The sequence below is a fragment of the Loxodonta africana genome, chromosome 3 (assembly GCF_030014295.1).
Source record: "Loxodonta africana isolate mLoxAfr1 chromosome 3, mLoxAfr1.hap2, whole genome shotgun sequence".
In the NCBI taxonomy this organism is placed as follows: Eukaryota; Metazoa; Chordata; class Mammalia; order Proboscidea; family Elephantidae; genus Loxodonta; species Loxodonta africana.
This window is the reverse complement of record NC_087344.1, coordinates 91,577,622-91,865,979: the sequence shown is the minus strand read 5'-3', so window position 1 is coordinate 91,865,979 and position 288,358 is coordinate 91,577,622. Positions and strand designations below refer to the sequence as shown.

General features: G+C 46.6%; 2 protein-coding genes across 2 annotated transcripts; one reads left to right on the top strand and one right to left on the bottom strand.

Annotated features, from left to right (window-relative positions):
- Positions 1 to 91,262: 91,262 nt before the first annotated feature.
- Positions 91,263 to 224,578, top strand: GLIS1 (GLIS family zinc finger 1). The gene is made up of 10 exons (XM_064279951.1): positions 91,263 to 91,278; positions 91,438 to 91,621; positions 98,314 to 99,208; positions 199,027 to 199,188; positions 204,411 to 204,521; positions 208,658 to 208,790; positions 215,060 to 215,213; positions 220,527 to 220,705; positions 221,272 to 221,439; positions 223,995 to 224,578. The coding sequence occupies exons 1-10, from the start codon at positions 91,263 to 91,265 to the stop codon at positions 224,138 to 224,140; spliced, it is 2,148 nt and encodes a 715-aa protein (XP_064136021.1). The 3' UTR covers positions 224,141 to 224,578.
- Positions 224,579 to 267,015: 42,437 nt separating this feature from the next.
- DMRTB1 (DMRT like family B with proline rich C-terminal 1) lies at positions 267,016 to 281,078 on the bottom strand. Its single transcript, XM_003411073.4, has 4 exons — positions 280,502 to 281,078; positions 277,127 to 277,329; positions 273,691 to 273,871; positions 267,016 to 268,839 (listed from the first exon to the last, which is right to left on the bottom strand). Exons 1-4 carry the CDS (start codon positions 281,076 to 281,078, stop codon positions 268,775 to 268,777), a joined length of 1,026 nt encoding a protein of 341 aa, XP_003411121.2. The 3' UTR covers positions 267,016 to 268,774.
- Between the last annotated feature and the right edge of the window lie 7,280 nt (positions 281,079 to 288,358).

The window sequence follows — 288,358 nt, the reverse complement described above, 5'->3', positions numbered from 1 at the left end:
CATTCTTTGGACCTCTGCAGACCTTCTTACCCACGTGCCTCCCTAACCTCCTTTCCTGTTCATTTCAGTAACCAGCCTTTTCGTGCCTACTCTGGGTGGACCCTGTGCTGGGTCCTGTCTCTCAGATGGAGGAGAGACAAGTAACCCAGTTCCGATGCTATGGTAGAGGTCAGCCTTGCTGGGCACTGTGGACCCAGCAGTGAGCAGCTGGTGGGAGCAGGGCATGTGGGCTGTGTTCATGATGCAGTGAGGCGAGGGCAACCACAGTGGAAGTGCAATGGAAGCCCAGAGGACCCACCAGGGGAGGTCCTGGAGGATGAGACTGCGACACTAGCATGGTCCTCCTCCCCTGGGAAGCTCTCCCTGACTACCTGGCCCACCGTGGCCTCTCCCTTCTCTGACCTAGAGCTTGTAATGACTGTTGTGTTGCCTGTTGGAATGCTTTATTGGGATTCAACTTTTCATGTTTCCCATTTTTTATTTATCTATGCAGTAAAACTCTATTGGACTGTGTGCTAGGTATGATGTTAGCATCAGGCAGGCAAAAACGAAGAGCTTCTGCTCCCTTCTCAGGCCACTCCCAGCATAGTCAAAAAAGCTCCAGAGGGTATAGTGTACAATGACAATACAGAATGGCAAGGGCTAAAAGAGCCCAGAGGAGGGAGCCAACAAATGCCCCTGGATTTGAACTGGGTACTGAAGGATGAATAGGAGTTTGCCAAGCAGACATCAGGGAGCAGGACGTTAGGCAGAGGGAACAGCATATTCCAGGGCATGGGAGCCTTTCAAGAGCATGTTCCACCTGAGCAGTTTGATATGACTGGAACATAGGGTTGGGGAGCAGAGTGGTGGGAAGGTGGCTGGAGAAGTGGCTAGGACCCTGAAGGGCTTTGAATGCCAGTGAAGAGGTTCCGATGTGATCAGAGCCTCAGCTTAGGAAGGTCACTGGAGGCCAGAGGGAGTGTGACTAGAAGGGGAGCAGATACAAGCTGGGAGCCCAGGCCAGGTGGTCCTCCAGGCTGGGGTCATGAAGGTCAAAGGGAGGGAACAGTGAGGATAGGGTGGAGAGGGCAAGGGTGGATGGCCTATATCATAAAATTTTTTTATATCACAAGCTACCCCAAAACTTAGTGGCTTAAGTCACTAAACATTTCGCTATGTCTCTTAATTTTGTGGGTCAGGAATTTGGGGCAGGATTCTCCTGGGTGATTCCTCTGCTCCATATAACACCCACTGGGGTCACTCTAGTGGTATTTAGATGACAACCTGTCTAGTTGGAGGGTTCAGGACAGATACCGTGTGCTGGCACCTGAGTGGGCGGCTGGAAGGCTAGGCCAGCCGGGCCCTTCTCCCTCTCCATATGATCTCCGTGGGGTGTCTTCATGCAGTCAGACGTCTTATGTGGCAAGCCAGGGCTCCAAGAGACCAGGGAGAAAGCCGCCAGTCCTAATAAAGGCAGGCTCAGCAAGAGGCACAGCATTACCACAGTGCACTCCGTTTTTCAAAGCAGTCACAGGCCAGCCGAGATTCAAGGGGAAGGGACACAGACATACCTCTTAAGGAGAAAAGTGTCAAAGAATTTGCAGCCAACTTTAATCCGTCACACCTCCATCTAACCTCAGAGAGAGCTGAGGTGGAATCTTATAGGTGCTGGGTGTCAGCCACTGGGTAAAGAAACAGCTCATTAGCACACATTTGAATCTCTGACCTATTAGTACGCTCCTCAGCTACTGACCCATTTTGCACACCTGGGCCTCTAGCTTATTCACATACATCTAGATCATTAAGAGTTTAATGCACACGTGAGCACGCCTCCAGTGCTCCAGCTACTGACACCCACCACTTGCCCAGGGATGGCACACAGGTCTCGTCTCTCATCCCAGTTTTGATCACTTGCTGTCTGTAGAATTGTGTGGGGAAGGATTCTGAGCTTAGTAGGAAAGAGATCTACGCGTGATCTGTTGGTGATGTCTGCCTTGTCAGAGGCATGGGGAGTAGCAACACTATTCTCAGCACATTGATCATGTTGTCCTTTTTCCCATTAGCACCTCTCAGACCTCTGCCATATTATTGTTCACCCAAAGCTCTAGTCTAGTTGTGTAAGCCCAAAGGGCCAGCATATTAGTATATACCTGTCTCTTCAGAAGCCTATCAGCGCGCCTCTGACCCCTAACCTGTGGCCACACACCTGGACCGTCATCCTAATGGCATGTGCCTGGGTTTTGGATGTACCAGTACACCCCACCCTCCCGCTGCCAGCCTGTACCTGAGCCAGATAGCTGCCCAGCTCCACAAGTGCTGCACCAGCCTTTATCAGGCTCGTACCACATTCCTTAACTTCACGATCTCCCTCCAGCCCTCTCCGACCCGTTTCTCAACCACGGAAGGTTTAATTGTTGCAAATGGAATCCGTGTTCTACAGAAGTCCAATAAATCTGCAGTCTGTCTTCCTGGTAATCAATCACAGATTGCAAATCGCACGAGGAGAAGTCTATAAGATATGTTCTTCATGTCTAGTATGTTGGGTTATTTTCATGTCTTGTGGTTTGAATTTGGCCACTGTCATTTTAGAGGAATTTCCTGCCATCTGCATTCAATTGAATTTTCTCACAGATTTGTGCTTGCTTGTAAATACTAGAGGTTGGCAGAAAGGGGAGCTTTGTTCTTGGTGACATTTCAGAAAACCATTAATGCAGCCTCGCCGGCCGATCTGCAGCTTGGCCGGGAGGTGAAGAAACCATGCAGAGCCTAAATGGCAGTGATGCTCCTCTGGCTTAGTGTAGGCTCACCTCCCGGAGCATAGAGTAGAATGGTGGGCACACCAGGATAGGGGCTCTTTCCCTCCCACCTTTGCTGCCTAAGCCCAGGTTCAGTTGCCCTTTGTGCATCTGCTGATTATGAGGTGTGTGTATTTGTGCAGTTATTCCTTTGTTACTCCTCTGCTGAGGGTGGGGGGACAATCAGCTTAAGAACCAGCCCCAACCCCCTGAGTGGTCAGATACCAGTATTATACTCTGGGCCAAACCCCTGGTGATGGGGAGAGACTACTAGCCACGGGATATCCAGCGACTTGGGTTTGGGTCCCAGTTCTGCTGTCACTTGCTCTATGACATTAGACAAATCCCTTTGCTCCTCAAAGCCTCAAGTTCTCTCATTGTAAATGGAATATCAATCCCTACCGCAGTGGTTGTTGCAAGGATTAAATAATGGACCTCAATGAGTGGTGGCTCTCTATTTAAGTAAAAGGACCCTGGGTGGTGCAAATGGTTTGTGCTTGACTGCTAGCCTAAGGAGCCCTGGTAGCGCAGTGGTTAAGAGCTCAGCTGCGAACCAAAAGGTCGGCAGTTCGAATCTACCAGCTGCTCCTTAGAAACCTTACCGGGCAATTCTGCACTGTCCTATAGGGTCGCTATGAGTTGGAATTGACTTGACGGCAATGGGTTATGGGTTACTAGCCTAAAGATGGAGCCCTGGTGGTGTAGTGGTTAAGAGCTCGGCTGCTAACCAAAAGGTTGACAGTTGAAATCCACCAGCCGCTCCTTGAAAACCCTGTGAGGCACTTCTACTCTGTCCTATAGAATCACTATGAGTTGGATCCAACTCAAGGGCACCTAACAACAACAACAACAGCAACAGCCTAAAGTTTGGTGGTTTGAATCTGGTGCAGTGTGGAAGAAAGGACTGGCGATCTACTTCCGTAAAGATTACAGCCAAGAAAACCCTGTGGAGCATCTCTACTCTGTAACACATGGGGTTGCCATGGGTCGGAATCAATTCCACAGCAATGAATTATTTGAGCAAAAGTTTATTGCCTGCCTGCAGTGTGCCAGACTCTCTGCTAGGCTCTGGAAATAAAAGGATGAATTAGAAAGATGAGGTTCTTGTTCTTGAAAACTTCAGTGTCTGGACCAGCGATTGCTAAAGTGGAATGCCAAGACCACCTATGAGGTAGGCGGAAAATATCAGAATTTGATTGATGTTTACAAGATATCTCGTTTTTGGTGTAATGATAATGATGATACTATTTGTCAAGCACCGTTCTGAGCATTTCACATGTTTTTGACTCATTTGATCTTCACAATGACCATCTGAGGTAGGTGCTCTTATTTTCCTCTATTTTATGGATGAGGAAACTGAGGCGCAGAGAGGTTACTTGGGCAACTTGACTAAGGCCTCAGACTGAATGAGTGGTAGAGTGCGTTTGATAGTATATGTATTAGTAGTGTATGTATATAATATATATGTGTGTGTGTATATACATATATTTGTGTGTGTGTGTGTGTGTGTGTATATATATATATATATATATACATATACATATATAAACCCAGTGCTGTCGAGTCGATTCCAGCTCATAGTGACCCTGTAGGACAGAGTAGAACTTACCCATAGGGTTTCCAAGGAGCAGCTGGTGGATTCGAACTGCCAACCTTTTGATTAGCAGCTGAGTTCTTAACCACCGTGCCACCAGGGTACCATGTGAGTGTATACTAATATCTATGTATTAGTAGCATATGTATGTAATATATAAATGAATATATTTTCTCCTAATAGGAATATTAGGAAATTATTAGAAAATATTAGGAAATAATGGAAAAAATTTGAAGACTACTGGTCTAGAGCAGGGGTTGTCACTTTAGTGTGTATAAGGAACATTTAAGGAGCTGGTTAAGATGTAGACACCTACCCCCTGGGGTAGAAGTGGGATGCTCAGAAGGTTTTTAAGCAGGGGTGACAGGTGAGGCAGGAAATGCTTGGGTGACTGATCTGGAGGTGCAGGTTAACAGGTCTCAGCCTCAGTTTCCTCATCTGAAAAATGAGGACAGAGCCCTCTGCCCGGCCACCCTCTGGGGTGTGAGTGTCAAATCAGATCCGTGCGCTAGGCACCCCTTACCTACTCAAGAACAAGGCTCCAGCCACCCTACTCCTGCATCTGCAGCTTTTCCTTTTCTGCTGAGTCATTCCCATGCCCACATAAGCAACTGTTGTTTCTACCATTTTAAAAAACAAAACAAAACAGACCTCTCTGAACCGACTTCCCTCTTCAGATACTGCCCCCATTTCTCTCCTTCCCTTTAGAACAAAACCCTTTGAAAGAGGTAGCTGTACTTTTTGGTTCCCATTTTCTCTCATTCCATTGTCTTCTGAACCCATGCTAGGCCTTCACGTTCACTATTGCCCTGAAGCTGCCCTTGTAAAGGTCACCAGTGACCTCATGCTGCTAAATCAACAGTCGTTTCTCAGGCTCTGACCCGGCAGCAGGGTTTGCCCCAGTGCTCACACCTCTCCTCACTGATGCATCTTCATCACTTGGTTTCCCGGACACCACACTCACCTGATTTCCTCTCTGTTTCTTCTCAGTCTCCTTTCCTGGATCCTCCTCTGTGCACAGAACTTTCTTACTCTCTTGGTGACTGTATCTGGACTTGTGGCTTTGAATATCATCCATTTGTGGATGACTCTCACATAGCGGGGCTGCTAACCAAAAGTCTGGCAGTTCGAATCCACCAACCGCTCCTTGGAAACCCTACGGAGTAGTTCTACTGTGTCCTATAGGGTCGCTAAGAGTCAAAATTGACTCAACGGCAGTAGGTTTCCACATTTATATCTCCAACCGGGACTCTCCCAGGAGCTCCAGACTTGCATGTCTCACTGTTCAGTTGGCACCCCAGATTTAATGTGTTCATATTAAATGTGGGTATTCTCACCCTTCAGACCTGCTCCTTTCACAGTAAATGGCAACTCCATTCTTAACATCCTCCCTATTTTAATTATGTATGTTGTTTGCCATCTGTCTGCTCCGCTAGAACAGACAGGGATTTGGGTCTGTCTTACTCACTGCTCTATTCTGAATACCTAGAACAGTGCCTGGCACATAGGAGTGCTCAGTAATCACTTGTTGAATGAATGAATGCATGGATGTGGTGAGGACCTTGGAAATTGTAAAGTGCCAGCCATATGTGGAGGTGATCAGTGTCATTGTTGTGTTGAGGTGTCTCACACACCCTTGGTCTCAGCCCTAAGGCAGATGGGATTTTGCGCTGTCCCTGTTTCCACCTGTGGTAGAGGTGGCTGTACTTTGGCTGAAAACTGAACCCAGTGGCCTCATGGCACCCTGGTCATTAGGGTCTGGTGGAGGTGGAGACTTCTCCCTGGGGTGCTCTCCTTCCTTCTTGCCCACTGCTGGCAGCCAGGAGGGCTGAGGCCAAGGCAGAGACAGGAATAGAGAAGAGGTGACACAGTGGTAGCATGGGACATGGCAAGAAGTCCAATCTTCCCTTGCCTGGGACCTGGCTTACAGCTCGGTTGGGGGTTACGCCCCCTTTCAACAGGGATGCCTGTCTCACCCTGATCTTCTCTCATTGGTTGCAAGCAGTGTCATGGCGGCAGTGTCAGACCCCATTGTCTAACTTCACAAGGGGAAGGAGAGAGAATCTTTACCGGCATCAACAGCCCAAGGCTGATTTCTGTGAAGCAGAGGTCAGATATGCCTCCTCTCTCCAACCTTTTTACCAATTCTTACTCTTTATGCCTCTGCTGGATTTGACACTTCGTTGCAGGGGTTACACAGAACTGGCAGACAATACTTACGATTATGGGGTTTATTAGGGAAGTACCAGGTTACAATTCAGGATCAAAAATGACTCAGGATACATTTCTTCGGTCAGAACAGCTTCTTGGCCATGCCCACAGGCAGGCCACTCCCTGGTCCTTGGCCCCTCGGCCGCTCAGGCCTTTTGGGCTGGCCTAGCCTCTGCCGCGCTCAGGAAAGTGTTACAAAGCTCTTCAGCTCCACTGATAAGTTCCCAGAGATACCCTACTCTACCAGTAAGCCTTGGTCCGAAGGTGCTCAGGTCTCTTGCTCCATGGGTCAGCAAGCCTAGCTCCCCTGACAAATGCCTGGTGGTACCCTACTCTCCTGCAAGCCTCCTACCTGAAGGTGCTCAGCTCTCTTGCTCCATGAGCTGGGAAGCCCACTGCACCATCTCCTGGTTCTGCTGCAGCTGGTTCTCTGCCGTGCTTGCCACTGCTTCTTGCCATCTTGCTCCATCTCTGGTGTTACAGCTCTCTGTCTCGTGGGTCTAGGAGGTTCTCAGCACAGGGACTCCGGGTCCAAAGGACATGCTCCACTGCCGGGTCTTCTTTTTGGTAGTGAGGTCCACTTTTTCCCTCTCTGGGATGGCTCATTTTAAGCCTCATGGGATGGCAAAACCTGACCAATCCCTTCATTAGGGTTCCATACACCTTTTTACTTTATTCTCACAAGGGTGGCAGGCACCTTATTTGCATTATGAGCAAGCTGTCCAATCTTCATGGCGGGTCACCTTGTTTGCATAGTTATACCCAATCATTTGGTGGAAGTTACAAGACTGTGGTGAGAAAGGCCATATAAAAGCAATTCATTGCACCATACCCTGGATAAAACATCTGCAGGCGCACCTGTGATGGTGGGAAGCGAGGCTTTCACAGGGGAATTGGGAAGACAGATGGGGGTGGTGAGGGGAAGGAGAGAAGGAAGGAAGAAGAAGAGCTAGAGGCCAAAAAGAGAGACAGAAACACCAAGAGAGACAGAGGAAGCTACCCACCTACCGGGAAAAACAGAATGCCACAGAGAAAGTCAGAGATCAGGAGAAAGACTGCAAGACAGATCAGAGAGACTTCGAGAAAGAAAGACAAATAGAGGCAGAGAATAGAGAAGAAAGAGACTTGGGCAGGGGTCTTTGGGCCATGATGCATGCTTGTTTACAGGCACTGCTCCCAGGGTGGGGTTGGGAGAGAACTGGAGCTGGCAAAGGAAATTAAAACCAGATGATATTCCTGGCCATTGGTCATCTATCCTAGGACCCTGGACTGGCCTAGTCTATGGTTAGCCCACTGCTTTCTCCAGGCTGGAGGTTTGCTGTCCTACATGGGCAGAGGCCCCAGTGTGGTGAGCGGGCAGGGGACAGTCCATGGAGCTGGGCCAGTGGGCTGAGGTTAGCCAGTATTGCAGTCCCAGCAGGGTTAGACAATGCTTGTCCTTACCTGGGGCCTCAGAGGGGCCCTGGCATCCCACACACACCAGGCTGTCTACCTCCCCAGGCTTAACCATCCCCTGCCTGGATTGCAGAGCTTCCCAGTGACCATGCATAGCTTTCTTCTCGAGTTCACCTTTCTACTGATTCCCTCTGGTCCTTCACTATGCCCTCTGTAACTCCTTTTCTGTTGCGTCCTACCCATCCTCTGAGGCCCAGTTTATATCCTCCTCCTGCAGAATGCTTTCCCTGCCTGGCATGGGTACCAAATTCTAGCAGCTGGAACGGGTGAAGCTAAAGAAGTGAGGAGATGGTTCTCTGTGATGCCTCAGAGGTCCTCGGAGCTGATCCCCCTCCACACCTGTGCACAGCCTTGATAAACGTTTGATTTGACTCATGTACAACCCTGTGGGATAGGCAGGGAGGGAGTATTGTTGCCATTATACAGGTGAGAAATGAGGTCTGCAGAACTTCCTGACCTTCACCTAACACCAGCCTAGGGTCAAAGGGTAAATTGCTATAGGACTTAGAGTGAGTGTTGTTTAGGCTGAACTGAGCTGCTCCTTCTTGCTGCGTGGTGCTCCTTAGTAAGGACTGATCTAGGTCCAGGTGTTCTGGAACCAGTGGCTTGTGAGTTTGGAATTCTACCTCTGGCTGGTATCTTTGCCCCTACAACAGAGTTGCACATACTGGTTTACCTGCCCTTCATACCCACCAAAACCAGGAGTCTCGCCTGGGTTTGCAGCAGCCTTGATTGAGCGGGAACTGGCTGTATGATTTGGGGCCGCTTCTGTTGGGGTCGTGGGAAGAATGTGCATGTGTGTAAGTGTGGGTGTGGGTGTGTTTGGGAACAGGCCACAGCAAACTGCCTCCATGGAAGAAGGAGGAGCTGAAAACTGGAGCTTTGAGTCTTGCTCACTTCTTTATTCATTTGTTTGTTCACATCTATATGTCCATCTGTCTGTCCGTCCATCAATCTAACATTTGTTAAGCTCCCATTCAAGCGAGGCACGGTGTCCACAGCCCCCATTTCTTTTCCCTCTGCCTCTTCCAGCCTTGGTGATGCTCAGCACTTCTATCCTCACCTCCAGTCTCCCCTCTGTCCTGAGCTCATCTCTGTGTAGAGAGAGAAGTGGAGACATCAAACAGAAAGGAATGTGTCAGAACTTCTCGTTCTCTTTTTGACAGCCCTGGGAGGCAGGAGTTGATCTTTTGTCTCCTTATCTCAGGCGAGGAAGTAGAAGCTCAACGGCCCAAGGCCGCATGGCCAGGGCTGGTAGGGCCAAGGTCGTTACACACGCCTCCTCCTTTTTGGTTGCCTTAGTGGGTTCTTGTGTTGTCCTAGGACTGTCCCCAGGGTCCGGGTCCTTTTGTGTCACCATGTACCTCGGTTTTAAGAGGGGTGGCCAGGAGGCTCTATTGCAAAAGGTCAAGGATTCCCCCCAGGATGGCCTCCCTCCTGAATCACAGGAAGCATGTGGAAGGTGCCGCTGAGGATTCATTTGTTTAGCCACTAACCTTACTGAGCTTTGGTCTGATCCCAGCTTAGGCTGAGCACTGAGGACTCAGAGTGAATCAGAAACTATCCCTGCCCTCAGGTTGCTCAGTCATGGGGCCTGGGTGACACAGACATATTAGCCATCCATCCCAGGATGGTTTGGGGCTCCCAACAAGCCTTTGCCATGTCATCCCAGACTGGTCTCCTCAGCTGTTCCTCCCACCCCTTTCCTGGTCGGTACTGGTCTGAGTGGTCAGCAGCCCACAGCACGCTGCATCTCCTGCTCTCTTGACCAGGTTTCCCACTGAGCACAGGGGCCTCCCACCTCTCTTTGCAGCACAGGGCTGGCACAGAAGGGGAGAAAGGGGCCCAACATTTGGATGCCACCTGCCATGTACCAGGTGATTGCTGGGTTCTTTATGTATAGAACACATTGAATCCACAGAATAGCCCCATTTCACAGATGACGACACAGAGACCATAGAGCTAGGAAGTGGCATAGCTGAGATTTAAATCCAAAATCTGGGTTAGTCTAACATTGCACCCTGTAGTCTTTCTCCTCTTCCAGCTTCTCCGCAGTGAGGACACCATCAGTATTTGCTGAGCGCCTTTCTCTGGGATGGCCTTGGGGGGACTTGCATTTGTCTCATTCACTTGAGTCCCTCCAACCTCTAATCCCCAGGGGGAGCCAAGGGCCTGGTGTGCCACCTTGTCAACTGGCTGTTGAACAAAGGGAGGACAGCACTCCAGTCACCACCTGCCTGGCACCCAAGAGCCAGCCACCCAGCCAAACCCACCTGCAGACACTGTCACAGGGACGTGGGTCTTGATTTTTGATGGATCTGCACCATCCTCCTGGTTACATGTTTCAGAGCAACAACACTGGAAAAATGTTTTTGGAAATTGTGTGGTTAATTTTCTGTTGTTTAGGAGGGAAGACTGGTAGTGGGGGCCCTTATTAGTATCAGTTTTGAAAAAAATACTGAGGCATTGGCAGCCAACTGCTTAATAGTTTTCGTTGAATTAATTTTAAAATGAGAACCTTGTTTCCCGTATTTAATAGAGAAAACGACTTCCACATTCAGCCCAGTAACAACCTCAGTTCTGGGCGCTGCACAAACAATGTGCACATTAAAGACATTGCTCTGCCCATATGTGAATGAATAATTTTGTGCAAACTATTTATTATAAACACAAGATGCACTTTAACTTTTTTTTTTAATTTTTATTTTTTACTGTCGTGGTGACAGATCCAGCCCAGAACTGGACTGTTAAATGGCTCAGACTCTGGCTCTTTCAGGCTGTGAAAAAATGGACTAACATTTTAGAAACGCCATAGGGCTGAAAGGAAATTGTTAACTCATTTGGCCCAACATCCAGGGCTGCCTGGGCCAGTGTGTGATGCCTGAGAGAGGATGGTGAGGGGGTTTTAATAGAGGCTGCACTAATTAGACCAGTGCCAGCCAAAAAGAAACGTAGGCCTGGGGAAAGAATGCTGGGGAACGGAGGGGTGAGACCTGAGCATTGAGGGGCATGTCTTGCTTCCCCTATTCATCCATCTGGCTCTTCACTTAATAATTATTTGTCTGAGACTGCCTTGTTCTAGGTGCTGGAAAAAAAATCAAGGAAATAATATTCATCTCATTCTAGCTTCGACAGAGCACTGCACCACTCACTTGTCTCATGAGGTGGGTGTTGTTATTCTGATTTCAGTGATCTCTTCTGGAGTGTGGTCATTTTATGTATTTATGGTTTTAATTTTAAGTGCATAGAATTGGGTTAATCACAATTCTTGGTTCATGTCACACCGTGCTTCTTTTTCCTCTCTCTCCCCTGCTAGCTAGCTCTCAGAATATAATGAGCACTGAGCCCACCACCCATGCCATAAATTTGAACACTAACAAGAAAATGCATCGTCTCCCTGCCTCTTAACTGCAGATAGTCACTTTACTGAATTTTGTTCCTATTATTCCATTACTTTGCAATTATACTTTTTTATTGAAGTAAATCTTACGTACAAAACCAGTTCACCAATTGCTGTCAAGCTGATTCCGAATCATGGCAACCCCATGTGTGTCAGAGTGGAAATGTGCTCTATACAGCTTTCAATGGCTAATTTTTCAGAAGTAGATAACCCTGCCTTTCTTCTGAGGCACCTCTGAGTGAGCTCGAACCTCCAACCTTTTAGTTAGCAGTCATGTGTGTTAACTGTTTGTATCACCCAGAGACTTCTCTTATATACAGAAAGATACACAAATCCTAAGTGGTATGAAGAAACATCATAATGTGAACATAACTGTGAAAGCAGTACTTTGGTCAAAAAATACAATATTGCTGTCACCACCTCCCCCACTGAAAAACAAAACAAAACCCAAACAAACCCTCTTATGCCCCTTTCCCAGGAGTAACCACTAGCCTGACTTCTAGCACCCACATTAGTTTTGCCTGTATTTGAACTTTATACAGTTAGGATCATACACTATCTACTGTTTTGTGTCTGGCTTCTTTCACTTAACAGTGTGTTTCTGAAATGTGTTTGTTGTTGTTTAGCCATAGTTTGTTCATTTTCATTGATGTATAGTGTTACAATTTATTTATCCTTTCCACTGCAGATGAACATTGGAGTTATTTCTAGTTTTTGGCCATATACGAGTAACATGCTCCCTCATAGTCATATGTCAGTCTGTCATACTGTGGGGGCTTGTGTGTTAATATGATGCTGGCAGCTCTGCCACCAGTATTCAGATACCGGCAGGGTCACCCATGGTGGACAGGTTTCAGCTGAACTTCCAGACTAAGATAGAGAAGGAAGAAGGACCCGGCAGTCTACTTCTGAGAAGAATTAGCCAGTGAAAATGTTATGAATAGCAGCGGAACGCTGATATAGTGCTATAAGATGAGCCCCTCAGGTTGGAAGCCACTCAAAATACGACTGGGGGAGATCTGCCTCCTCAAAGTAGAGTCGACCTTAATGACGTGGATGGAATCAAGCTTTCAAGATCTTCATTTGCTGATGTGGCACAACTCAAAATGAGAAGAAACAGCTGCAAATACCCATTTATAACTAGAATGTGGGAATGTACAAAGTATGAATCTAGGAAAATTGGAAATTTTCAAAAATGAAATGGAATGCATAAAGATCGATATCCTAGGCATTAGTGAGCTGAAGTGGGCTGGCATTGGTCATTTTGAATATAGCAATCATATGATCTACTATGCGGGGAACGACAACTTGAAGAGGATTGGCTTTGTATTCATTGTCAAAAAGAACATTTCAGAATCTATCCTGAAGTGCAACCCTGTCAGTGACAGGATAATATCCATATGCCTACAAGGAAGACCAGTTAATATGTATTATTCAAAGTTACGCATCAACCACTAGGGCCAAAGATGAAGACATTGAAGATTTTTACCAACTTCTGCAGTCTGAAATTGATTAGACATGCAGTCAGGATGCACCGATTATTACAGGTGATTGGAACGCGAAAGTTGGAAACAAAGAAGGATCGGTAGTTGGAAAATACGGCCTTGGTGATAGCAACGATGCGGGAGATGGCATGATAGAATTTTGCAAGACCAAGGACTTCTTCACTGCGAATATTTTTTTCACCAACATACGTGGTGACTATACACATGGACCTCACTGGGTGGAATACACAGGAATCAAATCGACTACATCTGTGGAAAGAGGCCATGGAAAAACTCAATGTCATCAGTCAGAACAAGGCCAGGGGTGGACTACAATAAAAAAAAAATACAGACCATCAATTACTTATATGCAAGTTCAAGTTGAAACTGAAGAAAATTAGAACAAGTCCACATGAGCCAAATACGACCTTGAGTACATCCCACCTGAATTTAAAGACCATCTCAAGAATAGATTTGATGAGTTGAACACTAATGACTGAAGACCAGACAAGTAGTGAAATGACATCAAGGACATCATACATAAAGAAAGCAAGAGGTCATTAAAAAGGCAGGAGAGAAAGAAAAGACCTAAATGGTGGTCAAATAGACTCTGAAACCTGGTCTTAAATGTTGAGTAGCTCAAGCAAAGAGAAGAAATGATGAAGTAAAAGAGCTGAACAGAAGATTTCAAAGGGCGACTTGAGAAGACAAAGTATAATGATGACATGTGCAAAGAGCTGAAGATAGAAAACCAAAAGGGAAGAACAGGCTCAGCATTTCTCAAGCTGAAAGAACTGAAGAAAAAACTCAACCCTCAAGTTGCAATACTGAGGGATTCTACGAGGAAAATATTAAATGACGCAGGAAACATCAAAAGAAGATGGGAGGAATACGTGGAGTCACTGTACCAAAAAGAATTGTGGACGTTCAACCATTTCAGGAGGTAACATGATCAGGAACTGATTGTACTGAAGGAAGAAGTCCAAGCTGCACTGAAGGCACAGGCAAAAGACAAGGCTCCAAGAATTGACGGAACTAGATGGTGCCCAGCTACAACTAATGACTGCCCTGACAGGGAACACAACAGAGAACCCCTGATGGAGCAGGAGGGCAGTGAGATGCAGACCCCAAATTCTCATAAAAAGACCAGACTTAATGGTCTGACTGAGACTAGAAGGATCCCGGTGGTCATGGCCCCCAGACCTTCTGTTGGCCCAGGACAGGAACCATTCCCAAAGCCAACTCTTGAGACATGGATTGGACTGGACAATGGGTTGGAGAGGGATCCTGGTGAGGAGTGAACTTCTTGGATCAGGTGGACACTTGAAACTATGTTGGCATCTCCTGTCTGAAGGGGAGATGAGAGGGTAGAGGGGGTTAGAAGCTGGTGAAATGGACACGAAAAGAGAGAGTGGAGGGAGGGAGCGGGCTGTCTCCTTAGGGGGAGAGCAACTGGGAGTATTTAGCAAAGTGTATGTAAGTTTTTGTGTGAGAGACTGATTCGGGTTTGTAAACTTTCACTTAAAGCACAATAAAAATTAAAAAAAAAAAAAAAGAATTGACGGAATACCAATTGAGATGTTTCAGCAAACTGATGCAGCCCTAGAAGTGCTCGCTCATCTATGCCAAGAAATTTGGAAGACAGCTACCTGGCCAACCAACTGGAAGAGATCCACATTTATTCCTATTCCCAAGAAAAGTAATCTAACCGAATGCCAAAATTATTGAACAATAGCATTAATATCACATGTAAGCAATATTTAGCTAAAGATCGTTCAAAAGCAGCTGCAGCAGTATATTGACATGGAACTGCCAGAAATTCAAGCTGGATTTAGAAGATGATGTGGAACCAGGGGTATCATTGCTGATGTCAGATGGATACTGGCTGAAAGCAGAGAATATCAGAAAGATATTTATCTGTGTTTTATTGACTATGCAAAGGCATTGGACTGTGTGGATCATAATAAATTACGGATAACATTGCGAAGAATGGTAATCCCAGGACACTTTATTGTGCTCATCTGTACATGAATCGAGAGGCAGTCATTAGGACAGAACAAGGGGAAAATGTGTGATTTAAAGTCAGGAAAGGTGTGTGTCAGGGTTGTATCCTTTCGCCATACATATTCAGTCTCTGTGCTAAGCACATAATCTGAGGAGCTGGACTATATGAAGAACAGGACATCGGGATTGGAGGAAAACTCATTAACAATCTGTGTTATGCAGATGACACAACTTTGCTTCCTGAAAGTGAAGAGGACTTGAAGCACTTACTGATGAAGATCAAAGACCATAGCCTTCAGTATGCACTACACCTCAACATAAAGAAAACAAAAGACTGGGACTGGAGGGACCCTGGAGGCCATGGTTCCCAGACCTTCTGTTAGCTCAATACAGGTATCATTCCCAAAGCTAAGTCTTCAGAGAGGGATTGGACTGGAATAGGGGGTGGAAAATGATACTGGTGAAGAACAAGCTTCTTGGATCAAGTGGACATATGAGACTATGTTGGCATCTCCTGTCTGGAGGGGAGATGAGAGGACAGAGGGGGCCAGAAGCTACCCGAATTGACACGAGGAGAGAGAGTGGAGGGAAGAACTGTGCTATCTCAATAGAGGGAGAGCAATTAGGAATGTATGGCAAGGTGTACATAAATTTTTGAATGAGAGACTGATCTGGTTTGTAAACTTTCACTTAAAGCAAATAAAAATTAATTAAAAAAAAAAGAAAAGAAAAATCCTCACAACTGCACCAATAAGCAACATCATGATAAATGGAAAAAAGATTGAGGTCGTCAAGGATTTCATTTTACTTGGATCCACAATCAACACCCATGGCAGCAGCAGTCAAGAAATCAAAAGACACATCGCATTGGACAAATCTGCTGCAAAAGACCTTTTTAAAGTGTGGAAAAGCAAAGATGTTACCTTGAGGACAAAGGTGTGTCTGATCCAAGCCATGGTGTTTTCAATTGCCTCATATTCATGCGAAAGCTGGACAGTGAATAAGGAAGACCGAAGAAGAATTGATGCCTGTGAATTGTGGTGTTGATGAAGAATAGTGAATATACCATGGACTGCCAAAAGAATGAACAAATCTGTCTTGGAAGAAGTACAACCAGAATGCTTCTTAGAAGCAAAGATGGTGAGACTACATCTCACATACTTTGGATGTGTTATTAGGAGGGATCAGTCCCTGGAGAAGGCCATCATGCTTGGTAAAATAGAGTGTCAGTGAAAAAGAGGAAGGCCGTCAGTGAGTTGGATTGACACAGTGGGTGCAACAGTGGACTCAAGCATAGCAACAATTGTTAGGATGGCACAGGACCAGGCAGTGTTTCGTTCTGTTTTGCATAGGGTCGCTATGAATCGGAACTCACTTGAGAGCACCTAACGACAACAACGATATGAATAACATTATGAGAAAAAAAAATTCAAGCCTCGAATTGCCATACTGAAGGATTCTATGGGCAAAAAAATTGAGTGACAAAGGAAGCATTAAAAGAAGATGGAAGGAATACACAAAGTCTCCAAAAAGAATTGATCGAGGTTCAACTGTTTCAGGAGATAGCATATGATCAAGAACCAATGGTACTGAAGGAAGAAATCGAAGCTTCACTGAAAGCATTGACAAAGAAAGAGGTTCCAGGAATTGGTAAAATACCAATTCAGATGTTTCAACAAAGGGTTGCAGCGCTGGAAGTGCTTACTTGTCTTTGCCAAGAAATATGGAAGACAGCTACCTGGCCAACCGACTGGAAAAGATCCATATTTGTGCTTTTAGTGATCCAAAGGAGTGTGGAAATTACCGAACAATATCATTAATATCACATGCAAGTAAAATTTTACTGAAGATAACTAAAAAATGGCTGCAGCAGCACATCGGCAGAAATTCAAGCCGGGTTCAGAAGAAGCTGTAGCCTGAAGTATGGATTGCTGGTGTTAGACAGATGTTGGCTGAAAGCAGAAAATACCAGAAAGAAAATACCCGTGTTTTATTGACTACGCAAAGGCATTCAACTGTGTGGATCATAACAAATTATGGATAACATTGTGAAGAATGGGAATTCCAGAACACTGAATTGTGCTCAGGTGGAACCTATACATATACCCAGAGGCAATTGTTCGAAAAAGGGAATACTGCATTGTTTAAAACCAGGTGTGTGTCAGGGTTATGTCCTTTCACTATACTTATTCAGTGTGTATGCTGAGCAAATAATCTGTGAAACTGGACCATAAGAAGAAGAATGCGACATCTGGATTGTAAGAAGACTCGTTAACAACCTGTGATACCCAGAGGACACAACTTTGCTTGTTGAAGATGAAGAGGACTTGAAGCACTTACTGGGAAAGATCAAAGACCACAGCCTTCAGTGTGGATTACATCTCAACATAAAGAAAATAAAAATTCCCACAAGTGGACCAGTAAACAATATAATGGTAAATGGAGAAAATACTGAAGTCGTCAAGGGTTTCATTTTAGTTGGATCCATAATCAATGCCCATGGAAGCAGCAGCCAAGAAATCAAATGACATATTGCATCTGCAAATCTGCTGCAAAAGACTTTTTTAAAGTGTTAAAAAGCAAAGATGTCACCTTTAAGACTAAGGTACACCTGACTCAAGCCATGGTATTTTCAACTGCCTCATATGCATACAAAAGCTAGACAATGAATAAGGAAGACCAAAGGAGAATTGATGCACTTGAATTATGGTGTTGGTGAAGAATATCAAATGTACCATGGACTTCCAGCAGAATGAACAAATGTGTGTTGGAAGTATAGCCAGAATGTTCCTCAGAAGGGAGAATGATGAGACTTCATCTCACATACTTTGGACATGTTATCAGGACGGACCAGTCCCTAGAGAAGGGCATGATACTTGGTAAAGTAGAGGTTAGTGAAGAAGAGGGAAGACCCTCAGTGAGATGGACTGACAAAGTGGCTACAACAATGGGCTCAAACATAGCAATGATCGTGAGGATGGCGCAGGACCGGGTAGTGTTTTGTTCTGTTGTACATAGGGTCACTATGAGCTGGAATCGACTCGACAGCACCTAACAATGAGAACAACAACGTGAGTAACACTAATACGAATGTATCTACATGTCTTATGATATGCATATACTTGTACTTCTGTTGTGTATGTATGTAGGAATGGAATTGCTGGGCCATAGGGTATAGATATGTTCATCTTTAGTGTATAATGCCAAACGGTTTTCCAAAGTGGTTGTACCATTTAACACTCCCACCAGCAGAATAGGAGAGTTGTTGTTTCTCAACCTTGAAAACACTTGGTATTGTCAGTTTTTAAAATTTTGACATTTGAGTGGGTAGGTGATGGTATCTCACTATGGTTTTAATTTACTTTTTTCTGATGACCAATGATATTGAGCACCGTTTCATATATACATATATTTTTATCATTCCAGTGTTCTTTTTTGTGAAGTGTGTGTTTCAAGACCCTTTTTAAAAATTTTGAATTGGATTATCTTTTTATGTGTAATAGATCTTTATATATTATATAAGATTTTTATGTATTCTAGACCCAAGCCTTTTGCTAGTTATGTGTGCATTGAATGTCTTTTCCCACTCAGTGGCATGCGCTTTCCTTCTTGTAATGATGTCTTTTGATGAGTAGTAGCTCTAAGTTTTAAAATAGTCTACTTTAATAATTTTTACTTTTTTTTTTTTTAATTTATCTTTACTTTTACGGTTAGTACTTCTTGTGTCCTGTTTAAGAAATCTTTGGCTACCTGAAGTAGTGAATAGTCTCCTGATTTCTTCTTGAGACTTTGTTGTTTAACATTTCATATTTATATCTGTAATCCATCTGGACTTGATTTTTGTGTATGGTGTGCAGTAAGGTTCAAGTTTCTTTTTTTTCAATATAGAAACCTGATTGAGCTAGCAGTTTTTGTTGAACACACTGTCCTTCTTCTACTTTTCTACAGTGCCACCTTGGCCATATATCAATTGAAAGAGTGTGTCTATTTCTGAATTCTCTTTTCTGTTCCATCGGTCTGTCTGTGCCAATTTCATACCGTCTCTACTAGTACAGTCTTGATATCTGGTAGTGGAAGTTCTTCTACTCCATTCTTCAGGATTACCCTGGCTATTCTTGACTATTTGAATTTTAAGATAATTTTTAAATCATCTTGGTAATTTCCACATACATAAAGAACCTGCTGGGATTTTGATTTGGATTGCATTGACTCTGCAGATGAATTTACACAAAGTTGATTTCTTTGCAATTGGACTCTTTTGACCCATGAATGTAGTATATCCCTTAATTCATTTAAAAACCTGTTGCCATCGAGTCGATTATGACTCATAGTGACCCTACTGGACAGAGTAGAACTGCCCCATAGAGTTTCCAAGGAGCACCTGGTGGATTCGAACTGCCAATCTTTTGGTTAGCAGGTATAGCTTTTAACCACTACGCCACCAGGGCTTCCTTAATTTATTTAAAAAAAAAAAAAATACCCTTTAATTTTTTTTTAACTTTTTATTGTGCTTTAGATGAAGGTTTACAGAAGAAAATTGTTTCACATTAAACAGTTAGTACACGTATTATTTTGTGACGTTGGTTAACAACCCCACGACATTCAACACCCTCCCTTTTCAACCTCGGGTTCACTATTACCAGTTTTTCTGTCGCTTCTTGCCTTCTAGTCCTTGCCCCAGGGCTGGTGCACCCCTTTAGTCTTGTTTTGTTTTATGGGCCTGTCTGGTCTTTGGCTGAAGGGTTAACCTCAGGAGCAACTTCATCACTGAGCTGAAAGAGTGTCCGGGGGCCATACTCTCAGGGTTTCTGCAGTCTCTGTCAGGCCAGCAAGTCTGGCCTTTCTTTTTCAGTTAGAATTTTATTCTACATTTTTCTCCAGCTCTGTCCAGGACCCTCTATTGTGATCCTTGTCAGAGCAGTCAGTGATGGTAGCCAGGCACCATCTAGCTGTGCTGGGCTCAGTCTGGTGGAGGCCATGGTAGATGTGGTTCATTAGTCCTCTGGACTAATCTTTCCCTTGTATCTGGTATCCGTTAATTTCTAATAACATTCTGTAGTTCTCTATGTAGAGGTCTTACACATCTTACATTAGATTTATCCCAAGGTATTTGATGTTTTTTGATATTATAAATGGTATATAAAAAATTTCATTTTCTGTTTATTGCAGATAAACATGCAGTTGATTTTTGAATATTCACCCTATGTCTACTGACCTTGCCAACTTTACTTATTAATTTTAATTGCTTATTTCTAGCTCATTTTTGATTGTGAATAATAACTTTATTTCCTTCTTGACAACTCTTATATGTTTTATTTCCTTCATCCCCTGGCTACGCATGACCAACCCAAACCAACCCATTGCCATCAAGTCGATTCCGACTCATAGCGACCCTATAGGACAGAGTAGAACTGCCCCACAGAGTTTCCAAGGAGCACCTGGTGGATTCGAACTGCCAACCTTCTTGTTAGCAGCTGTTGCACTTAACCACTACGCCACAAGGGTTTCCATTTTGCCTACCTCCTAGAGATAGGTAATTTTATGTTTGTAATTCTATTGCCTTAAAATAGTTTTCATTCCAAATAACATATATATGTGTACTTAAATAATATACTGTTTAGTTTTAGTTGATTTTGAACTTTATTCTGTACCTTGGGACTCACTTTTTAAAATCAATGTTACGTTACTGGTTGTTGCAGTTGTATCTGGTTCATTCGTTTTCTCTGTTGTGTAACAACAGTTGGTTGTATGAACATACCACAGTTATTGTTCTCTACTCTCCAGATGATGGGTATTTGGGTTGTTTCCAGGTTTTTTTTTTTTTATGATGAATGGTACTGCTTTGCATACTCATGTACATGTATACTGGCACACATATGCAAAATTTCTGTAGGGCAGCCATTCTCAACCCTTTTGGCCTGAGGACCCCTTTACACTCTTAAAAATTATTGAAGACTCCCAAAAACCTTTGCTCATATCCAGTGGTGTGCTAGTAAATGTTTAACATCTGGCTCTCTGGGGAGAAAAGGCCCTGGTTGTAGTGTTTGTTGACTTCTGTCATCTGTGGGCCCCACTTCAAAAACCACTGCTCTTGAGTATCACAGAAGTGTGGGATCCTGGGCTGAAGGGTATGTAAATTCACCTTCACAAGGCAATGCTCAACTGGTTTCCAGAGTGATTGGACAAATCCGCACCTCCACAAGCAGTGGATGAAAGATTCTGTTCCCCCACAGCCTCTTCTACACTTGGTACTGCTAGATGCATTCATTTCTGCCTGTTTGTCACTATGGTCTTGACTTGCATTTCCCTGTGGTCCCAGTGAAAGTCGTCTGTGATCTGACCGCTGCACACCTCTTCATTCTCATCTGACAGGTCTACATCCAGGCCTTTGCACATGCTGTTCCCTCTGTGAATACTCCTTGCCTCTACTTTGGCCCCCCAGCCCTTCCCCGTTGTTCACTGCTGCACTCCCCAAGACTTGGCGCAGGGGCAGGCATAACGCAGGGGCAGGCATATCACAGGGTCAGGCACGGCATGGTTGGTCAATAAGCGGGTTTGGTTTGGTTGGTATTCTTTTTTTTTTTTTTAATTAATTTTTATTAAGCTTCAAGTGAACATTTACCATTCCAATCAGTCTGTCACATGTAGGTTTACATACATCTTACTCCCTTCTCCCACTTGCTCTCCCCCTATTGAGTCAGCCCTTTCAGTTTCTCATTCCGTGCCAATTTTGCCATCTTCCCTCTCTCTCTATCTTCCCATCCCCCCTCCAGTCAAGAGTTGCCAACACACTCTCCAGTGTCCACCTAATTTAATTAGCTCACTCTTCATCAGCATCTCTCTCCCCCTCACTGACCAGTCCTTTTCATGCCTGATGATTTGTCTTCGGGGATGGTTCCTGTCCTGTGCCATCAGAAGTTCTGGGGAGCATTATCTCTGGGATTCCTCTAGTCGCAGTCATACCATTAGGTATGGTCTTTTCATGAGAATTTGGGGTCTGTATCCCATTGGTCTCCTGCTCCCTCAGAAGTTGTCTGTTGTGCTCCCTGACAGGGCAGACATCGATTGTGGCCGGGCACCAACTAGTTCTTCTGGTCTCAGGATAATGTAGGTCTCTGGTTCATGTGGCCCTTTCTGTCTCTTGGGTTCTTAGTTGTCGTGTGACCTTGGTGTTCTTCCTTTGCTTTTGCTCCAGGTGGGTTGAGACCAATTGATGTATCATAGATGGCCGCTTGTTGGCATTTAGGACCCCAGGCGCCACAATTCAAAGTGGGATGCAGAATGTTTTCATAATAGAATTATTTTGCCCATTGACTTAGAAGTCCCCTCAAACCAAGTTCCCCAGACCCCAGCCCCTGCTCCGCTGACCTTTGAAGCTTTCATTTTATCCCGGAAACCTCTTCGCTTTTAGTCCAGTCCAATTAGGCTGACCTTCCTTGTATTGAGTGTTGTCTTTCCCTTCACCCAAAGCAGTTCTTATCTACAGATTGATCAATAAAAAGCCCTCTCCCTCCCTCCCTCCCTCCCTCCCTCCCTCCCTCCCTCCCCCCTTTGTAACCACGAAAGTATGTGTTCTTCTCCGTTTTTTCTATTTCTCAAGATCTTATAATAGTGGTCTTGTACAATATTTGTCCTTTTGCCTCTGACTCATTTCGCTCAGCATAATGCCTTCCAGATTCCTCCATGTTATGAAATGTTTCAGAGATTCGTCACTGTTCTTTATCGATGCGTAGTATTCCATTGTGTGAATATACCACAATTTATTTACCCATTCATCTGTTGACGGACATCTTGGTTGCTTCCAGCTTTTTGCTATTGTAAACAGAGCTGCAATAAACATGGGTGTGCATATATCTGTTTGTGTGAAGGCTCTTGTATCTCTAGGGTATATTCCGAGGAGTGGGATTTCTGGGTTGTATGGTAGTTCTGTTTCTAACTGTTTAAGATAACGCCAGATGGATTTCCAAAGTGGTTGTACCATTTTACAATCCCACCAGCAGTGTATGAGAGTTCCAATCTCTCCGCAGCCTCTCCAACATTTATTATTTTGTGTTTTTTGGATTAATGCCAGTCTAGTTGGTATGAGATGGAATCTCATCGTGGTTTTAATTTGCATTTCTCTAATGGCTAATGATCGGGAGCATTTTCTCATGTATCTGTTGGCTGCCTGAATATCTTCTTTAGTGAAATGTGTGTTCATATCCTTTGCCCACTTCTTGATTAGGTTGTTTGTCTTTTTGTGGTTGAGTTTTGACAGAATCATGTAGATTTTAGAGATCAGGCGCTGGTCGGAGATGTCATAGCTGAATATTCTTTCCCAGGCTTTAGGTGGTCTTTTTACTCTTTTGGTGAAGTCTTTAGATGAGCATAGGTGTTTGATTTTTAGGAGCTCCCAGTTATCTGGTTTCTCTTCATCATTTTTGGTAATGTTTTGTATTCTGTTTATGCCCTGTATTAGGGCTCCTAGGGTTGTCCCTATTTTTTCTTCCATGATCTTTATCGTTTTAGTCTTTATGTTTAGGTCTTTGATCCACTTGGAGTTAGTTTTTGTGCATGGTGTGAGGTATGGGTCCTGTTTCATTCTTTTGCAAATGGATATCCAGTTATGCCAGCACCATTTGTTAAAAAGACTATCATTTCCCCAATTGACTGACACTGGTCCTTTGTCAAATATCAGCTGCTCATACGTGGATGGATCTATGTCTGTTCTCAATTCTGTTCCATTGGTCTATGTGCCTGTTGTTGTACCAGTACCAGGCTGTTTTGACTACTGTGGCTGTATAATAGGTTCTGAAGTCAGGTAAAGTGAGGCCTCCCACTTTCTTCTTCTTTTTCAGTAGTGCTTTGCTTATCCGGGGCTTCTTTCCCTTCCATATGAAATTGGTGATTTGTTTCTCTATCCCCTTAAAATATGACATTGGAATTTGGATCGGAAGTGCGTTAAATGTATAGATGGCTTTTGGTAGAATAGACATTTTTACTATGTTAAGTCTTCCTATCCATGAGCAGGGTATGTTTTTCCACTTAAGTATGTCCTTTTGAATTTCTTGTAGTAGAGTTTTATAGTTTTCTTTGTATAGGTCTTTTACATCCTTGGTAAGATTTATTCCTAAGTATTTTATCTTCTTGGGGGCTACTGTGAATGGTATTGATTTGGTTATTTCCTCTTTGGTGTTCTTTTTGTTGATGTAGAGGAATCCAAGTGATTTTTGTATGTTTATTTTATAACCTGAGACTCTGCCAAACTCTTCTATTAGTTTCAGTAGTTTTCTGGAGGATTCGTTAGGGTTTTCCATGTATACGATCATGTCATCTGCAAATAGTGATAGCTTTACTTCCTCCTTACCAATCTGGATACCCTTTATTTCTTTGTCTAGCCTAATTGCCCTGGCTAGGACTTCAAGTACGATGTTGAATAAGAGTGGTGATAAAGGGCATCCTTGTCTGGTTCCCGTTCTCAAGGGAAATGCTTTCAGGTTCTCTCCATTTAGAGTGATACTGGCTGTTGGCTTTGCATAGATGCCCTTTATTATGTTGAGGAATTTTCCTTCAATTCCTATTTTGGTAAGAGTTTTTATCATAAATGGGTGTTGAACTTTCTCAAATGCCTTTTCTGCATCTATTGATAAGTTCATGTGGTTTTTATCTTTTGTTTTATTTATGTGATGGATTACGTTAATGGTTTTTCTGATATTAAACCAGCCTTGCATACCTGGTATAAGTCCCACTTGATCAGGGTGGATTATTTTTTTGATGTGTTGTTGGATTCTATTGGCTAGAATTTTTTTGAGGATTTTTGCATCTATGTTCATGAGGGATATAGGTCTAAAATTTTCTTTTTTTGTAATGTCTTTACCTGGTTTTGGTATCAGGGAGATGGTAGCTTCATAGAATGAGTTGAGTAGTATTCCGTCTTTTTCTATGCTTTGAAATACCTTCAATAGTAATGGTGTTAAGTCTTCTCTGAAGGTTTGGTAGAACTCTGCAGTGAAGCCGTCTGGGCCAGGACTTTTTTTGGTTGGAAGTTTTTTGATTACCGTTTCAATCTCTTTTTTTGTTATGGGTCTATTTAGTTGTTCTACTTCTGAATGTGTTAGTTTAGGTAGGTAGTATTGTTCCAAGAATTTATCCATTTCTTCTAGGTTTTCAAATTTGTTTGAGTACAATTTTACGTAGTAATCTGAAATGATTCTTTTAATTTCATTTGGCTCTGTTGTGATGTGGTCCTTCTCGTTTCTTATTCGGGTTATTTGTTTCCTTTCCTGTTTTTCTTTAGTCAGTCTAGCCAATGGTTTATCAATTTTGTTAATTTTTTCAAAGAACCAGCTTTTGGGTTTGTTAATTCTTTCAATTGTTTTTCTGTTCTCTAATTCATTTAGTTCAGCTCTAATTTTTATTATTTGTTTTCTTCTGGTGCCTGATGGGTTCTTTTGTTGTTCACTTTCTATTTGTTCAAGTTGTCGGGACAGTTCTCTGATTTGGGCTCTTTCTTCTTTTTGTATGTGTGCATTTATTGATATAAATTGGCCTCTGAGCACTGCTTTTGCTGTGTCCCAGAGGTTTTGATAGGAAGTATTTTCATTCTCGTTGCTTTCTAAGAATTTCCTTATTCCCTCCTTGATGTCTTCTATAACCCAGTCTTTTTTCAGGAGGGTATTGTTCATTTTCCAAGTATTTGATTTCTTTTCCCTAGTTTTTCTGTTATTGATTTCTAGCTTCATTGCCTTGTGGTCTGAGAAGATGCTTTGTAATATTTCGATGTTTTGGAGTCTGCAAAGATTTGTTTTATGACCTAATATGTGGTCTATTCTAGAGAATGTTCCATGTGCGTTAGAAAAAAAAGTATATTTTGCAGCAGTTGGGTGGAGAGTTCTGTATAAGTCAATGAGGTCAAGTTGGTTGATTGTTGTAATTAGATCTTCCGTGTCTCTATTGAGCTTCTTACTGGATGTCCTGTCCTTCTCCGAAAGTGGTATGTTGAAGTCTCCTACTATAAATGTGGTGGTGTCTATCTCACTTTTCAATTCTGTTAAAATTTGATTTATGTATCTTGCAGCCCTGTCATTGGGTGCGTAAATATTTAATATGGTTATGTCTTCCTGATCAATTGTCCCTTTTATCATCATATAGTGTCCTTCTTTATCCTTTGTGGCGGATTTAAGTCTAAAGTCTATTTTGTCAGAAATTGATATTGCTACTCCTCTTCTTTTTTGCTTATTGTTTGCTTGATATATTTTTTTCCATCCTTTGAGTTTTTGTTTGTTTGTGTCTCTAAGTCTAAGGTGTGTGTCTTGTAGGCAGCATATAGATGGATCGTGTTTCTTTCTCCAGTCCGTGACTCTCTGTCTCTTTATTGGTGCATTTAGTCCATTTACATTCAGGGTAATTATAGATAAATAAGTTTTTAGTGCTGTCATTTTGATGCCTTTTCATGTGTGTTGTTGGCCATTTCATTTTTCCACATGCTTTTTTGTGCTGAGATGTTTTTCTTAGTAGCTTGTGAGATCCTCATTTTCATAATGTTTAACTTTGTGTTTGTTGAGTTGTTACGTTTTTCTTGAGTTATGGAATTGATATTCCTTTTTGTGGTTACCTTATTATTTACCCCTATTTTTCTAAGTAAAAACCTAACTTGTATCCTTCTATATCGCTTTGTATCACTCTCCATCTGGCAGTTCAATGCCTCCTATATTTAGTCCCTCTTTTTGATTATTGTGATCGTTTATCTATTGATTTCCCTGATTTCCTGTTATGTGTATTATTTTGTTTATTTATTTATTTTTTAGAATTAGTCTTAATTTGTTTGTTTTTGTGCTTTCCCTATTTGAGTTGGGTTGATATCAGGATGTTCTGTTTTGTGACCTTGTATTGTGCTGGTACCTGATATTATTGGTCATCAGGCCAAACAATCTCCTTTAGCATTTCTTGCAGTCTTGGTTTAGTTTTTGCAAATTCTCTAAACTTGTGCTTATCTGTAAATATCTTAATTTCTCCTTCATATTTCAGAGAGAGTTTTGCTGGATATATGATCCTTGGTTGGCAGTTTTTCTCGTTCAGTGCTCTGTATACGTCGTCCCATTCCCTTCTTGCCTGCATGGTTTCTGCTGAGTAGTCTGAACTTATTCTTATTGATTCTCCCTTGAAGGAAACCTTTCTTTTCTCCCTGGCTGCTTTTAAAATTTTCTGTTTGTCTTTGGTTTTGGCAAGTTTGATGATAATATGTCTTGGTGTTTTTCTTTTTGGATCAATCTTAAATGGGGTTCGCTGAGCATCTTGGATAGATATCCTTTCGTCTTTCATGATGTCAGGGAAGTTTTGTGTCAGGAGTTCTTCAACTATTTTCTCTGTGTTTTCTGTCCCCTCTCCCTGTTCTGGGACTCCAATCACCCGCAAGTTATCCTTCTTGATAGAGTCCCACATGATTCTTAGGGTTTCTTCATTTTTTTAAATTCTTTTATCTGATTTTTTTTCAGCTATGTTGGTGTTGATTGCCTGGTCCTCCAGAAGTCCCAGTCTACATTCTAATTGCTCGAGTCTGCTCCTCTGACTTTCTATTGTGTTGTCAAATTCTGTAATTTTATTGTTAATCTTTTGGATTTCTACATGCTGTCTCTCTATGGATTCTTGCAACTTATTAATTTTTCCACTATGTTCTTGAATAATCTTTTTGAGTTCTTCAACAGTTTTATCAGTGTGTTCCTTGGCTTTTTCTGCAGTTTGCCTTATTTCGTTTGTGATGTCTTGGAAGCATTCTGTAAATTAGTTTTTTATATTCTGTATCTGATAATTCCAGGATTGTATCTTCATTTGGGAAAGATTTTGATTCTTTTGTTTGGGGGGTTGGAGAAGCTGTCATGGTCTGTTTCTTTATGTGGTTTGATATGGACTGCTGTCTCCGAGCCATCACTGGGAAACTTGATTTTCCAGGTAATCAGCTAAAAAAAATGCAGTCAGATCCCTATCTGAATTCTTCCTCTGGCTCCGGGTATTCGGATGTTAATGGAGCCGCCTGGGGAGGGTGGGGGAGGGATCAGAGAGCTAGGAGTGTAGCACCACAGAATATAGAGCTGATCACCGCGTTCACGCTCCGCCCCTGCCCGCCAAAATCCAGGCGGGACGGCTCCCCGGTTGGGACGCTACTCTCCCCGCTCCGAGGCCTGTCACTTCCTCCCGGGGACTTCTCCCTCCGGTGCGCGGCACCGCTCGAGCGAACTGCGTGGGCGTCTCCCGCACGAACGGGTGGGCCCGCCCCCAGGGTCTATTCAGGAGAATATAATTGGACCCCGCGCTCACGCCCCGCCCGCTTTCGCCAAAATCCCAGCGGGACGGCTCCCCGGCTGGGACGCTGCTCTCCCCGCTCCAAGACCAGTCACTTCCTCCCAGGGACTTCTCCCTCCGGTGCGCGACACTGCTCGAGCGAACTGGGTGGGCGTCCCCCCGCATGAACGTGTGGGCCCCGTCCCGGAGTCGCTTTAGGGAAATATAGCTGACCCCCCCCCCGCTCGCGCCCGCCTGCTTCCCGCCAAACTCCCGGCGGGACGGCTCCCCGGCTGGGACGCTGCTCTCCCCGCTCCAAGATCAGTCACTGCCTCCCGGGTGCTTCTCCCTCTGGCTGCGCCGCTACGCCGCCCGCGCCAACCAGCTAGACTCTCTCCCGGGATGGGTTCGGGGGGGTAGGGCTGGGCCCCTTGTCTGTGCCGTCTGCCCCCCGGGCTCTGCCCCAGATCGGGCTCCGAAGGTCACCTGCCTGGTACGCTGGCTCCTAGTTCTGAAAACGGTCGCTGTCTGCCCGTATTTGTTCGTTTTCCTTCTCTAAGTCTGTGCTTTTTGTTCAGAGTTCGTAGATTGTTATGTATGTGATCGATTCACTTGTTTTTCAGAGTCTTTGTTGCAAGAGGGATCCGCGGTAGCGTCCACCTAGTCCGCCATCTTGGCCCCGCCTCCTGGTTGGTATTCTTTATAAGGAGCCCTGGTGGGTTAAGCACTTAGCTACTAACTGAAAGGTTGGTAGTTTGAACCCACCAGTCGCTCTGCGGAAGAAAGATGTGGCAGTCTGCTTCTGCAAAGATTACCTGTCCTATAGGGTAACTGCGAGTTGGAATAGTCTCTACTACAAGTTTTATTCTTTATAGTTTATCTACCCTTCTGGCACGTAAGTTCTAGGAGGTTAGGGATTTTTGTCTGTTTTGTTCATTGCCGTTTCCCAAACATATACAACAGTTTCTGGTATGGAAATTAAAAAAAAAAAAAAAAACTATTGCTGTCGAGTTGATTCTGACTCACAGCGATCCTCTAGGACAGAATAGAACTGCCCCATAGGGTTTCCAAGGAGTGGCTGGTGGATTCAAACTGCTGACCTTTTGGTTAGGAGCCATAGCTTCTAACCACTGAGCCACCAGGGCTCCTATGTACATATCCATGTGTGTGTGTGTATACATATATATACATACACACACACACGTATGTATATGTGTGTGTGTATATCTATGAAAAAGCCCTGGTGGCACAGTGGTTAAAGTGCTTGGCTGCTAATGGCAACAGGTATATGTATGGCAAATATTTGTTGAATAAACTGAATGAATGAAAGATCAGTAAAATAGTGATTTGGTAGTATGATAAGTGGTGATAAAGCAGGGTAAAAGGCTAGAGGCTGACAGACTGACATGGTGCCATTTTATTTAGCTGGATGGTTGGAGCTCTCTGGGGTGGTAGCATTTGAACGGAGGTCTGGGTGGAGAGAGGGAGAGACCCTGTGCTCTGTGAGGAAGGGTGTTCCAGGCAGCCTGACCTCAGTGGCAGCTGCTGGTTGGGGATCGGATGGAGGGAAACAGGTAAATCAGCTGACCTGAGGTGGTATCTTTTAGCAACTTTTTCTAATATATGGCAGTTGACTGTAAGAGAGATCTTTGCCCCCTCTCCATACTTCCCCTTCTTTTTTTCAAAATTAGTTGCCTGGAGCATTCTCTGTCAGGGAGAGAACACTTGGCTTGGTGTCAGGAGCCCAGGGCCTCCTACCTCAGTGAGCTACAGGCAAATAAAGCCCCCTCTCTGAACCCCATTTTTCTCATCATAATGTAGGGATAAGATTATATACCTCCTAGGTTGTCTGAAGGGTGAATTTAGACAGTGGTTTGGAAGTTGTCACCCTCTGACAGCTGAGGATGGTGGGAGAAGACCAGCAGGAGCAGAGTGGAGGAGGGGGCTCACCGTGTGCCAAGCACTGTTCTGCATTGTTCAAACATTAACCCTGTTAACCCTCACAATAGCCCTCAGAGGTAAGTGCCATTGTTATTACCCTGCTCCACCTCGTTAGAGATGTAGGAAGTCAGGCAGAGAGGCTCAGTAACTCATCCGAGTTACATAGCTAAAGAGTGACTGAGCCAAGATTCGAACCCACAGCCTCTGTGTTTTGCTGTGTCCTTGAACATTAGCACTAGATCTGGCTAACCTCCTCCTTCCCCATGGTAATTGTACAGACGCAGAGACTGAGGCCCAGACGGGGAGTGGCTTGTCAAGGCCACATCACGTGTGTATATCAGAGTCTGGACTAGGATGCAGGCTTCTAGGCCCCCAGCCCATGGCCCTCCAGCCTCTATCCAAGGCACCTTGTTCAGGTGATTCCACCGACAAGGTTACCCAGAGGGCAGGAGCATCTAGAAGCCCTCCTCCCCCTAATCGTAATGGACGATTTCCTGTTGTTTTGAAGGTTTGTTCCCAAGGCTTGCTAGGGCAAAGTTAAAACTTCACAGGACTTCTCGAAAGAAGAAACCTGAGTGTAAATCAGATTTATGGCCTGGACAATAAAGTGTCTGTTCCAACTGATACTTTATTCCTTGGTCCTCTTGATTCCTTCCATATGAAACCTTCTGCGTTTGGGTCATGGCAGCCCTTGGTGGTTTCATTTGTTCAGTTGCTCAGAGCCAGGTCTTCTTGTCAGTCTTAGAAGATAGGAATACAGACGACTCAGACTCCAGTCTTTAGGTCTTGGATTGCTCTGGCCCCTTTGCTATTTGATAGATTAAACACATTTCTTCTGCACATGTTCTCTGAGTACCTACTAGGTGCCAGGCCTGTTCTGGGCATGGGAAACAGAGCTTCCAGGTTAGGACAGGACACAGACATGTAAATCTACAATTACTGTACAGGGAGCTGGGGAGTTGGAGGCAGCACCTAAGGCAGCCTGGTAGGAAATTAGGGAGGGCTTCCCAGAGGAGATGGCATCTAATTGGAGACAGGAAAGGTAGGTGTAGTTAAAGTTTCAGGGGAGAGGGTGTACCAGCCACAAGAGGTGGCATATATAAAGGCATGAGGAAGGATGGAAGTTAGCTCCTGTGAAACTGGAGAGACAAGCAAAGAGAAAAGTGGGATCTACTGTGTGAGATATTTAGAAGGCTTCCTGGAGGAGGTGGCATTTGAGCTGGGTGTTATAGGGTGAACAGGAGTTCATTAGCACCAATAGAGGACCAATTGTTGCAAGGCCCGGTGTGTGAAATGGTCTGGTGAGTGTGGATTCCTGTGAGCCTTCTGGCAGGGTATTACAGAGGAGGGGGCTGGAGAGATAAGCAGGCCACTGTGGTGGAAGGCCTCATGTGCTGTGCAGCAACCTGAAACCCCCTAACAGGGGTGCTGGTGAAGTCCGTGCAGGGAACCCTGACTTTGCCTGCCTGCAATGTCCAGAACAACCTAAACTGAGCTACTCTGCCGCTCACTCCCCATCAAAGCAAGGAGGCTCCCCTCGTCCCAGATTGCTGAACTGCTGATGTTTATAATTATGGAGTCCCACCGTCAGAATCTTTGTTCATCAGACTTCATTAGCCTGATTTATTTGGTGGGCACCGGTCCTCAGGGTCCTCGTAATGGGGAACAGAAGCAGGACAGCATGTTGCCTGGGGATTCAACAGGGCAAATGTGGCCTGGCTCAAGGGTCTCTGGGCCTGCGGGGTGGCTGGGATGCCCTGGCTCTGGCCAGCTGGTCCCAGGAGCAGCCAGTGGAGCCCTGTGGCAGGCAGCACCTGGGGGGTGGGGTAAGATGGGGTGGACACTCTGTCAAAGAGAGCTTCAGGGTCAGTTCAGGGTGGAAGAAGCGGAAGGGCACAATTTCTGGAATGGGAATGCCCCGAGGGAGATCTGGGAGAAGCAGTTTATCTCTTGGGTGGCAGCACCTCTTTTGAAGTAGGAGTAACACACACCCACCCCTCCTCCTGGCTAGAGGATTAAATGAAATACTAGACATACAGTTTCTAGCACACAGTAAGTGCTCAGTGATCACCAGTTTGCTTTTTTTCTGGCACAGGTGGACCTACTGACTATTGCTTCCTGAGATACTCGACAAGAGGTAGATCCATGTTAGGAAGACACATTAGGAATGTTATCTTCACTCCGACCACCACCGTTACTCTATTCCCGTTGCTCCATCATCATCACCACCATCACCACCACCCCAGCTGTTGTGCTTATTTATTTAAACCTCCGTAATTCACGAAGCACTTTCACACTTTCAATCTTTTTTGATCTGTGTGGCAACGCCACAGGGTTTTTTCACCCTCATTTTTTCAAGTGAGGAGCCTAAGGCCCAGAGAGGGGAATGAGCTCTCCAAGTCACACAGTCAACAAGGAATGGAGCCAGGACTCTCACCTCTTCCCAGAGGGCTCAGGTTCTTCCAGCCCTTTCTCCTGTCCTCCTTCCGCAGACAGTTCAGGAGCTGTTGTGGCAGGCACTGGGCAGTGGGATAGCAAAGGAGCTGTTCCTTCCCTAGAAGACTCCCGGTCTGTGGGAGTCAGCAGACGGGCAGGTCATTCTACACTGTGCTGGGCAGGGCACAGGGAGGCATAGAAGAGGTGCATACTGGAGCAAACCTCCTAATGTAAGTAGAGACTTTCCAGGGAGGAGGACTTTCCAGGCAGAGACAACAGCATGTGCAAAAGCTGGACCGCCAACGTTTGCTGAAAGATGGCAGCACTTTCCATTTGTGGAATGGCAACTGGCATTTCCCAGGGTAGTCTGGTTCTGCTCGCTCATACATCCCTTTTGGGTAATAGCTCTGGGAGGGCAAATTATGTTCCTTGCTCAGATGGGTGGGCTGGAGGGGAAAAGGGTGCAGAGTTCATAGGCAAGTCCTAGGTTTCTGCAAGTGCAAAGTGGGACTAGTGACATTTGTTTCTGAGCTGCTCCGAAGAGAAGCTGTTGGCCAAATGTTCCGAGGCCAGGCGAGGGAAGCAGCAGGGCAGTTAACAGGGCTTGAGTTGGGGGACGTTTCTGACCTTGTCTCTTTGTCAGGAGAAGAGCAGAGGATGGGGACCTTCACTGGCAGAGTGGTGAGGGGGCGCTGGAGTGTGTGTGTAATGGGGTAGGCATCTAACCCTGTAAGAATTTTCATTCTCAGACCCCCAAGGGTGTTGCATCAGGCAGTTTCCTTCTCCTCTCAGAAAACTTCCTGTCCAGGAATTTTGAGCTTGAACCTACTGTGGCTCCTCACTGCCTCAGTAAACCACAGGCCCCTTGAGAGGCAGGCAGCAAAATGGCAACACACAGGCCCTGGGGTCAGACAGACCTGGGTTCGAATCCTGACCTGGCCCTATTCTGTGGACTTAGCACAGGGTCTAGCTCCAAGTGTGGCTCAGTGTTCATCATGAGGTCCTAGCACCCTGCCTATCCATCCAGAACTCACATGCCAGGGCGACCCACTGGAGCCGGGAGGCCTGGATACTGCTGGTTGTTGAGTCCCAGCTGGGCCACTGATTGTTCAGAGAGCTGGGGGCTCTTTCAAAGGAAACTGCAGTCAATTAGTGGAGAGTGGAATTTGAAAGGCCCAAATCCCTTTTCCCCCCAAACTTCAAATCTGGTTTTCGTCAGTGGCTTTGAAAACAAATACCACAAGAACCCTTTTTTTATTATTTTTTCCCCTCTCCCCTTTTCCCTTTTCTCCCTCACACGCTCTTGTTTCCTGGGCTTTTATCTCTTTGTAGAGTCAGCTCTGGAAGCTTGGCCTGCCTGTCCTGGCCTCACTGTGGTGGCTGAGCAGGTGGCCGTTGGCATGTCACAGGTTCTATTCTTCTAGCACATTCTAGCATTTTCCTGTGGTGGCTGATGGTGGTTCGGGGAACACGATGGGGCACTTATACCTGGGATTTTCAGTCCATCCTGAGCCCGGTGCAGAGAAGGTGCTGGTACAGGCACCCTGAATGAAGTGTAAGGGAAGTGGATGGGCAAAACGCTGTTAGGACTGGGAAAGGGCTTCACAGTGGAAGAGACACAGAGCTGCCTCATCAGGGAGGGTTTCTGGTCACCCATTCCTGCATCATCCATCTGCTGAGTCACTGACTCCTTCATTCCACAAGTGCCTATTGAACACCTGCCCTGGGCCAGGCCCCATGCTGGGAACCCCAGAGTGACCAGACATAGCCTCATTCCTGGAGGAGCCCAGAGTCTAGTGGGGGGTGTGTGACAGCCATGATAATCCGGGGTGAGCAGGGCTAGGAAGGAGGGAAGCCAGGAGTGGTGAGAGCCAGAAGAGGTACCAATATAGCCTGTGATGAGACGGGTGGGGAGTCAAGGAAGGCTTCTTGAAGGATGAGTAGAACTTTGCCAGGCAAAGGGTTGAGGAAGGCCATTCCAAGGCAGAGGGGGTTCAGAGTGCAGAGGCCCAGAGACAGCAGAGCCAAACTTCTTTCTAGGAGATTGGGTGTGGCTGTACTGTGAGAGTGGGTCGTGGTGAGAAGTAGGCAGAGGCCAGGCTGTGAAGGGCCTTCAGGTCCAGGCTGAGACCTGTACTGGTTGCATCTCTGCACAATTCTGTTTTTTGGTGGTCCCATTTATTTCTGGGGGTTCACCTCTGAAGCCTCATGTTCAGCCCAGGATCTTAGCCAGAGGATTAGCACCTCTTGTGTACAGACCCTGGACTGGACACCCCAGGGATTCCAAGAAGAGCTAACAGCCCAGTCCCTCACCATGGGCACCCAAGACCTGTGGGGCCCTTCTCCAAGGAGGTGTTATTACTGCCAGACGATGGTATGAGCTCTTTGTGATGTTTTTGCTCCAGGGTCAGGTTTTAAACCACCCTTCATCACCCCTGGCTTGGCCTCCCTGTGCCTTTGAAATCCCTGTTCTGTACCCTCAGGGGCCTGAGAGTTTGTCCTCAGCTACCTTTTTCCCATCAGTTCTCCTCTTTAATGTTACAGTATTGCTGTGAATCTCAGCTGTGCTCAGACTCTGGGAGCTGCCTCAGCATAGACATGAGTGTGAGTGAGTTAGTGAGGGACAGAGAGAGGGACAGAGAGAGAAAGAGAGTGAGAGAGAATGAGAGAGACAGAGAGACAGAGAGAGCAAGTGTGTGTGTGTGTGTGTGTGTGTGTAGAGGGATTGGGGTGGGAGAGCAGAGCAGCTCTGGGGCCAGACTGCCTGGGCATTTCATCCTAATTTTACCTCTCTGATAACCTTGGACAAGTTACTTGACTTGTTTCCTCATATGTGTAATGGGCACAGTAATAGTGCTGCCTACCTCATAGGGTTGTAATGAGGCATTAAGGAGTCAATCCAAGTAAAGTGCTCAGAATGCTACCTACACATAATAAGTGCTCAATAAATGGCAGTTGTTGTTAGATTCTTAGCACTCATTTAACAGGCAGGTTCAGATCCAGGCTTCACAGAAGGGCAGAGCTCTGGGGACCTCAGAAATCCTGGCTGTCAGGCGAAAAACTGAGGCCCAGCGAGGAACCAGGCAGGATTTTAGCCAAAAAAGGTGTAAAGTAACTGACCTGTTTTTAAACCAGGCTCACAACCTTTTTACATTCCTTTCATTTGATTACAACAAAAAGTAGTCAAGTAATTAACTTGTTCTGGATGCAGTCTCAGATATTTTTCTTTCTTGCTGGGCATTCTTCATAAAGGGAGTTTGTGGAGCCTTTGAAAGCTGAGTTGGTGTTTGCCCTGTCTGAATCCTGGCTGCCTCGGAAACCAGCCGAGTGATGCAGGACACGTTACCTCAACTATGACTGTGGGGCGTAACACCCAGATCACATCCCTGCAGGGCCCAGCGCACAGGCACTCACTCTCACTGCGGCATATTTTCCTTTCTTCTTCAGTGTGAAGCTGCCTTCTCCTTGACTGGCTGTGCCCCTGTGTTGGGGGAAGGGCTAGAGGCAGGTGGCCCAGTCAGTCCAGAGAACCCTGAGGAGATGCGTGGAATCTGGAGCTAGACAGCGGAACCCTCTGACTGCTGTGACCTTGGGCTAGCCGAGTCTTCTCTCTGAGCAAGCATAGTATCAGTAGTATTGTCACAATTTATTGAATAATTACAATGTGCCAGGCCTTACATAAACACTTCGTATATATATATTAGCTTAGTCCTCACAATTGTATTTAAGTGTATTATCCCTGCTTCATAGGGGTGTAATCTGAGTGAGGCTCAATGAAGTGTCAAACCTGGGATTTGAACCAAGGACGTGGCAACAACCACATCCCCATTCTACTGGTTTCCTCAGTGGCAAAGTAGAGCTAATGAAGCCAGCCTAGGGGGTGGCTGTGAGGATTATGTGCCTCATGGAGGAGAAAGCATTTATACACTGTGAAGCTCCACCACAGTATTCTCAATCCTTATTACTTACTGGCGTCCCCGAGCCCAGGAGTCTATAAATACTCGCTGAGTAAACTGAGTTTGCTGGAGGCCCAGGATAGTGAGCTGGAAAAAAAACACCACCCTGTCTCCGAGGTAGGACAGGAAAGAAAATATTATCGTCACCCTCTGGTGGATCCAGCCCCCCCCTCATATTGTGAATCACCTGAGAGAGTCTGGTTTCACGGCAACCACAGGAAAGGGCCAGGGTTCCAACTAAAACAGCTTGTGCGCATCTGCTTGGAATTTACTGATTGATTTATAGGGTGCCTCCTGCCAGTCCTGAGGAGATGGACAGGCTCTAAAGGTGCTGGGCCCAGCCTCTAAGATGGCTGCTGCCACCCTGCAGACCAATGGGAAATGGGAAGGAGAGCAGCCCTTGGCCAAGAAAAACACCACCAGAAGGAGGATTGGAAGCTCAGCTGTGGGCCAGAGAGGTTTCCTCAGCAGCCTGGCACGATGGTATCAGACTTGGGGAAGCTGGGAAAGGCAGCCTGAGGCCTGGTGAAGCCTATTGCCTGTCTGGCCCATTCCACACATACTCTTCCCCGGCCTTTCCGGGTTCCCTTAGTGTAATGCTGGAGAGTGCAGTCATTGCTGTACGGCTACTCCATGTCATCTGGTGTACTTTAATCTCTAGAACAACCTTACAGGGTAGGCATTATTATCCCCATTTTACAGATGAGGAAACTGAGGCTCAGAGAGGATAAATACTTGCCCAAAGTCATGCGGTGACCAGCGGCAGATCTGGATTTCAAACCCAGATCTCTTGGACTCTCTACTAAGTGAAGGGTCTGTGAGGAATCTCGCTCCCTCTGCCCTCCACTCCCTGCCTCCAGTTTGTGCATGTGGAAGTCCAGGCACTAAGAGGTAAATAAGGGCAGACCCAGGATCCCAGCAGCAGCCCTCCTCCCACTGTGTCTTGCTGCCTTTCTTTTTCTACCTGCATGGTCAGGTACCACCTCTTCCAGTTGTCACCCTGGCCAGTCCATCCCTTCTTCCCCAGGCTATATTCCTTGCTAAGTGTCCACTGGCTTCTCTGCCCATTCTTCCTTTGGCATTTGGCTATATGGAGTTTTAGGGCTGGAAAAGTGGCTTACTGACAGCTGTCTGGCCCAAGGTGGCAGTGGGGTGAGCTGACCAGAGCCCTATAGCTAGTGTGGTATGGAACTGGGTCATGGACACAGGGATCCCTGCTCCCAGACTCTCAGGCCCCTACCACTGCTCTGTGCTGCCTCGGCAGACCCCTGGGTTGAGAGGCAGTCAGGTTGGGGAAAGCGGGATCAGGACTGAGTTGATCACTTACAGACTCTTTGGCTCTGCATTAGCCCCTCGTCAACTCTGTGAGGGTCTCAGCCTCATTTGTCAGCTGAGAGAAGGACCTGGGCCCCTGACCAGCTGGGGCTTGTGCTGACCTGGAGGAAGCCTGTCCCTCTGGACCAATATCTATTTTGTTCAGTCTTTCTTACCTGCAGCCAAGGCCCAGTATAGTTACTGTGATAGTAACAGGCGTGCCGTGCCCCGTGCCACGAGCCAAGGTCTGTGAAACCGTCACACACTGGATTCAGAGTGTATGTTCCAGACAGGTCAGCCTTGGCCCTAGGCAGATTATTGTGGATCCTGGCCGAGATGGTGAATGAAGGTGAGTAGCAAGTGAACCCCAGTTTGTTTTCCCCACTGAGTCCAGAACAGCTTGATTTTTGCCATCCTCAGGATACAGTCCAGGTCCTTAGGTTCTAGGCTTCAAGATATATATACAGTCTTATGAATGTGTCCAGGCATTTTTTTCTGGGGAGAGTGTCTACAATTTTCAGATCATTGGAGCAACCTCTCTGGCCTCATCACTCCGCTGAGCTCCTCCGCTCCAGCCTCAGAGACCCACTTGCAGTTCTCCAGTCATGAGCATCCTCCCTCCTGTACCCTCCTTCAGAGACTAAACCCTCCCATCATTTATAGGTCACTTTAGAGGCTGCCTCCTCCTGGAAGTCTCTCCTGATCTTGCAGGCTGAGTTAGGCACCTTCTTGTTCCCAAGGCCCTTATGGCCTTCCACTGTGTGTTCATTGTCTGCCTACCAGGAGGGACTAGATCTAATTGTGACCCCTTTGAGTCCCAGTGCCCACCTAGCACAAGGCCAGTACAGAGTAGCTGCTTGGTGAATAGCAGTGGAAACATTCTCTTAAGGAAGAAAGGAATGAGCTGATCTAAGTCAGTGAGATAGGAAATCCTTGCCTGGGAGGTAGAATCCTGAAGCTGCTGTCATGTTACATTCACTCCTTCATCATTCAGCTAGCATTCCTTGGGATCTGCTGTACGTGAGGGACTAAGGGCACAGGAGGAGTCCCTGGGTGGTACAAACATTTAACATGCTCAGCTGTTAACCGAAAGGCTGGAGGTTCAAATCTACCCAGAGGTGCCTTGGAAGAAAGGCCTGGTGATCTACTTTTGAAAAATCAGCCATCGATAACCCCATGGAGCGCAGTTCTACTCTGACACACACGGGGTGGCCATGACTCAGAATCAGCTTGACAGCAAGTGGTTTAGGGACACAGGTGAGTCACACCTAGTCCTGTCCATGAGGAACAGAAGGTGCTGAGGTAAGGGACAATGCAGCTCACAGAGCAATAACAGTGTTGTCCCTGTCCCTAGAGTTCAGTCTGTTAGGAAGAGAAGTCAGAAACACAACAAAGGGGGAAGCAGAGACAGAAAATGCCAGGCATTTAGCGTGAGGCAGAAAATGTCAGGTGACTGAGTGGCCTCACAGAAGGCCCACCACGTATCTACTGAGTGCGGGCGTAGTTGGAGGATTGAAGACAGGTAAAGGCTGGAAGCAGTGAGTGCTTGCTGAATGATGAATGAGTGAATGGAATGTCACGGCAGCCGCAGGATTCTATCTCCCAGGCAAGGCCTTTCTGCTTCACCAACATGTATCAGCTCGTATCTTTCTTCCTTAACAGAACGTTTTCCACTGCTGCTCACTGAGGCCTTTGGAATCAGAGAAACCTGAGCGTGGCTATCAGGTCTATTCATAAATCCTTAATCTTTTTATTTCTTTTTCTTGCCTTTCTGTGCTGGCTAGGACCTCCAGTGTATTGTTGAATAGGAGTGGGAATGGAGGGCATGCTTGGCTCGTTACCAACATGAGAGGGAAAGCTTTCAATATGCAGGAACTAGGGGAGTGAGAAAGGAGCCCTGGTGGCACAGTGGTTAAGTGTTTGGCTGCTAACTAAAAGGTTGGTGGTTTGAACCCACCAGTCTCTCCTTGGGAGAAAGACGTGGCAGTCTGCCTCCATAAAAATTACAGTTTTGGAAACCATGTGGGGCATTTCCACTCTGTCCTGAGGGAATTGACTCGACAACGGTGGGTTTGGTTTCAGTTTTAGGAGAGTGAGACTAACGTGGTATTTGCTGTTTATCACATGGAGGAAGTTGCTTTCTTTTCCAGGTTGGCTAACAGTTTTCTTTTTTAAATCATGAATGGATGTTAGGTTTTATGAAATTTTATTTTACAGTTATTGAGATAATCATATTATTTTCTTTCTTAATCTATCAATGTGGTAAAGAACATTAAATGATTTTTCTAATGTTAGACCAACTTTGCATCCCGTGGGTATACCCAACTTGGTCATGATGTATTTTCCCTATTTATTTGCTTCTGGATTCAATTTGCCCTGGTGGCACAGTGGTTAAGAGCTCAGCTGCTACCAAAAGATCGGCAGTTCTAATCCACCAGCCATTCCTTGGAAACCCTGTGGGGCAGTTCTACTCTGTTCTATGTGGTTGCTATGAGTGGAAATAACAACAACAATATTTTATTTAGGAATTTTGCTTCTATGTTCATGAATGAAGTTGTTGGTGTTGTTGTTAGATACTGTCAAGTTGGTTCCAACTCATAGTGACCCTGTGTACAACAGAACAAAACACTTTCTCGTCCTGCACCATCCTCACAATCATATGCTTGAGACCATTGTTGCAGCCACTGTGTCAATCCATCACCTTGAGGGTCTTCCTCTTTTTCGCTGACCCTCTCCTTTACCAAGCATGATGTCCTTCTCCAGGGAGCGATCTCTCCTGATAACATGTCCAAAGTATGTGAGACTATTCTCACCATTCTTGCTTCTAAGGAGCATTCTGGTTGTACTTCTTCCAAGACAGATTTGTTCATTCTTTTGGCAGTTCATGAATGAAGTTGAGTTTTAATATCAGAGTTTTCCTAGCCTTATACAATGAGTTGGGGAGAATTTCTCCTTTTTCTAGTTTCTGGAAGAGTGAGTCTAATATTAGAATTATTTCTTTATTGAATATTTGGTACGGCTCACTGGAAAAGCTTTCTGGGCCTGGAGTTTTCTTTCTGTGAAGATTTTAAGCTATTTATTGAATTTCTTTAATGCTTACAGGACTAATCCAGTTTTCTGTCTTTTTTAATCATTTTGGTAAATTATATTTCCTTAGGAATTTTTTCATTTTGACTACATTTCAAAATGACTGATATAAAGATGTTCATAATATTCTCTAACCATTGTTTCGTTGCCTTAGCACCAATAATGTCTCGTTTTTATTCCTAATGTTAGTTATTTGTGCCTCTCCCCTCTTTTTTCATGATGTCTTATCAGGGGTTTGTCAATTTTATTAGACTTTTCAGCGAACTGATTTTTTATTTTGTTCATCCTTTATAGTGTATGTGCATGTTCTTTCTATAATATTAATTTCTGCCTTTATCTTTTATAGTTTCTCTTCTACTTTATTTTGATCTTCTTTTTCTAACATCTTGAAGTGGACACTTAGCTCATTAAATTTCAATATTCTTTTCTTATAAAACACATTTAAAACATTAAGAATGGTAAGTTTTTCTGTAAACATGCCTTTAACAACATCCTGTAAGTTTTGATATGTAGAATTTTCATTATTAACCAGTTCAGATATTTTCTAATTTCTGTTTTGACCCATAGGTTAACTGAGGCATGTTTCTTAATTTCCAGACATGAGATTTCTAGTTATCTTCAATAATGTGGTCAGAAAACATGTTCTATATTATTTCAGCCCTTTGAAATTTATTGACTTGCTTTATAGCCCATAGGCAGTTTTGTAACTCTCTCATGAGTGCTTCAAAAATATGTGTATTCTACAGTTGTTTGGTATAATCTTCTAGATCTGTCCATTAGGTCAAGTTTGTTGTGTTTGGATCATCTGTATCCTTAGTGGGTACAGATTTTTTGGTCTCCTTGTTCTGTTTCTGAAAGAGGTATGTTAAAACCTCCATCTGTGATTGTGGATTTTCCCCATTTCCCCTTGTATTTATGTGAGTTTTACCTTGTATGTTTTGAAGGCATGTTACTAGGTGCATACAAGTATAATACTGCTATATATTCCTGGGGAATTAAACAGTGTTATGGTTAAAACAAAGGGATCTGGAGTCATCCTGTCTTAGATATAAAGCCTGATATTGATATTTATTCATTTTGCAACCCTGAAGAAATTGCTAAATCCCTCTGAGTCTTAGTTTTTTCATCTAAAAAATGGAGATAAGAATAGTTTCTCAGACGTCCCCCAGACGCTCTGCTAACCCAGAACTGAAACCATTTCCGAAGCCACTCTTCAGACAAAGATTAGACAGGACTATAACACATAAAATAATACACGTGAAAAATGTGCATCTTAGTTCAGTCAGATACACGAGACCAAAGGGCGGCTCCTGTCCAGAAGCAGGATGGGACAGGAACTGGTTGAATGGACACAGGGAACACGGGGTGAAAAGGGAGAGTATGCTGTCACATTGTAGGAGTTGCAATTAACGTCATGAAACAACATGTGTATAAATTTTTGTATGAGAAATTAACTTGAGCTGTAAACTTTGACCTAAAGCACACAGACACGGACACAGACACAGATATACACACACACACACATACATACACACACTAACAGTTCCTCAGGTTCCTGAAAAAGTTAAACAGGGAATTACCATATGACCCAGTAATTCCACTCCTGGGTATATACCCAGGAGAATTGAACGCAGGAACTGAAGCAGTTAACTTGTACACCAGTTTTCATTATAACATTATTCACGACTGCCAGAAGGTAGAAACAACCCAAATATTCATTAACAGTTGAATGGATAAACAAAATGTGGTATGTACATACAATGGGATATTATTCAGCCATAAACATGCTACACATGGATAAACTTGACAACATTAGGTGAAACAAGTCAGTTAAATATTGTATGAATGACCTAGAATGATCCACTTAAGTGACATATCTAGAATAGAAAAATGCGTAGGGACAAAAGTAGACTAGGGCTGAGAGGCATTGGGAGCTTATTGCTTAATGGGTACTGGATTTCTGTTCAGGGTGATAAAAATTTTGGGAAGTAGATAGTGGTAATGGTTTCAGACTAAGGCAGACTAGGAAGAAAGGCCTGATGATCTACTTCTGAAAATTAGCCAGCGAAAACCCTATGGATCACAACAGAATATTGCCTAATATAGTGCTGGAAGATGGGCTCCATAGGTTGCCCTCAGCAATAAACTTAAACATGCCAACGATCATGAGGATAGCGCAGAACCGGGCAGCATTTTGTTATATTGTACATACGGCCACCATGAGTCGAAGCAGACTCGTCAACAACAACAAACAACAGCAACAAAGGCTGTACAACATTGTGAATGTGATTAAGGTCACTGAATTATGCACTTAAAAATGATTAGAATGGCAAATTGTATGCCATATATGTTTTACTATAATAAAACTGAAAAAGAAAAAGGTCATTCCTGAGAGAGTTGTCTGAATATTTAATGAGAAACCGTATATAAAACCTTTAGCATGAGCGTTTCATATAGGTGGTCTCAATACCCTGCAATCTTGTTTTTATTACTGTCTGTTTTGGATCTGTTTTTCTAGTTTTGTTGAGACATTGAAGATCACTAAATTCATTCACTCATCAGTTGCTTATTAAGTGACTATGATAATGCTCTAGATACTTAGGAGCAATCAGAGAACTCATAGGCAAAGGTGGAGATGTTGAGTAGGCAGTTAGCTCTGTCGGGAGCAGGGCCCACAGTGCTGACACTCGCCCTCTCAGACCACGTTATCTTTCAGGGGCGCTTTCTCCCTGAGTTGTCTGGTCGTATGGCCCAGAGCTGAAGGCACAGAGCATGAGGCCGTAGGAGACCGTGAGATAAGCATTACTTCCAGGAGTTGCAACTTGCCATATGACCTTGGGCAAGGCTCTTTCTTGCTGGGCTCAGTTTCCTCAGCTGTAGGGTGGAACTAATGATGCCTTGTCCTTAGACACTTGTCCTTTAGAATTAGGGGTCCTGGACAGAGTCCATTCCCATAGCATGTACTTAGCAGACACTTCCACTTCCTTTCTCACTTATTTGGGAATTAGACCCCAAAAGGCAAGAAGGCAGTGTCCATGCCTTTCTCCAGACAATTAGTAACAAAGCTGTGTGTGTGTGTGTGACAGAGCCAGGATTTAGCCATTACACTGTGCCACCTCCCCAGGTAGCTCTCATAGTTTAATGGAAGGGCTACAGCTCTTGCACTTGAATCCTAAGCCTCCCGTGGAACCTAGGATTGGTCACTACCTCAGTTTCCTGGTCTGTTAAGTGGATATAATAATTTGTTGAGTCAGTTCTGACTCATGGGGAGCCCGTGTGTGTCAGAGTGGAAAGAAGATTTCCAGGCCCTTCTTCCGAGGTACCTGTGGGTGGACTCAAACCGCCATGCTTTCAGTTAGCAGCTGAGTGATAAGCCATCCAGGGGCGCCAATCAGCATACAAATAAACTCCTCTCTTGACTTCATGTCCACGTCTAGCCCCTCTCATGCTCGTTTGTCTTAGCCTGGACTCCCCTGAAAGCAGAGCCCTTGGGGAGGTGATCACAGGCAGCAAGAATGAGAGCTGGGGGAGTGAGACAGGGAAGGGGGGAGAGTCACAGTAAGGTTGCATTATTGAGCTGCTGGGCCCTCCGAGGGGCCTTTGCAGTGCATCTCAGAGCTATCCCCCACCCTACCCACACACCTCCAGGAGGGCAAAAGGGGGACGCATTTATTCAAGGGCTCCCACACCAACTGGTCAAAGTGGCTGCAGAAACCCACTGCTGTGGAGTCAATTTCAACTCATTAAAAAAAAAGCCAAACTTGGTGCAGTGGAGTCAATTCACAGGAGGCATTAATTAACCCTTACCCACCTTAGTTTGGGCATATGAGTTTGGGCACATGAGGTATGTATTGTGAACCTGAGAGGAGGCTCTGTCAGCCTACCTTAGATGGAAGCCAGTGGAAGCCTGCATGCAACCAGCTGCTACAGTAGTGGCTGGAATAAGAGACAGGGTGGCAGAACATGAAATGGGTGCAGGAGTCTGAGGACTCATTACAGCAAACGCCTGTGCTCAGTGTCTCAAGTTTCTCTCCTCCCAGTCCCTTTTGAATTAGCTCCAGTCAGGTCTTTACTTCACCTTCACACCCAAAGGGCTCTTGTTAAGGTCACTAGTGACCTTTGTGTTGCCAAATCCAATGGGCAGTTAATTCGTGGTCCTCAGTTTACTTGTCCTATAAGCAGCGTTAGACACAATTGACTACTGTCTACTCCTTGACACATTTCCCGCCTACGGCTTCAGGACACAAGCTGTGCCTGGCTTTCCTTCTGTTCCTCTGGCCACTCTTCCTCTCTCTGACCTCTAAACATTGGCATCCCCAGGGCTTAGTCCTTGGACTGCTTTCTTTTCTATTTATGCTCACTCCCTTGGTGCTCGCATCCAGTATCACTACATTTCAAATACCGTCTGTATGCTACTGATCTCAAGGTATGTCTTTAGCCCTGATCTTGCCCCAGAACTCCAGACCTGTAAATCCAGCTGTCAATTCAGCATCTCCACTTGCATGTCTAAAAAGTATCTCAAACTTAACATGACCAAAACTGAGCTCCTGACAGTTTCCCCAAACCAGTTCCTTCTGCTGTCTTTACCATCTCAGTAAACAGCAGTTCCATCTGCATAGATCTTCAGGATAAGCCCCTTGGTGTCATCCTTGACTCTTCTCTTTCTTTCACTCCCTGTAACTGATCTGTTAGCAAATCCTGATGTCTCAATGCTCACAATATGTTTGGAATCCAGCTACTTCTCAGCACCCTGGCTCAGGCTACCGTCATCTCTCACTGGTTGATTGCAGTAGCCCCTTAACTGGCCCTCCTGTCTCAGCCTTTGCCCCCTTCAGCACAGTGGCCAAAGTGACCCTGTTAAAGCTGTTCTCAACTGGGGGTAGTTTTGTCCTCCAGGGGACATTGGCAATGTCTGCAGACATTTTTTTTTGGAGGGGGGAGTTGTTGTTATTGAGAGTATACACAGCAAAACATACACTAGTTCAACAGTTTCTACGTGTATAAATCAATGCCATTGATTACATTCTTCAAGTTGTGCAACCATTCTCACCCTCCTTTTCTGAGTTGTTCTTCCCCCATTAACATAAACTCACTGCCCTAAGGTTCCTATCTAATCCTTTGAGTTGCTGTTGTCACTTTGATCCATATAGATAGTCTTTGAAAGAGTGTAATGCTCAAGGCAGACAGTCTTTACTAGTTAAGCTAAACTATTGTTTGGTTTTAAGAAGACTTCAGGGGGTATTTTTGGTTTAAGGTTTAAGGATTATCACAGGGCAGTAGTTTGAGGGGTTCATACAGCCTCCTCGGCTCCAGAAAGTCTAGATTCCATGAGAATTTGAAATTCTCTTCCTGAAACCATTTTTTGATTGTCACAATTTGGGGCAGTGGGCTGTGCTATAGGCGCCTAGTGTGCAGAGGCCGGGATGCTACTAAGTATCCTACTATGCACAGGACAGCCTCCCACAACAAAGAATTATCTGGTGCCAAATGTCAGTAGTGCTGAGGTTGACAAACCCTGTGTTAAACCTCAAGCCATGTTGTTCTTCTAAAACTGGCCCAAACTCCCCATCTCACCAAGAGGTGAGGTAAGCCAAGGTCTGTAAAAGGATTGTGAGGCCCTATGTGATCCACACACACACACACACACACACACACACACACCCCTTAGTCTCTTGGCCTCATCTCCTTCTTCTTCTCCTCTGGTTTGCTCTGCTCCAAGAACGCTGACTTCTTGCTGATCCTGGAATGTGTTAGCTCCACGGCTGCCTCAGGGCCTTGGCACTGGCTATTCCCTCTGCCTGGAATGTCTCCTCTCCCACCCTCCAGACATTCCCATGGCTTAATCCCTCACGTCCTTCAGGTCTTCACCCTTCTCAGTGAGGCCTCCCATGGTCATCCTATGTTAAGGTCCATCCTTCCCTCAAACACTTCCTATCTCATTTCCTGTTTTATTTTTCTCTTCATTATTCTGTATAATTTACTTATTATTTTATTTTGTGCCCCCCAATAGAAGATGTGCTCCTTGAGGTTTGAGATTATTATCTATTTTATTTACTGCTGTATTCTCAGCACCTAGTCAGTAGGTACATCGCAGGCACTCAACAAAAACATGCTGAATGAAGGAGGTATAATGTTTTGTAAACTTTAAGTACATGCATGTGATTTTTGTGCTCATTATAACTCTGTGGTGCTGCTGACGTCTCTGGGTGTCACAAACAGTTTGTGCTCAGCTACTAACTTAAAGGTTGAGGTTTGAACCCCCCACCCAGCAGCACATGAAAGAAAGGCCTGGCGATCTGCTTCCATAAAGATGACAGCCAAGAAAACCTTATGGAGCAGTTCTACTGCAATGAGTGGGAATCAACTGGTGGGCAACAGGGGTTTTTTTTTTTTTTTTAATGGTGCTTGTAAGGGAGAACCTTATAAGGGAGACCCTGGTGGTGTACTGGTTAAGAACTACAGCTGCTAACCAAAAGGTCTGCAGCTTGAATTCAGCAGGTGCTCCTTGGAAACATATGGGGCAGTTCTACTCTCTCCTATAGGGTCGCTATAAGTCGGAATCGACTCGATGGCAATTTTTCTTTTTTTAATAAGGGAGATGGTAGAAGCCCTTCCATGAGGAGTCTTGAAAAAATAACACAGATGGGGACAATTGGTTAACTATTTGGGGGGGAAAAATAAAGTTAAATCCTCATCTATGTTATACTGCAAAAATATGTTCCAGATGGATTAAGAAGTGTGAAAAATGAAACCACACAAAAAATTAGAAGATGTTATAGAGAAATACTTATCTGATCTCTGGTTGGGAAAGGACTAGCTTTACAGTAAGGCTGGGGAAGTAATTTCACCTCAGATTCTGTTAGATTAGGCTGCTTAAAAATTTTAAAGTTTTTTATGGCGTAAAATTTATAAACAATAATAAAAGGGTAAAAGGCAATAAGCAAATCAGGAAAAATATTTGCTACAAAGAGCAAGCCTGGTATCCTCAATACAATACAAAACAAAACAAAAAAAACTCCCACAAAATAGGAAAAATGTAAAAAGGACAGGAATAGTTGACAAAAGAAGAAATACAGAGAGCCAAAAGATATTTTCAAATACTTGCATCCACTAGTAACAAAACGCAAATTAAAATGAAATAGCATTTACTTTTAGCAAATTAGCGAAGATAATGGAAATTGTATTACTCATTGTTGCAATTTGCAGTGAAATTGGCCCTCTCACAAATCACTATTGGGAGTGTAAATTGGTACAATCTTTCTGGAGAACAATTTGACAATGTGTTCCACGCGCCTGGAAAATATTTATCCCCTTTGACCCAGGAATTCCCCTTCTTGGAATTTATCCTGAGGAAGCATTCAGAGATTCAGACAGTGATTTATGTTCAGTGGTGCTCATCACAGCGTTATTTATAATAGCAAAAAATTGGAAACAACCTAAGTGTCTGACATCAGGGAATAACTAAATAAATTATGGTGTAGTCCCATGATGGAATACTATGCAGTCGTTCAAAAGAGGATTTTTGGGGAATTCTTAGCAACATGGGAAAATCCTTATGGTTGGGTATTTAGTGTATGCTACCACTTTTTTTTTTTTTTTTTTTACCACCCATTAGCTGTTCCTTGGGTTCTACTCAACAGTTCTGCTCTGTCCTATAGGGTCATTATGAGTTGGAACTGACTCTACGGCAACAGGTTAGATGTTTATGTATACATGTGTATGTGTATATATAATGTGTGTGCATATATACATAGACACATCACACAATAGGTGTAGTGAAAAAAATTAAGAAATAGATAAAAATCTAAGCAGTCTCGGAGATGGGATTATGGATTTTTTTTTTTCATTTTTGAAGTTTTTTCCCCACATTCACCACAAATGAACATGTACAGTCAGGAAGAAAAGATACATACATGTATCTCAGAAAGAAAAACCCAAGCCACACATACTGAATCATCTAGGATGGCTTTCTCAAGGCCTGTATGTGTGCAAGAATGTTCAGAAGGGCTCTCCAGGCTTTCCAGAATCCATTTAATTCAGCAAATCTTTATTGATTCCATAGAGAGAGTCCTTGCCCTTGTGGAGCTTGTGTTTAAGTGAGCAAATATAATAGCATGTCAGGTAGAGGTGTGTGCTAAGAAAAGAAGCAAAGCAGAGAAGGCGATAGAGAGCGATGGGGTCTGGAGGGGTCACAGAAAGTTCCTTGCAGGAGGGGAGATCTGAAAGACAAAGGTAGCCCTCTGGGGGAAGAGCATGCCTGGCAGAGGAAACACCTAGTGCAGAGGTCCGGAAGGAGGAGCAAGCTCCCTGTGTTTAAGTTATAGCCAGTATAGCCATATCACAGTGGAGTAAAGTGAACAAGGTACCCAGTGACGCCCTCTCCTTCCTCTTCTTTGTCTTTAGATCAAGGCCTGTTCTCCACTTGTCTATGGCTGAGTTGCTTCACCTACTGAGCCTCAGCCTCCTCATCTGATGTTGTTGTTTTTGTTAGCTGCCACCGAGTCAACCAACTCATGGCGACCCCATGCACAGTGGAATGAAACACTGCCTGGTCCTGTGCCATTCCCATGATGGGTTGCGAATTGGACTGTTGTGATCCACAGGGTTTTCATTAGCTGACTTTTGCACGTCAATCGCCAGGCCTTTCTTCCTACACCATTTTTAGTCAGGAAGCTCCACTGAAACCTGTCCAGCATTATAGCATCACTCAAGCCTCTGCTGACAAACAGGTGGTGGCTACTCATGAGGTACGTGGGCTGAGGCTCGATCCCAGGTCTCCTGCATGGAAGGTGAGAATTCTACCACTGAACCCCTCCTGCCCACTCGTGGCTGAGTTGCTTCACCCTCTAAGCCTCAGTTTCCTTGTCTCATACGAAGCCTGTTGCCGTTGAGTCAATTCTGACTCATACCGACCCTCTAAGAAAGAGTAGAACTGATCCGTAGGGTTTTACATAAGGCTGTAATCTTTACAGAAGCAGACTGCCACATCTTTCTCCCGTGGAGCTGCTGGTGGCTTTGAACCACCGACCTTTTGTTTAGCAGCTGAGCACTTAACCACTGCACCACAAGGGCTCCTTCTTGTTGAATAATAAAAAAAAAAAGTTGAATAGGTGGCGATAATTACCCTTACTCCCGGGATCCATAAGGTTAAGTTAGTGTATAAAGCGCCTGGTGCTCAGTGGCTAGCTCCATGTGAGTACCGTCTGGTTGACAGTTCTGTTTCCAGTGCTGGCACAGACTGGGCACTCAGAAACCGTGGTGGATGTTCATTGAGGCGCTCCATAAATGTTAGCTTCTTCCACTTGCCATCCCCCTGGCCTTAGTCAGTGTGATCCTGGCGTTCAGGGTGCTTTACAGATATCAAGGCATTCAGTCAAAACATAGCATTGAGCATCTCCTGTGTGGCTGTGGGAGGATATAGGGATGGGTAAGGTTGCATGTATTTGGGGCAAGCCCTCTAGGGATAATTAAGACAAACACAGAAATCCAGGGTGTGCTCTTGAGGGTAGAGGCCCAGGGCAGGTCCTGGTATGAGAGTGGGCTCAGGAAATGATCACTGAAGGCATCCCAAGTAGAGGGCACAGCAAGGGGGAAGGACCAGCAGTGGAAAAGTGCAAAGAGCGCTTGGGGAACTGGCCCCTCAAGATGCTGGGGTGCTCACGCTCTCACTGTCTCTCTCTCTCCGTGATCCTCTGTGCTCTTGGATTGGGCCATCTCTCTTCCTAAATTCTCTTCAGTGGAAAGAGCAAGGGCTTTAGAATCAGAGGGAAGAGGCTGTATGGCCTGGAGCAAGTTATCTTGGAGCCTCAATGCCTTCATATATAAAATGGGGCCAATATTGTCTTCTTCCAGTGGCCTGCATTGTGGCTTAAACACAAGTTACACTGAGCCTGGTACCTGGCACACAGCAGGTACGTAATTAATGCTAGTTCTTATGTCCCTCCTCCCTACCTGTCCCACCTCTTCTCTGTTTGATAATCAGCTTTAGGATGGCCTCAGTGGATTTCCCAGCCAGGCGCATTGGCCCTGCATTCTGCTATCTCTTCGAGATAATAAATACGAACAAAACCAAAATCCGTTATTAGCTTCTTCTAGACTGTCTGCATGATTTATGGCTTCAAAGTGTCTCTAGTTAATCTGTCGAAAGGGATTTTAAATTTCATCCGTCTTCCCTGCTGGCAGCCTCCTCTACCTTGAATTCAGCTGTTTGACATGTCTAGTACCGGGGTCCCATTTTAAAAACATTTACAGTGGGCTGGCAGAAAAAAAATCAGAGATGGAACGGCAATCGGGAGGCTCAATTTGGCACATCTGCTTTTAATTCTACGCATCTCCAAAAGTGCAAATAACTTGAAAGTTCGCCCAGGGAAGAGGTCCGCTGTGCCCACAAGGGCTGCCTTAGGTGACTTTAAAGGAGAGAGGGATAATTACTGAAAATGAATTGTCACTGAAATAGAAACCTCCCGATCGGCCAGGCTGACCATCTGCTGCTCACATGTGCAGGCCGGCTCTCCATACCGCCTCCCTCAACCATGGAACACTCAGCTCTTTGGTTTTTTTAACCTCTGCCTCCCGAACTGCTTAGGTAATGAGTTGTTCAAGACTTGCACCCACCATGGTGGGGGCTGCGCAGTTCCAGCGGGTGGCCGTAGCTGTAGGACAGGAAATTAGGGCACAGGCAGAAACTGCAGAATTTGGTTCAGCAGACATGTGGTAAGATCCTCTAACTGTCAGGCTCTGGAAAACATGTATGTGTGCACAGTACTTTACAGTTTACAAAGCCCTACCACGTTTATCACGGGGGGAGGGGGGAGTGGCGGGTAAGGGGCAGGAAAAGCTGAATTCCATTTATTCTTTCAATGAAAATGTATTTAGCCTCTGTGATGGGCCAGTCCCTGTGTTAGGTGCTGGAAGCAGAGGTGACTCAATCCCAGCAATGCATTCAGACCCCAGAGGAAGAGATGATGGGGCAGATGGTGAAGTCTGTAGCGCTGAAGGAGCAGAGGAAGGATACCCAGGAAGGCTTCACTGAGGAGGCATCATTTAAGCTGGGCCTCACAGGGTCCGTGCACGTAACACATATTTGTTGGATTTGTGTTATGAGCTAGGCAGTGTGCGCAGATCTGGGTGTGGTTAAGCAGACCACGTCTCTGTTCTCAGAGAATAGGAAATAAAGATGTAAATAAATAAACAAGATGCCTTTGAATAATGGTGAGTGCTATTAGAGATGGCAAAGCAGGATGGCATGAAAGGGTGAAAGGGGAGTCTCCTAGAGTGGTCAGGGAAGGCTCCCTGAGAGGTGGCATTTGATTGAGACTTGAATGATAGAAGGAGCTGCAAAGATCTGGGAAGAAAGACTAGAAATTGTCAGGTCCTGAGGTGTGTTTGAGGATGAGGAGGGATGGTGGAAAAAGAGGACGTGGAGAACTGGGCCTGACCAGCTCAGGGATCCCCTGGACACAGGCTGGGCAGCATCAGCCTTGAAGAGCGGGAAATCACTGAAGAAGGGTTTGGAGCAGAGATGGGGGCTCCCGGGGCGAGGTGGCAGCTTGACCGTGGCTGCCGGACTATCGAGGACTGACTTGGCGGGACCTCTGGGGAGGGGTATGGGGATGCTGCCTCCTGGGGAAGTTATGGGTTGTGTCTGCTGTTTGTTTATTTGACTTGCCTCTAACTGGATTAATAACCCCACTAGCTGCAGTAATGGGAACTTCAGTATTTGGCTGGGATTTGGTCCGCCAAAGAGAGGCGTGGGCTTGGAACAGAGGAGGCTGGAACCTTGGCACTGTGCCCGGTTCCCTTTGCTGTTTCAGAGAGCAGCCCCTACTCTGGGCTCAGCTCTTGTGGCATGGTGCGCACATACGCATTCTCTAGTCCCTGACGGAGGTTCTGCCCTTGGAGCAAAGGGACATTGTAGCCCTTGTTGTGAGCCAGCTAGAGAGGCTGAGTCCAAGTCAGGGCCCTCCCAGCAGCTCCAAGGCCCCTCATTCCAGGCATTTGGGGGCCAACCCAACCTCTATGATGGAATGGCAGTCACAGGCAGGGAGCACATTGCAGTCACCTGGCCCCTGTGCTGGTCATGTGCCTGGCCCTCAGACTGCACTTGGGCACTACTTCTGCATAGATGGATGGATTGATCTGAATGAGGATTTGGGAGTCAGATAGGCCTAAGCTCAAATCAGTTTTTCCTCTGAGCCTCTGATTTTCTCATCTGCAAAATGAGGGAAATGTGAGGATTAAATAAGATTTTGCTTGTGTAGATCAGGTTCAGTTGCTGGCACATAGTAGGAGCTTGCTTTATGGTGGCTGTATCCCAGAGAAAGAGCCAGGTTTGGGAATGGGGGTTGTTCCCTGGGCTGGGGAGACAAGAATGTCAAGAGTAGGTATGCAGTAAATGTTTGTTGAATGAATACCTGAGTGAATGGAAAATGAACAAACGAATATGGCTTGCTTGAATTGGAATTTGGTTCAGATCTGGGGCTGGGTGATGGAATCTGTGACCCCATCATGATAAAGGACAGAGTTCAAGGTTACTGATGTGGCTGGCAGGTCCCACCTGCACCAGCTCCTGCTCATCTTACTTCCTAGACTTCCTGAGTCCAGGTGTGAAATACTCAAAGCTCCCAAGTACGTCCTCCTGTTACAGGGTGTCTGTGAGTGAATGCAGGCCTTTGATGCTCTTCATTCCCTGTGTTCCAGTCTGGCAGAGGGAGTTAGCTCAGTAGGGTGTCTCTTTTGGGAGCTTTCTCTGGCTCCTTCCTGCTCAAACACATGAAAAGGAGGCTGATACCAGTGAAACCAAGTTCACCAGCCAGACCCAGAACTGCCAGCAGCCGGCTTGCATTTTGTTTACTCTTTGGAACTGGGTGTCAGGAACACAGCCCTTCCCTTAAGTGGGTGTCTAGTTACCAACATTCAAGTAAACCAGTGTTGCTATATTCTCCCCTGGTTTTATTATAATTTTCATGATGACCGAAGATGTCAAGCATCTTTGCAACTTCTCAGGTGCAGATAGGCATGTGCGTGTCTTCTTTTGGGAAGTGTTTGTTCAAGTGTTTTGCCCAATTCTTAATTGGGTTGTTTCCCTTTTTATTATTCAGTTGTACGAGTTCTTTAGTATTCTGGGTACAAGTCTTGTTAGATAGGTTGTTGTTAGGTGCCATCGATTCTGTTCTGATTCATAGTGACCCTATGCACAATAGAACGAAATACAACCCAGTCCTGCTCCATCCTCCCAATCATTGTTATGCTTGAGCCCGTTGTTGGGGCCACTGTGTCAATCCATCTCGTTGAGGGTCTTCCTCTTTTTTACTGATGCATTGCATTCCTGGGATAAACCCCACTTGACAAATCAGCAAATGAATCCTAAAAAGATTTAAGAGTTGTCAAATCAGAAAGTGACATAAAATAATGATTAAAAAAAAAAAACAGTATGTACAATGGAGTATCACTTTCATATAAGTGGGATCATACAATATTTGTCCTTTTGCGACTGACTTATTTCACGTGCATACTACTTTACCAAACATGGTGTCCTTTTCCAGGGACTGGTCCCTCTTGATAATATGTCCAAAGCATGTGAGACAAAGTCTTGCCATCCTTGCTTCTAAGGAACATTCTGGCTATACTTCTTCCAAGACAGATTTTATATTAAACCTGTATTGCTTCCCAGCACCACTCTCTGTCAGTTTGTTGTACTGTGGAGTCTTGCATGTTGCTGTGATGCTGGAAGCTATGCCACTGGTGTTCAGATACCAGCAGGGTCACCCATGTACACTGGTTACAGCTGAGCTTCCAGACCAACCCCCACACATCTGCCAGTCGTCTGTTAGATATTGGGAATATTTTCTCCCATTCTCTGCCTTACCTTTTCATTCTGAGTGGTGTTTTTCATAGAACAAAGATTTTTAATTTTGAATCAGTTCAATTTATTAGCTTTTGTTGTTGTTGTTTCTTGTATTTTGTATTCTATCTAAGAAATGTTTGTCTATCTCAAAGTGTACTCTTTTCTAGAGTTTTGTAGTTTTAGCCTTAAGTTTAGGTCGATGATATATTGTGAATTACTTATTGTGTGTGGCATGAGATAGGTTCGTTCAGTTACTTAGCATCATTTGTTAAAAAAGACTTCCTATCCTCCACTGAACTACCTTGGCACCTTTGTCAAAAATAAACTGACTATATAAGAGTAGGTTTATTTGTGGACTCTATTTATTCTATTGATCCATATATCTGTTCTTAGACCAATGCCGCACCATTTTATATACTGCAGCTTTATAGAAAGTCTTGAAATCAGGTAATATTTCCTCCAACTTTCTTCTTGGTTTCTAAGATAGTTTTGGCTATTCTACGTCCTTCAGATTTTCATATGTATTTTAGAATTAACTTGTCAGGTTTTACCAGAAAGCCTGTTAGGATTTTGATTGGGATTGCACTAAACTTATAGATCAATTTGGGTAGGATTGACATCTTAGCAATATTGAGCCTTCCATCTGTGAATATAGCATTTCTCTCCGTTTATTCTTCTTTACTTTCCCTCAGCAGTGTTTAATAGTTTTCAGTGTAAAGGTCTTACACAACTTTCCTTAACTTTATTCCTAAGCATTTGAGTTTTTGGGTGTTATTATATGTAGTATTGCTTCTTAAATTGCATCTCCAGTCATTTCCTCTACTATGTAGTATTACAATTGATTTTTACATACTGACTTTGTAAGCATCCTGCCTTATCGCTAAATTAATTTTTTCTTTTTTTGAGATTCCTTAGGACTTTCCATGTAAACAATTTTGTCATCTGAGAATAAAGAGTTAAACTTCTTTTACAATCATTATGCGTTTTTCTTTTCTTGCCTAATTGCACTGGCTAGGTCCTCTAATATAATGTTGGATGGAAGTGGTGAATGTGGACATCCATACTTTGTTCCCTATCTTAGGGGAAAGCATTCAGTCTTTTACCATTAAGTAAGAAGCTGGCTATAATTTATCATTGGTCAACTTTATCATATTGTGGATTATTTTCTATTCCTAGTATTCTGAGAATTTTTATCATGAAAATGTATTGCTTTTTATCTATCTATTGAACTGATCATATGACTTTTCTTTATTCTTTTGATACAGCGAATGATATTGTTTGATTTAGAATGATTTAGAACTTTGCATTCCTGAGATAAACCTCACATGAAAAATCAGCAAAAGAATCCTAAAAAAAGGTAAGAGTTGTCAAATCATAAAATGACATAAAATAATGATTAAAAAAATGCACAATGGAATATCACTTTCATATAAATGAGATCATGCAATATTTGTCCTTTTGTGACTTATTTCACTTAGCATAATGCTTTCAAGGTTCATTCACTTCTCTTTATGGATGAGTGATACTCCATCGTATATACTGTTTTTTAAAAAATCATTATTTTATGTCATTTTCTGGTTTGACAACTCTTATTTTTTTTGCTGATTTGTCAAGAAGCTTATCAATCTTAGTTTGCTGTTTCTGCAATTAATACGCAACTGTAATACGGCTACTTCTGCTCCTTCTTAGTTTATTTATTACTTTGCACCTATTTTAGGATTTTTTATGATTTACAATTATTTTTTACTCCTTTCTTTACAATTTAATATTTATAGTTAGTGTATCAAATTTGACATCTGCCCTTTAAATACATTAACAAAACCAACCCAGCAATATACAAAAAGGATAATATATCATGACAAAGTGAGGTTTATCCCAGGAATGCAAGGTTCTAAATCATTGTAAATCAACCAATATAATTCACTGTATCAAAAGAATAAAGGAGAAAAGTCATATGAAATATCTAGAATAGTCAAATGGTTACTAGAGGGAGGAGAGAGGGAGAAAGGGGGAGTTCTTGCTTGTGGGACACTGAGCTTCTGTTAAGGGTGACAGAAAAATTTGGAAATGGATAGTGGTGACGATTGTACAACATGATGCGTGTAATTAATGTTACTGAATAGTACGTGTAAAAAATGTTGAAATGGCAAATGTTTTGCTATATAGATATTTACCACAATAAACAACAGTAACAACACATGCATACACACACACAAAAATAGTATGTATTAGTTCCCTGAGGCTGCTGTAACAAACTAGGACAGAGTAGAACTGCCCCATAGGGTTTCCAAGGAGTGCCTGGTGGATTCGAACTGCCGACCTTTTAGTTAGCAGCCAAAGCTCTTAGCCACTATGCCACTAGGGTTTCCAGCACAAACATAGTGGCTTAAAACCAAAGGAATTTATTCTCTTAGCAGCCCTGGAGGCCAGAAGTTCCAAATTAAGGTGTTGGTAAGGCTACAGTCCCTCTGGGGGGCTCTGGGAGAGATTCTACCCTTTGCCTCTTCCAGTTTGATGATTGTTAACATTTCTTGACTTGGGGCTGCATTGCTCCAGTCTCTGCCTCTGTGGTCACATTGCCTCTCCCTCCTGTGTGTGTCTCTCTCTCCTCCATGTGTGTCTCTCCTCCGTGTGCCTCTTATAAAGACACGTGTCATTGGATGTAGGGCCCACCCAGATAATCCAGGATGATTTCCTCATATCCAGGTCCTTAACTTAATAACATCTGTGAGACCCCTTTTCCAAATAAGGTAACATTCACAGGTTCCAGAAATTTGACAGGGACGTATCTTTTTGGGACCACCATTCAACCCACTGGAACCATGGTGGCACAATGGTTAAGAATTCGGCTGCTAACCAAAAGGTTGGCAGTTTGAATCCACCAGCCACTCCTTGGAAACCCCATAGGGCAGTTCTACTCTGTCCTATAGGGTCACTGTAAGTCGAAATCAACTCGATGGCAATGGGTTGTATTCAACCCACTTACAGGGTGTAACTTATAAGAAACATTGGCATTTGATTACTGATAATGAAATAAATTAAATAGAAAATACTAAGAAGTAAATCAATCCTTGATTCTCAATTTTGACCAACTTAATATTTTTAAAAATTCCACTGTGAACACAAAATGAAAACTTATTAACTAAAACTAAAACCTTCTTCTCCAACACAAATTGTTGTCATCTTTAGAAATGGTTAAAATAAACAAGCTTTGGGTAACTGTTTATTTGGAAAATTTGGGAATGTAGCCATTTGGCGAAGTAATTTGTGGCTAATTGGCTTTTGATGAATTGGTCATTTGACACATTGAGTTTTGGCCAATTGGCTCTTGGAGAGTTGGTGTTCGTCAAGTTGGACTGCCTCCCACATGGGCCTGGGGCTTGAAGTCTGAGGCCAGGCTGTAAGGCTCATGTGGGCGCCAGGCAGGCTGAGTGCTTAGTCCTGGATCCAAAGATCATCTTAGACTAGGAGGGGAGAATCCCAGACCTGGCCATCCCCCAGCCTTGGCCAGCCAGCTTCATCCTGAGAGCCTGCTCCGGGCTAGGCTGTGTGAGAAATAATAGCAGAAAGAAGAGCGACCCTTTGTTGACTGTGTGCCAGACCTAGAGCTAATTACCTTACGGGCATTATCTCATCTGATCCTCACAAGAAGCCTGTGAGCAAGTATTATCATCTGTGTTTTATAGATGAGGGGATGGAGAATCAGAGAGATTAGGTTATCTGCCCAGTACCACACAGGCAGGTAGTGGCCGAATTTGGTTTCTAGACCATGTGTATGTCTCTAATGCCCATCTGTTAACCACTGGGCTAGGATGAAGCAGTTGTAGTCCTTGTCCTTAAGAAGTTGCTGATCCACTCAGCTCATTCACAAATAATTCCCATGGACCTCGTTGTAGCCCAGTAGGATCCCATTCTTGTTTCTCCAGATGAGGAAGCTGAGCTTGGACAAGATGTGAGCCCTGCCAAAGGTCACACAACAGACCAGCATCAGAGGTGGAACTGGAACCAGGCTGGGCTCGTTCCTCCTTGTTTGGCTGTGTCCGCCTCCAGCCAGGCTCCTGGATTTCTGCTCCTTTGTGTTCTTGTCTCTGAACGTGGGACAGACCCTGGCAGCCCCCCACCCTCCATCCCCCAGCCCTCCTTGTTTATGTCCACGTTAATGGGCCTTTGCAGGCTGGCCCAGCTGCCGAGCGAGAGCCAGCGAGCCACCTGGAGCTGCGTCTGCCACAGAATGTTTACGGTGCGCAGAGCTGAAACGAAACAACATCCATCTTGTTGACTGGTCCCAAACACTGCTCTCATTCATGGCCAGACCACTGATGGGGTCCCCGTGCTTGGCAGTGAGCTTCTGCAGCTCATTCGGCATAAGCTGGCATCAAGAAGGGTGAGAAGAAAGCAGGCGGACTTCGGGGAAATCACACCCTGAGGCCAATCGGCCCAGCAGGCCATTTTCTCTTCCCTATTCTCTAACCAAAGGCATCCGTTAAGAGGGTGCTCAGGGCTGGTCTGAAGAAAAGCTGTCGGGGCACTGAGCTGGCATCCACAGCATAGATCAGCCCTAGCCATAGGCCTTGGTGAGGGCTAAGTGAGTTCATCTATGTGAACGTGAAGTACCATGTCCTGGTGGATGGCAGCTGGCATCCTAGAGAGATCAGGGCCTTCGCTCCAGACAGACCTGGCTCGAATCCTGGCATAGCCCTCACCACCTCCCAGGCTCAGTTTCTTCATCTCTCCTGCAGGGTTAATAATGACCTCTGCCTTGCAGAGCTGATGGGAGAACTTTTGAGACAGACTCATAACTATGTTGCCCCTATAAATAACCCATGTCTTCTCTGCCCTGCCGAGAAGGTGGCGTTACCATCTCTGGCTGCCTTTTGGAAGCAGCAGAGTGGCACCATGGAGCGAATGTCTAACAGGGACTCCAGAGAACTGGGTTCTGGTCCTTACTTGGCCACTTATTCTCTCTGGGCCTCAGTCTCCCTTCTTTTGTGAAACAAGAGACTGAGGTTAGATTCTCTTTCAGGGCCATTTTAGCCCTGGTATCTTAGAATGGAATGACTTGAGGAATGTCCCTGAGGGAGTGTCTAATTCCCCTAGGAATGGCCTCCCTAAGCCTGTGGGTACCCTGGTGGGCTGGGCTTGGCCTGTGGGCAGCTTGGCAAGCTGGACTTGGAGCTGGGTGATCACTGTAGCCCGGGGCTGAGAACTGTCATCTGGAATTACCAGCCTTGGGATTGACTCCCAGGTCTGCCTCTTTCTAGGTGAGGCTTCGATGAAACATTTAGAACAGTGCTCTGTCCTTTCAGGTAGGGACACGGCACTTATACCACAAGGTAAGGCTGCTCCCAACATTCATGGGAAGAACCAGCCACATAGGGGTCAGGGAAGGCTTAGTGGAGGCAGTGAACACACTGGAGGAGGGACGAGACATGTGTTCTCATTGTCAGGAGACTTCACTTCTAGCACTGTTACTATCGCAGCATTGTTTCCTGTTTAAAGGTCCATGTTGCCCACTAGACTGTGGGCTCTGAGGGCAGCAGCCGTGTCTGACCCAGGGCCTGGCACACAGAGGAGCTCAGGAAGTGGATGGATGGGTGCCCCCTTTGGCCTGTTCCAGAGAGAGCCTCAGATTCCAGCAGTAAGTTGGAACAAAGCCAGACCAGGCAGGACCATCAGGTAGTGAGGGGTCCAAAATGTTAGGGCCTAGAAGAAGGAACAAGGCATGGCCGTGTCCAAGACCACTCCCTCCTCTGGGTCATGGAGCCTTTGAAAAGGAGATTCATGATGGCTCTCTGGGGTTAGAAGAGAGAACACGAACATTTAGAGTTGACTTCCTTTGTTTTGGAGTCCCTGGGTGGCGCGTATAGTTTAGCATTTGGCTGCTAACTGAAAGGTTGGAAGTTTCTGTCCACCCAGAGGTGCCTCGAAAGAAAGACTTGGCATTCTACTTTTGAAAAATCAGCCATTGAAAACCCTATGGAGCATGGTTCTATTCTAACACACGAGGTCACCATGAGTTGAAACTGACTGGACAGCAACTGTTTTTTTGGTTTTCCTTTGTTTTACAGAAAAGGAAACTGAGACCAAGGGGCTGGGAACTGCCCAAGACATGCAACGAGTTAATGGCCAGAGAAGGCCTAGAATGCAGGGCTCTGTTTCCCCACGCATGATTCCTTTCTCTGACTCTCGACCTTGAATGTGAGAAAGAGGATTGGGGCCTGAACGCGGGGGCTAATGGACCAAAAACACGCTGAGAATTTATTTTGGATGAGTACCCAGCTCCCTCCCCATGAAGGCAAAACGTGACCTCATGGGCAGCCAGCGGGTGTCCCTGAATGAGCCGCCCCTCATCAGCTGTATTTTCCTAGAAAGCCTTTCTTGTAGCCCTCAGAACTCAGGGCAGTGTGGTCCTGCGTGCGCCAGAGCAGCTCAGAGCTGAGTTGCAGGCTGGGGCAGGGGTAATTTACGTCTATATTCTCTCCCCGCCTCACGGGGCCGGCTCCTGTTTGGAATGAAAACACTGCTAGGTGCTGCTCCATGTTCCCTCAAACACATTTTTGGGAATGTTCTTTATATTTCCATCCCCCATCTCTCTCCAGGGAAATCAGTGGGTTTCAGCCAATAAACTGTAATGGCTGGAGTGGGGTCCCCAGCTTGGCTGACCCACCAAGGGGCCTGTACCTTAGAGAAAGGGCTTCTTGTCTCCTGTCTGTCATTCTAGGTCAGTCTTTCCTGGCAGCAGAGGCTCAGGTGTCATCCCAGGCATAGCCCAATTACACACGAGCCAGTACCACCCAGTGCAAGGAGAGCTCCGATGGGGTGCACAGGGCTGTGGTAGCAAAGACAAGGGACTGAGGGTGTGCAAGGTGGGGGGACTGGCAAGGGCAAGGGGGAGGAAAGAGCAGGGCAGGCCTGGGTGATGGTGGGGAGTGTGTTGGGGACTGGCAGGAGTCAGGTGTGGACAGTGGGAACAAACAGAGGTACAGGGTCTTGTTTGCTTGCCTTAGGCATTCAGAGGTTATCTCATGGCAGTGGGAGCCACGGAGGGTTTGGGGCAGGGAGAGGCATGGTGGTAATTTTGTGCTTTGGAAAGATCACTCGCAATAGTGGAGTAGACGGATCATGATCAGGGAAGAAAAGAGACTGGGGACCTAACGTGGAGGATGCCGACCAGGTGAAAGGTGTTGGTGTTTGAACTGAGGCAAAGACGGTGGAATGAAGAGTAAGGGGGTGGATTGAGACCTGTAAGGGGGGGAAGGGAGAGTGAGGGAGAGGAAAGAGCTTCCGAGTTGCTGAGACAGGGAACACAGCAGGAAGGGGGAAGGTTTGGGGTGGGGAGAGAAGGGGGATGAACTCGTTCCCAAACCCCAAGCCTCTGCTGACCAGGCAGTGCAGGGAGACTGCACCTGCCTGAGGCCCCATCCTCAGGTCTGCCTCTCCAGGGGCTTTCTGGGGTCAGCCTAGCACCCCCTGCCCTCCAGCACAGGGCCTGGGTGTCATCTTCCCTGGGGAACCTACCTGGGAAGCGTGTGCCTACTTTCTTCTGGGTCGCTCTGGGCTCAGGGCTCTATCTGGTCACTGAACCCAGAAACAGACCCCGGGATTTGAAGAAATCAAGACCAGGTCCTGCCCTTGGAGTGTCTCAGCATGGTGGAGTCAGACACACTTGGGCCAAATCCTGGCTCTGCCGCCACTCCCTGTGTGACCTTAGGGGAGACCTTACTTTCCCTGGCTGAAAAATGGGGAGTTGCTGGAGTCGATGATTGTCAACAGTGCTCCCTTTTTCTCACAGGACCTTTTTTGTGCTGCCTCCTTTACTCTCCTGACATGAAAGTCATAGATAATATTACCTGCCTGCACCATAATTTTAAAGAATTCCATATACTGTTTTAGTTGTAATATAAAGAAGAAAGAAAAGGGAAGTGATCCATAGGTAATGGGATCTCTGCATAGACTTGCTTGGGTACAACCACGTAGAGACATGGTGAAGTTGTCAGTTGCTTGTACTTGCACGCAGCATCACTGAACGTGACAGCCGCAGATGCACAAACGTCACAAGCAGAGTGGCCGAGGGTGACGTGATTTTCTGAAACGGTGAACAACTCCTGGGCCAGTTCCAAACACAACACAGTATACAGTCTTTCCTCAATTGGCGTAGTGGTTTCATTCCTGGAAAAATCAGTGTATGTTAAAACCATGAAAAAAGTACTTTGTGTTTATGTGTTAAATGGAGCTGTGTTCTAGTCTCAGATGACCGAGTTGCTTGTTTATTACATGAATGTCTGGCAGGAGGTTCCAAAGTTAGTATAGGACTGACCCACCCTTGGCACTGCCTTGACCATCCCTGCTCCTGCCTGTAAATGACATCTCTGGCTCCTGCCTACTAAATGACAGTGGCTCCCAATCATTGTGACCACCAGAAATAACCCCACTGATTTCCAGTGTGCCCCCCAGGGTCGGAACTCCCACCTTAGAGTACCCCAGGCTGCAATGATGTCTAAGGAGCCCCTGGCCCTGGCAGGCTAAGGATGCAGACTGATCCCTGGCTATAGGTCCTCTAGGGGGAGGACAGAGGAAGAGAGCAGAAAACCCTGTGGCCAGGGCTGGTCAGAGAAGGCTTCCTGGAGGAAGAGCCCTAGGAGTTGGGTGGTTTCAGATTTTTGGGATGGGGGGGGTTTTTTCAGAAACCAAAACAACCTCTGTGAAGCCAAAACATCCCCTGTGACTGCCTCAGTAGGCGTTGCCAGCCTTTCTGGCCACACTGTGGAACGAATGATCTTTTCCACAGAGTCAGAAACTCTGAGCCTGTCTGAGAGAGGAGGAACTGCCCCGCTGCCTGCTCTGTGCTGCGTCTCTGGATGCGTCTGCCCCACAGGACAGTGGAATGTTTCTCAGTCAGGAGTACTCATCCTCCCGGGAGACACACGAGGTAGGAGGGGGTGTGAGGTGTTGGGCATTTCCCCCTCCCCCCACTGCTATGGCGTTTTCCTTCTTGTGCTTTACATACAAATGAGCAGTTTCGGGGAACATTTCATTAGTTAGGGGGAGAAAAACATCATAGACATAGGAGTCAACTAATGAGCTTGACTTAAGGGGGGGTTATAAAAAAGAAAGCCAAACATGAACTAATAAATATGTGCCTGACATAAGCATTTATGATCCCGTATTCACTGAAAAAGCACAGATGGAATATGTTTGTCTTCGAGAAGTTTTTATAGATTTCAATAGCCATTTCCTCTGAGTTTCTTGCATCCTACGGCCTTCCTAGCTGTATTGAGCTTGGATAAAAACAAATGGGTCTTGGTCACCTTCACTGTTACTCCCTGGGCCAGGTAGGGGCTTACGTGAGGCTCTAGTGCATAATAGGAAATGGCAGGTCTTACGACCAGAGAATCATGGAATCAGAGAATCTTAGAACCATAGTACTTTTTTTTTTTTTTTTTTTAAAGCGTGTTTCCAAAACCATAGTACTTTATTTAAATGCTTAACTTTATAAAACTGAGTTATCTTAGAATGAGAGAATTCGTGCAATTTAGAATCCCGGAAGCATGGAAATGTCCCATAATGAATTTTGGAATCACGATGGCCCAACATGATAAAATGTAGAATCTGAGCACTTGAAGGGGTGTCATTTACTTGGCCACTGCTCCTACAGCCCCTTGTTGTTGCTGTTGTTAGTTGCTGTCCAATCGATGCCAACTCAAGGTTTTCAAGGCTGTGACTTTTCAGAAGCAGATTGCCAGGCCTGTCTCCCGAAGCACCCCCGGGGTGAGTTCAAATCGCCAGCTGTTCTGCTAGTAGTCAAGCGCTTAACCGTTTGTGCCACTCAGGGAATCCTACATCCCTGTCGTTGTTACAGGATGGAGTAGAGCTGCCCAGTAGGGTTTCCTAGGTGTGGTAAAGATTTACAGCCCAGGAAACGCTATAGAGCAGTTCTACTCTGTTTTATAAGGTTGCTATGAGTCGGAATCAACTCGATGGCACACAACAACAACAAACAACATCAACAGACCTTTAGGGGAGCAGATCACCAGGTCTTTTCTCTCGTGGAGTTGCTGGTAGGTTCGAACTGCCAACCTTTCGGTTAGCAGCCAAGCGCTTAGCCATTGAACCATCAGGGCTCCTTCTGATAGCCCTTATAAAAAACTAAACTAAACTAAACCTGTTGCTATCAAGTTGAATCTGATTCATAGCGACCCTATAGGACAGAGTAGAACTGCCCCATAGGGTTACCAAGGAGTGACTGGTGGATTCGAACTGCTGACCTTTTGGTTAGCAACTGAGCTCTTATCCACTGCAACACCAGGGCTCCTAGAAGATGTTAAATATGCTAAACATGCTCTGTGTTTTCTTTTTGTAGCTCCTTGGGCTTTTTGGGGGGGGGGCTTTGCTCTCCCCCTCTCCCATTCAACCTGGAGTCTCTGTTCTCCCTGGAGAGACACATGGTGTCAGTGAAGCCCTTCACAGGAAAGTTGCTAGGAGGCAGTGAGGGTACAGGAGGGCAGAGAGGGCAGAGGCTCCTGCAGACCCTCCCTGAGGAAGAGAAAGCCGTGAGTCCTGAAGAGGCTCTGGGCAATATGACCCTCCTCTCAGTCCCCTTATCTCACGAGAACACCTATCTCCTTTAAGGCTGTGGTCATCAGTAAGGCATTAAGGGCCAGCATGTGGGAGTGCCCCACACTGCCCCTGCCCTTGAAGAGATCATGGTGAGCTAGGGGGATGGGGCCTGTGCACAGACCCGAGGACTGGAGGAGCATTGGCCCCAAGTTAGGGGTTCGCAGTCTAGTCCAACTCTGTCTTTGGTTTTTTCTCAAGGATCGATTTTTGCATAGCTTTTTTTTCATTATAAAAGCAATATAAAATATTTCAAAATATGGCATGTAGAGACTTTAAAAACTATGTTTCAAAATTTACATGTAGTAAAATTCATTTTTGTGTGTGTGGTGAACAGTTCTGTGAGTTTTGACAGAAGTAAACAGTCGTGTAACCACTGTCATAATCAGGATACAGAATAGTTCCCTCATCCCCAAAAAGGAACGCAGAGATTTTAAAAGACACTCCTAACCCTAAACCACCACTCCGCCCACATCCACTCTTTTCCTTCTATAGTCTTTTTTCAACACAAACCTCAGACATCATTCCACATTGTAAATTAGGTCTGCTCGCTCCTCGTTCTTATCCTCCACACCTTTATTCCTGCCACACTGGAGTAAAACCCAGCATCTTGACAATGACACAAGACCCCACAGGTCAGGCCCTGCTTCCTCTGTGGCCTCATTGCCTACCTCTCTCATTCTTGCTTGCTGGGTTTCAGCCACAACTGCCTTCTTGTGTTCCCATCCTTGAGAACACACCTGTTCAGGGCCTTTGTACTTGCTATTCCTTCTACCTGGAATGCTCTTCCCACCGGTGTCCCTCCTTTCCTTAACTCTGGCCTTTATGCAGATGTCACCCCTTGGAGAGGCCTTCCCTGACTGCCCTTATCTCCCATCACCCATCACTTACTTTATTCTAATTCAAGTCATTTATCACCACCTGGTATTACAATGGAAAACCTGGTGGTGTAGTGGTTAAGTGCTACAGCTGCTAACCAAAAGGTCACCAGTTCAGATCCACCAGGCGCTCCTTGGAAGCTCTCTGGAGCAGTTCTACTCTGTCCTATAGGGTCGCTGTGAGTTGGAATTGACTCGACAGCAATGTTTTTTTCTTTTCCTTTGGTGGTATTATAGTATGTATTTATTGGCTTACTTTTTTTTTTTTTTAATAATTTTTATTGTGCTTTAAGTGAAAGTTTACAAATCAAGTCAGTCTCTCACACAAAAACCCATATACACCTTTCTACACACTCCCAATTGTTGTTGTCAGGTGCCGTCGAGTCGGTTCCGATTCATAGCGAGCCTATGCACAGCAGAATGAAACACTGCCCGGTCCTGCGCCATCCTTAAAATAGTTGTTATGCTTGAGCTCATTGTTGCAGCCACTGTGTCAATCCACCTCGTTGAGGGTCTTCCTCTTTTCCGCTGACCCTGTACTCTGCCAAGCATGACGTCCTTCTCCAGGGACTGATCCCTCCTGACAACATGTCCAAAGTATGTAAGACGCAGTCTCGCTATCCTTGCCTCTAAGGAGCACTCTGGCTGCACTTCTTCTAAGACAGATTTGTTCGTTCTTTTGGCAGTCCACGGTATATTCAATATTCTTCGCCAACAGCACAATTCAAAGGCGTCAACTCTTCTTCGGCCTTCCTTATTCATTGTCCAGCTTTCACATGCGTATGATGTGATTGAAAATACCATGGCTTGGGTCAGGCACACCTTAGTCTTCAGGGTGACATCTTTGCTCTTCAACACTCTGAAGAGGTCCTTTGCAGCAGATTTGCCCAATGCAATGCGTCTTTTGATTTCTTGACTGCTGCTTCCATAGCTGTTAATTGTGGATCCAAGTAAAATGAAATCCTTGACAACTTCAGTCTTTTCTCCGTTTATCATGATGTTGCTCACTGGTTCAGTTGTGAGGATTTTTGTTTTCTTTCTGTTGAGGCGTAATCCATACTGAAGGCTGTGGTCTTTGATCTTCATTAGGAAGTGCTTCAAGTCCTCTTCACTTTCAGCAAGCAAGGTTGTGTCATCTGCATAACGCAGGTTGTTAATGAGTCTTCCTCCAATCTTGATGCCCCGTTCTTCTTCATGTAGTCCAGCTTCTCATATTATTTGTTCAGCATACAGATTAAATAGGTATGCTGAAAGAATACAACACCTTTCCTGACTTTAAACCAATCAGTATCCCCTTGTTCTGTCCGAACAGCTGCCTCTTGATCTGTGTAAAGGTTCCTCATGAGCACAATTAAGTGTTTTGGAGTTCCCATTCTTCACAGTGTTATCCATAGTTTGTTATGATCCACACACTCAAATGCCTTTGCATAATCAATAAAACACAGGCAAACATCCTTCTGGTATTCTGTGCTTTCAGCCAGGATCCATCTAACATCGGCAATGATATCCCAGGTTCCACGTCCTCTTCTGAAACTGGCCTGAATTTCTGGCAGTTCTCTGTCGATATACTGCTGCAGCCGTTTTTGGATGATCTTCAGCAGAATTTTTCTTGCGTGTGATATTAATAATACTGTTCTATAATTTCCACATTCGGTTGGATCACCTTTCTTGGGAATAGGCATAAATAGGGATCTCTTCCAGTCAGTTGGCCAGGAAGCTGTCTTCCATATTTCTTGGCATAGATGAGTGAGCACCTCCAGCACTGGGACTGTTTGTTGAAACATCCCAATTGATATTCTATCAATTCCTGGAGCCTTGTTTTTCACCAATGCCTTCACAGCAGCTTGGACTTCTTCCTTGAGTACCATTGGTTCCCGATCATATGCCACCTCTTGAAATGGTTGAATATCGACTAATTCTTTTCGGTATAATGACTCTGTATATTCCTTCCATCTTCTTTTGATGCTTCCTGCATCATTTAATATTTTCCCCATGTAATCCTTCACTATTGCAACTCGAGGCTTGAATTTTTTCTTCAGTTCTTTCAGCTTGAGAAACGCCGAGTGTGTTCTAACCTTTTGGTTTTCCATCTCTAGCTCTTTGCACGTGTCATTATAATACTTTATTTTGTCTTCTCGAGAGGCCCTTTGAAATCTTCTTGTTCAGTTCTTTTACTTCATCAATTCTTCCTTTTGCTTTAGCTGCTCGACGCTCAAGAGCAAGTTTCAGAGTCTCCTCTGACATCCATCTTGGTCTTTTCTTTCCTGTCTTTTCAATGACCTCTTGCTTTCTTCATGGATGATGTCCTTGATGTCATTCCACAATTCGTCTGGTCTTCGGTCGCTAGCGTTCAATGCGTCAAATCTATTCTTGAGATGGTCTCTAAATTCAGGTGGGGTATATCAAGGTCATATTTTGGCTCTCGTGGACTTGCTCTGATTTTCTTCAGTTTCAGCTTGAACTTGCATATATGAGCAATTGATGGTCTGTTCCACAGTTGGCCCCTGGCCTTGTTCTGACTGATGATATTGAGCTTTTCCATCATCTCTTTCCACAGATGTAGTCAATTTTGATTTCTGTGTGTTCCATCTGGCGAGGCCCGTGTGTATAGTTGCCGTTTTTGTTGGTGAAAGAAGGTATTTGCAATGAAGAAGTCGTTGGTCTTGCAAAATTCTATCATTTGATCTCTGGCATTGTTTCTATCACCAAGGCCATATTTTCCAACTACTGATCCTTCTTCTTTGTTTCCAACTTTTGCATTCCAATCACCAGTAATTACCAATGTATTTGATTGCATGTTGGATCAATTTCAGACTGCAGCAGCTGATAAAAATCTTCTATTTCTTCATCTTTGGCCCTAGTGGTTAGTGTGTAAATTTGAATAAGAGTCATATTAACTGGTCTTCCTTGTAGGCACATGGATATTATCCTATCACTGACAGCTCTGTACTTCAGGATAGATCTTGAAATGTTCTTTTTGACGATGAATGCAACACCATTCCTCTTCAAGTTGTCATTCCCAGCATAGTAGACTATATGATCGTCTGATTCAAAATGGCTAATACCAGTCCAGTTCAGGTCACTAATGCCTAGGATACCGATGTTTATGCGTTCCATTTCATTTTTGACGATTTCCAATTTTCCTAGATTCATACTTCGTACATTCCAGGTTCCGATTATTAATGGATGTTTGCAGCTGTTTCTTCTCATTTTGAGTTGTACCACATCAGCAAATGAAGGTTCCGAAAGCTTTACTCCATCCACTTCATTAAGGTCGACTCTACTTTGAGGAGGCAGCCCTTCCCCAGTCACCTTTTGAGTGCCTTCCAACCTGGGGGGCTCATCTTCCAGCACTATATCAGACAATGTTCCACTGGTATTCATAAGGTTTTCACTGGCTAATGCTTTTCAGAAGTAGACTGCCGGGTCCTTCTTCCTACTCTGTCCTAGTCTGGAAGCTCAGCTGAAACCTGTCCACCATGGGTGACCCTGCTGGTATCTGAATACCGGTGGCATAGCTTCCAGCACCACAGCAACACACAAGCCCCCACAGTACAATAAACTGACAGACACATGGGGGCAATTACTGTCCCCCTAATGAGATAGCCCGCTCTCTCCCTCCACTGTCTTTTTGTGTCCATTTTGTCAGCTTCTAACCCCCTCCACCCTCTCATCTCCCCTCCAGGCAGGAGATGTCAACATAGTCTCAAGTGTCCACCTGATCCAAGAAGCTCACTCCTCACCAGCATCCCTCTCCAACCCATTGTCCAGTCCAATCCATGTCGGAAGAGTTGGCTTTAGGAATGGTTCCTGTCCTGGGCCAACAGAAGGTCTGGGGACCATGATCACCAGGGTCCTTCCAGTCTCAGTCAGACCATTAAGTCTGGTCTTATGAGAATTTGGAGTCTGCCTCCCGCTGTTCTCCTGCTCCCTCAGGGGTTCTCTGTTCTGTTCCCTGTCAGGGCAGCCTTTGGTTATAGCCGGGCACCATCTAGTTCTTCTGGTCTCAGGATCATGTAGTCTCTGGTTCATGTGGCCCTTTCTATCTCTTGGGCTCATAATCGCCTCGTGTCCTTGGTGTTCTTCATTTATTGGCTTACTTTTGAAATTGTCTTCTATCTTATCACAGTGTAAATGCTATGAGAGTAGAGATTTTCCTGTCTCATTCATCACCACGATCCTGATGCCTAGAACCATCTTGGCATACAGCAGACATCCAACATATGTGTGTTAAATGAATAAATGAATTGTTAACATTTGATATACTGATTTTTCATTCTTTTTACCGTGCAAGTTACTTTTAGTATATATAGAATTTTGAATCCTGCTCTTTTCATTTAATATAATTCTTATGAATATTTCCCTGCAATTAAAACCTTTATGAAGTCCCTAGGTGGTGCAAATGCCTAAGCGCTTGACTACTGGACAAAAGGTCGGTGGTTCAGACCCACCAAGTGGCACCTCTGAAGACAGGCCTGGTGATCTGCTGCTGAAAGATCACAGCCTTGAAAACCCTATCAAGCAGTTCTACTCTGCACACATGGGGTAACGTGGAGTCATCATGATTTGGAATTGACAGCAACTAACAATAACAAATTAAACCAATTAGTAAATACAGTATGATATTTACCATGATAAGATGCCTTATGACACGTGTAAATTCAGATAAAACACAATTGTTGTCGTTAGATGCTGTCGAGTTGGTTCTGACTCATAGTGACCCTAGGTACAGCAGAATGAAACATTGCCCAGTCTTGCACCATCCTCACAATTGTTGCTATGTTTGAGCCCGTTGTTACAGCCACTGTGTCAATCCATCTCATTGAGGGTCTTCCACTTTTTCACTGACCGCCAACCTTACCACGCTTGATGTTCTTCTCCAGGGACTGGTCCCTCCCGATATCATGTACGAAGTGCTTGAGATGAAGTCTCACCATCCTCGCTTCCAAGGAGCAATCTGGCTGTACTTCTTCCAATACAGACTTGCTCCTTCTTCTGGCAGTCATGGTATATTCAATATTCTTTACCAACACCATAATAATTCAAAGGCATCAATTCTTTTTCAGTCTTCCTTATTCATTGTCCACCTTTTGCATGCATATGAGGCAGCTGAAAATACCGTAGCTTGGATTAGGCGCACCTTAGTCATCAAAGTGACATCTTTGCCTTTTAACACTCCAAGAGGTCTTTTGCAGATTTGCCCAATTCTGTCATTTGATTCCTTGACTGCTGCTTCCATGGGCATTGATTATGGGTCCAAATAAAATGAAATCCTTGATAACTTCAATATTTTCTCCATTTATCATGATGTTGCTTATTGGTCCAGTTGTGAGAATTTTTGTTTTGTTTATGTTGAGGTATAATCCACACTGAAGGACGTAGTCATTGATCTTCATTAGTAAGTGCTTCAAGTCCTCTTCACTTTCAGCAAGCCAAGTTGTGTCACCTGCATATTGCAGGTTGTTAATGAATCTTCCTGCAACACTGATGGCACTTTCTTCTTTACATAGTCTAATTTCTTGGATTATTTGCTCAGCATACAGATTAAATAAGTATGGTGTTACGAATTGAATTGTGTCCCCCCAAAATACGTGTCAACTTGGCGAGGCCATGATTCCCAGTATTGTGGAGTTGTTCACCGTTTTGTGATCTGTTGTGATTTTTCTATGTGTTGTAAATCCTAACCTCTATGATGTTAATGAGGTGGGATTAGAGACAGTTATTCTAATGAGGAAGGACTCAATCTACAGGATTAGGTTGTATCTTGAATTAGTCTCTTTTGCCATACCCAGCCCAGTGCCCTCGAGTCGATTCCTACTCATAGCCATATAAAAGAAAAAATACAGCAGAGAAGAGAAGGGACCTCATTACCACCAAGCAAGAAGATCCAGGAACTCGTGCATCCTTTGGACCTGGGATCTGTGTGCTGAGAAGCTCCTAGACCAGGGGAAGATTGATGGCAAGGACCTTCCCCCAGAGATGACAGAGAGAGAAAGCCTACTTCTGGAGCTGGAACCCTGAATTCAGCCTTCTGGCCTTCTCAACTGTGAGAGAATAAACTTCTGTGTGTTAAAGCCATCCACTTGTGGTATTTCTGTTACAGCAGCACTAGGTAACTAAGACTTATGGTGAAAGAATACAACCCTGATGCACACCTTTCCTGATTTTTAACCATACAGTATCGCCTCGTTCTGATCAAATGACGTAGATTCCACATGAACACCATTAAGTGTTCTGGAATTTCCGTTCTTCACAATATTATCCATAATTTGTTATGATTTACACAGCCAAATGCCTTTGCGTAGTCAGTGAAACACAGGTAAACATCTTTTTGGTATTTTCTGCTTTCAGCCAAGATCCGTCTGACATCAGCAATGATATCCCTTGTTCCATGTCCTCTTCTCAATCCGGCTTGAATTTCTGACAGTTCCTGCCGATGTACTGCTGCAACCATTTTTAAAATTATCTTCAGCAAAATTTTACGTGCATGTGATATTAATGATATTTAGTAATTTCTACATTCTGTTGGATTACCTTTCTCTATAATAGGCACAGATACGGATCTCTTTCAGTCAGTTGGCCAGGTAGCTGTCTTCCAAATTTCTTGACACAGATGAGTGAGCACCTTTAGTGCGGCATCCCTTTGTTGAAATGTCTCTACTGATATTCCATCAATTCCTGGAGCTTTATTTTTCACCAATGCCTTCACTGCAGCTTGGACTTCTTCCGTCAGTACCGTGGGTTCTTGATCATATGCTACCTCCTGAAATGGTTGAATGTCAACCAGTTCTTTTTGGTTCTGTGACTTGCTTCCATCTTCTTTTGATGCTTCCTGTGTTGTTCAGTTTTTTGCCCATAATATCCTTTAGCATTGCATTTTTTCTTCAGTTCTTTCAGCTTGAGAAATGCCGACCGTGTTCTTCCCTCTTGGTTTTCTAACTCCAGGTCTTTGCACATTTCATTATAATACTTTGTCTTTTCAAGGCGCCCTTTGAAATCTTCCGTTCAGTTCTTTTACTTTCTTATTTTCTTCATTTTGCTTTAGCTACTTTACATTCAAGAGCAAGTTTCAGAGTCTCTCCTGACATCCATTTGGGTCTTTTCTTTCTTGTCATTTTTATGACCCTTTGCTTTCTTCATGTATGATGCCCTTGATGTCATCCCACAACTCACCTGGTCTGTGGTTATTAGTGTTCAATGCATCAACTCTATTTGAGATGGTCTCCAAATTCAGGTGAGAGATGCTCATTGTCATATTTTGGCTCTCAGAATCAACTTTATAGCAACAGGTTTGGTTTGGGTTTGGACATGTTTTAATTTTCTTCAACTTGAATTTGCTTATCAGCAATTGATGGTCTCTTTTGAAGTCTGCCCCTGGCTGTGTTCACACTGATGATACTGAGTTTTTCCATCATATCTTTCCACAAATATAGTCAATTTGATTCCTGTGTATTTCATCCGGAGAGGTCCACGTGTATGGCCATTGTTTATGTTGTTGAAAATAGGTATTTGCAATGAAGAAGTCATTGGTCTTACAAAGTTCTATCTTGTGATCTCCGGCGTCATTTTCTATCATGAAGGCTATATTTTCCAGCCACCAGCCCTTCTATTTGTTTCCAACTTTCACATTCCAGTTACCAGTAATTATCAGTGCATCTTGATTACATGTTTGATCAATTTCAGACTGCAGAAGTTGGTAAAAGTCTTCAATTTCTTCATCTCTGGCTTTAGTGGTTGGTGCATAAATTTGAATAATAGTCGTATTAACTGGCCTTCCTTGTAGGAATATGGATATTATCCTATCACTGACAGCATTGTACTTCAGGATTGATCTTGAAATGTTCTCTTTGACAATGAACACGATGCCATTCCTCTTTAATTTGTCATTCCTGGCATAGTAGACCATATGATTATTCAATTCAAAATGGCCAGTACCAGTTCATTTCTGCTCACTAATGCCTAGGATATCACTCTTTATGCTTTCCACTTTATTTTTGCTGACTTCCAATTTTCCTAGATTCATACTTTGTGCATTCTCTGTTCTGATTATTAATGGATGTTTGCAGCTATTTCTTCTCATTTCGAGTGGTGCCACATCAGCAGATGAAGGTCCCAAAAGCTTTACGCCATCCACATCGTTGAGATTGACTCTACTTTGAGGAGGCAGCTCTTCTCTAGCTGTGTTTTGAGTGCCTTCCAACCTGAGGGGCTCATCTTCTGGTGCTATGTCAGACAACATTTTGCTGCTACTCATAAGGTTTTCACTGCCAATTTTTTCAAAATATTCTGCCGGGTCCTTCTTCCTAGTCTGTATTGCTCTGGAAGCTTCACTGAAACCCCCCATCATGGGTGACCCTGTTGTTATTGGAAATACCAGTGGTATAGCTTCCAGCATTACAGCAACATACAAGCTGCCACAGGACGACAGACTGACAGATGTGCAGTGGAAAACATGATTGGCCATTGGCAGTTGCTCCCATCCTTTGTCTAACCTCTTCAAAAAGGGGTGATGAAAGGTGTTTTTTTCTCTGGGACTGAGGGAGAATGGATGGGTTTAGGAAGTGACTAAGGAGCCCTGGTGGCACAATGATTGAGTGCTTGGCTGCTAAATGAAAGGTTGGTGGTTCGAACTTACCCAGTGCCTCTGCAGGAGAAAAAACCTGGCGACCTGCTCGTATAACCATTACGGCCCCTATGGGGCTGATCAGCTCTGTCAGGTGGGGTCTCTATGAGTCGAAAGTCAATTCCACAGCACCTAACAACAACAACAGGAAGTGACTGCCTCATAACCATGTGAGAATTTCTTGGTTCCTTGTATGGTGTGTACTTTCTGGTAAGTGGGCTGTTTCTTACATATCTAAAAACATTTTTTCCACATGGTAACTGCAAAATTCACCAAAAATAGGGTTTTTAAAAATTAACTGTAGTATAATACAACTCCATATTTTTTAAGTAATTGAAGATTTTCGACCATCTTTATTGCATTGTGGTGGGACTTTATCATGTTTAATGGCTACGTAAAAATTCTGCTGAGTGACTTTACTATAGTTTACTTAATCAGTCTTCTGTTGTTGGGTATATAGGTTATCTCTTTATCTTTTTCTAACATATGACCTGAGCTGTTAAATTAACATTTTTGTTTTAATTAGGGTACCCAGAGTGGCGAGAGTGTAGGGGAACAGGTGCTTTCCACAGTGCTAATGGTATAAATTGATAAACCCTTTTGGAGAGAAGATAACAGAATCTTTAAAATTTTGCATGTTCTCTGATTCAGCGGAAACCCTGGTGGCCTAGTGGTTAAGTGCCACGGCTGTGGACCAAAGGGTCGGCAGTTTGAATCCACCAGGCACTCCTTGGAAACTCTACGGGGCAGTTCTACTCAGGGTCGCTATGAGTCGGAATCGACTCGACGGCACTGGGTTTGGGGCTTGGGCTGATTCAGCAGCCCCACACATAGGAATTTATGCTAAGGGTATAATATGGATGGACATAAAGATAGGTGTATAAGGGCGTCCATTACATGACTAAATCCCAACTATATTCATTGTTGTTGTTAGGTGCTGTCAAGTCAATTTTGAACTCATAGCGACCTCATGTGACAGAGTTGAACTGTTCCCATAGAATTTTCTAGGCTATAATCTATACGGGAGTGGATCGCCAGGTCTTTCTCCTGAGGAACTGCTAGGTGGGTTGTGCCACCAGCACTCCTAAATTCCAGCTGTAGAGGATACAGTAAATAAAGCATGTAAATTGATACCCCGTTTTTGGAGAGCTGGTAACAAAATCTTTAAAATTTTGCAAATCCTTTGACTTGGCAATCCCACATACAGGAATTTATCCTGAAACTATAAATATGGAGAGACATGAAGATACATCTATAAGGACATCCATTACATGATTAAATTACAACTATAGAGGCTAGATTAAATAAAGTATGTACAGCCATGTAATGGAGTGCTATACAGTAATTAAAATTATTTGTTGGAAGAAGATTTTTACATATGGCTATAGCAAGCCCTGGTGGCATGGTGGTTAAGAGCTTGGCTGCTAACCAAAAAGTTGGCAGTTCGAATCCACCAGCCACTCCTTGGAAATCCTCTGGGGCACTTCTGCACTGTCCTCTAGCGTTGCTCAGAGTCAGAATTGACTTGACGGCAAGGGGTTTGTTTGGTTTCGTGATAGCAAACCAGCTTTTATCAGGAACTAACTTTCCCCCTGGATAGACATAAAAACTACTGTTTGAAGACATCAAAAGGAGCTATCAAGACAACCAGAATTTGAGGGGCCAAGATTCTGGAGAAAAGGGAAATGCACTGAGGTGAATCTGACAGACTGTGCTACTTCTTCCCTTCAGACATCTGCCAGTTTGTAAGTGATGTCCAGCCAAGAGCTGGAGAGCTGAACAGTTTTCTGTAGCCTTACTGTGCTGAGGAGACAAAAATTGGAGTTTAGGGCTACCAAGACAGGCAGGTTTTGAGGAGCCAAGATCCCAACAAGACAGGAAGTACCAAAAAGTGAGCCTTAACATTCAGCGTTGCTTTTCCTTCTAAGATATTTGCTGATTTTTAAGCAGCATAGGCTAAGAAGCTGAGAAATCAACAAACCGTAGCAGCTAAGAGGTTGAGAAGCTAGGTGGAGCTTTCAACAGCCTCAGGTGCTGGGCAGGCAAATAGTAAAGCTCAGGGTCAGTTAAGAACAGGGCTTCAAACTGGTTCAAACTGGTTCAGTCATGGCTGATGAAGCAAAACTGGAACAAACACGAATTTTTATAATTTGGGTGATCCAGGACCATAACCAGAACCGGAAACATTACAGGTAGAAGCTCTGGAATGGGAGACTTGGAAGAGGCGTAATGAGCCCTTTCAGGAGCCTGATGCATGAGATTGGATTATTGCTAGGTCTGAAGAGAGCAACACATATTCATAGTGGTGCAGTTGGCTGCCATCTTTGAGTGGGGCACCGCTGTTTCTGATGCTGTGAAAAATCTGAAGGGCAAGAGATTTGGCTGCTATGCAGTGCATATGCTGCCCTTGTTTCCTAAGAGGGAGATTAAGTTCCTAGGAGGGCTTCAACCTGTGATTTTTCCCATTCCAGTTATAGTTCACCCAAATTTTAAAAATTCATGTCTGTTCCAGTGTCATTTTCTCAGCCATGATCAAGCTGGGAAGAACTGGTTCAAAGCACTGGTTAAGAAAGAGGAGCCCTGGCATCCCAAGCTTTCAGTTGGGGCTTCTGAAGGGCAACATTCTAGAAGAGAGGATGAAGCAGAAATAGAGCAGTCTTTATAAAGACTGACACTTTGAAACAGCTAAAACCCAGACTGAATTAAGATGACTTTCCCCTCCTCTTTTAACTGTTTTTAAGAAGGAGAAGCAAAGTCCCTCTGGAGGAAGATAACATCATCCAGAGCCTGTGCAATTTTCATATACAGTGTTGGGTATTCAATAAAAAATTACCAACCATACCAGGAGACAGGACCAAGAGGGAGAAAAAACATGATAAAATCCAACTCACAGGTGGTCCAGATATTGGCATTATCAGACCTAGGCTTTAAAATAACTGTGATTAACAAGACCCACAACTCACACAATATACAAAAACTAACTCAAAGTGGATCAAAGACCTAAATATAAAGCCCCAAACTATGAAGTTCATAGAAGAAAAAATAGGATCAACACTAGAGGCCCTAATATACCTCATTAACAAGATACAGATCACAACCAACAACATACAGACTCCAGAGGATAAGCTAGATAACTGGGATCTTCCAAAAATTAAACACCTATGCTCATCAAAAAAAAAAAAAAGACTTCACCAAAAGAGTAAAAAGAGAACCTACTTTTGGCTATTATGAATCAGACAAAGGTCTAATCTCTAAAATCTACAAGAAAACCCAACACCTCTACAACAAAAAGACAAATAATCCAATTAAAAAATGGGCAAAGGAAATGAACAGACACTTCACCAAAGAAGACATTCAAGCGGCCAACAGACACACGAGGAAATGTTCACGTTCTCTAGTCATCAGAGAAATGCAAATCAAAACCACAAAGGGAGACCATCTCACCCAGCATTACTGGCACAAATAAAAGAAAAAACAGAAAATAACAAATGTTGGAGAGGCTGTGGGGAGATCGGAACTTTTATGCAGTGCTGGTGGGAATGCAAAATAATACAACCTTTTTGGAAAACAGTACGGCGCTTCCTTAGAAAGCTAGAAATAGAAATACCATTTGATCAAGCAATCCCACTCTTAGGAATATATCCTAGAGAACTAAGAGTCATCACGGGAGTAGATATATGTGCACCCATGTTCATTGCAGCATTGTTCATGATAGCAAAAAGATGGAAACAGCCTAGATGCACATCAACAGATAAATGGATAAACAGACTGTGGTAGTTCACACAGTGGAGTATTACACAACGCTAAAGAATGACGATGAATCTGTGAAGCATCTCATGACATGGGTGCATCTGGAGGACATTATCATTATGCTAACTGAAATAAGTCAGTCACAAAACGACAAATATTATATGAGACCACTACTGTGAAAAATCATGGAAAAGTTTACATACAAAAAAATAATAATAATAACATTTGATGGTTATAAGGGAGAGGAGGGGTGAGGATGGAAAAACACTTAATAGACAATAGATAAGCGGTAACTTTGGTGACGGGTAAGACAGTGCACAATACTGGGGAAGCCAGCGCAACCTGTACAAGGCAAGCCGGTGAAGCTCCATGGACACATCCAAACTCCCTGAGGGACCGAATTGCTGGGCTGAGGGCTGTGGGGACGGACCATGGTCTCAGGGAACATCTAGCTCAATTGGTGTAACAGAATTTATAAAGAAAATGTTCTACATTCTACTTTGGTGAGTAGCATCTGGGGCCTTAAAAGCTTGTGAGTGGCCATCTAGGATACTCCACTGGTCTGACCCCCTTCAGGAGCAAGGAGGAATGAAGAAAACTAAACACATAAGGGCAAGATTAGTCCAAAGGACTAATGGCCCACATCTATCACAGCCTCCACCAGACTGAGTCCAGTACAACTAGATGGTGCCTGGCTACCACCACTGACTGCTCTGACAGGGATCACAATACAGGGCCCCAGACAGAGCTGGAGAAAAGTGCTAAACAAAATTCTAACTCAAAAAGAAAGACCAGACTTGCTGGCCTGACAGAGACTGGAGAAACCCTGAGAGTATGGCCCCCGGACACCCTTTCAGCTCAGTAATGAGGCCATTCCTGTGGTTCACCCTTCAGCCAAAGATTGAACAGTCCATGGAACAAACAAGACTAAGGGGCCACACCAGCCTTGGGGCAGGGACTGGAAGGTAGGAGGGAACAGGACAGCTGGTAATGGGGAACCCAGGATTGAGAAGGGAGAGTGTTGACATGTCTTGGGATTGTTAACCAATGTCATACAACAATGTGTGTACTGTTTGATGAGAAACTAGTTTGTTCTGTAAAGCTTCATCTAAAGTTCAATTAAAAAAAAAAACCTAAAAATAAATAAATAAAAGAACTGTGATTAATATTTTCATGAAAATTGATGACCAAATGAAGAATTTTAATAGGAGAGCTGAAACGGATTAAAAATTAACCAAACGGAAATTTATAAACCTAAGAATATAGCAACTAAATTTCAGAACTTAAAAGATGGTTTTAATAGATTAGATGCAGTTAAGAGAGACTGGTGAACTCCCTATTAAAAATTAGGGAGGAGAAAAGAGGAAATTGATACTGGGGACGTACTTAGTAGCGTCCACTCTAAATCCATAATGATGTGGAACACGTTTGGGTCAGCAGTGCCTTCCAGGTCGCATAGAGCTGGGCTTGTATCTTGTATCTTGACTCTACCATTTACTAGCTGCTTGACCTTACTCTCTTCAGCTTCCTCTGAAAAATGGGGTTAGCAGTACTGGCATGAGAAGATCCTAGTACTGTGCTTGGCACATATTAGGTACTCCCTAAACTTTGCTATTCATGATACTTTATTATATGGAAAAAAAGCAACCACAAGAAAATACGTATAACCAAAAACCAGTTGCCATTGAGTTGATTCTGACTCATGGTGACCCCATGTGTGGCAGAGTAGAAGTATACTCCTTAGGTTTTCAGTGGCTGGTTTTTTGGAAGTAGATTACCAGGCCTTTCTTCCAAGGTGCCTCTGGGTAGATTTGAACCTCCAACCTTTTGGTTAGCAGTTTAGAACTTAACCATTTATGCCACCCAACCTGTTTTTTGTCAAAAATGTATAGAGATACATAGGGAAACACCACGGAGATTTATGTGTCACCGTGCCTACTGTAGCTCTCTGGGTTGCGGTCTTATAGGTGATATCTATTTTCTAGTTGTAGCCTAGGTATATTTTCTAATTTTTTTCTATAACAGGCATGTGCTAATTGTCATAGTAATAAGAGAATCAGGAAAAAATTGGCCCATATACACATTTATGTACAGATGTACTATACCTACCTGTGCAACCAGTCCTGGGCTGCTCACTTCCTGCCCCTGGACTGGGACAAAGCTGCGAGCTCCCTCTTCTTTGCGGTGCCGTTCTGAGGTTGGCCAGCTCAGGTTTTACTGGCCCAAGTCCCCATAAATCTAGATTAGCTTTAAAGAGGGATTTATGGGGTTCTTGTGGTCTGGGATAAGGGACGGCATGCGGCCATCAGCCTGGCGTGAGGCCTTGAGCATCAGGCGCTGCAGCTTGGAGGCTCTGCAGTGGTTACAGGCCCCCTGACAACCGTGAACGCCCTGAGGTTCCTCCAGTCCGAGAGAATGGGCCTCGGTGAGTCCATCCTGCTGGCTGTGGTGACTGGAGAAAAGCTCAGCTGCCCACCTCTTTGCTTCTCTTCTTTCAGAAGCCCCTACTTCCTGGTGGTTGCCAGGCCATTGGAATTTCTGAGGAGGCAAAAGAGGGGATGATGAGGGAGCATGATGAGGCAGGAAGGCCCTTCTGAGGAGGCAAAAGAGGGGATGATGAGGCAGGAAGGCCCTGGACTCGGAGTGTGAATGCAGGCCTCCCTGCCTCAGCTGTGTGTGGTTAGACATGCCGCCCACCCTCCCTGGGCCTAAGAAGTAGAAGCACCATGTCTCCTGCCGTGATCTCTGTGGTGCCCTTCCTGCCCAGGCCTGGCATGTGGATGGTATCATGTCTAGCCCCAGCTCTCCCACTGCCCACAAGAGAAAGCTGAGGCTCAGGGAAGTGGTAAAGGCCCCACTCGCACTGACCGTGCCTGTGGAACCTGTGCTCAGACTCTTGGGGAAGGACTGCTGCCAAGACCTCGCTGGCTTGAGGTAGCCCTTTCTGTGGCAGCTGGAGCTCGCTGCCCTGGAAGATAGGCCTCTGTTCTTGGAGGCACAGATAACCCCTGGGATCTCGTGGCCTTGCCTTCTCTGCTTGTCAAGAAGACAAACGGGAGGAACCTTTACCAAGTGCCAACTGTGATCAAACTCCATACCAGGGACTTCATGTGTATAATCTCATTTACTCCTCACAGCCACCCTGTGGAGCTATCTGGCATATAACCAAAACCAGTTGTCATCAAGTAGATTCCTGCTCATGGTGACTCCATGCATTTCAGAGTAGAACTGTGCTCCACAGGGTTTTCGATGGCTGTGATCTTTCAGAGGCAGATAGCCAGGTCTTTCTTCTGAGGCTCTGCTGGGTGAATTCAAATGGACAACCTCTCATTAGTAGTTGAGCCCTTTATTGCACCACCCAGGGACTCCTGTCTGGCACATAGTAGGCACAAAAGTGAACTTGTAACATCCCTTCCAGCCATCCACCCTCCTGCTATTTCTAAGTGTATACTGTGGGCCTAATTGTTTGCTGGGAATGAGGTGGGAAGTATCCCCAGTGGGGTCCAGTTGTCTAGAGTCAAGCCTCTTCCCCTCTCTGAGCCTGTTTTCTCTTCTGTATGTGCAGTAAGTTGGACAAAATCATGGCTATGGATTCATTAGTATTTTTCATGCCATCATCTCCACCCTGTGAGGAGGATTTTATTCTCCCTTTTTACAGATGCAGGAAAGTGCAGCTCAGCTTCAGATTGTTAATCTCTGCCTTTCTAACTGCAAAGCCCTTGTCTCTAACTACAGCTCAGGGGCCAGTTCTGGCCTGCCACCGGTTTTTCTGAATAAAGTTTTATTGGAACACAGCCCTCTCATTTGTTTACATATTGTTTGTATATATATTGTTTACGTATTGGCTGCTTTAGTGGTGCAACAGCAGCTTAGAATAGTTGCAGCAGAGACCATCTACTTACTACCTGGCCCTTCACAGAATAGTTTATGACTAGATGGCTGAGTTAGGAGACCCAGCTCAAGTCTGAGGCCTACGCTTTCTATGTGAGCTTGGGCAAATCACTTGCCTCCTCTGAGCCTGCCTAGCCAACTTCCGAGTGTTGTAGTGAAGCCCACAGAGGATGGCTGTGAAATATTTTGTAAATTGTAAGTGTGGTACCTTACCACCAAGCCTGGTGCCTGGTAACCTCTAGAAGTCTGCTTGTCCGTGAGTGAGGAGGCAGTCATCATGTAGGCCTTCCTTGACGCAGCCACTGGCTGCTCCTGGGCTACAAGGAGGCGGCATCTGGGCCCGAGGTGCTGAATGCATCATTGTCCATTCTCATGCAGACTTGGCAGGTTTTAGTGCAAATTAAAATTCTTGTGGGGAGTCACCTTATGTGTGGTGCTGTTTTATAGCCAAGTCATTATGGTAATTTGCAAATCTCTCTGGTGTGTAACTGGAGCCATTTGCTTCAGATTTCGGCTCATTTAGGTTGCTGGGTTCTGCATTTGGTGACTTCTGTGCATTGGGGTCTTGTCCTCTGATCCTGGCCTCAGGATCATCCAGGTCTGATGCTTCCTGGGCCAGAATGCTTCTCCTGCAGGGCTCTGCCTCCTTGCCCCGTCCTGAGCTCGACTAGAACTAAGAGAGGAAATACTTGTCATTGTCATCATCATTATTTTTCGAGTATGCCAAACATTGCGTTCATAATCTCACTTAATTGTCATCACAACCTTGTGAGGTAGGTGTTATCACCATTTTACAGATGAGAAAAGGTAAGCTTGAAGAGGAAACCAAACCAAACCCTTACCTAGTCTTGGGGGTGCCAGTCCAGGCTCTGCTGTGGATTTGCCGTGTGATCACAGGCAGGTTGTTTCCCTCCTCGAGCCTTAGTTTCTTCACCTATAAATGGAAAGACTGTCTTTCAGTCCCAGCCCTGACATTCTAGGTGTTCTCACCAACTTGTGAAAATGAACACAGGACCTCCTCATCCTCCAGCCCCCTAGAGAAGCTTCATTTACATGGAGAAAGCCAGTCCAGGGTCTTCTCTTGGCCCTCTGTTGCACAGAGGGAGACAGAGGTCAGCTGGGTACCAGCCCCTTCCAAGGGTACATCATTCCCTGGCTCAGGGCAGCTGAACCGGCTTGCTCCCTCAGTCCTCTGCCTTCTCAGAGAAAGACTCCATCCTCGATTATCAGAGATGGCGAGCAAGCAGGAGTGGGGACCTCACCCATCTGGGTCTTGTGATGCCCTTGGGGACAGTGAGGCAAGATGCCAAGGGGCAGGAGGGCAGCAGTTTTCCTGGCAGGGTTAGGCCCATGGTGGGCAGCGATGACAATGCCCAGATCATCCCAGTGGCAGCAGCATCTCTGGGATACATGCTACAGCCTCTGGTTTAACTTTCAACCTCTGAGAAAGCAGGCGGCCTGGGCCAGAGCCTGGCATGGGCTTTGGGAGACCTGGGCTTGGACCCCAGCTGTGGCAGCAGTTGCTGTGTGACCTTGGGCAGCCACTTGGCAGCTCTGGTGCTTAGTGTCCCTCTGTGAGGTGGGGAGGCCAGTGTTTCACCAGGGTGCTGTGAGGGTCACATCAGACCAGGGCTCCAAGGCTGGGAGCACCAGGCAGTGTCCACTGTGTCCAGAGCATCTTCTTCCTCCCACCTTCCCAATGCTGACTTGTTTATACTTATTGCAGGAGAACCTCTTAGTGTAACCAGTGGAGAAAATACCAAGGCCCAAATTATCTGCTGAGTAATCTCTGTTTCTTCCCACAGAGGTGATGGTTTTGCATCTCAGCTCAGCCCTTTACTCTCTGTGTGACACTGGGCAACCGCTTAAATTCTCTGAGCCCTTGTGCCCTCGTCTGTCCATGAAATGGTCTTACCCGTCTGACAGACTTTTCGCGAAGATTAAAGTTTAGGAGTCGTTCTAATGGTTTTATTCAGGCAGCGCTTCTACTTCCCCAAGGCTGTCCAACAGGATTGTCTTTTGAGTCAAAGGTGGGACATTCCTTTGGAGGTCCCCAGTTGCTCGTTGGTTGGCTGAGAGGCAGCAGGACGGAACTTGGCTTTTGAAGTTTGAATTGTGGCCCCAACTCTTACAGACCCCTGAGCCTGGTCCAGGGCACCTGATCTCTCCAAGCCTCGGCTTTCCTCATCTGGAAAATGGTCGTAAGGAGCCTCCTCCTAAGGATGGACGCCTGTGAGGCATGAATGTGTACAGCACATAGTAAGGGCTTGATAAATGCTAGGGTCCTATCACCTTTCCAAGTGCCCATCTTCCATCTCTCCATGAATCCTCCTAAGTGAAGGATGGAATAAGTAACCCAGAGGCCCCAAAAGGCTTGGTGGGTCCCAGAACAAAGCTCAGAACTGCTCCCCGAAGACTCTGGGGGAAAGGCCTGGCGAAACAGCCCCGCATGATGATTAATCTCTCTTTGCTCCAAGTGCTGTTAATGGTCATAAAATTATCTACAGTTTTCTGAGGCCCAGTCCCAGGGCTTGCCTCAATGGGACAATAAAATCACATGCAGAAACGATTTGGAAAAAGGGGCAAGAGCCAAGCAGAGCTGGAGTTAAACAAGTGGCAGCCTGCTCTCATTAACTCGGGCCATTCACATTTGTTACCAGGGATTTCTTTTTAATTAAAAAACAACTGAGTTATTAAAAAATAAGCTTGAGAGGGGCTGGCTGGTAGGCAGCCATGGCCGGCAGGAGCGTGACTTCCTCGCAGCAGGACACAGGGCCTGGCTGGGAAGGGGGCAAAGGCCAATTCTGAGCAGATGTTTATCTGAACCATCTCAAGCAGGCTCGCCTGGGCCTGGGAACTGAAGCCTCTTCTGAGCCCCTCACCTCCTTGGGACCTTGGAGAGTTGCATTCTCGTCTTGCAAACTGTAAAGTGCTTGGCTGGTGAATGCCTCCTGTCTGGAGCCATGGACAGGAGCATTTTTTTTTTTTTATCCTGAGCACAGGGGTGGTCATATACTGAAGGGGCTGCCTCAGGGTGGGCTAGAATTAGGGTTGGGGTAAGTGGATCCTTGGGCCTGAGGTTGGACTTGGCTCTCTAGGGCACTTCTTATTACATAACAATTAAGATGTGGGATTTACAAACGATAGTTAGCTTTATTAATAAAGAATGTCTGCCTTGAGCATTGTGCTCTTTTACAGAACTACAGTGAAATTTGTGAAAGGTGGAACTTGAAAGGACTGCTTTATTTTTCCAGGTCTTGCAAGTTTTCTGTCTGTGACAGGGCGCAGTCTTACCACTTTTCTACGACTCGTTTTAGTGGAAAATAGTTGCGTTTTCTGTGACAGGTTTTCGCATTATACAGGCTCTGGCTTTTGCACGTTTTACTGTATTTATATGGGGTCAAATTGACAACAGCAACTCGAAGGTTAGATAGGAAGCTTAAGGGGTAGTGAGTTTATGTCAATGATGGAAGAATAATTCGAAAAAGAAGGGTGAGAATGGTTGCACAACTTGAAGAATGTAATCAGTGTCACTGAATTATACATGTAGAAATTGTTGACTTGGTGTATCTTTTGCTGTGTATATTTTCAACAACAGCAAAAAATAAAATACATTATTAAAAAAAGAAGGTGGTGACCTTACAACAAAAAAGGATGTGGAGTTTGGGTCTGACAGACCTGTGAGGGAGATCCTGCTACCACGCTTACTAATTGCGTGATTTGGTGCTCAGCAGAAGAAAGATATGGCAGTAGGCCCCCATAAAGATTTATAGCCTTGGAAACCCTGTGGGACAGTTTTACTCTGTCCTGTAGGGTTACTATAATTAGAATTGACTCCAAGGCAGTGGGTTTGGTATGATTTTGGGTAATTTCACCTCCCTGAGTCTCTGTTGAGGCCCCGGTGGCATAGTGGTTAAGAGTTCAGCTGCTAACCAAAAGGCCGGAAGTTCGAATCCACCAGCCACTCCTTGGAAACCTTATGGGGGCAGTTCTACTCTGTTTCTATATAGTCGCTATGAGTCAGAATCGACTTGACGACAACGGGTTTGGTTTGAGCCTCTCTTTTCTCCTTTGTAAGGTGTGGATAATAATAATAGCTCCCTCAGAAGGCAGTGGTGAAGCTCAAATGAGATGTTGTTGTTGTTAGGTGCTGCTGAGTCAGTTCCAACTCGTTGCAACCCTGTGTGCAAGAGAACAAAACACTGCCTGGTCCTGCACCATCCTTAAAATCGTTGGTATGCTTGAGGCCATTGTTGCAGCCGCAGTGTCGGTCCATCTCATTGAAGGTGTTCCTCTTTTTCACTGACCCTCTACTCTACCAAGCATGATGTCCTTTTCCAGGGACTGGTCCCTCCTGATAACGTGTCCAAAGTATGTGAGACAAAGTCTCACCATCCTTGCTTTTAATGAGCATTCTGGCCATACTTCTTCCAAGATGGATTTCTTCTTCTGGCAGTCCATGGTATATTCGTTATTCTTTGCCAGTACCGTAATTCAAAGGCATCAATTTTGCTTCAGGCTTTCTTATTCCTTGTCCAGCTTCCACATACATATGAGTCAGTTGAAAACACCATGACTTGGGGCAGGCACACCTTAGTCATCAAAGTGACATCTTTGCTTTTGAACACTTTAAAGAGGGCTTTTGCAGCAGATTTTCTCAATGCAATACGTCGTTTAATTTCTTAACTGCTGTTTTCCATGGGCGTTGATTGTGGATCTATGTAAAATGAAATCCTTGACAAGTTCAGTCTTTACTCTATTTATCATGATGTTGCTTATTGGTCCAGTTGTGAGGATTTTTGTTTTCTTTTTGTTGAGCTGTAGTCCATACTGAAGGCTGTGGTCTTTGATCTTCGTCAGTAAGTGCATCAAGTCCTCTTTACTTTAAGCAAGCAGAGTTGTCATCTGCATATTGCAGGTTGTTAATGAGTCTTCTTCCGATCCTGATGCTGCGTTCTTCTTCCTATAGTCCAGCTTCTCTGATTATTTGCTCGACATACAGATTGAATAAGTATGGTCAAAGGATACTACTTTGACACACACTGTTCTTGACTTTAACCCATGCAGTATACCCTTGTTCTGTTTGAATGACTGAGTCTTGGTCTATTTACAGGTTCTGCATGAGCACAATTAACTGTTCTGGAATTCCCATTCTTTGCAATGTTATCTATAATTTATTATGATCCACACTGTCAGATGCCTTTGCATAATCGATAAAATACAAGTAAACATCTTTCTGGTATTCTCTGCTTTCAGCCATGATCCATCTGACATCAGCAATGATATACTTTGTTCCACATCCTCTTCTGAATCCAGCTTGAATTTCTGGCAGTTCCCTGTCGATGTACTGCTGCAGTCGCTTTTGAATGATTCTGCAAAATTTTGCTTGTATGTGATCTTAGATATTATTTGATAATTTCCGCATTCTCTTGGATCACCTTTTTTTGGAATGGGTACAAATACGGATCTTTTCCGGTCAAGCTGACCAAGGAGCTGTCTTCCATATTTCTGGGCATAGACAAGTGAACATCTCCAGCACTGCATCCATTTGTTGAAACATCTCAATTGATATTCTGCCAATTCCTGGAGGCTTGTTTTTTGCCACTTCCTTCACTGCGGCTTGGACTTCTTCCTTCAGTACCATCAGTTCTTGATCATATGCTATATCCTGAAATGGCTGAACGTCCACCAATTCTTTTTTGGTACTGTAACTCTGTATATTCCTTCCAAGTTCTTTTGATGCCTCCTGTGTCATTTAATATTTCACCTGTAGAATCTTTCAGTGTTGCAACTCGAAGCTTGAATTTTTTTCTTCAGTTCTTTCAGCCTGAGAAATGCTGAGTGTGTTCATTGCTTTTGGTTTTCTAACTCCAGGTCTTTGCACATGTCACTCACTATACTTTACTTTGTCTTCTCCAGCCACCCTTTGAAATCTTCCGTTCAGCTCTTTCACTTCATCATTTCTTCCTTTTGCTTTCGGTACTCTTAAGTTCAAGAGCAAGTTACAGAGTCTCTTCTAACATCTCTTTTGGTCTTTTCTTTCTTATGTCTTTTTAATGACTTCCTGCTTTCTTCATGTATGGTGTCCTTGATGTCTTCCGACAACTTGTCTGGTCTTTAGTCATTGGTGTTCAGTGGGCTAAATCTATGCTTGAGGTGGTCCCTAAATTCAGGTGGGATATTCTCATGGTCATATTTTGGCCCTCGTGGACTTGCTCTAATTTTCTTCAACGTCAGCTTGAACTTGTGTATAAGCAATTGATAATCTATTCCACATTTGGCTCCTGGCCTTGTTCTGACTGATAATATTGAGCCTTTCCATCGTCTTTTTCCACAGATGTAGTTGATTTGATTCCTGTGTATTTCACCTGGCAAGGTCCACATGTATAGTGCCGTTTATGTTGTCGAAAAAGGGTATTTGCAATTAAGAAGTCATTGGTCTTGGCAACGTTCTAGCATGCAATCTGCAGCGTCATTTCTATCACCAAGGCTATGTTTTCCAACTACCAGTCCTTCTTTTTGTTTCTGACTTCCATGTTCCAAACGCCAGTAATTATCAATGTGTCTTGATTGCATGTTTGATCAATTTCAGATTGCAGAAATTGGTAAAAATTTTCAATTTCTTCATCCTTGGCCTTAGTGGTTGGTGCATAAATTTGAATAATAGTTTTATTAACTGACCTTCCTTGTAGGTGTGTGGATATTATCCTATCACTGACGTCGTCGTACTTCAGGATAGATCTAGAAATGTTCTTTTTGACAATGAACATAATACCATTCCTTTTCAATCTGTCATTCCCGGCATAGTAGACCATATGATTATCTGATTCAAAATATCTAATACCAGTCCATTTTAGCTCACTAATGCCTAGGGTATTGATCTGTATGCATTCCATTTCATTTTTGATGACTTCCAGTTTTCTTGGATTCATGCATCATATATTCCCTGTTCCAATTATTAATGGTTGTTTGCAGCTGTTTCTTCTCATTTTGAGTCGTGCCTCCATCCGTGTCATTAAGGTCGACTCCACTTTGAGGAGGCAGCTCAAAGTGCCTTCCAACCTGAGGGGTCCATCTTCCAGCACTATGTCAAACAACGCTTTGCTGCTATTCTTAAGGTTTTCACTGGCCAATTTTTTCAGAAGTAGACTGCCAGGTCCTTCTTCCTAGCCTTTCTAAGCAGGGGACCTTGCTGGTATTTGAAATAGTGCTGGCAAAGCTTCCAATATCACAGCAACACGCAAGGCATCACAGTACAACAAACTGACAGACATGTGGTGGTCAAATGAGATAATAGGTATAAATCACTAGTCGAGAGCCAGCACATATTGCTCAGCAAATGTTGCTATTGCTGTCATCATTAAATTTAAGGGTTTGATAATGTTCTGGTATCAGCTCTTTTCTCATCTTAATGGCTTATCTTGCTCAATGTTGAAAGAACCTAGACAATACTTGGACTTATTAATCACCTGTAGGGCACTTTATACTTTACAAAGTGCTGTTTGACCTTAAGAACAATTTCCATTCCTGGGGCAACTCCTAGGTGTCAGCACTTTGTACCCTGTTCCCAAAGCCTCACAATGTCTCTGCAGAATTGGTGTGACCGTCCCCACTTTACACAGGGAAGCAGAGGGTCAGCCACAGGAGGGATTTGTGTGAGTCATGGAGTTAGTTAGGGGCAGAGGTCCTCACGCTGAGTTCCTTCAGGCCCTAAAGCTCATGTCCTTTCCTCCTTAGTGTAACCCTGTGACATGGCAGGGTAGAAAACCTTAAAGGATAGTTTCCAGATTAATCTTCTCATTCTACAAATGAGAAAACAGCCCAAGAGAAGGGAAGTGACTTATAATAACCATATCTTGCATTTTGGAGCCCTGGTGGTAAGTGGTTAAGAGCCGTGGTGAGCTACGGCTGCTAACCAAAAGGTTGACAGTTCGAATCTATCAGCTGCTCCTTGGAAACCCTATGGGGCAGTTCCACTCTGTTTCATAGGGTTGCTATGAGTCGGAATTGACTAGACAGCAACGAGTCTGGTGCTGGTTTTTGGTGTTCACATCAACTGCCTTAGTTAATTTTCATAAAAGCCCAGTGAGCTGGGCAAAGCAGGGCCTAGGGTAGCTAGCCTGTCAAAGAACTGTGGCGAATACACAGGTATAAATAACTCTATACTGTTTCTATGGTATAATGCAACTTGGAAAACAATGTAGACTGAGTGTTGGTAAAAACAATAACAAATACTGTTTAGTAACCACCTAACCAGTAACCAAGTGACCTGATGTGTGCCAGAGTAGAACAGTGCTCCACAGAGTTTTCAATGACTGGTTTTTCAGATGTAAGTCACCAGGCCCTTCTTTTGAGGTGTCTTGAGCCTCCAACCTTTCTGTTAGCAGCCAAGCACATAACTATTTGTAACACCCAGGCACTCCCATGACCATCTACTGCTTGCTGCATACCTAACACATATTATTTCACTAATGATGACTCAGCCTGCTGGGCAGCATCCACTCTAGATCCACCAATCCCAGCATGCTTTCTTGCATGATCTCAAATGAGCACAGTGTGTATAATGGGAGGATAATACACTGTAAGCTCCGAGAGACCAGGAGTTTGTCTTGTTCATCAGTTTTTCCTGCACCTGGAAGAGTGTTTGGTACATAGTAAGTGCATAATGTTTGTGTAATGGTCACTTAAGCTCTTCAGCATCATCTGAAAATTAGGAATTTTATTACTTATTCTGCTAGGTGACTATGGGAATTGAAGGAGGTATCCCACGTGCCCCAAACACAGGAGGGCTTCAGTTAGTATTGGGTTAATGGTACTCTGTCCCACACTGTACCCCAATGACCGCCCTCTCCCTGCACCCCTCTGCAGGCCATCCTCACTCATTTTCTCTCCCCTTTCTCCCTGTCTTTCTCTGCCCAGTGAACGGGAGCTACGGCCACTGCACCCCAGGCTCAGAGAAGAAGAGCCTGCTGGACACAGATCTTGTTGAGGGCCCCGGCCCCACCTGCCACCAGGGCCTGTTTCTCCCCGTGGGAACCCCACCGCCCCGCACTCACCCCCCAGCTTGCGAGAGGCTGCTGCATTTCCCCCACCCTGACAACAGGTATGTGCCCCACCCCCTCCTGTCAGCTGCCTCCTGAGGCTTCTTCCTGAAGGCCAAGCCAAGGCCTCAAGAGCCTCTGACCTCACCTGGGCTGCCTCGCTCATGGGACACATGGGGAAACTGAGATACAGGATGGCAAGGGACTGGCCAGAGCCTGGTAGCACAGAGATGGCTGCTTGGTCTAGAACCCGTACTTCCTCCTCTGGCAATGTCTCACAGGAAACAAAGATGGTTTTGTTGAAGCATGTTTTTCCATGTCAGAGGCTGAGGTGGCTTTTCACAGGGCATCAGTGAATTTCAGAAGAGGAAAAATCAGGGGTGGGTTTGGGAAGGAAAACCCACCTCAGGTTCATAGAGTGTCAAATCCTGGACTAGTGGTAGAGTGGAGAGGGATTCTCTGCCTAGGGCCATTTCCTTCCCCCGGAAGCCATCGCCCCACAGAACCCTGCCAGGTAGCCATCTGTCTTAGTTACCTAGTTCTGTACCTAGAGCAAACACTGCAAGTGGGTGGCTTTAAAGAACAGAAATATATTTTCTCACAGTTGAGGAGGCTAGAAATCTGAATTCAGGGCATGGCTCTAGGAGAAGGTCCTTCCTTGTCTATTTCAGCTTCCAGTAGCTGCCAACAATCTACGTAGATGAGTGTGCCTCTATTGCCTGTCTTCCTCTTCTCCCTGTGTGTGTGTGTTCTGTTCATAACTAGAAGTGATTAGATTTAGAACCCACCCTACTCGGGCATGACTTAATTAACATAAAGAAAACGCTGTTTTTGAACAGGATCATATTTACAGGTACAGGGGCTAAGATTTCAAGAATATGTTGAGGGGACATAATTCAATCTAATAACACCATCTACTCAATGCTTGCATATTCCTGGTGACATCCACCTCTGGGCAAATATTCCATCCAGTTGCATATTGGCTGAAACTGCCTTTATGCCCTCTGCAGAGGTTTGATGAAAGACATAGGTCAGACACAGACAGGCCTCTGTGCACACCCACCTGGTCCCCAGGGCCTTTACTCCACTGCCTGGGGCTGCTGGTTGGCTAGTGCCTATTTTATGGGCCAGAGATTCCAAAAACTGGCCTAGTTGCCTATCTGCAGTTCATTCATTTGCCAACCATTTGTGTATCTACTGTGTGCCAGACAGGTGCCGGGAGTGCCTTGGTGAAGAAGGCAAAGCTCTCCCCTGATAGAGCTTACATTCTAGCGAAGCATCTACAATGTGAGCTGATATTATATAGAAGGATGGTGATTCTTTCTACGTGGAATCATTTGTCTTTGAGGGTTCAGATTCCCTGTGGCCTTCTTTGATACTAGCGAGACTGCTGATTTACAGGAACAAGCATCTGTTAGATTTCAACCCTCTTGTTTGTTTGTTCTGTGCTATTGAGTTGCTTCTGACCCATAATGACCCTATAGGACAGACTAGAACTGTCCCCTAGGATTTCCTAAGCTTAATTTTTATGGGAGTTGATGGCAAGGTCTTTTCTGCTGCAGAGCAGCTGTTGGGTTTGAACCACCAACCTTTCAGGTAGCAGCTGAGTGCTTAACCATTCCACCACCAGAGCTCCTTGTGTGTTGTTTAGCAATAGTTAAATGCATTTATCTGCTTGATTAGTCACTGAGGCTTCCCAGCTGTACTCATTTTCTCCAGTGAAATTTATTCTATCTTGTAGTAAAGGCTTTGCTAACCTTTGGAACACTGAGGAAGCGGGTGTTTTTTTGTTGTTGTTTGTTTTTTGGAGATATGAACAGAACTATCACAGCAAATGTCTTTTGACAATTTAGGGCATGGGACAGCCTGTACCAGGCATCCTATGTCAACATCAATCTTAATCACTGCCACCCTGCTACCAAAATAGCTGAATTTGATCCGACACTTTTCGTTAGGTGCTGTCGAGACCTTATGTCTAACAGAACGAAAAGTTGCACAGTCTTGTGCCATCCTCCCCATTGCTGGTATGTTTGAGCCCATTGTTGCTGGTATGTTTGAGCCCATTGTTGCAGCCACTGTGTCAGTTCATCTCATTGAGGGTCTTCCTCTTTTTCACTTACGCTCTACTTTACCAAGCGTGATGTTGTTCTCCAGGGACTGATCCCTCCTGATAACATGTCTGAAGTGAGAGAAAGTCTCACCATCCTCGCCTCTAAGGAGCATTCTAGCTATATTTCCTCCAGTACAGATTTGTTCGTTCTTCTGACAGTCCATAGTATATTCAATATTCTTTGCCAACACCATAATTCAAATGTAACACTTTTAGATTTTCTCATTTTGCTCAAGGAAAAGAGGGTCCCATTCCTCTATCCTATCCACCATCCAAGTCTGTCCCTTCTCCCTTCTGCTGATTACCTTGGGTTTGAGGCCCCTCATCTCCATTCTTGCTGCCATTTCCTGAACCTAGGCCCCTTAACCTACCACCTGGGTTCCTACAGCCTCTGCCTCACCAGCCTCCTTGCCTCCAACTCAACTTTCTAATACTGATAAAATAGTTCCCATTTACTGAGTGACTACTCTGTGTACATTGTCTCATTTACTCCTCAACCCAGAACTGTGAGGCCCAGGACCTACCGCTAATGAACAACCATCGTGGGTGCTTACTTTGTGCCACATGCTGGGCCTACCGCTTTACATGCATTAACTCACTTAACCCATGACAGTCACGGGGAAACTGAGTCCAGAGAGGCCACATACCTAGCCCAAGGTCATCCACAAGTGCTGAGGATTTTTAACGATCTTCAGTGATATCCCGATTATGTCATTTTGGTGCTGAAAATGGTTGCCCGCCATCAGCATGGACAGCAGAAAGTCTTGTTAAGTGCAGTTCAAGTCCTGGCCCTCTGGGTGACCTTGAGCAAGATGCTAAGCCTCTCTGGGCCTCATTTTCTTACCTATAAAATGAGAATAGCAACAGAGAGTGAGCAGGCCCCTCAGTGGGGCCAGGAGGCACCTTGTGATCTGGCTCCTCTCTGCCCACCGCACCCACCTCCTTTGCAACCACACCAGCCTCTCCTGGCCTTTGCCCGAATGGGCCACCCTCTTTCACATCTTCATGTCTCAGCCTTTGGAGCCTCACTTGCCCTCTTCTATTTACCAGAACTCTATACACCCCTCCGCAGACCTTAAGTGTTCCCTCAGAGGTCTGGTCCACACTGTCCCTACTGGAAGGGGAGCTTCTTAAGGGCAGGGACCTGGTGTCTGAGTTATCTCCATGTCCCCATAGCACTCAGTACAGAGTGAAAAGCCTTTTGGGTGAAATCACTGACCCTCGAGTGAACTAGGGGGTGCACGGGCCCCATGAAGCCTGAGGTCACCCTCCTCTCCCTTTGAGTCTCATGCTGAAGAAACATTGATTATCTCAACTTCAGCAGCCACTACCAGGGGCCAAGATGATGGGCAGAACATTTGAGTCCCTGGTACTTAGGATATTGAAGCTGCAAAGGAATATAATGGTCATTATTGAGTCATACCCATTCTACAGATGAAGAAGCTGGAGCTATTGGCAGCAGAGTGTGGTGGGAAAATCCCAGCCTCCTGATTTAAACAGATCCAAGTTCAAAATCCCTCTGTAGTCCCTGGGTGGCATAGATGATTAAATGCTCGACTCCTAGCTGAAAGCTTGGTGGTTTGAACCCACCCAGCCTCAGAAGACAGGCTTGGTGATCTGTTTCCAAAAGGTCACAGCCTTGAAAACCCTTCGGAGCAGCTCTACTCTGCACACACATGGGGTCACTGTGTGTCAGAATCAACTTGATGGCAACTAGCAACAACAATCGCTGAGCACCTCTGTGCGCTTGGGCAAGTTGCTTTAGATTTCATAAGGGTAAAGCACAGATGGGAGTACCTTGAAGAATTTGTTCATGCATTCAGCAGATCCTTAACCATGCATCATTCTACTGTGTTTTCGTTGCATGAGATGGTCCTGGCACATTTGGCTGCTCAGCAGTTGTTGACTCTGTCTAGGGACCCATGCTCACCATTTCTAGGCCTGGAGATGTGATGAGAGTTGCTCAGGGGTGCATAGGCCTCAGTGGCAGAGCAGGTCCAGAACCGCTTGCCAGGCCTCACATGGGTGGTTAGGGGAAGGGCTGCTTAGGTGAGGGTTCGGGGCTGTGAGACATCAAGGTCTGAGGCCCCGCCCCCTGATGCCATTCACACTGTTGCTGTCAGTTATTCGAGTGACTCTGTCACAGAAAGCTACAGCTGTTCTCTTCTCCTCTTTTGGTTGATTTAACCTGGTGCTGTTTTCAAAGTGATTGCCCTAAACAGATGCCTCCCTGGGCGCCTCCCTGCCCGTGCCCATATCTCGCCAGGCTCTGAATCCCAACCCTGCAGGGAGCCCCTGGACTTTTATTTATTTTTTTCAGCTTCATGAACTCACAATTTTGATATCAGATCTTTAAGATCCTTGGAGCTTTCTGCTAAGAATGGTGGTCCAGAGCGTCCCCAGCCCTGGGAAGGGAGGTCGTGGGTTTGCTGTCTACCTCAGAATCGAAGCTCCTTCTGACTCCACCTGGTGACAAGATGTGCCTTGGGCAGCAGGGTTCTTGGGAGATTGTTCAAGTGTATTTGAGAAACAACCAGAAACTCTCCCTCCCATGGCTTTATCCAGGGACAGCATCAGGTCAGTGCTATATATGGAAAAACACTCACAAGAAGAAGGGGAGCCTGGCTTCTGGCCCAGGCCTTGTCACTGTTTGCGGCTGTGTGACTGTGGGCAAGCTTTATGCCTCTTCGCTGTTCAGTGATGGGATTGGAGTGAATACTGTCTGAGGGCCCCCGGCTCAGACATCCTTCTTCCTTCACCCCTTCCCCTCTCCACCACATCATGATTGGAGCTGGGGGTACTATCCCTGCAGGGAGCCCTGGGCGGGGCTGCAGGGCGGGCCTCCCCCAGACTCAGCCCATCTTGGGAAACAGAGGGACAGGCACCCTTCAACAGAAACTGGATGCTCCCACAGCCCTGGCTGCAAAGAGCCGGAGGACAGTGGCAGTAATAGCGGCATTAATAATAGCACCATTCACCCAGCCATCGCACTTGATCCTGCCATCCTGTGAGGTAGAGAAGGTTAGTCTTCATCTCATAGGTAAGGAAACTGAGGCTTAGGCAGGAGCGGGGTCATGTGGTGTGTCCCAAGTGCTACTAGGTTTCTTGTCTGTCAGATTGTTGCTGCCCAGCAGGGGGCTTCTCTGACCCTCAGCTCAACATCACATTCCTGGGCTCTCTACTTCTCAGGTCTTACTGTCTTCACCTGTACCTTACCTGCCTACTCCCAAGCCAGCCTGGGATGGTGGGAGCTCAAGTGCAGGAATTACCTCATCTCCCTTAAACCTGGCCTCCTGTGAAGTGAATGGAGAGAGCATGGCCCCCACATTTGAAAGAGGCCCTGTCTAAAAACCAGTGTACCACAGATGTGATGAGGACAATCACCATGGCAAACCCCATCCCTATCTATCCTCACTCTCATGAAAAGAATCATTCCAGTGTTGCAGATGAGGAGAGAGCCCAAGAACGACGAACTTGCCCAAGTGTGCACAACTGGGATATGGCTGAGCCTGGCTGGGAACCCAGATCTCCTGCCTCCCAGTTGCTGCCTCACTTGGCTTGTGCCATTGTTTTTCCCCAAAACTGTGGTTTCATACAATTAGAGGTCTCATAGTGTCTGGGCTTAAATTCTGGGACATCCTCCTGAGAACTTTTTCCTCATTTATTTCTGAGGGTTCCTCCTAACTCTTCAAATCCCCCAACACACTGGCATTAACAGTGGAAAACTTGGGGTAAACCTTATACAATTAACACTTTTAGAAATTAAAAAAAGATTACAAAAAATAAGGGAAATACAAGTGGAATTTAAAACAAGATGCACCTAGATGTCCCTCAAAATACCAGCCACAGTCTTCTTCCCACAGAACTCACTAGTGGGTGGGATCATAAGGAAGGAGGTCAGGCCTTAGAGGCAGGACAGGATGGCATTAATAACTGGATTTTTTTTTTAATTGTGGTGAAAATATACACAACAAAACATTTGCCAATTCAATAATTTCTATATGTTTAATTAAGTGACATTGATTAAATTCTTCATGTTGTACAACCATTATTGCTATCCTTTTCCAAATTATTCCACCATCATTAACATAAACCCATTGACCTCTAAGCAAAAACTCCCTTTCCCCCCTCTTTCCCACTGCTGGTAACCACTAATAAGCTTTGGTTTCTATATATTTGCTTATTTCACTCAAGTGAGATCATACAGTATATGTTCTTTGGTGACCGATGTATTTCGCTCAGCACAGTGATGTCAGGGTTCACCGATGTTGTGGCATGCATCAGGACTTTTTGTCTCTTTTTGGCTGAGTAATATTCTATTGTATGTGTATAATCAAGGGCTGGATTTTGGTTAAAAGATGAAGCGGTATTCCTTCTTGGCTTTCCACTTACTGCATTTCCTTGTTCAGAGCTCCTGCCTTTCCTGAGCCCCCTCCCCATCCCTCCTTGTTTCCTGTCTCTCCCCTTCTTCCTCCACACTTCTGCTCACCAGACAAGGAGTCTCTGGTGTCTCCTTCTCAGCCTCACTCTCTGGCTCTGGGCTTCTTCATCTCTCAGTCTTCAAATTCCCTGGCACCCCCTACCTGGGCCTCCCCACTCCAGGCTGCCTAACTTCTCATGACCTCTCTCGCTGCTGTCTTTCAGGTCGCCCAGACCTCAGACCACATATGTGAACGGCGGCCTCCCAACCACACAGCACATCAAGCAGGAGACTCTGCCTGACTACCAGGCCATGGTGGAAGCTCGTACACCCCTGTCTGCCCACTGCCGGGTCCCCCCAGCCACTGGCCTGCACACAGACCTGGACCTCTCGGGCCGAGGCCTTGCCACCCCTGCACCTTCCTGCTACCTTCTGGGCAGTGAGCCCAGCTCTGGCCTGGGCCCCCCACCCGAGGCCCATCTCCCTGAGGGCAGCCTGAAGCGCTGCTGCCTCTTGGGCCTGCCCGCCACCTCCTCAGCTTCCTCTTCACCTTGTGCCTCCTCTGAGGGCCTCAACATCACCTCCATCATCCGCTCCTCTCAGACGGCTCTAGTCACCTGCGTGAATGGACTCCGGAGCCCCCCTCTGCCGGGAGACCTGGGGGGCCCCCCCAAGAGGGCCCGGCCTGGCCCTGCACCCACTGAGAGCTGTGAGGGCAGCTTGCAACTTGAAGCTTGCCGGAAGGGGAGCTTCCTGAAGCAGGAGCCTGCAGACGATTTCTCAGATCTCTTCGGGCCTCATCAGCAGGGCCTGCCACCCCCCTACCCTATGTCTCAGCTGCCACCCGGCCCAGGCCCTGGAGGCCTGGGGCTGGGCCTGGTAGGCAGCAGGGTCGTGGCCGGGCGGCAGGCATGCCGCTGGGTGGACTGCTGTGCAGCCTACGAGCAGCAGGAGGAGCTGGTGCGGCACATCGAGAAGAGCCACATTGACCAGCGCAAGGGCGAGGACTTCACCTGCTTCTGGGCTGGCTGCGTGCGGCGCTACAAGCCCTTCAACGCCCGCTACAAGCTGCTCATCCACATGAGGGTGCACTCCGGCGAGAAGCCCAACAAGTGCATGGTGAGTTCCCACCCGCCACCAGGCCACACTCCAGCCCGCCCCCTGACAGAACGGCACCCTCTTCCTCACTGCCCTGGGAGAGATCTAAGGGACTTCTTACGTGGGCGCTGGCTGAGAGTCCTCTATGGCTGAGGAGAGAAGGGCCAATGCTGATGGACATGGCCACTAGTTGAGCTGGTCAGCATCCCCGTTGCTGGGCACCCCTTCAAAGGGGCCCATCATGCTCACTAGGTGCCCCAGTCCCCTCCCTGAGGTGTTAGATGTTTGTTTCATACCACACGGTCTGGTGTCATACATGCTAACAGGTGGTGACATGTGCTCTGAGGTCAGAGCAGGCGTAGTCAGCCTTCTCTCTCACATGTTCGTTCTCCTTGTCACACCCACCAGTGGCCACGTGATGGGTGGGGAACATGCTGTCCACCTGCACTGGGCCTTCACCAGCATCTTCCTCAGGGAGACTCATATCCCTGGACCTTCTCCTGGCACTGCCTACAGGCTTGGCTTCCACCAAGGAGCTCTGGGTTCTCACTGGCATCTGCCTTGAGAGCTGTGGGTTCCCAGGGCAGCCTCTGGGCTAAGGCCAAGGGTGAGCAGCTAAGGCCCCGGGTAGGACCTATAAGTGTTCTGGCTGGGGGTTAGACTAAGGTTCCCAGGCACACAGACACAGACACAGACACACACACACTAACCCCCAAGGACCAGACGGCCCACCAGGGGAGGCACCTGCTTGGGAGTGGGAGGGCTGGGCCTCAGGGGGTGCTCCATGTGGTAGAGGAACATGGGCCACTGAGGCCACCCCTCCGTTCTCCCAGCTGTTGGGCATTGACGAGGCAGAGGAAGAAGCAGTGTGTCTGGTCTGAAGGAGCCAGTGTCATAACCAAGGACAAAGCCTTCCACATTTACATATCGTCATTGTTGCTGGGCCCTGCCCTCATGGAGTGCTCAGTCAGGGAAGGGGTGCAGCGAGGCAAACACACACCCAGGAGATGCAGTGTGGGGGTGAGCCTGTGTCCCTGTGTACTCGTGTCTAGGGCAGCACTCGTAGAGGACAGGTAGGAGGCAGAAAGCATTGGCAACCAATAGCATAAGGGCCATCCTTCCGGGGCCAGGTGTTCACCATTGGGGCCCCGTTTGCTTGTGGAGCTCTGAGCTGAGCATTCGACTGGATGAGCTTATTCAGCTTCAAGGATGCTGGGTCTTGACGGATGAGCAGGAGTTCACTTTATAGACAAGTGAGAGGAAGTGAACAGCCTGTGCACAGGAGTGGAGGGAGGAGGGCACCTGTGGTTGGCATACTGGTATTTAGAAGGGTATGATGGGAAGAGGGTAGATTGATCAGGCTGAGAATTAGACTTTATCATCTGCCTTTGGGCTGAGAGTGTGCTGGAGGGTTGAGCTGGTAGCCAGGCTGGTCCTTGGGGGTGTCCAGTTCGTTTGGGGTCTTGTGACGTGTGGCTTGGTTAAAGGCAGGCCTCTGCCAGGAAGGAGATGACCAATGGATGGAACCCACAGACCAGGGCTACTGGAAGCCAGGGCTCAGAGAAACCCTTGTTTTCCTCTCAGACCCTGGAGCTGAAATGGGCTGAACAACAGTTCTTCATTCTTTCTATCCTGTGGGTGGCTGTGGGGGCTTTGGTGGAGACCTTGTGGCCTGAACCCTGGTGTGGTGTGGTCAGTGGCCCTCTCATACTAGAGTCTCTATGCAGGATCACAGCAGTGAGGAATATCTATGTTGGACATCAGGGACCTTGGAGGTGATCTTGCCTTCCCCACCCATTTTCCAGTTTAGGAAATGGAGGCTCAGTGAGTTGTTCCAGGGGCCCTGTTACTAAGTGAGGTCTCATGGTATCTATCTAGGGTTCTGTCTCCTGGCCAGCCTGCCAGGGTGTCATTCAGTTCAGCAAACTCCATACCCAGCTAATGCCTGGCACCAGGGACCCAGAGCTGCATCCACCAAGGTCCTTGCCCTCATGGTTAGAGATGGGCTTGATGATCAGTCATAGGCTCTGGGATGGAGCCTGCATAGGTCCAGGGAGGGAGGCCCAGAAGGGCTTCACGGAGGAGGTAATGTCCCAGCCATGGCTACACTCACCCATGATTTGTGTTTAAGCTTTACAAGCATCATGTAAAACCAAGGGTTTTTATAGATGAAAAAACAAAAGTTTGGCGTGGTCTGACTGGCCTTTACTTGCTACTCCAAGAATACCTCATCTTGCCTCTTCTGGGGTTTAGGATTTTGGTCATGATAATACTGCCAATCAGCTTCTGAGTTCCGACCGTGTACAGGTGCCATCCTTAGCAGTAACTCCATGTAGGGTGGTACTAAAAAAAAAAAAAAAAAAAGTCAAACCCACTGCCATCAAATCCATTCCGACGCATAGTGACCCTATAAAACAGAGTAGAATTGCCCATAGGGTTTCCAAGGCTGTAATCTTCACAGAAGTGGACTGCCACATCTTTGTCTCATGGAGTGGCTGGTGGGTTCGAACCACCAGTCTTTCGGTTAGCAGCCAAGTGCTTAACCAGTACACAACCAGGGCTCCTAGGGTAGATACTATTAACCCGTATTTTACAGATGAGGAAACTGAGGCTCAGAGAGATTGAACAATTTGCCCTAGGTCACACTTCTGGGGTTAAAGGCAAACAATAACCATAGTAGCAATAAAAATAGTAAGAGTTTGAGGCTAATAATCATAATAATAGTAACGATGATAAAAAACAACTTGCTCGAGGTTACACAGCTGGTAAGCAGTGGAGTAGAATTTGAACCCACTTCTTTCTATAATGTTCTTGTTCCTGTCGACCTTTTCCCGTTAGATTGATTATTCTCTGGGGTCTTAGGGCTGGCCCCACTGGGTGCCACTGTCTGGAGACCTGTAGCAGAAATCTCCCCTCTCAGGAGGCCTTCTCAGAGCCTCTCTCCCAGGTCCTCCCTGCCCGCTCCTGGGAGGGCCTCCCCTTCCTGTGATGGTGGAGGAATAGGTAAACCAGGGGACGGGGCGGGCCTCAGCCCACACCCAGATAAATAAAATCTCCTTTCCCTGTGAATTTATTAATTTCTCATGACAGGCCTCTGCTACCAGGCACTGTAATAGACAAAGGAATTTTGGACCCGGAGCCTCTGGAGAACAGGAAATAGATGAGACATTTTGATTGAAGAGTAAATGGCCCACTAAAATAGCAGTTAATCCTTCTATTATCTTTCCAGCAGCCCTTTCCACAGTTCTTTCATGAGGTAAGCCTCCCCCGCCCCATCCAACTGTAACACTCCCATCCACACAGCTGGTTTAAATTTAGCCTGCGGAGCCTCTGCTCCTTCACCAGGCAGTGCCTCCATGTGCCACAAGGAGCCGGGCTCCCCTCTGTCCAAGCATCTTTGTCCTCAGGCCAGGCCCACGACCAGGACTCGCCGCCCCGGCCCCCACCATGCCCTGTCCATGGCCAGTCCCCGCCATCCGGAGGAAGCTCCCTAATCTCTTTGCAATATCCTGTTACATTTCTTACATGGCCCAAGTTGTCTTAGCCTTATTAAATTTGGGGTTTCATCTGCACTATGATAGTGAAGTTACGTCCAACCCAAATACTGACACGACGCCGCGAAGACGTTAACTTGGAAAAGGTTAATTTCATGCTTTCTTAGGTTGGCTCTCCCAAATGGTTTGGAATTCTGATTGTCTGAGACAGCAGAAATTAGCAGACTGTATTGTCTGCTTTTCTCCATATCAAGAAAAAAAGACAGTGAAAAAGGAAAACCTCTCATAACAAAGCTTTTTTCTACCTTGGGTTTTATAAACAGTAAAAATAATAACCACAACCTCTTGCTTTTACGAAGAGTTTTCACCAACCTGTAAGCACAGCGTGGAAGGTGTGTTCACAGAAGTGCAGAGCCCAGGTTTAGAGTCCCACAGACCTTGCTCCCAGCCTGGCTTTGCTACTTACCAGCTGTGTGACCTCAGGCAGGTGACTTACCCTTTCTGAACCATAGCATACTCGACTGCAAAATGGGGCAACAGTAGTACCTGCCTTTTAGCGTTGTTGTTATTAGAGTTCAAAGAGATAACGTAAGAGAACCAAAAAAAAAAAAAAAAAAGAAACCTGTTCGTCATCGAGTCAATTCTGACTCATGGTAACCCCATGTATGACAGAGTAGAACTGCTCCATAGGGTGTTCTTGGCTATAATTTTTTTTTTTTTAATGCAACAGCATCAGTTTATTGAGCAGTTTACCCAAACTGAGAGGAATTTTAGCGATTTCCATGCCTTTCCTCATTTTAGGCTTACAGCTTTTGAAGTAGTTGTTATTATTAGGCCCTCAGTTCAGCTCACCTACTTCTTGGGTGTGTAGCTTTGAGCAAATTACTAGCCTCTCTGTGCCTCAGTTGTTGCATTTGTAAATGGAGGTAAGAATAGTACCTGTATCATAAATTTGTCATGTGAATTAAAGGTGTTAATATATGTGAGTGCACAGGAAAGTGTTGGCATATAGTAAATGCTAGGTAAGTGTTTATTATTATTATTTTTTTTCCCATTTTGCTGATGAGGGAATGAAGCATAGAGAAGTTATATAATTTGCCCAGAGTCACATAACCGGTAATCTGAGTTGCTGGCATTTGAGGACAGGCTTATCTGAGTCTACTTCATGCCATAGAATGCCTCCTCAGAAGGCTGAGTGACACAGGGGTGGTGTTTGCTTCCTGTTGTCAGTGGCATTACTATCTTGGCTATAATCTTTACAGAAGTATAGATTATAGAGCTATAATCATCACTATCTTGGCTATAATCTTTACAGCCCTTTCTTTCGTGGAGCCACTGGGTGAGTTTATACTGCCAACCATTAGGTTAGTAGATGAGCACAAAGCATTTGCGCCACCCAGAGACCCTGTCACGTAAGGGAAGGTACTTAGTTAATTAATTCACTTCCTCTCCCATTATGCTTTGTCACACTGATCATCTCAGGAGATTCATACAAATGCCTTAGGAGTTAGGACAGGATCACTTGTGGCTCTTTTACAGACGAGGAAATTGAGGCTCAAATGAGGAAGCATCTTACCTAGGGCTGCTCAGACAGGCAGTGGTGGAGCTTGGACTTGAGGTCAACTGAATCCAGTGGCCCCCGCTGCCTGTGAGGTCGGCAGGGCTGTCACACATGCAGATCTCCCTGTGGGCACAGTTCACTAGCCTTGCTGTCTGGTTTCTGCACCAGTCCCTGATTTTTTGTGTCTCGTTCATTCACAGTCGCTTGCAGATTGCCTGCTCTAGGCCACATGGTGTCTGTACAGTGTGACGGATAAGCTGGGGCAGTGGTGCAGGGAGGTGCCCCACCCCATGCCCTCCCAGTTCTGATGAGCAGTTGGATTCTCAGGGCTGAACTTATATCCTGCCAAGGTCCCTCTGACAGCTGCAGCTACACCAGCCACTGGTTTACACTCTTATGCTTTTTCCCGGTCTGTTCTGGGTACCGTTGAACCTTGGACTAGGAAATACATCCAGTCAAAAGCAAAGCATCATTGATTGGCCTCAGCCAGCCGTTTTGCTGGCGAAGGAACTCAGAACATCAGCTGCCTCCCAGAGGGCCATCCTGGGCCAAGCTTACTCTCATCCCCCATAATCCTGGGGCTTCTAGGTTCTCCTTTGGCCTTGACCCAGTCTTCCACCTCTATTCTGAGAAACAGTATCCTTCGCACTGGGAGGAGTGGGGAAAGTGGGCAGAGTTGCTGTTTACTGAGATTCAGAGATTCTCATATCTTGACTCAGTGCTTGCCATTCCCCATTCCATCCCCAGAACAGCACTGGTCAAAAATCTGAGGTGAACATTCGCCATTATTCACAAAAGCCAAAAGGTGGAAATAGCTACAGTGCCCATCAACAGGTGAATGGATAAACAAAATGCTGTATATTCATACGGTGAAGTATTATTCAGCCATAAAAGGAAGGAAAATATGCCACATGCTACCATATGGATGAACATGAAAACATTAACCTGAATGAAATAAGCCAGATGCAAAAGGACAAATATTGTATGACCCCATTTATATGAAATATCTAAAATAGATGCATTGAGGCAAAAATTTATTAGTAGTTACCAGGGCCTGAGAACCCAGGTGGCACAGTGGTTAAGAGCTACAGCTGCTAACCAAAAGGCTGGCAGTTTGAATCCACCAGGCACTCCTTGGAAACCATATGGGGCAGTTCTACTCTGTCCTATAGGGTTGCTATGAGTTGGAATCAACTCAATGGCAATGGGTTTTTTTTTTTTAACCAGGGCCTGAAGAGAGGTGAGAATGAAGAGGTATTGCTTAATGGGTACCGAATTTCTGTTTGGGATGATGAAAAAGTTCTGGAAACAAATAGTGGTAATGGTTCCACAGCATTGTGAATATAATTGATGCCACTGAATTGTAAACTTAAAATGGTTAAAATTGCGCATTTTATATTATATAAATTTTATTGCAAAAAAAAAAAAAGGTCTGAGGCCCAAAGAGGCTAAATCATTTTCCAAGGTCAGACATCTGCCGAGTGGCAGGCAGGTCTATTGGCCCTCCCAGCCAAGCAATGACTTGAGAGCCAGAGAGGTTTGATTGGAGGGTCTGGGATCATATCTCATGGGCTTTCCTGATAGAAAAGAGAGCTGATATATTCTGAGACCTATTCTGTTCATCCATGTTATACTATTATTTGCTTTAAAGAGTCCAACATTAAGTGTTACTGTGCCTGCCCATTTTACAGAAGAATGAACTAAAGTCCACAGACAGAATGACTTGCTCTGTATCACCTGGCACAGACGTCTGGGTCATTCTGCAGGCCACACAGCCCTCCACCTGCCTGCCTTTGCCCAGCCTCCTCCTTTAGCAGAGTCCCCTGTGTGCTTTGCAGCCAGTAGCACATCACAGGAGGTGGAGCCCCTGGGAATCTACCCTGAAACCAGCCCTGTGGGTTGGGCATGCTTCTAGGTCAGCAGACACCCCTGGCTCATCTCAACATCTCAGGTTTGTGCCAGGGAATTATTCAGGAGCCTGAAAAGACTGAGCAGCAGGTCTACCAGTCCACCCCATCATGTATGTAGAGAGGATAGAGAAGACAGGCCCAGAGAGGGTGGTGAGGGGCCCAGAATGCACAGCAAATAGATATCAGTGAGCAGAGAAAATTCCTGAAGGACTGGCAACTGAAAGTTGGGGAAGGTTTAGATGTGGAAAAGTGGCCCTAAATGAGGAAAGAATCCTCCCTCTGAAACATTTCCCTCACCCAAAGGGTGGGCTCAGGCCCCCTGTGTGCCAGACCTGGTGCTGGGAGCTGGGGGCCCAGAGATGAAGATGATGTGAGGCGAGACTTCTAGCATCGTGGGAAGAATGCTGCCCTTGAATCTTGTGGTATTTATTGCTGGATGATGGAGGGAGGGAGTGGAGCCAGGAGGCTGCCTCCTTTCCTGGCTATATAACCTCATCCAAGTCAGTCAAGGGGGATGGGAACATTGAAACATTGGTTGGGTGTTTTTCAGTTTATGTAGAGCTTCCACATGCATGATCTCAGCTGCAGAACATTCCTGGAGATGAATTATTATCCCCATTTTATAGATGGGGAAAGGGTGGTTCAGTTCAGGCCTGAGTTCATGCCCTGAGTGCATTGAGGGGTCAGGATTTGAACCTTGGTCTCAGCCTGATTCCAGAGACTGTACACTAGGCAGAGAATAATCAGCCTGTTTATAAATATCAAGAAAATATCAAGATCCGAAATTCATTCAGCAAACCTGGTTCAGCATCACCAGGCCCTGACCACTGGGCTCACAGAAGGGAATCAAACTCAGCCTGGCCTCAAGGAGCCGTTAGTCAAGTAAAAAAAAAAAAGTTGGAAGTATTAAAGTATTTTTCCCAAGAAAGCAGTGCCTCATCACCTTGAGAGTCCACCCTGCTGACTGGACAGGGTCTTTTGTTCTGTCTTGGAGGGACAGCCCCTTGTAGGTTGAGGAGTAAGACATTTCACCTTCTTTCAAATAAATAAGTCACTCGAAAACAAACCCCCTTCCTGGGGGCTGGGTTTCTGGTCAAATTTAAACAGCTGCAAAGTAGAACCTGGTTTAAAACCCCTGTCCTGGCAAATCCTACCAAGAAGGAGCTAAGAGAGGCAGGCTGGTCTAGCCAGTCATCTCCAAGTCCGTCTTCTTTGGAAATGGGGCCCGCGCTTCATACTCATTTCAGGGCAGGGAAGGGTCAGGTACCAAAAAAAAAAAAAAAAAAACCCAAACCTGTTGCTATTGAGCCAATTTCGACTCATAGTGATACTGTAGGATGGAGTAGAACTGCCCCATAGAGTTTCCAAGGAGCACCTGGTAGATTCAAACTGCCAGCCTTTTGGTTAGCAGTTGTAGCGCTTAACCACTATGCCACCAGGGTTTCCAAGGGCCAGGTAGGGAAGCCTTTTTGGGCAAAGGCAGCCTGCAAGGTGACATCCAGAATTACCTGTCATTAATGACCCCTCCTGGGATCATACCAATCCTGGTGCCTACCATCATTATTAGAGAGGGAAGATGAAGCCCAGAGAGGCCCAGGGTCACCCTCGAAGCTAACAGTAACCCTGGGATGCCTGCCTTATTTCTCCTGCCCTGAAGCTTCCTCCCCATCCAGACTCCTAGAGTCTGTATACACTCTTCTTTACACAGGCTCTTTCACTCCTCTGGCCTTTGGCTTTTGCTGGTTCCTCTGAAATGCTTTTTCCAGCCTGGCAAACTCCTAACCATCGTTCACAACCCAGTCTGGTGTGCCCTTCTCAGCTACTTCCTCCTCCATGCTCTCCTGGCCCCTGTGTGTCCTGCTCTCCCAGCACAGTGTTTCTTGGTGTGGCCCAAGTGTCTTGGGGACCACACATCCTATGGACTTGGCCTGGCCTTAATGGTGGAGAGCTGAGCCCACTCCCCAGAGCAGAGACTTTGCCCTAGTGGTTATCTGGCCACACTGCAATTAGGCTGTGTGAGGTCGCCTGGACACTGTCTTCCAGAGCTGTTTCCTGTAAAGTCACAAGGCTTGTATGACCTTAACATTATCATGTTCACTCCCTCATCTAGTGCTTGAAGTTTCTCTGCAAGAAAGCCTGAATTGGAGACCTAGCCTTGCTACCTACTACCAGCCTGTGATTATGTGCAATGACTTCTGTAAGCCTTGGTTTTCCTACCTGTAAAATGGAGGGAATCAGACTGCTGTGAGGATTCAGTGAGGTGCTTAGCTCAGTGCCTGGCACATAGTAAGTACACAACAAATGGTTCTGTTCTGGGCAGTTGGCATTAGGAAAGGAGAAAAAGGAGAGTCTAAAATGGATGGTGGCTATTCAGTTGTGAATGGCCCCAAAGGAAAAGAAAAGCTTGTTTAAGTCCCAGCTCTGCCATGGATTGGCTGTGTGACCTTGGACAGGTCACTCAGCTGTGCTGAGCCTCAGTTTCCTGAGCTGTGAAATGGGATAACATCCAGCAGTCAGTGGTTACAGTGTACTGGTGTTCAGTAGGAGCCCAACAAATGCTAATGCCCTTTCCTCTCTTGAACCCAGGGTTCCAGCTCCACAGATCTTTGCTTTAGTCTCCACATCTTAGCTTACACTGGAAGGCCTTCCTCCCTCCCCTAGTTTTTTTTAAATCAAACTCAGAGGGGTCAGTAAGGAGAGGCTTCCTGGAAGCCAGTGTCCTTTTGGTTCCCCAGCCTTGCGATCAGCTCAGAGACCTGTGGGCCCCCTCTGGTCACTGCACAGAGGGGGAAACTGAGGCCTCAGATGGGGAGGTGACTTGCCTGGGGAAGGACAGAGGACCTGGAGGCAGGCAGAGTTGGAGACTTGTCCTAGCTCTGCTGCTCACTAGCTGTGGCACCTCAGAAAAGTCACTCACAAGTCTCATGCACCTGTAAAAAGGGGTTGTGATGCTCACCCCAGAGGAGCCAGCTGTGAGGGGCGGAGGGACCATGCTTTGCCAACCCAACACCAGAGTGCTCTGCAGGGGGCCATTGTTGCCCCAGTGAGCACTGCTGGGTCAAGAGGAGTTCCTGACTCCCTGTCCAGTGCACCTGCTACAACCAGGCCTCTGAGTCCTCAGAGGTCACCCTCATAAGCATGTTCCTTCTATAAGTCTCAATTTTCTTACCTGTAAAATGGAGAGAATTGGACTGTTGTGAGCATTTGTTGAGGCACTTAGCATACTGCCTGGCACATAGTAAGTGACAACAAATGATTCTGACTGTTCTGGGCAATTCGCATTAGGAAAGGAGAGAGAGAGAGTTATATTTTCCATCAGGAATGTATCTTATTAGCCACATGTTCCCCAAATGTGGTTCCAGCCTTTAGACCTCTGCCTGCATCTCTCCTGGACCTCCTCCCTCCCTGCTCCACAGCCCACCCTCCCCACCTCTGTCCCACCCCCATTTCCCACCCACCCCACCTGCATTTCCATTCACACCCTATTCCTAATCTTACCTTATCTGCCTCCCCACTCCCCCCTCCCGTCTCTATTTGAATTCTGAACCAGGAATTGGGGAGCCAGTGTGCCAGTGGCTAAGAGCATAGGTTAAGCACTGGGTTCACATCCCTACCCTGCCCCTTAACCAGCCATAACCTGTCGCGTAGTCTCTCTGAGCCTCAGTTTCTTCTCTGTGTAAAGGATCAAATGCAGTAAGAATTAAATGAGATCACGTATATGGTCGGTAGTTCAAATCTACCAGCCGCTCCTTGGAAACCCTATGGGGCAGTTCTACTCTGTCCTACGGGGTTGCTATGAGTCAGAATCGACTCGACTGCAACGGGTTGGTTATATGGCACTGTTAACTTGGTGCCTGGCACATATTAGGAGCTTGAACACGGGAGCCCTTGTTATTTACTTATGTATTTTGAGTTATCAAACCCAAGCTCTCTCAGAGATGAGAATTCCTGGGAGCACCAAGCTTGAGGGAGCAGGAATGCTGGCCAAGTTTTGTGAACTGAATACAGCTTTATGGAATATGAAAAAAATTAAGGATCAAAAAACACGACCCTCTGAATTGAATTTAAAATAATAAAAGAAAAAAAAAGCTTTTGAATTAAATGTAAATGGAATTGAAATGATTCTCTTATTGGAATGAGAAAGTCAGATAAAATCAACAGTGACTCTAAGAAAGTGTCCAGACCATGTTTTCTGAGAGGGACATCCTGGAAATGGTAAACTTCATGATTGAGCATTAATAGGCTCTGTCTCCACTGGACAGCGGATGTGCTAGCCAGAGCTGGTTTTATGTGCCTCACTTGCACTTCTGCAGTGAGAGACCTCGGTGTCTCTGTCCCTATCTGTTTAATCAGCAATAGGCCAGATGGCTCCCAAGGGCTCAGATACCCCAAGACCCAGAATCCTCCGGAGAAGGGACAGGGTGTCTGTTGAGTCCTTTTCTGTGCCCCTCCCTCAGGAGAGAGCCTCCAGCTCCTATGTGGTGTCCCTCCCTTTACCCCTGCCAACCTTTCAACAAAAGCCTTATTGACATGCACACTGTGCCAGGTTCCACGCTAGGTGCAGGAGATCCAAAGTCAAATGAGGAATTGGCTGATGACAGGGACATGAACCAGATGTGAATGGTTTGCTCTCAACTGCTAACAGAAAGATTGGTGGTAAAAATCCACCTAGCAGCACCACGGAAGAAAGGCCTGGTGATCTACTGTCGTAAGATTACATCCATTGAAAATCCTATGGAGCAGTTCTACTCTGATGCATACAGGGTTGTCGTGAGTTGGAATCAACTTAACAGAAATGGGTTTGATTTTTGGTTTGGTAGAGGCACAGAAGAGGGAGAAGGTTTCTCCCAGGATGTCATGATAGCTGGACTTCGAAGGGTGGGTAGAGCTTTCCAGGCACAGCCCATGAGGACATCCTGGAAATCGAGGACATCAAGGACAAGGAAAGAGAATAGCACATGCAGAAGCTTTGGGATGTGACAGTCTTGACCCTTGGGGGGAACATAGGCGTCCTCTTGTGCCTGGAGTGAGTTATGTACCTGGGGGCTGGGGGCAGAAATGGCAGTTGGAATTGGACTTTAAAAGGCCTGAAAATCTAGTATGAGGACCTTGGATTCTACCCTGAGGACAGTGGAGAGCATGGAAGGGTTCTAAGCAAGAGAGTGACATGATCAAAGTTAAAATTTAGAAATGTCTCTAGTGGTTAAGAGCTACCACTGCTAACCAAAAGGTCAGCAGTTTGAATCCACCAGGCGCTCCTTGGAAACTCTAAGGGGCAGTTCTACTCTGTCCTGTAGGGTCGCTATGAGTCAGAATCCACTTGTGACAGCAGCGGGTTTTTTTTTTTTTTTTTTTTTTTTTTAACGGTAGTATGGAAGGTACATCAGACAGGGAGTGACAGTAGACAGATGAAGACACTGACACCCGGGCAGGGAGACCAACCAAAGTCTGAGCCCTGCTTTCCCAGCTCCCCCAGAGCAGCCAGTTTGGCCCATGCCCCCAGACAGTAGGGCTTGGCTGCCAGCCAGGGCCTGGGCACCCGTGGGCCAGGCCAGGTCAACTCAGGGACCCAAGCTAGGGCACGGTGTCTGCACATGGTAGGGTAATGGAGCTCAGTCACCCTTTGAAAACGGTGTCCAGCGCATTTACCAGTGAGAAATGGAAAAGGCATTTCCCATAATGTGGATCCGTAAAGTTTGCACAACTGTTCTTTGTTTCCCATCCTTCCCCACAATAAATCTTTCTCCGCTGCCAGGACTGGGGCCTCCGTAGTCTGTAAGTGATTACAGCGCTGCCTCGCGGGGCTCTGCCCCCTCGCGATACATTCTTCTCACATGGGTAATGATAAATCGAGAGTCCATCCCTGAGACTTTACTGCCTGGCAAGTGGCAGTTTCCAAGTGGTTGGGAGGTGGCCGCCTGTTCTAGGGCAGCCTCCTCTAGCCCCTTCCACATACTCTCCCTTCTTTATCTGCTGAGTCTGCCGTGGGAGAGCGTAAGCCTCGGAGAACCAGCGGACACTTGTGCTGAACCGTGTTTCTCAGGGAGGAGGGGGAAGGTCTCTGCAGGACTGTGTGTTTCTGGGGCAAGACTGGGAGCTCTGGCCATGGAGCCAGGCAAGTACCCTGTGAGTGTGTGTTCAGCTGGTGAATCATCCACCAAGCCCCTTGTTTTATCAGATCCCTAAATCAGGATTTTTGAGCTGAAAATAATAGCTGCACCTTGCAGGGATATACACCAGAGCCTGGGATGCAGAGTTTTGATGGGCCTTACTGTCCTAGAGAATGGACAAGGCAGTATCAGGATCCCCATTATACAGATGGGGTCACTGAGTCCACAGAGTGAAGCTACCTGTTAGATGTCACATCTGGGACTCCAACACACATTCCTGACTCTCTGCCTTTTGTTCTTCCTACGTCCTGCACTTGTCTTCCAAATCCCCATTTAACCACGAGGCTGGGCTGCCCAGCATCTGCTGGACCCTGGAGTTTTGGGAATCAGTCTAGCCTATGGGCTCATTTCTGACTAGGCTTAGTTACCAATGAACACAATAGGGACAGACACTCAGGAGTTTGGCTCCAGGCATGAAAATGGGGCTACTGTGCCTCAGATCCAAAAACCAAACTAAACCCACTGCCATGGAGTCAGTTCCAGTTCATAGCAACCCCACAGTGTTTACAAGGCTGTAAATCTTCACAGAAGCAGACTGCCACATCTTTCTCCCGCGGAGTGGCTGGTGGATTTGAACCGCTGACCTTTTGATTAGCAGCTGAGCTCTTTAACCACTGTGCCACCAGGGCTCCATGTGCCTCAGATACTTTCTTAATATCCCCTGTCCACTGTCCCCACTCTCCGCTCCCATTCCCCTCCCACAGGCATTCAGGACAAGAGAAGGCGGCTCACAGAGGCCGCAAGTCCACCTGTCTGGGTTTGTGCTTTTGCTCCTTGTAGATGTGCAAACTGATGTCTGAAGAGGGGATTGGGTTCATCAGAGATCGCAGAGTGGAATAATGAAAGATCAGCTCCCTTGCCTCTTGGCCCAGTGTCCTTACCATGACAGTGAGCCACCATTTGCTGAGTACCTACTGTGTGCAGGGCCCCGTGCTGAGGGCTGACATGGGTTGCCTCCCTCTGTACCATCACTGCCTCTCAAATTCTAAAGGACACTGGCTTGTGTTGTATTATGTTTGTTGTGTTAACACTGGGGAAGGACCTTCCAGATAATCTCATCTGATGTTCCTCCCTAACCCATGCTGCACCCTTTGATAGATTGGGGACCTGCAGCCCAGGACCCAGGATAGGGACATGACCTGTTGGAGGTCACACAGTAGGAGGTGGCTGGTGGCACATGCAGTCCACAGGTGTCAGAATCACCTTCTGCTCCCATATCACCTCTTCCAGGAGGCCTTCCCTGACCCCCTGTCTAAAGTAGCACCTTCAGCCACTCTGCCCCTGAGCAAGGCCCAGAGGCCTGAGCAAAGAGGGTGAGGCCTGAGCTGTGCAGACATCTGGGGCAAGAGCCTTCTGAACAGAGGGATTGGCCATGCAAAGAGCCTGAGGTGGCCAGTCTAGCCGAAGCAGAGCAACCTGACATGATGTTGTGTTTCCTATCTATTCCCTCCACTCAAATGTAAGTTCTGTGAGGTCTAGATCTTTTTATGCTTTGCTTTCTGCTGTATCCTCAAGGTCTCGAACAGTTCCTGGCACACAGTACGCCATCAACAAATATTTGCTAAATGAATGCTACTGAATAAGAAGGCAGAGAGTCTGGCTCAGGGGAGGACAGAAATGATGGAGTGTGCTAGAAAGGGCCCAGGCTGAGAGTCAGGAGTCTTGTCCTGTAGAATGGGGGTTTTTGCAATAAGCTCACAGCATTGTGGTGAGAATTGCACAGCTTGCTGTTACAAGAGGCATTTCTGCATCAGGCTAGATGGGGTGGTCTTCCCAGAGAGCCCAGCACAGCACCTGGTGCACAGTAGGTGCGCAGCACGTGTGATTTCACCCCTCCGCCCCACCCCTTGCCCCAGTTTCCTGCCCTCCTTAACCTGAAATATCAGGGCAAAGGATATCCAATGCCCAAGTCCATAAACCCATGGAATGTCAGTCCCAGACAAGAGCTTAGAAACCATCTGGCTCAATCCCATTTACCAATTTGGAAACTGAGGTCGAGAGAGGAGGTGTTCCTGTCCAGGTTCCCACGCTGTGTGCGTGGCTTGGAAAGAAATTTACATTCAAGTCCTCAGCGTAGTAGATGCTCAGTAATTAGTTGCTGCTGCTGCTGCTGCTGCTGCTGTTTATCATTAGTTCAGTCTCCACTGATCCTGTCTTTATGCCCATGGGCACAGAGGTGGGGCAAGAGTACAGTGCAGCGTTCATTAATTGACGACCATAGGACTAATACAGCCAGGATTGCACGGGAAGTGAAGGAAAGTGGCATTGGTTAGGAAGGTGCTGTCTTCCAGATACCAGATTAAGCCCTTTGTCCATGTTTTCTTGTTGAGTCTTTTGAGGTAGGCATTACTATCCCATTTTATAGATGAGGAAACTGAGGCTCAGAGAGGTTAAGTGCTGGGATTCCAACCCCTGGCTTTCCGCTGCTCCAAGATGCCCTGTGGGTCAGCATGATCTTCTGTAATTGAGCATGAGCTGATGACTCCCCCTTCTCATTGAGTTCACCCCAGAGGCACCTCAGTCAGTTATTTGCAACTCCTCAAAAGCAGTCACATGTAATTTGGACTTTTTGTGGATCTGTGGCTGATCCCTCCATTTAATCTGCACTGGGGAGGATTTGATATATCAAGAAGCAGCACCATGAGCCCAGTGTATCTTCATGCCCTGTTTCCCTGGCACAGGAAGATAGTTGACCTCAAAGGTTAGAGAAGGCGTGCAGGGGTCAGAGGGCGGGGATCGGGGGCAGCTCCCTGGGGTTCTTGGCCCAGAAAGGGGTGAGAATCCAGGTCGGGATCAAGAGGCTCGGTGGTGACTACATACACCAGGGTAGAAGAGAGAATGAGGGCAGACAGTGCTCTCTCAGGCTGGCTTTCTTGAGTGCTTACTGTATGTCAGGTACTTGGAGTGAGTTCACTCATGTAATCTTCCCAACTGCCCTGTGAGGCACGTATTGTTATCATCAGCCCCATTCTAGGGACTAGTCCCACAGTCAGTAAGAGTTGGAGTCAGAACTTGAATTCAGGTAAGCCCTGCCCTTGAGGCTTCTGCAATCCACGTTCTGCATCCAAGGTGTAATTCACTGCAACCTTGGCTGGGCAAGCTATTTTCTTGTTCTGGTCTCAGTTTGGAAACCCTGGTGGAGTCGCTGTCAAGAGCTATGGCTGCCAACCCGAAGGTCAGCAGTTCAAATCCATCAGGTGCTTCTTGGAAACTCTATGGAGGGCAGTTCTACTCTGTCCTACAGGGTCGCTATGATTCGGAATCGACTTGGTGGCAACAGGTTTTTTGTTTTGGTTGGTCTCAGCTTACTGATTGGTTCAATAAGAATGATAATCCTGCCCATCTGCTGGGGTTGTTTACCCCTGATTATCCTCACAACGACCTCGTGTCTTTGGGACTGTTGCCCCACCTTCCCAATGAGGACACTGTGGCCTGGACAGGCAGTGGCGGGCAGAGGGTCACACAGGAGGTCAGTGGCGAAGTCCAGGGCAGGTTCTTCCTCTGCCACAGCTCTCTCTCTAGGTTCCCTTGCTGCTTGCGCCTTGCTGCTTCCCCCACAGTAAGCCCAGGTTTTGCGCTGGGGAAGATGAGGTGTGGTCCTGAGGAGCGCAGGGCTGCTCCTGAGCTGGAATTGACAGGAACAGAGGGTCTGCTGCCCGCAGTCAACACCTCTGTCAGGGAGTTAGCAGCTCGTGCCTTCAAAGCGCTAGCCGTTTAATTGTCTCCACATTGTGAACCCAGTAAGTTTGTCCTGACAACTGGTTGGCGAAATCAACCAGGGGATCCCTCTCCCACAGCCAGAGCGGGCGGTTTCAACCTTTCAAGAGCCGCCTGAGGGGGTTACTGCAGAGTATAAATTAGATTCACCTGGCAAGGCCCTACTTCTCCCTGGAATGTTTGGGAAAATGCTGAACCTCTGCTTCCTTTGGATTCTGTCAGAGACAAGTGTGGAGTAGACCTGGGCGCCTAAGAAGCCAGGCAGGTGGTTAAGTAGGAACAGCCCCACTGGTGACATCATGGCATTTGCTGGCACTAGCATGTTTGCCTTCATGGGCCCCTTCCTCTACAAAATATATTAAAAATTATGTTTTACCATAGCATTGGTGTAAAGACACATATATTAATAAAAAATATTATATATTAAAACATGGTCTTTGACTTATAAGTCTGTTTTTTCCCCTGATTTTAAATTAAAACTTTGCCATGAGTTCCTAGAAGCATTGTGAGCTCTAGGCACTGTACCTGCTGTGCCTAATGGATAAGTCTGCACGCAAGCAAGGCCTGCAGAGGTAGGAGTACTTGAGGTACAATCCGTGCCTTGCCTCACCCCTTTCTTTCTCTGGGCTTCGGTTTCTTCCTTTGTGTAAAGGGGTAAGGGGGGAAGCGCCAGAAAATCCTGTCTGATACTGTAGTCTGTTCCTTTCTCTTCTAGTCTGTTTTATTCCTTATAAATTATCTGTTAAGAATTCATGGTTATTTACAGCAAAAGGCCTATATATATATAATTAAATTGATGTAGATTGCATGAAAAACCTAAGCTAGTTACCATGATTGAGCCTTGTATTTCCCTAGAGTTTCCTGGAAGCCCAGGAAAAAAGGCAACTTGTTGAATTACAGAATTCTGATTATCTGGGAAAAGCAGCAGACCAACCAGCTTGTGTGTTGAGACCAGTTTTGTCTGGATCCTAATTCGTTATGCCATGATGAGGGTTACATGAGCTGATGGCTGTAGGAAGGCTATACAGATAAGAGAGTTCCTTATTAAGATAATGATGGATAATACAAAGTCACTGAGCAAAACAGTAGACCTTATTTTCACAAATAACTTTGCCAGTGTTCTTGGAGGAAAGTTAAGGCCACAGTACATGCTGGCAGTGACAGTACCTTACCTATTTCCTATATATGTTTACTTAGTGCTCTTAGTCCACCCACACATCAGTCTTCTCAGGTAGCCATCATTAACCCCATTTTACAGGCATGGAAATTGAGGCTCAGAGAGATGAAGTTTGACCTCGATCACCAGTGAGACCTGGGTTATCTGACTTCAAGCTTCTATAGCAAGCAGCCTTTCTTTGTAGGCTTCAAGGTTCAATCTATTACTTGGGGCAGATGTAGTCCCTTCCTCAAGCAGACCCAAAAGATCTAAGAAAGAAGAGGGTAACATGGTGTGGTGCATGCTTTGAGGGGTGCTCAGGAGGCTATGGGGACGTAGGAGAAGGAGCCATCAGCCTGGGCCTAGGGTAGGGGGAATAAGAATAGCGTCATGGAGGAGATGAAAGAGGTAGCCCAGGAGGAGCAAAGGCCAGGGAGTGAGAGTTAATGAAGCCAGGATTGGGTGGTGGCAGAGGAAGGAGAGAAGCTGCTCCTTTTCCAAGTTTCTTAGTAACAAGCAACAGAAACCAACTCTGGCCATAATAAGACCTGTCTCCTCCCCTGGAATTTATTGGCAGGCGCTTGGGACCACAGACCATATGTCTAAGGGGATAGGACTAGGCTTTGAATTAAGGCAAGATCCCCGGTCCACCAAGAGCTTAGAGGCAAGGAGCCTACCCAGATGCCATTGTGGGATTCTCACTGTTTCTTCCCTCAGTGGTCTCACTCAAAGGCCAAAGCTGTAGTAGGGCACCCCATTGGCCAGGCCTGTCTTAGCCCACCCAGGCTGTTAGAGGCTGGTCCCTGGGCAGCTGCCCTCAGCTCCTTGTGGGAAGAGTAAGAGGCCCTCCCTGTTCATGCCTTCGCTTCCTACACTGAGGGAGTCTCTAATCTGGAGGAAGTCTGAGCAGCCAGTAAAACCAGCACATTCTTCCGCTACAAAAATGACTGGATTCGAGAGATATTCAGGAGGGACAATTGATGGAAGAGGGGCTGTTAAATATGCGGGGAGAGGAGGAAGAGCCCAGGCTGGAGCAAGCCCTGGCAGCTTGGAGGAGGAAGGTGTGAGTTCAGTTTTGGACAGGCTAGTAGGAGCCCTGGTGGCGCAGCAAACAGTTAAATGCTCTGCTGCTAACCAAGAGGTTGGCGGTGCACCCAGCGGCTCCATAGGAGAAAGACCTGGCTATCTGCTGCCGTAAAGATTGTTGTTGTTGTTGTTAGGTGCCATCGAGTTGGTTCTGACTTATAGCGATTCCACACACAACAGAACAAAACACTGCCCAGTCCTGCAGGAATTGTTTCTATGCTTGAACCCATTGTTGCAGCCACTGTGTCAATCCTTCTCATTGAGGGTCTTCCTCTTTTTCGCTGACCCTTTACTTTACCAAACATGATGTTCTTCTCCAGGGACTGATCCCTCCTGATAACATGTCCAAAGTATGTGAGATGTAGTCTCACCATCCTTGCTTCTAAGGAGCATTCTGGTTGTACTTCTTCAAGACAGATTTGTTTGTTCTTTTGACAGTCCTTAGTATATTCAGTATTCTTCTCCAATGCCACAATTCAAAGACATTGATTCTTCCGTCTTCCTTATTTGTTGTCCAGCTTTTGCATGCGTATGAGGCGATTGAAAACACCATAGCTTGAGTCAGGTGCACCTTCGTCCTCAAGGTGACATCCTTGCTTTTCAACACTTTAAAGAGGTCTCTTGCAGCAGATTTGCCCAATGCAATGCATCTTTTGATTTCTTGACTGCTGCTTCCATGGGTGTTGATTGTGGATCCAAGTAAAATGAAATCCTTGACAACCTCAATCTCCTTTCTATTTATTACAATGTTGCTTATTCGTCCAGATGTGAGGATTATTGTTTTCTTTTTGTTGAGGTGTAACCCATACTGAAGGCTGTGGTCTTTGATCTTCATCAGTAAGTGCTTCAAGTCCTCTTCACTTTAAGCAAGCAAGGTTGTGTCATCTGCATAACGCAGGTTTTAAAAGAGTCTCCCTCCAATCCTGATGCCCCATTCTTCTTTATATAGTCTAGCTTTGCAGATTATTTGCTCAGCATACAGATTGAACAAGTACGGTGAAAGGATACAACCCTGACGCACACTTTTCCTGACTTTAAACCATGCAGTATCCCCTTGTTCGAACAACTGCCTCTTGATCCTCAGGAGCACAATTAATTGTTCGGGAATTCCCATTCTTCACAATGTGACCCATAATTTGTTAAGATCCACACAATCTAATGCCTTAGCATAGTCAATAAAACACAGGTAAACATCTTTCTGGTATTCTCTGCTTTCAGCCAGGATCCATCTGACATCAGCAGTGATATCCCTCTTCCCACATCCTTTTCTAAATCCGGCTTGAATTTCTGGCACTTTCCTGTCAGTACACTGCTGCAGTCGCTTTTGAATGATCTTCGGCAAAATTTTGCTTGCATGTGATATTAATGATATTGTTTGATAATTTCCTCATTTGGTTGGATCACCTTTCTTGGGAATAGGCATAAATATGGATCTCTTCCAGTAGGTTGGCCAGATAGTTGTCTTCCAAGTTTCTAGGCACAGACAAGCGAGCACTTCCAATACTGCATCCGTTTGTTGAAACATCTCAGTTGGTATTCCATCAACTCCTGGAGCCTTGTTTTTCACCAATGCCTTCAGTGCAGCTTGGACTTCTTCCTTCAGTACCATTGGTTCCTGATCATATGTTACCTCCTGAAATGGTTGAACATCGACCAATTCTTTTTGGTATAGTGACTCTGTATTCCTTCCATCTTCTTTTGATGCTTCCTGCGTCATTTAAGGTTTTCCCCGTAGAATCCTTTACTATTGCAACTCAGGGCTTGAATTTTTTCTTCAGTTCTTACAGCTTGAGAAATGCTGAGCAATGTTCAGCTACTATTCATAGGGTTTTCACTTGCTAATTCTTTTCAGAAGTAGACTTCTGGGTTCTTCTTCCTAGTCTGTCTTAGTTTGGAAGCTCAGCTGAGACCTGTCCACCGTGAGTGACCCTGCTGATATTTGAATTTCAGTGGCATAGCTCCCAGTGTCACAGCAACACACAAGCCCCCACAGTATGACAAATTGACAGATGTGTAGGGGCCCATAAAGATTACAGTCTAGAAAACCCCATGGGGCAGTTCTATTCTGTCCTATAGGGTTGCTGTGTGTCATAATCTATTCCATGGCACCTAACAACACCAAATGGGGAGGTGCCAGCCAGAGGGCCCCAGGAGGCAGGGGGTGTGCAGTTCTGGGGCTCACAAGACAGGAGATGGTATGTCCTCAGCCTAGAGGTGGCGCTGAAGGCACAGGGGCCTGGAGGAGCTTATCAGTAAGCACCTGTAGTGAGAATTGGGGTTGGGGGTTGGAGAGAGCCCACTGGGAGACATTAGCATTTACCAGCTGGGGAGAGACAAAGAAGGACCTCGCTGGGGTGGCCGAGAGAGAGCAGTGTGAGTGAGCTGGGTGGAGTGGCTCGAAGAGTGGTGCATTGGGGAAGAAAGAGCATGTGGAAGCAGGGAGAGTTTTGTTTCAAGCAGAAAGAGCCTTGGATTTGTTGGAGTATGGATGAAAAGGGCTGGAGGAGAGTGGGGAAGTTTTGAAGAGGTCTGTGGAAGACACTGGAGGGAAAACTGACTGCACGATGGACCAGGGTGGCTTGAGTGGGAGAGGGTGAGGTACAGAGTGGAGCCATTGAACCTGTGGTGGCCCAGACTTTGTGTATGTGCACATGTCAGTGTGCCTGAGTATTGTGATTGGTTGTCCTCCCAGCAGCTGGAGTTCCAGGCAGGTGGAGCTGATTTGCTCAGAGAGCTGGGATGTACTGGATAAGCAGCTGAGAAGGTTGGGGACACAAGAAGAGGTGTCTGAGCTGGGCAGAGAGGGAAGTGAAGGCAAGAGAGGCCCAGTGGATGGGGAGACAGGAAAGGTCAGTGGGTGAATGAGTTGGAAGAAGAGATGACTGTGGTCAGAGTAATAAATGTGACCATATGCCAGGCATTGGCACAATACCTGTCCTGCAAGATAGATAGGTATTAATGTCTCTATTTTGTAGGTGAGGAAACTGAGGCACAGAGAGGTTGAGTAACTTGTCCATGGTCACACAGATAGTGCTGGAGCTAAGACATGTTCTTACTTCTGGCCTCTGAGTAGGATGTACGAATGAATCTGTGGCCAGAACATGGAGTATGGGAAGGGGTGGTTGAGGTGAGGATTCAAGAAGGAAGCCTGGTGTGAGAAGTCACCCTAGATGAGGCTAGACCTGGGCTGGGGAAGAAGCCTAAATGGGAACAAAGCCTTTGCTGAGTGGGGACCATGAGGGGTACAGGGGGGTACTTAAAGAGTCTGTGGGAAATGGGGGTGGGCTTCCATGAGGGTGAAAAAGGAACAGTGGGCATCTGAGTTGAGGGGGCAGAGAAAACTGGGCTGTCTCTGAGAAAGTGTTTTGTGGAATTGTGGGGTGTGGCAAGGGCATGGGGGTGATCATTTCGGTTGTCGTTTCCAGTGGACTAGCTGGACTGTACTGTTGGAGGGGGTTGTTCGCTCCTCCTGGGTCTCCTGGAATTCTCATGCCTCTCCCACTTACTGTGTATTTGCTCTGTGTCTCCAAGAAGAGGTAGCAGTCCTGCGTGCTGAGATGTCTTCCCCTCTGTTGGGATAATGAAGAGTCATTACCAAGTCCTAATGTGCAGCTGCTCAGGCAGCCATCCCCCGGGCCCCAGGTAGGCATGAGGGCCGGATCTGGGTAGCTTCTGTGTGTGCACAGCTATGTTTGTGTGTGTTTGTCCATCCAGTCATTCGTTCGTTTGTCCATAACCAAACATTGACTTCTGTGTCCCGCCGTGTGCTGAGGGTCAGGCACACAGCAAGAATCCCTCCCCGCTCTACTCTGGAGATGCTCATGGTCTGGAGGGGAAGACAGACTCGTGAACTGAATTACAAAACCACAGATGAATCCTATGTAGGAAAATAAATGGGAGCACACAGGAGGGGACCTAACCCAGAGAGGGGGCTGCAGGAGCCAAGCGAGGTAAGAGTCGTTGTTGTTAGTTACAATTGAGTAGATTCCGACTCATGGTCACCCCATGCGTGCAGAGTAGAACTGCTCCATAGGGTTTTCAGTGGCTGGTTTTTAGAAGCAGATTGCCAGGCCTGTCTTCCAGTGTGCCTCTGGGGGGAGCTGAATCATTAGCCTTACAGCTAATATATGAGCGCTTAACCGTTTGCGTCATCCAGGAACCCCAGATAAGAGTTAGCCAGATGCAAGAGGTTGGGAAGGTGTTCCAAGGAGAAGGAACAGCATTAAGAAAAGGCCTGGAGGTGAGGGCTGTGAGTGGCTCAGAACATGGAGTGAGGGGGAGGTGATAGGGGAGAGGCTGAAGAGGTGAGCCGGACCTTGTATAGATGTTAGGCTGTGGAGCTGGGCTTTGTTGGAAGGGCTGCCCAGAGCCACAGATGGGCCTGTGAACATAGACATGCTGTACGTTCCGTGCCTTCCGCGGGCCAGTAGACTCACAGTCAGGCCAGGGCATTAACTCAACTCTGTGCCCCACTCTTGTTAACTAACAGGTAATAACTTAATTCTAGAGGCTTTTACAAAAATGTAGTTAGCGTCTTTTGTTACAATTTCCCAGGGTTTAACAACCCCTTTACCCTCAGACTTAACACAGATTGCTGGAGAGCAGTTTTCCAACTTGGCCCCAACAATCCTGTGTGCCGGGCCAGGGTGTCCAACAAGGAGCCCTGCCGAGATGACAGGTTGAGTTGGAGCTGCCGCTGTGCCCCTGTAGTGATTGCCCTGTTTATTGAGAGAGTCCCTTGGAAGGAGCCTGAGCTTTGGGGGAGGGCATTCACCCTCCAGTGGCCTGTGGTCAAACCCTGGCTGAACGCAGCCCTCCTCCCCCAGCTCTTCACCGTATTTACATCTAGACCCCACAGCCAGACAAGGACCACCATGTCCCTTGTTAATAGTACAGCTGGAATGTGAATGTGCCTCAGACCCTGCAGCAAACTGAACCTACTTCCTATACCAATAATCGAGTACCAGGGGACGTCAGGACCTCACCCACCTACCCTGTCAGATGAGCTTCCTCCCTAGCACTAACCCTAAGGGCAGGTGTGGTAAATGGTGGAAGGAAGAAAGGTGGGAGGAAGGAAAAAAAAAAGGTTTTCCTACCTGGCCTTGTTATTGTGTTGGACAGCAGAGTCAAAGCAGTAATCAGAATAGTCTGATTCACATGGACTTATACCCATTGCCATCGAGTTGATTCCGACTCATAGTGGCCCTGTAAGACAGAGTAGAACTGCCCCATAGGGTTTCCAAGGAGGGACTAGTAGATTCGAACTGCCGACTTTTTTAGTTAGCAGATGAGTGCTTAACCACTGGCACCACCAGGGCTCCACATGGACTTGTGGCATTGGCTAATTAGTCATGGTGTCCGAGGCATCCCCGGGCAGTACAAACAGTTAAGCACTTGACTGCTACCCAAAAAGTTGGTGATTGGAACCCACCCAGAGGTGCCTCGGAAGACAGGACTGGTGATCTGCTTACGAAAGGTCACACACAGCCTTGGAAACCCCATGGAGCAGTTCTCCTCTGTACGCATGGGATCACCACGAGTCTGAATCGACTTGATGGCACCTAACGACACCACCACCACCTGGCCTTGTGACTTTGGAAGTTACTTTATCATTTTAAAGCTTTCATTTCCTCATCTGTGGAATGGTGAGTTAGATGTTATCCCAGAAGCAGACCCTGAGAGAAGGATTTGTGTACTTGTGGCCTTCCAGGGAAGACGGGAATGCAGGGTCTGCTACAAACGGCCATAATGATACCTGTTTTCCAGGGTGGGAGAGGTGGCTCATTCACTCATTCAGTAGTCATTTTTTGAGTACTTGGAATATGCCAGGTAGGGTAAATGCTGGGGACAGAGAGATGAATGGGACCTAGAAGGAAGGCAGGCTAGGTGGAGCAGTTGCAGACGAAGCTGACCAAAAACCCAATGGTATGTAGGAAAACTGAAGCTCAGAGCTGTACTTGACCAGGGCCTCAGGGAGAGAGGCCTTGAGGAAGCTCAGAACCAGGATCCCAAAAGTGGAGGTCAGAAGTGCAGAGAATCTCAGGGTAGGTGAGGCCAGAGATGCCATCCTCCCCAGCCCCATCCCAGATCACAGTGTCCTGCTGTCTGGAGCCCCTTGAGCAGGCAGCAGGGGTGGTGTGGCAAACAGCAAGGGATCTTTGCACAAGCTAACTGGCCTGCAGCAGTTACTGCTCTAATTGTCATTGTCTTGCAATTTGTGCAACAATTTGTATGGCGTGGAATGGAGCAGAAAGTATGCCCTGAATGTCTGTTTATGCCATTTCTAAACAAGCCCCTTAAATGCCAGGCTTGCTGAGCAATCGAGGAGGGAACATGTGGTCTCCAGCATTAGCCTGAGCCATCCCTGTGGTCAGTTTCTAGCAATATGCAGAGCCCTCCATCCCCTGAGGGGCTTTGTCCCTGCCTTCCTGACTTCTGGCATTAACAAATGTGTGTGCAGCCTATGTTTTATACGTGTGTCTCTGTCTGCTTACCACCAAGTCTCTAACTGTATGTGCGGGTGTGTATGCATGTGCTTGTGTGTTAGTGCCTGTGGGCACATTTGTATGCTTCCATGGGCCGATATGCCGTGTATGTTCCCTCCAGTGGTGTGTTGGTTTGTGAGGATATAACTGTGTGTCTGGCGTGTACATGTCTGCATATCTCTGTGTGTGTCCACACCAACACATGTCTGGGAATATCACACGTCCAAAAGGCTAGGGCAGCAGGCTGGACTCAGGCCCTAGAGAGTGGGCACAAATGGAGGGAGGGAACTTCTCTTCCCCGTTGCCCTCCTCCCATTCTCAAAACTCTCGAGAGGGAGGAAGCTGTCAGGAGGCAGATTTCAGTTCAGGACGTTCTGACAAGCAGAACCTTCCCCATGGAGGGTAGGGGTGAGAATCCCATCCCCAAAGCGTGGGAGCAGAGACTGGCCTGCCATGTGGTAATTTAACTCAGCAAACATTGCCTGAAGTTCCTTGTTCTGTACGGGGCCTTGTTATGGGCCCTGGGACACAGACATACTTCAGGTTGAGTTCTAGTCCTCGAAGAGATTACCCAGTGAACTGATCATGATAACCCTTCAGACTGGTTCCCCAGTGGAATAATAATAGCTAAAAGTGATTGAAGGAGCCCTGGTGGCATAAAGGTTGAGTGCTTAGCTGCTAACCAAAAGGTTGGTGGTGGTTCGAACTCACCCAGTGGCTAAGTGAGGGAAAGACCTGGTGATCTCCACCTGTGAAGGTTACAGCCTAGAAAGTCCTATGCGGAAGTTCTGCTCTGACACATGGGGTCACTGTGAGTCAAAAACTCCGCAGCACCTAACAGCAACACCAGAAGTGACTGAGCCCTTACTGGGCTGGCACTGTTCCGAGCACATTTCAGCTGGATGCTGTTCTGCAAGTGAGAGAAGGAAGCCCAGAGCAGTGAAGCAGGGCTTGCTTGGGGTCCCGCAGCAAGCTAAACGCACAGCCAGGATTGGAACTCCCAGCTCAGGAGGACTTGCAGCCACGGGCCCTCCTCCCTTGTCCCCGCTCCAACACTGGGGCCTGCCAGGGCCTGGAAGAGACTTGTTTCTGTCCCCAGAACTCAGGTGCATCCAAGAGGCGTCCGTGCCATCCCTCCTGCTCCCGACCAGCTGTCTTCCCAGAGCTCTCAGCTCCAGGCCAGGTTGTTAATCACCCAGGCCAGAGGCTGCTGCAGTGCTTGTTGAGGATTTTAATCCACCAGGAATGTAAACATCCCCTGACTCCACCAGGGCTCTTGGCTGTGGTGCCACCTAATGTGGTTGCTCCTCTGATGAGGCTGAAAAGAGTCACCTGCAACCGTCCACAGGGGCCGAGGGCACCATGTGGAGAGGGCAGCTGGCACCATGGAAGGAGCACCAGATTGGGAGGTGGGGGTGGCCTGGGTTCCTGCCCTGCCACTGACTGTGTCTGTCATTATTAATAGTGACAATAAAAGTAGCAACCACTTACTTAGTGCTTCATACATGCCAGATACTTCGCTAAATTAGAATAGCTCAGTTAGCCCTCATAGCACTCCGTGAGAGAAGTGTCAATATCCCCATTTTACAGATGAAGAAATGGGTTTAGGGAAGGCAAGAGATTTTCCAAGATCACATGTTAGAAAGTGGAGATGCCAGGTTTTGAGCTAGTATTATTTAATCCCAAGTAGAGCCCTTACTCATGTTTAAAATTTTTTATTGTCTTATTTGATACATTCAAAAGAATGTATAGAAATATGTGCGTACGTAATAAAATGTGACAAAAAGAACATCCAAAAATTCCCTGACCCACTATCGATTTTCTGTTTATCATTCTCTTGCTTTTTTTTTTTACATTATGGTTTCATCACACACATATATCCTTAAACAATGTATCGTTTAGTTTTGCTTTGTTTAAAGCTTTATGAAAATAGCACCATGCTGTATGGGGGTTTACTGGGTGGGTATGTGGTCTTGTCAATCTGTTTCACTTAATACTATGTGTTACAGAGTTTAGCCACATTATTGTGTGTAGCTCTAACTCATTCATCTTCACTACGGTCTGATATTACATTGTGTGAATAAGCCAAACAAATCCTCTTGTTGATAACATTGACATTGCTTCAGTTTTCCGCTGTTACAAACACTACTGCTGTGAACTTTTCTTGTTCATGTCTCTTTTTGAACCTGTAGAGAAGTTTTTCTAGAACGTGTGCCTAGAAGTGAAATTGCTGAGTGTCGGGAATTCGAGGTAGTGCTAAATTGTTTCCAAAAGTGATTGTATCAACTTACATTTCCACCTACTTATGTCATTCCTGTTGTGTCCTCAAAAACACATGTTGTTCAACATTCCCAGTCTAGTGGGTGTGAAATGGCATCTCGTTGTGGTCTTAATTTTCCTTTAGCTGATTATTATCGAATAATATCATTAATATCACATGGTAGCAAAATTTTGCTGAAGATATTTCAAAAACAGCTGCAGCCATACTTCGGCAGGGAACTGCCGGAAGTTCAAGCTGGATTCAAGAGAGGACGTGGAAATAGGCATATCATTGCTGATGTCCCATAGATCTTGGCCAAAGGCAGACAACACCAGAGAGATGTTTACCTGTGCCTTATCACCTACACAAAGGCATTCACTATGTGAATCATAACAAATTATGTAACATTGCAAAGAATGGGAATTCCAGAACGCTTAATTGTGCTCGTGCAGAACCTGTACGTGGACCAAGAGGCCGTTGTTTGAACAGAACAAGGGGATACTGTGTGGTTTAAAATTGGACAAGGTGTGCAGCAGGGTTGCATTCTTTCACCTTACTTATTCAATCTATATGCTGAACAAATATTTCAAGGAGCTGGGCTCTGTGAAGAAGAACACAGCATCAGGACTGGAGGAAGACTCATTAACTTTCTTGAGAAATGCAGATGAGACAACCTTGCTTGCCAAAAGTGAGGATGACTTGAGGCATTTACTGATGAAGGTCAGAAACTACAGCCTTCTGGAGAAACCCTGAGAGCATGGCCCCCGGACACCTTTTTAACTCAGTACCGAAGTCACTCCTGAAGGGGAGAGTGTTGACACGTCACAGCGTTGGCAACCAATGTCACAAAACAATACATATTGTTTAATGAGAAACTAATTTGCTCTGTAAACCTTCACTGAAAGCACACACACATACACACACACAAAACAAAAACAAAAAACCTACAACCTACAGTATGGATTACACCTGAACATAAAGAAAATAAAAACCCTTACAACTGGGCCAACAAACATCATTATAAATGGCAAGTTGAAGTTGTTAAGGATTTCATTCTTCTTGGATCAAAAATGCCCATGGAAACAGCAGTTAAGAAATCAAAAGGTGTATAGCGTTGGCCAATCTGCTTCAGAGGACCTCTATAAAGTGTTAAAAAGCAAAGATGTTACTCTGTGCCTGACCCAAACCATGATATTTTCAGTAGTCTCATGTACTTGTGAAAGCTGGACAATGGAAAAGGAAAACTGAAGAAGAATTGACACATTCAAATTGTGGTGTTGGAGAAGAATATAGAATATACTGTGGGCTGTCAGAAGAAGGAAAAAATCTGTCTTGGAAGAAGTACAGCCAGAATTCTCCTTAGAAGTGAGAATGGCAAGACTTCATCTCACTTACTTTGGACATGTTATCAGGAGGAACCAACTGCTAGAGAAAGACATCATGCTTGGTAAAGTAGAGGGTCAGCGAAAAAGAGGGAGACCCTAAAAGAGATGAATCGACACAGTGGCTGCAACAGTGGGCTCAAACATAGCAATGATTGTAAGGATGGCGCAGGACCAGGCAAAGTTTAGTTCTGTTATATGTGAGGTCGCTATGAGTTGGAGCCAGCTCGATGGCACCTAACAACAATGACATTGAGCGCTTTTTCATAGTTTATAAGCCATTCATGTTTCTTGTGTGAAAAGCTTTTCATGTCCTTTGCCCATTTTTCTCTTAGTTTGTCTTTTTAATATTATTTATAGGAGTTCTTTATTACTTTTGATAGTTTATGACATATATTTTCACTTAATGGTGTTTTATTGAATAGAAGTTCATCATTTTAAAGAGTTGAATTTAGCAGTCATTCCTTTTATTGTTAGTATTTTGTGTCTGTTGTAAGAAGTCTTTCTTTACCTTGATATCATAAATAAATTTTCTTGTATATTAATGGGAGAATTTATTTTAAAGTTTTACTCTCACATTTAAGTTTTTAATCAATTGGGATTAAATATAGCATATGAAAAAAATTTTTTTTTTTTTTATGGTGTGAGGTAGGTTCCAATTTACTTTTTTTCCATATAGATAACCAGTTGTCCTGGGTACTATTCATTGACTAGCTTATCCTTTTCCCAGTGATTTGCAATGCTGCCCTGCCATATATTAGGTTTTTATATATCTGTGAGTCTGTTTCTAGATTTTCTGTTATGTTCCATTAGTGAGTAATAAAAATAGCAAATGCTTTGTGCTTTATATATGCCAGACATATATTCTTAATTCCTTTTGCACCGTTATCATTCCAACTCAATTGCCATAGTTTTGTAAGAAGTTTTTGCTAATATCGTGAAGGAAAGTCCATCCCCCCCGCCCCCCCGCCACTTTTACCCCAGTCTTCTTTAGGAGTTTCTTGGCTATTCATGGGAATTTGTATCTTCCATGTATATATTAGACTCAACTTTACAAGTGTCATGAAAAACCCTGTTGAGATTTTAATTGGAATTTTTATTTACTCTATAGATAAATCTGGGGGAATAGACTTTTTTTATGATATTAATTCTTCCTGTCTGTAGTCGTGGTGTATTTCTCCACTTAGGTCTTTGTCAGTGTCTTTTAACAAGATTTTATATTTTTCTCCATACATGTATTGCATGTCTTTTTTTTTTTTAGATGTATCCATAAGTTTCTTATGAGTTTTGTTGCCAATGTGAATTATACCAGCATTTAAAATTACCTTTTTTGTTTATTGCTGGTGAATATAGGTACGGTTGATTTTTGTATATTTATCTTAAAACCAGCCATTTTGCCAAATTCTCTTATCATTTCTATTAATTTGTACATAGATTCTTTTGGGATTTCTATATAGACATCATCTGTGTGAATAATGACCACTTTATTTCTTTCTTTTCAATCTTTATACTCTTCTTTTCATCTCTTTGAAAAGTAACAATCATAGTGGGCTCCTGCTTTTAAATGCATCTAACATTTTATCATTAAGTATAATGTTTCCTATAGGATTTTTGTAGATACGCTCTATCAGATTACAGACGTTCGTTTTTATTCCTAATTTTCTTAGAGTCTTATGATGTATGAGTACTGAATTTTATCAGATGCTCTTTCTGAATCTATTGAAGTTATATGTATAGCTTAACTCCTTTAATCTGTAAATGTAGTGAATGAAATTTAAAATTGTAATGTTAGATAATTCTTAAATTCCTGGAATGCATCCTACTAGGTCATAATATGCTATATTTTCTATACATCAGTTTGTAAATATTTTGGTTTAAGACTTTTACATCTTTATTTCTGAGTGATATTTGTCTGTAGTTCTTTCTCACACTTTCTTCATCTGGTTTTGATACAGGGTTTTATTGGCATCATAGAATGAATTCAGGAGTATTCCTCTTTTTTCAATTTTTTTGTTGTTGTTTTTTCCTTTTGTATTGTATTTTTTTAATTAACTTTTTTAAAAATTGAACTTTAGATGAAGGTTTACAGAACAAACTAGTTTCTCATCAAACAGTACACACATCGTTGTATGACATTGGTTAACAACCCCACGGCATGTCAACACTTTCCCTTCTCAACCCTGGGTTCCCTATTACCAGCTGTCCTGTTCCCTCCTACCTTCCAGCCTCTGCCCCAGAGCTGGTGCGCCCCTTTAGTCTTGTTTTGTTCCATGGGACTGTTCAATCTTTGGCTGAAGGGTGAACCACAGGAGTGGCCTCATTACTGAGCTGAAAAGATGTCCAGGGACCATTCTCTCAGGGTTTCTGCAGTTTCCTTCTCAGTTGGAATTTTGTTCTACATTTTTCTCCAGCTCTGTCTGGGACCCTCTATTGTGATCCCTGTCATAGCAGTCAGTGGTGGTAGCTGGGCACCATCTAGTTGTACTGGACTCAGTCTGGTGGAGGCCGTGGTAGATGTGGTCCATTAGTCCTTTGGACTAATCTTGCCCTTATGTCTTTAGTTTTCTTCATTCTTCCTTGCTCCCGGAGGCGTGAGACCAATGGAATATCCTAGATGGCTGCTCACAGGCTTTTAAGAGCCCAGAGAATACTAACCAAAGTGGAATGTAGGACATATTCTTTATAAACTCTGTATGTCAATTGAGCTAGAAGTTCCCTGAGACCATGGTCCCCACAGCCCTCAGCCCAGCCATTCAGTCCCTCAGGTCCATGTGTCTATGGAGCTACCATGACCTTGCCTTGTACAGGTTGTGCTGGCTTCCCCAGTATTGTGTACTGCATTACCCTTCACCAAAGTTACCACTTATCTATTGTCTATTAAGTGTTTTTCCATCCCCACCCCTCCCCTCCTTCGTAACCATCAAATATTGTTTCTTTTTGTATGTAAACCTTTTCATGAGTTTTTAGAGTTGTGGTCTCATACAATATTTGTCCTTTTGTGACTGACTTATTTTACTCAGCGTAATGACCTCCAGATGCATCCACATTATGAGGTGCTTCACATATTCATCGTTGTTCTTTAGCATTGCGTAATACTCCATTGTGTGTATGTACCACAGTTTGTTTATCCACTCATCTGTTCTCTTTTTTTCAGTTTCTTGAAGAGTTTGTATAAGATTGGAATGATATTATGTTCTTTGAACATTTAGTAAAACTTGCCTATAAAACTATCTGAGTCTTGTGTTATCTTCGTGGGAAGATTTAAATTATTGTTTCAATTACTTTGATTGGCATAGGACTATTTCAGCTTTCCATTTCTTCCGAAGTCTGTTTTCCACCCTAAGAATTTGTCCATTTTGTATATGTTTTTGAATTTATTGGCATGAAATCAGTCATAGTATTCTCTTATTTTTAATCTTTGCTGGATCTGTAGTTCATGTCTCCCTTTTCATTCCTATTATTATTTATTTGTGCCCTTTCTCTTTTTTTCTTAATTCATTTTGCCAGATTTGTCTCTTTTCTTAGTCTTTCCAAGAGCTAATTCCTGGCTTTGTTGGTTCTCTCTATTGTATCTTTGTTTTCTATTATATTAATTTCTGCTTTTATCTTTATTATCTCTTTCCCTCTTCTTTTTTTTTTTTTTTTAGTTTATTCTGCTGTCCCTTTTCTAATTTCTTAAGTGGCCTCCTAGCACATTAATTTTTAGTCTTTCTTTTTCTCTAGTGTAATCATTTACAAAATAAATTTCCCTTTATTAATGCTTTTACTGCATCTCAGAATTTTTTGTATGTAGTGTTGGCATTATTGCTCAGTTTTTAGTGAATATTTTGAATTTTCATTATGTTGTTTTGTTGAGCCATGAATTATTTAGCAGTGAGTCTTTAAATTTCTAAACATAGAGAAATTTTTGTATTTTGTTTCCCTTTTTGTTACTGACTTCTAATTTAATTTCAGTGTAGTTGGAGAACATTTATTTTTATGTTGTGAGCCTTTGTGACCTAGTATATGACAGTTTTTTGTAAATGTTCCATATATCCTTAAGGAGAATGTGTATACTCTATATTTGCTTAATAAATGAAAATTCTTGTTGTGTTATTCAGATCTTCTGTAGCTTTACTATTTTGTTTTTGATCTATTAATAAATGAGAGAAGGGTGTTGAAATCTCCCGTCAAGACGGTTATTGTTGTTAGCTGCTGTTGAGCTGATTCCAACTCATGGAGTCACTTGTTAATTTCACTCTGCATTTCTGTCAATATTTGCAACGTCATTAGGTTCATAGAAGTTTAAACCTTTTATTATTAGTTAATAACTATCCCTAATAACTTTTTTGTTTGTTTAAATTCTGTTTTGTCTAATATTAACATGGTGATACCAGCTTTGTTTTGGATGGTGTTTGATTGTGTGGTATCTTTTTCTATCCTTTAAATTTCAACTTTCTCCTGTCCTTATATTTTGAGTGTGTTTACTGTAGTTAGCGAATAGCTGGAGCTTTTTTGTTCTGTTTTGTTTTTCCTGACAAGTTCTCTTTTTATTAAAGTTTGATCCATTTTCAATTACTCTGATTAGTAATATATTTATACATGTTTCTGATATCTTACTTTTTGCTTTCTATTTGTCCTGATTTTCCTGTGCTTCCTTTTTTGTTTTGCTTTGTTTTTGGTGTTGTTAGTTACCATGAGTTGGAATCAACTTGATGGCAATGAGTTTTTTGGTTTGATTTGTTTTTAGTAGTTTGTTTTGTTTTTAAGAGTTTTTTTTTTTTAATTTATGCACTCTTAATTCCATTCTTTTTGTAGTTACTTCTGAATTTTTATCATGCGTTCTTAACCTAAAAAACCCTAAAGTTAATACTTTACCCCCTCCCTACAATACACAGATTATAGAACACTATCTCTAATTACTCCATTCTAATTTACATGCTATTATTGTACATTATTCTCGTTCTATCCTTTTTTCAACTCCACAAATTAGACAATATTATTCTTTCATAAAACAGTGGTTGTTTAACTTTGCCTACAGATTTACAAATTTATCTGCAGAGCATTAGTTCTTGTGTATTTTCCTTCTGGGATCTTCCTTCTAGAATCATTTTCCTTCTTCTTGAAGTTCATCCTTTGGAAGCCTCTTGAGTGGGTATGGATGGTAATCAATTAATAATCAATCTCTCTCTTATTCTTTTTTTTATTATTTGTTTGTTTTAATCTGAAAATGTCTTTCACCCTCATTTTGAAAGATAGTTTTTCTGGGTACCCAGTTCCAAGCTGACAATTATTTTCTCTCAGCACTCTGAAGATATTATTTCATTGCCTTCTGCCTTCTATTTTGTTATAGAGAAGCCTACTGTCAGCCTAATTGTATTTCTTTTGTGAGTCATCTATGTTTTCTTTCTATTACTTTTAAGATCTACTTTTTTACTATTCTGAATTTTCACTAGTCTACTCATAAAAAAAGATTTTTTTTTTTTTTTTATGAGTGGACTATGTGTCCGTCAGTTTGTTGTACTGTGGTGGCTTGCATGTTGCTATGATACTGGAAGCTTTGCTACTGTTTTTCAAATATCAGCAGGATCACCCTTGGTGGACAGGTTTCAGTGGAGCTTCCAGATTAAGACAGACTAGGGAGAAGGACGTGGCAGCCTACTTCTGAAAAAATGGGCTAGTGAGAACCTTATGAACAGCAGCCAAACATTGTCTGATATAGTGCTAGAAGATAAGCCCCTCATGTTGGAAGGCACTTGGAATATGCCTGGGGAAGAGCTGCCTCCTCAAAGTAGAGTAGACCTTAATGATGTGGATAAAGTCAAGCTTTCGGAACCTTCATTTGATGATGTGGCATGACTCAAAATGAGAAGAAATAGGTGCAAACATCCATTAATAATTGGAATGAGGAATGTATGAAGTATGAATCTAGGAAAATTGGAAGTTGTCAAAAATGAAAAGGAATGCATAAAGATCAACGTCCTAGGCATTAGTGAGCTGAAATGGATTGGTATTGGCCATTTTAAATTAGACAATCATATAGTCTGCTATGCTGCGAATGACAAATTGAAGAGGAATGACGTCTCATTCACTGTCAAAAAGAACATCTCAAGATCTATCCTGAAGTGCAACGCTGTCAGTGATAGGATAATATCCGTATGCCTACAAAGAAGACCAGTTAATACGACTATTATCCAAATTTAAGCACCAACCACTAATGCTAAAAATGAAGAAATTGAAGATTTTTACCAACTTCTGCAGTCTGAAATTGATCAAACATGCAATCAAGATGCACTGATAATTACTGGTGATTGGACTGCAAAAGTTGGAAACAAAGGAGAAAGATTGGTAGTGGGATAATATGGCCTTGGTGATAGAAAAGATGCCAGAGATCTCATGATAGAATTTTGCAAGACCAACGACTTCTTCATTGCAAATACTTTTTTTCACCAACATAAATAGCGACTGTACACATGGACCTCATCAGATGGAATATACAGGAATCGAATTGACTACATCTGTAGAAAGCGAGCATGGAAAAGCTCAGTGTCATCAGTCAAAACAAGGCCAGGGGTCAGCTATGGAAGAGACCATCAATTGCTCATATGCAAGTTCAAGTTGAAGTTGAAAATTAGAACAAGTCTACGGGAGCTAAAATACGACCATGAATATATCCTACTTGAATTTAGAGACCATCTCAAGAATAGATTTGACACATTGAACACTAATAACTGAAGACCAGACGAGTTGTGCAAGGACATCATATGTGAAGAAAGCAAGAGGTCATTAAAAAGACAAGAAAGGACGAAAAGAACAAAATGGATTTCAGAAGAGACTCAGAAAGTTGCTGTTGGACATCAAGTAGCTAAAGTGAAAGGAAGAAATGATGAAGTAAAAGAGCTGAACAGAAGATTCCAAAGAGCGGCTCGAGAAGACAAAGTAAAGTATTATAATGAAATGTGCAAAGACCTGGAGTTTGCAAACGAAAAGGGAAGAACACACTTGGCATTTCTCAAGCTGAAAGAACTGAAGAAAAAAATTCAAGCCTCAAGTTGCAATATTGAAGGATTTTACACATAAAATATTAAATGACGCAGGAAGCATCAAAAGAAGATGGAAGGAATACACAGCGTCACTGTACCAAAAAGCATTGATCAACATTTAGTCGTTTCAGTATATGATTAAGAACCAAAGGTACTGAAGGAAGAGGTCCAAGCTGCACTGAAGGCTTTGGTGAGAAAGAAGGCTCTAGGAGTTGATGGAATACCAAATGAGACATTTCAAGAAACAAATGCAGTGCTGGAAGTACTCACTTGTCTATGTCAAGAAATTTGGAAGACAGCTTCCTGGCCAACTGACTGGAAGAGATCCATATTTGTACCCATTCCAAAGAAAGGTGATTTAACAGAATGCGAAAATTTTCAAACAATATCATCAATATGACACACAAGTGAAATTTCCTGAAGATCATTCAAAAGCAGTTACAGGAGTACATCAACTGAGAACTGCCAGAAGTTCAATGTGAATTCAGAAGAAGATGTGGAAAGAGAGATATCATTGCTGATGTCAGATGGATCGTGACTGAAAGCAGAAAATACCAGAAAGATGTTTACCTGTGTTATTTCGATTATGCAAAAGCATTCAACTGTGTGAATCATAGCAAATATGGATAACATTGCAAAGAATGAGAATTCCAGAACACTTCATAGTGCTTATGCAGAACCTGTACATGGGCCAAGAGGCAGTCATTCGAACAGAATGAGGGGGTACTGCATCGTTTAAAGTCAAGAAAGGTGTGTGTGTCAGTGTTGTATCCTTTCATCATACTTACTTAGTCTGTATGCTGAGCAAATAATCTTAGAATGTAGACTATATCAAGAAGAACGGGGCATCAGGATTGGAAGAAGACTTGTTAACAGCCTGTGTTATACAGATGACACAACCTTGCTTGCTAAAAGTGAAGAGGACTTGAAGTACTTACTGATGAAGGTCAAAGACTACAGCCTTCAGTATGGATTACACCTCAACATAAAGAAAACAAAAATCCTCACAACTGGATGAATAAACAACCTCATGATAAACGGAGAAAAGGTTGAAGTTGTCAAGGATTTCATTTTACTTGGATCCATAATCAACATCCATGGAAGCAGCAGTCAAGAAATCGAATGACAGACTGCATGGGGCAGATCTGCTGCAAAAGACCTCTTTAAAGTGTTCAAAAGCAAAGATGTCAGTTTGAGGACTAAGGGGTGCCTGACGCAAGCCATGGTGTTTTCAGTCACCTCATATCCGTGTGAAAGCTGGACAGTGAATAAGGAAGACCAAAGAAGAATTGATGCCTTTGAATTATGGTGTTAGCAAAGAATATTGAATATACCATGGACTGCCAGAAGAAGGAACAGATCTGTCTTGGAAGCCAGAATTGCTCCTTAGAAGAAAAGATGTTAAGACTTCACCTCACATACTTTGGACATGTTATTAGGAGGGATCAGTCCCCAGAGAAGGACACCATGCTTGGTAAAGTAGAGGGTCAGCAAAAAAGAGGAAGACCCTCAATGAGATGGACTGACACAGTGGCTCCAACAATGGGCTCAAGCATAACAATGATTGTGAGGATGGCACAGGATCGGGCAGTGTTTCCTTCTGTGGTACATGGGGTCGCTATGAGTTGGCACCTAACAACAACGTGAATAGATGTGAATTTCTTTTATTTTTCCTCCATGCAGCTCTGAAAAATTCGCAGACATTATCTTTTCAAATATTGCTTCCTGTTTATTCTCTTTTCTTTCTTTTTGAGGCTTTCATTAAAGACATATTATACCTTTTTATTCTGGCTTCCATATCTCTTATTTCCTAGCTGCTTGTCTCTCTGATCTGAAATCTGTGGAATCTCTTTAGTTCTTTCTTCCTGTTCAGCTGTGTCTAATCTATTTAGCTCATTCTTTGAGATTTAGAAAATCTGTTTCAGAAATCATATTTTGTATATCCAGAAGTTTTATTTGGTTCTTTTCAAATCTGCTGGTTGTTTTTGATAGTCTCTTGTTACTTGCTAATTTTTGTGATTCCATCATTTATTTCTTTATCATTTCATCCATAGTATTTTTATCTTCTATGACTAATAGTTTTACTATTTGAAATCCCTGGGAGTGGGGTCCAATTTTAGAATTCATTGTTTCTGCAGATTCTCTCTCAGTTTGTCTCCCCGTCTGTGTTTGGTAATCTATGTGTGTCAGTCCATTGGTTGATCTTTGCGGACACACTGGAGGCCTGAGTTGAACGTGTTTTTTTCATAGAGGATGAATGTTTGCTTCTGCCTGAAGCTTGAGAGCACTCCATATCTGCTCACCCCAGCTCCCTAGGCTCAGTCTAGGAATTGAAGGCCCAGGCCCCACACCTTGCTGCAGCTGTGATGCTCGCACCTGCCCTCAGGGAAACCTCGCCCCTCACCAGTCTAGTTTTAGCTCGTGGCTTTCTACAGTTATATCCCCTACCCTTCTGAGATTTTTCTTACCTCCTATGATCCAGGCCACACACACAAAAACTGTTTCATGTGCAATCTGGTTATTTTGCAGCAGGAGGGCCCAGAAGCAACACGCTAGTGAACACACACCCTCTAAACCTCAGTTTTCTTATCTGTAAAATTGTCACCTATTAATAACTTCCCCACAAGTTATTTTAAGAATCATGGGAAATAATATACAGCACTGTCAAAGTGTTACTTTTAAAAAAAATTTTTTTATTGTGCTTTAAGTGAAAGTTTACAAATCAGGTCAGTCTCTCATATACAAATTTATATACACCTTGCTATATACTCCTAGTTGATCTCCCCGTAATGAGACAGTACACTCCTTCTCTCCACCCTGTATTTCCATGCCCATTCAGCCAGCTTCTGACCCCCTCTGCCTTCTCATCTCCCCTCCAGACAGGAGCTGCCTACATAGTCTCATATGTCTACTTGATCCAAGAAGCTCTCTCCTCACCAGTATCATTTTCTATCCCATAGTCCAGTCCAATCCTTGTCTGAAGAGTTGGCTTTGGGAATGGTTCCTGTCTTGAGCTAACAGAAAGTCTGGGGATCATGACCTACGAGGTCCTTCTGCTCTTAGTCAGACCATTAAGTCTGGTCTTTTTACGAGAATTTGAGGTCTGCATCCCACTGCTCTCCTGCTCCCTCAGGGTTCTCTGTTGTGTTCCCTGTCAAGGCAGTCATTGGTTATAGCTGGGCACCATCTAGTTCTTCTGGTCTCAGGCTGATGTGGTCTCTGGTTTATGTAGCCCTTTCTGTCTCTTCGGCTCGTAATTACCTTGTGTCTTTGGTGTTCTTCATTCTCCTTTGATCCAGATGGGTTGAGACCAATTGATGCATCTTAGGTGGCCGCTTGCCAGCATTTAAGACCCCAGACCCCACTCTCCAAAGTGGGATGCAGAATATTTTCTTAACAGATTTTATTATGCCAGTTGACTTAGATGTCCCCTGAAACCATGTTCCCCAAACCCCTGCCCCTGCTACGCAGGCCTTTGAAGCATTCGGTTTATTCTGGAAACTTCTTTGCTTTTGGTTTAGTCCAGTTGTGCTGACCTCGCCTGTTATTCTGTGTTGTCTTTCAGAATGTTTTCTTAATAGATTTTATTATGCCAGTTGACCTAGATGTCCACTGAAACCATGGTCCCCAAACCCCCGCCCCTGCTACACTGGCCTTCAAAGCGTTCAGTTTATTCAGGAAACTTCTTTGCTTTTAGTTTAGTCCAGCTGTGGCGGCCTCTCCTATATTCTGTTGTCTTTCCCTTCACCTAAAATAGTTCTTATCTACTATCTAATTAGTGAATTCCCTTCTCCCTCCCTCCTTCCCTCCCCCCTCTCGTAATCATCAAAGAATATTTTCTTCTCTGTTTAAACTATTTCTCGAGTTCTTATAATAGTGGTCTCATACAATCTTTGACCTTTTGCAGCTGACTAATTTCACTCAGCATAATGCCGTCCAGATTCCTCCATGTTATGAAATCTTTCACGGATTCATCATTGTTCTTTATCAATGTGTAGTATTCCACTAGACAGCACTGGGTTTTTTTTAGTATTCCATTGTGTGAATATACCATAATTTATTTATCCATTCATCCGTTGATGGACACCTTGGTTGCTTCCATCTTTTTTCTGTTATAAACAGTGCTGTAATGAACATGGGTGTGCATATATCTGTTCGTGTAAAGGCTCTTATTTCTCTAGGATATATTCCAAGGAGTGGGATTGCCAGATTATATGGTAGTTCTATTTCTCACTTTTTAAGGAAGTGCTCCCCCACGTGTATGTCAGTTTGTCTTACTTGGGGGCTTGCGTGTTGCTGTGATGCTGGAAGCTATGCCACCGGTATTCAGACACCAGCAGGGTCACCCATGGAGGACTACATCTGTGGAAAGAGACAATGGAAAAGCTCAAAATCAACAGTCAGAACAAGGCCAGGGGCCGACTGTGGAACAGACCATCAATTGCTCATACGCAAGCTCAAGCTGAAACTGAAGAAAATCAGAGCAAGTCCACGAGAGCCAAAATATGACCGTGAGTATGTCCCACCTGAATTTAAAGACCGTCTGAAGAATAGATTTGATGCATTGAACACTATTGACCAAAGACCAGACAAGTTGTGGAATGACATCAAGGGCATCATATGTAAAGAAAGCAAGAGATCATTGAAAAGACAGGAAAGAAAGAAAAGACCAAGATGGATGTCAGAGGAGACTCTGAAACTTGCTCTCAAACTTTGAGCAGCTAAAGCAAAAGGATGAATTGATGAAGTAAATGAACTGAAGAGAAGATTTCAAAGGGCAGCTCGAGAAGACAAAGTAAAGTATTATAATGACATGTGCAAAGAGCTAGAGATGGAAAACCAAAAGGGAAGAACACGCTTGGCATTTCTCAAGCTGAAAGAACTGAAGAAAAAATTCAAGCCTTGAGTTGCAATAGTGAAGGATTCTATGGGAAAAATATTAAACAATGCAGGAAGCATCAAAAGAAGATGGAAGGAATACAGAGTCATTATACCAAAAAGAATTAGTCAGTGTTCAACCATTTCAAGAGGTAGCATATAATCAGGAACTGATGTTACTGAAGGAAGAAGTCCACGCTGCTCTGAAGTCATTGGCGAGAAACAAGGCTCCAGGAATTGATGGAATATCAATTGAGATGTTTCAAAAAACACATGTAGCGCTGGAGGTGCTCACTCGTCTATGCCAAGAAATATGGAAGACAGCTTCCTGGCCAACTGACTGGAAGAGATCCATGTTTATGCCTATTCCCAAGAAAGGTGATCCAACCGAATGTGGAAATTATAGAACAATATCATTAATATCACACAGAAGCAAAATTTTGCTGAAGATCGTTCAAAAATGGCTGCAGCAGTATATTGAACTGCCAGAAATTCAGGCCAGTTTCAGAAGAGGACGTGGAACCAGGGATATCATTGCTAATGTCAGATGGATCCTGGCTGAAAGCAGAGAATACCAGAAGGATGTTTACCTGTGTTTTATTGACTATGCAAAGGCATTCGACTGTGTGGATCATAACAAATGATGGATAACATTGTGAAGAATGGGAAATCCAGAACATTTAATTGGGCTCATGAGGAACCTTTACATAGATCAAGAGGCAGTTGTGGGGACAGAAAAGGGATACTGCATGATTTAAAGTCAGGAAAGGTGTGTGTCAGGGTTGTGTTCTTTCACCATACCTATTCAATTTGTATGCTGAACAAATAATACGAGAAGCTGGACTATATGAAGATGAACGGAGCATCAGGTTTGGAGGAAGACTTATTAACAACCTGCGTTACGCAGATGACACAACCTTCCTTGCTGAAAGTGAAAAGGACTTGAAACACTAATGATGATCAAACACCACAGCTTTCAGTATGGATTACACCTCAACATAAAGAAAACAAAAATCCTCACAACTGGACCAATGAGCAACATCATGATAAACAGAGAAAAGATTGAAGTTGTCAAGGATTTCATTTTACTTGGTTCCACAGTCAACAGCCATGGAAGCAGCAGTCAAGAAATCAAAAGACGCATTGCATTGGGTAAATCTACTGCAAAGGACCTCTTTAAAGTGTTGAAGAGCAAAGATGTCACCTTGAAGACTAAGGTGTGCCTGACCCAAGCCATGGTATTTACAATCACATCATATGCATGTGAAAGCTGGACAATGAATAAGGAAGACCGAAGAAGAACTGACACCTTTGAATTGTGTTGTTGGTGAAGAACATTGAATATACCATGGACTGCTAAAAGAATGAACAAATCTGTCTTAAAAGCACAACCAGAATGCTCCTTAGAAGCAAGGATGGCAAGACTGCGTCGTACATACTTTGGACATGTTGTCAGGAGGGATTGTCCCTGGAGAAAGACATCATGCTTGGCAGAGTACAGGGTCAGCGGAAAAGAGGAAGACCCTCAACGAGGTGGATTGACACAGTGGCTGCAACAATGAGCTGAAGCGTAACAATGATTGTAAGGATGGCACAGGACTGGGCAGTGTTTCGCTCTGTTGTGCATCGGGTCGCTATGAGTTGGAACCGACTCGACGGCACCTAACAACAACAAGAAGGAAGCACCAATTTGATTTCCAAAGTGTTTGTACCATTTTACATTCCCACCACCAGTGTATGTTTTTTCTACAACCTCTCCAACATTTTTTATTTTGTGTTTTTGGATTAATGCCAGCCTTGGCCTTGTTGGAATGAGATCGAATCTCATTGTAGTCTTGATTTGCATTTCTCTAATGACTAATGATCGTGAGCATTTCCTCTTGTATCTGTTAGCTACCTGAATGTCTTCTTTAGTGAAGTGCTTGTTCATATCCTTTGCCCATTTTTTAATTGGGTTGTCTTTTTGTTGTTGAGCTTTTGCACCATCATATTGATTTTAGAGATCAGGCGCTTATCGGAAGTGTCATAACTAAAAACTTCCTCTCCGTTTGTAGGTAATCTTCTTACTCTTCTGGTGAAGTCTTTGGATGAGCCTAAGTGTTTGATTTTTAGGAGCTCCCAGTTATCTATTTTCTGTTCTGGTGTTTATACATTGTTAGTAAAGTTTTGTATACTCTTTATGCCACATATTAGGGGTCCTAGCGTTGTCCCTGTTTTTTCTTACATGATCTTTATTGTTTCAGATTTTATATTTAGGTCTTTGATCCATTTTGAGTTCGTTTTTGTGCATGGTGTGAGGTATGGGTCTTGTTTCATTTTTTTGCCGATGGATATCCAGTTATGCAAGCACCATTTGTAAAGAGACTGTCTTTTCCCCATTTAACTGACTTTGGGTCTTTGTCAAATATCAGCTGCTCATATGTGGATGGATTTATGTCTGGATTCTCAATTCTGTTCCATTGGTCTATGTATCTGTTGTTGTACCAGTACCAGGCTGTTTTGACTACTGTGGTGGTATAATAGATTCTAAAATCAGGTAGTGTGAGGCCTCCTGCTTTGTTCTTCTTTTTCAGTAATGCTTCACTTATCCGGGGCTTCTTTCCCTTCCATATGAAGTTGGTGATTTGTTTCTTCATCTCATTAAAAGATGTCGTTGGAATTTGGATTTATCGCTTTTGGTGGAATAATGTTAATTCTTCCCATCCATGAGCAAGTTATGTTTTTCCACTTTTGTAGGTCTCTTTTGGTTTCTTGCAGTAGTTTGTTTGGTTTATTTGCAGTACAGTTTTCTTTGTATAGGTCTTTTACGTCTCTGGTAAGATTTATTCCTAAGTATTTTATCTTCTTTGGGGATACTGTAAATGCTATTGATTTGGTGATTTCCTCTTCGATATTCTTTTTCTTGGTGTAGAGGAATCCAACTGATTTTTGTATGTTTATTTTGTATCCCGATACAATGCTGAATTCTTCTATTTGTTTTCAGTAGTTTTCTTGATTATTCTTCAGGGTTTTCTATGTTTAAGATCATGTCATCTGCAAATAGAGATACTTTTACTTCTTCCTTACCAATCTGGATGCCCTTTATTTCTTTATCTAGCCTAATTGCTCTGGCTTGGACCTCTAGCACAATGTTGAATACGAGTGGTGATAAAGGGCATCCTTGTCTTGCTCCTGATCTCAAGGGGAATGCTTTCAGACTCTCTCCATTTAGGATGATGTTGGCTGTTGGCTTTGTATAAATGCCCTTTATTATGGTGAGGAATTTTCTTTCTACTCCTTTTTTTGCTGAGAGTTTTTATCATGAATGAGTGTTGAACTTTGTCAAATGCCTTTTCTGCATCAATTGATAAAATCATGTGATTGTTGTCTTTTGTTTTATTTATATGATGGATTACATTAATTATTTTTCTAATGTTGAACCATCCCTGCATACATGGTGTGAATCCCACTTGGTCATGGTGAATTATTTTTTTTTGATATGTTGTTGAATTCTATTGGCTAGAATTTTGTTGAGGATTTTTGCATCTAAGTTCATGAAAGATATAGGTCTATAATTTTCTTTTTTTGTGGTGTCTTTACCTGGTTTTGGTATCAGGGATTTGCTGGCTTCATAGAAGGAGTTTGGGAGTATTCTGCCCTTTTCTATGCTCTAAAATACCTTTTGTAGTAATGGTGTTAACTCTTCTCTGGATGTTTGGTAGAACTCTCCAGTGAAGCTGTCTGGGCCAGGGCTTTTTTTTTGTTGGGAGTTTTTTAATTACCTTTTCAATCTCTTCTTTTGTTGTGGGTCTATTTAGTTGTTCTACATCTGTTTGTGTTAGTTTAGGTAGATAGTATATTTCTAGAAATTCATCCATTTCTTCTAGGTTTTCAAATTTATTAGAGTATAATTTTTCATTGTAATTGGATATGATTCTTTTAATTTCAGTTGGGTCTGTTGTGATATTGCCCAACTCATTTCTTATTTGGGTTATTTGCTTCCTCTCCTGTTTTTTTTTTTTTTTTTTTTTTGGTCAGTTTGGCCAATGTTTTATCAGTTTTCTTAATTTTTTCAAAGAACCAGCTTTTGTTCTTGTTAACTCTTTCAATTGTTTTTCTGTTCCCTATTTTTTTATTTCATTTAATTCTGCTCTGATTTTTATTATTTGCTTTCTTCTGCTGCCTGAGGGTTTCTTTTGTTGCTCTCTTTCTGTTTGTTCAAGCCGTAGGAATAATTCTTTGATTTTGGCTCTTTGTTCTTTTTGTATGTGTGCATTTATTGATATCAATTGACCTCTGAGCACTGCTTTTGCTGTGTCCCAAAGGTTCTGATAGGAAGTGTTTTCATTCTTACTGGATTCTATGAATTTCTTTATTCCATCCTAATGTCTTCTATAACCCAGTCTTTTCTTGAGCAGGGTATTGTTCAGTTTCCAAGTGTTTGATTTCTTTTCCCTGCTTTTTCTGTTATTGATTTCTGCTTTTATGGCCTTACGGTCCGAGAAGATGCTTTATAATATTTCAGTGTTTTAGATTCTGCTAAGGCTTATTTTATGACCTAATATGTGGTCTATTCTAGAGAATGTTCCATGTGCACTAGAAAAGAAAGTATACTTAGTTGCTTTTGGGTGGAGTGTTCTGTATATGTCTATGAGGTCAAGTTGGTTGATTGTGGCATTTAGATCTTCGGTGTCTTTATTGAGCTTCTTTCTGGATGCCCTGTCCTTCACCAAAAGTGGTGTGTTGAAGTCTCCTGCTATAATTGTGGTGCTATCTATCTCACTTTTCAATGCAGTTAGAGTTTGTTTTAGGTATCTTTCAGCCCTGTCATTGGGTGCATAAATATTTAATATGGTTATATCCTCCTGGTATACTGTCCCTTTAATCATTATATAGTGTCCTTCCTTATCCTTTGTGGTAGATTTAACTTTAAAGTCTATTTTGTCCGAAATTAATATTGCCACTCCTGATCTTTTTTGATTGTTGTTTGCTTGATATATTTTTTTTTCCATCCTTTGAGTTTTAGTTTTTGTCTCTAAGGAGTGTCTCTTGTAGGCAGCATATAGACGGATTGGGTTTTTTTTTTTTTTTTTTTTTAATCCATTCTGGTGCTCACTGTCTCTTTATTGGTGCATTTAGTCCATTTACATTCAGTGTAATTATGGATATGTATGAGTTTAGTGCTGTCATTTTGATGTCTTTTTTTGTGTGTGGTGTTGACAGGTTCTTTTTCCCACTTAATTTTTTGTGCTGAGCGGTTTATCTTTATATATTGTCTTTTCCTCTTATTCATTGTTGTCGATTTTGTTTCTGAGTCTTTTTTTCTTGTATTTTATTTTGATGCATAGGATTGTTAGTCTCCTTTGTGGTTACCTTAATATTTACCCCTATTTTTTTAAGTTTAAACCTAACTTTTATTTCTTTATGTCACCTTCTCTTCCTCTCCATAGGAAAGATCTATGACTACATTTTTTAATCCCTCTTTATTGTTTTAACGTTGTCTTCTTTTACATAATGACATCGCTGTTTCCCTGTTTTGAGCGTTTTTTTTTTTTTTTTTTTTAATCTTGATTTATTTTTGTGATTTCCCTATCTGGGTTGACATCTGGTTGCTCTGTCCTGTGTTCTAGTCTTAGGTTGATATCTGATGTTACTGACTTTCTAACCAGAGAACTCTCTTTAGTGTTTCTTGTAGTTTTGGTTTGGTTTTTATGAATTCTCTAAACTTCCATGTATCTGGAAATGTCCTAATTTCACCTTCATATTTGAGAGACAGTTTTGCTGGATATATGATTCTTGGCTGGCCGTTTTTTTTTTCCTTTAATGCTTTGTATAAGTCATTCCATTGCCTCCTTGCCTGCATGGTTTCTGCTGAGTAGTCTGAGTTTATTCTTATTGACTCACCTGTGTATGTGACTTTTTGCTTATTCCTAGCCACTCTTAAAATTCTCTGTTTATCTTTGGTTTTGGCAAGTTTAACTATAATATGTCTTGGTGCCTTTCTTGTGAGATCTGCCTCATGTAGAGTTCGATGAGCATCTTGGATAGATATCTTCTCATCTTTCACGATATCAGGGAAGTTTTCTGCCAACAAATTTTCAACATTTCTCTCTGTACTTTCTGCTATCCCTACCTGTCCTGGTACTCCAATCACTCATAGGTTATTTCTCTTGATAGAGTCCCACATGATTCTTAAGTTTCTTCATTTTTTAAAATTGTTTTATCTGATTTTTCTTCGAATATATTGGTGCCAAGTGTTTTATCTTCAATCTCACTAATTCTCCCTTCCACTTCCTCAGTTCTGCTCCTGTGACTTTCTACTGGAATTTCTAATTCTGGAATTTTATTGTTAATCTTCTGAATTTCTTATTGCTGTCTCTCTATGGATTCTTGCAACTTATTAAATTTTACATTGTGTTCTTGAATAACTTTTTAAAAATTCTTCAACTGCTTTACCTGTGTGTTCCTTGGCTTGTTCTGCATTTTGCCTGATCTCCTTCATGATCTCGTTCCTGATGTCTTGAAGGGTTCTATATATTAATCTTTTGTGTACTGCATCTGGTAATTCCAGAAAAGCACCTTCATCCAGAAGATCCCTTAATTCTTTGTTTTGAGAGCTTGTTGAAGTGATCATGGTCTGCTTCTTTATGTAATTTGATATTGGCTGTTGTCTCCGAGCCATCTATAAGTTACTGTATTAGTTTATTTTATGTTTGTTTACTGTATCCTAGCTTCTTGCTTTGTTTTGTTTTGATATGCCCAAATAGGCTGCTTGAGTGAGTTAGCTTGATTATTTTCCCCTTTGAAGCTCTAACATCCTGTCACCAGATGGCTAGAGTTGTTATCAGGTTTGTTTTTTTTTTTTTTGGTTTTTTATATGAGCCTAGGAGTCCATTCACTTTTCTTATATGAATTCAGCTCAGGTGTCCAGGTCATTGGTCATCAAGTGTGTGGTACAGGCTCTGTCCTACTGTCTTAGAGGGTCAGGGGTGATTAGTGTAGGCACTGGTATCTGATTGCAGCAGGGGGTCACTCTCTGAACAAGGCAGGGGGCTGAGAATCCTGCCCCCACGTGTCTCTGAGGAAAGTGCATCCCTGTTTCCTAGAGCACGCAGGTGGGTGGGCTTTGCAGATGGATCATGGGGACCCAATGCTTTGGGTTGTAAGGACTGGGAGGTACCAGTTATCCTTGGACCCCAGTCGCGGGTAGCTAGGTGACATGTGTGGAGCCACCAGTCCTTAGGCCGCTGATGTGGGTAAGTGAGAACCCTGTTTAATAAGCAAAGTGGTGTCAAACATCAAGCACCCACCTCTCCACCACACAGCTGAAACAGTTGCAGTCTGCCAACAAGGACCTATTCTCCTGAAATAGGCCCACACAGGTCCATGCAGGGGGGAAAGATATTCAAAGTCTACGGACCATTTATGCTTGGACAGGAGCTGCTTCTGTCCTGAGCTCCCCAGGTTAGTGGAGCTGGCAGAGTATCTTTTCCCCCAATTGTGAACTTATTTCTTCTCCAAGGCCAGGAGAATGGCTCAGAGCACTCAGCAAGACCTAGCTCTGGCCCAGGGAAATCATCAGCTACTGAAGTCACCTTGGGGACTGGGGCATGGTAAAATATATGCAAGTTCTTAGCTTTTGCCGAGAGCACCGTCCTTCTCTGGTTCCAGAGGTGTGAGTAGGCTGTGTGGCTGGCTGTCTCTTCCCGAGGAAACTGTGTCTGGAATGATACTGCCAGACATCGCCGTGGTTGCTCCAGGAAATGGTGCCTGAGGGGTCCCGCCAATTCAGATCTGGCAATTCCTCTCCACTTCTCAACCATCTCTCCCTTTCCCTGCTGCTCACTCACTTTTCTAACTTTGCCTTTGATGTTCAGAGCTCCTAGCTTGTCATAAATATAATTGTTTCACTTGTTTTTTTTTTTTGGTCTTTGTTGTAATAGGGATGACTGGAAGCATCTGACTACTTCGCCATCTTGGCCTAACCCCAAAGTGTTATTTTAAAAATAACTACCACATACAGTATTGATCTTCTGTGGTGCTGAGTGCTTTACATGCATTATTTCATTTGGTCCTCCAACACGTCTGATTCTGTCATCACCTCCATTATACAAATGAGGAAATAGAGGTTTCAAGCGGTTATGGTTCATCTTTGTTACCATTATTATCATGTTTTTGTTGGAGGAGGAGAAAACGAAAATATTAGTGGATATGCCAGAGTCTAAGGAAGGGGGTTAGTGCCTACCTTTTGGTTGAGGGGCAGCATGGTGCAGTGGGGAGCTCTGGGATAGTGCTCAGGAGAAAGGGTAGGGTTGTGGTTCTGACAGGTTCTTGCTGGGTGATCTTGAGTCAGCTCAGCTGGTGGTGTAGGGTGCTGGCTACATTCAAGAAACCCAATCTGCTCATCTTTTAAGAGCAGGTGAGTGAGCTGGGAGGGCAGGAATGTGTTTCCATTTATTGTGAGTCACATGGAGGTGTTGGCCCTGATTTTTGTTGCACTTCTCTGATGTTACCAGGTTGATTTCTGTCTTTCCTCCTTGTGAGTGGTAGAGTTTTCGATGTCCTGTTCTCTGTTACCCATGCAGCTCCTTGACTGCTGGAACTCCTTGAAGACATGCAGTGATTCTTATCTTTCTCCTTGGCCCCTTGTCACCTGGCAAGAGCCTGGTATACAGTGAGCAGATAATTACTAAAGGAATGAACCATGGGTCTTCTCCACCACGTCAAGCAGGAACCACATTTGTTGCATCTCCACAAGATGAATTGTCCAGCCTGTCTTGTTCCTCCCCAGAAGTGGGAAGCTCATTCCTCCCCACAGAACTGTGCTCTGGCATCATCTTAAATTCAACTGCTCTATCCCTTTGCCCTCATAACTCTGCTGTAGTTATCATTCCTGGTGGACAGATTTTTGGTTTGGGAAATTTGGTCTCTGCAACCCTTCTGACCCCAGGGCCTTGCTTTGTGTGTGACATGGAAAAAGGCTTTGGAGTTAGGCAGTCCTTGGTTGAAACTGTGGTTTACTACTTGCTGGCTGTGTGAATAAATGACATAACCTCTGTGAACCTTAGTCTCCTTACCTCTGAAATGGGGTTAGTGATGCCAGCTTCCCAGGGGTATGGCAAGATTGCATGCTATAGGTACATGGTGAGGGTGAGCTCTCTCCAGTTTCCCTGGCCATCCACTGGACCTGTCCTATTTACCAGCATATTCCATCCGACCAGAACATGTTGGCTTCCACGGGCCTAAGCTCCCTTGGCTCCACGCTTTGTAATGACGACGCTGTGGACTGCTGGGCCCACCGACTCCCTTCAGCCTCTGCCAAGCCTAGCATGTTCTGAGGCTTCCTGAGTGAGGCCGACCTCCCAGCCCAAGTCCATTGCTCTAGTTCTCAGCTGGCCAGAAGGCAGCTGCCAGCCCAATTGTTTACCTTGGGAGCACAATCTCCTCTCTGGCAGCGTTTGCCAGCCACAGAGCAAGGGCAGATTTATGAACTTGGTTACACAGAAATTATTGAAGGCCTTGGCTGGCCAACGATAATGTAAAGACATACAGTACCTATTTGAGAAAAGATTGCACTGAAGTGCGTACACTCTAGTCTGATTTACAGTGTAGGCTGAGGATCCAATTAGCAGTCACAGCCGTCTTTTAGCTGAAACCCAGCACCTTCCAGGATTATGCAGACTTTCCAGGTCCTGGGCTATGATGAAATTATAGCTGGAGGCTTGTAAAGTCGGGCATCGTTTATAAATGCAGTATATTCTTAACTGCCCTGCTGCTCAGCTTACCTGCAAGTCTGGGGCCCCCTTGGCCTAGCTGCTTGTAAAAGCATCCCTAGGAGACTATTGGAAAGAGGACCTGGTTTTAGTCCTGGCACTCTCCTGCTTGCCATGTGACCTTGGGCAAGTAGTTTAGCATCTCTGAGTAGATACTCTCTCCCTTCTGGAACTCAGACTAGGTAATGGCTGCGGAGAGCCCATCACAATGCGTGAAACATACTTGGTGCTCAGTAATGGGGATGTATGTTATTTTGTGCTGAAACATTATGGAATTCCTGGAAGGAATAAAAATTCAATATGGCGCTGGCCTTCTTTCTGGTGCTCTACCTGGCAGTCTGGTGGGAAGGCAGGGTCATTACATGGCAGGATCAGGACAGGAGCAGTGAAAGATATAGTATACTGCCTATAGTCCTTCAGGCAGCAGGGCCTGAGGACTGGAGTTAACCCAAGGACTCATCACCACCATCACCTGTGGTATTCACTGAGCAGCCGTGGTGATTGCCATCTTGTTAAAGCACCTACTACGGATACAACTACTAACTGGGGCCCTGGTGGTGCAGTGGTTAAGAGCTTGGCTACTAACCAAAAGGTCAGCAGTTGGAAACCATCAGCTGCCCCTCATGGGACAGTTCTACTTTATCCTGTAGGGTCGCTATCAGTTGGAATTGACTCAATGACAATGTGTTTTGTGTGTTTGCGTACACAACTACGCCAGTGCTTAGCACGGTGCTTGACACGTAGCAGGCCCTCAACAAGTATTTGCTGAGTGCATAGTAAAGCCAGTTATTTTCATACGCCTATGGGCCAACCAAACAAATCCAGATCTTATCTCCAGTCTTACCTGTCCCATTGTCCCACCCCCAACCTCCTCACTGCAACTTCTGCCCTCTCAAGGAAGGATGAGGGGCTGACTGGTAGATATTAGGAGGAGATTGATGTCAGCTCCGTGTAAGGATGAGATTTCTCCTGATTAGAGCTGTCCTACAGTGGGGCCACTGACTCACAAGGCAGGGAGTGAGCTCCCATCACTGAGGTGAAGGGGTGGTAACTGAGAGGCTATTCAGTCACTGGGCAGGAGGTGGGCCTGGTGACCTCCTTTGTTCATCTATTCCCTCAGTGCTGGGACACAGAGAAGGGGCAGATCCAGCTGCTGCCCTGGGGACTTAACATAACGAACTTTGCTTTGTTGGCTTTGCTGGTGAGCTGTGAGCTTCTCCAGCTTCATGTTACATTTTTTTCTGTATTTCCACTAAGAGATATCCCTGCCCACAGGAAAAGCTCAGTTAAAAAATGATTTATATTGTGTATCCAGAACTGGGAATGCAGCTGTGGGAACATAGAGGGGCCCCTAACCCAGCCCAGGAAATCAGAGAGTGCTTCCCAGAGGAAGAAACACTTACATTGGACCTTGAAGGATGTGGAGGTATTAGCCAAATAAGGAAGAAGGCTGTTCCAGAAGAGAGAACAGTGTGGGCCAAGGTATGGATGTGCCTGTGAGTGTGTATGAGACAGAGAGGATGTATGTATAAAATAGCTCTCATCTGTGTATCAGGGTGGCCAGCTGCAAGTGTCTGACATTGGCTGGAGCTGGATTTGTGGTGGGAAGATTGGCAAAAGGAAAAGCTCACTAGGAGCTCAGGATCAGGCTGTTGTGCTATATTAAGGCAGTTACTATTTATTTCATACCCCTGTCTAATCTTTCACTGCAAGGTGGACTTCAGGAGTAGCTTCAGTTCTGAGTTAGCAGGGTGTCCGTGGGCCATGGTCTCAAGGGTTCTTCCAGTCTCCATCAGATCAGTAAGTCTGATCTTTTTTTGTGTGTGTGAATTTGAATTTTGTTCAACATTTTTCTCCTACTTTCTCTGGGACCTTCTATTGTGATCCCTGTCACAACAGAGTGGCTAATGGTGGTAGCCGGGCACCATCTTATTCTTCTGGGCTCAGGCTGGTGGAGGCTGTGGTTCATGTGGTCCAAAGCCCCTTTAGACTAATATTTTCCTTGTATCTTTGGTTTTTTCCATTTTCATTTGCTCTGGACAGGATGGGACCAATAGATGTATTTTAGCTGGCCGCTTGCAAGCTTTTAAGAGCCCAGATGCTACTCACCAAAGTAGGATGTAGAACATTTTCTTTGTGAACTGTGTTATGCCTATTGAGACCATGGTCCCCAGCCCTCAGCCCCAGTAACTCAGTCCCCCAGGGTGTTTAGATATGTCTAGGAAGCGCCTATGACTTTGCCTTGATCAAGTTGTGCTGCCTTCCCTTATATTGTGTGTTGTCATTCCCTTCACCAAAGTTAACTTGTCTACTGTCTAGCTAATGATTTCCTCTCCTCACCCCTCCCCTCCCTCATAACCATCAAAGATTGTTTTTTTCTGTGTATAAACCTTTTCTTGAGTTTTTATAATAGTGGTCCCATGTAGTATTTGTCCTTTCATGATTTACTTATTTCACTCAGCGTAATGCCCTGCAGATTCATCCATGTTGTGAGATGTACAGATTCATCATTGCTCTTTATTATTGTGTAGTATTCCATTGTGTGTAGGTACTGCGTGGTTTAAAGTCAGGAAATGTGTGGGTCAGAGTTGTTTCCTTTCGCTGTACTTACTCAATCTGTATGCTGAGCAGATAATTTGAGAAGCTGGACTATGTGAAGAAGAACGGGGCATCAGGATTGGAGGAAGACTCCTTAACAACCTGCATTATACAGATGATACAATCTTGCTTGCTGAAAGTGAAGAGGACTTGAAGCACTTACTGATGAAGATCAAAGACCACAGCCTTCAGTATGGATTATACCTCAAAATAAAGATAACCCAAAATCCTCATAACTGGACCAATAAGCCACATCATGATAAATGGAGAAAAGGTTGAAGTCAAAGATTTAATTTTATTTGAATCCATAATCAACACCCATGGAAGCAGCATTCAGGAAATCAAACAACACATTGCATTGGGCAAATCTACTGCAAAAGACCTCTTAAAAGTATTAAAAAGCAAAGATGTCTCCTTGAAGACTAAGGTGTGCCTGACCCAAGCCATGGTGTTTTCAATCACCTCATATGCATGTGAAAGCTGGACAATGAATAAGAAAGATTGAAGAAGAATTGACACTTTTGAATTATAGCATTGGTGAAGAATGCTAAATATACCATGGACTGCCAAAAGAACAAACAAATCTGTCTTGGAATAAGTACAGCCAGAATGCTCCTTAGAAGCAAGGATGGCGAGACTACATCTTATATACTTTGGCTGAAGGGTTAGCCACAGGAGTGGTCTCATTACTGAGCTGAAAGGGTGTCTGGGGGCCATACTCTCAGGGTTTCTCCAGTCTATGTCAGGGCAGCAAGTCTGGTCTTTCTTTTTGAGTTAGAATTTTGTTCTACATTTTTCTCCAGCTCTGTCTGTTACCCTCTATTGTGATCCCTGTCAGAGCAGTCAGTGGTGATAACTGGGCACCCTGTAGTTGTACTAGTCTCGGTCTGGTGGAGGCCACAGTAGATGTGGTCCTTTAGACCTTTGGACTAATATTTCCCTTATGTCTTTAGTTTTCTTCATTCCTCCTTGCTCCCCAAGGGGTGAGACCAGTGGAGTATCCTAGATGGCTACTCACAGGCTTTTAAGACACCAGGCAGAACTCACCAAAGTAGAATGTAGAACATATTCTTTATAAACTCTGTTATACCATTTGAGCTAGATCTTCCCTGAACCCATAGTCCCCACACCCCTCAGCCCAGCAATTTGGTCCCTCAGGGAGTTTGGATCATGGCCTTGCCTTGTATAGGTTGTGCTGGCTTCCCCAGTGTTGTGTACTGTCTTATCCTTCACCAAAGTTACCACTTATCTATTGTCTATTAAGTGTTTTTGCATCCCAACCCCTCCCCTCCCTTGTAACCATCAAATATTGTTTCTTTTTGTACATAAACCTTTTCATGAATTTTTACAATAGTGGTCTCATACAATATTTGTCCTTTCATGATTGACTTATTTCACTCAACATAATGTCCTCCAGATGCATCCATGTTATGAGATGCTTCACAGATTCATCATTGCTCTTTAGCATTGCGTAATACTCCATTGTGTGTATGTACCACAGTTTGTTTATCCATTTTTCTGTTGATGGGAATCTAGGTTGTTTCCATCTTTTTGCTGTTGTGAACAATGCTGCAATGAACATGGGAGTGACGACTCTTATTTCTCTAGGATATGTTCCTAGGAGTGGGATTGCTGGATCATATGGTATTTATATTTTAGCTTTCTAAGGAAGCGCCATATCGTTTTCCAAAAATGTTGTATCATTTTGCATCCCCACCAGCAGCGCATAAGAGTTCTGGTCTCCCCGCAGCCTTTCCAACATTTGTTATTTTCTGTTTTATTGATTCGTGCCCGTAATGTCACGGTGAGATAGTATCTCATTGTGGTTTTGATTTGCATTGCTCTTATGGCTAATGATCACAAGCATTTCCTCATGTGTCTGTTAGCTGCCTGAATATCTTCTTTGGGCAAGTGTTTGTTCATATTGTTTGCCCATTTTTAATTGGATTATTTGTCTTTTTGTTGTTGAAGTATTGAAGTATTCTGTAGATTTTAGAGATTAGGCCCTTCCTTGTCAGATATGTCGTAGCCAAAATTTTTTTCCCGGTCTGTAGGTTCTCTTTTTACTCTTTCAGTGAGGTTTTTTGATGAGCATAATGTTAAATTTTCAGTAGCTCTCAGTTATATGGAAACCCTGGTGGTATAGTGGTTAAGTGCTACAGCTGCTAACCAAAGGGTCAGCAGTTCGAATCCATCAGGTGCTTCTTGGAAACTCTATGGGGCAGTTCTACTCTGTCTTATAGGGTCACTATGAGTCGGAATCAACTCGACGGCACTGGGTTTGGTTTGGTTTGGTCTCAGTTATATAGTTTATCTTCTGATGTTTGTGCATTGTTAGTTATAGTTTGTATTGTATTTATACCATGTATTAGGCCCCATGAAATCCTTGAAGTCGTCAAGAATTTCATTCTACTTGGATCCACAATCAACACCTATGGAAGCAACAGTCAAAAAATCAAAAGATGCATTCCATTGGGCAGATATGCTGCAAAAGACCTCCTTAAAGTGATAAAAAGCAAAAATGTGATCTTGAAGACAAAGGTGCACCTGACCCAAGCCGTGGTATTTTCAGTCACCTCATATGTATGCCTAAGCTGGGCAATGAATAAGGAAGATGGAAGAAGAATTGACACCTTTGAATTATGGTGTTGGCAAGAGTATTGACTATACCGTGGACTTCCAGAAAAATGAACAAGTCTGTCTTGCAAGGAGTACAGCCAGAATGCTCATTTGAAGCAAGAATGAGGAGACTTCGTTTCACATACTTTGGGCATGTTATCAGGGGGATCAGTCCCTGGAAAAGAATGTCGTGGTTGGTAAAGCAGAGAGTCATGAAAAAGAGGAAGACCCTTAATGAGATGGATTGACACAGTGGCTGCAACCATAAGCTCAAACATAACAGCGATTGTGAGGATGGTGCAGAACCAGGCAGTGTTTCTTTATGTTGTACATAGAGTTGGTATGAGTTGGAACTGGCTCAATGGCACCTAACAACAATCTAACAACATTAGGCCCTTAACGTTGTCCCTATTTTTCCTTCCATATTTTTTATAATTTTTAGGCTTTATATTTAGGTCTTTGATCCATTTTGAGTTAGTTTTTTTGTATGGTGTGAGGTATGGGTCCTGTTTCATTTTTTTTACAGATGGACATCCAGTTTTGCCAGCTCTATTTGTTAAAAAGTCTGTCTTTTCCCCATTCAATGGACTTTGGTCCTTTATCAAGATCAGCTGACCACGTTGTTGTTGTTGTTAGGTGCCATCGAGTCAGTTCTGACTCATAGCGACCCCATGCACAACAAAACGAACACTGCTGGGTCCTGCACCATCCTCACAATTGTTGTGATGCTTGAGCCCATTGTTACAGCCACCGTGTCAATCTATCTCGTGGAGGGTCTTCCTATTTTTTGCTGACCCTCTACTTTACCAAGCATGATGTCCTTCTCCGGGGACTGATCCCTCCTGACAGCATGTCCAAAGTATGTGAAACGTAGTGTCAGCATCCTTGCCTCTAAGGACCACTCTGGTTGCACTTCTTCTAAGACAGATTTGTTCATTCTTTTGGCAGTCCATGGTATATTCAGCATTCTTCACCAACACTATAATTCAAAGGTGTCAGTTCTTCAATCTTTCTTACTCATTGTCTAGCTTTCGCATTCATATGAGGCAATCAAAAACACCATGGCTTGAGTCAGGCACACCTTAGTCCTCAAGCTGACATCTTTGCTTTTTAACACTTTGAAAAGATCTCTTGCAGCCACTTTGCCCACTGCAATGCGTCACTTGATTTCCTGAATGCTGCTTCCATGGGTGTTGATTGTGGATCCAAGGAAAACGACGTCCTTGACAACCTCAATCTTTTCTTCTTTTATAATGATGTTGCTTATTGGTCCAGTTATGAGGGTTTTGGTTTTCTTTATGTTGAGGTGTAACCCATCCTGAAGGCTGTGGTCTTTGATCTTCTTCAGTAAGTGCTTCAAATCCTCTTCACTTTCAGCAAGTAAGACTGTGTCATATGCATAATGCAGATTGTTAATGAGTCTTCCTCTAATCCTGATGCCCATTCTTCTTCACATAGTCCAGCCTCTCGGATTATTTGCTCAGCATACAGATTGAATAGGTATGATGAAAAGATACAACCCTGATGCACACCTTTCCTGACTTTAAACCATGCAGTATCCCCTTGTTCTGTTCAAACAACTACCTCTTGATTCGTGTACAGATTCCTTATGAGCACAATTAAGTGTTCCAGAATTCCCATTCTTCCCGATGTTATCCATAATTTATTATTATCCACATAGTCAAATGCCTTAGCATAGTCAATAAAACACAGGTAATCAACTTTCTGGTATTCTCTGCTTTCAGCCAGGATCCATTTTTTGGGTTTTTGGGTGATATTAATGATATTGTTTGATAATTTCCTCATTTGGCTGGATCACCTTTCTTGTGAATAGCCATAAATATGGATCTCTTCCAGTCAATTGGCCAGGTAGCTCTCTTCCAAATTTCTTGGTATAGATGAGTGGGCACTTCCAGTGCAGCATCCATTTGTTGAAACATCTCAACTGGTATTCCATTAGCTCCTGGAGCCTTGTTTTTTGCCAGTGCTTTCAGTACAGCTTAGGTTTCTTTCTTTCAGTACCATTGGTTCCTGATCATATGTTACTTCCTGAAATGGTTGAACGTCGATCAATTCTTTTTGCTATAGTGACTCTGTGTATTCCTTCCACCTTCTTTTGATGCTTCCTGCATCATTTAATATTTTCCTCGTAGAATCCTTCAGTATTGCAACTCGAGGCTTGATTTTTTTTCTTCAGTTCTTTCAGCTTGAAAAATGCTGAGCCTCATTCTTCCCTTTTGGTTTTCTATCTCCAGCTCTTTGCACATGTCATCATAACACTACTTTGTCTTCTCCAGCTGCCCTTTGAAATCTTCGGTTCAGCTCTTTTGCTTCATCATTTTTTCCTTTTGCTTTAGCTACTCGACATTCAAGAGCAATTTTCAGAATCTCTCTGACATCCATTTAGGTCTTTTCCTTCTCTCCTCTCTTTTTAATGACTCTTGATTTCTTCATGTGTAATGTCCTTGATGTCATTCAACAACTTGTTTGATGTTCAGTCATTAGTGTTCAATGTGTCACATCTATTCTTGAGATGATCTCTAAATTCAGGTGGGATATACTCAAGGGTGTACTTTGGCTCTTGTTGACTGATGCTAATTTTCTTCAGTTTCCACTTGAACTTGCTTATGAGTAATTGATAGTCTGATCCACAGTTGGCCCCTACCCTTGTTCTGATAATGATCTTCTGATATTGATCTTTTCCATTGTCTCTTTCCACAGTTGTAGTTGATTTGATACCTGTGTATCCCATCTGGCAAGGTCCACGTGTATAGTCACCATTTATGTTGGTGAAAAGAAGGTATATGCAATGAAGAAGTCATTGGTCTTGCAAAATTCTACCATGCAATTTCCGGCATTGTTTCCATCACCAAGGCTGTGTTTTCCAACTACCAATCCTTCTTCTTTGTTTCCAACTTTTGAATTCCAATCACCAGTAAGTATCAGTGCATCCTGATTGCATGTTTGATCAATTTCAGACTGCAGAAGCTGGTAAAAATCTTCAATTTCTTCACCTTTGACCTTAGTGACTGGTGCATAAATTTGAATAATAGTCATATTAACTGATCTTCCTTGTAGGCATATGGATATTATCCTATCACTGACAGCAAAGTACATCAGTGTAGATCTTGAAATGTTCTTTTTGATGACGAATGCAACACCGTTCCTCTCCAAGTTGTCATTCCTTGCATAGTAGACCACACGATTGTCCAATTCAAAATGGCCAATACCAGTCCATTTCAGCTCACTAATGCCTAGGATATTAATCTTTACACATTCTATTTCATTTTGACGATTTCCAATTTTCCTAGATTCATGCTTCATACATTTCAGGTTCCAGTTATTCATGGACGTTTTCAGTTGTTTCTTCCGGTTTTGAGTCATGCCACATCAGCAAATGAAGGTTCCGAAAGCTTAACTCTATCCACATCATTAAGGTTGACTCTACTTTGAGGAGGCAGCTCTTCTCCAGTCGTATTTTGAGTGCTTTCCAACCTGAGGGTCTCATCTTCCAGCACTGTATCAGACACTGTTCAGCTGCTATTCCTAAGATTTTCCCTGGCTAATTCTTTTTAGAAGTACACTGCCAAGTCTTTCTTCCTAGTCTGTCTTAGTCTGGAAGCTCAGCTGAACCCTGTCCGCCATGGGTGACTCTGCTAGTATTTGAATACTGACAGCATGGCTTCCAGCATCACAGCAACACAGTACTACAAACTGACAGATATGCGGAGGCAGCTGACCATAGGTGGATGGATTTATATCTTGGTTCTCAGTTCTGTCCCATTTGTCTACATGTCTGTCATTGCACCAGTAGCAGGCTGTTTTGACTACTGTGGCTGTGTAGTAGGTTCTGAGATCAGGTAATGTGAGGCCTCCTACTTTGTTCTTTTTCTTCAGTAATGCTTTGCTTGTCAGGGGCCTCTTTCCTTGCCACGTAAAGTTGGTCATTAATTTTTCCATCTCATTTTTAAAGAATACCGTCGGTATTTGGATCAGGATTGCATTATATCTGTAGATTGCTTTGGGTAGAATTGACATTTTCTCAATGTTGAGTCTTCCTATCCATGAGCATGATATGTTTTTCCATTTACGTAGGTCTCTTTTGGTTTCTTGCAATATAGTGTTTTGTAGTTTTCTTTGTATAGGTCTTTTATGTCTCTGGTTAGATTTATCCCTAGGTATTTTATCTTTTGGGGGGCTATTATAAATGGTAGTTTTCCTGATTTCCTTTTCAAAGTTCTCTTTGTTTGTGTATAGGAATCCAACTGATTTATACTTGTTGATCTTGTATCCTGCTACTCTGCTGAATCTTTCTAATGGTTCCAGTAGTTTTCTTGTGGAATCTTTGGGGTTTTATATGTATAGGATCACGCCATCTGTGAATAGGGATAGTTTTACTTCCTTTCTAATTTAGATGCCCTTTATTTCTTTTTCTTGCCTTATTGCTCTAGCTAGAACTTCCAGCACGAGGGTAAATAGAAGTGATGATTGAGGGCATCCTTGTCTTTTTCCTGTTCTCAAGGGGAACACTTTCAGCCTCTCTCTGTTGAGAATGTTGTTGGCTTTTGGTTTTGTATAGATGCCCTTTATTTTGTTGAGGAATTTCCCTTCTATTTTTATTTTATTGAGAGTTTTAATCAGGAGTGGTCGTTGGACTTTACAAAATGCCTTTTCTGCATCGATTGAGATGACCTTGTGGCTCTTTTCTTTTATTCTATCTATGTGGTGGATTACGTTGATTGATTTTCTAATGTTAAACCACCCTTGCATAGCTAGTATGAATCCCATTTGGTGGTGGTATATTATTTTTTTGATATGATGCTGAATTCTATTGGCTAGAATTTTATTGAGAATTTTTGCATCTATATTCATGAGAGATATTGGTCTGTAATTTTGTGTGTGTGTGTGGTGTCTTTGACTAGCTTTGGTATCAGGGTTATGCTGGCTTCATAAAATGAGTTCAGGAGTAGCCTGAGTAGTTTGAGTAGTACCGATGTGAGGTCTTCTCTGAATGTTTGATAGAATTCTTCAGTGAAGCCATTCAGGCTGGAATTTTTTTTGTTGGGAGTTTTTTTTAATTACCTCTCCAGTCTCTTCCCTTGTTATGGGTCTGTTCAAATTTTCTATCTCAGCTTGTATTAGTTTAGGTAGGTAGTGTGTTTCTAGAAATTTGTCCATTTCCTCTGGGTTTTCAAATTTATTGGAGTACAGTTTATCATAGTATTCTATTATCATCCTTTTTATTTCATTTGAGTCTGTTGTAATACCACACTCCCTCCCCCCCAATCTCATTTCTTATTTCAGTTATTTGTTTCATCTCTTGCTTTTCTTTTGTCAGTTTGGCCAATGATTTGTCAATTTTGTTGATCTTTTCAAAGAACCAACTTTTGGCCTTGTTGATACTTTCTGTTGTTTTTCTCTTCCCTATTTCATTTATTTCTGCTCTAATCTTTATTATTTCCTTTCTTCTGGTGGCTGTGGGTTTCTTTTGCTGTTCTCTTTCTATTTGTTTGAGTTTTAAGGATATCATTTTGATTTTAGCCAGTTCCTTTTTTTTTTAATAATTTTTATTGTGCTTTAAGTGAAAGTTTACAAATCAAGTCCGTCTCTCACATATAAACTTATATGCACCTTACTACATACTCCCATTTACTCTCCCCCTAATGAGTCAGCCTGCTCCCTCCTTCCAGTCTCTCCTTTCGTGACTGTTTTGCCAGTTTCTTACCCTCTCTACCCTCCCATCTCCCCTCCAGACAGGAGATGCCAACACAGTCGCAAGTGTCCACCTGATACAAGTAGCTCACTCCTCATCAGCATCTCTCTCCAACCCACTGTCCAGTCCATTCCATGTCTGATGAGTTTTCTTCAGAACTGGTTCCTATCCTGGGCCAACAGAAGGTTTGGGGACCATGACCACCGGGATTCTTCTAGTCTCAGTCAAGCGGTTAAGTCTGGTCTTTTTATGAGAATTTGAGGTCTGCATCCCACTGTTCTCCTGCTCCCTCAGGGGTTTTCTGTTGTGCTCCCTGTCAGGGCAGTCATCGGTTGTGGCCGGGCACCATCTAGTTCTTCTGGTCTCAGGATGATGTAAGTCTCTAGTTCATGTAGCCCTTTCTGTCTCTTGGGCTCATAATTAACTTGTGACTTTGGTATTCTTCATTCTCCTTTGATCGAGGTGGGTTGAGACCAATTGATGCATCTTAGATGGCCGCTTGTTAGCATTTAAGACTCCAGACGCCACACTTCAAAGTGGGATGCAGAATGTTTTCTTAATAGAATTTATTTTGCCAATTGACTTAGATGTCCCCTGAAGCCATAGTCCCCAAACCCCTGCCCTTGCTCTGCTGACCTTCGAAGCATTCAGTTTATCCAGGAAACCTCTTTGCTTTTGGTCCAGTCCAGTTGAGCTGACCTTCCCTGTATTGAGTATCGTCCTTCCCTTCACCTAAAGTAGTTCTTATCTACTATCTAATCAGTAAATAACCCTCTCCCACCCTCCCTCCCTCCCCTCTCTCGTAACCACAAAAGAATGTGTTCTTCTCAGTTTAAACTATTTCTCAAGATCTTATAATAGTGGTCTCATACGATATTTGTCCTTTTGCATCTGACTAATTTCACTCAGCATAATGCCTTCCAGGTTCCCATGTTATGAAATATTTCAGAGATTCATCACTGTTCTTTATCGATGTGTAATATTCCATTGTGTGAATATACCATAATTTATTTATCCATTCATCCGTTGATGGACACCTTGGTTGCTTCCAGCTTTTTGCTATTGTAAACAGTGCTGCAATAAATATGGGTGTGCATATATCTGTTCGTGCAAAGGCTCTTATTTCTCTAGGATATATTCCGAGGAGTGGGATTTCTGAGTTGTATGGTAGTTCTATTTCTAACTTTTTAAGGAAATGCCAGATAGATTTCCAAAGTGGTTGCACCATTTTACATTCCCACCGGGAGTGTATAAGAGTTCCAATCTCTCCGCAGCCCCTCCAACATTTATTATTTTGTGTTTTTTGGATTAATACCAGCCTTGTTGGAGTGAGATGGAATCTCATCGTAGTTTTAATTTGCATTTCTCTAATGGCTAATGATCGAGAGCATTTTCTCATGTATCTGTTAGCTGCCTGAATATCTTCTTTAGTGAAGTGTGTGTTCATATCCTTTGCCCAATTTTTAATTGGGTTGTTTGTCTTTTTGTGGTTGAGTTTTAACAGAATCATATAGATTTTAGAGATCAGGCACTGGTCAGAGATGTCATAGCTGAAAATTTTTTCCCAGTCTGTAGGTGGTCCTTTTATTCTTTTGGTGAAGTCTTTAGATGAGCATAAGTGTTTGATTTTTAGGAGCTCCCAGTTATCTGGTTTCTCTTCGTCATTTTTAGTAATGTTTTGTATTCTGTTTATGCCTTGTATTAGGGCTGCTAAGGTTGTCCCTATTTTTTCTTCCACGATCTTTATGGTTTTAGTCTTTATGTTTAGGTCTTTGATCTGCTTGGAGTTAGTTTTTGTGCATAGTGTGAGGTATGGGTCCTGTTTCATTTTTTTGCAAATGGATATCCAGTTATGCCAGCACCATTTGTTAAAAAGACTATCTTTTCCCCAATTAACTGACACTGGGCCCTTATCAAATATCGGCTGCTCATACATGGATGGATTTATATCTGGGTTCTCAATTCTATTCCATTGGTCTATGTGCTTATTGTTGTACCAGTACCAGGCTGTTTTGACTACTATGGCTGTATAATATGTTCTAAAATCAGGTAGAGTGAGGCCTCCCACTTTCTTCTTCTTTTTCAGTAATGCTTTACTTATCTGGGCCTTCTTTCTCTCTCATATGAAGCTGGTGATTTGTTTCTCCATCACATGAAAAAATGGTGTTGGAATTTGGATTGGAAGTGCATTGTATATATAGATGGCTTTTGGTAGAATGGACATTTTTGCTATGTTAAGTCTTCCTATCCATGAGCAAGGTATGTTTTTCCACTTATGTAGGTCCCTTCAGTTCTTTTTTGATGTGTGCATTTATTGCTGTAAATTGACCTCTGAGCACTGCCTTTGCTGTGTCCCAAAGGTTTTGGTATGATGTGTTTTCATTCTTATTTAATTCTAAGAATTTTTTTTATCCCCTCTTGGATTTCTTCTATTACCTAGTTATTTTTAAGCAAGATGCTATTCAGTTTCCATGTGTTTGATTTTTTTCTTTGCTCTTCCTGTTAATTGATTTCTACTTCCATGGCATTGGGATCAGAGAGAATGCTTTGTATTATTTCAATGTTTTGGATTTTATTGAGGGTTGTTTTGTAGCGTAAAATTTGGTCTGTTCTGGAGAATATTCCATATGCATTGGAAATGAACGTATGCTTTGCTGCTGTGGGGTGGAGTGTTCTGTATATGTCTATGAGGTCAAGTTGGTTGATTGTGGCCTTCAGATCTTCAGTCTCTTTACTGAGTTTCTTTCTAGATTTTCTATCCTTCTCCAGAGTGGCGTGTTGAAGCTTCCTACTGTTATTGTGGCACTGTCTGTTTCTCTTTTCAGTGCTGTTAGAGTTTGTTTTATGTATTTTGGGGGCTATCATTGGGTGAGCAGATATTTATTAAGATTATACCTTCTTGGTGGATTGTCCCTTTAATCATTATATAATGCCCTTCCTTGTCTTTTATGGTTGATTTTACCTTAAAGTCTATTTTATCTGAGATTAATATTGCTACTCTTGCCCCTTTTTGGTTACTGTTTGCTTGATATATTTTTTTCCATCCTTTGATTTTTAATATGTTTATATCTTTGTGTCTCTTGTAGACAGCATATTGATGGGTCATGCTTTTTAATCCATTTAACCACTGTCTGTCTCTTTACAGGTGCATTTAAGTCACTTACATTCAGTGCGATTATTGCTAGGTATGAGTTTATTGCTGTAATAATGTTTTGCTTTTTTTTGTTTTTTTGTGGTACTGACTTTTCTTTGTTCCTCTTACTTTCCTGTGCTCATTTCCTTTTGTTTGTGGATCTTCTTTTCTTTTCTTTTTAAATAGATTTTGCATTTACTAAGACTGTTTCTCTTCCTTGTATTCTGTTGAGAGGTTTGTTAACTTCCTTTGTGGTTACCTTGAAATTTACCCTTATCTTCCTAAGTTTGAACCAGTCTTTTATTACTTGATATTGCCTTGGCTGCCTCTCCATTTGGAAGTTTTACACCTACATCATTTATTCTCACTTACGTTATTTTGATGTTGATGCCATTTACAGATTGGTGTCTCTGTTTCCCTGTTTTAAGTCTTTTAGCTTTGTTTAATTATTGAGAGCTCTTTACCTAGATTGCTGTCTGGCTGATGCTGTCCTGTGTCCTAGACTCCAGTTGTTGTCTGATATTGTTGGTTCTTTAATTGAAGGACTCCCTTTAATATTTCTTGTGAGTTTGGTTTGGTTTTTATTGAATTTCCTTAATTTCTGTTTGTCTGGAAATGTACCTAATTTCACCTTTTGCAGGATATATTATTCTTGGTTGGCAACCTTTTTCTTTCAGGGTTTTATGTATGTTGTCACGTTGCCTTCTTGCCTGCATAGTTTCTGCCAAGTAATCAGAAAAACCAAAACCCACTGCCGTCAAGTCAATTCCGACGCACAGCAACCCTATAGGACAGAGTAGAACTGCCCCGTAGAGTTTCCAAGGAGCTCCTGGCAGATAAGTAATCAGAGCTTAGTCTTACGGTTTTCCCCTTTGTAAGTGACTTTTTGTTTTTCTTGAGCTGCTCTCAGGATTCTTTCTTTGTCTTTGGTTTTGGCAAATATGATTATGATATGTCTTGGTGAATTTCTTTTGGGATCTATACTATATGGGGTTCATTGAGCTTCTTAGATGGTCAGCTTTTCATCTTTTATGATATGTGGGAAGTTTTCTGCCAGCAAATCTTCAACAATCTTCTCTGTGTTTTTCACTTTCTCCCCCTGTTCTGGAACTCTGACCAAATGCAGATTTTTGCTCTTGATTGTGTCCCACATTTTTCTTAAGTTTTCTTCATTCTTTTCTCTGAATTTTCCTCAAATTGCCATCCGTGGATTTGTTGTCAGTGTCACTGATTTTGTCTTCCATTGTTTCAAATTTTTTCCTAAAACCTATTGAGTTGTCCATTTCTGAAATTCGGTTGTTTATCTTTTGGATTTCTAGTTGCTGTTTTTGTATGATTTCTAATTATTTATTTTGATGTTTTGTTCTTGTATTCTTTTCCTGAATTCTTCTATTGCTTTGTCTGTGTTTTCCTTGATTTTGGCTATGTTTCCCTTGGTTTTGCCTGTGTTTTACATAATTTTATCTATTTTTTCCTTGGCTTTGTCTGTGTTTTCCTTGTTCTCTTTCCTAATCTTTTGGAGAACCCTAAATATTAATCTTTTGAATTCATTATCATGTAGTTCCACTGCCTTTTCTTCTACTGAAAGGTCATCTGAATCTTTATTTTGTTCACTTGCTGGAGCCATCTTGTTTTGCTTTTTTATATGTTTTAATATTGTCTGCTGTCTGTGAGACATTAAGGTGTTATTTTCTTTATTTATCAATTTTATGTTCTTTTGTTTTGTCCTGCTTTTTTGTTTTGTTTTGATATGTTGGGGCAGGTGGGCCAGGCATGCTTTGCAGCTTGCTTGTCTGTGGGCATGATAGCTCTCACCACCTTGACCTGGTGGGCAGTGCAGCAGCAGACAGGACGAATCCACTTTGCTGTACACTGGTTTGGCAAGGTGGCTGAGGGCAGACTGAGCGGGCACTGTCTCCTTCCTGATGTTGGCCCAGCAGTGTGGGAGCATTCACAACCCCTTGCCAGATAGGTAGAGGTGTCAGACAGGGAGTGGGATGGACTTGCTTCCCAAAGTTCAGCAGCTAATCGAGTGGTGGGAGGGGAGGGGCAGTGCACGCCTGGTGTGTCAGTGAGGCTGAGCTGGGGACACTCTAGCTGCGGCAGCACAGCAAGGGCCAGCAGGAAGGGCAAGGTGGTATATGGGACTAGGTGACGAGAAGAAAGAAAAGAAGAGAGGGAGAGAAAAAAGAGTAACCAGCTGGTGTGGGTGGGGTGAACCTGGCAGCTGGTGGGAAGGGGAAGGAGGTGTCTTACTGGGCTAGGCGTGAGGTAGAAAGCAGTGGGCCACCAGCTCTATAGCTGCAGTGGTGCGGTATACCAAGGCAGGAAGCAGGGGAAGTGGCGTACAGGACTAGATGGGAGGGAGAAAGAAAAGGAAGAAAGGGAAAAAACATGGCATGGCAGGAGCCAGTGGGTGGGGTCGTGACAGCAGGCTGGTAGCTGTCTAGCTTATCAGTGGGGTGTGGCCCAGTGGGAAGGGGTGGGGCTGGCACATGAGGCAGAAAGGTGGGGGGTGGGAAAGTGTGTTTCTCTGGTTAGCACGTGCTCTGTCTCCTGTTGGGAGCTCCATGAAGTTACCTTCCCATACTCCCTGTCTGCTGTAGTTGATGGCTGTGTTCCAAGATGGCAACACTGTGCTGTGTTAGTTAGCAGGGGATCTCCACTCCATATCTCTCCTCATTCTCTGTTTTTCTTCAGCTTCTTCTTCCATTCAGTGTTTGATCTAGTTCTTTATCCCTTCATTTGATGCTTAGGGTTCCAGGATTGATGTCTGTATCTGTTTTACTTAGTTTTTTGAGTCTTTGCTGCAGAGGGATGGCACGATGCGTTGTCTGGGGTACCATGTTAGCCCCACCTTGGGTTTAGAATCTTTACGGAAGCAGATCACCAGGCCTTTCTTCCACTGTGCTGCTGGGTGGGTCTGAACCACCAACCTTTATGTCTGTAGTGGAGCACAAACCATTTGTGCTACCCAGGGACCTTGAAGAGCAGCATAGGAGACTAGAAAGATCACCCAGAGCCAGGTCATGCAGAGCTTTGAATGCACTCAGAGGAACATGGACATTATCTTGGAGATCCAAGAAGGAGTGCTAACAGAGGCCTCCACAGGCAGTGAGCAATGGCTGCCTCCAAAAGATTGCTTTAACAGTAACAGAGCTATGTCCTGAACCTCAGAGGATGGTATACCACATGACCCTCGGCCTGCCTTGAGGGATCATTAAGTCACCACTCCCTGTATCAGACCCTTTGAATACGTTCCTTTGCCCTACTCACCCCACTCATGTACTCTTGCACTTTCCTAGCCAAAGCTCCCCTGTTGCATTGTTTGACAGCTGCCATTCCAGCCTGCCAAACATCGCCACTGCAGGGCCAGATGCATCCCGAGCATCGTTCCTGATCTAATTAGTAGCACCATCCCCTTTGATTCTGGAGCTCTCCTAATGATGTTTGATTGGCAGTAACTAGAGTCAGTCATACGCTCATGCAAAAGGGCAGATTATTTATGTGTTTTCTGCTGTTCTGTTAACAATGACTTCACAGGGGCATATGGAATGGATAAGGGATTATTTAGAAATCAGAAATTTGCAAGAGACTGGAAACAACTTGATAAAAACCATTTAGGTACTATAACACGCTTCATTGAAAAAAAGATACATATTTACTTAGTCTGTCTGATTTTACAGGAAATGAATTAAGAGAGGTATTCAGAAATGTAATTGGAGTGACAAGATATTTTATGGTAGCTGCTCAAAGGGACCATGCAGCCACATGACCTGCTCCATGTGTCTCTGTTTCATGTCACACCTGATGGGGTCGGTTCTGCACCCAGCTGGCCTCAGCCTTAGGGTTTGGTTCCTGTGCATCTGGATACCTGCTGCTTCCCCCTCCTCATTCCTCAAGGTCCCCAAGAAGCCTTTCCAGAATCTTCCTCGGCACCCTACATCTAGTCAGTTGCCAAGAGCCAGACTACTTGAGTCAAATCCCAATTTCTGCTATTTTCTATCTGCATGAACATGAGCAAGCTGCATAATGTTCTGAGCCTCAGTTTTGTTATCTGTAAAATGGGGATCGTGGTAATAATGCCTACCACTGAGGCTATTCTGGGAACTCTGTGGATGACATGGTGTACAAAGGACCAAGGTGCTCAGCAAATAATGTGTGAGTTTGGCCGAGTGGACACACTTTTTTTTTCCAATCCCAGCCCTGGCTATGTGACCACCCCAGGGCCTAGGGGGTGAGAGGGTCTGTGGGTGCTGGCCTGACACTGCTCATGTGCTGTGCACGCACCGTGCAGAGCTCCAGGCTGCTGTCTCGGAGGTGGTCATGCTGACCATGAGTGGTGGATAAATGCGGTCTGCAGCTCAGCACTCTCTTCCCAAGCCTAGAAGTAAACCCTTCTTATTTTACCTATGTGCAGTTTCCCAGTGCACCTGGCTTCTGAGTTAAGGGCAAGCAGCCCATCAGATAGAAAGGCTCTTGTTTCTCTGGCCTTGCCTGAAGTCCAACAGCGTGGCCACAGCCCCATGGGTTAGGGGGCCAAGGCCATGTCCACATGCTCACATATACATACACTGTGCCTGCATACACACACACCCCTTGCGCGGCCTCTCCTCTGTCCCCTTCAGTCCATCCTCTGTGCTGTAGCCAGAGTAGTCTTTTTACAGCACAAATTGATGGTGCCACATCTCTTCTCAACAGTCTTCAGAGCCACTGCCCCAGAAACAAGGTCTGGGCTCTGAGGGGAATGTTATCCAGCTTCTCAGACCTGGCTGATGGTGTCTGTGTCGCTGTCTCCTTAATGTGACCCCATCCGTATTCCCACCCACACCCTTCCCCAGTGTCCTTGAGTCCAAATTCACATCAGGAAAGGAAACTTACCTGAACTAATGAGCTGCCTGATTAGTCCTGGTGCCAGACTTGGGTCAAATCCTGGCTCTTTCTCAGAGTTGCTGTGAGCCCTTGGGCAAGTCTCTTCCCCTTGCGGAACTTTGGTTCTCTAATTTTATATACTAATGTATCATCAATCTTACCCTGGTCTAGGAGCTTCTCAGCACAGGGACCCTGGGTCCAGAGGATGCGCTCCACTCCCAGTGCTTCTTTCTTGGTGGTATGAGGTCTCTCTGCTCGAGTCTTTCTTTTTGTATCTATCTCAAAAGAGATTGACTCACGATACAACCTAATTCTGTAGATTGAATCCTGCCTCATTAACAAAACTGCCTCTAATCCTGCCTCATTAACATCATAGGGGTTAGGATTTACAACACATAGGAAAATCACATCAGATCAAAAAATGATGGACAACCACGTTTTGGGGGGACACGACTCAATCCATAACAACATCCTAAAGGGAGACATTTTATGTTTGGTATAGCTGACATAGTCCGATTTTACCAAACAATGATGTAAATACCCTGACACTGTGCCTTGCCCCTCCGTTCTGCTATTGCCTCAGTCATCTATATATTACCCCACAGGGCTATGGTGGGTCAGTTTAGTTTCTGGACACTAAAGAAAAGGCTTGGTCTTGATTCAAGTCCTACTCCACTTGTGACTCACTGTGTGGGCTCAGGTGGTTGCTCTACATCTTTGTGCCTCCATTTCTTCATCTGTCAAAACAAAAGGGGTGTCATGACTACCCTCCCTCCCTTGTTTTGGGCATGCTCAGATGAGAGCATGAATATGAATGTCCCACAAGAGCTGGGTCATGGAAGGGGCTGCAGTCAGATGGGATGTGTGTCCAGGATCAACAAGGTAGAGTCTCATAGCCTTATGGGCCCAAGATGGCATTCTCCACACTGAAAGACAGCATGGTAAGCTGCAACTATGCCCTGGGGCCTTTTGGGAAGAGGCCCTACACAGAGGTACTGGAACCAGACTTTGGAGAGGCTTGGTGTCCTTTCTGTTTGGCGACAGCTGGGGAAGCTGTTGAGGCCAATGTTGCTACAACTCCGAGAGCCTTGTCTCCCAGAACAGCTGGCCAAACTCTCACTCTGGCCTACAAGATACACCCTTTGAGCCCCAATGTATATCTCTTTCCCACGTCAGGACCTTTGCATTGGCTGTTCCCTCTATCTGGAATGCTGAAGTCCAACAGCATGGCCACAACCCCGTGGGCTGGGGGCCAATGCCTCGTCCGCATACACCTGCACTGTGCCTGCACACACACGCACACCCCCTGCACGGCCTCTCCTTGGCATGCCTGGCATGGCTGACTCTTTCTCATTCTGGAGGTCAGAGCTCAAATGCCATCTCTTCAGAGAGGTCTTCCCTGACCACCCCAAGTCAAAAAGTTCACCCTACCCCTCTCCACCCCAGTACTCCCTGGCATATCACAAGGCCAAGTGTATTTTCCCATAGCACTTGTATGGTTTGCCATTACCTTATTTATCTGCTTACTTGGTTAGCATATAAGCTGTACAAGATCAGAGACCACTATCTTGTTCACCACTGTGTCAACCAGAAGCTAGAATGATGCCTGGCATCTTATAGGCACTTAATGAAAATATTGGATGGGTGGGTGAGTAGACGGATGGGTCATGGGTGGGTAGATAAATGTACCATGGTTGGATGGAAAGGTAGATGGATGGATGGAAGGATGGATGGGAAAAATTTGCCTCAAATGCCTCTGCACCCAGGGACTCATGGAATTGTCCTTTTCTGTCACTGAGGTCGTTAGTCTGTCGTCCCAACTCCCTGCTCCAGGGTTGATGATAAAAATAAAAACAGAAAAAGCCTTGGAGGGATAGTCTCACGTGCAGCTGCCAGCCCATGGTCCAGCCAGATTCTCCTCCAGCCCTTCAACCTCCAAGTGGGATGGAGAGGGGGCTGGGGAATCATCCTGGGAATGATCAGAATAGGATGAGAAGATGGATGGCAGAGGGGGAATGTTTCTATTAGGCCACGGGAATGTTTGCTTTTCTTCTCCAAAACTGGTTGTGGTCATGTAAATCACCCCGGAGGAAAATCAGAGGGTCCCCAAACGCATCTGTTGGTTTTTATAAAAAAGAAAGACAAAGACAACAATCTTTGTGGTTGGCTTAAAAGTATTTTAATCATCAATGAACAAGGGAAGAATAAATCCATGGAGCAGGCAGGAATGCAGCCAGGGGGACCTGAGAAGGAAGGTCTGGTGGGGGCTCCTGGACCGCCTGCTGCCTGGACCCACTCTGCAGAGCTGGCCCGTGCACAGGAGCAGAATGGGGTGCTAGAGGGGGAGTGGGGGATTGCGTAAAGGCTCAGAGGGACTTGCCTGGACCCATTTCCATGGGAGACATGTTTTCCACCCATAAAAGTTTAATTGTCAGAGGTGTGTGGTGAGCCCTGGGGAATTAGTAGGAGAGAGTCCAAAGAGTTAGTGTCTTTGGGCATGGGGAGTAGGGGTGTGTATGTGTGGTTGAATGTACCTGGATGTGTGTTAAGCTTTGTGTGTGTTTTGGAGAGAGTAGGTATATGTGTTTATGTGACCGGGTCTCTGTGTGGTGAGGGGAGGGTGTGACGGGGAGGTGTTTCTGGTATGATTGAGATATGTATGGTTGCAGAGTATATGTTTGATGTGATTAGAGTCTGTGTGGTAGGGGATTTTCTGGTTGGATGCAAATATATGGATGAGTGTGTGTGGGTTTTATGTTGGTGGAAGGTGTTTATGCAGTTACCAAAAAAAAAAAACCCAAACCTGTTGCCATCGAGTCGATTCTGACTCGTAGCAACCCTATAGGACAGAGTAGAATTGCCCCATACGGTTTCCAAGGAGCATCTGGTGGATTCAAACTGCTGATCTTGTGGCTAGCAACCGTAACTCTTAACCACTACGCCACCAGGGTTTCCATGTTGATGCAGTTAGGTATGTATATACTGGGGATATGGTTGGGGGAATATATGATGTAGATAGACATACACCCATTATACACCCACCGAAACCGCTACACATCAACAGCCAAAACGCCCAGACACTCCCTAACACCACATCAAGATACGCACACATTCATCATCCATTGAACACCCCCACATGCAACATACATCCATGACACACTCTCAGACACACTCATCCAATATATGTGCGTGTGTGTGCGGTTGGGTTGGTGGGTATAAGTATGTATATGTTGCAGTATGTGTTCGAGTAAGAGTTTAGGAATGTGTGGTATGGTCATGGCATGTGCTTACATTAGGGAGGTTAGTTTGAGAGTGTGGTTGGGTGTGTTGTATGTGCATTGTGTGAGTGTTGGGTATATGGGGTTGCATTAGGTCTTGCGTGTACGTTGGGTATGTGCGTGTATATTTGGAAAGAGTGTGTGAGAATCTGTTTTGTGTATGTGCATGTGTATTGGGTGTGGGAATGTGCGCTGGTGTTGGATCTGTGTGTGTGTTTAGGTATGTAGTGATATGTTTGGATGTGCAGCAGGATGTGTGTGTTCGGGGTATGCATTGAGCATATGTATGTGTGTTGGGTGTGGGGGTGTTTGGTGTAGAGCTCACACTGGCTGAGAGAGAGTCCTCTGGCCCAGTCCAGTCTGTGAGTTGAACCCAGGAACCTGTAACCCCACTCTTTCTTTCCGCCTCAAATCGAGGACCCTGTCCGATGCTGGAAAGGACATCTGGGAAGACTTCTTAGAGAGAATTAGATAAAGCAGGGCCTTGAGGTTGAAGAGAACACTGGTGTCGAAGGACATTCCAGGCAAAGGACCAGCCCGTGTAGAGGCCTGGAGGCAGGAGGTCAGTAGCACATCCAAAGGAAACAGTGGGCATGGTGAGCGGGGCTGAGGGCCAAGGAGAACAGGGGAAAAAGGGGCTCTGGGCCAGGACACGGAAGCTTTGAATGCCAGGCCAAGGATTGGCGACTTGATTTCTGCAAGCAGTGGTGGGGACCCGGGGGAGGAAATGGGAGTGGGGCTAGACAGAAAAAGCCCATGAATAGAAGAGGCCCCAGAAGGGATGGTGTCCCCCAGTGCTCTGTAAGGTACTCACAGAGTCCCCTGAAAAAGGTAGCCCTCTACAGCCTCTTCGTGAGGCTTTATGGTAGTCTCCCAGGGCTCTGAGCTGTTGCAGTAGAGCAACTCTTTGGCCTCCTCCCAGCAGCCCAGGAAGGCATCAGGATGGGACTTGTTACCCCATTTGACATGAAAACACAGACGAGGAAGAAGAAAGTGGCCTTGGGCCCATGGTGCAGTGGAGGCTGAGGGACTCCTCCTCGACCTAGGTTTCTCTCCCACCATCTGTAAGACGGGGCCTCCATCCTGGGCACCAGGGTACTGAATGGGATGGGCCTCAGCTTCCCAGGCCTCACAACAACCCTGAGGGGTGAGTGTTTTAGATTTGTTTATATAGATGTGACATAATCACATTTTGCAAACCAGAAAAAAAGAGCCGATGACTCCAAACCCCACCCCATGGTAGAATGTTTTTATTTGGGTCTTCCCTCTTCCATGTATGTGATGGTACTTAGCACAATGCCTGGTGGGTAGCAAATTCTCAACAAAGGGTGACTTTAAAAAAAAAAAAATTGTAAGTATTTTAGAGTACAACAGGATCTGAATCCCAGCCCACCACTCACAGGGCATGCCATCTGGGATGAAGCACTTCACCTTTCCGTGCTTCAGGTTCCCATCTTAAATTGGGGCTGTTGAGAGAATCGTTACCAGTCATTCGCATTGTTAAATTCAGCATTATGGGCTAAGACATCTCCCGATACTCCATGGCTCATCACAGTCCATTGTGGGGCTTTAGTACAGTGTACTTGGTTGTTCTTCCACTGTTGGACATTTAAGGTTGTTTCTGATCTTCCACTACTCATGCTTCAGAACAAGCGTGTTTCATTGACTATCTTCTTTTTTTTAATATTATTTTTGGAGAAAATATACGCATTGAAGCATGTTCTCATTTAACAATTTACACATATTGCTCAGTGACATTGGTTACATTCTTCACATTGTGTCAACATTCTTGTTATTTTTGCTCTAGTTTCACCCCCACTAATTTAGACTCACTGCCCCCTAAACTTCTCATCTACACCTTAGAGTTACTGTTATCCCTTTGGTCTCATATAGACAATTTTTTTTTCTTAAAGTGCCATTACTTAAGCATGACATTCTTTAGTTTTTGAGCTTTTTTTTTGTTTTGTTTTGTTTTGTTTAAAGATGACTTCAGGGGATAGTTTTGTGTCAAGATTTGAAGAGTGTTCCAGGGCAATAGTCTAGGGGGTTCCTCCAACCTCAGTGGGCCCAATAAGTCTGGATTCTTTGGGAATTTGAAGTTCTCTTCCACATTTTTTCCCTTTCTATCAGGATCCACCTATTGTGTCCCTGATTCATTGACTATCTTTTTGCATAAAGCTTTTCTGATCTCCAGCCTTGGCCTGGATAGGTGGCCACAACCAAGATGTCAAAGGGCAGTTTGAGCCCAGCTCAGTGTGAGTCTATGCTGTCTCTACTCACAGTCACGTATAATCCTCCAGTCCCCAGGACAAGACTCCCCTCTAGGATCTGCTGTTCCCACCAGCACCTCCTCCTTCCAGCCCAGGCATACTGCAGAGGAAAGCCAAGGATGCTCACTTGTTAATGTGTTAATTGGCTGGGCTCCCTCTGGTGCTGATGGCTGAGAACATCATTGTCCATGATTTGCAGTGGGTTAGTTCCCGAGCCAGAGTCTGGAATCCCTTGTGGGGGAAAATACCTTTCCCACCCAATTTGACTGTATATGACTATGACCATGTCCTGAATGAAATCGAACTGGGATCCCCCAAGATTGGCAAAGGGGACAGAAAACCTTGTGAGGGAAGCTCTACCTGGTGGCCCTGACTTCTGTCAGGAGAATCATCTTCCCTTGGAGGGGTCGCTTGTCACTGCTGGCCCCATGCCAACCTCAGGAGGCACCACTTCCAAGTGGGTGCACTGGCCCAAGGGTGGGCACATGACTCTTCCTTAATGCCCCCAAAGAGTCCACTTTGCCACTTTCTTGCTGTGTGACCTGAATGAGCTGTTGCTGTCCACGACTGTTTTCTCATCTGTAATATGGGAATAATAATAATACCTCCTGGAATTGTTGTGAGGATTAAAACACTTAAAATAAATGCAAGCCATGAAACAGGGTGTGGCACACAGTAAGCACCCAATAAATGTTAGCTATTGTTTTAGCTCAAAAATGACTTTACTTTTGGAAATCCTATATCTGATAAGGACTTGTACCCAGAATATGTTAAGAACTCTTACAACTCAATAATAAAAAAGATCAGCAGGCCTTTCTTCTGATATGCCTCTAGGCCACCAAGCTTCCAGTTAGTAGCTGAGCATTTGCACCACCCAGGAACTCAAAAAAAAAAAAAAGATATATAGCTCAATTAAAAAATAGGCAAATTATTTGAATAGATATTTCTTCAGAGAAGGCATACACATGACCAATAAGCCCATGAAAAGAAGCTCAACATCGTTAGTCATTAGGGAAATGCAAATCAAAACCTCAGTGAAATACCACATCACATGCACTAGGATGGATATAATTAAAAAGGCAGACAATAACAAGTATTGGCAAGGATGTGGAGAAATTGGAACCTCATACACAGCTGGTGGCAATGTAGAATGGTGCACCTGCTTTGGAAAAGTCTGGCAGTCCCTCAGTAAGTTCAACATGGAGTTACCACAACCAAATCAAACGAAACCTGTTGCTGTCGAGTCTATTCCGTCTCACAGCGACTCTATAGGACAGAGTAGAACTGCCCCATAAGATTTCCAAGGAGCAGCTGGTGAATTCAAACTGCTGACCTTTTGGTTAGCAGCCAAACTCTTGGCCACTGAGCCACCAGGGCTCCAAAGTTACCATATAATCCAGCAATTCCTCCTAAGTATATATCCAAGAGAAATGAAGCCACATGTCCACACAGTAACTTGTACATGAATGTTCATAGAAGCATTATTCACAATAGCAAAAATGAAAAAAGGAAACAACCTAAGGATCTATCAACAGATGAGTGGATAAATAAAACATTTTACATTCATCCCATGGGCTATTCTTTAGCCATAAGAAGGAATGAAGTACAGATAGGTACTACAACATAGATGAACCTTGAAAGCATTATGCTAAGAGAGAGAAGCCAGACACAAAAGACCACATGTTGTATGATTCCATTTATATGAAGTGTCCAGAACAGGCAAATCAATAGAAACAGAAAGTAAATTAGAGGTTGCCAGGGGTTAGGGAGAGGGAGGCATACTGAGTGACTGCTGATGGATCTAGGGTTTCTTTTTGGGGTGATGAAAATGTTCTAACATTTTCTGTCGTGATGGTTGCACGACTCCATGAATATACTACAAACCAATGAAGTATGCACTTTAAATGGGTAGATTTATGGTTATGTGAATTACATCTCAATCATTCTGTAACAAAATGACTTTACTAAAGGCTCATGGAAGACAACAGGGAAATAGACACACAACATCAACCAAGAAAACCTGGCTCACCTCTGACCTTCCACCTAGTTTGCCTTCACAGGGCAGAGGTCATCTGTAACCCTTACCTTGCCAGAGCACTCTCAACAACTCCTACAAGACTTGTTGCCAAAAGCCAGTCCCACCATTTTGGTTGCATTGAAAGGCAGCATGGCCAAGTGGTGGGAGGCTGAGCTGGGGATAATGCTCACATGAAGGCCATGTCACAGGCAGAGCTCAGGTTGTGGCATTTAAGTGTCTGCCCCAGATCAGGCATCCCTGCATGTGCAGCCCTTCTCCCCTTGCGCTTATTGCCACGAAAGCCCCACTCCAATCCCCATGATGGACATGAGAACCCCAGCAGCAACGTGCTGAAGGCCTCTGCAGGTGGAGGCCCACTCAATGCTGCATGCAGACCCCAGTTCTCCTATCAGAGGTGTGCACAGATGGGGCCTTTTGTTGGAAAGATGAGGGCAAAGCCCTATGTAGATGTGAGTAGGGAGGCCCTCAGAACTCAGCCCGAGCCCCGCCTTCAGGTGCCTTGGTGGAGCATATCAGAGCCAGAAGGGACCGTCCCTTCCCCTTTCTTTTACAGATGGGGAAACTGAGGCCGAGAGAGGGGAGATAGGTGATACAGTGGAAAAAAGGAAGAGCATTGGAGTCAGACAAATTGAATTCCAGCCCCAGTCTGCCAGGCACTCCTGGGGTGGTCTTGGGTGAGAGTTGTCTTTCAGATGTGGAGCTGCTGAGAAAGTGCAGTGAGCAGACCAGGGGTTCAGTTAGAGCTCTTCAACTGAAGGGGAGAGATTCAACCCAGGTTGGGCAGAAGGTATCCCTGTGCAAAAGAAGCAATGTGGGCGCAGGCACAAGTAGCCAGGAGAAGTCAGGGAGAAGCAAGAGATTTCTACCTCTGAGTCTCTTAAAAATAAGTATTTGTAACTTTTCTGTTTATTGCAGAAAACATGAAAAACACAGTAAAGCATAGATGAGAAAACAAAAATCCTCCCTGCTGCCCACCCACAGAAAGAGCCTCAAGTGAGATATCTTTTAGCTGTTCCTGGCTCCTTGAATAAAATAGAAACGGATTTTATGAACTGTATTTCTAATGAGAAGTTACTGTCACTCTACTCTGGTGATCCCTGGCAGCCCAAGCTTGGCTCACAAGAAGGGAGAGACAGGGAAATAGAATTTGTCAGACCCAGCCTAATCCTGGAGCCCTGGTGGCACAGTGGTTAAGTGATATAGCTATTAATCAAAAGGTTGGCAGTTCAAATCCACCAACTACTCCTGGGAAACCCTATGCGGGGGCAGTTCTCTCTGTCCTTTAGGGTCGCTATGGGTTGGAATCGACTCGACAGCAATGGGTTTTTTTTTTTTTTTTTTTAGTGTGAGCCTGATTCACCAAGTTTGTGTTCCAGAATGTATAATCATTGCAAAGATGGTGAAAACCTGTTGTTTTGCACTTAGCAAATACATTTCAAGGTATTGGCCCTTCTGGTTCCAGACTTGTGTGGGCTGCAGGGCACACGGCAGAGCTTTCGCTGTCGGTGAAGTTCTAGGGGCTAGGTGTGTTGGGAGAAATTTTGCCTGAGTCAGGGCCTGAGAAAGGCAAGAGCAGGCGGTGGAGAGTGGAGTAGCACTCAGGACCCAGGAGCCAAGCGCTAGATCTGTGCTGATGTAGGAGAGGACTGAGGTGCCTCAGGTATGACCCACTGCTGCTTTTACTAACTAGCCCATGTCGAGCCTGGGGCTGTTTGCTGCTGCCCTTTTTCTTGGTGTGAGGAAGAGAGTGTCCTAGAGGCCAAAGTTCAGCTGGGCTGGGAGTCTGGAGACCTGGCTTCCTGTCTTGGCATCACCACTGACTTGCTGGACAGTCTTGAATCAGTCTCTCCTTCCCCAGCCCGTCTTCCTATCTGTAAAATGGAGAGATTTTCTCTTAAGTCCCTTAAACTTAGACCATCTGTGATTAAACAAAACAAAACAAATAATCTCCTTATCCAGGGGTAAGATAGGGTAAAGGTGGTTAACCCTGACTGAGCAGATCTTTTTGGCCAGTAGACATGCCCTAAGCACCTACTGTGTGTCCAGTCCCATGCTGAACCCAAGAGAGGTTAGAGGATGTGCTGCAGTCACAGAGTGGAAGGGAGTCAGGATTTGAACCCAGGAGTGAGAAGCCAGCCATGCCCCCAGCTGACAGAAGAGAGGAGCACACTGGCCAACAGTTACGATGCTGAGTCCTAGGGGCTGTGATGGAGGGAGGGGCAGAGCTGTGGGACCCAAGGCACCCTGGCCTTAACCAAGTGGGGGAATCAAGGAAGGCTTCCTGGAAGAGGTGGCTTATTAGCTGAAGCTTGAAGTATGAGCAGGATTTTGCCAGGTGAAGTGGAGGAGAAGGGCATTTCTAGGTAGAGAGAGTGGCAAGAGCAGAGGCACAGCAGTATCAGTTGCTTATAGTGTGCCACCCATCATGGGCACAGTGGATAGGTGGTATCTTAGTTATCTAGTGCTCCTATAACAGAAATGCCACAAGGGGGTGGTTTTAATGAACAGAAATTTATTTCCTTGTGGTTTAGGAGTCTAGAAGTCTGAATTCAGGGTGCCAGCTCCAGGGGAAGGCTTTCTGTCTCTGTCAGCTCTGGGGGAAGGTCCTTGTCTCTTTTCAGCTTCCATGCCATGGATCCTTGGTGATTTTCGTGTGGCCTGACATCTGTCTTCTCCCATTTCTGTTTGTTTCTCTGTACCTAATCTGCTCAGTTTATATCTCAAAAGAGATCCACTGAAGACACACCCTACACAAATACTGCCTCATCAACATAACAAAGAAAACCCATTCCCATATGAGATTATAACCACTAGTATGGGAATTAGGATTTACAATACATATTTTGCGGGAACATAATTCAACCTGTAACAGATGGAGTCCTGCCTTAAGCCCCAGGATGGATGGGCCCTGTTATCTCTTATTTCATCCTTAATAGCAAGCTTGTAAGGAAGATGAGTTAACTCTGTTTTACAGAAGACAACTCTGGGACCAGAGAGGTTAAGTAACATGCCCAAGGACACAAGCCAATAAGCAGCAGAGCTGGGACTTGAACCCAGGTCTGCCTGATCCAAAGTCCATACCCTTCCAGCTCCTCAGAGATGTGTCCCCAAACATTCCACTACAACTGTAGAGATGGGTATTGAAGGAGCATTCACTTCTGTCTCGTGTTCAGTGGCTCCTGGCTGCTGCTGGAGAGTGTAATACAGCCCTTGCCCTCCCCCATCCAGGTTTGTGGCTCTGATTTGCCTGTGGCTCCTCTGCCCAGGAGTGAGCCCATCTGTCACCACTGTATTACCACTATGTAATTAAACTGGCCTCTGTCTCAGAGACTCCTCAGTCATCACTGGTTACCACGTGTGGAACAAGCTCGATGACATCACCCCCAATGGGAGGCCCCAAGTCCCTCAGTGCATCGGATGGGTTGGACTCCGGTTCCCTGGTGCACGCACACAGCTGTCACCATCATATGCTTCATCCCCAGTTGTTTTGAAAGTTGGCTGCCATCCCTGTCTTGCTTGATCCTCAGATCACCTCCTGGGGTCATAATGTTGTCCCCACATTTGTATGAGGAAACTGAGTTCAGAGGGAAGCCGTTACCCATTCACATAGGAGAGGAGCCCGTGTTGGTCCAGGGCTGGACTCAGCTTTCTGGCTCCACTTCTGGAGCGGGACCATCCCAGGATCCTGTCACCCACAATGACTGTCCCAGAGTCACACATGGAACTAAGAGGGAGGTGTAGAATTGCAACCTAGACCTGTCTATGAAAGTATCATGTGTTACATCAAAACTGAATAGTATAAAATATACAGAAATAAGTATAATGTAAAAAGGAGTAGAAAGTGAAGTATAAAGAAAAAAGAAAAAGGTATCGTTAAGTACATCACTCAGAAATAACCATTGTTTAACATTTTGGAGTAATTTTTCCAGAATTTTCCCTATGCATATGATAATTGCACTCTTTACTAGAATGGAATCATACTACATGTCTATTTTGTAACTTGTTTGGACATCTAGCTGTGTGCAATTAGCTGAGTAAGTGAGGAAATGAATGAATGAGTAGTAAATGACTGAGTGCTCTGTTAGGCCACTGGACAAGTCAGGCTTTGTGAACTCTGCCCCCAGACTGCCTTTCCAGCAAGTCCATCCCTCCTTGGGCTACCTCGGTGTCCCCATCTATAACGCAAGGGCCTCCAAGGCCCAGCCAGTCCTGACGTTGTGTGAGTCTTGGGTTCCCACACAGACCACCCCAGTGGTCCTAATTTGACCCCTGCTGCCTTCTAGGTGACTCCTTCTTCTCCCAGCCCCACTCTCCTGTGAGGTTGGCCTATTTGTTCTTTCCTATATTCTTTCCACAAGCCTAGCTGGAGGTGCTTTGATCTCACATTCTCCCTCTCTTTGCTCTACCCTGGTCTGGGAACCCAGAGAGGACTCAGGCTCAGGACCTGCCCCAAGGCCCAGAGCCTCAGCAGAAGAGCCACCATTGGAGCTGAGCCCTGAAGCTGGAGGGAATTCCAGCCTGAGGGAATAACATAAGCAAAAGCATCAGTGGCCACTGAGTAACCCCCAACTTGTGGTGACCCCATGTGTGTCAGAGTAGAATTGTGTTCCATAGATTTTTCAAGGACTGATTTTTTTAGAAGTAGATTGCCAAGCCTTTCTCCAAAGGCACCTCAGGGTGGACTCGAACTTTCATTTCAGTTAGCAGCTGAGTGTGTTAACCATTTGTACCCCTCAGGGACTCCATGCAAAAGGACCAAAAAGAAAAAAACCAAACTCATTGCCATCAAGTCAATTCTGATTCGTAGCAACCGTATAGGACAGAATAGAACTGCCCCATAGGGTTTCCAAGGAGCGGCTAGTGGACTTGAATTGCTGTAGGTCACCGTAGCTCTTAACCACTGCACCAAAGCACAGAGGCGTGAAATTCTGAGAACCCAAGTAGTCAGTGTACCTGGAGCCTGGCGAGGGAATAAGAACCTCGGGGAGTCAGCCACAGCTGAGGAGGTTCATAGGTCCAGATTGTGTAAGGCTGGAAACTCCAGGCCGAGGGGCTTAGGTCGTGTCCCCAAGGTGATAGGGAGCCATTGATGGTTGTGAACAGTGATGAGGGCAGGCTTTCAATTTAGGAATCTCTCTGGCTGCGGGGTAGATGATAGATTTGGGGAGCAGTGGCCAGGGTAGAGATAAGGGGGCAGCAAGGAGGGTGACAGCCTGGCAGTAGAGTATAACTGGCATCGCCATGAACCCTGAGCCCCACCCAGCCTCCCGACTTTCTTCCCCAGGATGGAGCTTCAGACTCATTTCTCAGGCTTCAGCCTCTTCTGGCAGCCACAAGGGCCCTGGCTAGGCCTAAGCGCAAAGCAGTGATTTATTTTCTGAAAATTACTGGTGCCCAAGTCATAGCTGAGCAGCTCAGCACAATGGCATCCTTCTCTTTCTGTCCTCCTTAATTTTAGAAGCCGAAGCTAAATGTTTTAATTTTACATTATTCCTGACATAATGTTAATGAGTTCCAGGCGTGCCCCTGCATTGGGCAGTGCAGCTCCAATGAGCCAGGCATCTGGGCTGGGCCATGCTCCTCAGAGCGCCCCTCCTGCCGCCCCCTTGATGCTCTACGAAGCGCCTCACTGCATGTTTCTCCTTAAGGACCCTTCCCTCTTTATCATATGGATATGATTTTTTTCAGTTTACGCTGCTTGTTCTGTGGTGTGGTGACCACAGGCTGTTTCTCCCTTACCCGGGAGATAAAAGGCTCCCAGGAGAGCAGGACGGGCTGCTTGGCCCAGCAGAAGGCATGCTTCCCTTTCAGACCCCAAAACATCCCAGACACAGGTGAGGGGCCGAAAGCCTCCCCCAGACCCTTCCAGAGCCTTCCAATCTGTGTTGGTTGGGCTGAACAGCTGGAGAATTTGTATTTTAGGGCGAGCAAACACTCTTGGGGCTGAAAAATGTGTGGTGGCTATTATTGCTAGTATTATTATTTTCTGGTGACGTGGAAACATTTAGTCCTTTGTTTCTAGTCATTTCTTTCCTGTGACCCAATGTTTCCTAAATCCATAAAGAACGCTGCTTTTTATTTAATGCAATGTAAGAACAGGGGGAAGGGCTTTGGCATCAGACAGTGAGTGAGGAAATGAATGAATGATTGGTGAATGAGTGAATGAATTGCTGGCTGCTCTCTTGTGCCACTGGACAATCCAGGCTTGTGAACTCTGTCCTCAGACTGCCTTCCCCGGGAGCCAGGAGCCTTTGTCCCTATCCTGTCACTGACACCCTGTCCTCTGTAGCCCTGGGCCTCAGCTTCTGCACCTGTACAGGGGTTGTGGGTGGTGAGGGACTGTATTAGAGGGTACCTGACCCTCCACAGCCCTGAGAGGGGGTGATGCTATACTGTTATTAGTAACCTTCCTCATAGTGTAGATGAAAACGCTGAATCCCAGGCAGATTAGGTGATGTGGTCCAGTCTTGGAGGGGAGGCAGAATTTGAACCCAGGCCTTTTTGACTCTAAATTGCTCTACATATGGTAGATGCCCTTCCAAACCAGCATGCTGGGGCAGGACTGGCCTGAGCTAAGGATTCAGAGACCTGCACTCCCCCAAAGCTGGGGAGGTGGGGACTCAACCCAGAGTGAGGGGCAAGACCTCCTGACTGGTCAGCCCCCAGGGCCATGCCAGTTTTTAGATCATCCTGCTATACTCTTCACCATGGGTGCAGTCTCGATGCTGCCCCTACTCCTTGGTGCCCCGAGCTCAGTCACTCTCGAACCCTGGAAGGCTCTGGAAGGGCCTGGGGGAGGTGTTCCACCCCTCCCCTGTGTCTGGGATGTCCTGGAGTCTGAAAGGGAAGCGTGCCTTCCTCGTATACGAAAGAGGATCACTATCAGCTCCCACCTAGTGTTCTATGAAGATCAAATAAGGCGCTGCGTCTTCAGAAGGGAAGCTGCACAGGCCTGGCTCCTGGAAGCACCATTGATGGCAGTCTTCCTCCCCTCTCCCTTCTCCCCGCCCCCTTTTATCTGCCATGACTCTCAGGGCATCCCAGGGAGGAGGGCAGTCGAGGTCTCTGACTTTTGTCAGGTCTGAATCTGAAGTTCACAAACTCGGGTTTGAAAAAAAGGCACTTTAAATTTTTTCTTGAACTCACTGTCTTTTCTGAGCCCCCATATGCTGGGCAGCAAGACGCAGGCATTCGCAGATCTGTCATTTTCCTCAGCTGCATCCAAGTTCTGGGGTGTGGGGGCTTATGTTGAACCAAGGGATTCTCAGGGTCTTTTCTCCATGCAGCTACCTGCTGAGCTGTCCAGCGTCCTGCCTGCCTTTGTCCACCTGTCTCTTGTGCCTCGGAAAGGCTACCTTGGGCCCTGCTCAGGTGCACTGTATGCTGGCTGTGGGACCTCCCCGAGGCATCCAGAGCCTGCCTGCAGGGGACCCCCAGGTGTCCTTGGCTCCTTTGGACCCTGCCTGGGAGGAACCCTGCTTTCAGGTCCCACAGGCCCGTGAACCCTCTCAGGGCTTGGCGCCAGGGGTGGAAGGGCAGTGCTTACTCTTAGGGACCCGTGCCTTGCTTCCCTCTCCAGTGTCCCCCTCCCAGCTGGAGCATCATTTCAGGCATGCGAGCGCAGGCAACTGCTTCTCCTCCCCACAGGTCCCCACCACTCCTGCTAGCTTGGGGGACAGACTTTGGGCAGCCAGCTGCTCCACATCCCCCTCAAGGCTCTTTTATTTGTTGTTTGGTTCTTTCATTCATGAACAGATATTCACGAAAGCCCACTTTGTGCCAGGCCCTGTGCTGGGCGCTTTCAGATGGGTTTATGGCAGAAAAATCTGAAATATTAACCACGCCTGACTCATCTCTATCCCCAGAATTCTTTCTTTCTGTCCCTGAGGGCTTGGATTTTGAAACCCAAAAGCCAGGAACTCACTCCTGCCTGTCTGCTCTGCTTTCTGCTAAGTCATCTCCTTCCTGCATCACTTGAATAGAGGCACAGTGCTACTCCACACATACCCGTTTGACAAATGAAGAAAATCGAGGCCCAGAAGGAAAAGGGAATTTCTGAGGGTGTCCAAGGCCTCAAGCATCTAGTCCAGGGGGCTTTCCCATGGGTGAATCAGCTGGGGGCCCATCTTATAACCTATGTCATTGCAGTTGGTGAGTCAGTTGAAGGAAGGGGTGTCAGCAGCTCCCAACTGCTGAAAAGCTACGGCGAGCCCTTGGACAGAGGCCTCTGAGCCCATGCATTTGGGCTTTCTCCCCCTTCTCAGCTTTCTTGAGTTATTCACTGCCACCATCATCAATGGCAATAGGAGGTACTTACTGTGTACTGAGGACCTCCTCTGTGTTGAGTGCTTTACATATGCATTCCTCAACTAATTCTCACAGTACATTGAGTCTCAGACAGACGGAGACGTGTCCAAGGTGATTTTAACTCACGGCTCTCTGTTTCCTCCTCACCTCCCTGCCTTTAGCCAACTTTCTCCTTTTAAACTTGTACCTGAGAGAGTGCTGAAAAAAACAGGCCCAACCTTGACCAAGAGGTGACCCAAGACATTTTCCTTCACCACTCAGTGCCTCAGTTTCCCCATCTCAAAAGCAGAGGATTGGTCTTGCCTTACCGGTGGCACCCAGGGCAAAGAGATGCTTTGCAGACAGAGACATCAGCCAACTGAAAGTGTTGCCTTTGTGTAGTGCTGGCTGCTCATCCACTTCACAAGTTGGGTTCCATTTGGCTGGCTTGTTTGTGTAAGTGCTTCTTGATTTTAGTTTACCTTCCTTCACTAGTTCAAGTGTGCATGCAGGGCTGATTCTCTGGGGCTGGGTTGTCGCCCTTCTTTCCACCAACCTTTACGAAGCACCCACCAAGTGTCCGGACACTGGGTTCATTCGCTGGTAGGAGGGGGTGATGTGGGGTCACACTGACCCCATTCATGATGTGCCCCTAGTTGCCAGAAGAAGGGCCAGCCCACCATGGAGCCCCTCAGTAAATGGTCGGTGGGTAGGGAGTGGTGGCAGTGCTGAGATGCTGAGGCAGGTCAGCTTGGCCTGTTTATGTCACTGGTTCCCAGGTGGCAGGTCCAACCCAATTTAGAGCTGCTGCATTTCCACAGAAGATAACCTTAGGAGCCATCTTGCCACCCTCTAAGCAGCCCTAATGAGCACACAGTCACCCAGCCTCTCCTCGCACACATCCAGGAACCAGTTACTGCTCATCACTTCTCTCGGTAGAATCCATCCACATACTGAGCAGAGGCCCTCTCTGTAACTCCCTCCAACCCCACTGCTACTTCCGCAGGTCTCTGTTGGCCCCCAGGAGCTACACATACCCGTGGACTACCTTGGGCCCCACCCCAGACAAGAGGCCTAGTGCCTTGCTCTTGGCTGCACACACCTCAGTTTTCCCAGACCCTCACAGGCTGGCTCTGAACACTGCCCACTGCTGTCCTCGCCCGGGCCCCAGCTGCCTCCTCTCACAGGTGGGACCCAGAGCCTCCTGGGACATTCCTGGTGGGATCTAAGGCTCGGATGTGCACTGGGCAGGCTGCCCCCACCTATCCATGACCTCAGAGAGGGAACTCTGCATCTTGTGCATTTGTAATTATTCCTGTTGAGCCAATACTTGGTTTTCTGTCAGGTGATGGGGGAGAATGTTCTGGTCTGTCTCCTCCACTGACAGCGCAAGGATGGTGTGGGTTGTGCGGGGCTGGGGCATCAAAAGAGCTGCCATTTGTGCGGCCCTAGTTTATGCTTATGGAGCATATTCACCCCCACTGCCACGTCCTGGTCAGGCAGGCCCTGTGGTCAAGTGACCTTGGGCTAATGAAGCCCCCAGAAGACAAATGACTGGTCTAAAGTCACACAGTGACCTTATGGCAGAGCCTGGGCTGGAACTGGCATTTTTCACTATATCATGAACCCCTCCCGTGCTGTTTCTTCTTGGAATTCGGGAAATGAACCCAAAAGAGACTAACATTTACAGGTCACCTGTCATGGGCCCATAACCAGGCCACGCCTTGATGTGGGAAACAGGCCTCTGACGTCAGGAGGTCACCCCATTTTGCAATGAGAACGCTGAGATTCACAGGGGTTGGGAAGAGGAGGAATCAGACCCAGGCTCTGGACTGTTCAGGCAGGAGGTAGACGACCTACCCAGGCTGTGGGGGAAATTTAGTTGGTGGGTAAGTGTTGAGGCTCATTGTGGTCCGCCTTTCTCCTCACTTAGCAGCCTCACCCCCAGCTCTTACCGACCAGAAGTTGGCCCATCTAGAAAGGTGTCCCCACCACACGGAGCAGCCACCCCTGCTTCGCCATCTGGCTGCGAAGATCGGGGGCCTTCAGGTGGCTCTCCTGCTTGTGGTGCCTCCGGTGTGCCTCCCTTCGCGGGGGCGAGCCCATGGAGGCCAGGCCAGCACCAAGCCAGGCTTCAGCGAGCATGCAGTGCGTGAACAGGAGCGTGAGCAGGAAGCCTGGCAGTGCTGACCTTGGCACCAGGGTGCTGGTGAGGCAGACCCAGGTTTCTTGGGCACAGAGAAGAGGGTGGAGGGAGAGAGGGTGAGGATTAGGGAAGGCCTCGGAGGCTCTGAGCCCTGAGCCAAGCCTAGAAGGACAGGGGGACTGGACAGACAAGTCTAAGGGTACTATGAGCAGAAGACACAGCACAGGCAAAGGCCTGGAGGCTGGAGGGTCTGGCCTGTGCCTGGAGCGTGGGGGTGGGAAGTGAGCATTGGGCTAGAGAGGTCAGTGGGGCCTCCCCAAAGCCAGGCCACCGGGGCCATCACAAGGGAAGAAGCGTCATGGGCCTGGCCCCTCACACCTGCAGCCTCAGCACCATCTCCTGGGGGCTGCCTGGTGCTACAGAGAGAGACGTGTTGGGATCTTGTCTGTCAGCGAACCTGCCTGTGTTGGTGGGTGTCAGGGTGTTGGTGTGAGGACATATTTTTACCCACTGACCTCATGGGCGGAGTGTCTTTCTCTCTGTGCACACATAAACCACCATGAGACTGTTCTGACATGTGAGTCAGTTTCCACATGTGCTGTGCTGTGTGTGGGGCTAGGTGTCCGTGGACCTGGGATCAGCGGGGTTTGGTGTGTGCATACAGTTTTGTCCTGGACCTCTGTGTCTGGGATATGAGGCTGGGGTGTCCGTGTATGTGTGTGAGTGTGTATGCTGTGTGCTGGCCTACGTATGCTGTGTGTGTCTGTGTGTGTTTCTGGGGCTTGGCATGTGGTTTGGTGTGTATATCAGCATGTAGGTTGGTGCCCTGTGACTCTGTGTCTTTCTTGTGTGGTGTTAGTCAGCCCGTGTGTGTATGCGTATGTGTGTGTGTGTTTAGGTCTGTGGCTGGTGACTTGCTGTGTGTGTTGGCCATTCTGTGCCATCTGCTCTCTGCCAGGCCCTGGCACCTAGCTAAGCCTCTGTCCACATCCCAACCACTGTCTACCCACAGCTCAGCACTGGGAACTCCCTCAGGTCTCTGTCTGCCCACTTGGGAGCTGTCAGGCCCCTATGGAAGCAGACTCAGCACCCTACTCATACCTCCCCCTACCTTTGGGGGCTTTGCACACTGCCAGAAGGGTGGCCTGGATCTCTTGGGTCTCACTTTCAGGACTCCCTCAACTGGTGGGAATAGGAGCCTGCTTCCTGCCCACCCAGGACCTTTCTGCTGAAGGGCCTAGCCCACAGCCTTCAGTGCAGTCCTGGGTGAGGAAGGATGGGGTATCTGCAGTACCTATCCCACCAGCCTGGAAAACCTCCTCCCAAGGATAGGCACAAGCTGGCCAGCTCTGAGAGCAAGGCCTGTGAACCCTCCGCCCCATAGCTGGCCAGCTCTGAGAGCAAGGCCTGTGAACCCTCCGCCCCATCCTCCCTTCACCTCGCTGTGTGTCCTATACCAGCCCCCACTCCTCCCTCAGCCTACCAGCCTTTTTGGATGGTTCTGAGGCCTGGTGAGCTGAGCAGATGGGAAGAGACTCCCACACTGGCCTCGGGTCTCACAGCTCCCCCTTAGTCACAGCTCTCTGGATTAAGAATGGCGCCAAGGGCATAAGAGCTTGGGCGCTAGAGTCGAATCGGGCTCCATCCCTCATTACCTCTGTAACTCTCACACATAACCTAAACTCTGAGCCTCAGCTTCCGCCTCTGTAACAACAGGGAATTATTGGACCCGCCTAATAGGACTGTCAGGATTGTGTTTAGGAAAAGCTTGGCCCAGCCCTCATACATCGTGAATGTGATAGCTGCCATCACCGTCATAGGCCCTCCTCCTGCACACGTTATTCACATGGTACCACGTGCTCCAGGCCAGATCAGACCCTCCAGAGGACAGAGTTCAGGCCAGTGTCCCCCAGCCTCACCTCCCAGCACTGTCTTCCATGTCTGCCCCTTTCTTTCTTTCCTCAACCTCTCCCAGGAGGACTGGCGAAGCCTGAGGCTCTGAGGAGACCCTGTGGAAACCCCATAGGGGGTTCAGAGGACAATAACCTCAGGGCCAGAGTCCTCCCCCCACCCAGGTGAGGGGGTGAAGTGTGACCCTCAGCTCCTGGCTGGCCAAATACAGAATTATTTGACATCTTGGAGAATGATCTGGCACTGCCTATTTCTCCCATCCAAATTATCGTTGCAAAAATGAGAAGTTGATCCCTGAATGGCCTGCCAGACTGTTGAAACCCAATATTATTTTACCCTTAAACCAGAAATGTGTTTGTGTAGAAGCAAGTCACTGGCAAAAGCCAAAACTGGAGGCATTTCCTCCCCTGCCCCACCTCGTGCCCTAGTCCCTCAAACCTCCTTTTGCTCTTTTGTGTCCAGATTCTCAGAGAGAGCATGAGAAATTGGGCCCTCCCTCCTCTTTGGGCCATGTCAGCCACAGGGAAGAAATTTGACTTTCATTAGGCACCAACTGTGTGCCAGCTCTGACGCTGGGCATGTTCTTTTATTTACTTCTAACAGCCGTTTGCGGTGGCCCCATTTTAGAGAGGAGAAAATTAAGGACAGGGGTGGGACATGACTTGCCCAGGTTCGTGGCTATCGGTAGTGGACCCCAGGACAAGCCCATGTCTGGTGACTTTGCCTTTAGTTTGCAGTGGGGCGTCTCACACCTCAACACGTGAAACGGGCCCTCCATCCTTCCCTGGGGCCAGAGGGAGAGAACAGTCTTTTCCCAGCACCGACTGTGTGCCAGGCACTATACTGGGGCTTCCTTACATGATCCCTGTCCATCCCTCTTACAGAAGAGGGACAAGGCTGAGAGGGGAACATGCTGAGTGGGGTGAGCTCAGCCCTGCAGATTTTAGTGTCTGACTTCTACACTCCCCCCTGCCGGGAAGAATTGAGTCCTGTGCCCAGCAGGTCCTGGACATCAACCTCCCCCTTGAGCCTGGCCTGGAGGGGAAGATGCAGCCCCTCCCCAACTCCTTGGATTACCTCTGCCTTTCCTCTCCTGCCCTCAGTTCTGTAAGCGGCACGCAGTGGTTATGGATTGCAGTGGACTTTTTTCAATTAGGTTCTGATTTTCCCCTGCCTGTTACTGTAAAACACCAGATGGTCTGGGGCTTCACGGTTCCCGGGGTATTTTCCCCCGTTATTTTAATCTTCTTTCGTAACATGCCCCACATGTGGGAACTGGGCCTTTCAAGGCGCTGCTCTGTGCATCAGCCGGCCTCTTTCTTCTACACTGAGCAGCCTTGGCTTTCCCTTTTGTGTAGTGGCATCTCTCTTTTGGTTTGGGGGGTGGGCAGTAGGAAGGAGAGTGCCCTCCTTTGTCGGCATCCCCTCTGCGCCTGGGCTGGGCCTTCAGAAGAGACTGGAACCCATGATGTGCTCCTGGTTAGAAACCGTAGTGATAGGTTCTGCATGCCAGTGTTTGGTGCTTTCGTGGGGGCCCCTGAGGAGGTGGCCAGAGTGGTGAGGGACACCCATAGACAGACTTGCACGTTAGCTAGACCTGAGTTCAGATCCCAGCTCTGCTACTTACTGGCTGTGTGACGTGGAGCCTTACTGGCTCTGTCACCTTTCTGAGCCTCAGTTTCCTTATCTGCAGAGTGGGGCTAGGAAGTAGCCTCACCAGTAGGGCATGCTGTCGTAATTTAATCAAAGACATCAGAGGGTGTCACTCAGGCCCCTCTGAGCATCCAGCCCACCTACTTCTCATAGTGACCAGCTCAGCCCAGTGACTTACATCATTACTAACTCACCCCAGTTTTGTCTTAGTGTGTGTGTGTGTGTGTGTATATGTATTTAATTGTGGTAAATATATAGGTATGAGAACATTTGCCATTTCTACAATCTTCACATGCATAGCTCAGTAACAGCAATTACATTCATCATGTTGTTCAACCATCACCATTAACCATGCCTGAATTTTTCCATCACACTTGACACAAGTTTGGTGTCCCCTAAGCATTATGCCTTCCTTTCCCCTTTCCTCCTTCCTTCCCCTGGGAACCACTAAGAAACTTTGATCTTTGTATGCTTGCCTCTTCTAGATATTTCACATAAGTGAGATCATACAATATTTGTCCTTTTGTGACTAATTTCACTTGGCCTAATGTTGTTTTAGGTTATATTGTAATGTCGGTGCATTTTAGGGTAAATAAGAAACTCCCTAAGTGCCTGTGCTTACATTTTCTAGACTGTTAGGTGTCCTTTCTCCCTCTTTGTGTACCCCCTACCCATTGCAGCCACCCTGTCTGGTCCCCAGGGGTTTGAACCTGTCCTTCTGACCAGATACATCTGTTGCACATTTGGTTATTTGAGCCAGTGTGTTTGGAAATCGTCCATAACGAGAGATGTCCGTGTAATTCTAGGGGTCGACACAGTTGGCGTCAGGGCCCTGGGCCACAGGGTGCCACATCTACTCTGGGTTCATAGAGAACGCCCACCCCACATGTGCCATGCGACACATACCTTTTTTTTAACACATGAGAATCTGGGCTCAGACAAGAGAAATGAATTCACTGGAGTCGTCCGGTTGGGAAGTGAGGAGGAAGTGAGGAGGCCTCTCTGATGCCAAAACTTAGTGGCATGGGGTGGGGTTGGAGGGTACAGATAGCACCAAGCCGTCACCAGGGGCCAGATCATACCAGCCAGCACCAGCATGAGGCTTTGTACTTACTGAGGCACTGGGGAGCCATGAAGGGTTTAAGCAGGGGAGGAACTTGGACAGACCTGTGGGCTTAAATCTTCTTTCTGGATACCATGTGGGAATGAGTTGGCAGGGGAGGGTGGGGGCAGGGAGGTGGCTGGTGCAGCCATCCAGGTGAGCAATACTGGGAGTGTGACTACAGCAGTGCGGTGGCTACGAGGAGAAGGGGGTGGATGTGAAAGATGTTTAAGAGGTAGCACTTCCCTGGCTTTGTGACTGGTTGGGTGCAGGAGCCCGGGAGGAGGAACAGGTTCCTGGCTGAAGCAGCTGGGTGGAAAGTAAGGGGCAGGATCTTTCCAGCCTTGAAGTCCAGCCAGCAGAAAAGACACTTGAGTCCCCCAAGTGAACAGCCTCATGCCACCCCATATGCAGAGGGTGATTTCTGTGAGGTCTTTTAGGCCTGCTCCAGAACGAATCCCTACCCCATGAGTCTGAGTGGGGGGAGCCCCCAAAACTCGTATTTCCGCTTCCACCTCTCTTTTCCCTGGTCCCCTTCATTCTGACTCAGCAGATCCTTACCTGTTTCCAGGATATACACCACCCTGTCCAGTCTCCTTACCTTTGCTCATACTGTGCCCTTCACTTGAAACGCATTTCCTTATACCCCCTGCCCCCCAGCCAAATCCTGCCTGGGCATCCTGGCTCAGCTCCTCATGAAGGCTTTTGTGACTCCCCAGCCTCCCCCAACTGGAAGCCCCTAGATCACCCCTTCTTAGGTCTCTAAACACATTCGACTTTGGAGTTATGAGTCCTGTGGTCTTTGTTGCCCTAATGTCCAGCACATAGAGGGGCAGCTGAGAGAGGCAAGCAGGTATGAACCAAGGTGCAAAAAGATGAGAGAATGAGTGAGTGAACCCGTGAAGCGGGTGGGTGAGAGGCTGGAGGGATGCATGAGTGAGTAAGGGCACGAACGACAGTGGCGGGATCGCGTGGGTAGGAAGGGTGGACAAGAGACTCTCAGAGCCATGGGGTTTGTTTGACATTCTTTCCCTGTGTCAAAGGTTGATGGGTCATTTCTTTCTCAGAGAGAATGGCAATTCTGACTGGGGCTTAGCCCAGGCTCGGTGCCCTCTGTCACATTGAGAGTGACCCCCATCCCTGTCCCCCACATACAGATACCCAACCCTTGCAATGGAGCATCCCAGGGAGTCTGCTCTGCAGAGTTGTATTCCTGAAGGTTGGCACCAGGGAGACAACTATCCATGGCAAAATCTGCCCCAGAGCCTCAGGGGACTGGAAGGTGTTTGGGAAGGAATGTCAAGAAGGCCCCACCGCAGTGGGTATGTCCTGAGATGCAGACCTCATGGAAGCATCATTACCCTCTTAGATCACAGTGTCACTGCCTTAGGGCCCATCCTTCACCTGCTCAGGGAAATAAGGCCCAAAGCCAGGCATGTGCCTGTTGGCTCTATTTCTGCTCCAACAAGACCTTTGTATCCATTCTGGCAGTATCTGTACCCCACAACAGAACAATACTGGGGTCTCTCCCTGCTGCTCTCACAGTCGTCTCACAGCTGTGGATGGGGCCTCTTCGAGGCATTCCCACCCCCAGAAGGCTGCCTCACTCTCATTGGAGGCTGCTCCTGGCACCCAAAGGATGACCCATGGAATTTGGCATGGGAAAGTTTTAGGGTCAGACCAGTGGCAAACACATTGACCCCTGTGCTTTACTTTTGGAGTCAGTGAAACTTAACTCACCCTTGTGCCCTCTTCTAGGGCAAGTGTGGCCCGAGCTGAGAACAATAACAGCCACAATAACAGTGATAACATTTGTGGAGCCTGTCTCACCATCACAACTCTGTGAGCTGGTTACCATCACCTTCACTTATAGGGAAAGAAGCTAAGGCACAGAGACGGGCACTGACTCGCCAGGGTCACACAGCAAGGCTGTGGTCACGTCCAAGCCATGTGCCAGCCCAGGCCTGTCTGCACCCCTGGGCTCTGACACACCAGACCATGGGGGGCATGGAATGCCAGGCAAGGGGGCTTGGCTGGATGCTGGAAGCACAGTGAGCCTGGGAGGGTTCTGAGAAGGAGGGTAACCTGATTAGATTTACAGTTTAGAGATAGACTCATAGAGCATTAGAGCTGGAGGGACCATAGAGGTTGTCTGTTTTGGGCCTCTCTGGCCCTGAGTGAGGTTTCTGGCTGTGAGGCAATAGGGAGGGGACTCATGGGAACCTGGGACATGCGTGCCCTGGCTTTACGATTCCAGACCAGGACCTTCCACCACTGTGTAAGCCCCCGACAGGTTCTGGCTCCCCAAGGTACAGATTAGGGAACTGAGATCCCTAGATCAGCCCTTCTTAGGGCTCTAAACACATCCTACTGTGTTTGGAGGTGTAAGTCTTTTGTGATTTCCATTGCCCAGAGAGGAGAGCAGCTGAGCAGTCTTTAGCTGGCTCCAAGGCCCACCCCCAGGCCCCAGCCTGAGCCAGAGCCTGACAACCTGCTGGTGGACCCAAGTCAAGGCCTTGGGAGCCCAGGGTGTGATGAGAAATTTAGTCCAGATATCAGGCTTGAGGAGGACAGGGGAATGAGATGAGGGATTAAGTAGTGAGTGATGGAGATAGAACATGGGTCCAAAAGGAAGCCTATTCCCCTGCTTGGTAGAATATGACCCACTTACACACACCAATGCGTGCACACACTCATACATGCCCCTTCCCACTCTGCAGAGGGGAATTGGCTGGGGAATTGCCACCTAGGCAGAATGTCATTCCACTGCTTACCTGCTCCACAACCTTAAATGATATAGCTACAGCAACGGGAGTGGGTGGTAACTTGGTGCCAAGATAAGCCCATATCGTTCATTATTTCATTTAATGCTCACAGCCATCCTCCATGGTTGGTAGAACTCAATCAGTTTTATGGATGAGGAAACTGAGGCTCAAAGAGTTGAAACAACTTGTCTTGGCTCAATCAGTAAGTGGAGCAGCTGGGACTTGCGCCTAGGTCTACCTGACACCAAAGCTCTTGTCTGTAACCACTGCACTGAATTGCCTCCCTTGTCACTTGGTCTCCCTGAGCTCCAGCTCCTCATCTGACACTGGAGAGAGCAATGCTTGCCTAGGAGGGCTGTGGGGATGATAAGGGGTCACAATTGTGAAAGTAACAGGCCTAGCAGAGCTGGGCCCACAGTAGGTGCTGAACCAGTGAACATTCCCATCCTTCCCCTCTGCGTCTCTATTCTCTCCATCTGTGCAGTTGTAGGATGGGGAGAACCACAGGAGCCTTGGCAAATGGCTGCAGACAGAGCCCACACACCCTCAAGGCCCCTGGCATGATATGCTGGCCCTGACTGGGGTACTGCTCTTCCAGGGTACATCCTCATCCCAGACCAGCACCCCTTCTCAACCTGCTGCTGTCTCTGAGTCCACTCCCATCAGGACACCCTGGCCCAGCTGCTTGTGGCTCAGCTCTGGGAAGTTCTGGGCTGGAAGTGGGAGGACAAGGCTGGACCAACGTGCATGGGCACGGCATGGGCATCAGTACACACACACGTTGGGGTACCTTGATGAACACTGGAGTGAGGAGAGTGTACTCATAGGGGTACATGTACCCCCATGCTCAGAAGCCCCTATTCTTACCCCAGTGGAATCACATCTCTAACTCAATCTTTGTTCCATGAGTGAATGCCAGCCCTTCCTCCAAGGGACTCTTAGACTCTCAGCCAGGAGGGAGGGAGAGAAGGCAACAGCTGCACAGTGAAAACCTTCTAACTAACCCACCAAGCCCAGGGCTGTGACAGAGAAGTGGCCAAGGCCAGGGAGCACAGAAAAGAAGGGCTGGGGGAGTCAGGGAAGGCTTCTCAGAGAAGGTGGTGCTCGGGCAACGAGAGATGATGTTTGCTTAGTGAACAGAAGAGGGAAGGGGATTTCAGGCAGAGGGAACAGCTCAAGCAAAGTCCTGAAGGCACAACGGTTCCAGATGAGTTCAGAGAGAGGCAGTCACTCCCTCGTGGCTACCCATGGCATGTGTGGGGTGTGTGTGCAGAGGCCTAGGGGATGGGGGAGTAAAGAGAGGCACTTGCCCCCAGGCACAAGTCCAAGGGGGCGCCAGGTGAGGTGCAGAATGACATTCCGAGGTGCCACGGATATGAAAGGCGCCTGACTGAGGCAGACGGAGGAGAAGGCAGGAAAGCATTTCTGCTGACACCTCACTGCTACCAACGTCTTGTCTTCTCATCTTGAAATTGCAGATGGGGGAGCGTAATTTAGAGATTGCCCCCGGGCGCATGTTACCCTTGCTTCTCCCCTGTGTATGGGGATGGGGAAGAAACACCTTGAACACAGACCTGAAGATCCCAGGCTTTTGAAAAATGTATGAATTAAATTGTCAGGGAGTTAGAAGGGAAGGTATCCCGAGGGGCAGAGCCCTGAACAAAGGCAGGGGGCTGGAGCGGCTGTGCCGGCCCAGACAGGAGTATGCAGACCCTTGGGGGAGAAGAATCAAGATGATATACCGATCTCCAGAGTCTGGTGGACTTTCCCAAACTCAGAAAAATCACGCAGCCTGCGAGGAGTTATTGCCTCTCTGCCTCAGATGTCCACCCTCCCTGCACGGGCCAGAGCGGAACAAAGGGGCGAGCTGGATGCTGAAAGGAAGGCCTGCTCTCCAGCCGAGGCTCCTCTCGTTCACGTCAGGATGAACTTGGCACGAGGCCATTGCAGGAGAGCAAGGGGGGCGGCTTGCGGCCTATTTACTCCCCAAACAGGATTTCCTTCTGGTTTTGATGCATTGCAAAGGCACCACATCTGGAAGTAGGAAGCGGAACAGCCTCTAAAACCCAGCTGCGGGCAGCTTGCCTTGGACCGGCCCCAGCGGAGTGTGGCCTGAAATTGTGGCCGGGTCTTCAAGGGAGAGGCGAGGGGCCTCTCAGGTCAGTCACTGTCTGTGGGTCCTCATTCTCACCGTTCTGCTTTGTGCTCCACGCCAACCCACCACCTGTCCTGGCTCAGTGATCCTCATCTATAACTGTTAAAAATGTCTTCACTTCACTGGCCTCCCTGTCTTCTCTCCCAGCCCCAATTTGTCACCCAACAGCCAGATGGGTCTTCCTAGAATGCTTATCTGACCCTGTCCCTTCCCTTCTTAAGGCTCTGCCATGGCCCCCTGCTCCTTAGAGTGGAGCCCAGACTCCTCAGCCTGGCATTTGAGGCCCACTATTTGGCCTCTGACCTCCCTACAGCCAGGTGGAGGCCTCAGTAGCCCCAGGGTCTTTGTGCCCTTTGCACACTCGGGTGCCTCTGAGCCTGCCTTCCCTTTGACCTTCCATGCCCGTTTCCCCTTTGGCTTCTTTGGAAGCCCTAGATATTGTTCAAGGCTCAGGTCGATCAGCGACTGAATGAAGTGAAAGGATCAGTGTTGGCATAACTGACCGTGTGTGCCTTCCCCACCTCCTGCACTTCTCCCCAAACTTAGAACCATCATCCCCACCTCCAGGTCCAACCCTCCTCTGTGCCACTAAAGCCCCCTGTCTCCCTTCATTACCGCCCTGATTGCACGATTTGGTTATGGTGATTTACGTGTGTGTCACCCTTCTGGGCTCTGTGCCCCTGGAGGGTAGGACCCATGTCTGGATTCTCTGTGTCACGGCATCACCCAGCACAGGGCTGCAGCCAGACTGTCCAACGGAACTGCCCTGCACCAAAAATTACCAAATGTGCTGAACTGCTCTGGACTGGGGCACCAACCTCTCAGGGCCAGGGAAATAAGCCAAATGGACCACAGAGTCTGAACCCTACCCACAGTCCTTACCAGGCACCCACCGATAAACTCACTCACAGATAACCAGTAAGTATCCAGTTGTCCATCGAGTTGGTTATGACTCATGGTGACCTCGTGTGCATCAGACTAGAACTGCACTCCATAGGGCTTTCACTGGCTGATTTTTCAAAAGCAGATTGCCAGGCCTTTCTTATGAGGCACTTCTGGGTAGACTTGAACCACCAGCCTTTCGGTTAGCAGCTGATGCATTAATCGTTTGCACCACACATAAAACATCTTTAAAACTGGGGCAGGGGTAGGGGGACACTGCAAAAAGGAAACTGGTGCTCAGCTCAGAAGAAGGAGCCAGGTGTTCCAGCTGTGGTCACATATGTGGTAACCCATCAGCTCCTTCCTCACCCTGCAGATGAAGCCCAGAGAAAGAGAGTGGAAGAGCCAGCCTGTGCTGTTGCCATTTCATCATGGGCTGGAGCTTGCGTGGCTGACTCCTGAGGCTGTTACTGGGGTATGGGGTGGGAGGAGAGAGGCAGGGAGGTGTAGAGGTCGCAGGGGCTTGAATGCTAGTCTGGCCGGCAGGGCTTTAAGTGATAAGTGACAGGATCCAGTTTCTTTGTCAGAAGACACCTTCTGGATGGCTGTGTGGAGACACGGGGAGGCAGGGAGGAGTTAGAAGTGGGAGGACCCTCAAGAGAGAAAGATTGGAGCTAGGCAGAGGCTGAGGGATGGGGTGCTCTGGGGCTGGAGGAGGAGAGTCTGAGTGCGCGAGGCCCCACGCCTACTCTTTCCTTGGACTCGCTTTCCACCGTGATTCAGTTCTTGCTCTCTGTACCACTCCTGCCACTGGCTTGGGGGCATCACGTGTCTGTGCTGTGCTCACTACCCAGCGCAGGATCTGGTACGTGGTGGGCACTGGGTAGCTGAGCCGCCAAATGAGAATGAAGAGAAGGCCCTTCGGTTTACAAATGTGCTTGTTGTCTGACGTTGATGAGTATTGATGCTGCGCTCTCAATGGACACAGCCCCTTGACATTCACAGTTTCCTGCCCCATGGGACCCTCATTATCAGCCCTGAGAAGTGGCCATACAGCCTGAGGTTTGTAGACATGGAGATCAGGTACACAGAGGTCAGGGCATTGCCCAAAGCCTCACCGGGATAGAGCCTGACTCAAACCCAGGCCTTTGGGTCCCCAGCCCCCGCTCTCTCTGCACTACCACGTGCCACCTGCCCTCACACCCATTCAGGGCTGCGCTGCTGTCAAGCAGCGTGTAGTGCCAGGTAGCATTGGGAAGGAAAACTTTTCAGATCCAGAAACAGAAAGGCCACTTTCTTCTCCAGCCCAAGTAGTCCATTTCCAAGTCCGGGGTGAACTTTTTTTTTTTTTCCTGGAAACTACCAGGGCTTCCCAGTTACAGAGCCTGGCCCCTGAGCAGTTCATGGGGAGCTGAACCTGAGGAGGCCTCCAGCAGGACAAGGCTGTGTAGAGGATGCTCCGGCCCCAGCCCAGGGGGGCATTCCTAGGTGGGGTGGTGGGCCCTACAGGGGCTTCCAAACGCCCCTCACCAGCCTCTCCTACAGTTTGAGGGCTGCAGCAAGGCCTTCTCGCGGCTGGAGAACCTCAAGATCCACCTGAGGAGCCACACGGGTGAGAAGCCATATCTGTGCCAGCACCCAGGCTGTCAGAAGGCCTTCAGCAACTCCAGTGACCGCGCCAAGCACCAACGCACCCACCTCGACACGGTAGGCCCAGAGGGTGGAGGTTGAGGGGGAGGGAACGTGGGGGGCATGCATCCACCCCCGACTTGTCTAATGTGGTACAGGACCCATTGTCCAGGCAGAATCCCTCCCCCATTAGTTCTATTTACCCTCCCATTAGACCTATTAGACTTCCTAATTCTGGGACAAGGGACAGGGAGGAGCAGGGGAGTGTGCCCTGTGCATTGTAGGATGTTTAGCAGCATCCCTGGCCTCTGTTTACTAGATGCCAGTAGCACCCTGCTCCCAGTTCTGACAGCCAGAAATGTCTCTGGACGTTGCCAGATACCCCTGGGAGGCAGACTCACCTCGGTTCAGAACCAGTGCTTTAGCCTGTGGGTACCAGCCTACCCCAGCCCAGGCTCTGGTTCCTTGCATACCCCCATGGAAGGAGTGGGCCCACTGCCCTGTCAGCCATGCCTAGAGTAGCCACTTCCTGCTGTTCCCACCCCTTCTTCATGGAGACAGGCCAGAGCCTGTCCCTGACATCTTTGTCCCTTGAAGCACTGAGGTGGGGCAGTGCCTAAGAATCTAGGCTCCTGGAATAATGACTTGGGCTCTCCAGAAGCCTGAGTCTCTTTCCACCTCCCTTCCCCTCTCTGTGCCAGACAGTGTCTTATCTGCAGCTTTATCATAGCGTAGGTACAGGCATTCCCTCTCATGCATATAGACCTCAGCAGTTAACAGCACTTCCTAAAATGTCATCATCTGTGATCTCATACCAACCCTGCCAATCAGGGGTTTATGAACCCATTTGACAGATGAGGGAAGTGGGTCTCAGGGAGGTACAGTGCTTGCTCCTGATCACAGCTGGAAGGTGGCAGAGCTGACTCAGACCTGGGTCTCCACACCAGTCTCACCAGTGCTCTGTGTTTGCGGGTTTGCCCTGGCAGGACCTCAGCCCCCGTGTGTAGCAGGAGACCAGAATCTGCAGGCAGAGTCCACGTCTGGGCCCCAGGCCTGCATTTCTGCTCTTCCTGCAGATGCTTGGGGATCTCTGAGGGTGGAAGGCTGGGAGATCTAAGTGGCCGTTCAGCCTAGCCTGTCCAGTATACAGATGAGAAAACAGAGGTCCAAGAGAGGGGACTGGCCTGTCTAGGGTAGGGGCAGTTATCCCTGTTTTGCAGACAAAGAAATGGAGACTCAGAGAGATTGAGTCATTTGCCCTTGTTATGGAGCTGGGATGCAAACCTGGGTCTGACTCCAGGTCCAGTGCTCTTTGCTGAAAAAGTATATGTGTCAGGCACTCTGGGAGGTGGGGTTGGTGGCGGGTGGGCAGAGTGGGAAGGGAAGAGTCCTGTTCCCATCCTGAAGCGGGCCCCCCTCCCCACCCAGCTCTGCTGTCATGTTGAGGATGTGAAGTGAGGTGTTTTAACAAATCCCCCTCCCCCTTCACTACCTTTTCACAAGCCAGCCCTCGGGGTCCGTGGGACCCTGGTCCAGGCCCTGAGAGGCACCCACGGTTATGTTTCCCAGATGCCACAGGCAGCACCAACCACACCAAGCCTTTCCATGCCCCCTTCTCTGGGTTTTCTGGGTCACCTACTCTGACTTACCCCTTTCCCCTCCCTCTTCACTGCATTTCCTGGACCCAGCCCCAAAGCAACAGGCCTCTGGCCCCCACTTGGTGGCATGTGAACAGGGCCCCAAGTACTGGGTTGGGTCAGGCTCAGAAGGAGCCCACAGAGTCATCTCAGGCCTTCATTGCTCCAGAGGTCCCCATGAAGCCCGGGACATGCGACAGCCAAGCTCAGCATCCCGCTCGCACACCCTCCCCACATAAACGCCAGCAGGCCGCTCCATGGTGCTCCATTGCTTTCCCGGCATCACCACATGGAGGGCTGGTGGGTCAGACCTCATGCAGGGCAGGGCCTTGTTTTGCAGACAGAATCCAGCCGTGTCCCCACGTCCTCTCTGATATCAGGGAATGTGGGATTCTCTCCACAGGCAGGAAAATTTAGCTGAACAGACTATGGAGAGAACTAGGCCTGGATCTAGTCCTGACCCCACCACCTGGTCCCGGAGGTCTGAAGACAGCCACTCAGCCTCTCTGGGCTTAGTTTCCTCAGAGGTAAAACACTTCCCTCATAAGAGAGAGATGGGAGGATCAGCCAATGTTGCAGAGGGAAAAGCCCAGCGTGCTGTCTGTGTAGCAAAGATGACTCCTACCTTTCTGCCCCGATGACTTGCTAACTAAATGCTGACCAAACCCTGCCAGTCACTGAGTGTGAAGTTCGAGTTCTGACTGCTACGGACTCTCTGTGTGAACTCGAAGAAACCACTGTCCTGCTCTGAGCCTCAGTTTCCCCATGGCAAGATGGGGGGTGGGTTACAATCCCTCCTTTGCCACTTCACTGGACCACTCAGGGCTGCACGTGAGAGGAAGCACCCAAGCAGTGTCGTACACATACTTACTAGCTGTGAGCCCTTGAGCAAACCACTCAGCCTCAGTTTCCTCATATGCAAAATAGGCATGATTCTCAGGGGGTGGGATGAGACTCAAAGGAGATCATGGATGGCAAGTGCTCGGCAAAGGCCTGCACAGAGGAAGCACTCCATCAGCGACACTCTATACTCTGAGCACAGATGGGGAGGGGCTGTGTGAGCCCGAACGCACCATTCTTACAGAACCATGATTATCCTTGTTCTAAACGCTAATAAGGCGACCCTGGGTTTGGAGCCTGTCCGATGACTCCAGCCTGGGGTTTGGCTGCTGGCTGGGGACAGGCACAGGGTTTCCTGAGGGTTCACGGGGCAGTTGGGCCTGAGGAATGTTCTGCACACATCGAGCCCTGGAAAAACAAACACAGAGATGGGCCTTGCCTTCCTCTTTCCAGGCAAGTGCGTCTGTACTCGGAACTCTATTTGTTTGCATTTTCCCAAAAACGTGTGGATTTGTGTCAGCATCCCCAAGGGATGGGGCCTGGGGCCTGACTCCGGGCAGGGCAAGGCCCAGGAGAGGGAGAGAATAACTCTGTGAATGTGTTGGGGAGGGAGTAAGGGCTCGTAAGCAAGGGGCTGTGTGTCTGTGTGTGTGTGACTCTGTGTGACTCTGTGTGACTGGGGCTGGGGGGCAGGTCTGCACACACCTTCCACCCCTCCTGCCCTGTGGTGTCCTTCCAGCGGAGGCAAGCTTCTCACTGGTCTGTCTCTCTCTTTTTGCTCTCCTCCGTTTCTTTAACCTGGCAACTCTCCATGGCAGCGCTGAGGTATGGTCATTTCTTTCTGCTTCTCCCACCGCGAGGTCCATGGGCTGTGAGCACCTCTCCCTGGGTCTCCCTCCGTCCAGCAGGAGCAGAGTTGCCTTGAGGTTTGGGGGCAGTTCTACCTGGGCATGTCTGACAGGGCCATAGCAGTCCCTGGTACTTAAATCCAAATGGTGTAACTTCTTCCAAGCGCTCCCTCATCTCCTGTCATTCTGAAAGGCCAGAGGGTCCTAAGACACAGGAACCACTAGGTATATTCAAAAAAGGGAGGTTTTATGAATTTCAGGTCCTCGCAACAGCTGGCGTTTCCAAGCCAGGTGTTGCTGAAGCCCCTGTGGAGTAGATCAGAGTTCCGTTAGAGCTGAGAGTCAGGCCCTGAGTCAGGCCCTGACGCCAAAATGCAGACAGGTCCCCTCCCCACCTGGTAGAGAGGAGGGACACCTAAACAGACCCAGCAGGACAGAGTGGACAGCCAGAAGCTGCAGCCCATGGAGGTGGGAACAAGGATCAGAGCATGGCTTGGAGAGGAGGTGACGTGGCTGGGTGGGAAGCGTGAGGCAGGACATGCAAGTTGCACAGGGAGGGACACTGGGAATGGCATGTGCAAGGGTAAGAAGGCCTGTGAGCCCAAGGGTGGGAAGGTGGGTGGTGGCAAGAGGAGCGGGAAGGGTGAAGACTTAGGCAGGGCCCAGGGCAAGCCTGGTGACCTGCTTCTGAATGGTCACAGCCTTGAAAGCCCTATGGAGCAGTTCTGTTGCACACATGGGGTAACCATGAGTCAGAACCAACTTCACAGCAGCTAATAAGTTTCAAAGGGCCTTGACTGCCAAGAGAAGGCCTGCATCCTGGGGGTACCAGAAGACCTAGAGGGGCTTTTAGCAGGGGGTGGGGATGTGGCCAGACCTGTGAGAAAGGCCTGAGTGTGAGGGGAGAGCCCTGATGGCAGGGCGGAGCTGGGGCAGGAATCTGGGGGAGGCAGGGGGCATGGATTTAGAGTCCTTTCCTGTTTGGCAGCCCTGGTGGCACAGTAGTGGTTAAGAGTTTAGCTGCTAACCAAAAGTTCAGCAGTTCGAATCCACCAGCCACTCCGTAGAAACTGTGTGGGACAGTTCTACCCTGTCCTATAGGGTCACTATGAGTCAGAATCAACTCAACAGCAATGGGTTTGGTTTTTTGGGTTTTTCCTGTTCTAGATGAGCAGTGTGGGCCCCAGGTGGGGCACTTACCGAAGCCCCCATAGGGCAGAGCCTTTGTTCTCTGAGATCCAGTTTCCTGCTGGTCTCCCATGATTGTCAGGGGTAGGACCTGGGTGTTCTCATGGCCCAGAGAGCAGTCTGGGGAACTTGGCCCGTCCCTGCCAGCCTGAGGTCCTGCCTCACCCCCAGTGTGTCCCTGTGTTTGTTCCCCTCTCATCTCTTCTCCTTCTCCTACCCTCCCTCTCCTCCTCCTCTCAGGCAGCCTGTCTCACTTTACCCCTCATCCACAGGCTGCTGCTTTGCAGCTGAGAGCTAAGAAAAGTGTTCTTTTCTCAGAGCCAAACAGTGTCAAAGCTGGAAGAGCCCTTAGGATTCAGTAGGCCTCACTGTGCAGGGGAGAAGGTGAGCTCAGAGAGGGGAGGCCCCGAGTGGTGGTAGAATGGAGACGCAGACCCCCTCCTTCACTCACAGACCCCCGCAACTTCCCCGTACCTGTGGGCAGGGCTGGCGAGTCAGACCCCTCCTGGCCCTGGCCGGGCACGCTGGAGAGAGGCACAAGGCCTGAGCCTACAACCTGCCCCTCGCCCAGTCTCTCCCTCCTTCCTAGGTCACTCAGCAGGACCTGGCAGTAACACCTTGGCCCTGAGAGGTATCCCAGGGCAGATTATCCAGTAGGCAAGTTAATCGCTCACTAGAGATTACTTACAGATTAGTAAATACGCACAAGTAAGCCCGTGTGTACTTTGCTTACTGGGTCATCCGCCCTGTGTCTGGCCCTTTCCTCATCCTGCCCGTGTTGTTGCAGAAGCCCTACGCCTGTCAGATCCCTGGCTGCTCCAAGCGCTACACGGACCCCAGCTCCCTTCGCAAGCACGTGAAGGCCCATTCAGCCAAAGAGCAGCAGGTGCGTAAGAAGGTAAGATGGCCTCCGTGCCGGGGCACATCTCTGCAGACCCCCGCCTGGCTGCCCACCCATTCATCCAGTCATTGGGCCAAGGACCCGCACTGGCTGCGTCCATTCGGCATCCAAACACCCACATGGCCACTGTCTGTCCACGTGCCCATCTACCTCCCGCTGTTCACTGAGTGTCCCCACAGCCCTTACTTCCAGCCAGCTGTAGTCATCCGCTCACACACCACCCACTAGCTCATCACCCACTGATCCTGGCTTGTTTAGTAAACACTTGAGGTCAGGCTCTGAATTAGGCATCGAGGATGCAAAAATGGAAAAACATGGTCCCTGCCTTCAGTGGCCTGATGGGCGAGAGGGAGACATAAAGAGATAATTCGACATAATGTAATAAAGACTACCACAGAGGGATCCAGAAAATAGTCAGGGTCACAAGTAAGGGGCCCTGGGCCCGTCTAGGGTTTTCGTGGAAGACGTGACACTGGGGAGAATGGAGCCCAGTGACTAGGAGCATGAGCTCTGGAGCCAGCTGCCAGGGTCACTTACCAGCTGCAGCACTGCTAGCTCTGTGGCCTGGGGCAAGTTTCTCAATGCCTGTGTCCCTCACTTGTCCTCTGGGGACAATAAAGGACGTCCCTTAAAGGTTGTTGTCAGGACTAAATGAGTAAATGTGCGTGAAGGTTTTAGAACAGTATCTGGCACAAAGTAAAAGCTCAAAACGGAAGTGAGCATGTATTTTCATTAAGTTCTGAGGAAGGAGTAAGTGTGGGGCTGGTGAAGACAGGTAAGAAGAGTGCACCCCGCAGAGTGACCAGCATGAGGCCAAGTCTGCAGCAGAAGCGCCCTGTGTGTGGGAGGCCCAGCAGGCAGGCAGTCTCTCTCAGAGCCCAGAAGGAGAGGCAGTGTGGGCAGCGCAAGTCACGACAGGCTGGAAGGCCTTTCAAGGAGTTTGGGCTTTGTCCTGAGGACAGCAGGTGTCAGTGAGGGGTCTTAAGCAGAGAAGGGACATGTCCCCTTGAGCTTGAGAAAGATGCCTCTAGGGGCCAGGAGGAGAATGGATTAGGGTTGTTGGAGGGAGATGCAAGGCAGGGAGGCTACTGTTGGGTAGCAAGCAAGATGATGGGGCCTGTCCTGGGGCATGGTAGGTGGTGCAAGGGGAGGGGCTGGGCTTGGTGACTGCTGAGCTGGGCAGGGGGAGCTGCAAAGGAGCCTAGGATTAAGCCCCACTGTCAGATTTGGGGGGCAGGATAGATAGGGTGCTTTTAACCAGGACAGAGAACCCAAGAAAGAAGCAGGTTCGCAGGAAAAAACCACGGATTATGTTTGGGACGAGGAGGATGTGAGCTGCCAAGGGACCCAGGCTGCAGCAAGAGGAACAGGACTGAAACGTGGGGCAAAGACTAGTTTAATCAACATCTCCAGAGGGCCACTGAGGCATGGGATTGGGGGGTACTCGAGTGCCAGGGAGGGTGTGGGGTGGAGAGAAACACGGCAGAGATGGCAGAGAGGGAAGAGCCCATTAACTCCTGCAGGATTCATTGAGCACCTGCTGTATTCCAAACACTGTTCTAAGCCATGAATAAAACAGCACAAAGCCCAGAGGATGGGGAAAGCAGCCTGGCTTTGGTCCCATGGGGATGGAGGTATACAGAGATGAGGCACTGGGAGCAAGCAGGCCGTTAGTGGGAAGAGAGTGGCAGGGACAGCCAGGCTTGGGACATCAGTCTTTATTCCACAGGCAATGGGGAGCCATTGGAAGCTGTAGAGCAGAGACAGGCCACGTGTAGAGCGTGGCCACAACCTGCACCACAAGCTGAGTGGTCAAAACACCACATCCACATTCACCCTGAGAAAGAGGGCCAAGCCTTAACCAAGTGTCCCCATGGCTCAGGGTTGCCTCACAGACTGCATCTCGTTTCATCCCCTCACCATAACCCTAAGAAAGGAGTCCTGGTGGCACAATGGTTAAGTGCTCTGCTGCTAACTGAAAGGTTGGTGGCTTGAACCCACCCAGCAACTCCACGGGGGGAAAAAACCTAGCGATCTGCTTCTGTAAAGATTATAGCCAAGAAAACCTTATAAGGCAGTTCTACTCAGTCACATGGGGTCGTTCTGAGTCAGAATCTACCCAATGGCACCAAACAACAACATAACCCTAGGAGATAAGGACTATTTTTACTCCCATTTTAGAGATGTGGAAACTGAGGCTTAGAGAATTAAAAAACCTACCCAGAGTCATGCAGCCTGGGAGTGACAGAGCTGGATCCCATCTTGGGCCTGTCTGTCTCCAGTCCCAGAGCTCTTTCCACTGCTCTCGGGCTGAGGGGCCTCAGCAGGAGCAGGGAAGGGACGAGGCTCTGGTCAGTGGGGCTCCGTGCCAGGGAGGCGTCTGTCCGGAGCAGACCGGTGCCTGAGGACCAGAATCCTGCCCTGGTTTTCCCAGGCCCCGTGCTTGGCTCACACTGAGCCCCAGAGACCTGGGGCCACAGATCTGCAAACTTCCCAACAATAAGCATCCATTACGAGCCATCGGGGATGATGTATCTTTCTGGGTAAAGTGACCCTTATATTATGACAACTCCTTGGCAGCCCTGCTGCGTTTCAGAGAGAATTAGAAATGGTTTTCTTCCTTAATTCTCCTCTCCTGCTGCTCCTAATCCGATCGACATTGCGGTCTACAAGAACATGCCTTGGCCTTCTTTTGCCAGAAACTTAATTTACATGGAAAACAGCTGCTGGGTCAGGGAGCTGAGAGCCCATGAGAGGCCCGGCATGCCTTCCTCAAGCTGGGTCCTGGCCCTGCTGGCCTCAGAGGTTGGAAAAACCCTTGGGGCTAACTCTCAGCTGCTGTGTGACATGGGACAAGGCTCTTGCCTTCTCTGGGTCTAATTTGTCCTGGATAAAATGAGGGTTTGGATAAGCCAATCTCAGGGCATCCAACTTTTGTAGTCAAGCTTTGGGATTTGCCAAGAGAAAGGGCCCTTCCCATCCTCATCACCCAGATGTCCTCAGGGCCCCACCTGGCCCCTTTCCTGTCCCCATTTTGTGTCTGTGTGGAGAGATGAAGACATCCTGAGGTGACTCGGAGTGTGCATCTGTCTTTGAGGACAGCCTAGGGTTGTTCTGGCTGACGCTGTGCCCTCCCTTGGGTTACTCGACCCCATCCCAGCCCAGGCCTGCTCAAGTCCACATACCGACCCTATATGCCCACCTGTCGCGTGGCCATGTGAGGGCTGGCCAGCTGGAGGTCAGCCAGCATTCACAAAGCACATTCACTAAGCATGTTCACACCCAGCATTCCATTACTTCTCACAGCAACCTGGGGTGCGGTGTGATTATTTTGACTTTCTGCAGACAGGTGAGAGAGGTTAAGCCATTTGTCCAGTGTCACACAGAGTAAGAAGAGGTAGGCTGAGATTTGAACCCAGGTCTCCTGGCCCAAACCCTGGACTGTTTCCACTGTAGCATGTGCCAGGAAGGGAGAAGGCTGGAGAGGAGGGGCAGAGGACAGAAAGGCACTTACTGAGCGCCTACGATGTGCCAGCCTTTGTGCTACGTGTTTATTTCCACCACATTCCCATCTCAGCATTTGTGCTGAGGCCACACCTCCGCGGGCTGCTCCCAGCCAGTGACTAAGCTCCGCAGGCCCAGTAGGGATACAGAGGCAGAACCTTTCCCAGGAAACATAGGACTCCTCTGACTGAGCTGACTTTGGCTCCCTCAAGGCCACCTGAAGGCTTGGCTGGACCCTCCTTAGGTTACATGGCAGTCTAGGGAGCGTCTCTCCCTCCCTCCTTCACTTGCGGTCAGACTTACATGAATTTGACAGCTCTCCCAGTCTGCCCTGCTCTCTCCCTCTTTTCTCTAACACAGATACTTACCCTCATAAAATCTGTGCATGTTTAATCCCTTCTTGGCATCTGTTTCTCAGTGCCCTGGACTAACACAGCCTTCACAAGGTACATTCACAAGGTTAGGTATCGTTAGTCCCATTTTACAGATGAGGAAGCTGAGGCACAGTGAAGTGAAGGGTCTTGCCCTGGGGCTGCAGTCCTTCCTGCCCTGTCAGCTAAAGTGAGGGCTTCCGGTGGGCAGGCAGTGTGATGCTAACACCCTCTCTCTCTCTCTGCTTGTTCCCCCAGCTGCACATGGGCCCTGACCCTGAGGCTGATGTCCTGACCGAGTGCCTGGCCCTACAGCAGCTCCATGCATCCACACAGCTGGCTGCCAACGATGGGAAGGGGGGCCGCGCCCTAGACCAGGAGCTGCTCCCAGGTATGCATCCTGGGAGGCAGGCCCAGGTCCAGAGCCCAGGAGAGCCCTTTTACTGCTGACCATTCCTATAAGAAGATGGTACTCTGTGGGCCCAGGGTCACTAGGTGGCCACCAGGCCACCACAGGGCATGACTTTTTGAAGGACACCCATTCCTCCAGATTTCCTTGCCTCTCTGCCTCTGGCTCCCTATTTTCAACCCATCCTGTCTGCAACTCATCAGTAGGCATACCATCCTTAAGACTCTTCCGGGCTCCCCATTGCCCATGGCATGAAGCCCAGGCTCCTCTCAGCCTGGCCTCCAAGGTCTTGGGGCCAGGGCCCTCGTGGCAGCCTCTTGCCCCTACCTTGGCACACTGGACACAGTGCCCTCAATACCTTATGTTCCTTCTCACCCCCAAGACACTGGTCATGCTTTGCCAGCTTCCCCTTTCATTCTGATAGCTCCTCCTTTTCCTTCAGGACCTATCTTCTTACCTCCTCCTCCAGGAAGCCTTCCTATCTTCCCTCTGCCCCAGCACGGAGCACTCTGGGTTGTCGCTCTGTTTCCTGTCTGTCTTCCCCCCGCCCCACACCCCAGACTGTGAGCTCTCGAGGGCAGGGCCAGGCTCTGCCTCATTCCAGAGTCACCAGTGCCCAGCATGAGGACAGCTGCAGAGCTGGCTGGGGACTGTGTGGCCCTGTCCCAAGCATTGTGAAGGGAGGCTGTGGCCCCCTGTGAGTAAGGCACAGGCCCTTCCTGCTGGCCCATGCTGCCAGGATCACTGTCTTCAAGAAGAGCCCACTGTGGCTCTGACCTTGACTTGAAGTCTCATTTAACGGTCACCATGACTTTTTGCCTCAGATGACAAAACTGAGGCTCTCAGTGGGTGTGGGGCTTGGCCAAAATCACTTCCAGCTCATCACTAAACTCTGTAGTCCAGAAATCGTGCCCCCTGAACCCCTGGGACCCTGCAGGCCCATCCAGCTGGACTCACAAAACGTCTGGTCCAGTGGAGGCAGCCTGTCTGTCGTTCCCAGCAGCCACGGGCCACTGGGCAGGTCTCAGACCACAGCAGGAATTCCTGGTGCTTGGGACTCCGGCCCATATAAGGGCAGCATGGCCTTTGGATTCCAGATGACAGTACTTCTGCTCTACCCCCTACTCCACCGCCAAGAAACCACAAAAGCAGAGTGTAAAGCTCTGCCCATCCTCCGGGATTTCTTGAATTACTCCAGCCATTTTTAACATTTTTCATTTTTTAACTTTTTATTCTCTCCCCTCAATGTTGAAGCAGCAGCATATTTAAAAACACGTCAAAGCACTTACAAACGGCCTTGGGAAGAAAAGGTTTTTGCCCTTTCTCGTGGGCTCCCCTTCACAGAGGTCAGGCAGACCGCAGGGTGAGGACACCCCAGGAGGACTGCACCCTCCTCCCACCACTATGGGGTGTGTCTCACTGAGTCTTAGAATTGCTAAAACAGGAGGGCTGGAAGGGACTATCAGGGTGACCTACCCAGAGATGAAGGTTTGTATCTCAAGTGCCAGCTCCCAGCGGCTGGTAATGGCTGTTTGCAACTGTGTGTTGAGAAGGATTCTGAGGCAGCTTTCTGACTTAGCAAGAAAGAGAGCTGTAACTGATTAACACTGGGTGCCCTGGGGGCAGAGATTCTGGAGCCCCATCATTTTTACCTGAGGAGTACTACGGTCTGGGACGGAGATGGACTAACCCAAGGTCAGCTGAAGCGTCAGCAGCAGACCCAGGTTGGAAGTCTGTTCTCCCGGGTGCCAGCTCAGGGCTGGTCCCAGGAGAAGGGGTAGGGCCAGCAGTACCCACCTATTGAGCACCTACTTGGGCCTATCACTTTGCAAACATCTCATTCATTCACAAGCACCCCACGTGGTGGGGTGTTGTGCTTGTGCTGCTGATGAGAAACAAGTCCAAATGACGCAACATCGTGGATCAGAGGGGTACCAGTGGTAACGCCACACCAGCCGGGAGGTGCTGCTCCGCCCTGTGACAGTGAGTGACCGGTGTCTTCCCTGCTTTGAGCCTCAGTTTCCCTCCCAGACCTGCTGTGAGAACAAATGTGATTGTGGATGTGATTACTTATATAAACTCTCTGTGACCAATGCTTTTATCTTTCTTGTTGTTGCTCATTGGGAAAGAGAAGTGTGTCTGTTTTACTCATCCATCTCAGAAGGATACAGTAGCTAACATTTATTGACACCTGTCAGAAACAGTTGTAGGAACTATACACGTATGTGTTAGCTAACATAATCCTCACATCAGACTTACAAGGTACGTGCTGTTATGCTGTTCCTTTTACAGATGAGGAAACTGAGGCCATGAGAGGTTAAATAAATTTTGCCTGAGATTCCACAGCCAGTAAGTGGCAGAGGCAGGATTTGCACCAGAGCCCATGCTTTTTAGTTTATAGTCTACTGCCTCCTTGCTGCTAATGCTCCTTGTGCCACACTGAGCACCTACTGTGTGCCAAGCCCTGTGCTGGTCCCTGGCCTCGAGCTGCTTCCGGAGGGAAGGACCAGCCAGGCAAACCTAGGGGCCCCGGATTCCCCCGGCTTCGGGCCCGCCGGGTCCTTCTGCCGGCCACACCACAGATGCTGACGCCACAGTTGGGAACAGATGTTAGGGCCAGAGGTTAAGCAATCACGGCTGATGATTGATGATGCTGATTTCAGCCTGAAGTGGTTCATTTTGGGGGAGGCCAGGCAGGCCTGTGGTGTCCCCATTCCCGCTGCCTCTCACCAATAGGACGATTCTTTCATTCCCATCCACTGTGCCTTCATGTGTTCACACACACCTCGTTCACTCACGCAGGCACCCACTGTGTGTTCTCCAGAGGCTATTGTAGGACCAGACAAGGGCAAGCACAGGGGAAAGCAGGGGACAGACTGAAGGAGCGTTAGGATGAAAAAGTCCAGAACAGAGGGACGAGGATGAGGGAAGAGCTGGTGAGGGTCACTTGGAATTTTCATTGGTGGTAGGAAGCTCCTGCGAGCTGGCCCATCAGGAAGGACCAGATCTTCCCTTCATAGGATGCCCTCAGGAGCATCTCTGCGGGCTCTTCTTGAGCAGACCCGGGGTAATGTGTTGGGCAGTGAGGACATGAGAAGCATGAGGTCAGCATGGCTGAGGGAGAGGAGTGGGATTTCTCAGGATTCCAGGCCGTCCCAGCTGTCAGGCTCCCAAATTGGTTCAAGATGGCAGGCAGGGAGGTGCTAGGGAAAAGTGGGGAGTGGTGCAACGCATGAGCAACACTGAGCCAGGCTCTGCCTGCACTCCTACCCCGGCTGTCCTCCCGACAAGCCATGGGGAGGGATGTGCTGGCCAGGGGAGGCAGTGGATGGATGGACAGCCAGTGCTGCCCATGGGAGCAGAGGTTCCAGAGGTGGGGAGGGGTAGGAGCTAATGCTGACAGCTGGAGGTGTCCTGAGAGTTCACTCCAGAGACCTGCGGTCTCACAGCTGATGGTGAAGCCTGGACCAGAGACAAGGCTCCTGGCCAGATGTCCAGGCCACTACCTGAGCTGGAACCCCATGCCCCTTCCTGGGTATCTTAGTCATCTAGTGCTGCTCTAACAGAAACACCACAAGCAGATGGCTTTAACAAAGGGAAATTTACTCTCTCACAGTCTAGAAGGCTAGAAGTCTGAATTCAGGTGCCAGCTCCAGCAGAAGGCTTTCTCTCTCCACTCTGGGGAAGGCCCTTGTCATCAGTCTTCCCCCAGTCTAGGAGCTTCTCAGTGCAGGGACCCTGGGTCCAAAGGACATGCTCCCTTCCTGGTTCTTCATTCTTGGTGGTATGAGGTCCCTCTGTCTCTCTGCTTGCTTCTCTCTTTTATATCTCAAAAGAGATTGATCAAGATACAACCTAATCTTATAGATTGAGTTCTGCCTCATTAACATAACTGCCTCTAACCCTGCCTCATTAACATCATGGAGGTGAGATTTATACCACATAGGAAAATCACATTGCATAACAAAATGGTGGACAATCACACAATACTGGGAATCATGGCCTAGCTAGGTTGACACACAGTTTTAGGGAACCCGGTTCAATCCATAACCCTGGGCATCACCTCAAATGGACCATCTCTTGGTATCACTTGAGAGACAGGCCAGATTAGCTGCCACTCTGTGACTTTGGATGAGTCATTTAACTTCTTGAGCCTGAGTTTCTCATCTTAAGTGGAACCATATTACCTCCCCCATCTACAATTGTTGGGATAGTTAAACTAGATGATGTGGAGAAAGAGCCTGGCACACAGCATTGTCTTGATTATCAGTCACTGTTGTTAATAAAAAAAAAAAAAAATTTTTTTTTTTTTAGTTGTTAATAAGGAAAGCCTGGTGGTGTAGTGGTTAAGTGCTATGGCTGCTAACCAAGAGGCCGGCAGTTCCAGTCCACCAGGCGCTCCTTGAAAACTCTATCGGGCAGTTCTACTCTACCCTATAGGGATGCTATGAGTTGGAATCAACTGGATGGCCTGGATTTGGGTTTTGGGTTGTTAATAATGCACATTTATTTTAAGAGGAGAAAGCCTTGCAATCTGAACCTGGGTTTATCTCACCAATTATAACCAACCATAGGGTGCCTGTAGCCCTTAACTCTAAGCCAGGTGATGAAACTTGTTTTATTTTATTTTTATTTATTTATTTTGTTTTGTTGTTTCATTTGTTTTTAACAGTTTGCAAAGGGCTCTAAGGGGCATGTTCTCTCCACTTTGCCACAGTCCCCACTGCTCCATATTGTTAACCCCTGCACTTTCACTCATTTTTGCTCCCTGCCACAGCTCTACTCAATTCCTTCTAGCAGCTGCCTGAGTTGCAGGCCTGGGCCCGAGGGACAGGGGCAGCTAGCCTCAGAACCCCCATCACCTGAGAAGGTAACACCTCCTCCTTTACTTCCTTCACTGGGACAGGCTAGCCTCAGAACCCCAGTCACCTGAGAAGGTAACACCTCCTTCTTCACCCCCACCCAGGAAAGGACCCTAGTAAGTTCTCAGATTGGTTCTCATGGGGTAATAAAGAGCATTGGGTCTGGATCCGGGATGACCAGAGTGATATTCAAAATGTAACAGCTGGTCCAGGGCAGTCACCAGCCAGTCTGAGAGGGCACTGCATCAGAGTGGCCCTGGGCATAGCTCCTGGTCCACAGAGTCCTCCCAGTACATCAGCCTGATGCACCGATTGTGGGGAAAATCATGTCAATTTCTATTAACATAAGCGTGGCCAGATTAAAGAGGGAATGCAAAATTGGATCTTTTTTTTTTTTTTTTTCAGAAAAAAATAGGAAATTTAAAAATCTTTCAACCCTTGCTCTGTCCCTCTTATACAGCAGTCCCAGGGTGGGGGTTCATTCTCCACTCTGATCGGGATTCCCTGTAAAGATAGTTGGGGAGCACTGGCTTCAGTAACTCTTAGACCCTCAGTTGATCCCCTGGAGCAATATCTGACCCTGACCTCTTGTCTCCCACTGATCCGCTAGACCCCCTGCTCCCCCGCCCCCCGCCCCCCAGCCATCTTATCAACAAGGGTCAGGCCCTTGGGGGTTTTCTGACAAAAGGTGGTTTCGCCTTGCAGGTGTCTTCTGTAGATTTAGAATTTGAGACTAGAACACAGCCGATTCTTTTTCTCAACTGGGACTCTTGTGCAGTATACAGCCCGTGCAACCATACGTGGCAGCCCTTCTCAGAGGTCCCCCAGCCAGCTGGTCACCCAGCTAGCACAGGCATCCTCCCCTTAGGAGTCCCTCATAGTAGATACCCAGCCTCGGCTCACACACTTCTGGGGGTGGGTAGTTCATTCTCTGCAAATACAGCTCATTACCCTGCAGGAGCCCTGCCCGTTAGAAGGTGCCTCCAAGCTCTGAACTGGGATCTGCTTCTCTGAAGCCTCTCTGTGCTCTTGGGTCCCTGTCTGCCTCTGGAACCACACAGAACAGTCCCACAGAGGTTTGAAGCAGCCTGTTCCAGATAAACCACCAGCCCCCTCCCTCAGGGCCAGCCTACCGTGGCTCTGATGGTGCCTTCTCAGTCCAACTTTCCTGCAGGAGGGCCAGCCCTGGACACAGCCCTGCAGCCAGGGCCTGAACAAAGCAGACTGTGACCGTGGTCTCCCTTGTTTGGGCCTGTAAATTTCTATTAATCTAACCTTGCTCATTTTTCCTCTTGTCTTTCTGTGACCAGGCAAACATGGTTCCTGGGCTGTCACAGCCACCTCTAGGGATTGGTCAGAGCCCAGTGGCATTTGTTTGCTTCTCTGCAGGTATGTATCCTGGCTCCCTCACCCCCCATAACGGGCTGGCATCGGGGATCCTGCCCCCCACGCACGATGTCCCTTCCAGGCACCACCCCCTGGACGCCACCGCCGGTTCCCACCATCTGTCTCCTCTGCCCACAGCTGAGAGCGCCAGGGACGGGTATGTACACCAAGCCAGTCCTCCTCCAGGACAGCAAGTGGGCACTGGTGTGGGAGACAGGCAAGGACAGGTGTCTCCCACTCCGTCTGGTTGTTACTGATCATGAGAATGTCCACCATTTGTGGGGCACTTACTGTGTGCTAGACACCATGGTAAATACTTTGCCTGCACAAGTTCACGTGCACCTCACAACAGCTCTATGAGGTAGATGGTATTGGCACTTAGGCTTCTTCACGCCTCACCTCATGCACCCTATCTCCCCACTGGAGGAGGCCCTCAGAAGATGCTGTCCCCGCCAACCCCATGCCCTGGATCCTGAGCTGCCACACCCAGGCTTCTCCCTGGCTCGTGCCATCCATTTGGTGGACAGACTGCCTACTGCCCACTCCAGAGATGCCAGCCTGAGCCTTGCCCCCATTTCTGGCCACTGCAGCTGTAACCCTTGCCTGGCCTGCTGGGGCTGCCCAAAGAGGGTCACCGTGGGGAGGGGTGGCCTTTTCCTCCATTCAACATCATTCTGATTGTGGCCACTTAATTGGCTGGAAATAGTGACTGTGTTAATTGCTGGCTTCCAAGGCTGCTGAAATCTGTTTTCCTTGCAAATGGGCAGAGGGAGACCTCGAAGCCCCACCTGCCGCCCTCTCTGCCCTCCCAGCCACTCTTGCTTATCACCAGCAGGGACTTGATCAAACTTGTTCCCCAGACCTGGCCCCAGTGCCTTCCTCCCTCCCCTCACCTTCCCCGCCAAGGCTGCAGCCTTGGCCTTAGCCTGCCCGTGTCTGGGACTGGGCCAGCCTCATCACCAGATTCAGGCTCCAGTGTTCCTAACTGGGCTCCTCCTGCCATTCATTTATTTTCATTCATTCAGTGTGCAGGGACTGGGTAGGCCCTAAGCTGGTGCTGATTTCAGCCCTGGAGAAGCTCACTTTGAGGAGAAGCTGGACAGACCTGCAGAGATCGTCCACACAGGGGGCAAGTGCCATGATGGAAGGGAGCAGAAGGGGCGGATGTCGGGGAGGGCCTCCTGGAGGAGGTAATGCCAGGACCATCTCCAAAGTTAAACAAGAGCTGGCCAGGTAGAGAGGTTGGGAGGGAGGAGCAGGGAGGGTGAAGGCAGGCGTGGTGAGAGCACAGTGCAGCTGGGGAGACATAGGTCATCATGTAGGTGACAGGCTGGGGAGAGCCAGCTGAGGCAGATCACAAGGGCTGTGACGGGAACCCTGTCCTGAAAGGCGTTGAGCAGAGATGTGAGCAGGCCTGGGGATAAGGACTGGATTGCTGGGACACAAGATGGAATGTGGGGTGCAGGACAGCAGCCTGAGCCAGGCTAGGTGGGTGGGGAGGAGGAAACACTCAGAAGACATCAGTGAAGTAGAAGAGGCAGGGCCTAGGAGTCTGTGGATGCCACGCACAGTTAAGGCTCAGCTACTAGCCCAAAGATTGGCAGTTTGGACCCACCCAGAAGTGCCTTGGAAGACAGGCCTGGTGATCTGCTTCTGAAAGGTCACAGCCTTGAAAACTATATGGAGCACTTTCATCTGCCCACATGAGGTTGCCATGAGTTGGAATCCACTCGATGGCAACTGACAACGACAACAGCGAAACCCTGGCTGTGCAGGGAGAGAAGGGGGCATCAGGGACGAGCTGCTGTGTGGGCAGAGGCACCGTTGACAGAGCAGGGGAAGACTGACTGCAAGTGTGGGTGGAGAGCCCCGATGAGGCAGCCTGATGGGCTGAAAAGAGGGAGCCAAGAAAACTGGACCCTCCCCAAGCCTCAGTTTCCTCCTCTATAAAATGGGTATTAAAATACTCTCCTGTAGGGAGATGATGAGGATCAGCTACACGTGCTCGACATTGTGTGTGTCACCCAGTGCAGCCTCCCTCGCCCCCCCAACAAGCCGTCTCAGGCCGCCTGCTCACCCACCAGCCAATCCGAAAACATCTTCCAACTGAAGAAAGATAAACCACACGGGTCTTTCCCCGCTCGGGCCTGTGCACTCTATTCACCTCATTCATCACCTGCCTGCTGCCTGCGTAAGTGCCCGTCAGGATTCCTGCAGCGAGAGGCAGAGTGATGACAAGACAGGGGACCCTGGCCTGTCCGCCGCCCCTGCCCACCGGAGCAGGAGCACACGTCATCCCACCCTGCCAGGCACCCGGGTCCTCCAGGTTGCAGGAGAGAAAGCCCTCACACCTGACAGCAGCCCCAGGCCAGCTGAAATGGGTTTCTTTTTTCGTCCCCTGAGAACAGGGGCGTGGGGGGGTACCTTCAGCTTTTCCCTTCCAGCCAAAGTCAACAGGGAACAGCCCCTCGTGGCCCCCAATGGTTTGCTGAGTTGTTTAAACAGTTTGACAGAATTATCTCAGTCACTCAAAAATATGCTAAGAGGGCCTGACTTCATGACCAAATTTATTTACCCTGGCTCGGAGAAGACACCGAGTAGCGTGGTTTTTCCCCCAGCCCAGTGCGAAGTATGAAGCCCTCTGTCTGCCAGGCCTGTGAGGTTTATATTAATTTTTCTAGGTCCCAACTGAAGCAAAAAATCTTTGATTTAGGAATCATTTGCATGACTCAGAAGTGGGGCCCCAGATGATTTTTTCCTCTTCTTTTTTCATTTTACAGAGTTCAGGTAGAGCAGCCTCCCTTCAGCTTTAGTGTCTGCCGCAAATAGAGCCGTGTTCTGTTTAATTTCACTGGCTGTGAAGGTGGCAAAGGGGAGTTTCTGGCAGGTTTGAGACAGGAAAAACAAGCTGAAAATGCATGTTTTTTCCCCTTTAGCTCTGGTCCTCCTTAATTCTGTGATGCTGTTAATCTCTGGGTTTTATAGTTGAGTGATTCAGAAACCCACTTGTTAGTGTTTTTCAGCTGTTCGCTATGTGCCAGGCACCGTGTGAACAAGAGGGCAAAACCTGCCCTCCCTCAGGTGCTCCCAGGTGCGGGGGGTCCGGCAGGAAAGCTGGCCAGGGACGGTGGGGCTGTGAGTGCTGGGCTGGGGCAGGGAAGAGGCAGGCACCACGCAGTCAGCCCAGGCGAAGGAGAATCTGCTCTCCTGCCCACGCCTCAGCCCAGCCTCAGCCAGAACTGGCTACGAGGATGATGACTTGTGCACAGCCCTCCGCAGTTCACAGAGCACTGTCATACAGCCTGTCCCACTCAACAGCCTTGTGAGAAAGGCCAAAAAATATTAATCATGATGATAATGATAATCAACTCAAGACCCGATGACTTCATTAGCATAAAGAACCTGACATGTGCCTATACGTGTCCGTTGCTGGCCTTAGGGGCCAGGGCCCCAGCATGGAGGCCACCCATTTCCCTGCCCTCTTCTAGCTCACAGTGGCTGCGGGGATCACAGACACACAGATGATGGCAGTGCAGTGGGGGGTGGGGAGAGCAGGTGCCCAGGCTGGAGGGAGCAGAGGGGGACTTGGGAGCGCTGCAGACGTGGAGCCCACCAACATCTCCCCAAATCTCCTTTTTCCTGGTCGAGACAGCCCTGCTCCCCTCAGCAAGAGGCACTGACCTGTCTGGTTAACACCTCGTGTCTCAGAGGGTGGGCGATGGTAACACGCCTAACTTGGCAAGGCGAGCTGGAGCCATGACATTGAATCTGTGATATTGATTGGAAGGTTCAACAAATCCACACAAGAAAATAGATTCGGCATGCGAACTCTCTCTGTCTTTCTCTCTCACTCCTCAATGCATCTAATTGCTTTATGGGCTATGAGCCTTCAGCCTGACCCCAAGAGCCTTCAAGCCCAGCTGACCTCAGGATCATTTTGGTCTGTAAACAGGACCCTAGAGACTTAGGAAGGCAGAATGAGGAGGGAAAATAGCCAGCTTGCAGACTTGACCTACAGTCCATTTAGCCCATGTGGGCTTGGCCAGGCCAAAGGTGACCACACAGCTCTTGTTTCAGAGCATGAGCTTCCTTCCGGAGAGCCCAAGATTAGTCCTGCATCACTTCAAGCTCTGTATGAACGGAGGTGGTGAGCTTCCCATCACCAGAGGTATGCAAATGGAGGAGAGATGGCCAGGGATGGAGACCAGAGAAGGTTCCTAAAAGTACACCATGCAGGGGAAAGAAGTCTAACTTGGACATCTGACTGGCCTGCCGGTTTTTCTTCCTCTCATCTTAATGATAATGATGATGGTTCATGGATTGGCTAAGAATGTATCAGACGTCATGCTGTGAGCTTTGTCTACTTTATTTAATTTTGCCTGATTAATTTACCTGCACAATAACTCATTAGATTGGTGCTGTGTGGCCAAGGGTAACTGGGTCAAAAGCTCTGAGCCTTGGTTTTCTGATCTATTAGGACACAAGAACCCTTGTCTCAGGAGCCTGGGGTGAGGCAGGGGCTCTGCGAATGGGGACTGTTGGTGCAGCGAGGTGTGCTCCTGATAAGGAACCGCCCAGTGCGGGGAGGGGGGACTGGTATTTAGCCCCTCTAGTGATTTTTTAGTGATGGTTTGGAGCCCTGGTGGCGCAATGTTTAAGAGGTCAGCTGCTAACCAAGAGGTTGGCAGTTCGAATCCACCAGCCACTTCTTGAAAACCCTACAGGACAGTTCCACTCTGTCCTATAGGGTCACTATGAGTCAGAATCAACGATGACAACAGGTCTGGGTTTTTTAGTGGTGGTTGAGTGGTAGAATTCTCACCTTCCTTTCAGGAGTCCCAGGTTTGAGCCCCCGCCAGTGCACCTCATGTGCAGCCACCACTTGTCTGTTAGTGGAGGCCTGCATGTTGCCGTGATGTGGAACAGGTTTCAGCAGAGCTTCCAGACTAAGATGGGCTAGGAAGAAAGGCCTGGTCACCTACTTCCAAAAAATGTGCCAGTGAAAGCCCTATGGATCGCAGTGGTCCGATCTGCAGGACAGGGCAGCATTGCCTTCTGTTGCACATGGGGTGGTCATGAGTTGGGGCAACTCGAGGGCAGCTGACAACAGTGAAAACTGCAGGGTGCCAGGTGGTAACCACAGCAACCCTGTGTGGAAACAAAGGTAACATTAAACAATTTGCCCAAAACCACGTGGCCAGTGGAGCAGATGGGGATTTGAACACATCCCAAATACCAGATCGGTTTTTCTTCCTTTGGCTTCCAAAATTTAGAGAATTAAAAAATTTAATTCCAGTCTGAGCATATCAGCCATCAACATTTTCTCTCCTAAAAGCACTGTCAAAGTTAGAACAAGTGGGCTGGTGTGGTCTGAGCTCCCTGTCGCTGGAGGGGAACAAGCAGGAGAGCCATGCCTCTGGCCCGCAGATCTCCCAGCACCCTTCCTGCTGACGCCATCTCTCCTCTCCAGGTTGGGGCCTGGCCTCCTCTCGCCCCTGGTCAGCTCACTGAAGGGGCTCAGGCCACCGCCGCTGCCACCGTCCTCCCAGAGCCACTCTCCGGGGGGGCAGCCCTTCTCCACACTTCCCAGCAAGCCGCCCTACCCGCCTTTCCAGAGCCCCCCACCTGCACCTCTGCCCAGCCCACAAGGTAAGCTCTGGCCAGTGGCCCTCTCCGTAAACACTCCCACTCGGGCACCAGGGAGGAACGAGACACCCACCTGGGGCAGGCAGGTCAGCACTCAGAGAATGCCAGTGCCGGGCAGCAAGGGCCACGACTGGAGACCCAGCACAGCCTGGGCCGGGGTGCATCCTGAGGGAGGTTAGTTCTGAAGGATGAGGAAGTTTGTTCCATCGATAAGTCATCAAAGGGCTAGAAGGGACAGCACCAATAATGGCTGGGGGTAGGAAAGACTGCTGCTTGGGGAGACACTGAGTGATTGGTACGGAAGAGGGTGGTAAGTCAGGTGCACCCCCGTGAGACCACCTCACCTGACCCTTCTGCTGGGCAAGCAGGGAGACCAAGGGATGCAGGGCAGAGCTGAGAATAGGTCCCCCACTCGTAGCACCCTCCTGTCCCTGGGGCTCCTCCTCTTTCATCCACACCCATGATGCTGGGCAGGACACTCGGGGGGACTGAGCAGAGCCTCGGGGACAGACCCCTCCCTGCCCTGGGTGTTCCCCTTAGTTAATGCAGCCCCCCTGCCCCCTCTACAGGGTACCAGGGCAGTTTCCACTCTATCCAGAGTTGCTTCTCCTATGGTGACTGTTACCGGACGACTGAGCCAGCAGCCAGTGGGGATGGACTGGCTGGGGAGGCCCACGGTTTCAACCCCCTGCGGCCCAATGGCTACCATAGCCTCACTGCACCTTTACCTGCCACAGGTAAGCTCCCTGCCTGCCTCCGTTCCCCAAGCACCTACCAAGGCCCAGCCCAGTGCTGGGTGCTTTACGTAATTGTCCTGAGTCCTTGTGACAACCCCGGGAGGAAGGGTCATCCGTACTTTACACACAGGAAAAAATAGATGTTCAGAGAGGCCCCTGGATCCCACAAAACTGGGATTTGTACCCTACCTGACTCTTTGGAAACCCTGGTGGCATAGTGGTTAAGAGCTACGGCTGCTAACCAAAACGTCAGCAGTTTGAATCCACCAGGCGCTCCTTGGAAACCATATGGGGCAGTTCTACTCTGTCTTATAGGGTCGCTGTGAGTCGGAATTAACTCGATGGCAACGGGTTTGGTTTTTTGGTTTTGACTCTAAAGCCAATGTCTCTCTATGACCTTACATGACTTAACTGTGTCTGAACTCGGGTTCCTGAATACACATAGAGGAATCAGACCAGGAACTCATAGTCTAGTTGAGTCTTCACTTTAAATGTTTATTGAGCACCTACTGTGTACCAGTTGCAGTTTAGACTTTAGGGTACATCAGGGAATAAGACAAATACTAGGCTCCATTTAACAGGTGAGAACACTGAGGCCTAGAGAGGCCACACTGCTAGGAAGGGACAGAGGCTGGAAACTATGCCTGTTCCTTATACCACATCTGTGCTCCACGATTCCTGCAGGGCCCTGGGCCCTTACCCAAGTAGTGCCCCTGGCTGGGGCAGAGCAGCTCAGTAAGAGGGGAGTGCTACTCACGGCCCAAAGTGGAATCAGGGCCAGGCCAGCAGGGGCGAGCCGCACCCCACATCAGCCTCAGGGCCAGGGCCAACTGAAGGCCTCAGGCCTGGGCTGGATGGGGGCTCCCAGACAAAGGAGCGCCTGAGGCCCTGCCCCAGAGACCCCCTTGGACAGCGGAGTGTGTGCAGCTGGGGGTGCAGCACCGAGGCCCCAGGCGAGCACATACGCACCTGTGGGCACACCTGTGTGAGGTGCACATGTGGGGACGTGTTCATGTTGACACACATGCTCCCCGTCTATGTGAGAGGTGTTTGTGGGGTGCGTCTGTGTGCGTGTGTGGCCAGCATGGATGGGCCCTGGGCAGTGCGAGCCCACACGCGTGTGTGCCTGCACACAAGACTCCCATCATGCCGCATGGCTTCCATGCACACCCCATCTGCGTGCATGTTTGTGTCCCACCCATCCTGACTTGTGGCTGTGCCCACAGGTGTGTGTGAGCACACCTGGGCTGTTTGCAGTGAGCATGCCTGTGTGTCCATATGCAGGTGCACACATGTCAGTGGGTGGACATGTGCCACATACATGCAAACTAGGACTGATCACAGTATGCCCATGTGCCACCTGCATGGCCCTGTGGCCCCCATAGGGGTGAGTGTGTTCCATGCTGGTGCACATGAGGACCAGGGCAAGATTGAACCTCAGCCGCATTCCCCAGGAATGCTGGCTGTTACCACCCGCACCCCCATCCAGCCCAAGCCAGACTTCTCAGTCTAGCAGGAAGCCCTGAAATAATAGCCCTGTGGGGGGGGGCCAAGCAGCAGTGTCCACACGGTACCCCCAGGCATCCTTTTGGCCTCCCTTCTACCCTGCTGTCCAGGTGGCAGCCCAACATCCAGCCACCCGGATAGTAGGCTTAGCTGCCACGCCACCAGCTGCCCACATCTTCTCTGCCAAGCCAGAATAGTCACAGGATTTAACCCGGACCAGCAAGGTGGGGCCGTGGGCCTCAGGAACAGTTGAACCTGATCCCGTTGTACAGATGGGGAGACTGAGGCTCATCTGTCTTAGGCCTCACAAGTTTGTGACAACAAACTGGGAACAGGGGGTGGACAAGATGACCTTTCTAAGCCCTCCCAGATCTAGTGCCTCTGAGCAGTGACCCTGCCCCAGAGACAGCATATCCAGTGGAAGAACCAAGTATCTCCAGAGCTAGGTGGATGTGGGTTCAAGTCCTTGCTCCCCCCGTTACTAGGAGCATGACCTTAGGCAAATGTCTTATTCTCTCTGAGCCCATCTTCTCATCTATAAAATGGGACAATGAATCTTTCTTCACGGGACTGTTGTGAGACCTCAATGAAATCACAGCTTAAATGAACATTTATTACGCTCAGTAAATGTGAATTTTCTTCTCTGGGCTTCTTGCGTCTGGAGGGAGGAGGAACCTGAAAGTGTGGGGCGGTCCCAGGAGGAGACCAGCCCTTGAGGGCAAGAGCTGTGATACCCCACTTCCACTCTTCCCTTGGTTCCCCACATTCTGCCCTCATAGTTCAGCCCTGGGTAAAGGCCCCCCCAAGCCAGCACATGCCTATCTCCCCAGCTTCCTTGGATCACCCCAAAAGTTCTAGGCCTAGGGCTTCTACTTTCCAAGCCCCCTCCCATCTCCACCTACCAGCTCCCCTGTCTGTACAAACCGAGGGCGGACCAGGCCCACTGAGGGCTCTGTGAGGAGGCAGCTGGGGTCTGGAGATGGGAGAAGATTCCAGGCAGGCATAGCCGTACTGCCTTCCAACCCCAACCCTCTCCCGCCCACCCACAGGCTACGAGGCCCCATGCCCCACAGCATTGCCACCGCAGCCACCTGAAGACATGGTATCCAGCGGCCCTGAGGACTGCAGCTTCTTCCCCAATGGGGCCTTTGACCACTGCCTGAGTCACATCCCCTCCATCTACACGGACACCTGAAGGAAGGCTCCACCCTCACCTGCCCACCCTCCATCGCAGACACTGCTCCGCCCACCTGCCAGCTGTCCCCACTCTTGTGCGCTGCCCTAGCAGCCAGGTCGAAGCTCTCCAGAGCGCTGCAAGGCCCACCCAGCTCTGCCCTGGGCCGAGGGCTTTCCTGGGCCGAGGGCCTTCCCGGGCCGGGCACTCAGAGATTGCCGTCAGGATCCGTGACACTTTTGACATTTCCTAGTTTGTGCCTTAGGTTTCTTCCCCTTCTGGTTTTGAAATCACAGACCTCGTGTATATAAAGTGTACAGAACTTGTTTCCCACCCTGCCAGTTTTATATTTTTGGTTACAAGAAAAACATTAAAAACTGGAAACAAGACGAGGAACTGGTTCTGCTGTTTGGTTCAGCCTGGACGCCACGACCAGGAGAACCGCATCTGAGCCGGGTGTGTGCGGGGGCTTGGGAGGTCCCGGGCCACATGGAAACCAGCTGGGGTCCTGGGTTTGGACAGTGGGTGTGGGAAGTGGCATCCCATGGCCCTCACGACATGCTATGGGCCTTACAGACACCAGTGGCGATCCTTAGGACAATGCAGCAAGGGAGGTTTATCCCCATGGACAGATGAGCAGAGGCTGGGAGGGGTGGAGTGACTTGCTCCAGTCCCCACCAAAACCTAAACCCAAAAATCAAAGTTCTGCACTCTGCCCTGACTTTGCGGGTGATGAAAACAAGCTACCAGCCTTACCGAAGCTGGGGCCTGAGCTCTGGGTAAGTAGGAAACGTGATGGGAGGGCAGGGCAGGCCTTCTGACTCATGGTGATGCCACGTGTTACAGAGTAGAACTGTGCTGCATAGAGTTTTCAAGGCTGTGACCTTTCAGAAGTAGATTGCCAGGCCTTTCTTTCCAGACACCTCTAGGTGGGTTCAAACTGCCAACCTTTTGATCAAGCACCACCCAAGGACTCAGTCCAGGCCCCACAGTCTAACTGAAATGGAACCCAGGTCCATCTGCCCCAGACCTCTACTCGCTGCACTAGCTTCACAGGTGGTGAAAAGCTACAAGCCTGACCGCGGCTCGGTCTGGGCTTTGGGTGAACAGGAAAGATGGTGGAGGGTGAGGCAGGCCTTCCAGGGCTGTGGCCTGAGTAACCTGAAGATGAGGTCCCCTGCAGATTGGCTGGGGTGTGGGGTGGCACCCGTGGTCCCAAGAGCTCCACCCTCCATAGGTGGCTGGGGACTAGGAGAGGAGGTCAGTTCGCAGGGCACCAAGGCTTGCACAGGTCTGCCTCACTATCCTGCCGGTTCCTCTCTCCTGCAACCAGCACTGACAACAGACCCACCAGCCAAACCAGTGTCCTGCGTCTTCCCGTGTCCTCTGAAGGCAGCCTAGTAAAAAGGTCCCCTGGGAAAATTCTTGCCCTGTCACTGCTGAAGGGAAACAAAGTGAGGGATATCATGTTTACTGTGCACCTACTGTGTGCCAGGCCCTCCACCATGATCCTGCCTTGCCTGCTGCAAACAATCCCAGGGAGAGGCCTTGCCATCCCCCTTACTGTGAGGAGAGCTGCCAGGATTCAAACCCAGGCCAAAGGGATGCCTCTGTACTACATGCTGCATTAGGTAGACATAGTGAGCCAGTGACAGTGATGGAAAGATCTGGTCAACCCCCTGCCCTATAGAGAGGGAGGTTGAGGCTCAGAGAGGCCACCCAGCCAAGCAATTAAAGAACAAGGGATTGAACCCATGATACTTACTGTACCCATGTCCTCTGTTGCCCCTCCAGGTCCACACTTACCCGCCTCTGTGCCCTGGGGACAACCTGTGTGGACCACATCGAGGCTCCCTTCCCTTGGGCTTATGACTGGCTCCAGCCTATGAGGTGGAGGTCGGTCCTCATGTGCGGGCCACATCCCTCCACTGAAGGCCTCATCTCCAGTCAAGTTGCCTGCTCCACCCAGTCCACTCTCCAGGTTCCTGTAGCAGCTCCCTCCTCTCTCTCCCTCCTTTAGGAATGGGGGTAGGGTCTGGGGGAGCTGCTCCCAATGTCACTGAAATCAGGGTGTTTGCCTTACACCCTGCGCACACTTTTGTAAGTAGTTCCTTCGTTAAAACCAGTTGCTCTCAAGTTGATTCCAACTCATGGCCACCCCATGTGTGTCAGAATAGAACTTCACTCCATAGGGTTTTCAATGGCTGGTTTTTTGAAAGTAGATTGCCAGGCCTTTCTTCTGAGGCACCTCTGGATGAACTCAAAACTTCCAACCTTTCTGTTGGCACCCAAGCATGTTACCTGATTGCACCATCCAGGGACTCCCAATTCCTGCATTAAACCCTCCTCAGTTGCCCCAGTTTGAGAGGACCACCTGTTTTCTGCCAGACCTTGACTGATAGAATCACTACTCCCATTGGAGATACAGAAACTGAGGGACAGATGAAGTCACTTGTCCAGGTGACACAACTAGTGAGTGTAGAGCTGGGGTTCAAACCTGGGCTCCTGGCTCCTGACCCCATGCTCTCACCCACTGCACTTTCCTACCCCCTGCCATCTCAGGGGCCACCTGCCTGACTCCCACCTCCTGTCCCAGCCCTGGCCTCCCAGAGCTGGCCCAGTCCAAGCCCAGAGTGACAAGTAGCTGACACAAGGTCACACAGCACATCAAACTCTGGGATGAGGACCCGGGGCTTCTGACTCCCACCCACGGCCCCTCAGTCCCCTCTCCCACTCCCCATTGATTTTATGGAAATAATTAGTTTGCGGTGAAATTCTTTTAAAAGGATCGCTCGAGAATCAATACTGCATGTCATTGTAAGCTCTTAATCCATTCCAGATAAGCAGAATTAAGCTGTACAATGAGGACATATTTCTATTAATAATGAAAAGGGCTGGGGCCGTGGACATGGGAACACACAGGGAGCTGGCAGTTGGAGCCCATTTAATTTCAGAGAGACAGAGAGAGGGAGAAAAAGAGACAAAGGGAAAGAGAAACAAAGAAAGAGACAGCAAAAGAGCAAAGGCAGACAGGCACATGAGGTGGAGATGAAGGCAGATGTGGGCAGACACCGAGCCTGGCACACAGTAAAAAAACAAAAACAGGGCTCGGTAAATCACAGCTTTCATCTTGACGCTTGAGTCCCTCCTCTGCTGGGGGACTCTGACAAATTGTGGCCCCCTCTGACCCCCATTCCTCATCTTGGCAAGCTCAAGGGACCCTCCCACCTTGACACCTATAGCGTCTCTTAGTCTCAGCAACAAGAGACTGGGCATAAGCCCCTTCCCCAGCCAGTGCCTTTTTCACCCCTTATTTAGAAAACAAGAACTGTGTCCCCACTGCTGAGCTCTGACCATGTGCCAGGGACTTTGCAGCCAGGAGTGCACAGGCACCCCAACACCGTCATTATAGGGGGTGTTGTGACCACTCCCCCTAATTGTCACACAGGGAGGACTAGAGGGTTAGGGTGAGGCTTAGGGCCTGGAGAGCCCCTGGGGACAGGGCCACAGGTAGGCTGGGGACCATGCAGGGTCTGTAGGGCAAGTGAAGCTGAGTTACCCCCAGGGACCCGTGAGGGCGGCCCAGGCTGCAGGGGCAGTGTCCAGGCCTACCAGGTGACCATATCACCCTTCCAGCCCAAATAGCCAGATCGCCCACGGCTTGGCCTCTGTCTGGTCCGGGCTGGGATCCACCCTGCTGCATTGTCTCTCTGTCTCCATTAAGGTGCCCTGTGTCTTCTGCATCCCTCTGCCCCCTCTCCATGTGTCCCTCACTGCCTTCCTCACTGCCCCCCGCTTTCCCTCCTGCAGTTCTCTTGCTGCCCAACTCGTCTCTTCCCTCTCCCTCTCTCACCCCATCTCTCTGCTTGACCCTTTTGTCCTTCCTTTCTCCCTTTCTCTGCCCCTCCCAGTTTTTTGCCTTTGTCTTTCTCTCTACCACCATTTTTCTCTCTTGCTCCAACAATGTAGGTGAAAATCTTCTTTAAGCTGCAAGGTGCCATCGAATGTAAGGATGTCTTTCTCCCATCTCCCCTTGCTCTCCTCCTTTCTTTGCTCCCACTTGCTCACTCTGTGGCCCAGAGAAGGACAGTGACTGCCAAGGTGATATAGAGCTTTGGGAGGGGGGAGGGCTGAAAGGGGACAAACCCAGAGGAGTCCTGGTGGGCGAGGCCTTTGGGGCAGGGCCCATTCTCACTCCATCCACTCCTCAACCACTGGCCAGGGTCTCTGGCATAAATGTCAGCCTTTAGGGCTTCCCCTTCTGCTCCTGGTGCTGGACACAGGGATTCCTTGGGCCTGGACCTACCCTCCAGAGACGACTCCTACCTCTTCATTTTGTACTCCCATTGGCCCTTAGGGGCCCCCATGAGTTATCACAGAATCCAGACCATTAGGGCTGAGAGGGCCCACTGAGGCCATCAGCCCTACCCTTCATTCACAGACAAGGAAACCCAGGTCCACAGAGGTTCTGTTTCTGAGACCCCTCCCAACCTCTACCCACACGCCTCCACCCAGCCTAAGAGGAGAGTAGGGAGCTGTGCAAGGGGGCAGTCAGGAGTGACACACCAGGCTTATGCCTCAGGACATCGCCTGGCCCCAAGCTGCTCTGTAGGGAAGAAATCGTCAAGGTCAGGGACCTTATCTGTCCTGCTCATTGCTGACCACCCAGCTCCTAGAACAGCTTCTGGCATACAGTAGGTGCTCAATAACTGTTCATTCACTAGATAAATGGAACAGGAAAAACTGGAGCAAGGAATCAAGGACCTACATCCACAGAACTTCATTCAATAAATATTTGTGAGCTCACTCCTTCTGCCCACCCCTTCGTTTTCCAGGTGAGGAAACGGGCCCGAGAGAGGTCGGGACTTGTCCTAAGTGGCAGAGCAGGTCAGTTACAGGAGGGTGGAAAACCGAGACCTCCTGGCCCCAACCCATGCTCTGTCCTCTTCATCCTTTCTGTCTGCTCAAAAACCTCATAAAGCTCATAGGAGATCCTGAATAATGTTTGTAACACTGTTACAACATTCTGCAAATAAGTGTTATTACCCCCATTTACAGAGGGAAGAACTGAGGCTCAAAGAGGCAAAATGACTTCCAAAGGCCACCCAGAGAGTCAGGGTCGGGCTGGAATTCAAGCACAGGTCTCCAGCATCAGCGTCCAACACCCTGCACTGGATCCACAGTTCACAACCAAGTTGGGTCCTGGGGAGCGAATGGCCTAAGGATTCCTGGCACAGACACCTCTCACTCGTCCAGAGAGGAACATTACACTTTTACAAGTCCCGATTTATATACTTGCCTGGGCCCTCAGCCCTGCCAGGACTTTATAGGTTTCTAAGTGGTCCTGTCTCCGGGGGAAATGCAAAGGGAACGTGAACGGGAAGGAATTGCCAGCCTTCGGTAGCCCCATGGCTCCAGAGCAAAGCCTTTCAATTTATTCCTGGGGGCCCCAGAGCCCATGCCCCTGCAGAGGGGCACTGAGAGGCAGTGATGAAACGTGCTCTTGCGGCCCTGTGCCAGGCCTCGCCACCGAAGGGATGTGACCTAGTCTGCGCAGGAGGGGGGGTGCCTGGGCTCACAGGACCAGAGAGAGCAAGCCTTCGGTGTTGGACTTGAATCTGGTTGGGTTATTTTTAGGGAAGAGCAAAGAACCCACACAGCCCAGACTTGGGGCTGACAGGGTTTAGGACCCCAGCCTCAACCTGGCACCAGATGTACTGGGCAGTTCAGAGGATACTGACTTTAATATGCAACAGGCCTGGGTTCAAATCCCAGCTCTGCCACCAACCAGCTGTGTGGTCCTCACTATTTGCTTACCTCTCTGAGCCTCAGTTTCCTCATCTGTACAATGGAGTTGGCTACCCTCAAGGACTACCCCAATGATGTTGCAAAATGACCATTGTGATGTGTCTGGCCCTGTTTTCTACTCAGTTGATTCCAAAGGCAGTTGGGAAAGTCCTTCTAAAACCCTGAGCTGGCCCACTCCCCAGGCTGGGGGCTCCCATGGAGGAGTGACCAGAGTCATCACAAAAACTCTGGCTTCTAGAGGCTGCCTTGGTGAGACACAGCGGCAGTGCCAGTCACATCTTCCTCCAGCTCCCCTCACCCTGAGACCAGGAGGAGGCAGGAAGAGGGTGGCTCCCATGTGTTCTCTGTGGTCACATGGCCTCTCTCAGATCCTGGTGGCCTTACCTTTCGCTGTGTGACCTTGTCTTGTTGGAGGGTCCAGTGAGAGGATGCAAGTAATATGCTCAGAACACGGCCAGGCACAGTCAGCACCCAGTACCTGCCAGCCATAATCATCATTATCATTAGGTGCTATTACCCCCTTTGACAGATGGACACACTCAGGGTAAGGACACACTCAGGGAAAGACACAGGGGGAGCTGAACCCTGGTGGACTGACCCAGACTGTTCACCCCTCCACTCCCACCCTTGCCTTCACCTCTCCCTCTGGTACCCGGGGCCTGACACGGGGTACAGGGGGAGAGAGGGGAAGAGTGAGTGAGCAAGGCACACTGTCAGTTGCAGTAACAGCAATAGCTAGTGTTGTGAGTGCTTACTATGTACGAGGCACAGTGTAAAGCTCCACACGGATTATCTGGTTTCACCCTCTTCCCTTAATCCTGTAAGGAAGGACCATGATTACCCCCATTTTGTAGATAAGGAATCTGAGGCATATAGAAGCTCAGTAACTGCCCAGGTCACACAGTCAGAAATGAGCCCAGACAGGCTGACGCCAAACTCTGTACTATTAGCAACAATATAAAAGCTTCCTGGCAGACAAGTGGGCTGCAACAGGGGGTAGGGGGGCACTGAAGGGGTGCTGGGAGAGGGTGGGGTGGGCACAGACCTCAGATTTCTAAAAGGCAAAGCCCTCCACAGGCAAAATGAACTACTTTGAGATGACATGAGCTTCCCATCCCTGGGGGGTGTACAAGCAAGGTGTGGGCAGGAAGCTGTGAAGCAGTCCTGTCACTGGGTCAGGCCTGGACTGCACAACCTCTAAATGCCTCTTAGGCCCAGCTTGGGACTCTGTGACAGCAGCATTGTCCCTGAATGTGGACACAGGACATAGCGTGTCCAGGAGATTAACTGCGCAATTTCAGGGAAAACAGGTGGCCGAGGCTTGGGCTACTGCCTAAATATTTTCTCAGAGAGTCAGGGCTGGCAGACATCATGCCCAAGCAGCTCAGGACAGCAAGAATGGGTGGCCATTGTCTCATTAGGGGGAGAGCAGCTAGGAGTACATAACAAGGTGTGTACAAGTTTTTGTATGAGAGACTGACTTGATTTGTAAACTTTCACTTAAAGCGCAATAAATAAAAAAAGAAATTATAATAAAAAAGAATGGATTGCCAAGCTGGGGCCTCTACTTTCTGCTGCTGCCTCCCACATCCCCAGCAAGGAGCCCACACGTTAGGGAAATAAACCGGGCCTAGAGCTGCAGGGAAAGAATGATGCTGACTGCAGGCCAGAGCACAGGGGGTTCCCTCGAGCCTTGGAGGTGGCCAGGACACAGCCAGGGCTGCAGAGAGCATCTCCCCAACACCCCTCCTTCACAGATGGGAAAACCGAGGCTCCAAGAGGTCAGATTGGTCTCAACAGGGCTTCATCTTCTCTGCTCCCCAGGGGGACAGGGAGGCTGTGATTCACAAGGAGGAGTGAGGAGATTAGGCCCAAAGAAGGAAAGACCCTCCTGGAGAAGACTGGCAGCGAGTCCAGAACCCAGGCCTCAGTGGCTCCCACCTGTCTGCTCACTTGGCAGCACCCTTAGGAACAAGCCATCTGAAGGCAGCCCAGTCTTAGAGGAGGCAGGAACAGAAGACCAGAGGCCCTGAGGGCCACTTTACCTCTCAAAGACTCAGTCTACCCATCTTCACAACGAGCTTCCATAGCCCCAAACATCACCAGGATTAGCCTCTCTGAGTGGAGGGCCAGCCAGACTTCTGTATTTGAAAAGCTCCATCGGTGGCTACTGCCAGAACAAAATGCCTCTCTGAGTCCTTCCTTGTAGGTCTTTGTTTTGTTCAGTTCTACAGCCACCAAGTGCTAACTACCTGCTGTGCATGGGGTTTGCTCCCTGTGCGCGGCCTCCTGTGGGACCAGAGCATACATAGTGAATTAGCCAAGGGCTCTGGATAAGCTCATGAGCTAAAAGAGGTCAGAACCAGGCTGGGTTCTGTGCAGGTTACCCAGTGAGCAAAGGAAAAGCAGAGGCTGGACTCCAGCTCTCTCAACTCCCGGCCAGAGGTCCAGGATGCCTACAGCCCCTCCAAATTCAGTCTTTCCTTGATCTTTTTCCATGGGGAATCTCATCTCCTGATGACAGGAAGTTCCTCAAGGCTGGGTCACCCAAGTCCACCTTCCACACAGAGATCATTCAGTATAGCATGCAGCATGGGTACAGCAGGTTGGCTTGAAGGCCCCAGTGGCTGTTGGGCTTGAGCCTGGGTCTTGAGAGATGGCCCCACAGCCTGAGGCTCTAAGGTCTTTCTGTCACTTAGGCCCAGGGTTTCACCCAGTCCATCTCAGAAGGGCCTGTAAGAGAAATCTAGTTCAATTCCCATTTTCCAGATGGGGAGGTATAGGCCTAGGGAAGGGTAGAGACTGGCCACCAAGTGTAAAACCCAAGCCAGGACACATTCTGTCACAATTTGCCTTTTCCTGAAGAGACCCAGCCCAAACAGACCTAAGACTCATCTGTTCCTCATTTACCTTTTGGGTCCCCTCGACTCATCAAACTGTCTCCAAGTCTTCTGTGAGCACAGGGAGGCAGATGATTCACCCCAGCCCTACCTCTGAACAGCCTCACGCTCCAGGCGGAAAACAAGCTCCTAAACAGCCCCCATTAGAACCCATTATGGACAAAGCACCATGTCTTAACTCCCCGATTGACAAGGCACTCACCACCACCAAGGCAGCCCGTTTCATCTTTGTTCGGTCTGGCCATGAGAAAATTCTTCCCTCCATGTTCTTGATATATTATGCAGTGAAATAAGACAGTGTATATAACGTAAGAATAATTGTAAAAATATATTCATGCCTAGAAGAAAGTCTAGAAGGATGCATCCCAGAAGGTTAATAGTGGTTTATTTTGGATTGATGGTAATATTTATTGCTTCCTCATAAATTTTCTAAATTTCAGATTCTTCTCCAAATTTTCTCCAGCCTCTTTCAGTCTCACTTTCCTAGTCTATAAAATAGGAACAAAAACCTCTACCACAGTGGTAGTTACGTAAATGGATGACATACATGAATGTGTCAGATATACAATAGGCATTTAGTAAATGATTGTTATTATGAATGCCATTTAGCGAATGCTGGAACACACAAGGGCTAAACACAACCTTAGCAACCATAAATTCCAGTCCTCTCATTTTACAAGATGCAACACTGAGGCCCAGAGCTTGAAGGAAAAGTAAGAGAGGAAAACAATCAGAAGTAGACTCTGGAAGGAGCTGCTGTTCTAATGAAGATTAAAGAGTCTGTCCAACATAGATTTTAAAATAAAAAATGTTATTAGAGATAAAGAGGGACATTTTATAATGATAAGAGGGTCAATCCGTCAAGAAAATATAAAACTATAAACATATATGTACCTAACACCTCACCAAACCCATTGCTGTCAAGTTGATTCTGACTCATAGCCACCCTACAGGACAGAGTAGAACTGCCCCATAGGGTTTCCAAGGAGCAGTTGGTAGATTCGAACTGCCAACATTTTGGTTAACAGCCAAACTCTTAACCACTGTGCCACCAGGGCTCCATACCTAACAACAGAGCCCCCAAAATACATGAAGCAAAAATGGACAGAATTGAAGGGAGAAATAGACAATTCAACAATAATAGTTAGAGACTTCAATACCCTACTTTTAATAATAGATAGGACAATAGGCAGAAGATCAACAAGGAAACGGAAGACTTGAACAACAGTATAAACCACTAGACCTAACCAACATCCACTCAACAACAAAAGAATGCCCATTATTCTCTACTGCATACAGAGCATTCTCCAGGATAGGACATGTACTAGGCCATCAAACAAGCCTCAATAAATTTAAAAATAGTGAAGTCATCCAAAATATCTTCTCCAAACACAATGAAGTAAAATTAGGAATCCATGTGGAGAGAAATTAGAAAATACTTCAAGATGAGTGAAAATGGAAACAGAACATACCAAAATATATGAGGTGCAGCTAAAGTAGTATTTAAAGGAAAATTTATGGCTACAAATGCCTATATTAAAAAAGAAAAACCTCAAATCAATGAAGTAACTTTCCACATTAAGACACTGGAACAAGAAGCTCCAGCTAAACCCAGAGCAACCAGAAGGAATGAAATAATAAAGATTAGAATGGAAATTAATGAAATAAAGAAGAGGAAAATAATAGATAAAATCAAGGAAACAATGGTTGGTCCTTTGAAAAGATCAACAAATATTGACAGACTTCACCTGGACTGACCAAGCAAAGAAAGAGAGAAGACACACATTAGAAGTGAAAGTGGGGATGTTACTACCAACCTTAAACCAAAAACCAAACCCATTGCCATCAGGTCGATTTCTACTCATAGTAACCCTACAGGACAGAGTAGAGCTGTTCCACAGGATTTCCAAGGCTGTAATCTTTGGGGCAGTTCTACTCTGTCCTGTAGGGTCGCTATGAGTCGGAATTGACTCGACGGCACTGGATGGGAATCTTTATGCAAGCAGATAGCCACTTCTTTCTCCCACAGAGCAGCTGGTGATTTTGAACCACTAAACTTCTGGTTAGCAGCCAAGCTCTCAACCACTGCACCACCAGGGCTCCTTCTACAAACCTTACAAAAATAAAAAGATTATGAGGAAATAACTATGAACAACTGTATGCCAAAAAGTTAGGTAGCTAACATTGTTACTGTTGCTAGGTGCCATCGAGTAGGTTCCAACTCATAGCAACACTATGTACAACACCACAAAACACTGCCCTGTCCTGCACCATCCTCACAATTGTTATGCTGATGTCCATTGTTGCAGCTGCTGTGTCAATCCATCTCATTGAGGGTCTTCCTCTTTTTTGCTGACCCTCTACTTTGCCGGGCATAATGTCCTTCTCTAGGGGGTGGTTCCTCCTTATAACATGTCCAAAGTACATGAGATGAAGTCTCACTATCCTTGCTTCTGAGGAGCATTCTGGCTGTACTTCTTCCAAGACAGATTTGTTCACTATTCTGGCAGTCCATGGTATGTTCGATACTATTTGCTAACACCGCAATTCAAAGGTGTCAGTTCTTCTTTGGTCTTTCTTATTTGTTGTCCAGCTTTCTCATGCATATGAGGCAGTTGAAAATACCCTGGCTTGGATCAGACACACCTTAGTCCTCAGGGTGGTATGCTTGCTTTTTCACACTTTAAAGAGGTCTTTTGAAACAGACTTGCCCAAAGCAACGTGCCGTTTGATTTCTCTACTGCTGCTTCCATGGGTGTTGATTGTGGATCCAAGTAAAATGAAATCCTTGACAACTTCTTATTTTCTCCACTTAGCGTGATGTTGCTTATTGGTCCAGTTGTGAGTATTTTTGTTTTCTTTATGTTCTTTATGAAGGCCGTGGTCTTTGATCTTCATCAGTAAGTGCCTCAAGTCCTCTTCACTTTCAGCAAGCAAAATTGTGTCATCTGCATATCACAGACCGTTACTGAGTCTTCCTTCAATCCTGATGCCCTGTACTTCTTCATATAGTCCAACTTCTAAGATTATCTGTTCAGCGTACAGATTGAATAAGTATGGTGAAAGAATACAGCCCTGATGCACACCTTTCCTGACTTCAAAACACGCAGTACCCCTTGTTCAGTTCGAACGACTGCCTCTTGGTATATGTACAGGTTCCACATGAGCACAATTAAGTGTTCTGAAATTCTCATTCTTCACAATGTTATTCATAATTTGTTATGATCCACACAGTCTAATGCCTTTGCACAGTCAATAAAACACAGGTAAACATCTTCCAACCAAGATTCATCTGACATCAGCAATGATATTCCTTGTTCCACATTCTCTTCTGAATCCAACTTGAAGTTCTGGCAGTTCCTTGTTGATGTACTGCTGTAACCGCTTTTGGATGATCTTCAGCAAAATTTTCCTTGAGTGCGATATTAATGATATTGTTCGATAATTTCCACATTCTGTTGGATCACTTTTATTTGGAATGGGCACAAATATGGATCTCTTCCAGTTGGTTGGCCAGATTTCTGTCTTCCAAATTCTTGGCATAGACAAGTGAGCACCTCCAGCACTGCATCCATTTGTTGAAACATCTTAGTTGGTATTTCATCAATTCCTGGAGCCTTGTTTTTCGATAATGCCTTGGAGTGCAGCTTGGACTTCTTCCTTCAGTACCATTGGTTCCTGATCAGATGCCACCTCCTGAAATGATTGAATGTTGACCAGTTCTTTTTGGTACAGTGACTTTGTGTATTCCTTCCATCTGCTTTTGATGCTTCCTGCCTCATTCAATATTTTCCTGTAGAATCCTCCAATATTCCAATTTGAGGTTCGAATTTTTTCTTCAGTTCTTTCAGCTTAAGCAATGCCAAGCATGTTCTTCCCTTTTGGTTTTCTAACTCCAGGGCTTTGCACATGTCATCGTTAATACTGTACTTTGTCTTCTTGAGCAGCCCTTTGGAATCTTCTCTTCAGCTCTTTTACTTCATCATTTGTTTCCATTTGCTTTAGCTACTCTGTGTTCAAGAGCAAGCTTCAGGGTCTCTTCTGACATCCATTTTGGCCTTTTCTTTCTTTCCTGTCTTTTTGATGATCTCTTAACTTTCTTCATTTACGATGTCCTTTAATGTTATTCCACAACTCGTCTGGTCTTCAGTCATTAGTGTTCAATGCATCAAATCTAGTCTTAAGATGGTCTCTAAATTCAGGTGGTATATACTCAAGGTCATATTTTGGCTCTCATGGACTACCTCTGGTTTTCTTCAGCTTCAACTTGAATATGAGCAACTGACGGTCTGTTCCACAGTTGGCCCTTGGCCTTGTTCTGACTAATGATATTGAGCTTCTCCATCGTCCCTTCCCACAGATGTAGTTGATTTGATTCCTGTGTATTCCATCTAGCAAAGTCCACATGTATTGTTGCTGTTTATGTTGTTGAAAAAAGATATTTGCAATGAAGAAGTCACTGGTCTTACAAAATTCTATCATCCCATCTCTAGCATCATTTCTATCAACAAGGACATATTTTCCAACTACTAATTCTTTTTTCTTTCTAACTTTCTCATTCCAATCACCAGTAATTATCAGTGCATGTTATCAGGGGGAATCAGTCCCTGGAGAAGGACATCATTCTTGGTAAGTAAAGGGTCAGCGAAAAAAAGGAAGGTCCTCAATGAGTTGGATTGTCAGAGTGGCTGGAACAACGGGCTCAAGTATAATAATGATTGTCAGGATGGCAGGACCGGGCATTGTTTCCTTATGTTGTACATAGGTTCGCTATATGTTAGAACCTACTAGATGGCACCTAAAAACAACAACAACAACAATGCCTAGGATATCGATCTTTATGCATTCCATTTCATCTTTGATGACTTCTAATTTTCCTAGATTCATACTTCATATAGTGGACATTCCAATTACTAACGAATGTTTGCAGCTGTTTCTTCTAATTTTGAGGCGTGCCACATCAGCAAATGAAAGTCCCAAAAGCTTGACTCCATCCATGCCATTAAAATTTACTTTGAGGAGGCAGCTCTTCCCCAATCGTATTTTGAGTGTCTTCCAACTTGAGGGACTTATCTTCCAGAACTGTATCAGACAACGTTCTACTGCTGTTCTTAAGGTTTTCACTGGCCAGTTTTTCAGAAGTAGACTGCCAGGACCTTCCTCCTGATCTGTCTTAGTCTGGAAGCTCCACTGAAACCTGTCCACCATGGATGACCCTGCTGGAATTTGAAATTCTGGTGGCATAGCTTCTAAGCACCACAGCAACATACAAGCCACCACAGTATGACAAACTGACAGATGAGTGGTGGAGATAACTAAGATAAAATGGACAAATTCCTAGAAAAACACAAACTACCAAAATTGACTCAAGAAGAAATAGAAGATCTGAATAGACCTTTAACAAGTAAAGAGATGGAATTAATAATAAAAAAAAAAAAATTCACACAAAGAAAAGCCCACTCTCAAATAGCTTCGCTTCTACCAAACATTTAAAAAAGAATTAATATAGATTTTTTCACAAAGTCTTCAAAAATCGGAGAGGAGGAGATACTTCCCAACTCATTCTATGAGGCCAGTATTACCCTGATATCCAAACCAGACAGAGATATCACAAGGAAAGAAAACTATAGACCAATATCTCATAAACATAAATGCAAAATCCTCAGTGAAAATACCAGCAAACCAAATTCAGCAGTATATTAAAAGGATTATACACCACGACCCAGCAGGATTTATCGCAGGAATGCAAGGTTCATTGGTTTAAAACCCAAAAATCAATTAATGTAATACACCTTACCAATAGAAGAGAGAATAAAAGCCACGTGATTATCTCAATAGATGTAGAAAAAGCATTTGACAAAACCCAACACTTTTTCGTAATGAAAACACTTAAGAAACTAAGAATAGAAGAGAGCTTTTTTGACTTGATAAAGATCATCTACAAAAAAAACACAGCTAATATACTTAATGGTGAAAGACTGGTAAGATTAGGAACAGGATAAGTATGTCTGCTCTCACCACTTCTAGTCAACATTGTACTGGAAGTTCTCACCAATTCAATAAGGCAAGAAAAAAAAATAAAGGCATCCAGACTGGAAAAGAAGAAGTAAAATTATTTCTATTTGCAGATGACATAACTTTGTCTAAAGAAAATCCTAAGGAATATGCGTGCACACACACATACAATTAGAGCTAATAGATTAATTCAGCAAGGTGGCAGGATACAAGATCAATACACAAAAATCTATTGTCTTTCTATGCACTTGCAATGGACAGTCAAAAAATGAAATTAAGAAAACAATTCCATTTACAATAGCGTTGAAAAGAATGAAATACTTAGGAACAAATTTAAAAGAAATCCAAAATTTATAGTCTGAAAACTACAAAAAACACTGTTGAAATAAACTAAAGAACTAAATAAATGGGAATACATCTCATGCTCATGGATCAGAAGACTTATTTTTGTTAAGGTGGCGATACTCTCCAAATTGATTTACAGACTCAGCGAAAGCTCTATCAAAAGCCCAGCTGGATTCTTTATATAAATTGGCAAGATGATCCTAAAACTCATATGAAAATTCAAAGGACCCAGAATAGCCAAAACAATCTTGGGGAAAAAAAGTTGGAGGACTCACACCTCTCAATTTGAAAACTTGCTAAAATTATACAGTAATCATGACAATGGGGTACTGTCCTAAGGACAGACCAATGGAATCAAATTGAGAGCCCACGTTTAATGGTCAGGTTATGTTCAACAAGGGTGCCAAGACCATTCAATATGGAAAGAATAGTTGTCAACAAATGGTACTGGGAGAACTGGATATCCACATGCAAAAGAATGAAGCGGGGCCCCTACCTCACACCATATACAAAGATTAACTCATAACAGATTAAAAACCTAAATACAAGATCTAAAGCTATAAAACTCTTAGCAGAAGAAAAGAATATTTAAAAGTAAATCTTTATGACCATGAATTAGGCAATGGTTTCTTAGTTATGACACCAAAAGCACAAGTGACAAAAGAAAAAACAGATAAATTTAACTTCATCAAAATTAAAATTAAAGATAAACTACGGAATGGGAGAAAATACTTTTGAATTATATATCTGACACAGGGCTTGTATCTAGAATATGTAAGTTACAACTCAGTAAGAAAAAGACAAATAAATGGGCAAAGACTCTGAATAGACATTTCTCCAAAGATATATAGATGGCCAATAAGCATATAAAAGATGTTCAACATCACTAGTCCTCAGGGAAATGCAAATCAAAATCACAATGAGATACCACTTCAGACCCACTAGAATGTCTTTAATAACAAAAAAATAATAATAATAAACATTAAAAAAACTGAAAATAACAAGTGTTGGTGAGCTTGTGGAGAAATAGGAACCTTTGTACTTTACTGACAGGAATGTAAATGGTGCAGCCACTGTGGAAAACAGTTTGGCAGTTTCTCAAAAAGTTACACATAAAATTACCATTTGTTGTTGCTGTTGTTATTAGTTGCCACTGAGTCAAGTCTGACTCATGGCAACCTTATCCACAACAGAACGAAACATTGCCTGGTTCTGTGCCATCCTCACAATCGTTGCTATGTTTGAGCCCATTGTTGCAGCCACTGTGTCAATCCATCTCACTAAGGGTATTCCTCTTTTTTACTGACCCTCTACTTCAACAAACATGATGTCCTTCTCCAGGGATTGAGCTCTCCTGATGGCGTGTGTCCAAAGATAGCAAGATGAAGCTTTGCCATCCTTGCTTCTAAGGAGCATTCTGACTGTACTTCCTCCAAGACTGATTTGTTTGTTCCTCTGGCAGTCCACAGCATATCTGATATTCTTTGCCAACACCACTGTTCAAATGCATCAATTCTCCTATCTTCCTTTTTCATTGTCCAACTTTCATATGCATAGGAGGAGACTGAATGTAGAAAACTAGATAAATGAGAAAACAAGGCAATTACTAATTTTAGAAAACAGTAAAAGTATGAGAAAAAACTAATCAGAATACAGTACTTGGATTAGTAGTAAATATTTACAGTCATAATCCAGAATACCAATATTTTAACAAAAATTTATGTGCTATATGTGCCTCTAAGGAGCCCTGGTGGCCCAACTGTTAAGCACCCACCTGCTAACCAAAAGGTTAGCCTGCAGTTTGAACCCACCAATCAGTTCTGGAGGAGAAAAACTGGGTGAACTGCTTCTGTAAAGATTATAGCCTAGAAAACCTTACGTGGCAGTTCTACCCTGTGAGTAGACTCGACAGAGCACAACAACAACATACATAATTCTACTGGGATTTTGGGGAAAAGGAACGTGTAGGGAGCATCGGAAGAAAGCCAGGCTATCATTTGCCACCCCAGAAAGCTAATAAAAAAAGTTTCAAAGAGAGGAGTCAAGAAATGACAGTTTAACATATTGAAGTATTAAAGTGAACACAGAAGAAACAGCTTAAGGATTTGAATGTAGCTGCCTCAGGAAATGGAACCAGGGTTGGAACTGGTTGAGCCTGGGGACAACTGGGGATATTGGTGTTTGTTCTAAGCCCATAGTACTATTTGATTTTTTGAAAGTGTGCTTATATTACTTTGAGAAAAATAAAAATTAATGATCAGTAGGTATATTTATTTCTTCCAAATTTCTTGGCATAGACGAGAGAGCACTTCTATCGCTGCATCCGTTTGTTGAAACATCTCAGTTGGTATTCCGTCAATTCCCTGAGCCTTGTTTTTTGCCAATGCCTTCAGTGCAGCTTGGACTTCTTACTTCAGTACAATCGGTTCCTGATGATGTTACCTCCTGAAATAGTTGAACGTTCACCAATTCTTTTTAGTATAGTGACACTGTATATTCTTTCCGTCTTCTTTTGATGTTTCCTGTGTCATTTAATATTTTCCTCATAGAATCCTTCAGGCTTGAATTTTTTTCTTCAGTTCTTTCAGCTTGAGAAATGCTGAGTGTGTTCTTCCGTTTTGGTTTTCTATCTTCAGGTCTCTGCACATGTCATCATAATATTTTACTTTGTCTTCTCGAGTCACCCTTGGAAATCTACTGTTCAGCTCTTTTACTTCATCGTTTTTTTCCTTTTGCTTTAGCTACTTGACATTCAAGAGCAAGTTTCAGAGTCTCTTCTGACATACATTTAGGTCTTTCCTTGCTCTCTTGTCTTTTTAATGATCGTATATGATGAAAAAATTTTGGTTTTTTTTTTTTTACTTTCTTCATATGTGATGTCCTCATGTCATTCCACAACTCTTATGATCGTTGATCATTAGTGTTTGAAGCACTGAATCTATTCTTGAGATGGTCTCTAAATTCAGGTGGGATATACTCAAGGTTGTACTTTTGGCTCACATGGACTTGTTCTAATTTTCTTCAGTTTCAACTTGAACTTGCTTATGAGTAATTGATGGTCTGATCCACAGTCGGCCCCTGGCCTTGTTCTGATGGATGATGTTAAGCCTTTCCATCGTCTTTTCCCACAGATGTAGTCGATTTGATTCCTGTGTATTCCATCTGGCGAGGTCCATGTGTATAGTCGCCATTTATGTTGGTGAAAAAAGGTATTTGCAATGAAGAATCATTGGTTTTGTAAAATCCAATCATGCAATTTCAGACATCATTTCTATCACCAAGGCCATTTTCCAACTGCTGATCCTTCTTCTTTGTTTCTAACTTTTGAATTCCAATCACCAATAATTAGTGCATCCTGACTGCATGTTCGATCAATTTCAGACTGCAGAAGTTGGTAAAAATCTTCTGTTTCTTCATCTTTGGCTTTAGTGGTTAGTGTGTAAACTTGAATAATAGTCATTTTAACTGGTCTTCCTTGCAGGCATATGGATATCATCCTATCACTGATAGCGTTATACTTCAGGATAGATGTTGAAATGCTCTTTTTGATGATGAATGTGACACCATTCCTTTTCTAGTTGTCGTTCCTGGCATAGTATACCATATAATTGTCTGATTCAAAATGTCCATTACCAGTCCATTTCAGTTCACTAATGCCTAGGATATTGATCTTTATGTGTCCCATTTCATTTCTGACAACTTCCAAATTTTCTAGATTCATACTTTGTATATTCCAGGTTCCAATTATTATTGGATGTTTGCAGTTGTTTCTTCTCATTTTGAATCATGCCACACCAGCAAATGAAGGTCCCAAAAGCTTGACTCCATCCACATCATTAGGGTTGACTCTGCTTTAAGGAGGCACCTCTTTCCCAGTTGTATTTTGAGTGCCTTCTAACCTGAGGGGCTCATCTTCTGGCGCTATATCAGACAGTGTTCTGCTGCTATTCATAAGGTTTTCACTGGCTAATTCTTTTCAAAAGTAGACTGCCGGGTCCTTCTTCCTAGTCTGTCTTAGTCTGGAAGCTGAGATGAAACCTGTCCACCATGGGTGACCCTGCTGGTATTTGAATACCAGTGGCATAGCTCCCAGCATCACAGTAACATACAAATTCCCACAGTATGACAACCTGACAGACATGTCAGATGGATCCTGGCTGAAAGCAGAGAATACCAGGAAGATGTTTACTTGTGTTTTATTGACTATGCAAAGGCATTCAAATGTGTGGATCATAACAAATTATGGATAACATTATGGAGAATGGGAATTCCAGAACACTTAATTGTGCTCATGAGGAACCTGCACATGAATCAGGAAGCAGTCGTTCGAACAGAACAAGGGGATACTGGATGGTTTAAAGTCAGGAAGGGTGTGTGTCAGGACTGTATCCTTTCACCATACCTATTCAATCTGTATGCTGAGCAAATAACCCAAGAAGTTGGACCATATGAAGAAGAACAGGACATCAGGATTGGAGGAAGACTCATTAACAACCTGTGTTATGCAAATGACACAACCTTGCTTGCTGAAAGTGAAGAGGACTTGGAGCACTTACTGATGAAGATCAAAGACCACAGCCTTCAGTATGGATTACACCTCAACATAAGGAAAACAAAAGTCCTCACAACTGGACCAATGAGCAACATCATGATAAACGGAGAGGAGACTAAGGTTGTCAAGGATTTCATTTCACTTGGACCCACAGTCAACACCCATGGAAGCAGCAGTCAGAAATCAAAAGACGCGTTGCATTGGGCAGATCAGATGCAAAAGACCTCTTTAAAGCATTGAAAAGCAAGAATGTCACCTTGAGGACTAAGGTGGGCCTGACCAAAGCCATGGTGTTTTTAATCGCCTCGTATGCATGCGAAAAGTGGACAATAAATAAGGAAGACTAAAGAAGAATTGATGCCTTTGAATTGTGGTGTTGGCAAAGAACAGTGGATATACCACGGACTGTTTTGGAAGAAGTACAACCAGAATGCTCCTTACAGCCAAGGATGGCGAAACTACATCTCACATATTTTGGACAGGTTATCAGGAGGGATCAGTCCCTGAAGCAGGACATCATGCTTGGTAAAGGAGAAGATCAGCAAAAAAGAGCAAGTCCCTCAATGAGATGGATTGACACAGTGGCTGCAAAAAATGTGTTCAAGCCTAACGACAATTATGAGGATGGCACAGGACCGGACAGTGTTTCGTTCGGCTCTGCATAGGGTTGCTATGAGTCAGAATCAACTCAATGGCACCTAACAACAACAACAGGTATATTTAATCACTTTTGCCATTTACACTGAGGTTCAGTAAATCTAAGGGACTTGCCCAAGATCCTAGTGTGGCCAAGTCAGGAGAGGAGCTGGATCCCCCAAGTTCTTTCGGACGAGCCCCCCATGTCCAGGCCATTCTCAGGCAATAGATGCAGGAAAGATAGAAGCTGAAAAGTTAATACATTGAAGAGCTGCCCATCCAATCTCAATAGGCGAGTTGGCTTACCCCTCCAACATGGGAAGGACAGTGTAAGAAAAGTTCAATCCATTTATCTTATGGCCGATGAAGCCAGCTAAGCACAGAAAAAATGCATGACCATAATTTGCATTGATTTGACCCAAAAGCTTTACTTTCAAAGAGAGGGAGAAATATGAGACCAGGGGAAATTCTTCTCAATGACTGTGAATTCTCAGGCCACAAAGAAGGGAAGAAAATTTCCATAATATTCCACCTTATCCTGTACACGTTTCCACGCACCCTTTGATGCCGCAGTTCAGAAAGCAGCTGCTTCTGCCCACTCCCCCCCTCCCCCCACCTACTTTTGCAATCTCAGCTCCCATCCACCCACCACCTTGCCCCACTGCACCCCAACCTGCCTTCCAATGGAGTTATCTCAACACTGTGGTGTGCTGTTATTGGGGTGCCAGGGCCTCCTTCAGTTAGTCATGAAAGCCCCAAGGCCTGTGGGAATTTCAAGTAAAAGGACAATTGCAGCCAGTGTGGGAGGCGCCCTCGTTACCTAGCCCCCTAGGTTCCAAGGCCCTAGTGAAGCCTCAGGCGCCTCCACATGAAAGCCCTGAACTCCTCCTGTCACAGGCTGTAGTCTGCCACTCCCAGTTCTTCTCAGTTCTGCCTCATGCTTCCAGGCCTTTGTTCACACTGTGCCCTTTGCCTGGAACACTCTTCCCCTCTGATGACACTGCACTGCCTGCTGTCGGTAGGCATCTCCTCCTCTAGACTGTGGGTCTCTCAGAGACTGGGCCAGTGTGATTTCCCTCCAGACACAGCAAGGGCCTGGTGCGGAGCAGGAGCCAGTCTTCCACGGGGCTGCTGCATGTACCTGCAGCCTCTAACTCTGGTCCCAAGGGCACTCACATCTAGTGGGGAAGAAACAGAGCCCACCTGGTCCCAAAGCCCACAGTGCAGCCTCCCTTGCAATGAGCGGTTTTGGGCAGGTGGGCTTGAAAGTTGTGGAAGGGAGAGAAGAAGGAAGGAAAGGAAGGAGGGAGGGAAGGAGTATCAAATGTATGCTCCCTGGGCTTGGAGGCAGCAGTCCAGCCTTGTGGCCCTGGACAATCCACCTTCACCTCTAGAGTGGTGTGTCATAGGGTTGTCTAAGGACCCTTGATTCAGAGCTCCTTGGGGAGACTGCTGTAAATGCAGATTCCCAGCCCCCTTTAACATCTGACATCTGCAGCCCCTGCTCCAGGGCTGTGCCTGGGCTCACTGCCTCTCTCCAGGCTTGTGTACCCGCAGCCCCTAACCCTGGTCCCAAGGGGCTCTGCCTGGGCACGCACAGCTAGTGGGGAAAAAACAGAGTCCCAAGGCCAGAGCGCAGCCGCCCTTGCCTTAGGGATTTTCAGGCAGGCAGGCTTGAAAGCATTCAGTTCCCCATGCCACAGTTTCCTCCCCAGCACAGTCAGGGAGCAACTCCTACCCTGACTCCCTGGATGCTTGTGAGGGATGAGCCAGTGTGCAGATATCCTCACAAAGCTCTAGAGAGGGGGAGGCAGGCTTATGATCAAGAGTGCTATTGGAGGCCTCCCACAGGCCAGATGTGAGGTCACCGTTGAGGGGAGGGAGAAGGGACAGGTGCTGGGCAATCCTGGCCTTCTCCCAGCTGACCCACTTCCCCTCTACTTCCCATACCCACCCAAATGATGAAGGTATCCCACTGACAAATGGAGAAATTCAGACCCAGACCGCACCGGAAGGAACTGAGGCCTCTTGTATCCTCTCGAAGACAAGGGAGGCCCTACCCCATGACAAACTTTCAAACTCTCCTCATCGAAGCTAATGTTCCCATCAGTTATGGTAAAACTAAACTGCAGTCTTCTCAGCGCCAGAGTCCGTTGGATTGGGTCATGGCGCCCCCTAGTGGCTATTCCTCTGGCTTCCCCCACCTGGCATTTTGCAGGGTGGGAGGCTGGGAGTACTGGTGGGAGAAGACCCATGAGGGTTCCTGCCAGGCTGCAGGGGGCTATCTGGGGTGGTGGGAGGGACAACCTTGGATAAGGCCCTGACTACAACCAAACCAAACGGTCAGGGAAGAATAGAGAAGGGGTCGTGGAGACTACTAATCTTAACACGGAGGAAAGGGAGGCCTAGAGATGCCAGGCAGGTGTGACACGGGCCCCGGGAGCGGGCACCTGGGTGCTGGGGAGGGGTGTCACCATGCACTGGCACATCCAGGAGCAGACAGCTTCCAGAGGCAGGGGACCCTGCTCTCACACACTGTCACCGCCATGTGGCTCCTGCCCCCAGCCCAGGCCCCAGAGTCCTCGGGCCAACCACCCTCCCTGCCTTACTATCTCCACTGTTCCCCTCCCACAGCCCAATCCTGGCTGCTCCCCACCTGCCCCGGCACTGCCAGGAAGGCCATCAGGCAGGCCGAGGGGTGAGTTTGAGTTCACGTCCAAACCTCTGTGCTGCTCAGCCTTGGATCCCCTAGCGCGCCCCCTCCTGGCCTCACACCCCCCCATCCATTCAACACTTAAACCCTGCTCCCCTGGAGTGCCCAGCCACCTTGGAGAGCCTTCTCCCCTTCCCTCCAACCTCCTAGGCCTTCAGCCGTGGGCCTCACCTCCTGTTCACATTCAGCACCATCTGATGGAGCTCTCCAGACTGCTGCCACAAAACCCATAAGCCACCGCCCTGTCTTCATCCTCCGTCTGCCTGTGTCTCATCAACACTTCAGGAGTTCCCAGTTCACCTCAGCACAGCCTTAGACCTCTGCCCTCACCACACACTCCCTACTTTTGCCCTCCCCTTCACAGCCCAGTTTTAAAAAGACCTGTTTACACTCACTGGTTGTCTCTCTAAGACAGGGAGCAAAGGCCTTGAGATCGGAGGGTGCCTGTTTGAGAAATAGCAAAGATTCTGCTGTGGTTAGAGGAGAAACAAGTAAAAGAGAAATAGACTATACTGTCAGAGAGGTAACAGAGGGTTGAGTGTGGAACCTAGAGACTTAGTAAGACAAGGAACAGAAGGGCCCCCAAATCTGCAAATGAAATAACAAGAAATGGGCCAGGGCGCAGAAACAAACCCATTCCCCAGAACAATGCGGCAGGGTATCTGAAAATAGCCCGCAAACTTCTTTAAAGTTGCCTTTCAGAAGCAGCTGGAGAAAACCAGGCCCAGGAACATGCCCAGAACATCCACCTGTGACCGCCTGTGTGACCTTCCACCAGGGGCAGTGAGGGACTACAGCCCCAGCCCAGGAATCGAACCCGGGGAGCGGGAGACTGCGCAGGCGCCACACCCCATAATAAGTCCTGCTACGAATCCCAGAGGCCTCTGGGACAGGAGCCATCTTAGAAAGCTGCTTAGTGCCCACCTTAGGTAACATATCCCCGCCTGTGCCTATGAATAAACATGAATCGTTTCCCGCCAAAGAACTTTTAAAAACTTGGGCCCATCTTTTGTTCTCTGAGATGAGGGTAAGTGCGGCTCTGGGCCCTCTTGGTCTCCACTTGCAGGCCTCTTCGTTAAAGCTTTGCCTGTGTGGAAAACTACGTGCCTTACCTGCTCTTTTTTTTTTTAATTTTTATTGTGCTTTAAGTGAAAGTTTACAAATCAAGTCAGTCTCTCACACAAAAACTTATATACACCTTGCTACATACTCCCAACTGCTCTCCCCCTAATGAGACAGTCTGCTCCCTCCCTCCACTCGCTTTTCGTGTCCGTGTCCGTTTCACCAGCTTCTAACCCCATATACCCTCTCATCTGCCCTCCAGGGAGGAGATGCCAACATAGTTTCAAGTGTCCACCTGATCCAAGAAGCTCACTCCTCACCAGCATCCCTCTCCAACCCATTGTCCAGTCCAATCCCTGTCTGAAGAGTTGACTTTGGGAATGGTTCCTGTCCTGGGCCAACAGAAGGTCTGGGGGCCATGACCACCGGGGTCCTTCTAGTCTCAGTCAGACCATTAAGTCTGGTCTTTTTACAAGAATTTGAGGTCTGCATCCCACTGCTCTCCTGCTCCCTCAGGGGTTCTCTGTTGTGTTCCCTGGCAGGACAGTCATCTGTTGTAGTCAGGCACCATCTAGTTCTTCTGCTCTCAGGCTGATGTAGTCTCTGGTCTATGTGGCCCTTTCTGTCTTTTAGGCTCATAATTACTTTGTGTCTCTGGTGTTCTTCACTCTCCTTTGCTCCAGATGGGATGAGACTCATTGATGCATCTTAGATGGCTGCTTGCTAGCGTTTAAGACCCCAGATGCCACTCTTCAAAGTGGGATGCAGAATGTTTTCTTAATAGATTTTATTATGCCAATTGACTTAGATGTCCCCTGAAACCATGGTCCCCAAACCCCCGCCCCTGCTACACTGGCCTTTGAAGCATTCAGTTTATTGAGGAAACTGCTTTGCTTTTGGTTTAGTCCCGTTGTGCTGACCTCGCCTGTATTGTGTGCTGTCTTTCCTGTCACCTAAAGTAGTTCTTATCTATTATCTAATTAGTGGATACTCCTCTCCCACCCTCCCTCCCTCTCTCCTCTAGTAACCATCAAAGAATATTTTCTTCTCTGTTTAAACTATTTCTTGAGTTCTTATAAAAGTGGTCTTATACAATATTTGTCCTTTTGCTACTAATTTCACTCAGCATAATGCCTTCCAGATTCCTCCATGTTATGAAATGTTTCAGATTCATCACTGTTCTTTATTGATGCGTAGTATTCCACTGTGTGAATATACCATAATTTATTTTTCCATTCATCCGTTGATGGGCACCATAATTGCCTCCATCTTTTTGCTATTGTTAACAGTGCTGCAATGAACATGCGTGTGCATATATCTGTTCGTGTAAAGGCTTTTATTTCTCTAGGATATATTCCAAGGAGTGGGATTGCTGGATCACATGGTAGTTCTATTTCTAGCTTTTTAAGGAAGCGCCAAATTGATTTCCAAAGTGGTTGTACCATTTTACATTCCCACCAGCAGTGTAGAAGTGTTCCAATCTCTCCACAGCCTCTCCAACATTTATTGTTTTGTGTTTTTTGGATTAATGCCAGCCTCGTTGGCATGAGATGAAATCTCATTGTAGTTTTGATTTGCATTTCTCTAATGGCTAATGATTGTGAGCATTTCCTCATGTATCTGTTAGCTACCTGAATGTCTTCTTTAGTGAAGTGTCTGTTCATATCTTTTGCCCATTTTTTAATTGGGTTGTCTTTTTGCAGTTGAGTTTCTGCAGTATCATGTAGATTTTAGAGATCAGGTGCTGATCAGAAATGTCATAGCTAAAAATGTTTTCCCAGTCTGTATTACCTGCTCATTCTTGACCAGTGAGAGGCAAGAACCCTATTCCGGTAACATCTCCTTGCCCACCCCGCAATCACTCCAACATCCTTCTTGTTCATAAATCCACTTAAGCTCTCACCCCATTCAGCCCAACTGGCCACCTTCTCTCCTGAAACCTGGTCGCCATCCCCTCCTGCCCCCGCCATCTCTCCAGGCCTTCCTCTCACCTCCATGGCAGGCTCACCCCCAGATGGTCCCATCCCCCTGAGGACTCCACTCACCACTTCCATGCTGGCAACACCCAGTCTCTATCCCGACCCAGCCCCAGGAATCACCCCCTCACTGGTGGCTTCTCCTAGATACTTCATAGTCCCTCATACTCAGCACCCCAGAACATCTTTCCCACACACTCCCCATTTCAGCACACAATCCTACTTGGGCCAGAGACCTGGGCATTGTCCTGGTTCTTGGCTTAAACCCCCCAAGAAGGAATTTGGACACTCTGTGAATGGCACCTGGGTAACCAGAGCCTGCTCAGAGGCAGTACGTTCCATCACCTTCTAAGCTGGCTCCTTATCCCAGAATTGGCTGAGTCTCCAGGAGGGCGGAGCAAGTGGGATAAGGGGAAGCTCTGTGCCCTCCTGATAGCAGACAGGGAGATGAGCCTGCCTGCCCAGACCCTGACCTCTCCACACATCAAGCCCATTCCACACCACGCCCTGTTCTTTCAGGTTTCCAGGCCTTTGCATGTGCAGTTCCCTCTGCCTGGAGCACCTTTCTCTCCCTCCCTTACAATGCTAACACTTTCTGGTTCTTCAAACCAAGCCTGAGTATCCCTTCCTCCAGGAAGCCTTCCACATACCCCAGGCTGGTTTGGGTCGTCCTCTAAGGGTCCATGGCCCATGATCCCATGTGACCTGGCTCCTGGCCCCTCTCAGCTTTGGGGAATTTCTTTGTTCCTCAAACATGGAATCCTGTTTCATGCCTTGTAGACTTCACATATGTCACTTTTTCTGCCACGCCACCGTCTCTGTCAACCCTGTCACAATTTTTATTTGAAAAACTAGTGTCACCTCTTCCAGGGGAACTTCCCTGTCTCTTGAAGCTGGTTAGAGGCCTCCCCAGCCCCTCAGTTCCCAGGCTTCCCTCTTGGCAGCATTGACCCCACTGAGTATCACAGTTCTTGGTTCTCAGACACGTCCTTCTCAAGAATAATGGCTAATCCTTCCTGCTCACTGACTCTGTACCAGCACTTCTAAGCACTTTGCATATATTAATCCTATCAGTGAGATACATAGTTATCCCTAGTTTACGGGGCAGGGGAAGGTGAGGGAGTGAGGTCCTATGTCCTTCGCCCATGGCCAGAGCCCAGCACGCAGTCTCTACTGGGCAGGACTTCCCTGGGCCCAAAGCTCCCCAAGCGAGACCGCCATGTGCCAGCGGCTCCGAGAATAGATACTGCCAAATCTGGTTTAAATGGAAACCAGCCTGTGAGCCTGCCCTGCCCCTGCTCAGCCCAGGATGAAGGCTCTATATCCCCTTTTATGCTGTTTACTCTTCTGAACAAATTGTGAGTTTTATAAGATATTCAAAGCCTGTGGTGGCAAACACATGTTCCCGTGGTGAGAGTCACTGGGCCTGCTGGGCAGAGGGCTGAGTGTGGCCAACAGGCCGCCCCCCCTCCAACGCCTGCCCCTGCTCCTCTGCCCACAGCTGGCACCCTCAAGCAGGCTCACACCCCGCTGCCCCGTGGACCACCGAGAGAGGGGCTGCTGCCTCTTCTCAGCAGCTCCCTGGGCCCACCCCAGCATCCCCCTCACATCCAGGCTTCCACACTAATGGGAATGGCCCCTTCTCCGCTCTGCAGAAGCTGGAGCCTCACACACTTAGCAGAGAAGGAATCTGAGGCTGGGGGGTGGGGAGAGATTTGTCCAGGGTCACACAGATGGTTGGTGGGGAAGTTGGGAATTAGAACTCAGGTCTCCTGGTTCCAAAGCTGGTGACTCCCCCAACAACATCACCCCTGCCTTGAGGCCAAGGAAGCAGAAAGCCTTTGTCCCCTGTGCCGGCACACCGTCCTGGATGGAGGGGACCCTCCATTCATTCCCACTGTCCTGAAAAAGTCCACAGCTCTTGGAAGAGGGGGTGCTGGGTTCTAGGCCTGGCTTTGCTCCAGATGCCTTGTGTCGCTTGGGAAGTCATTCTGCCTCCCTGGGCCTCAGTTTCCCCTTCTGAAGAATAAGAGAATGGGCCTGCTGAGCTCCGAGGGCCCTCCCAGCACCCGATGCTTCTGAGGAGCTTGGCTATGTAGCCTCAGGCAGGTCACACCCCTCTGAATGGTGATAAAGTTCTTTTCTAGTGATTTTACAAGTGACCTCTAAAGCAGCTGAAGCTCTTTCAGTCTAATGTGTCTCCTCAATCAAACTTTTTTAAAGCAAGTGAACAAGTGTCCTGTGAAACGAGAAGCCATGTAAAGACTCCAGTACAAGGCAGCTCCCTCTCTTCTGAGGGATGAATTGGGGGGTAAACCCAGTTGTCTTATATCCAAGGGTATATGGTAACCGCTCCTCCTCAGAGGCCTGAGGCGCCCTGGCTACATGAGGCCCGAGCTTAACATTCTTCGAAGGATGTAGATGTGCACAGGGCCCCTTTCACAGCATCTGAGCCCTGTCTTCATCTGTTCTCAAATCGCTTAACTCTTCTTCTGGCCCATGTCTCATTCACCCCCTCACCCTTGTGCCCCAGCCACACCTGACACAGCCCCTTCCTCAGATCCCCAGGAAGACTTCCGGCTCATGGAGTTAGTTCCAGGTGGGAGGGCAGGTGTCTGAGAAGGTGTCATTGAACTGAAACCGGAATAGCAAAGAAGAGCCAGCCAAGCAGAAGCTTACCGGGAAGAGGAAACAGCAGGCACAAAGGCCCTGAGGCAGGGGTGAGCTTGGAGTGTGCGAGGAACAGAGAAAAAGACCGGCGTGTGGTGGGTGGGTGCAGAGTGGGAGAGAGCAAGGAGAGGGGGCCCCGTGGGCATGGGCAGTGATGCTCCCAGCAGCCCAGCTCACCCCAGCCCAACCTACACGAATAACCTGGCGTGTCACACAGGAATGTTATGCAGCAGATAAAACAGACTACAGCCCACAGCTACATGGATGAATGAGAGCAATATAATATTGACTGAAAGATTTAACCCCAAAGACTACAGCCTAAAAATCTTTTTAAATAATTAAAACTTTTCAGGAAAACACATGGCTGTGATGAAATCATAAAAAGCAAGTGAGTGAACGGCACACCTGGGATTCCGGATGGTGGTTACTGTGGGTGAGGAGGCAGCATGTAGATGGGAGACTAGATGGCTGAGTGTGCGATTCTGTTGAAGACATGGCTTTGTCTGGAGTGGTGAATTCAGGAGTGCTTATTATATCATTAAACAAAGAAACAAAGTCAACCATGCATGGCCCAATGACCAGTGCACCCCATGTAACCAAGCTTTGTGATTAATTCACTTCTGTGTCCCTGAATTTAGAGGTGGGATGGGAGGTAGGCAGGGGCCAGATGAGTCAGAACCTCGCGGGCTGTGTCAGGGGGCTGGGGTTTTATTTGGAGAACAGTGGGCGTCTTGAGGAGTCCTTGGGTAGCACAAATGGTCAAGCACTCAGCTACTAACTGAAAGGTTGGCAGTCTGAATACACTGAGAGGTACCTCAGAAGAAAGGCCTGGTGATCTGCTTCCAAAAGGCCACAGCCCTGCAAACCCTGTGGATTGTGGTTCTTCTCTGCACACATGGGGTCACCATGAGTCAGAATCAATTCAATGGTAACTGGTTTGGTTTGGGAGCTATTGGAGGGTTTGGGACACAGGAATGATCTTATTTGATTCATATTTTGTAAGGATCACGCTAGCTGTTTATGGAGAATGGATGACATAGGGTTGGGAAGAGAGTGGACACAAGGTGACCAGTTGAAAGGCCACTGCCTCATCCAGGCAGGAGGTGATGGTGGGGTAGAGGGAACAGCGGCGGGTGATAAAACTGAGAGCTCTGCTTTGCCATGTCAGGTTTGAGCTGTGAAGCTGGCTACTCTGTCTTTGTATCTCGGACACACAGATCCACACCCAGCCCTCTTGTCCTGCTCTGTGCCCAAAGGGGCCAATATCTGTGAACAGCATCTCCTGGGCTCCTTCCCTTTCTGGCTTCCAATAAGAGACCAGAGGTCAGAAAGACATGGAGTTTGGCATAAAAAAAATAGCGCCTCTAAAATGAAAGACACACAGCTGCACTTCGTACCAATACCACTAAATACGAGACTCATTGTGTAAGGGGACCCTGGATTTTAGAGGCTGCATCCACCACACCTAGGGTGTAGCTCTGACCCATTTACTGGGTAACTGGTAAGGCTGACAGTTTTAGATGGGCCAGAGGAACAGCAGACTCTGCATTAGGTCTAGGCTATAGGGTCGCTATGAGTCGGAATCGACTCGGCGGCACTGGGTTTGGTTTTTTTGGTTTTATGGCCCTGCCATTCAGGCCTTATGACCTTGCAGATCCAATGGGACTCAGAGTGTCTGGGGCAGATTAGGGGGTGAGTGTGGTCTCTGATATACCCCCACAGGATAGCAGTGTGGAACTCTAGGGTTTTGGAGCCCAGCATGCTCTCTTCTACTGACAGCTCTTCCACATGGGAAAAGTGACGCAGTTTGGCCACTGGGCCCTGGTAGAGGTTGAACCCCTGACCATGAGACACCAGATGGCTGTGTGACCTGAGCTGCTGGCTGGATGTCTTCCTGTTGCCTGCTCACCTGGCCCCCAATCCATTCCCCTCCCTTCTCCCTGCTCTGTGCCCCAGGAGGCTGTATCAAGGGGCTCCCTTATCCTCTGGCTGTGGTTGGACTCAGCCATTAAGGACCTCCAGCAGGAGACTGAAGGGTGGAAGGAAAGGGAGGGCACAGCATCTGTTCTCCCAGCTCCCTTCTTGCAGGATGTCCTTTAATGGAAGGTCACTGCTTTCCTCATAGCAGATTTCGGTACATGGCTCTTTCCTTCCAGGTTCCAGTAACTGTTCCATCCCTCGCCCCTTCAGGCCTTGAAATGTTAATGGGGCCTCTCAAGGTACTGCACTACCCTTTATGGTTTCCTTATTCCCTGCCAAATCTTTTTAATATTTCTTTGATTAAAATTCCCCTAAATCATCTTAATTTGAGTATGCTGTTTCCTCGTGGGCTTCTGAACGATGATACAATGCCCGCTATAAACTATATGTGGTAGGCAGAATTCTAAGATGGCCCCAAGAGTCCCACTCTCTGGTGTAAATGTCCTCTTGAGTCTAAGTGTGATGGGATAGTCACTCTTAATTATATTAAAGATCCAAGACTCCATCATATCAGACCAGAGATTCTTTTGTTGGCATTGAAGAAGTAAGTTGCTATGTGTGAGCAGGCCATGTGGTTAGGACCAAAAGGTGACCTCTAGGAGCTGAGAGTGACCCCCAACCAACAGTCAGCAAGAAAACAGGGATCTCAGTTCTACAACTGCAAGGAACTTAATTCTGATAACAACCTGAGCTTCAGATAAGATTGCAGCCCTAGCCGGCACCTGGATTTCAACCTGGTGAGAGGCAATATATGGATGTTGTTTTTAAGCCACTAAGCTCGTAGTGATTTGCTATGTAGCAATAGAAAGCGAATACACTGTGTTTTATCTGTTCCTCCAAACCATTAAGTTGGGTGTGAGCAGCAGCACTCCAGCATTCCATGGGAATATATGTACAGATTGGGGTGGAGTAGGTCCAGAAGGCACAAGTAAAATATATGAACAGTTGGCTTAGACTCCCACGGAACCTGCGCCTGATACTTTGCCATCTCTTTCGGGGAATTCTCTATGACCAGTTAGCATAAAAGAGACCACTATGGGCTGATTTACAAAGCGGTGTGCATGGCATGCCAGCACTAGCCAGAAGTGAAAGGAGGCTACATTCCAGGCCCACTCAGGGGCTGCCCTCAGAGTTAGTGGTGAAAGGAAATCCTCCTATGGGCAGATCTTTAACGTGTACCTCTCTGGTTGTCCACATCAGTGGAAAGAGAGATGGACTCAGGTATGGATCTATACTAATTTATGAGCAAGGGCTTATGGATTAACTGGCTGGTCGGGGACTTGGAAAGATGAGATTGGAAATTGGGGACAAGGAGGTAGGTATGTGGCTGGATCTCTTTAAATAGGCAGTGTGTAAAGATACTCATGTCCCATGTAAGTGACCACCAGAGAGTGACCACTGTATACGAGTGGTCAAACAACATGTTTATCCTGGAGACATCAGTCAACTTCTTTCCCCAGCTAGTCCTGTCCTTGCTCAATGGGCTCGTGAACAAACTGGCCTTGACAGCAGACATAGAAAGCTTTTCATAGGCTCAACAACATGGACTTCCCTTTACCAACTTGCATCTGGCTACTGCCACTACTGTGTGCTCAGCCTACCAGTAATGGAGGCCAGTGCTGCCCAGTGTTGCCCAAATGGCACCATTTTCCAGGATACCAAAATGGTGGCAAGTTGATTACATTGGATGTCTTCCATCAATTAATCCTCACGGAAATAGGATCCTAGGTACATATTTGCCTTCCCTGCTGGATACTTTTGCCAGTACTTCCATCTGAGGCCATACAGAATGACTTATCCATCACCATGGTGTGCCACACTGCACCACTTCCAACCAAGTGAGAAAAGCATGGCAATGGCCTTACACCCAGCAGCTAGCCTGAGGGAATGGTGGCATAGCCTGCTGAAGGTTCAGTTACAGCACCAGCTGGCAGGTTTAGGGAACCTGTCCCATAGGATGGAGGGTACGCCTTAATCAGTGACCATTATGTGGTGCTATTTACCACCAGGAGTATCCTCACTCATGCTTATTTATTTATTTATTAGTAATAGCTTTAAGGTATACAATTCAATGTTTATTAGCATATTCACAGAGATTTGCCACCATCACCACAGCACATTCTTATATCTTAATAACCCACTTATGGAATTTTTGTTTCCCATCTTTGCAACACGCAGAGCCCTGGTGATGCAGTGGCTAAAGCACTCAGCTGCAAACCAAAAGATCAACAGTTTGAACCCACAGCTGCTCCTTGGGAGAAGGATGTGGCAGTCTGCTTCTGTAAAGATTTACAGCCTTGGAAACCCTATGGGGCAGTTCTATTCTGTGCTATAGGGTCGCTATAGCCAGCATCTGTGGCTCTTTTTTCAGAGAATAGCCCTCTGACTCCCAGAGCCTGCTTTGCCCACAAGCTCAGAAAGCTGGACGTGCTGGGGAATTTACATCACTCCTGGGCCAGCCGTTAACCAATAGCTGAGAGTGGAGGAGTATGAAAGACCAACTCTCTCACCTCAGGTCCAGTGAGTGGTGACTTACTCTCCGGAGCTCCCCTGTGGCATCAGGCTGAGGCTGGGACTGTACCTAAAATTGCGTCCTTGCTCAACTTCTCCCCCTTCCCTGTCCTGCTTCCCTCATCTCCCCTGGAAGCACTTCTTTAATAAACCACTTGCACAGGAAACCTCATCTTCAGGTCTGCTTTTGAAGAGTCCAAACCAAGACCATGGGCTCAGCAGGTTTGAAGGTCCTATTTCTCAGGGGCTTCCACCAGGAAACACAGCCATGGCTCCGTTACATTAGAAGCTGGGGCTATCCCTTGGCCACTTTGAGCTTCTCATGCTACTAAACTGATACGTACAGAAGAGGGTTGCTGTACTGGCCTGGGTGTGCGATCTTGATTACTAACTGGATTCTGCTGCACAATGGGGAAAAGAGAACTCTGTCTGAACCCAGGGATCCACTGGGGTTAGGAGGGGGAGCTTCCCATATCCTCTAACTACAGTCAGTGGGAGCCTGCAGCAACCAATAAAGACGGGACCACCAAGGGCTCAGGCCCTGCGGGGATGGAAAATTGGGTTACCTTACAAGGTATAGAACCCCCACCAGCCAGGGTGCTCCCAGAGTGAGAGGAACATGGAACGGGTGCTAGAAGAAGTTATGATTATTGACTTCCGCATCTCAATTGGCTGCAGATGTGGTGAATACAGCAGCTATCTACATCTTATGTTGATTTCCTTTCTCCCCTTTTTCTGCCATGCAGCTAAAGTTATAGTTTAGGTCCCAGGTAGAAGAGTAACTGAATTGACATTATTTCATAACAGTACAGTGGCTGATGGACTTTGTGCCCCCCTCCCCCTTTTGGCAATGAGAGTTTCTTTGAGAGAAGGGCAAGAATGGATTAAAAAAAAAAAAAAGAGGGGCAAAAGGGGTAGACTGTGATAGTTACTGTTTGCCGCTCTCCAACTATTCTTTTTCCTTCTCTGCCCTGTTCTGTGCCCCAAGGGGCTGAGCCAGGACACTGTGAACTATATCACCCAGGCTCCTCTGTCCTCTGGCTTCTGGTTGGGTTTGGACAATGAAAGGCACTAGCAGAAGAACAGAGGACAGGAGGAGAGCAGGGCAGGGCTGTTTCTACCCAGTTCACCTCTGTGCTCTGGGCTATGTTTTTGGCAGTAGTTGTACCCTTTCCTGATCACAGCTGCTGCAGGGCAGACCCTCCTCCACAGGTTCCAGTTCTCTCTGGGCTCTGTAACACTGTTTTCTCCCCTTGTCCTCTCAGCCCTAGGGGTAGGGATGGATTCCTACTGCTGCTAGTCTCTGGGGACTTTGGTGTCAATTGTTGGTTTCCTAAGCCCTGCCCACACCTCTGAGAGTAGGCCCCTCATTAAAACCTCTTGAACCTTCGGAATTGGCTTCTGTTTCCTGCCAAGACCCTGACTAATCGTGATGTTGAATAAACAAAAGGGACACAAGTCCAGCCCAGGCTAGCCCTCAGTGCACACTCGATGAGGGTAAGGACCTGGGTCTGATGACAGAGAATTGACCAGGAAGAAAAGAGGGCTCAGGACCCACCTGGGGAACACCAACATCAGGGAAGTGGGAAGCGAAGGAGGAAGAGAAGCAATGGATGAAGAAAGAGCAGCCCCTGAGGCTGAGAGAGCAGTGTCCTGAAATCTAGAGAAATGTGTGTAAAACATAGTAGGAGGTCAAGAGAGATGAGGACAGAGAACAACCACTGGACTTGACCAAGAGGAGGTCACCATGACCTCAGTGGTGAGTCAAACACAATGCTTACCTGTAAGGAACCCTTAAAAGAGACAAGTAAGTGCAATAAAGTCTGAAGTGAGAAGGGCAGGGCACACCTGGCAGCAAAGGAGAGCAAGGCCGGACTTTCTGAGAAGGCTCAGAGAAAGGTCTATGGAGGGTGGAGAAGGGTAGCCTAGGGAGAGGATGCTGCACGAGCCAAGGCCTGGAGGAACCACAGGAAGCTAGTGCAGCAGAGAGTCTCTGGGTGGTGCAAATGCTTAAGTGCTGGACTACTAACCCACCCACCCAGAGATGCCTCAAAAGAAAGGCCTGGCAATCTGCTTCCAAAAGTCATGACCTTGAAAAACCAATGGAGCAGTTCTACCCTGCACACATGGGGTCGCCATGAGCTGGAATTGACTCAACAGCAACTAACAAAAGTGCAATGGGGAGAAAAAGTGGTGGAAGAAGACCCTGGAAAGTTCGGCTGGGCTCTGGGTTATGAAAAGCCTTACAGGCCAGCCTGGGGAGCTGGAACTTTGTTCAGAGCAGTGGGGAGCCGGGAAGGGTTTTATGTGAGAGAGTGCTCATATCTGGGTATGAGGATGTGTGAGGGAAGTATCCATCTCATCCCGAGCCTGGTATCTCGTAGATGTCTAATAAATGCTTATTGACTCTATGGATAGAACCCCAGCCATTTCTGATGTTAAAAATGGTGATTGACCTCACCCTGTGAATGATTCTAATACACTGTGGTAGCAAAAATTTAACTCTAAATTTTTTTTTTTAATTCCAAAGCCAGCTGTACAAAAATTGACTTAAAGATCGACAATTAAAGTGGCCAGGGTTTCAAAACCAGGTATGTTTTGCACCATTCCAGATGAGGTGTTATTCTCTCTTGTTTTCCCAAGTGGAGGGTGGGAGAACGGGGAGGGGGAGAAGGAGTAGTTATTTCAGCAAATAGCTGACAACGTTGGGAGGCAACTCAGTGTTCACTGGGTGAGCGGATTGTAGCTGGAAATTAATTGCCCGTGAATGTGGAAAAAGAGCCAAGTACACACAGAGCATTTCATGGACTCCATCTACTACCAAGAAGAAGAAAGAAAGAAAAAAAGATTTTCTGATTCCAATTAAAAAAAAAAAAGAAGAAAGATGAAGAAAAGACACCACCCAGCAGCTAATTACTGACAGGCCGATGCCTGTGCTAGCTCAAATCCAAGAGCTGACATGATAAAATGTTAGCATCTTGCAATCTGCTGTTAATAAAATATAGCACAAAGGCTCAGAGGGCCTTTACATCTGCTCCTAGGATGCTGCGGAGCTTGGAGAACCCTCGCACCACCTCCCCGCTCGCCTACCGCGGCTGGCGTAGGATCCCCATTCCTGGGCTTGGCAAAGGATGTCCCGGTGTGCAGGATGGACAGCCCCAGAAGCAGGACAGAGGTGGGGCTGCAGCCACCTGTTTGCCAAGACACCTGCCCCCTGCAGACTGGCCGTGTGTATGGCACCGGACAAGGGTCCTGCTGATGCAGAGGGGTCAGTGTGGTGGTCCTGCTTGGGAAGACAATCTTAGCAGGAGAAATCTTTCAAACATTAAGTTAGTAGTAGTAATAGCAAAAGGTTAGAAATAACCTAATGTCTCTTAGTTGGGGACTGGTTAAATAAGTGAAGGCCCATTCATTCAATGAAATACCACACGGCTGCTAACAAGAACGAGGAAGATATAAGCATCTCCAGGTGCAGAGGTTCTTAACCAGAGTCCAGGAGAGAATTAAAAGGTCTGCCAACTTGGATGGGGAAAAAATGACATCTTGATTTTTCACTAACCTCTAAAGATAATTGGGTGTTTCATTCAATTATAAATGTAGGCCATAAACCCCAGTAGAAGTAGCAGTGGCTTAGATAGGAACCACAGGTATTTCCCTATCATTTTACAGTTGCTGCAGATATCTCAAAATATCAATTACATCACTACTTTGAAACTATGAATAGCAGTTAGACCCACTGACAGCTCTTGTTAGTAGTTAACATCTTAATAAAGAACCACGTGTATGACTAACCCACAAGTGTATCTCTCTGTTCTGATATGTGCATTCGACATAATTGGTTTCCTCTGAAACCTGACGTGGTTGATTTTATCCACTTAAAGCACTGCGCTAAGAAAGGGTCATGGGCTTCACCAGACTGTTGAAGGGATCCATGGCACACAAAAAACGTCTCTGAAACCCTGACCTGATGTTAATGAAAAGAGAAATGTGCAGAACAGTGTGGATCATATGCTATTGTGTGTGTGTTTTCAAAAACAGATTGAGGGAACAGAATAGAGAGCCCAGAAATAACCCACATGAATGTGCCCCATGGGTTTTGGACAAAGGTACAGAATTTAATAAAGGAAGGATTGCCTTTCCAATGTATGGTACTGACATATGCTGGCAAAAAAAGAAAAATGAACCTAAACTTCACACCTTATACAAAAATTAATTCAAAATGGGTTGCTGATTTAAGTGTAAAATGTCAAACTGAATCTGAATAAATTTGGTAGATTGTTTCAATGTCAGTATCCTAGTTATGATATCATACTATAGTTTTGCAAAACGTTACCATGGGGGAAACTGGGTAAACCATACATAGCATGTTTTGTATTATTTCTTACAACTGTATGTGAGTCTATGATTATCTCAAAATTAAATTTTAACTTTACAGAAAGCTTATATATGCACAAGTCACCTCTGGAAAGAGACACACAAAAAAAGAAGGGGCATCTCTGAGGAGAGAAACGAGGATGGGTGACAGGGGTAGAAAAATCTGTTCCTGGCCTATACACTTTTGGGTTGTTTACCATTTTCATGTATTACTTACATTCATTATTAATTTAAAAACAAAAAGCCTGGAGAAAGACAAAGGAATGAACATGAAAAAACATTATCCTAACAAAAATCAAAATTGTTTCCTAGGTTATGTTTGTATCAGAAGCATTGACATTGATATATTTTTTTGAGGAAGGATTTAGACTTTAATTTTGGTGTACTACTGAGGGAGAGGAAACCCTGGTGGCGTAGTGGTTAAGAGCTATGGCTGCTAAACAAAAATTCAGCAGTTCGAATCTACCAGGCACTCCTTGGAAACTCTATGGGGTAGTTCTACTCTGTCCTATAGGGTCTCTATGAGTCAGAATTGACTCAACGGCAATGGGCTTGGGTTTTACTGAGGGGAAAAGGAGCCCTGGCGGCACAGTGGTTAAGTACTCAGCTGCTAACTGAAAGGTTGGAAGTTTGAACCCACGGGGGGCTCCACAGGAGAAAAGACCTGTTGATCTGCTCCTGTAAAGATTACAGCCTAGGAAACCCTATGGGGCAGTTCTACTCTGTCCTATAGGGTCATTATGAGTCAGAATTGACTGGATGGCTGTTCTGACACCAGCTGCTCACGCAGTGCCTCTTCCTCTGACCTGAACCATCTGAGCTAGGTCAGACCTCACACGTTAGGGGCACAGTCCTCCAGGCTGCCACGTCTGCCCAAGACTGCAGATGCCAGTCACGAGGTTGGTGGGGGGGGGGGGTCCCACGACACTCTCACTTCTGGACTGCTGGCTATCAGGAACCAAAGACAAAGACCAAACCCTTTTGGTACAGTTAATTATAAACCCCACAACTATCAATATTCATTTTAAAAAACTGACTTTGTTCATCATTTTAAAAACAAAATTTAAAGTAAGGGTTTGGAAATTAAAAAATAAATGATTTCATTTCTCAAGATCTGAGCTAGGCTGGGTGGACTGCTGTTGGGCGGCAAATTCCGGGAGACATCACAACCTCCCGAGACTCATGATTTTCCTCAGTGAGAAGCAGGAGAGCCTGGTGATTAGGAGCTTGGCCCCAGACTCAGGCCAAACTCAGATTTGACCCAGTTCTGCCACTTACAGATAGTAATGGTGAAGGAAAAGAAACTTACCTAAGTCTCAGTTTTGCCATCAGTAAGATGGGGGTTTATAGTGCCTGCCCCAAGGGTCTCTGTCAGGACTCACAGAGAAAATATGTGGAAAGCGCTCAGCACAGTGCCTAGCGTGTGAGGAGTATCAGAAAGTAAAAAGCCACAGCATGGGCCTTTAAAGCGATTCTTCTCTGGACATGGTCTCAAAAGCTGCTTTCAGTCATCTGAAAACGCAGGTCCCATGTACTATGCAACCAAAAGGTGGCCTGGGAGGTGGTATTTTCCTGCAAAAGCTCCTTGCAGCCTCAGCACACCCCTGAATCAGCGTTACCAGGGGCCAAAGGGAGGCTAGAAGAGGTTACATGGTGTGCCCAAGAGCACACAGCTAGGAAGAAGCAAGGAGAAAGAGCAGGGCCCAAAGACCCTGGACCTTGGCCAAAGAGAGGAGGCCATGGCTCATTCTAGAGTTTCTGAGCAGCTCCCCAGTAAGGTGGAGTGGAAGGAGCTATGTGATTCCCCAGAACCACAGGGACAGGCCTGTTCCCTACCCTAGGCCTGGGGAGGAGGGTTGTTGTTAGGTGCTGTCGAGTCAGTTCCAACTCATAGCTACCCTATGTACAACAGAAAGAAACACCCCTTCTTGCACCACCCTCACAATCGTTACTATGCTTGAGCCCATCATTGCATTTAGAGTCCGGGTGGGAATGAGATGCACAGCACCCTCATCCCACTCTCCAGAAATATTGGGGAGCATCACGATGGGAGGGATTCTCTATGGTACAGTTTGAAGACCAAAAGCCAGAGGCGTAGCTTAGAAGCCACCCCCTCCTTCTTGCTCCAGTCTGGCCACAAGAAAACTCATTCTGCCAATCCCAGCATGCACAATGGGGCTTGAGGTGAACCCCAGCCCCAGGCGGGAGCTCAGATGACAGGAGATGATGCCTGCCTTCTGGTCCAGTGGGAAGTTATACCTGAGACCCGGAGGGCCCTTCCCACACTGACTCCCATGATGCTGAGCTTTAGGATTCTCTCAGGAGGCCTTGCTGCTATGGTTAGTGGGGTGGCAGAGGTAGAGCGAGGCAAATGTCCCTAGGCTGCTCGCCCTATGCTCCACTAGAATTTACCCAGAAACTAGAGTGCACTCATGTGCTCCATGCTCAAAAGTCTCAAGATGGTAACTCAGGGCAAAATGCATATTAAAACTCTCTAGTTGGCACCCAGGAGCCCTGGTGGTGCACTGGTTAAGAGCTCGGCTGCTAACCAAAAGGTAGGCAGTTCAAATTCACCAGCTACTCCTTAGAAACCCTATGAGGCAGTTCTACTCTGTCCTATAGAGTTGCTGAGTCAGAATTGACTCGAAGGCGAGAGGCTTGATTTTCGATGCCCTGCAGTTCGTCCACCCATTCAGCAACAGGCACTGGCTAACCACTGCCCTAGGCAGTTCCCAGCCCACAGTGGGAGCTGGAGACACAGAGACAGAGCTAGGGACACTGACAAGCCTGACCTCGTCACTGCCTCCAGGAAGCCACAGACTTGTGGGAAAGACAACATGGACTCAGTGGCATCAGCATTGTCTTAGAGGGCGGTAGAGAGCCTGGGTAGGCCCCACAACAAAACGAAAAATCAAAATTGTTGCCTTCTGTTTCAGAGTAGAACTGTGTCATAGGGTTTTCAAGGCTGTAGCCTTTTGGAAGCAGATCGCCAGCCCTTTCTTCCTAGGCACTTCTGGGTAGTAGCCCAGTGCTTAACTGCACCAGCACCCTAATCCAGGCTGAGGCGTTCAGGGAACGCTTCCTGGAGGAAGGGGTGTCTGAGCTGCGTCTTAACGGATAAGGAGATGATTAGGTGAACCTGGAAGAAGAAGAGTCTAGGCGGAAGATCCAGTATGTGCCAAAAACGCAGAAAGGAGAGAACGCAGGGGAACACTGCCAGGAAACACCCCCTAAGGGGTTGGGGGTGGAGGTATGTCTGAACTTCTGAAGGCAAAGCTGAAGAAGGCAGGAGGGCATCTGTTTCACAGGCAGGGCCACGCAAAGTGATTTGCTGAGAGGTTGGCGATCAAACAGCTCATCCCAGAGCCTCATAATTTTGATTTCCCAGGAGCCTGTATCGGACGCTATGAGTCGGAATGCACTCCCCGGCAACGGGTTTGGTTTGGTTTTATAAGGTCACTAACTTTTTAATAGGGACACTATGATTCGGAATCCACTGGAGGGCACTGGGTTTGGTTTTTTTGGTTTATGAGTCCGAATCCAGTCCACAGCAACGAGTTCGGTTTTGGTCCCAGGTCTCCAGGGGACGCTTCAAGCCCGTTTCTACGGAAACCTATTCCCCACGGCCCGCTTGCTCGGGCGGGGCCAAGGGCTTGCGAGCTCCACCCAAGAGGCTGGCCCCTAGGCAACAGGCCCCGCCCCCATGGTGGTCCTGTCCCCGCCGGCGCCGCCCGCTGCTGCTACCCGAGTGCCCTCTCCTGGCCGCGCCCGCCAGTGCCTACCGCCTCCGGGAAAGCGGGCCGCTGCCTTCCAGAACATTCTTGGGGCTTATACCAAACGTCCGTTATTAGGGGCTACTAGACGAAGTGCACTCCCTGGAACCCTGGCGGCACAGTGGTTAAGAGCTCAGCTGCAAACCAAAAGGTCCACAGTTCAAGTCCACTACCTGCTCATTGGAAACCGTATGGGGCATGGAAACCCTATGGGGCAGTTCTCTGTCCTATAGGGTCGCTGTGAGTCAAAATCAACTGGACAGCAACGGATTTGGTTTTTGGAGTGCTCTCCCTAGCCACCAGTCTGTCCACTTCCCAATCTTTTCTGCTTGAACCTGGCCAACCCTACCCCCTGTAGCCCTTGGGCTGGGCCAGTGAGAGGAAGAGGAGGCTGGAGAGGTGGGTAGGCAGGTCCTGTTGAAGATGTTGGCCCCATCTTGGCAGTGGAAAGCCACAGAAAGCTTGTGAGCAGAGCAAGGACATGGGCAGATCTGGCTTTTCAGTGCTCACCGTGCTGCCAGTGGACAGACTAGAGGGGCAGGGCATTCCAGAGCAAGGACTGGATTGACTGGTAAGGCTACAGGGAATAGGGGTTCATAGCCCCAGGATGGTGACCAGGGTGAGAGCCCATAGGCTGGGGGTTCTTCTAGCTTAGGGCTTACACCAGAGAGAAGGTAGGAAAGCAGGCCTCCCACTCTGAAAACCAGCAGACCAGCGAGTAGCCCCTGCTCCACAGTTGGCCTGTACACCCAGTGGACACCCCTAAGGCTGCAAGAAGACCATTCTCTGGAGATTCATCAGATCATAGGCCTCTAGGAAACTGAGAAATCTTTCCCCTCCTGGAGTCCCATGGACCCTGCAACAGGCCAGAACCTCCCATACCAAACCTCACAGGCCAACTAAACATACAATTTCCTTGTGTTGCTCTGGAATGGTGTGGGGTCTGCTCACAAGAACCATCTCATGTGTATCTCTATGCTTTTATCAGAAGTTAGAAAACAGCTTTATTGATTAATGCAGCCTGGTTGAAAAATCTTTCAAAACACAGTAACATAAAACTTAAAGGGTGATGAAAAAATAGGGTCATTGATCCAGCCCCACCTAACCACACTGACATTAAGGGTAGGGTCCAGTGAGGGCAGGTGTGGCCGAACTGGAACCAGTCTGCTCCCACCCTCCCAGGACCCCTGCAACACTGTGGACCCTGGAGCTAGGATCAGCACTTTGGCAGCTGCCAGCTTCAGCCCTATAGCCAGGCTAGGCCCAAACCGCCACCTCATCAGGTCCAGACTGAAGCCAATACTGACCCCCATGTCTCAGGCTGAGAGCTGTCTGGTTTTGCCATGCCAAAAGCACCTGTCTATTAAGTAGTAACTGAAAAACTCCCATGACTGTACCAGCTCCAGTGTCTTCCAACAGAGCAGGCACAGGCTGTGGACCCTAAGCTACTACACTGATGCTGAGGGAACAGTTATTATTTGTTGTCGTTCAAGCTGGTTCTGACTCATAGTGACCCTATGTACTACAGAATGAAACACTGCCTGGTCCTGCACCATCTTCACAATAGTTGTTATGCTTGAACCCATTGTTGCAGCCACTGTGTCAATCCATTTCATTGAGGGTGTTCCTTTTTTGTTGACCCTCTACTTTACCAAGCATGATGTCCTTCTCAAGGGACTGATCCCTCCTGATAGCATGTCCAGTTAGAACACTTAGGGTATCAGTTCTCAATGATTCCTCTTACCTGTCCCAGGAGGATGCTCGGACATGCCTGCCCATGGGCAAGACAGAAAGCGGGTCAGCTGTTACCCCTGCTGGACCCAACTCCTGGGTGCCAGCCCTTCTCGGAACAGAGGACAGGATGCTGCCCTGCACCCTAGAATCCTTCACTCCAGGTCCTGACACCCCTGCCCCACTACTGGGAGTGCCAACTTCCTTCTCCTCACCTAACTCAGTCTTCCCCTTTAAGCTGCGGTTGAGACAACTCCTCCAGGAGGCCTTCCTGACCACCCTATAGCCCCTCTACCACTGCTCCAGCACTGATCCATTGGGCTCTCTATTTGTGTCTCTCCCAGTAGATTCCAGGCATCTCATGGGCACAACTAGTGATTGCCAGGCTCTGAATCCACCAGAGATGCAGGATGTTTTTTAAATGAAGGAGCAACTGAAACCAAGGCAAGAGCCTAGGACCCTAAAACAGCTGAATGGTATCAAACTGTGTCTGTTTAAACCATGCCCCTCTGCAGGGACCATGAAAAGGGCTAGGGAAGAAAAGCTACAAGAAAGCTTTGTTTCTTGCAGCTGCATCAAATTTCCTTAAAAGGTCTCCACTGCTTAAAAAAGTAAAGAAACCTACGGGCTGGCCCAACCCTCTCACTTGATAATTAAGACAAGGGGGGACTCACCTTAAAAAAAAATAATAAAGACAGAAACCCAGGCCCCCTGACTCCCCTACCCAGGTTCCTGCCCAATGCTGCTTTCCACAAGGATTCAAAGAGAGAATAAACTTTCCACAGGAGTCGCGTTGCTCATTTTATTTCAACAGTCAACTGTCCCGAGAAAAGGCACGGCTGACATCATAGGCAATTTGGGACATCATTCTATTCCCTGTGAACTGCATCAGTGCTTATGAACAGCCTATTTTTCTAAGTTGGTAATCACTATAAAAACATCAAATAGTCAAACTAATAGATTCTTTTTTTTTTTTTTTTAACCAGAAATGATGCTTAAAACTGCTCAAACTTTATGGAGGGGAATGAAGCCACTCCAGGGGTCAGGATGCTGACTGGTAAACCCCGTGGAGGAGGGACAAGGGGCAGTGGCCAAGCAGACAGCCGGAGCCAGGTAAGCAAGGAGGGATGCTGCAGAACCTGCTGTCAGCGCCCCTGGTCCTGGCTGCTCAGACTGGCTGCCCAGATGGGCTGGAAGCTTGCTATCTGGTGGCCCCAGCACAACACTGCACCCAGCTGGGGACCAGGCAAAGGCCGCAGAAGGCTGCATGTCCTGTAGCGGGGCCTGTGGAAATCAAAGACCGCCTATGGGGGTTAGTCTGATAAATGGCGGCACATGCAGGGATGGTTAAATTCATTCCTAAACACAAGCTTCCACCAGCCCCCCGACTCCTCAGAGCCCTGGCCCTCCCCTGGTAACAAACAACCCCAGATCTCAGGATTGGGGTAACCTGAGAAATCACCCTCCTTCCTCCTACCTTGAAATGGGAATTAGTTGCCATCTTACACCTATCAGTACCCTTTCTCCCCTCACATTATTCAACGCCAGCAAGAAAATCATTGCTGTCCCCCCTTGACAGCCCACTTTGTCGGTCCCGGAGGCCCTGGGCTTAGTTGGACTGCTCCTGAGAAGAGGGCTGGCTGGACTCACGTGGCGTCTCTGCATCCTGTTCTTCTGTGAAGGACAAAAAAGAGGGGCTGGATTTAGAAAGAGGGGAAAATACCAATTTTCAGATGCAAATTTTCTATAAGGCATATTCTCATTATTCTCAACCCCTTCAGAGACTGAGATGAGTCAGAGACCTTATTTGCCTTTAATTTGCTACAGGTCAGACGCTGGAATTCTCATGCTGGCCACATGATGGAGACTCAGGTTCAAACTCCAGCTCTGCTCCTCCTAGGCCAGGCGGCACCGAGAAGCCCCTCCCCTTCTCTGAACCTGAGCTCCCTCCATGTGAAAGGAGATGAGATTTACCTTGCAAAGTCAGCATAGGGACAAGGAGAGATAAATGAGAGCCAACTTGCACTACACACACCATATCATTAATATCACATACAAGTAGAATTTTGCTGAAGATCATTCGAAAGCAGCTGCAGCAGTACGTCAACAGGGAACTGCCAGAAATTGAAGCTGGCTTCAGGAGAGGATGTGGGAGAAGGGGTATCATTGCCGATGTCAGATGGATCTTGGCTGGAAGCAGAAAGAGGTTTACCTGTGTTTTATTGACTATGCTAAGGCATTCGACTGTGTGGATCGTAACAGATTACAGATAACATTGCCAAGTATGGGAATTCCGTAACGCTTGTATTTGCTCATAAGGAACCTGCACACAGACCAAGAGGCAGTCGTTCCAACAGAACAAGGGGATACTGCGTGGTTTAAAGTCAGGAAAGGTTTGCGTCAGGGTTGTATCCTTTCATCATACGTATTCAATCGGTATGTTGAACAGATAATACAAGAAGCTGGATTATATGAAGAACGGGGCATTAGGAGTGGAGGAAGACTAAGAACCTGCACTATGCAGATGATACAACCTTGCTTGCTGATAGTGAAGAGGACTTAAAGCACTTACTGATGAAGATCAAAGACCACAGCCTTCAGTTTGGATTACACCGCAACATAAAGAAAACAAAAATCCTCACAACTGGACCAATAAACAACATCACAATAAGTGGAGAAAATACTGAAGTTGTCAAGGATTTCATTTTACTTGGATCTACAATCAACACCCATGGAGGCAGCTGTCAGGAAATCAAATGAAATATTGCATTGGGCAAATCTGCTGCAGAAGACCTCTTCAAAGTGTTGAAAAGCAAAGACGTCGTTTTGAGAGCTAAGGTGTGCCTAATCCAAGCCAGTGTTTTCACCTGCCTTATATGCATGAAAAAGCTGGAGTGAATAATAAAGACTGAAGAATCGATGCCTTTGGAATTATGGTGTTGGTGAAAAATATCGAATATACCAGGGACTGCCCAAAGAATGAACAAATCAGAATGCTCTTTAGAAGCAAGAATGGTGAGACTTCGTCTCGTGGGCTTTGGACATGTTATTAGGAGGGACCAGTTCCTGGAGAAGGACATCATGCTTGGTAGAGGGTCAGCAAAATGTGCCTGCAACAATGGGCTCAAGCATAACAACGACTGTGAGGATGGCGCAGGACTGGGCAGTGTTTTCATTCTGTTGTATGTAGGGTCGCTACGAGCTGGGACCAACTGGACAGTACCTAACAACAACTAACAACTTTCTCTAATGCCTTCATCATTCCATGTTCTGTTCTTTAGTCCTCAGAAAGCCCTCTAGGTTAGGGACCATTATTTGTCCAAATTTGCAGATGTTCAAACTGAGGCACCAAGGGGTGAATTAACTTGGCCTTCTGGCTCAAGGGCCATGGAGCTTCAGGCCATGCCCTACCACCTGTCCACTACCAGATCTAAGGGCCTCACATGTGGCGAGTATGCACCAGGTGGCAGACCCATTCTATCTGAATAACTAGGATGGGGGACTGCGGCCCAGGCCAGCTGGTGGGGCCCGAGGCCTCTTCCTCCTTCCTCAGGGAGCAGCCCAGGACGGGCAGGGCCTGGAGTTCAGCTGACCACTAGTGTAACCAGCTGCCAGAGAGTTGACTCTGACTAATAGCAAACCCGTATGTGTCAGAGTAGAACTGTGCTCCATAACGTTTTCAATGGCTGATTTTTTGGAAATAGGTTGCCAGGCCTTCCTTTCAAGTCACCTCTGGGTGAACTTGAATCTCCGACCTCTCGTTTAGCAACCAAGAACGTTAACTGTTTGCATCACCCAAGGACTCTGACCACTAACTAGTATAATCTGTTGTTGTCAAGTTGATTGCGACCCATAGCAATTAACTAGTGTAGGACTTGGAAATTCATTCATTTCTCTGAGCCTGTTTCCTCTTCAGTGAAGTGGGGCAGGTTATCACCGGACTCACTTAACTCTTTAAGATTGTTCTGTCATTTTCAAGAGATTTGTAAAAGCAGAGGGACCATAAGCATCTCAAGCAGGTGGTTGTTGCTGGTGAACACTCATACTGTTTACCTTTCTCTTCACCAGAGACGGCCATCTAGTCCCTTACGCAGGTCTTACAGTCCAAATCTAAGAATGAATATCTACCTACCATCCACCTATTTTTCCTTAGTTGTAGCTGCAGCCCCAGATGTTAAAAATACCCTCAGCCTGCGGAGGCGGGGGGAAGGCCCCCAGTGGTGCGTCTGTAATCTGCACCAGCACTGCTCCTGCCCCTCTGCTACCAAAGGTCCTGCCCACTGCTGGCACCGTGTCCAGAACTCTGCACTGCCTGGCAGGGAGGAAAAACCACCCCCTGTGCCGTGTTCCCATTTCTGTTTCCTCTCTGGGAAGCGTGATTGATGTTGCTGGTTCTCCTGCGTGGCTGTCAGCACACATATATGGGAGAGAGGGGCCTCACTGCCTATAGCACCACATGTCAGTGGCCATCTTCAAGCTCTGTGCCAATTACAAGACCCGGGGGCACACCTGAAAGGCTCCCAGCTGTGCCCTAGCAAGAGCAGAGGCCAACACACAGGCCCCGGAAACAACACAGTGGAGGATGCTGGCTCCAAGAACGACCCAGGGGTGATGACAAGAGCTCCAAATTGGAAGTTAGATTTGTGGCTTTGCCTCTAGAGGCCACATCTGTAAAATGGGAATGGCAACACCATACCACCTTTTCTCAGGGTGAGATTAGATCGGATCATTGCTCCCTCTCCACTGGGCCCCAGATAATCCAATTTGTAAAAAAAAAGTTTCTTCAAAAAGATGTACACTTAGGTCTGCCACCTGAGAGAGGCAGAATAGCTTCGTGGTTAGGCTTGTGGGCCCTGGAGTCCAGGCTCCTCTACTTACTAGCTGTGCGGCCTTGGGAAAGTTACTTCTTATCTCTGGTCCTCATCTGTAACTTGTAGATAAAGTAGCACCTACCTTATTGGGCTGTCTGAGAATTAAACGGAAAGCATGTAGCACAGTGCCTAGCACAAATAAAGTGGCCAGCAAAAGTTGCGATTATTATTTATATTACTTTTTCCATTGGCTCTTTTAACTTCCTAAGTCCCATGATTCGATGTTCTGCTAACTGGGGCATGAGAGAAATCATGGGAGCCCAGATTTGAACCCCACTCTGTCCCGCCCCAAAGCCAGGTGCTGTTTGCTGAGCAGTACTGCCTCCTGGGCCAGGACCCCTTCTCTGCCTGTGTCACCTGCCTGTCGGAACGGAGGATCCTGGCTGATAATGAGTGGGACATAGCTTTATAACCTAGAAACACCTCATCGGTCTTGAACCTTTCCAGGGTCTCTGGGGCATACTCTCATCAGGACCTGCTGTCACTGAGAGGGGAAGGTCCCCTGCAGGCTCGTTGCGTGCTCTCAGTTCCATCAGAGCCTGCAAACGCATTCTACCAAATAACAAATTCTCTCTTAAAGTCTGGTCACGGGTTTAAATTAGCTCTCCTCCAGGCGTCCTAACACTGAAATCAGCCTTGATGAGCCACCAACAGGCTCGTCTCTGATGACAGCTTTTTACTTCAATTCTCTGGGCTAGAATGTACTATAATTCACGGGGAGATGGCTGAGTGGGACGTGGCCTGTCTGGTCACCCACCGCGCCTCCCGCCAGCACCTCAGGATCTTACACTCCAACTGCAATTCAGCAAAGCCCTGTGACCAGCGCTGTGGTTCCCAGCGATAGGTAGACTTCAGCCCTGCCCATCTCAGCTGGGCTGCTCACTGAGGGAGGAGGAAAAAGCCTCAGGTCCCATCAGTCGGGCTGGGCAGCAGCCACTGATCGTAGTTTTACAGAAAAGGACCTTCTGATCTCATTGGGTTTGCCAGCCCTTTCGAAATAAGTAAGAGCCTCCGGGTAGGACTGGAAGGAAAAAAAAAATCCCAAAGCTTTTAAAGCTGCTAGAGCCCTCAAAACAACACTCAAAGCATTTTCACATCAAAGTCTCAGTCGACCCTTGCAGTAACTCTGCGATGGAGTGCATTTTACAGATGAGAAGACTGAGGCCGAGGGGGCATGAGGACCCAGGTCATCCAGTGCACTAGTGGCTGAGCTTTGAAGGACAGGTCTCCAGCCCCTGGTCTGGTGCTCTCTCCAGAGTGGTCTAGGGCAGAACGACCCCACCGGCTCCAAATCACCTCCTGCTGCTGCTTCCCCATGAGAGGCCTAGCTCCCCACATCTCTGCCCGTGGGCACTGGGAGGGTAAGGGAATTAGCACTGGCCTTGGAGCCAGACACAGAACACTGTTCAACTTCCAGCTTTTCCGTTTATAAGAATCTCTCAGGGCCTTGGTTTCCTCACCTAAGAATGGAAACCCACTTCCCTCTGAGCAGGGGAGGGGGGAAGTGTGTAAGGCAAGAGTGTAGCCCAGCATATTTGAAATTCTGTTCTCCATCTCCCTCCTCTCCACACATACTTCAGACTAGGCCTCTCCTCCTCCAGGGAGTCTTCCTGGCTCTCTCAGGAGCTATCTGGAAGGCTGGGTGCTCACTTACCGGTGGTTTCCTTTTCCGTGTCAGACAGGACAGTCAGTGAGAAAGAAGATGGTGGTGGCGGCGGAGGTGGTGGTGGGAGGAAGTGGAGCGCAGAGAGGAAGCCTGGAGGGAGGAACTGGGGCTGTGGTGACGGGGTGGGAGGATAGTAGCTTGGCTGGAAGTCTCCCACTGGTTCCGACACCTGCATGACACACACAGCAGAGAAGCCAGAGATGGGAGATAATTAGCCCAGATGGGCTGATCAAAATGTCTTGTGTTCCCCCAAGTAGGGGAGCTTCATCCCTGTGGGGTAGATGCGCCTCTGTGACCTTAAACACCTAGGCACAGAGCACTTGGAACAGGGTGTTCAACAAACACCTGGCAAATGACTAAAAGCAAGAAGGAGTACAAGCACATGCACACCCCAGAGAAGTTGGGGACAAATGAACAGTAACATGGACTGAGCCCTTCTGTGTGTGCCTGGTACAGATTATGTTTGGATCCTTTGCCCCAGTCGATCCTTACAACCCCATGAGGTAGGCTCTCCTACTGTCCTCAGTGTACTGACGAAAAACAGGTTCAGACAGGCCCAAGGTCACCAAGCTGGTAAGTGGTAGACACGCCTGGATCCCAGGCCTGACTCCACAGCCCACACGGCCTACCCCTGAGATGTACTGCTCTGCAGTGGAGAAGAGTCTGGACTCCTGGCAACATGTCTCATTTTCTGGCACATGGAATGACCTAAACGAGTGCACAGGGGGCCTTTTTGGGGCCCTGTTCTAACGTGGCAGGGGAAGAAGTCAGCAACCTGGGTCTAGTCGGCTGTTACTGAGGGGAGGGAAGCTGGGTGACCTCAGGAAAATGGCTTCACCAATCAACTCTTCAGTATTTCTGTTCCTTCTTCAGTAAACGGGAGCTAACCCCATACCACAGGACCCTAAGGCTGAAATAAGAGGACTTGGAGGGGTGCCGACTATGCAACTCAGAGCTTAACTGAGAAACACATGAATGCAATAAAAAAAAAAAAATAACAAATATCAGTCAAGTGAGTTTGAGAAGCCCTGCACACATCCCTCCACACTGGAGAGTTACACATGAGCATATTAAAAGCTCTGGGTACACCGCAGAAGTTTTCTGAGATTAACTTGGCATGTCCTAACTTTAGTTAACCACAGGGGAGGGAAGAAATCCCACTTTTAAGTACCTACCATGTGCCAGATCCCGGGTTAGGCACTTTACATGCATTACACCCTATTCAATCCACTCCACACCCCTATGAGATAGGCACTCTTACCCCCATTTTACAGATGAAGAACCTGAGTGAGGTCCCAGGAGGCTGGGTAACCTCCCCAGGCCATCCGCCTAGAAACTGACGGAGGCAGGCTTGGACCCTGGATCTGTGCAACTCCAGGCTGTGCTCTTTGGTGAAGAGGAGAATAGAGGAGCAAAGCAGCAGCAGGAGGGGCAGGAACGGAGGTAGGAAGGAGGAAGATGTCTCTGAGAGAATCTCAGAGCCTGGGCAGCAGTTAACAGGACAAGGATAAAAGTAATTCATACTCTTGGGTTTGAAATAGTCTGACAAATGCCTGATCCTCTGTCCAGACATGAAGGGGAGGGATGGGGGATTATTAGCACTTATTATTAGCCAAGTCTCTCCCTGGATCACAGCTCCTGCCTGGGGCCTGTGGTGGCAGCTCAGGCCCAGATACACCAACTGAGATCACACTCCTAACAAAGGCCGTCTGGCGAGCCCGTCAATCAGAGCCCAGCCCTGGACGCCAGGCTCCGGGCTTCTGTGTGAGCAGACGGTGTGGGCTCCACTTGGCCAGCCACTCTCTTTGTGTGGAGGCTGGAGATGCCTTGTTTTCCCTGGGCTGCAATGGGGTGGCCAGGTGGAGAAAGGCAGCACCCACAGATTTCAGGCGGGGCGGGGTGAGGGTGAGAGTCACGGGCCATTATTTGCTCAAACTCTGTGTGAGAGACATACTTGGGGCAGGAGAAGATGCCTGGGCTCTGGAGTTAGGGCAGACAAGGCGCACATCCTGGCTGTGTCACCAGCCGTGTAATTCTAATCTCAGTCCATCACTCACCAGTTCTGTGACTTAAGACAGCTTCTCTGAGACCGTGTACTTGACTCTAGAACAGGATAATGATGACTGCCTTGAAGGTTCATATAAGGGTCAATAGGCAAATTATCAAGACCAGGGGTTTCCAAACTCTCCCGCTTGAACCAATGAAAAATGGCTTTTAAGTAAAACTTAACCATATCTAAAACAGGAAGAAGAGGCACGGCTGGAGCTGAAGGAGGAGTAAGGACCCAGGGCCCTGTGGCCCAGCCTGCTTGGACACAGCAGAAACCCCACGGGACTGGCTCCACGCTCTCCAGCTAATGACTCTTGACATTATATAAATGTCAAGCTTTCATCTTCTAATCACTGCCCACATTAAACCAACAAAGTCTGTTCTCTCCTCGCTCCTCTACCCTCCACCCACAGCAAACTTCTCTGAAGACGTCCAGGGTTGGCTTTTAGCCCCGAGGGAGAGAGTAAAGGTAAAATGTGCTGCTTTTGAGCCAGCCTCCACCACAAGTCCAGCCTTATGAGGACAAAAGTCAGGACAGGCCACTGGGCCTCTTGCTATCCTACAGCCCCACGTCCCTCAGGGTTTGCCAAGAAGAGAGGCCATTTATCTAGGAGGGTATCCAAGGTCATAAAACCTGTCACCCTTACCTTGTACCCCACACAACAGGAGCGGCCTTTGATATACTTGGTACGCAAAACTCCACGTTTCACGAATATACCAGTTAGTAATTGATAATTAATGTTATAAAAGGATAAAATTTTACTTATTTTTTCAACAAATATTTCCTAAGGCAAGAGGTGTTCTGGGGAAGGTATCTCTATTTTTCATCATTGAATTCAAATGCCATCTCCTGAAAACCCTCTGTAGGCTCAAATGGGCCATATCTGTGGGCAGGCAACCTGGTTCTGGTTCTGGCCCTGCCTTAAACTGTGTAGCCACGGGAGAGTGACATCCTCTTTCTGGTCTCAAGCAGAATGAAGGTCCCCTCCAACATCAGCAGGTCCCTGGGTGGGACAAGCTGTTTGCATTTGGCTGCTAAACTCAAGGTCCATGGTTTGAACCCACCCAGCAGCTCCACAGAAGAAAGGTCTGGTGATCTACATCCATAAAGATGACAGGCAAGAAAACCATATGGAGTTCAGTTCTACTCTGTAACACATGAGGTCGACATGAGTCAGAATCGACTCAACAGCAATGGGCTTGATTTCCTAGTATCAGCGTCTCATGAGTTAAGGCTGTCTCTCCCACCAGACCATGCGGCCCTGCACAGAGTAGGCATACCACCACTTAGGACAACCGGCTTCCTGGGACTGAGGATCAGCAGAGGCGGTTGAGATAAGGAGGAACTCGGAAAGAAGGCAAGCATGGGACTCACCAAGCTTCCTCCATGGTGGAGGCTGCAAGAGATGTGCCGGAAGCCTTGCTGCAGAGGAATCCCTGCAGCTGGGGGCACATCCTGGTAGCCCAGCGGGAACGGGCGGTAGGAATGCACGGAGCAGCTGGGGTACAGCCTGGAAGGCTCTCTCTCCAGGTACTCAGAACCCGCCATACAATCTGAGTTCATGCTCAGAGGGAGTCCTGGAGAAGGCAAGCAATGAGGGAAGCATGAGAAACACACAGAGCTAGGGAAAAAGGTATCACATTACGGTCCAAAAGTAGCAGCAAAATAAACACTCATATTCATTTACAAAGAACTCCCACAGCTGTTATGCCTTTGATCCTGGTTTTTTGTTTTTTTTTTTTTTAACTGATTTCTTTTTCTTTATTTTTTCACTGTGGTAAATATACGTATAACAAAACATCTGTCGTTTCAACATTCTTCACATGTACAACTAAGTGACATTAGCTTATATTCATGTTTTTCCACCATCGCCCTTATCTGTTCCCCAAATTTTCCATCACCTCATTGCTTTTTAAACCCTTCGACCACATCCCACTGCTCTTGGAAAAAGTCCTTAGCATGGCCCAGAAAGCCCCATGTAGTCTGGTTCTGCCTCCACTCTACCCTCAGCCTCATCGTGGACCATAACCTACGAGCTTATTGTTTCCAATCCATTTCAAGGCCTTTGCAGATGCTGTTCCCTCAGCCTCAAAGCCTTTCTCTCCTAACCCCACTTGCCTCCTTGAGTCATACTCAGCTCCTACTCTTCCTTTAGACCACAGTTAAATCATCAATTATTAAAGCTTTAAACATTGGTTTGTGTGATTTTTTGATTCATGCTGTCCCTCCCACTAGGACAACAAGATCCTTGAGTGCAGGGAGTGTAGGTTTCCCCCCTCACCTCTTCACCACTAGTGTCTGGTACGTAGTAAGCATTAGCTCCCTGTTTGTTAAGAGACTCAATACAGAAAGGCACCCTGTGACCTTGGAAAGGCATCCTTCTCCTAGGATTGCTGTTTCAGGTTGGTCTTCTCCATCAGACAGCTGTTCTCTCAGGACCCAGATTTTTCTAGAATGTCCTAGAAGTCAAAATGGCCTTTTGAGAGCATCCAGAGGGGAGAAACTGATAGATAAGGAGCCTGCCACCCAGCCTCCTGACTCAGACCTGTGCGCTCTCTACCACACTGCCATAGGGAAAATACCAAGAAAACACATGTCCACACCTAAAGGCTTATTTTTTTGAAGTCTCAAATCTGTATGTGAATTGCACCCACTGGCAGATACAGGTTCAGTGGTAGAAATTTCTAAATTTCGGTAGGTGCTCCTCATATATTAATACAGACGATAGAGCACACAAGTAGCACTGTCAGGGAAACCTCTTAGACATGACACCTTACAGGATGAAGTTCTCAGGCTCAAAGGCAAAGGACCATAGACTCAGGGGACATCTACATCAATTGACATATCATAGGTCATAAAGAAAATGTTCTACACTCTACTTGGAGAGTATTTCCGGGGTCTTGAAAGCTAGCAAGCGGCCATCTAAGATACAACTACCGGTCTCTTCTAGTCAGGAGCAAAGGAGAGTGAAAAAAACTAAAGACTCAAGGGGGCAATTAGTCCAAAGGACTAATGGACCACATAAACCAAAGCCAGCACAATCCAGAGACCAGAAAAACTAGATGGTGTCCGGCTACCACAACCAACCGCTCTGACTGGGATTACAACAGAGAGTCCTGAACGGAACAGGAGAAAAATGTAGAACCAAAGATCAAATTCTCAAAAAAAAGACTAGACTTGCTGATTTGACAGAGACTGGAGGAACCAGGAGACTACGGTCCCCGGACACCCTTCTAACTCAGAACTTAAGCCACTTCTGAAGTTCACCTTACGTCCAAAGATTAAAAACAAACAAACAAAAACCAAACCCACTGCCTTGGAGTCGATTCTGACTCATAGCTACTCTACAGGACAGAGTAGAAAGAACTGCCCCACAGGGTTTCCAAGGGGTGGCTGGTGGATTTGAACAGCTGACTTTTTTTGGTTAGCAGCTGAGCTCTTAACCACTGCCCCCAGAAGTCCACAGCCAAAGACTAGGCAGGCCTATAAAACAAACAACACACATAAGGAACGTTATTCTTAGATCAAGAATATGAGATCAAATGGGCAACACCTGCCCCCAAACAACACTGGACAAAGGGAAAGTGATCTGGGGGTGAAAACTGAAAAGGAGGAGAGTGCGTGACACAATGCGGGATTTCAACCAATGCCGCAAAGCAATTTGTGTATCATTTTTTGGATGAGAGACTAACATGCTCTTTAAACTTTCACCTAAAGCACACACACAAAATCTGTGTGATTAAAATTGTACTTTACTACTGAAAACAGCAAGACATAACAATGCAATTTAAGCACAATGTGGAAGAGAAAAAAAAGCGGCAATAAGCTCTCAACAAATCAACTATGCCCCTCCTGTGTAAGCAGAGGCTGCACCAGGAAAGCAACTTCATTCCCGCCACATCCAGGAAAAGGGCGGGAAGAGGTGCACAGGGCATTGTCTTGGAGGAGCCCCCAGGTCCCAGGAAGGGAGGGAACCCCCTGGAGGCGCGGTTATATTTGAGCCGGCCCACCTAGAGTGGAGCCCTGTCGGAGGAGCTGCCAGCCCAAGAAAAGGGCGGGAAGGGGCGCGCAGGCGCATTGTCTTGGAGGAGCCCCCAGGTCCCAGGAAGGACGGGAACTGCCGGGAGGCGCGGTTATATTTGAGCCGGCCCACCTACAGTGACGTCCTGGGGGAGAAGCTGCCAGGCCAAGAAAAGGGCGGGAAGGAGCGCGCAGGCGCACTGGACAAGGTGCGGCCGAGATGCGGTCCTCTGGGAGGAGCCTCCAGCCTACACAAAGGGAGGGCAGGGAAGGATGCGCAGACGCAGTCTTAGTTGAGCAGGCCACCACAGGGAAGCGCTGGGGGAGGAGTCTCCAGTCCACTGGCGGGAAGGGGTGCACCAGCTCCGGAAGTCTCAGCAGAGGAGGAGCCAACGCCAACTTGGCGTGGGGGGCCATTTTTTCTTGGAAAATGGCAAGGCAAACCCTGGAGCTGAATATTAAAAGCCCTCCGGACCACCCATACCTTTTTATCGCTCTATTGCCCTTTTTGCAAAAACGCATTGAACCCAATCCATGTTCTGAGGAAGGCTTCTCAAACGAAGGGTACCCCTGGAAGGCATTTCCCCACCTCCACCACCTTCCCAACCCCACGGCCCATCCCTGCAGGATCCCGGCGGGCCTGGACCGCCAGCTCGGGGAACAGGAAGACTACACTCCTGAGACGAACGGATGGTGGGGCTGAGGCAGCACGGGGCCTAGGAATCTTACCGAGGTCGGCGAACGGTGGGCTGGACACAGGCCGCAGAGGCCTGCGCAGCTCCAGGCGGCCGGGACATCCCCTGGCCGCGGCCTCTGCCTCCAGCTGGGGCCCCATGGAACTGGACATCGCAGCTGCCGCTCCTTCGCTCGGCCCCATGTGGCTGCGGCCGCTCACAACCGGGTGGAAGGCGCTCGGGCCCGGACTGGGGCCCCGCGGGGGCCTCTCGGGGAAGCCAGAGATCGCACGGCCGTGGGGTCTGGGCTCCGAGTCCCCCGAAGCGGCGGGCGACAGCCGACGGAGGCTTGAGCCCGGGATGGCGGCCGCGGCCCCAGTGGCCGGCTTAGGCCCCTGAGCGCCCAGGGTCGCCTCCTGCTCCTCCTCGGACGCCTGTCTCTTGAGCACTTTCTGCGCAGCCATTATCTTCTGGCGCTCGCTGATCAGGTAGCATTTCTCACAGGCACACTGCTTCCAGCGGCAGTTGCCCGAGTGGCCCTTGACTGGCACCAGATAGCCATGGTTCCGACACCGGGAGCACTTGGGGGTGCGAATCATCTTCTCGACCAGCTTGGTAGGGTCTGTCTTCATCACACAACCACCACCTCCGGGAGCCGCAGAGCAAGTGGAATAGGAATGAGCAGCGCCCCACAAGTCCTTGGTGCTGGGGACGTTGGATACACTTGTAACAAAGTGGTTCTCAGTATGTCCCGGAACTGCAGCCAGCACCCTTGCATTTTCCCTCCTTTTTGGGGGGTGCAAAATTTGGAGAGTCTGAATTTCTGTGCATTGGGTAATTAGGTGCACAGGATTGGGTTGAATAAGTTCTTCATGGAATGCTATTGCATGTATGTCATTTGGGTGAGCTGAAGTCTTAGGCGTTTAATTCTCCAAACTTTTTATTCCCGCCTCCCCATAGATAGAAGGTATTTTGTAACTTCAAAAAAGGCGGGGCGATTTTCAACGGTCCACAGATTTAAAGCTCCACAGGAATGTTGCTCTCTGTAAACCCATTCCAGTAGAAAAGCGTTCTAAAAGGCAAACCGTGTATCTCCTCCCAAAAGCTGCCGCTTCTGCTGAATTTTATTTCTCTTCCCTGCAGGGAAGCAGCCGTTCATGGTGATGCTTCCAGAATATTCTCAAGAGCTCAGAGGAGTGTGATGGTTGCTCAGGGGCGTGTGCCCTTAACAGTAACTTCCGTTTAAGAGTTGCTAATACAAACGAAACCCATTGCTGTGGAATCGATTGGACTCATAGCGACCTTATAGGACAGAGTAGAAACTCCCCATAGGGTTTCCAAGGCTGTAAATCTTCAGGAAAGCGGAGTGCAACATCTTTCTCCCACAGAGCGGCTGGTGGGTCCAACTGCCTACGTTTTGGTTAGCAGCTGAGCGCTTTAACTACTGCAGCCACCAAGACTCCTCATCTTGTTAAGAGGATGCATTTCGGAAAGGTGGACTGTTAACTTTTGTTGATGGCTCCCAAAGTAAAGCATACTTAACTGTGGCTTTAACGTCAACTAGGATTCATAGCGACCCTATAGAAAAACTGCTGCTTAGGGTTTCCAAGGCTGTAATATTTAGGGAAGCAGACTGCCACATCTTTCTCTCACAGAGCAGCTGATGGGTTCGAAGTGCCTATCTTTCCCTTAGCAGCGAAGTACTGCAAGCATTGCATCACCACGGCTCCTTGAAAGACACTTATACTTTAAAGTAAAACCGGGTATTCTGGTACTAGCTTGAATTTAGTTATCTCTGTAAACCAGGCCAAACCTTGAGACACCTGAAAAGCTGGTACAAATTAGTTTACCCAAGGCTACTAAATTAGTTCTTTTGTTGTTGTTGTTGCCGTTTGATAGAAATTTGTGACAGACCTTTTTTTTTTTGTTTTAAAGGGCCACCAACACCTAATTTGAAAAACTTAAAATCAATCAGAGGATCAGTCATACAGTTATTTAAGGAAGTAGTTATGGTTAATACTATGGTTAAAAAGTATAGAGTTTTTTTTTTTCCTTTTTTTTAATTGGGCTTTAGGTGAAAGTTTACAGAACAAACTAGTTTCTCATTAAACAGTTAGTACACATATTGTTTTATGACATTGGTTAACAACCCCAGTGAAGTGTAGGGTTGTTAATTGTCTTTTCTTTGAAATTTCTCTTTACAGTGGTAGAATGGTTGGAACCAAGGACTGGTGACCACCTTGATTTTCTTAGCCTCTGATGGCAGCTGCGCTCTGCACTTCTCACCAGCTGCCTGGGAATAGGAAGTGGTTGCCATTCTCCTGCAAGAGGCTCGTTAGACACTGGAAACCTGAAAAGAAGCATGCAGAGCCTTTTTTATTTTTTGCATTAAAAAAAAATATGCCTCATTTTAATAAGAGGACAGAAGTACCTGTATGTGCTTCCTGCATTATTTGGCTCTTCGGGAATTTCGCTAATAACTTCATATCCATCTAAAGAGCTTCTAGCCTCGAGTTGCAATGCTGAAGGATTCCACTGGAAAAATATTAAATGACTCAAGAATCATCAAAAGAAGATGGAAGGAATAGACAGAACCACTATACCAAAAAGAATTGGTCAACATTCATCCATTTCAGGAGGTAGGATATGATCAGGAACCAGTGGTACTGAAGGAAGAAGTCCAAACTGCACTGAAGGCATTGGCAAAAAACAAGTTTACAGGAATTGATGGAATACCAACTGAGATGTTTCAACACACAGATGCAGCGCTGGAGGTGCTCACTCGTCTATGCCGAGAAACTTGGAAGACAGCTACCTGGCCAACCAACTGGAAGAGATCCGTATTTATGCCTATTCCCAAGAAAAGTGATTCAACTAAATATGGAAATTATTGAATAATATTAATATCACATGCAAGTAAAGTTTTGCTGAAGATCATTCAAAAGTGGCTGCAGCAGTACATCAACAGAGAACTGCCAGAATTTGAAGTCGGATTCAGAAGGGAATGTGGAACCAGGGATATCATTGCTGATGTCAGATGGATCCTGGCTGAAAGCAGAGAATACCAGAAAGATGTTTATTTGTGTTTTATTGAATACACAAAGGCATTTGTCTGGATCATAACAAATTATGAATGACATTGCAAAGAATGGGAATTTCAGAATAGTTAATTGTGCTCATGAGGAACCTGTACATAGATCAAGGGCAGTTGTTCGGACAGAATAAGGGGATATTGATTGGTTTAAAGTCAGGAAAGGTGTGTGTCAGGGCTGTATTCTTTCACCATACCTATTCAATCTGTATGCTGAACAAATAATCCAAGAAGCTGGACTATATGAAGAAGAACAGGGCATCAGGATTGGAGGAAGACTCATTAACAGCCTGCGTTATGCAGATGACACAACCTTGCTTGCTGAAAGTGAAGAAAACTTGAAGTACTTACTAATGAAGATCAAAGACCACAGCCTTCAGTATGGATTACACCTCAACATAAAGAAAACAAAAATCCTCACAACTGGACCAATAAGCAACATCATGATAAATAGAGAAAAGATTGAAGATGTTGAGGATTTCATTTTACTTGGATCCACAACTAACACCCATGGAAGTAGCAGTCAAGAAATCAGAGATGCATTACATTGGGTACATCTGCTGCAAAAGACCTCTTTAAAGTGTTGAAAAGCAGGGAGGTCACTTTGAGGACTAAGGTGCATCTGAACTAAGCCATGGTGTTTTCAATCATTTCATATGCTTGCGAAAGCTGGATGATCAATAAGGAAGATCAAAGAAGAATTGATGCCTTTCAACTGTGGTGTTGGTGAAGAATATACCATGGACTGCCAAAAGGATGAACAAATCTGTCTTGGAATAAGTACAACCAGACGCTCCTTAGAGGCAAGGATGGTGAGACTATGTCTCACATACTTTGGATGTGTTATCAGGAGGGATCAATCCCTGGAGAAGGGACATCATGCTTGGTAGGGTAGAGGGTCAGCCAAGGAGAAGACCCTCAACGAGATGTAGCTGCAACAGTAGCCTCAAGCATAATAAGGGTTGTGGAGATGGCGTAGGACCAGACACTGTTCATTCTGTTGTACATAGGGTTGCTATGAGTTGGAATCGACTCGACAGCATCTAACAGCAATGACAAGAGGTTCTAGGTTTGTCTCTGCTTTGCTGTACTTATTTTTTTTTACTATTTATTTATTAAAAAGTCTCTGATTTTTTTATTAAAAACTATATGTGTGTGTGTGTGTGTGTGTGTCATGGATTGAATCGTGTCCCCCCAATCGTGTCAACTTGGTTAGGCCATGATTCCCAGTATTGTGTGGTTGTCCTCCATTTTGTGATTGTAATTTTATGTTAAAGAGGATTAGGGTGGGATTGTAACACCCTTACTAAGGTCACATGTCTGATCTAATGTAAAGGGAGTTTCCCTTGGGTGTGGCCTGCACCACCTCTTATCTTACAAGGGATAAGAGAATCCGTCAGAAAGTAGGGAGACCTCATACCACCAAGAAAGAAGCACCGGGAACACAGCATGTCCTTTAAACCTGGGGTTCCTACTCAGAGAAGCTCCTGGTCCAGGGGAAGATTGACAGGAAGGACCTTCCTCCAGAGCAGACAGAGAGAGAAAGTCTTCCCCCGGAGCTGATGCCCTGAATATGGACTTCTAACCTACTAGACTGTGAGAAAATAAATTTCTCACAGTCCACCTGTGGTATTTCTGTTATAGCAGCACTAGATAACCAAGACAGTATAAGTAAGTATAAGTAGATAAGTAAGACAGTATGTAGGTATATATTCTTTCTCCCATAAAGGGCAGGCAAGCTTTTTTTTTTTTTACTTCACTCTATTCAAAATGTCTAATATTTTCACTGATCTTGTCATTTGAAGATGGTGCTTAAAAATCATAGTTTCAATACTGCTGTCAAAAAGTCTGGGGCATACGCTGCATTGTTTCATGGTACTGCAAAGTATAAAGTCATTTTCTGCAATATCAAGTTTAAATTTGAACATCAAGTGACATCGAATGGTAACGCCTAAGAAAAAACCTCTTATTTACATTTCATGCCTGACCACCCAAGCTTTCTTCATTTTCTCATTAATGAAAATCCTGCTCAAAGCAAAGTATTTTAATTAGCATATTTTAGCCTTGTTAACTACAAAATACTTCCATATTTACTTCATAGTTTTAGGGGCAAAATATACCCAAGGTGATGTGAATTTGCATAGTGCTTTGGGAGCATTAATAAACAACTATATATCTTTTTAATCAGTAGACACGTTAGAAGATGAAGAAACCCCAGGGTTTACACAGTAAACAAATCTAAAAACGAAAAAAAAAGAAGCAGAATACTTTATTTCTCTTTTCCCCCCAAGGTTTCAATTTGTGTAGGTAAATTCCAACAGAGCTTTATTTATTTCACTCCTGGAATTCAGGCAAATTGATAGTTTTGTTTCATCTGGGTTGATGGCTGATTGCTTTTTAGACTGCTGTTTTTAAAAGAAATGTGTGCATGTGTGTTTCTTTAAATTGTTACTTAAAAAGATGGCAACATGATGAAAAAGTGGCAAACTGGAAGTCAGAAAGGGACCGGAGCAGTAAGTACACAGTGGAGCCCTTTCTTCCCCACACTTAAAACTTAAAGATATTTACATTTGAGAAAGTCTGCATTGTATGCAACAGTTTATAAAAGAACAAGTTACAGTTGCTGAGTGATCACTGGTATGACTAATTAATTAACCGCCAAGGAGCTGAAGGGATCGCATCTAGCTTCCAACTTCAGATATGGCCCATTTTCCTGCCTTGTATAATTCCTCTTCTCTTCAGTTAATATGATTGCTATCAGTACTATTTAATTCATATCCATTTTAAAGAGCCTTGTATTATGCATTGCACAGGGGTAGCATTTATAATCATTAAATACTGCATCCACTGTAATGTTTCCTTGCGGGTAGCACACAAGAGTAAGGAAGGACTTTTTTTTACCTACGGCATCTTTCCCCCAGCAGCCATAACCCAGATATCTGCTGTCGTCTTCTTCAGGCTCTCTCTAGTGAGCAATGAAAACTACACTGCAGATTTTGTAGGGCAGATGGAGGAGAGGATTTCGATGGCACATCCTGTAGTAAAGGCTTTGAAATCCTGCCGAAGCGTTTCTGTTCTCTCTGGAGCGCTGTGCAATGCCCACTAGAGATATATTGATCTGTCCTTCTCCCCACACAGACCCAGCCTCACTGGCTTCTCTCTCTCCCGATGTCTGTCAGCTCTGTGAGGGTAAGGTTGTGGCTCTTATTTTCCTTTATGTCTAGCACAGAATAGACATTCAGTAAATACTTGTTGAATGTGTAAGTAAATCCTGCTTCCCTCTCCTGCCAATGTCCAAATTACCTCCTCTGTAATGTGCACACTAAATCAGCATGGCTTCAACTACTTTCCCCAAACACCATACAAGTGCTCAGCAAAACAGAAGGCTCACGGTGAATGGGACCACTCATCTGACAAAGCAGGATTTGGGGATCAACTTTGGTGCCTTGAGCTCACCCCCTACCCCTAGTAGTTTAATAATAGTAATTAAAATAGCCAACACTGACTAAGTGCTTGTATGTGCCAGGAGCTTTTAAGCCCTTTATGTGTATTCATATAATCCTCACAACAACTCTCTAAGGTAGGTATTGTTATGATCACCCCCATTATACCCACAATGAAACTGAGACTTAGAGAAGTTAAGTAACTTGCCCAAGGATTCATACCCAGTAAGTAGCAGAACCAAGATTTAAAACCAGGAAATCTGTCTGGCTTCAAAGTTCATGTTCTTAACCATATATTTGCTAACCCAACATTTCTTCTGAACAAATACAGTGCTGTCCCCAAAAAAGCTTTGGTGATGAGTAGGAACGTTCATCTTATTCCATACCCCATTACAGCTGGGGCAAGGGGGTGAAGGTGGTAGCACCCTGGGGAGACTTCCTACAATGCCCTGCTCCACTGCTTTACCCACGGTGGGTATTTATGAGCGCCAACTATGTGCTAAGCATAAGGGACATGGAAGTAAATAATAAAGATCCTTGCCTTTAGACATACATTGTAGCTGGCAATTCAGACAGAAAACAAATTATTCCAGTGTGATGAAAGCCAGGGTGGGGACGAAGGGCATGGAAGGGAGGCCCAGGATACTACAGGAGCCCATGTGAGGCCCCTACCCTGGTTTGAGAGATCTAGGAAGACTTCTCTGAGGGGCTGATTTATAAACTGAGACCTAAAGGAAGAGTAGGAATTAGCCAGGTACAGAAGCAGGAAAGGTATATTCACGGCAGAGGGACGGCATGTTTGAAGGCCTGCAGTGTGGCTGTAGTACGGTGAGGTCAGGAGACTGGCAGAAGGTTATGTGGAGGGAGAAATTGCAGCCAGGTTGTGGAGGGAGTTGTCATGGATTGAATTGTGTCCCCCCAAAATATCTGTCAACTTGGCTAGGCCATGATTCCCAGTATCGTGTGACTGTCCACCATTTTGACACCTGGTGTGCTTTTCCTGTGTTGCAAATCCTATCTCTGTGATGTTAATGAGGCAGGATTAGTGGCAATTATGTTAATGGGACAGGACCAATCCACAAGAGAACCTCAAACCACCAAGAAAGCAGCGCTGGGAGCACAGAGTGTCTTTTGGACCTAAGGTTCCTGTGAAGAGAAGCTCCAAGACCAAGTGAAGATTGATGACTGGGACCTTCCTTCAAAGCCAACAAAGACAGAAAGCCTTCCCCTGGAGCTGGTGCCCTAATTTTGAGCTTCCAGCCTACTCGACTGTGAGAGAATAAATTTCTCTTTGTTAAAGCCATCCACTTGTAGTATTCCTGTTATAGTAGAACTAGATGACTAAGACAGGAGTCCTTGGGGGAAATGATGGGAGTCA

What these genes read in the sequence shown, in the direction of transcription:
- GLIS1 (XM_064279951.1), top strand. An exon ending in TTCCCCCACCCTGACAACAG is followed by an intron (nt 91,622 to 98,313) that starts GTATGTGCCCCA and finishes GCTGTCTTTCAG; the next exon opens with GTCGCCCAGACCTCAGACCA. An exon ending in TGCACCTTTACCTGCCACAG is followed by an intron (nt 221,440 to 223,994) that starts GTAAGCTCCCTG and finishes GCCCACCCACAG; the next exon opens with GCTACGAGGCCCCATGCCCC.
- DMRTB1 (XM_003411073.4), bottom strand. Translation starts at nt 281,078, where the DNA reads ATGAAGACAGACCCTACCAAGCTGGTCGAGAAGATGATTCGCACCCCC. An exon ending in CCCACCGTTCGCCGACCTCG is followed by an intron (nt 277,330 to 280,501) that starts GTAAGATTCCTA and finishes TGCCTTCTCCAG; the next exon opens with GACTCCCTCTGAGCATGAAC. An exon ending in TCCACCATGGAGGAAGCTTG is followed by an intron (nt 273,872 to 277,126) that starts GTGAGTCCCATG and finishes TGTGTCATGCAG; the next exon opens with GTGTCGGAACCAGTGGGAGA.